The 212768-nt window shown below is 39.9% G+C and overlaps 6 protein-coding genes and 2 long non-coding RNA genes across 12 annotated transcripts; 6 read left to right on the forward strand and 2 right to left on the reverse strand.

Moving 5' to 3' along the window:
• The first annotated feature begins 33494 nt into the window (after positions 1 to 33494).
• Positions 33495 to 65012, forward strand: LOC129417785 (calpain-1 catalytic subunit). Its single transcript, XM_055172614.2, has 22 exons — positions 33495 to 33943; positions 34505 to 34766; positions 35060 to 35129; positions 39139 to 39257; positions 40208 to 40341; positions 42435 to 42609; positions 42756 to 42827; positions 44109 to 44194; positions 44866 to 44937; positions 45032 to 45192; positions 53679 to 53839; positions 54063 to 54074; positions 54165 to 54370; positions 54558 to 54606; positions 57338 to 57418; positions 58907 to 58964; positions 61039 to 61103; positions 61575 to 61643; positions 61729 to 61807; positions 62836 to 62952; positions 63427 to 63479; positions 63572 to 65012. Exons 2-22 carry the CDS (start codon positions 34518 to 34520, stop codon positions 63596 to 63598), a joined length of 2115 nt encoding a protein of 704 aa, XP_055028589.2. The 5' UTR covers positions 33495 to 33943; positions 34505 to 34517; the 3' UTR covers positions 63599 to 65012.
• A 2342-nt stretch (positions 65013 to 67354) lies between these two features.
• LOC129418146 (calpain-1 catalytic subunit) lies at positions 67355 to 81973 on the reverse strand. 2 transcript variants are annotated; one of them, XM_055173068.2, is made up of 13 exons: positions 81839 to 81973; positions 80719 to 80953; positions 79285 to 79357; positions 75931 to 76049; positions 75702 to 75835; positions 70868 to 71042; positions 70627 to 70701; positions 70306 to 70391; positions 69663 to 69737; positions 69427 to 69584; positions 68826 to 68992; positions 68503 to 68514; positions 67355 to 68415 (listed from the first exon to the last, which is right to left on the reverse strand). In XM_055173068.2, the coding sequence occupies exons 2-13, from the start codon at positions 80935 to 80937 to the stop codon at positions 68206 to 68208; spliced, it is 1503 nt and encodes a 500-aa protein (XP_055029043.2). In that variant the 5' UTR covers positions 80938 to 80953; positions 81839 to 81973; the 3' UTR covers positions 67355 to 68205. The 2 variants fall into 2 exon arrangements, with proteins under 2 accessions (XP_055029043.2, XP_055029044.2); XM_055173069.2 differs by having other exon boundaries at positions 81844 to 81943.
• Positions 81974 to 86084: 4111 nt separating this feature from the next.
• Positions 86085 to 89636, forward strand: LOC129418076 (protein N-lysine methyltransferase METTL21D). 3 transcript variants are annotated; one of them, XM_073864839.1, is made up of 6 exons: positions 86085 to 86409; positions 86508 to 86621; positions 86965 to 87037; positions 87322 to 87441; positions 87564 to 87665; positions 89305 to 89636. In XM_073864839.1, exons 1-6 carry the CDS (start codon positions 86153 to 86155, stop codon positions 89305 to 89307), a joined length of 669 nt encoding a protein of 222 aa, XP_073720940.1. In that variant the 5' UTR covers positions 86085 to 86152; the 3' UTR covers positions 89308 to 89636. The 3 variants fall into 3 exon arrangements, with proteins under 3 accessions (XP_073720940.1, XP_073720941.1, XP_055028973.2); XM_073864840.1 differs by lacking the exon at positions 89305 to 89636 and having other exon boundaries at positions 86086 to 86409; positions 86508 to 86609; positions 87564 to 87717; XM_055172998.2 differs by lacking the exon at positions 89305 to 89636 and having other exon boundaries at positions 86088 to 86409; positions 87564 to 87717.
• Positions 89637 to 91790: 2154 nt separating this feature from the next.
• On the forward strand, positions 91791 to 107316 carry LOC129417545 (calpain-1 catalytic subunit). Of its 2 annotated transcripts, none has more exons than XM_073864833.1 (13): positions 91791 to 91985; positions 93689 to 93929; positions 94633 to 94705; positions 95126 to 95244; positions 95574 to 95707; positions 95839 to 96013; positions 96441 to 96515; positions 101975 to 102060; positions 102976 to 103050; positions 103139 to 103299; positions 105907 to 106073; positions 106229 to 106240; positions 106403 to 107316. In XM_073864833.1, exons 2-13 carry the CDS (start codon positions 93696 to 93698, stop codon positions 106640 to 106642), a joined length of 1551 nt encoding a protein of 516 aa, XP_073720934.1. In that variant the 5' UTR covers positions 91791 to 91985; positions 93689 to 93695; the 3' UTR covers positions 106643 to 107316. The 2 variants fall into 2 exon arrangements, with proteins under 2 accessions (XP_073720934.1, XP_073720935.1); XM_073864834.1 differs by lacking the exon at positions 91791 to 91985 and adding an exon at positions 92175 to 92415.
• Positions 107317 to 113583: 6267 nt separating this feature from the next.
• On the forward strand, positions 113584 to 154330 carry LOC141362569 (calpain-1 catalytic subunit-like). Its single transcript, XM_073864841.1, has 13 exons — positions 113584 to 113728; positions 116012 to 116252; positions 116882 to 116954; positions 117316 to 117434; positions 117789 to 117922; positions 118054 to 118228; positions 119891 to 119965; positions 140870 to 140955; positions 143381 to 143455; positions 143539 to 143696; positions 152890 to 153056; positions 153288 to 153299; positions 153452 to 154330. The coding sequence occupies exons 2-13, from the start codon at positions 116019 to 116021 to the stop codon at positions 153689 to 153691; spliced, it is 1548 nt and encodes a 515-aa protein (XP_073720942.1). The 5' UTR covers positions 113584 to 113728; positions 116012 to 116018; the 3' UTR covers positions 153692 to 154330.
• Positions 154331 to 160582: 6252 nt separating this feature from the next.
• LOC129418004 (calpain-1 catalytic subunit) lies at positions 160583 to 207612 on the forward strand. Its single transcript, XM_073864730.1, has 13 exons — positions 160583 to 160708; positions 163010 to 163250; positions 163877 to 163949; positions 164307 to 164425; positions 165790 to 165923; positions 166055 to 166229; positions 167899 to 167973; positions 188881 to 188966; positions 191043 to 191117; positions 191201 to 191358; positions 206249 to 206415; positions 206566 to 206577; positions 206730 to 207612. Exons 2-13 carry the CDS (start codon positions 163017 to 163019, stop codon positions 206964 to 206966), a joined length of 1545 nt encoding a protein of 514 aa, XP_073720831.1. The 5' UTR covers positions 160583 to 160708; positions 163010 to 163016; the 3' UTR covers positions 206967 to 207612.
• LOC141362522 (uncharacterized) lies at positions 177167 to 178074 on the forward strand. Its single transcript, XR_012368283.1, has 3 exons — positions 177167 to 177668; positions 177741 to 177806; positions 177880 to 178074. It is a non-coding gene; the product is annotated as an uncharacterized lncRNA (long non-coding RNA).
• A 792-nt stretch (positions 207613 to 208404) lies between the features above and the next one.
• LOC141362597 (uncharacterized) lies at positions 208405 to 210067 on the reverse strand. The gene is made up of 2 exons (XR_012368324.1): positions 209069 to 210067; positions 208405 to 208581 (listed from the first exon to the last, which is right to left on the reverse strand). It is a non-coding gene; the product is annotated as an uncharacterized lncRNA (long non-coding RNA).
• Positions 210068 to 212768: the final 2701 nt, after the last annotated feature.

Consider the following 212768-nt stretch of genomic DNA (forward strand, 5'->3'; position numbering starts at 1 on the left):
CCTAAAGCGAATCCTGTTAGTTTATTTTTTTGTAAATTGATTATTTATCCCATATGCTTAGAACTATGACAGGTAATAAAAACTAATTGCAAACCGAACTTAAATCTATATAAACTAAACTCGGAAATTATAAAGATACTGTAATTATATCTGAACATTTTTATTATGGAAGGTTATATTCTTTTCTCTATTTTTATAGAAACAGACATACAACAAGGTTTTCCCTTGCCATTGTCTCTATTGCCTGCCTGCTACCGATAAATACAACGATGGGTCACATCCTGTGTTTGTGTTGAGTGGGTCAGTGCCTGTATTTCAATGGCAGGAAATGACCTAAGACACCCTTCCGGTGGGTCCTTTTAGACGTAATGTCAATGCGGTAGAGGTTGTTTATGTTTTCTTTGTCATCAGGAATTGTGCTGTTTCCTACTATTTTGCATTATACAGGGAGGTTGTAAGGTACATGAGACAAACACAATGTCTTTGCTAGCACTAAACGTTAACATTATTGGTTGCACTTGATTTCTTTCAGAAGATCTTCTGTCATATATTGAGAAAATTATATATTATAATATCACCGTCTTGGAACAACCCTATATCACGAGATTGCGTGACTATTTCACGCATGGACCAGCGTGACAATGTCACGCTTTGCCGCGTTTGAGCGTGAGCATGTCACGCTTTTCTGTTTGTGTCACTGTCACGTATTGGTTACTCAACTTTTTTGTCCTATTTTCAAACCATTGTCGCTTCGGTTTAGGGTTAGATTTGGTGCTTGTGTTATATGTCACTTTAAGTATTTGTCACTTTAAGTATTGGTTTATAAAATAAAAAGATACAAGACTTATTCTTTTATATTTTCTAAACTTTAACCAATTGTCACCTGACGTTGGGTTTAGAGTTTGTTTAGGTAAGGGTGTCATTTTATGTAAATCTGAACCGAAGCGACAATGGTAAGAAATTAGGACAAAAAAGTTGAGTAACCCATACGGACTACCGGCACATCCGGGAACTTGACTGTAAATTTCGTCACCGCCCCTTTTCGGGGGTTAAAAAAGCAGCGCCTCCATTGGCTTCCATTCAAAATAGCGGAACAAAGCAACGGTTTTACACAGCCGGCAGGCGTAAATAACTTATGAAATCTGTCACGACTGGGATGCAGGAGTGAGGAAGTGAGGACGCAAGTGCAGAGTTCTGGTTGAATAAATAACATTTAATAAATAAACAAAACACGAGGAGTAAAAACAACAGGCAAGTAAGTAACACAGGAACATCAAACGTGGAACAAGAACAGACATGAGAGTAACGACAATCATCCGGCAAGTGCACATACAACAGGCAGGGGTATATATACAAACAGACTAACGATACACAGGTGTGATGAGGCAGGTAATTAATTAACAAGAGTCCAGGTGACGACAATCGGAACAGACATAAAACATGACACGGATCACCGTGACATAACCCCTCCCTCTACGAGTGGCTACCAGACACTCACATAAACACAAAACAAAAACAAAGTCTGGTAGCGAGAGTCTAAGGGAGGGGTGGAGGGCTTGGGGACCCTGGCGAAGCCGGCAGCCGCCGGGATGAGACCAACAGAACGGTTGGCCGGACTGCGCCAGGAGAACCGGAGCGATCGCTCCGAGAACCGAGGCAGACGAATTACCCCCCTCCTGGGAATCGTCGACGATCAGATGCCCCCGGAAATCTTCTCCCATCCCCTCGCGGAAACGGAGACCCTCGCTCGGTAGCCACCCCGGGGAAATGATCGGGCGTGGTCCGTTCCGGATCCTCCTGCGAGCAGGATGGTGGTCCTCCGAGGGACCGTCGACGACGACTCAACCGTTGGGGGACCGCCTGGGCCGATCCTCCTCCCGCAGGAGCGAGCGATCGCTCACGGTGGTCCCCAAGAGACATCGGGGCTGATGGGGAATGAACCCCGATGTCACTACTCCCCCTCAACGAAACTCCTGGGGAGCCGCCCTCCGTGAACTCGCTGCGTCCAATAATGGCCGGATGATTCTGTCACGACTGGGATGCAGGAGTGAGGAAGTGAGGACGCAAGTGCAGAGTTCTGGTTGAATAAATAACATTTAATAAATAAACAAAACACGAGGAGTAAAAACAACAGGCAAGTAAGTAACACAGGAACATCAAACGTGGAACAAGAACAGACATGAGAGTAACGACAATCATCCGGCAAGTGCACATACAACAGGCAGGGGTATATATACAAACAGACTAACGATACACAGGTGTGATGAGGCAGGTAATTAATTAACAAGAGTCCAGGTGACGACAATCGGAACAGACATAAAACATGACACGGATCACCGTGACAAAATCAGATTAAACATGTCGAGTATTTATCTGTCCATCCTGCCTGCCATAGAGCGCGAAAGATACATAAACACATTTAATTTGGTCTATATAAAAACATGTCCCTTTCATTCTCACAGCGTCAAATTTGTGTAACAACGCCATCCAGTGATTGCTGGAAATATCGCTAAGCCAGTTAGTTGTATGGCTGGACGGAAAAGTGCACTCATTACTCTAAATATAAAGACATAATAAATAAATACTAAGTAACTTTCAAATACGGAGTAAAATCATTCACTTGCTTCCCTGTTGACTTGATGAGGTACGTGTTTAATGTCCGGGTAAGACACCTCTGGCCAATAGGGAGCGTTGTTACACAAATTTGATGCTGGGAGAATGAAAGAGACATGTTTTTAAATTGACCAAATTAAATGTGTTAAAGGGGACATTCCATGTAAATCAGACTTTTTCCATGTTTAAGTGCTATAATCGGGTCCCCAGTGCTTCTACCAACCCAGAAAACATGAAAAATAGCAACCCTGTAACTTTGTTTTGGTAAGGCTCTCTCTGCAAGCATGTGAATAAATAGGTCATGCGGATTTCGCTCCCCCCATGACGTAGGTAAGGGCTCCAATTATAATGATACCGCCCCTTTAACTGCGCTATCCAACCATGATGCTACCTCGAGTGCGATAGACAGAGAGAAAGAATGACTGACAGCACGACGCGTTTGTATTCCATCAAACACAAACAGGAGCCTACAATCTTATAACTTGTAGTTTTAATAATCTTTCTAAAGATTGAATCAACGTTCTAAAGGATTAACGTTACCTTAGTGCAAGAGAGAGAGCGAGTGAGCGAACGAACGAGAGAGAGAGAGCAACGCGACGGTTCGCTTTCAAGCAAGTTATGTTGTTTAATATGTTTCTCTGAAGTTTATATAAATGAACACGAGGATTAATGCACTGCACGAGAAAGAGTGAGTGAACAACGCGTATTCACTATCATACACAATAAGTAAATATGTTGTTTAATGTTTCTCTGAAGTTTCAAATGAATGAGGAGTTACAAAATAGATGAGAGACTGACAGAAACGCGAATGTGTTCAATATGTGTGCACAATAAACTTAAACATGTAATTTGATCTGTTTCTCTAAAGTTTAAGCATTAAACGTGTTGTTTTATTACAGATCATTTAAATGTGCTCGTGTGGTTTGGTCAAAAAGCAAACTTCTGAGTGTTTGTGGACGTGTATTTTATTGTAACATGCTGAAACTCATTATGCCTGTTTAAAACAAGGGCAACATGAGACCTTAAGTCTTTATTTTTATTCCACAATGTTCCCCATCTACTGATAAACATGTATTTAGTATGCATAAAACAGATAATTGACTTTTTAAACTTGTTCATATTTATAATGCTTAACATCGCTCACAAACTTCTTTCGTGAGAGAATCTCCCTCGATGTTCTGTCAGCTCTACAGCGGGAGCGCTTGAGACTCCGCCCACCTGAGCAGCTCGTTTGGATTTAAAGGGATACACACAAAAACGGTGCATTTTTGCTCAGCCCCATAAATTGCCTATTTTAAAATGCCACAATAAATTACCTATATGGTATTTTGAGCTAAAACTTCACATATGTACTCTGGGGACATCAAAGATTTATTTAATATCTTAAAAACGTCTTCTGGAATGTCCCCTTTAATGTATCTTTCGCGCTCTATGGCCGGCAGGGTGGACAGATAATTACTCAACGTGTTTAATCTGAGTGATTTCATAAGTTATTTACGCCTGCCGGCTGTGTACGAAGGTTGCTTTGTTCCGCTATTTTGAATGGAAGTCAATGGAACGTCTAGTGCGATTTCCCCCAAAAGTGGGCGTGAACCTTTTCAGAGACATTCTATGACGTTGCGCCGGTTGTGCGTATAGAGACAGAGCGCAGCGCGTCACAACCTGAAAACCACGCCCACCGGGGGGAAAGCAATCCAACGGTCTCCATTGACTTTGTATTGCAAAAGGCCGCCTCCTTGTCATTTCTGGCTTATAACAAAAAACTGAATAATGCCTAAAAGCTGCTTTGGGACAATATGTACAGCTAACAAGCCAAAGAACCCAGAAATAAGTTTTTATAAGCTGTCGAGCCGTAAAACCCAGTCTTTAAGGAGAATAAAGTGGATCGCCGACTACGTTTCCCCCTATTGGACGCAGTTCTACTAATAAGAGTACTATGAAAAGTTGCCTGTTTCCATTTCTGTGTCTTTAAATGCTCGTTTTTTGAAGTCGACAGCTTATAAAAACGTATTTATTTATTTTTTTGGCGTGTTAGATGTACACCTTGTCACACGTAGCTTTTAGGTATTATTCTGTTTTTAAGTTTAATCTGTAAATAAGTTTTTATAAGCTGTCGACCCCAAAAAACGAGCGTTTAAAGACACAAAAATGGATACAGGCAACTTTTCATAGTACTTCTATTAGTAGAACTGCGTCCACTAGGGGGAAACGTAGTCGGCGATCCACTTTATTCTCCTTAAATGCTGGGTTTTACGGCTCGACAGCTTATAAAAACTTATTTCTGGGTTCTTTGGCTTGTTAGCTGTACATATTGTCACACAGCAGCTTTTAGGCATTATTCAGTTTTTTGTTATAAGCCAGAAATGACAAGGAGGCGGCTTCTCGCAATACAAAGTCAATGGAGACGGTTGGATTGAATTCCCCCCCGGTGGGCGTGGTTTTCAAATTTGCATAACTGCGCTCTGTCTCTATTCACCTTATTTTTCACGACAACAAGGGCGGCGCCATTTCGCTCATTTTGTCAACGTTCTTCCGGCCGCATAGACGATGAGCAGCTGAGGCAGTGACTGAAGGCGACGCGTTAAGCACAAAAAGCTCACTCGAGCGCCTTTATGTTTCTTTCTTACCAATTTTAAGCCAACCGAGGAACACCCTTATCCCAAGTAATGGTTCGACTACGATGTTCCGGTAACTTTAAACCACGCCAGGTGTTGAAAAGGTGGCCAGTTTCAGGTAAGCTATCTTAGCTAACTTTGTGCTCGTTCGCCTAAAGTTAGATTTGTGAAGTCCGTTCTACAAATACACTTAAGATCAGTAACGTTAGTTTATAAAATGCAACTATTTGAATGGTTTTAATTGTCCACCTATATTTTTATATTTACGATAGTACAACGAGATATTATAGTACATTGCATTCTTACAGTAGCCCACGTGATTCCTACAAGTTACTGAGATTTCAGATGCTAGAATGTCAGTTCATTTCTCATTCAGATATTGATAATGACCTATTAAACAACGTATTATTTAACACTGAAGTTAAAGGTTGTGTGCATAATGTAACTGTCTTTTTTTAATGCATCTCTCTCTTACACACTGTTCTGTTTAAGTATGGGTGCCATCTATATATTAATTCTCATGATGCAAGTTTATTTTAAATACTAACATAAAACTGTTTATGGTTATATTGTTTTCATAGATGCATTGATGTGTAGTGATGCAGTGGACAACTGTGAGGATGATACAATCAACATGTTCCTAAACTGTGATGCAGAAACACAATGGGAGGATCCATCCGTCTCTGACCACAACTACACTTTAAAATCACAACTCAACCTGAAGCAACCTACATCTGATATGGGAAAACAATGGTGCAGTTTCCCGGACAGGGCTTATCCTGGTTCCAGGCTAAAATGCATATTTGAGCTACAATAATTTAAAAACACCTTTTACTGACATACCTCAACATATATGAGTGCCATTGTTTTGTCACAAGATGCGCACCAGAAACTGCTTCAATGTGTTGAGCTGGCACAAATGTTTATATCTCTGCTGAGAAACAACCATCTTTGGTTCAGCTTTACACAGGGTTGATATTGCATCCATTACACAGTCACCAAGCACTTTACCAGTACATACACCAACAGCTTCCAGATAAACACTTGGGATCAGCTCCTGATGACTCTGATAAAGCTGTGTCTTAATTTATTGCAGGGTGGTCTTGCTTTACCTGTTGTAAAGTTACATTAAACCTTCATATGTGATCAGATGTCATGCAGTGATATTAAACATTTACAGTGTGATCAGATGTTGTGCATTTATATTAAACCTTTACTATGTGATCAGATGTTGTGCAGTTATATTAAACATTTACTATGTGATCAGATGTTACCTGTCATGCAGTTATATGAACCTTTACAGTGTGATCAGATATTATCTGTAAGGAATTTCTTAAACCATATGTGAGCTTTGTAGATTCCACTTAAAAGGATTTAAGTCTCCTGATTTGAAGGAATTGTTGGCAAGTTTGCAAATGAATTCTATCATGGTACCACATAAAAACGAAATAGTTATTGGACTGGCTAAGGTGCACATTTGCTTTAAAAAAGACGAAATCACTGTGTAAATATTAGGGGTGACCCCGAATAGTCGAAGATTCGATGCATCGTTAGGAGAAGCCTGATTCGACTACCAATCTCACAGTCGAATCGTCGCAGATGTGTTATGAAATGAGGATCATTCAATTTTGGCCGTATATGGGTGCACACATTATCTGATTTCACATATAACAGCTTTCTCACAATATATTAATATACAGCATATTATGATAATGCTGCAAATAATATGTGAAGTAACAGCTTTCAATAAATATTTTTAAAATGCGTTAATAAATCCAACATCCCTGTGACCGGGCTACACGGAGGTTTCTTCGTTAATAAACCATTTCCTCTTTGTTTCTACATTTAAAAGACAAAGCTGGCAATTATATTATGGCTATACTTTTCTATTCTTTGAATAATTTATTTTATTTTATTTATAAATCACTCTGGGTTATCTGATTTAACTATTTGGCTTGTGTTTTGTTTTTGTGCACTTGAGGCATTTTGCATATTTGTTCTGCACTTTGTTACTTCTGACCTTATTTTATTTTAAAAAATGTATCTATTATAAACGTAAATTCTGATCTAATTTAAGTCTGTAAATTTTGGATAGCTTTTCGTTGTATCAATGTTGCGCTATTGCGTGCTGGCCATGTTTGCGCATGTAATTTAGCCGAACGGGCGCTCTGCGTCTCATATTTAGAAGTTCATCAAACTAAACATTAAAAAACTGATGTTTTTCGACGGGTATAAGTTTTTAAAATGTATTTATCATACATTTTGGTTATCTTGTCAAAAGCTAAACTACAAAACAGGTAAGCCGTTTTTTAAAATGTCGGTGATGAAACGGAAACTATCTGCACCGAACCTATTTCTGCCTGACACGAATGTCTTTCTTGTGATTTAATATTATGGTTGGTGTTCACTTTTAAATGATAGCAAAGAGATTCCTGAAATAAATAATATCATCCGGTCTTTCTGTATCTAAAGTGAATACAGAGATGATCAAAGTCAGAGCAAGCAAGCAGGTATTTCTGTGCTAAATAATAACGCATAGTGTCTATAAAATCATTAATTTCAGTGTTTTTCATGTTATAAATTAACGTTTAATGAATTGTAAATAAAGATTAGTTTTTATCATTTGCAGTCACAATCACAAATTATTTGTCATTTCTCATTTGTCAGGGTTTTTTTTTTGGTCATGACTGCTTTGACGCGCTATATCTCCAAATTAAATAAAAACACCTAATTGTAGCCGGGGTTTCCAAGGCAGAATCACCTTTGTTATTGTTTTTAGGTTTAGTTATCAAAATGTATTTTTGTGTGATGTTCTGTAGATCGTGGTTTAAAATGTTATGAGGAATAAATAAACAAATGTTGCCTTATATATTTTACCTTAAAAAAATAAATATATAAATGCATCGTCAGTTTTGTCTTCGTTCATCACTTGAAAGACAGTTTTGGTCACTTTAACAGAAAGTTGTTTATGTGTGCTGCTTATGAAAGAAAATAAAAGTTACCAATTTGTACCTGGTCTGGCCCCCTTCCAACCCATGCAGACAAACATAGATATGATTCGACTATCGGTCGACTATGGAAAGATTCGACAATTCTGATTCGAATATGTAAATCCTTAGTCGAGGACACCCCTAGTAAATATTGGTAGACATACTTTTAATAATTTTCAATGCTGCTCCATCAACTCCTGACAGGACGAGGTAATTGAATATGCCAGGTTACTTGCCGCGGCCGCTTCATATCGTCTAACCACGAGACGATTGATGGGACAATATAAGACTATCCGAGCGTCGTATGAAGTTTTAACCGTGCTCCTAATTTAAAACATTTACAGCAGTAGCGATATTTGTCATTTCGCTAAAGTTATAGTGAACTACAAACAATCTTCTAACCACCAAACTAACCACCGAATGCACTGTGCCATATTAGCAGCGGAAGTCTGTTGACAAAATGCGGAAGAGCGAAGAATTAAAAAGGGGCGTGGCGGAATAAGGTGAATACGTGACAGTGACACAAACAGAAAGCGTGACATGTTCACGCTCAAACGCGGCAAAGCGTGACATTGTCACACTGGTCCATGCGTGAAATAGTCACGCAATTTCGTGATGTTGCTTGGAATTATAAGGTTCTATCTGACATTTTTTTGTCAAAATTGAGTTATTCACATATTGTTTGTTTGTGAAAACATATTGTTGTATTATTCTGTGACAACCTACATTATGTGATGTTTTTTTTCAGGTGTAGGACTTTTTATTTAGAAAACAAACAGGTTCTACAAAGTCGAATGCAAATACGTTGAAGCTCAATATCTCACAACTACTCAGAATGCACCTTATAATACTAAGGCAGCAATATTTTAATTTATTATAGAATATGCAAGTAGAATAAGTATAATAATATATTAACTTAATATAAAAACATACACTCACCTAAAGGATTATTAGGAACCCATGTTCAATTTCTCATTAATGCAATTATCTAATCAACCAATCACATGGCAGTTGCTTCCATGTATTTTGGGGTTTGGTCCTGGTCAATACAATCTCATGAACTTCAAACTGAATGTCAGAAAGATTTAAGCAATTTAGAGCGTTGCATGGTTGTTGGTGCCAGACGGGCCGGTCTGAGTATTTCACTATCTGCTCAGTTACTGCGATTTTCACGCACAACCATTTCTAGGGTTTACAAAGAATGGTGTGAAAAGGGAAAACCATCCAGTATGCGGCAGTCCTGTGGGTGAAAATCCCTTGTTGATGCTAGAGGTCAGAGGAGAATGGGCCAACTAATTTAAGCTGATAGAAGATCAACTTTGACTGAAATAACCACTTGTTATAACCGAGGTATGCAGCAAAGCATTTGTGAAGCCACATCACGCACAACCTTGAGGTGGATGAGCTCACCAAATTTGCACGAGCTTACCAAAATTGGACAGTTAAAGACTGGAAAAATGTTGCCTGGTCTGATGAGTCTCGATTTCTGTTGAGATGGTAGTGTCAGAATTGAACATGGAACATGAGAACATGGATCCATCATGCCTTGTTACCACAGGCTGGTGGTGGTAGTGTAATGTTGTGGAGGATGTTTTCGTGGCACACTTTAGGTCCCTTTGTGCCAATTGGGCATCGTTTAAATGCCACAGCCTACCTGAGCATTGTTTCTGACCATGTCCAAGTCCATCCCTTTATGACCACCATGGACCCATCCTCTGATTTCTTACAATTCTAAAAAAAACAGAAAGACTAAAAAACATTTTAGTATACATAAATCAATTCATTGTTCCTTTGTAAACAAATGTCTGTTTGTATTTATCCACCACCCTTCCTTTTTACAGCACAGCCACATGCTCCACCAGAAGATGAGAAATAAAACAGCAAGGGCTTCTATGAAGTGAATATAAGCTTATCAGTAGAAAACGAAGTATGTGAAAATAATTTTTGATAAAATAAATTATATAAAATAACTTTGTCATACTTTTAAAGCAGAAAAACAAAACAAAAAGGACAAAAAACATCTGTTATTGTCTGCTCTAAAGAGACGGTTCACGTCACAGGTGGTTCCCACTGCGCATGTCGGGGTCAGAAAAGCCATTACAGCAGATTGAGTTGCGTATTATTCGGTATCGTCTAAAATGCCTACTTACGTCGTGGGCTGTGAAAATCGCACCAGGTCTTCCGTTAAGTTTTTGCGATTCATGCAGAATCTCCAAAACAAAAAATACAACATCTGCGGCTGCAAGCAATTAACGTGCAGACTGGAACAAATTCAATGCAAATATCAAAGAGGCTTGTGTTTGTAGTGCTCACTTCATTTGAGGTAAGTCATCATTTTTCAGCCCTGTTAGATTTAATTATAAAGCCTGGATGGTATGAACAGTTTTACCTCATGCTGCGCACGCACCCGATAGTCATTCAAAGTTTACAAACCTTGAAGGGGTCTATTCTACAGCGCTTTGTAAACAGACCATTTCCTCTGGTGGTTACCAGTAATCTGTAATTGTTTGAAGCCTTTTTACGTTTTGTTAGTCACTTAGTTTAATCTTACAATCATCTTACCTTTTTGTTTTCATCAATAATTATGTTTCTGTCCATTGCGATTATTATTGCCCCACCATTTAAAGCACAGCTGTGAATAATCCACCCTCAGTTATGTCTTCCTTATGCACCAAAATAGTGTCAAATCTTCAATAATGCTAGATCATATGATGTATCAGCTCTTTAAATTCGTGGCACTCTTAATTTAATTTTAAGACAGTACAGATTGCAACAAAACTGGTGAACAACAATGTTAGATTTCAATGATTTTTTTCAGAATTGAATTTCTGTAACAATTAAGATTTATAGGATCTAAGAAAATTAGCTGCAGTACACTATAAAACTTTTTGGGATCTCGCCAAACAGTTTAAATCTGAATCTATATCAAACAAATGTCACTTTTTAAAAAACTTTAAATAACAGTAATATTCAGGTGCATTGATTTAACCAAACAAACAAATCTCCAACAGAAGGATCTTGTACATCATTTTTGTTGTTTATAACTTTTCACTAATACTGCAAGTTTGGTATATTTTGTATCTTAGGCTTCAAATTTCTCCTTGTCATTTTTATCATTTTATTCATTATTTTCTTTTGGTGAGAATTCAACAAAATCTAAAAGAGTAATGAAGTTGCGACTACTGTAATGGATGGAGCTTAAAGTAAAATACTGAATCTGACCACATTGAGAAAAGCAATCAGATATACGAAGAATTTGATCTGTAGTTATGGCCAAATGAAAATAAAATTATGCTATGTTACAGTGACCTCTGGTGGAAATACGGTGACATACAGTATTGGAGTTTTAGTAGTCACTGAATCCTAAATCAACCTGCACATTCCACATTGTGCCCACATTATAAATGACAATAGAAAGTATTCTTAAGGAAGACAAGAAAATATTTGATCATAATCTTTTTAAGACACATAATTTGCTTTAAAGTTTGTATACTGTACATAAACACTTTAATTCAATCACACATGTTGTGTCTGAAATACACCCCATATTTTTAATAGTGCACTATTTGACATGACAACTTTGCAGTGGTGTTTGAATCAAAGTGGATTTTATTGATATTACTCTTAATTCAGCCCCACGAAGCTCCATTAATGTATTAAGGCTAAGGCCTAAAGTATAGTTTTTACGCATATACATTCGGCGCCTGATTTTAGTAACTGCGTATGGGCATACAGGAGTATGTAGCATGTTTTTTTTGCAAATGTACATAGATATCAACAAAAAATAGAGCTTTGCATTACACATATACACAGTTAAAGAGTAATTATTTAGTAGGCCTATATAGGCCAGGAGAGACATTGCAATTTGTGTGTAGCCGTTTGAGTCAAATAAACAATGCTTTGCACAGGCTGTAAACCGGAAGTATAGTTCCATTTTTAATTGTACACAAGGGTCAGCACCACATTTGAAGGTGGTTAAGGCCCAAATTTGTAAAACTAAGGAAGGTCATTTAGCCCAATATTTGTTTAGACATTACATGTACAGATGGTGGCCACTAGGGGGCGCTAGACATGTATTTTTCATGTCTAGCGCCCCTAAAAGCCACAAGCGATGCAGCACTGTCACAAAGGAAAAGAAGACAGAAGATCATGTAGCTCACATTTACAAGCCATTTGTAACGGTGGTCACTTGTTTAAAGTTTATATTAACAAAATATTGCCTTTAAGGGAAAAAAAACCCAGGTCGCCCGTGTTGTAGGTCCGTGAAACTAACACAGCGCCACAGAGTCACATGACATAAGTCACTCTCTATACTCCCCAAGTAGCCTCCAGCAAAATTCATAAAAAAAAAATTTGTGTTCGGGCGCCAGACAGGACTTATATATTCAAGCAATATAACATTACTTACTAGTCCAAAAGCATGACGGCCAAGTCAGCATCGGTCAGGAACCCCTCCTCCTCCTCCTTTAGTTCACGCCAGCGAGCAACCGCTGGCCCAATATTGATCCTTGTCATTCCTTTTATTCTGTAACGCTCCTGTTTTCTCTTTCTGGTCTCCTCCGACAAAATCTTGGGTTTCTTTTTCTTAGTTGCTGCTTCGTAGCCTGGCTCTGCCCTCCTACGTTCTTCCGCTTAATTTTCATTTCGCTTCAGAAGAACGTCTGGGACTGCTCTGTAGAGTTTGTTTTCTCCGGCAAAAATCTGCAGGTCCAATCAGCGAACAGCGGGGAGTGGCTAAGAACGCAGACGTTGAGGTCGTGCGCCAGACTGAGTGACATACGTCACGACCAAACGTTAGCGATTGGTTATGGCAGATTCAGAGTGACTCTGGCATATCCAATAGTTTTAAACTTCAACAGAGGACCCTCCTTAACGGAAGTAACGCTTTGCAATGGAGCTGGCCAGACTCTCTGTACAAATTAAATGAATGTACGAGAGTCTGGTTGCACCAGGCTAGCTGCTTCGGCCATGACAAAAACATCAGGAAAATAAACAGTTGCGCTCTCACATCCGAATTTGAGGAAGTGGAGGAAGTGACGTATGCCGTAAAGCAGTCGAATTTTGTAGTTCTTTTTGTGCTCGGGTTACTACCAGAAACCCCAAGTTTAAAAGTACAAATAAAAGTGATACAGACCCAGTCAGGCTACGGTAGACATGCCATTCAACCTATTTTAAGTCGATGTACCATCACAAGGGTCTTGAAAATATATTATGAAGGTTGAAATACTACAAAGTGTCACTTTAACCCGTTCTTTCTTAGTTCTGCCGTAGGCTACAGGTCAGTTCTCTTACGAGAGATTTTTGTTTTAGTTGTTGAGTAACCGTCTTCTACACGTGACTTTTATATTACGCAAGGCTTTTCACTCGCCTCTAGATGTCCCTCTCAACAGCGCAGCAATACATTTAAATTATTTATTTGATTTATTTACTAGTTAATACTTTGCAACTGCAAAAAAATTCACATTATCCCTCAATATTTAACACAATTTTACTGAAAATAAAATTAAAATATTTATTTGAAAAGAATAGACACAGTAAATTTTACAGGGCCCCCTGCTGGCCAAGTGCCCTGGGCAAGTGCCCAGTAGGCCCGTGCGTTAATCCGTGCCTGTATAGATCATATAGGGGCGGTTTCCCGGACAAGGATTAGAGTAGTCCTAGACTAAAATAAAGTTTAGAGCTGTCCAAACTGAAAACAACTTGCACTGACATATTTTAAAATACATCAGTGCCCTTTGTTTTGCCTCAAAGGCACACAAGTAATGTTTTAAATAACGCTTGTTTGTTAAAACTAGTTATATTTCCTAATTAAACTAAGGTCTAGTCCTGGCTTAAGCTAATACCTGTCCGGGAAACCACCCCATAATATACAGTGCCTTGCGAAAGTATTCGGCCCCCTTGAACTTTTCAACCTTTTGCCACATTTCAAACTTCAAACATAAAGATATAAACTGTAATTTTTTGTGAAGAATCAACAACAAGTGGGACACAATCATAAAGTTGAACGAAATGTATTGGATATTTCAAACTTTTTTAACAAATAAAAAACTGAAAAATTGGGCGTGCAAAATTATTCAGCCCCCTTAAGTTAATACTTTGTAGCGCCATCTTTTGCTGCAATTACAGCTGTAAATCACTTGGGGTATGTCTATATCAGTTTGGCACATCGAGAGACCCATTCCTCCTTGCAAAACCGCTCGAGCTCAGCGAGTTTGGATGGAGAGCGTTTGTGAACAGCAGTTTTCCGTTCTTTCCACAGATTCTCGATTGGATTCAGGTCTGGACTTTGACTTGGTCATTCTAACACCTGGATATGTTTATGTGTGAACCATTCCATTGTAGATTTTGCTTTATGTTTTGGATCATTGTCTTGTTGGAAGACAAATCTCCATCCCAGTCTCAGGTCTTTTGCAGACTCCATCAGGTTTTCTTCCAGAATGGTCCTGTATTTGTCTCCATCCATTTTCTCATAAATTTTAACCATCTCCCCTATCCCTGCTGATGAAAAGCAGGCCCAAACCATGATGCTGCCACCACCATTTTTGACAGTGGGTATGGTGTGTTCAGGGTGATGAGCTGTGTTGCTTTTACCCCAAACATAACGTTTTGCATTGTTGCCAAAAAGTTCGATTTTGGTTTCATCTGACCAGAGCACCTTCTTTCACATGTTTGGTGTGTCTCCCAGGTGACACTTTTATGGATATCTTTAAGAAATGGCTTTCTTCTTGCCACTCTTCCATAAAGGCCAGGGCCCGGTTGCATAAAGCACCTTAAGTTTTTTCCTTAAGTATGACACTTAAGGGGTAAATTCCCCTTAACTTCTGTAAGATAATAATTAAAGAGTTTTGCATATAATCCCTTAAACGGTTCTCTTAGGTAAGAGTAATCGTTAAGTGTTTCATGACAGTGACCCCGGTTTGTTGTTATAAAATACTATTGTTGCCATGGAGACACAACAGAAAAAACTTAAGGGTTTTTCTGCAACACCCTTAAGTTTAAAGGAAACAACTTAAGGGAAAATTACACTTAAGGTGCTTTATGCAACCGGGCCCAGATTTGTGCAGTATACGACTGATTGTTGTTCTATGGACAGACTCTCCCACCTCAGCTGTAGATCTCTGCAGTTCATCCAGAGTGATCATGGGCCTCTTGGCTGCATCTCTGATCAGTCTTCTCCTTGTTTGAGCTGAAAGTTTAGACAGACCGCCGGGTCTTTGTAGATTTGCAGTGATCTGATACTCCTTCCATTTCAATATTATCGCTTGCACAGTGCTCCTTGGGATGTTTAAAGCTTCGGAAATCTTTTTGTATCCAAATCCGGCTTTAAACTTCTCCACAACAGTATCTCGGACCTGCCTGGTGTGTTCCTTGTTCTTCATGATGCTCACTGCGCTTTAAACTGACCTCTGAGACTATGACAGAGCAGGTGCATTTATATCGAGACTTGATTACACACAAGTGAATTTCATTTGTCATCATTAGTCATTTAGGTCAACATTGGATCATTCAGAGATCCTCACAGAACATCTGGAGAGAGTTTGCTGCACTGAAAGTAAAGGGGCTGAATAATTTTGCACGCCCAATTTTTCAGTTTTTTATTTGTTAAAAAAGTTTGAAATATCCAATAAACTTCGTTCCACTTCATGATTGTGTCCCACTTGTTGTTGATTCTTCACAAAAAATTACAGTTTTATATCTTAATGTTTGAAGCCTGAAATGTGGCAAAAGGTCAAAAAGTTCAAGGGGGCCAAATACTTTCGCAAGGCACTGTATTTAGGTGCATGGAAAACATGCTAGTAAGTAAGGCATAAATAGATTAACTTTGAATGGATATATTAAAAGTAGAGGGGTGTAGAAGAAACACTAATTCTAAACTGAAAAGATAAACACAAAACCCATCGACAACCACTTTAAATATTTATTAACAACAGCAGTAAATACTGTCAAGAAATGTACATTAATTTTACTCTCAGCTAGTATATGAGGATGTATTTTATAAGCTTGATCATGGTTTCTGATAAAAGTGATTTAAGACTTTTAATGACAAATGTCGAGAGGGCATTATTGTTACATTAAAATGATGCGCGAACCTCTCAGATGGCGGGTTTCCTTTGATTTCGTGTGCATTTAGGTATGCGCTGAATTTCTCTTCGCTCTTGCCCTGACAGTGTGCACGCAATTTATATCTCTTCAATCACTTCCATGCAATTGTTTTATCTTTCCCGAAGTGTGTATGCGCTCAGACTGCGTCCTCTTGTGCATTCGCAAATCCATCAGCTCTCGCGCGCTCTCTGAAAGGTGACGCTTTGGTCCGCAACGCCCCGCTGATCGCGTGCACGTCTCTCAACAAACGGTCTCAGAGTGCTCATGGGAGTTGTAGTTTCCCAGTGTCGCATTGCGTATTGTTTATCATTTCGCATAACTTTTAAGAAAACTACAATAAAAAAATTATATTCAACCTGCCAATGTGGCTAGTGGGATTGGCTGTCTTACCCGCCACTGCCGAAATCTACCCGCATTTAGCTGGTGTTCATATCAAGCCCTGGTCATAATACCATAAATTCAAATATTATAATTCACTTACTGTCAGCAAAAATGAGCCTTGGTTTGTGCTCTCTGGAAGAGAAAAGCCCACTTGCACATCGTTGTGCAGCCGTCTTTTTTGGTCTGTAAGTTACAACTTTTGGCGGGGGCAAAAGATTACGTTGCTGTGCACAAAACAGCATCTCGAATGCACCCAAAGGTTACCAGTGCTTTTGTAAGTGACGACAACGATGTGTGAACGATTGTGTTACTGTTAACGACCGTATAGCTGCCTTGTTTGTTAGCATCGCTGGAGGACGTTGCATCGCGTGCTTTACAACAACGGTGCTGTACTAAAAGGTAAATTATAGTTCGCCTCAAAGTTTTTTTATTTGTGTATTTATTTAATGTGTATTATTTCTTCCCCAAGCTCATAAAATAAATTTGGGTCTGTTAACTGTGTGCTCTCAACTTGTATTATGTTTTTGTTTTGTTTTGCTTATTTAATTGAATGATTCTACACAGACACCTGTGAGTGTTAATGTGGGTGTGTACCTAATGTGATTGGAGTGTTAATAAAATCACCTTGAGTGAGCGCAGCTGCTGCTGTGCGTTTGAAGTCAGTCACATCGTTGCGTCTACTCTGTTAACAGGTTATGGGCCCAGAGTTAGTCAAGATACACCGCGTTTTTTGTTTTATAGTGTGCTGAAGTAGCACCATGAGTAACGCGAGAAGATCGTCAGAACATAGCGGTCGCTGGTCGCGGCTTTTGTTCGATGGGGACGAGAAAAATTATGAACTCTGGGAGACAAAGTTTTTGGGTCACCTCCGGCTGCAAGGACTGAAAAGGATTATCACTTCGGAGCCCGAAGGTGTTGAGACACCGGAGGAAGCGGCGTCAAATGCTGAGGCATATGCAGAATTGATACAATTCTTGGACGATAAAAGTTTATCGCTAGTGATGCGGGAGGCAGCCGATGATGGGCGTGCAGCGCTAAAGATTTTGAGAGACTATTATGCAGGTAAAGGAAAGCCACGAGTAATAAGCCTGTATACTGAACTGACCTCGCTTCAAAAACCAAGCAGCGAGAGTGTGACTGAATATGTTATTCGTGCGGAAACCGCTATCACGGCATTACGAAATGCTGGAGAGACTTTGAGTGACGGACTGCTGATAGCTATGGTTCTGAAGGGGCTTCCTGAGACTTTTAAACCATTTGCCATCCATGTAACGCAATCAGATGAGACGATAACATTTGCCGAATTCAAAACTAAGCTTCGAAGCTACGAGGACATCGAGAAGATGCGTGCCCCAGCCGCCGAGGACAACGTAATGTCAGTGCGGGCGCGACAAAGGACGGCGAGACCTGCCAGCGCAAGTTCAACTGAACGTGGAGCTGAGCAGGCTGCAGCGGACGTGGTGTGCTACAGGTGTGGTCTGAAAGGACACATATCTCGCGCTTGCCAGCGCAAACTGTGGTGCAGTCACTGCAAAAACAACACTCACCGTGACTCAACCTGCAGAAGGAGACGGCGTCAGGACGCAACGTGGAGGGCCGCAGAGGAAGGGACAGACGAGTATGTATTCCTGGTGACCGATGGGGCGGCAGGATCCCAGCCACGGAGCCAGGGTATCTACACGAGAGGCCTGATGGTCGATTGCGGTGCAACCTCGCATATTGTCACAGATATCGCCAAATTCAAGAGGTTTGATGATGACTTCCAAGCCGGGACACATTGCATGGAGTTGGCTGACGGCACAAAGTGCAAAGGAGTGGCAGAGCGCCGAGGTGATGCAGAGGTCTTCTTGATGGACAGCAGAGGACGCCACCTCAAAACTATGCTGAGACGGGCGCTGTACATTCCCTCTTACCTGCAAGATATATTCTCGGTGCAAGCAGCGGCTGACAGCGGAGCAACGGTGACTTTCAAGAAAGGCGAGGACATTCTGATGCACAAAGACGGTACAAAATTTCCAATACATGTACATGATAGACTATATTACTTGCATACAGTACCTGTTGAATGTGATGACCGAGTTAAGGGATGCTATGATTTTAAAACATGGCATGAGATATTGGGACACTGTAATTTTGATGATGTTAAAAGTTTAGAGGGTATTGTTGATGGTATGAAAATTAAGGGTCCAATGAACAAACCTCCATCTTGTGAAGTGTGCACCCAAGGCAAGTTTACACAAACTAGAAACAGAAAACCTGATGTGAGGGCTAAAAGACCTTTAGAGTTAGTGCACACAGATTTAGCAGGTCCAATTCACCCAGATTCAAGAGAGGGGTACAAATATGTCTTATCATTCACTGATGATTTTTCCAGTGCAGTGTTTATATATGCCCTTAAGAATAAAAGTGACACACTGCAAGCAACAGAGAGGTTTCTTGCAGATATGGCCCCATATGGTAAAATTCAACGCCTTAGATCTGATAATGGTACTGAGTTTACTGGAAAACATTACAAAACACTTTTGGTTAAGAATGGTATTAAACATGAAACCTCCGCACCTTATTCTCCCCATCAAAATGGTACAGCGGAGCGTAATTGGCGCACACTGTTTGACATGGCACGGTGCATGTTGATAGAGAGTGGTTTACCTAAAGGTTTGTGGCCTTACGCAGTGCAGACAGCAGCCATAATCAGGAACAGGTGTTTTAACAAACGCACCAAACAGACACCAGTACAGATGTTAACAGGGAGAAGGCCCAATCTTTCCAAGATGCAAAAGTTTGGTTCAGAGTGTTTTACTTATAAACAAGATAAAAGAAAACTGGATCCAAGATGTGAAAAAGGTGTTTTTATTGGTTATGACAAAAGCAGTCCAGCATACATTATCTATTTCCCTGACAGCAGGAAAGTGCAAAAGCACAGGTTAGTCAGGTTTATTTCTAAGACCTGTGTTGAGCAATATACTCAGACCACCATTGTAGATGATGATGATCTGGAGCAGAGGGCCAATAGGACTAGGCAGAATTTGAATGCAAATACAGTAAATGACCAGGTTCCAGTCAAACAGGAAGAAGTGAGTAGCAGTCCTCAGACCCAGACAGTTGAAGCTATGCCTGAGCCTTCAAGGTACCCTTCTAGAGAGAGGAGGAGGCCAGCCTATCTCCATGACTATGTTTCTCAACAGGCATCTGATGAGGAAACTGATCAGGTACAGATTAACATAGATTACTGTTATAGAGTGACATTTAACATACCTGTAACTTTCACAGAAGCTGTAACCTCAGACAGATCAAAAGAGTGGGTTGCTGCGATGGATGAGGAGATGCAGTCACTTAGAGAAAATAACACATTTACCCTAAGTAGATTGCCTGAGTGTAAGAAAGTAGTGGGGGGTAGATGGGTTTATGCAATCAAAAACAACATAGATGGTTCTGAAAAGTGCAAAGCACGTTATGTAGCAAAAGGATACAGTCAGAAGAAAGGTGTAGACTATGAGGAGACATTTTCTCCTACAGCTAATTTAACAAGTATCCGAGTGATAATGCAAAAAGCAGCGCAAGAAAACCTGATTCTGAACCAAATGGATGTAAAAACTGCCTACCTGAACGCACCAATAGACCATGAAATTTACATGGAACAGCCAGAAGGCTATGAGGTGAAATCAGACACAAATGAAAAATTGGTTTGTAAATTGGAAAGATCTTTGTACGGGCTAAAACAATCTGGCAGAAATTGGAATAAAGTACTACATGAGTACCTAACCAAAAACCATTTTGAGCAGAATCAAGCTGACCACTGTGTTTACACATGGGAAACAGAAAATGAAAAAGTGATAATTGTTATATGGGTTGATGATTTGTTGATTGCTGCAAGTAATGAAAATGTACTCAAAAATGTGAAGGACATGATTACAGAAAAATTCAAAATGAAGGACTTGGGCAAACTCAGGCATTTTTTGGGAATTGATTTTAACCAGAGTGAAAACTGTGTGAAAATGTCACAAACAAAATATGTGGGAAAAATATTGGAAAGGTTTAACATGCAGGATTGCAAACCTAGATCGACACCCTGTGAACAAAAATTAGACTATACTGAGTATGCCGAAAAGATGACTGATGTGAAAAAATATAGAGAGGCAGTGGGAAGCCTTATCTATCTGACCATCTGTACTAGACCTGATATAAGCTTTGTGGTAAGCAAACTGGCACAGTATTTCACAGAGCCAACTGTTGAGCAATGGGCCACAGTTAAACATGTACTGAGGTATCTTAAAGGTACAATTGACAAAGAGCTGTGTTATACAAAATGTAATGAGACACTGGGAATAAAAGCATACTGTGATGCAGATTGGGCAGCTAGTAATGACAGACGTAGTACAACAGGCTATTGTGTGAGTCTAACCAAATGTGGTGCTTTGATTTCATGGAAGACCAAGAAACAGCCCACTGTCGCACTGTCCACTTGTGAGGCAGAATATATAGCACTAGCCACAACCATCCAAGAATGTCTCTATCTTAAACATCTGTTAGAAAATCTTGATCAATGTCAGTACTTACCACCTAAAGTATATGAAGATAACCAAGGTACAATAGCTTTAGCAAAAAATCCCGTAAGCAGACAAAGATGCAAACATGTAGACATCAAGTATCATTTTATTAGGTCTACTGTAAATAATGGTGTAATCTTGTTAGAGTATTGTCCATCTAATGAAATGGTAGCAGATGTATTGACAAAGCCTGCAACCAAGTGTAAGCTGATGAAGTTTGCTGCATTTATTTTCGGGAAATGATGTTGCATATATTTACCATCATGTACTGTGTGACACCAAACAAGCCCTGCTTTAAATGCACTATTTTCATTGTCATGTGAGAGCAAGTGGGGGTGTTAACTGTGTGCTCTCAACTTGTATTATGTTTTTGTTTTGTTTTGCTTATTTAATTGAATGATTCTACACAGACACCTGTGAGTGTTAATGTGGGTGTGTACCTAATGTGATTGGAGTGTTAATAAAATCACCTTGAGTGAGCGCAGCTGCTGCTGTGCGTTTGAAGTCAGTCACATCGTTGCGTCTACTCTGTTAACAGGGTCGCACATAAATTGGCAGGGTCGGTCGGAAACCGGAACCAAACAATTTTTTTATGCCTAAAAGTGTTCATTTGTATTTTTATTTTAACCGAGCAGCTATGGTTACACGTTTCACACAAAAACACACACCTCTCCAGACCATATTGAGTTTACAGCAGGCAAAAGCGACACATGCGCTTTTAACTTGTAAAACTCAAGGGTGTATGGGTAATGTAGTCTCTGCTCTCGGTGGGACGAATTAGCGTGCATAAGGGCGCTCTGAAAAGCGGCAGCACAGCCAAAGGATTAAATTAAACCTATGATTTAAACAGATGTGCAAATGAGCGTTCCGGTACGCCAAAAGCACGTTCTGGGCGCACGGAGAGGTGGTGGTACACTCAAAAGCTATATTTGGAAGTGGCTGTACTGAGTACCGGCGCGTACCAGCCCATTTAAGGCAGTGGATAAAAGGACTGGCCGGATCACTGATTGAGGCCTTCGGTGCCGTCGGGATTACTTTGTTTGCGTCGTGCTTTTATATTGATCATTCGTGTATTCCTCTAGGTAATAATTCAATTCGTTGTCGTTTATTACTGATTGTCATACGAGAGAGAGAACGATTGTAAGTTAGTGTTCAGAGTGTGAGCCTGTGATTTTGATATTGACTACGATCACGGATTCTGATTTTGACTTGTTTGTCAGATAATTATAAACTTTTAATAAATACGTTGTAAAATATTGTGACAAGGTATGTAGGGGTTGACACCATTTATTTTGAATATCTTTATATTCAAAATGGGAGTTAGGTAATGATTGTACTTTATTTTCTTTCATTTTTGGCGCTTTTCCATTGCATAGTACCCCACGGTTTGGTTTGGGTAGGTTCGGGTCAGCTCACCTCACTTTGGCTTTGTTAGCTTTTCCATCGAGTTTAGTAACACTTCTCAGTGGGAGGGATTATAGGCGTGTCGTTATATTTGCACTGTCTGCTGCTGTATTAAACAAGTAAGAGCGTTGTTGGAATGCTAAACATCCCCATACATTCATTTATTTCTCAGTCTGCCACAAAATCAAAATTGACCACCACAAAGATGTTTGCACATCGTGTTTATCACTACCTCTGTATCACATGACAGTTTCTGTACAAACACCAGTGGCGTCGTCAGTTAACGTGCTCCGCTGAGCCTCATTTAAGTTGCATATACACATATAATGTGCACTTGCGTTGCGAATGTGCCGCTACAAACTGCAAGTCTGGAAAAAAAACTGTTATGGTGTTCCTGGTTCTCAACCTGTGAATGTTTTTCATCGCTACAAGAGAGTTTGTAAACTTTTAGCAGAGCACAGAAGACAACATGTTTGCTAGAGACAGCGCAAGCTACCACTAAGGTAAAGCTAATCTTTACATTATAGAGATGATACTGGTAGTGACGATTCTCTCAGACCAATCAGTGATCTTCTGTGTTTTTGCGTCATGTTCAGTATCAGCTCGGACCGCTTGGAACCCCAACCGAGGTGGTACGAAAAATCAGGTACTACGTACTGCACCCAGTTGCCAAAAGTAAGCTGATCCGACCCAAACTAAACCAAACCATGGGGTACTATGCAATTGAAAAGCGCCATTTGATTCAAGTAAGATTTAAAGAAGTATTTTAAAGAAGATTGTTTTGTTTATTATTTTGGCCTTGTCCTCCCCTGAACTGGTTATGTGCATGTCACAGGTCGGAGCGGACCACCCCTATCGTAAGTCTCGCTCCTCCCTCAGTTTCCACCCTGAGGAGGTCCCAAAACACCCCAATGACAACACAGACGAGAAGGTATAAAATTTGAACAAGTTTTATTAAAAAGGGAAAAGGGGAGAGGGGAAATCTAAAAAAAGGGCAACTGGAATCAGATGGGGACCTGGGGGAATTAATGCGGATGCCCAGGCTCGTCCTCCCGGACTCAAGGGGGGCAGAAAAGGGAATACCCCTAATAGGCCTTGTGCACAGCAGGTAAGTGGTCCTCACATGGTCCTTCCTCGCTTCACCAGGCGGCAGCAGGTATTGTCCTCACAACCTCTGGCCCTGGGCTTACAAGAGGGAAATGACAGTTGAAAGTGCAAGGGTAAGTTTGTAGACAGAAACCACAACTCTTACTGTAGGTTATCCGAAAACTTACGGTCCATCCACTGATCCTTCTGTGTTTGTTGCACAACAGGGGTCCAGGAGGGGACGCGGATCCCTATCACAACTCCCAATGTGGGGCCAACAGACATGCAGGTGAGTATACGGGGCCTTTAACTTGGGACAGCAGGTAAGCATACGGGGCCTTTAACTTGGGACAGCCGGTAAGCATACGAGGCCTTTAACTTGGGACAGCAGGTAGGTGTATGGGGCCTTTAACGTGAGACAGCAGGTAAGTATACGGGGCCTTTAACTTCAGACAGCAGGTAAGTATACGGGGCCTTTAACTTGTGACAGCAGGTAGGTATACGGGGCCTTTAACTTGTGACAGCAGGTAAGTATACGGGGCCTTTAACTTGGAAACAGCCGGTAAGTATACGAGGCCTTTAACTTGGGACAGCAGGTAGGTGTATGGGGCCTTTAACGTGAGACAGCAGGTAAGTATACGGGGCCTTTAACTTCAGACAGCAGGTAAGTATACGGGGCCATTAACTTGTGACAGCAGGTAGGTATACGGGCCTTTAACTTGTGACAGCAGGTAAGTATACGGGGCCTTTAACTTGGAAACAGCAGGTAAGTATACGGGGCCTTTAACTTCAACAGCAGGCAGTGCATACACTGGACTTTAGCTTTAACAGGCGAGGAAGCTCTACAGGTGAGAACTTGGTAAGCTTAATTTACGGCGGGCGGGGAATACACTGAGCTTTCGCTACAACAGGCAAGAATGCTTTACAGGTGAGTACTTGGTAAGCCTAACTTACAGCGGGCGGTGAATACACGGGGCTTCAGCTTTTAGCAGGGAAAGAGGCTTAAACTTTTCGAAGCACACCAGATGGAGGATGCGAGTGTGGATTTATTCCTAAACGTGATGTTCCACATGCAGGTGGACTTCCCAACTCTTTCACTTTGCAATGATCAATGGAAACGGTCCCACATCGACACGAGCCCTTGGCTCCGGACCTGTAGGTGAATAGCAGAAAGCACACACTTCACTCACATTTATCAACTCCTCTAGATTTTCGGTGAGCATATGACACCTTTCTACACAGGCATGGAGGATGCAACCCGTCTCTGGATCGTGTGCAGATATAGAAAACGGCCGTCCAACCCCACCACTCAACTCCTCGTATACAGGCTCTTGACTCAGCCTAGGGTGTGGTCACTGGCAAACATTTAGAACAGCGCAGCACAGCACTCTTCCACGTGTACTCACTTCAAATAAAGCACCCACCGCAATCTTCACACTCAACGTGAATTAAGGTCAGTACCACAGCTTTGGCCCGGTTTTGGAGACCTGGATACACAGGCGATGAGAGCAGGAAAACAGCACGTGAAGGCGTAGATGTCACGATCTTGAAACTCCTCCGCTATTCCCATGCTTCGCAGCAATTAAAACAGACTGGGTGGTACATAAGCATCCATTGTTACTACACACAGACAAAACTCAAAGAGTCACAGGGCAGAGATAAGGGCAGCAATATATCACAGAAGGGGTTCTGGTACGTCACACTGTTACATTCAATTCACAGTACCTCACAGCAGATGTACTATTCCTCCACCTCCGCTTCTTCCCTTCAGATTTCCTTGTTACATCCGTTCGGCATCTCTAGTACCTTCAATACACATAGTGAAATGATAACAACGCTGCAACATGTATGATCTTCCACTTATCTTCCAAATAGTGTCAGCTTGATGTCTGTAGTTTCTTCGCCCAGTCTGTAATCCCCATTAGCCTTCTCTTGGTGCACACTCAAACAGCTTTGCCAACAACAAACTCCACCGGATTTGCTTCACCCGGAACAGACTTTACCCGCAGCAAAACTTCACACTTCCGGTCTCTTTGTTGCCCTATTTATGGGCCTCCTCTTCCATGCAATGTCCAATCATTGATCGCCACATCCAACTCAGCACACCTGATCCCGATTATCCTTGATTTCTCTGCCCGGTGTTACATCGAAGTCGGTCCAGCCAGAACTACTTCCGCCATTTTGGTTCCACCTGCACAAAGTCACTCCGTGACATGCACATCTTTGTGCCCTAAGAATATGAAAAGATGTCGTGTTTCTGTATCAAGGCTCTAGGTTAGGTGCTGCATGACATTAATGACAGACACATCTCTTTTAGGCTAAGGATTGGTTTTGGAAGCCCAACAGGGCCAAAACCGTTCCATCAGCTAAACGCCAGGAAAAGTGTGCTTCTCCAGCACAGAGGACTTCTTTTCTGTGTTTAGTAAGGATTTTAACAGGATTGGTTGTCACCTGCTTGTATAGAATCTATCCTTTAACCATGGGGTTCCCTGAAGGAACCCCCATGTTCACACGCAAATGCTTTGTGCCTTAGTATTACGGATAAAACCATGGCTGCTTTCCCATGAAGGCCAGTGTTGGGGGCTAAGGGTCGTCGCATCCGGCTTACGTCGGATGCATCCCTCTAGGCCTGGGTAGTGCCTATGGAAGACCGCATTGATCTTGGGGGAATGGAGTATGGTTTTAGAACCCAGTCTCCCTTCTAGACGGCTCCCCATTTCAGGTTCTGATCAGGACAGATCTGTGGTCTCAGGCGAGGGGCACAGTGTTTTACCCCTGCCCTTGAGCGAATGAGTTTGTGGTTTTGGCCTCTAAGGGGGACAGGCTCATAGAAACGGGTTGTGCAGACTGTTTTACATTACAGAGTTCCCTCCACCAGGAAATGATACACATTTAAATGGAAGCCAGAGGCACTCTTATGACCCACTTAAATGTCAGCTTCTTCTTGATCCCAGTTTTCAAACTTTAGTTAGTGTGTAATGTTGCTGTAATAGCATAAATAATACCTGCAAAATAATAAAGCTTAAAGTTTACTGCCATGCGATATATTTTTTGAACAAAAGTCCCCTTTCAAAGCCTACAACGAACAGCCGGTTTGGACTACAGCCCTCTACTTCCTGGTTGAATGATGTCAATAAAATAGTTTTTGACTAAACTCTGCCCAAGTCGCCAGCTCAAACGGCTCTGCTAAGCTAAGCTGCTGTCGAATCACAACACACTAAATAAACGACACAATCAGAACTCATTACGTATTTCTGAAGGAGGGACTAAATAGAACAAGGAAGATATCAGCCTGTTTTTAGGACAGTGAAAACAGCGGTATACAGATAAGTAAATTGTGTAAAAAAATTATGTACATAAAAAATATTGAATGTGTGTAAAAAATTATGTGGCAGCTATATCTGCTTTTTACACCTTAGTGGTTGGTCCCTTATTGAGTAGAGACTAGGGGTGGAACGGTACACAGAAGTCCCGGTTCGGTTCGTACCTCGGTTCAGGCGCCACGGTTCGATTCACTTTCGGTACAATGGAGGGAAAAGCAAAACAAAAATTAAAGATTTTTTTTAGTACTTAAGCTAATCTTAAAAACATAGGTGTCCTTATCAGTGTTATTTTGAGATGTCATGAATATGAACTGAAATGCATTTAACATACTATCTCGTATTTCAAAAATGTATACCACTTTAAGTAATCTTGTACTCATCTATCATACAAATATGGGTTCAATTGTATTAAAAGTGTTACCTAAATACATTTTAAAATTACATTTTGGCCTTATTTCATATTAATGTACTAAAGAACAAAAAAAAGGCTCTTAGGATGAATTAATAGGTGTGTACGACTTCACGAGGCGCTGCAAGAAACGACAAGTGGATGACGTCAGAGTAACGCGAGAGCGATTTGAAATCAGCCTCTTCCGCAAGATTTCTCGCGGTACTCTGACGCTGATGGCGCTGCGTAAAGTTGAGCACGCTTAAAAAACTGAAAGCAGCTGAACTCGACAGAACTGCCCTGCGTATGCCTGTTGTATATAGCAGGACAATTTATCTCCTACTTCTCAGCGTGAGAAATACAAAGTGTGGCGTTTGAACTGACTGAAATGCGTGTTTGTCAAGGTGAATGCGTGAGACTTGAGAGCCCTGATTAGATGTATTTCCACTCACATACCTAACAATTGCTGAACAACGCCGATGCAAAGTCCTCGTCTTTTCCACCACTCTCTCGCCTTTACTATTGTAACTGACTGGAAAACTGAAGTTTTGCCAAACTTGCGATGGCTGGCGGAGCGTCTTGTGGAACACCACTTGCCATCCTCGCTATCTCTGCTCACTAACTGACTGGAGTTCCGCATAACAGTAGTTCCGCATTACATTAATTATTTTGCACGCAAGTTTTTTTATTTTCATACCGTGTATTCTCCGTTTAAATTCATGCACCGAACCGTGACCCCCGTACCGATTCGGTTCGAAACGAATACATGTATTGTTCCACCCCTAGTAGAGACCAACTAGTTATGCGTTTCCTGTGTTTCACTCGAAGCCTGAGGCCTCCGTGGGATCTCTCCGTGGTGCTTAGAGGGCTTTTCAGGGGCACCATTGAGCAGTTGGACACATTGTCTGACAAGTTTCTCACACTAAATCTATTTTACCTTAGCTATTACCTTCTTTAAGAGGGACGAAATTTGAGATGCTCTCTTAGTTTTGCCAATCTGTCTCGAGTTTGCTCCAGGCATGGTTAAGGCTTATCTATACCACAAGGCTACGTTCCTAAGGTTCTTAACAACATAACACGCCCTGTAATTTTGCAGGCATTTTGCCCTCCACCTTTTAGGGATATGAGCCAAAAGAAGTTTAATTAACTCTGTCCAGTGCGAGGACAGGTACAGTATTGTTCAAAATAATAGCAGTACAATGTGACTAACCAGAATAATCAAGGTTTTTAGTATATTTTTTATTGCTATGTGGCAAACAAGTTACCAGTAGGTTCAGTAGATTCTCAGAAAACAAACAAGACCCAGCATTCATGATATGCACGCTCTTAAGGCTGTGCAATTGGGCAATTAGTTGAAAGGGGTGTGTTCAAAAAAATAGCAGTGTCTACCTTTGACTGTACAAACTCAAAACTATTTTGTACAAACATTTTTTTTTCTGGGATTTAGCAATTCTGTGAATCACTAAACTAATATTTAGTTGTATGACCACAGTTTTTTAAAACTGCTTGACATCTGTGTGGCATGGAGTCAACCAACTTGTGGCACCTCTCAGCTGTTATTCCACTCCATGATTCTTTAACAACATTCCACAATTCATTCACATTTCTTGGTTTTGCTTCAGAAACAGCATTTTTGATATCACCCCCCAAGTTCTCAATTGGATTAAGGTCTGGAGATTGGGCTGGCCACTCCATAACATTAATTTTGTTGGTTTGGAACCAAGACTTTGCCCGTTTACTAGTGTGTTTTGGGTCATTGTCTTGTTGAAACAACCATTTCAAGGGCATGTCCTCTTCAGCATAGGGCAACATGACCTCTTCAAGTATTTTAACATATGCAGACTGATCCATGATCCCTGGTATGCGATAAATAGGCCCAACACCATAGTAGGAGAAACATGCCCATATCATGATGCTTGCACCTCCATGCTTCACTGTCTTCACTGTGTACTGTGGCTTGAATTCAGAGTTTGGGGGTCGTCTCACAAACTGCCTGTGGCCCTTGGACCCAAAAAGAAAAAATTTACTCTCATCAGTCCACAAAATGTTCCTCCATTTCTCTTTAGGCCAGTTGATGTGTTCTTTGGCAAATTGTAACCTCTTCTGCACATGCCTTTTTTTTAACAGAGGGACTTTGCGGGGGATTCTTGAAAATAGATTAGCTTCACACAGACGTCTTCTAACTGTCACAGTACTTACAGGTAACTCCAGACTGTCTTTGATCATCCTGGAGGTGATCATTGGCTGAGCCTTTGCCATTCTGGTTATTCTTCTATCCATTTTGATGGTTGTCTTCCGTTTTCTTCCACGTCTCTCTGGTTTTGCTCTCCATTTTAAGGCATTGGAGATCATTTTAGCTGAACAGCCTATCATTTTTTGCACCTCTTTATAGGTTTTCCCCTCTCCAATCAACTTTTTAATCAAAGTACGCTGTTCTTCTGAACAATGTCTTGAACGACCCATTTTCCTCAGCTTTCAAATGCATGTTCAACAAGTGTTGGCTTCATCCTTAAATAGGGGCCACCTGATTCACACCTGTTTCTTCACAAAATTGATGACCTCAGTGATTGAATGCCACACTGCTATTTTTTTGAACACACCCCTTTCAACTAATTCAACTAATTGCCCAATTGCACAGCCTTAGGAGCGTGCATATCATGAATGCTGGGTCTCATTTGTTTTCTGAGAATCTACTGAACCTACTGGTAACTTGTTTGCCACGTAGCAATAAAAAAATATACTAAAAACCTTGATTATTCTGGTTAGTCACATTGTACTGCTATTATTTTGAACAATACTGTATGTGCCCAGAACAGCTCAGGAAGACGTTCAGGAAAACGTAGCAGGTATTTTAATGAAACATCTGTGAACGACGGCATCCAGCTGATGACCCTGCAGCTGACCTAATGGCACCGGCGGAGGTGCGACAGGCTAGAAAGCAGACTTTGAGTTAATGGATAGTTGAGGCTATTTCATTTGCTTATGAAGCCTCTGGACGGCCCTTCCCTTTAACAGTCAGAGCTCATTGACCTAGAGGTATGGCAGCATCTGAAGCATTTGGGCAGGTGCCTCTGTCAAGGATGTCTGTGATGGGCAGGCTGGTCCTCACCGCTCACTTTTGTACAGCTTTATAAGTTGGATCTTATTTCTACCTCTGTATCTTGGGTGGTTAGGTATGTGCTTTTACACACAAACAATCACTCGTAGTGTGACAGATTGGGTATAGCGTTTCCATAGTGTCACTACGGTGACACATTGTGAGTTCCCACGAAAAGGAATATCTTGGGTTACATATAAATCCAAACAACACTTTTTATTTAGTGTTTATTTTTGGAAAGTTGTGTAACACATACACACATTATATAATCTGTACATGCAACATCTTAACAAATATTTGGCTTAATGTCCTTATGTAGGGTCGCAACTCTTAAAAATCAACACATTAAAATGACTTTACTTCTCTCTGCTGAGATGAGTCCGCTCTCCTTTACAGCCAATCAGCGCTTCACTGTAGTTACGAATTGTATCAGTTAAAACTCATCTTTGAGCTTCATAATAACATATGTGAAAATTTAACACATCACAGTAACTTCTTCTTGCTTTAAAACAGCTTGTTTGTAACTCTATACCCTTGCCTTATTTAGTATATGCAGATATATGAATATGCAAATTAATCCCCAACTCAACCGCACTGCTCGGACCATAAATATGAATATGCAAATTCACACCGAATCGAATCAGCGTTACTGAGGGTCCATAATGACATTCTTGGAGCTTTGGATAATAAAAGCTCTGTGGTTTTGGTGTTACTGGACCTAACCGCTGCATTTGACAGCGTGGATCATGCCATCCTCATCTCTCGTCTCCAACATGTTGTTGGACTGCAGGGTGTGGTGCTAAATTGGTTCTCATCATACCTCACTAACAGAACTTTTTCAGTAATGCTAAATGATTTTTCTTTCTCTATTGCTCCTCTATCATTTGGTGTGCCTCAAGGATCTATTCTCGGTCCTATACTGTTCTCACTCTATATGCTGCCACCTGGTCAACTCATATCCAAACACAACTTTCCTGTTTAGCCCGGATTCACCCAGTTTGCTTAGTTTTGGTCCTCTAACACCTCAGTTTGCACCTACCGTGCGTAACCTGGGTGTTATTTTTGACAAAAATACGCATTTTGATAAACAGATCAGTACAGTAGTGAATGCAAGTTTTTACCAGCTAAGACTTCTCAGTAAGGTCAAATCATTATTGTGTTTGGAGGCTGGTCATTTACCGTCCAGGGACCAAAGCTGTGGTACGCACTTCCAGCACACATACGAAGCATCTCTGTGCTGAGTGTTTTTAAATCGCAGCTGAAAACATATTTATTCTTACAAGCTTTTAACACGTAGCCTTTGATTCTATTGCTATTTTATGTACAGTTGTGTTGTTATATTTTATTGTCTACTCTATTGTTGTTATATTTTATTGTCTAAAATATTCTTCTTACATCTACAGTATGTAGATGTATGACTTGTAAGACTTTGATTTAAAAAAATTACAATTTGTAGATCATTTTTCTTTTAGAGGCTGTTCGTATCAAGTCGCGCATCTAGACGTGTGGCAAGCGCACTCAAATATAGACGGGTCTGAAACAAAACTCACAGACGAGCGTTTAGAAAAGCAGAAGAAAACCCCAAGTCCTGTGATAAAAATTTTAAAGCCCGCAAATGCAAGTGAAGCTGGAGTGCTGGCAGCCTAGGGACAGCAACCTTCAACCCGGTAGCATGACACCACCGGCCCTCGTGGCCAAAAACAGACATACCCACCGGGAATTCTCCCGGTCCTCCCTATGGCCAATCCGGGCCTGTCTATGACCCAAACTATTGATCCACGTGTTCAACTGTGTTGATATGATTGGTTACATGTTTTTGACGTTGGAAACCAAGGTGATTTTAAACCACAGGAATGAGGCTGTCTCCAATTTTTTGGAAAAAATACTCAGCAATGGTGTTGCATTATAAATTTGCACATGACTTGTCCTAAAAATATTAAAAACAACACATGGACATATAAATAATAATAAAAGCCTGATTTACCGCACAGTGAGATTTTATCAGTATCTTGTTAACTTATGAACTAAACTTTAACCTGATCTAACCTAACTGGTATTCCATGGCGAATAGTCATGTAAAGTCATGCCATTTGTGTTTGTTTAGTACTTTTCACAGATATAGTTTTACAAAAATGCCTTAATGTTTTATGCTCCGAGTGACAACTGCAAAAAAAACTATATTGTATATAGTATATACTCAGCCCAGTCTCACGAAATTTCGTTATATAGTCACGTATTTTTTTGATTCTTTTTTCGTGCTATTATCACGAAATTTCGTGTTTTTTCGTAGTCGTATAACGAATTCCTGTTTTCGTGTGATTATCACGTATTGGTTACTCGACTGTTTTGTCCTATTTTCTTACCATTGTCGCTTCGGTTTAGGGTTAGATTTACATAAAATGACATCCCTAACCAAACCCAACTCTAACCCTAACGCCAGGCGACATATAAAAAAATAAATCAGGAAAAATAGTGTAGATCAATATATTAAGTGACATTGTAATGCAAGCACCAAATCTAACCCTAAACCGAAGCGACAATGGTTTAAAAATAGGAAAAAACAGTCGAGTAACCAATACGTGATAATCACACGAAAACAGGAATTCGTTATACGACTACGAAAAAACACGAAATTTCGTGATAATAGCACGAAAAAAGAATAAAAAAAATACGTGACTATATCACGAAACTTTGTGAGACTGGGTAGCATATACTGCAGTATGCTGTGTGAATAGCTTAGGTATGCACACAAAGTATACTGAAGGTCAGTATGTCATGAGTGCTTAGTGTCAATAATTGTAAAGATTTTCTTGTAAATGCAAACAAAGGTCAACATGGTCTTGATGAAAAAGTAAAAACCTGCATTCTAGACATGTACGGACAGAACTTGCAAACTGGTTTTTGTTGCATAGCTAAAGTTTTTGCTGGCCTTTAAGCATACTTAAACCCATACATTAAACAGGTTCAAAAATAAAATGTGCTAGCAACCCCCCAAAAAAATGATGCTTCATTTTAGTCATTTAATGTACATGTAATGTAAAGAATGACACAGTAAGAAACACTTTTTCTTTAAATCAAAATACCTCTGTTCTTTACACATTTTACATCTGACCTACTTTGTTGTTTTTCAAGAAAGGACATCCCTCCATTGTTTGCATAAATCCATTTGCTTAATGTGAAATTGTCACGCATGTAAAGAATTTAGCTGTTTCTTTAAAAAACGACAATTGGCTATGGGTGAATAATCTCTTAATAAGCAAGCTGTGAGATGGGTGTGAACTCCAGAGGCGTTTTTAAAGCTTGAGGCAGGGCAACGGTGTACCATATATAGCAGAGAAGATTGTAAAATCATTTGAGTGTAATTTTCGGCTCCGTCATTTTATTGCAGCCTTGAAGGTACATAAAGATCTTATTCATTTCAATAATGAGATGGTGAAGGATTATAATCTTAACTTCAAAATATTGCTTTTAAATTAAATAACATAAGGTCTGTATTCTATCTGTAAATGCAAATTTACTGATCTGTAGCCAAATGCTTTTGAATGTAGTTTGCATGATTGACAACTGTTTGACTTTTATTAACACTTTTATATGTATGACTGAACAATATGATGTAAAACAATTTCTGAAGTATATTTGTATTGTTTGTCCTGGAAATATAAAATCCAAATGTTTATAAATACTTAGCAGTATTTAGTATGCAAAACTTTGGATGTGTAATTGCATCTGTAAATATAGTTACACAGGTAATGTTCCTACAAGAATACACTTCTTACTTATGTTTATGAAGCATTTAATTAAAAAAAAATTCTGGAATCTCTGCAGAATAGGGAATTATTTGGTATTGATTTGCTAGAGCTTTTGAGATTTGCTTATGCTTTAGTGCAAAATAGGTTACATCTCTTTTATGCAAATGTTTTTTTTTCTTTTTGCATTTTCTCTTTTTATGGAAAACAGGTTAGATTTAAAAATGAATTCAACAATGGCTCCATATGGTATGTGCTTAACAATCATGAACGAGCGAAACTCCAAGGGTGGCATGGGCTCTAAAGCCAAACCTTTAGAGTTTATGGATCAGGACTATCACTTTTTACAAGATTACTGTCTCCAGAATAAATTGAGATTTCTTGATGAGGTCTTCCCACCAGACCCCCGTTCCATTGGCAAAGGGCTGCTGAAAGAGGAAGATATGCTTAAAATAGAATGGAAGAGGCCAAAGGTATGTAAACAGTACTGCATTCATTCCTATTTAAGCCTTAGATATGTTGCATGCAAAGGCGGACACTACATAAGTACTTTTACTTTCTATATAAAAGTACATTTTTAAGTATTCGTATTTTATCCGTTTTTCTTTGGAAAATAATTTTTTACTCCACTTAAAAAACACAAATTCTCAGAAAAATCAGGTGTATAAGATAACAGAGCATTTCAATACATTCAGTCACTTTCAGAGAAATCTACAGGTTAATATGTTGCGTACCAAATGCCATCATTCTTCTTCTTTTTTTTCAGACCATGAGGCAAAATGCTGAATTTGTTGTAGATGGAGTGTCCAGATTCGACTATGCGCAAGGAAGTGTAGGTAAGAATAACACGACATACTCAACATGTTTAAATAAAACATTTAGTCAGTGATCTGTGCAGTCCTAAAATCTTATATTTAAACATTCAGCACACTCAACCCTTGATTTGGTCACCTTGGTAATCAATAGTGTTCACCTGTACAGGCAAAAAGCCACATGATGCAATTTCTCACAACTATTCAAAGAACTGAACAGATGTTGTTGTTTATACAGTTGGCACAATGAAGTTAGGTTTTATGTTGAGCGGGAGGGTGCAGATAGGGTGTAGTTAGGAACTCCACCTGAGCATTCATCCTATGACTGCTGGTTAAAAACAGCTGACAGGTATGCCTCCGTCTTAAGATTACTATTGACTCCGTCAAGATTTGCATAATAGCCCACAGGCATTTGAGGTTTCAACGAATGCCGTTTTATGTGGGTTAAAATAACAACTTTTGTCTTTCATGATTTGTCATTGAAACTGTTTTTAATTATAACGTGATGAGATGGTAACCTCTGCACATAAATCACTGGTATGTTACTATATCACTTGTATCTTGTATACATCAAAAGCCAACCCTATAAGGTCCCTGATGACTCACTACACTCATGCTAGGTTATTTTCAACCCTGCTTTGGGTCAAAACGGGACAACAATGCGTTGGGTTGTAATATAACTTATCAATACAGAAAAGGATTCCGAGAGTAAAAAGCTAGCTTCGGTTTCATCAGATGCTTATGCATTTGGGAGGAACTTAACTTTGTTTAATGATCTGTCTATGGCTAAACTGAACTCTTATAGGGCTTATTCGCAAACACCGGAAGTCGCTAGCCGCGGCCATCTTGTTGACATGACATCTGTCCTGCCCCTAGCCGCACGTAAATTTGAGTCGAGGGGAGCAGTAGCCTAATGGCTTAATCTCGTCTGTATTAAGAGAAGATGAGCTTGATTATTGTGGAACAATATCAAATAGACCCAATAGCCTTAAGTAAAGATCCGTCCTTATTGCCAGCCGTAACTTATCCGGATATTTATAACTATATTGTTCATACAGTATCCCCATTCATCATACAAGCACTGAAGGGCCGTTCACATTATAACAATAACTATAACGATAACTACATCATCGTTCACATCACCAAACAATACGTTTAAGCTAATTCGCTCACGGCACTCGCGCAAATCACTTGCCTTTAATATTGCTTGTAATAAAAACTTTTGCAGATGTCCTCAACACGCTGCGTTTCGAGTAACTCTAAACAGTGAATCTAATAGTTTGTGTAATCTCTTACCTTTTGGCATAACAGTTAGTTAATGTAATAGATTAAAAAGCATTACGTAGTCAATTTTCACAGCAACTGGAGGTAATCTAATGTTATAGAGCTCAGCAATGAGCTTCACTGTCATTTTAAAGGGGGGGGGGTTTAATGGTATTTCAAGCATTCTGACTCATTAACACAGTTATAGAGTTGTTTTCTCATGCTAAACGTAGGCAAAGTGTCAAAAATGCAGTTGGGCGTGTTTCAGAGTATTTCTGTGCCGAATGCACTTCGCCAGGGTTCGTACAAGTTTCGGCTAATTTTTTTCGATTACGGTTCTAACTGACGTTTCAGGGGTTTTCGATACGTATCACTTCTTTATATGGGCTTCCGCCGGAAAACTTCCCCCGGAAACCCCCGCCCAGCCGTCAGTCAGCGGGAGACGCTAGAGCTGCTAACAGCTTTTCACGCCACTCAGCCTTGTTTAATTTCAAAAGTCAACAATGGCACAACAAGAAGTGTGTTTTTGGATGTAAGGAGAAGACATCCAGCCTTATGGAAACAATGGATATAGTTTATTATCCGGATTAGCAGCAGAGTTTTGCGTGTGTGTTTGATGCAGTGGATTTTCAGAACCGGGTCATGACGAGTTACACATGGTAAATAAGACTTCTGTCTTATGTTGGAAATAGGCGCGTGTATATTATATAAATGACACGAACATGTAGTGAATCATAAGTTAAAACAGTGTTGTATGACTCGTACTCGCTCCTCCCGTGTTATAACTCCTCCTTCTTCATGTGTTCGTACGTTATCGGAAAGATTCGGTAAAGCTAATCTTTCTTTTATAAATCTGATTAAACTAAAGACTCTTCAGAGATATAAAGGATGTCATACTACTCCATAGGTACTCCAGATTAACATCTGAAATGCAGAAACAACGTGTGTTACGTGAGCTTTAAGTGGCCGTGCACTTGAAGTTCAAAAAGATTTTAATGCTATCAATGGTTTATCCTTCATCAGGTGGGAAAAATCGCTCAGAAAGTGATCCCAATGTTGTCGTTCATTGTATCTGTATCGTTATAGTTTTGGTGTGAGCTCTGCTATTCTGTTTAATATAAAACGATTTTCAAAACTATGTGAACGGCCCTTAATTCCCTACCTAGTATCAATGCCAGACCTATTATTATGTTCATATAGTTATTAATACTAATTTAATAACTGTCTCAATTTATGGCAGCTTATTTGAAAGAGCAGTTTCAGCCACTGCTTACAGCTAACCATATGTGATCAAATTAAGGGGACAGACTTTGCTGTGAGCATATATCCCCTAACGTTACCTGTGGTAAAATGATGGGGACAGACTTTGCTGTTGGGAGTCTCTCCTTCGCTGGTTCAACTCCTCTGTCTCCTTTCATGTTTTCTGACAGTCGGTATCGCATAAAAACTGCTGTTGTTAGAACATCCGTGTATTACACCACACACCATCGCGCGGTTTTAAAAAAATTACACTGATAATACCATGCATAATACCCACGCTGCCTCGCTTGTCAATTGACAGACTGACAGTTTTATGTCAACAATATGGCCGCCGCGAACATTGATGACGTAGATCGAATAAGCCCTATAAATACCTCGTCAAAAAGAACTAATGTTATGGTTTCCTAAAGACGAGGGTAGACGGCGATCATGGATCACCGCTATGTGAAGGGAGGTTTGGCAGCCGATTTGTAGTTAAAATTGAATACAATATATAGTACACATTTTTATACGCTTTAGGTATGATATATGAACTAAAGTAATCTACTTGTTGTTTATTTGGCTTGTTGTCAGAAGGACTCTGTTGTTATTGATTCTTTGCCGAGGTTACCGGAAGTTACGTTTGTTCTACGAAAGCCATTTGTTTATGTTGTTCCTGCTGAAAGCATCTACATTAACATTATTGTCAACATTTCCATATGATTTAGTGTATTATCATGGATACTATACAGTGATATGCATAAACTAAAGAGATTCATAACATGACGGGGAATGTCACATTAAGTCAAGTTGGTCTATGCTTGGTCTTGAAGCCCTTTGGCAACTACACGTTTTGGATTTCTCCCTCATCTAACACACCTGATAAAACCTATAGCTCACTACTAGTAAATTGGGTATAAATTATTGTTTTTATATTAAGGATTTTGTAAAGAAGCTCAATGTAATACCCAACATTTTAAATTATGCTGGGTTATTTTTAAATGCTGGGTAAATATTGGACAGAACACATGTTGGGTTATAAATAAAAATGTGCAGCATTTTTGTCAAATCAACATATATTTTTATGTTATTTTAACTTAAAAAAAAGTTAAACAATTTTAACTTGTTTTTTAAGTTATGTCATCTTTTTTAAGCCAAAATTTAAAATAGTAGGTTGAATTGACTTGCAAACCCACTTAGTTTTCTCTTTATGCTGCATATTTTTTACAGTGATGCTGGATTGTTGTTAACCCAACCATGAGTTGAAACAGCCCACCATTGCATTAAAACAACCCACCGTAGGTTTATTTGTCAACTCAACATGTTTTCTGTCCAATATTTACCTGGCATTGTGTTAGAAATAACCCAGCAGAATTAAGATTGTTATTCACTATTCACAAGTTGCAGCCACCACTACTAAGTGTTTTCTGTTACAAAGAATGTAAATGTCGTTACTAGTAAAAAAATTTTGACATGACATGTCTTATCCACCTGAAACATTCACTGTGCCAACTGGTTTATTTGTTTTTAGGAAACTGCTGGTTTCTGGCTTCTGTTGGGGCTTTAACTTTTCAAAAAGACTTATTTCCCCACATCGTTCCACCTGGACAATCACTCATTAACAATTATGCTGGGATATTTCACTTCAGGGTAAGACCCTTGATTCTTAGATCCGTACTTTCCTATATTCTTTAATTATAATATAATATCTTGGTTATTTGTGACCCTGTCCTGGCTAAAGTCTTAAGAGGGTCGCACACCGAACGCACACCGCGCCATTCTAAAAATATCAAACACATTGTTTTCTATGAGTATACACCAGTGCCGACAGGTGGCGCCTATCTGCGGCGCCCAGCTACGACTCACGAAGTTGCTCAAATCTCTTGTCTCGCCACAGAGTGCCACTCACATAGTTTAACATTAAATAACATATTTGCCCCAAATCATTAACTATTAACATTGGCTGCTAATGTATATTTTGCATTTTGAAGTAGATGCTATCTGACTAAGCTTGCGCTATTTAATATGCACTTCCGGTGTACGATACCTCCGAGTTGTCCTAAACGCGACGCGGTGCTGAGCTGCGCGTTTGGTGTGCAACTCCCTTGAAAGATTAGAAGTAGTAAAGTTTGATTTCAATCACTGATTCCCATTTGCCTTGCTCAGTCATTATTAAAAACATTAAAATTATACTCTAAAAATTAATGATGCTAAGGAATAAATGTGTTTCACTGGCTTGTAAATGTATAAGAGAACCACTTCAAGTGCTATACAGCACCTATGTAGAGCCATAAATGGTGCAATACATGATTATAGTACCACTTATGGTTCTACATAACACCATGTGGTTTTTATATACTGTAGGATGGTTCCCCTATATAAATACGAGCCAGTGAACCACTTTTAGTGCTATTAAGCACCATTTAGGTTACTGTTATTATGTAGTTAACAGTAAATCACAATAAAAAACAATTTTAGCTTGGTTTTTACCAACTGGGTCACATTTTATTAAGCATCGCAAACCCAAATGATGTATATTTGTTGTTAAGACAAGCTGTTTTGCCTTAGTAGCTCAGTCTCTGTAATGCTTGATTTTTCAGTTTTGGAGGTTTGGAAAATGGTATGATGTTGTGATTGACGACAAACTGCCAACAATCAATGACAGACTTATTTTTGTGCAGTCGAAAACAAATAATGAGTTTTGGCCAGCCTTGCTGGAGAAAGCTTATGCCAAGTAAGTGCCATAACTTGTTTAAGAAGTTACCTGACTCTGTTTTTTTAGCTTTTTAAAATATTACATCAAGTGCACTGACAGATGAAAGGTGTTGACTCACAATCATTATTTAAAAAATCACCTACACACAGAACTTGCTAGACAGGTTACATGCAGTGTAAGGTGACAGGGTGCATCTCCTTCACAAAGCTCGTTCTCCTCTTTCATTTGAAATATCTTTGTTCCTTGAAATCACAAAGTGTACCTCATACGCCATCACTGCTGATATATCTACTGTCAAACAAATGCAGTTTTAACTGGTTTATTTAAGCCTTTAAATGGCACAGCCCTTCCACCCTGAAGCTATTTTGGGGATTTTCGCCTGGATTTGGCCTACCCAATTTCAAAAGCTTCCCATACCCACATGCAGAGGTTTACATACAAATGTTTGGTATCATTTTACAGGAAACCCTTTGAAATTACATAAAACACTGTTGAAAGTGCTAAACATGGTTGTATGTGATGTCAGTCCTCTAATAAACACAAAAATAAATAGGCGCTTTTTGATGTTTTTTTTCTAAAGTTTTTATTTAAAAGTGTATAACTCTGGCCCTGAGTGCCTCAGCTCCCTGCAGATAGTTTTGTTTAATTCCAGCAATTGCCAGCTCACAGAGGAAAAAAGATTTTTTTCTCTATCATAATCTATGCAAAAGTTATTTTACTCCAACTGATGGGAGGAATAATACCCTTTTTGTATACAATTTCTGCCTAAAAACATTTGAAGTGCTCCCATAACCACATACAGTGGAATAAATGCAATTGCTTTATATCATTTTAAAGAAAACCCTTTGAAGTTACATAAAAAGCTGCTGTTTGTGACAAATAGTGTTATTTATGTTGTTTTTCATATGATGAAACACCAAATTTTCTTTTTTTATGTTGTAAATACTGTCTTTGATAGTGTATAACTCTGGATCTAGGTGCTCTAGCAGACTGCAAACAGTTCTGGTTGTTACCAGCAGCAGACAGTAAACACCCAAAAAAAGAATGATCTCTTTAGCATGTCGCATTCAAAAGTTATTTTCATTTTACTGAAGTGTCCGAAAATACATTTTTCATATAAATATTATTTTTTTGTTTTGGACATATAATAAATAACAAGGGATTATTCATGCACACAACCTAAGAAAATGCTGTGAATGGACTCATTTTTTAGAGTAGGACCTAAGAGAAAAGATGGTGTATCATTTGTGGCTATCTGTGCTATCTGAGGCAGTCCACACTCAGTTTTCCCATATGTTTACAAAAGACGATTTTTTACATCATTATTCATTCAACTATTGTTGGATATGTGTTAATAATAGAACAAAAATAACGCTGTAGCCTTATTCCTGAGAATGAGAGCTTTCATTTGATATAAGACTTGCCCATGTTTGCCATACTTGAAAAATATGAAATATGTGAATATTAAATCATATACAAAATTATGGGGGGGGGTGATAGTGTAAATTAAGTGTAAATAACTTTCTTACAGTAAAAGATTTCTCAAAGTGATGCATATCTGGAGAAAGTAGAGAGTCTAAGCTTTCAAACAGTATCTCATATGTGTTACTGGGGTCCATGATGGACCATTAAAGATTAAAAGAATATTTTATTTGAGTCGTGTGTCCTCGAAAAAAGAAGTCAACGGGCGCCACTGCCATATAGTTTTATTTTATACATAAAATTATCCAAAAAAAAAAGGTTTGCTGTGAGGTTTGCTCTTGCAAACTCTTGTCAAAAATTAATAAATTACATTCACTGCATTATTATTACTGCTAAAAGGTGAATATGAAAACTACATTCTTAGACCTTTCCAACAATATAGTTTGTTGTGATAGATTAACATTTACATGCAAAATATTGAAGTAAACTCGGGTGTCCCGCTCACAGGTTAAAAATGGTTCTCAAGCTAGATTTGAACCTTTTCGTTTTTGTACTTGTAAGTCAAGCAAAGTTTATTTTAGCCGCAATAGCGTACAGTAATTATAATGGAAAAGTAGATAATATCTCCCAAGTTGTATTTTTTAACATGCTTATCTGAATACATTTTAAAGTTAAAATGATTGTAACAGGGTATGTGGCTCTTACGCTGACATGCATGCTGGTCGGGTATCTGAGGCACTGTTGGACTTTTCTGGTGGGGTGCACATGCACTATGAACTCAAATCAGCTCCTCCTGACTTATGGGAGATGATGCACCGTGCAAATCAGGCAAATGCCCTCATGGGGTGTGAAACTCCTGTATCGGTAAGCAGTGACAACATATTACGAAAGTGAACTTTTCACGTGTGGTATTACCAAAAATATTAATATACAACACTTAACAATCAGTACATTTTACGATATAACATATGACTACTGATAAAAACAACAGTTTTTTTCTATAAAACCAGGATGTGCCTGAGAAAAAATTACATAACGGCATAGTTCTGGGCCATGCTTACGCTGTCACAGGGGTTCATCAGGTAAGACTGCGGTTTCAATTTACATAGTCATCCAGTTCATCTGGTCTCAAGTAAACAGCTTAGGGAGAATGTTGCTGTGGGGTTACACACCCACTTTTAAGCTGTATTTCACTGTTTTCCCACCATTTGCCTTGATTCTTTAAGTCCAAGTCATCATCTGTAAAATATATATTTAAATAAAATGTTAGTTTTCTAACTAAAGAAATTAAATATGTTTGCATGATTATATTTTGTCTACAAAATAATATAAAACAAGCATTCACCTTCAGATTAAATGATTTTTAAGATCATTAGAAACATTTCAGTCAAGTGTTGTAAAACTTTTGTATGGTAGTCCATATATATTTTAAATTATGTTAAAGGTATAGCGAATATTTTCTTTTTTCGGGTGGATCATCAAGACTATTGGACTACTCGACAGGTAAAGTTTGTCATGCTATTTGGAGAAATCCATTTAAATGCTAGTAAAAGTTGATGTAAGCAATGATTAGCGATGCTAGCCCTGGCACAAGTCACGAACCGCGCAGACACGGTAAACATCTCAATGTATGAGCCATGCCGGCAGCAACTACCCACACAGCAAAAGGACTCCGTGGCGGGTCAGCCGTGGAGGTATCGCGGCTTCCGAAACGAATGTGACAGTCACGCTGGTTTGGTGACTTGAACGCGTATCCGCATAGAGTCTCCTGCTGTGTGGGTTGTAAACAGAGTGAAAAGAAGAGGCTTGTGCATGCTCTCTCTCGTGCACATGTTTATTAGGCGTCCCCTCTCGGGAGCAGGTAGAATGTTGCACATGTGCATTTTTTTTAAAAAGTGGAGGGGCGTTTTTTTTTCAAAAATTTGGGAAAATCTTATGCTATACCTTTAAGTTAACTTTGAATAAATGGATAAAAAGAAGAAATATACATCCGGGTTTTTATTTTCTTCTAGTTTGACAATAGTTTGATCCTACTTCGATCCTTTTCACCTGGTATGGTCCTTATTTAACAAAAGATTGCTTCACGTGCAAAAAAAGAGTACACCAAATCATAGTGATTATTACACCAAATCAAAACACACTGAAAAAAATGATTAATTGAATTGAATCAATTTTTTTAAGGTAAGTGGTTGCAATCAATTTATTTAAACTACATTTAAACAAAAAAGATTAGTAACGTAAAAAATATATAAAACTTTTGTTTAAATGTAGCTTAAATAAATTGATTGCAACCACTTACCTTAAAAAAATTGATTACATTCAATAAATCATTTTTTTCAGTGATTTGAATGTGTACTTAACAGGTAATGAGTGGTAGACACCTAGTTCAGCTGGTGAGACTATTCAATCCATGGGGAGATACAGAATGGATTGGAGACTGGGGTGACATGTAAGTAAATTGAATTTACAGACTGACTTTCTATGAATGCTTAACAATCAAGCTGTTTTTCCCTATTACTAATAATTTGTCTGTGCAGATTATATCAAATGAAAAATTAACTGAATTAATTTGGATATTGCATAAATTAGTATTACTTATATACAGTATTTATGATGTCATTTGTATGTACTTCCAAAGAATTTGATTGAGTTTACTTGGAGAAAGGACATGGCCTCCAACAGAATATGACACTGCTGTGAAACAAAAACAAGAACAAACCGATATGCATAAATGTATTTCTGAAAATGTATTTTCAGCTTTTGCCTTCAGCATACTCAAATGGCAACCATTTTTACTGTTTGTGTGTCATAAAATTATTCTTTTATATTTAAAGACTTAAATCATGTTTATAGTATTGCTTAGTAAACATGTCATTAAACAGTATTCGTGTCCCGTAAACCACATATAACACCCCCACCCATACACACACATAATTAGTATTTATGTGGTTAAACAAATGGTAGTAAATGGTTGATATTAGAGATATATTAGAGAGAGCAAATATGTGGTAAAGCAAAAAAAAAAAATGGTATTGGTTAGGATGTACTTCAAGGTTTGATGACCACAAAGTAAATATGAAGTTAATTTTTTTCTGATGTTTGTGTACATAATTTATTCAGGTCACCTCTGTGGAACACAGTGAGTGAGGCGGACAAGAAAAAACATCGATTGGCTGAAAATGGAGAGTTTTGGTAGGCCAGAACCATGTTTTTAAATGTGATATTCTTAACATCTAAATAATGAATTACATTTTAGCAATGATTTACTATGAAAGTTATTTTTTAGGATGTCAATGAAAGATTTTACAAGAATTTTTGACAACATGGATATCTGCTGTCCTTGTCCTGATTTTCTGGAAACGTCCTCTCAGTGTCACTGGACATCAAAGTACCACCAAGGCCGTTGGGTAACTGGGAGTACAGCTGGTGGCTACATGAATTATAAAGGTGCAAAATCAAAAGTTAAAGAAAACATTTATCAGTTTAAAATCAGTTAGCCACATGATGTTAATTATACATTTCATGTTAATAAAGCTGAGGGCTAGGGAAAGTTAAAGATTTATACACTGACCAAAATTATAATCGCAACACTTTTTCATGAGCTGAAATCAAAAATCTAAGATTGTTTCTATGTATACAAAACGCCTATTTCTCCCAAATTTTGATCACAAATCTGTCTAAATCTGTGTAAGTAAGCACTTCTCCTTTGCCGGGATAATCCATTCACCTTACAGGTGTTGCATATCAAGATGCTGATTAGACAGCCTGATTATTGCACAGGTGTGCCTTAGGCTGGCCACAAAAAAAGCCCACTCTAAAATGTGCAGTTTTATTACATAGCACAATGGCACAGATGTTGCGAATTTTGTGTGCAATTGGCATGCTGACTGCAGGAATGTGCACAAGAGCTGTTGCCTGTGAATTGAATGTTCATTTCTCTACCATAAGCCGTCTCCAAAGGCATTTCAGAGAATTTGGCAGTACATCCAACCGGCCGCACAACTGCAGACCATGTGTAACCACACCTGCAGGACCTCCACATCCAGCATCTTCACCTACAAGATCATCTGAGACCAGCCACCCAGACAGCTGCTGCAACAATCGGTTTGCATAACCAAAGAATTTCTGCACAAACAGTCAGAAACCGTCTCAGGGAAGCTCATCTGCATGGAGAGGTGTTCTCTTCACAGATGAATCCTGGTTTTCACTGTACCAAGCAGATGGCAGACAGCGTGTACAGCATCGTGTGGATGAGTGGTTTGCTGATGTCAATGTTGTGGATCAAGTGGCCCATGTATGTTATGGACAACGAACACAGGTGTATTGTATGGATAGTATTTTGAAAGCACAGAGATACAGTGATGAGATCCATTGTTGTGCCATTCATCCATGACCATCACCTCAGGTTGCAGCATGGTAATGCACAGCCCTATGTTGCAATTATCTGTACACAATTCCTAAAAGCTGAAAACATCCCAGTTCTTGCATGGTCAGCATACTCACGGCATGTGCCACCCATTAAGCATGTTTGGGATGCTCTGGATTTGCGTTTACGACAGCGTGTTCCAGTTCCTGCCAATATCCAGCAACTTCGCATAGTGAGGCAACTTGTGGTCACACCAGATACGGACTGATGGTTTTCGGACCCTCCCTCGACCGCCCAATGCAATAAAACTGCACATTTTAAAGTGGCCTTTTATTGTGGCAAGCCTAAGGCACACTCCGTTCTTCATACGTGGATTACTCGGTTAGCTGGTTTTGATCGTTTATGATTTGGCTTGATCTTTAATTATTTGGTTCTTTCGAAGCTCATCCTACAGTTGCTGTCATAGTAACAGGGCCGTTAGCTAAAACCTGCTCGGGAGGCTTATTTCATATAAACAAGATTAGATTGCACCTTTGAAAGCGGAGGTGATATGGAAAGTCTGTCGCAGTCATGTATTCTCCATATACGAGCTCATTTTGCGTAAGAAGCATGATTAATATAAAGGGCTTTTTAAATTCAACACGTAATAGAAATATTAGATTGAATCTTTTAGCGATGTTCTAAAAAAATTATATAGGATTTTTTTGGTGCTTGTGCAACTTGTTTTTGTGGAGCAGGTATTTTAATTATTATTCTTAAACGAATGTCACACACTTATGGCCACATTTATTAAAAATTTCCTTTATAAAAACAGCAATACTAGATGTGATTTACAATAAAAAATATTACTCGGTGTGAAATAAGTTTCCTTTAAATCATCTCATCTCCAATTTTATCTTTGTCTTTAGATTGTCAAGTTAAGTACAGTGTCATTCATAAAAGGTTTGCTTAGTAATTTGTATCTACTATATTTAAAACTTGTCTACAAAGATGTTACCCTGTCCCTTTTCTATGACAAAATAATTCCAATAACCAAAAACGTTTATTGCACATATTGCCACATATCTTTATCTTCTTTACTACATTTTTCCGTGCAGACTCAGCAGATGCAGGACTTTCAGATAATGTGGACTCCTGCTGGGCCTATTGCTGCAGTCAGAAATCAGTTATATAAGAATAATGCAATTAAAGTAAACTTATTTAGGTACTTGCAGGTAGTTTCTCTGAAGGACTGTTATCTGAGAGGATTTCTTTACTGTCCTTAAAAATAAATGGCTCAGAAACGATTGCACTTGGTAATCTTTTGATGTGAAAAGTTTGATTACAATCATGATTTCAAACTTTGACATGTATATTAAAGATATCAAGATTATATTTTCAAAGAATAGTTCACATTATGTTGGGTGATTTTATGTAGAATAATTAGCTTTAGCTGGGTTTACAAATTCAGCATATAAGAAGTTCACAATAACCTTGCGCACTGCAGGGGTTAAAAAATGGGAGTGTTCTATGGCCATTGTAACAACCTGCCAATCACAACATTGCTGATCATTGTTTCTACTATCGATATGTATTGCTTTTTCATGTGGTGCACGAATGCACAATGATTTCAGATAATTAAATCCAGCCATACAAATCATCAACAGCAGGAGTGTTTAAAGAACCGGAAAAGCAAGGTCATAATAAGCGAGATCTGAACATCTTGGATGTCTCATTTAATCTTGAATGTATTAAGCGTATATACGTAGAACAGACCCCTATTAAAAAATCATGCTGTCTAATGAGCAGCTTGATATGGCGCACTTCTGTGGTAGATGGATTATCTTGGCAAAAAAGTGCTCACTTTTCACAGATTAAGACAGATTTGTGAACAATATTTGAGAGATATAGGCCTTTTGTTTACATAGAAAACGTTTTAGATTAGAATTCAGCTCATGAAAAATGGGGGCAAAGACAAGTGTTGCGTTTATAATTTTGGTGAGTGTAGTAAACAAAAGACACTTAAAGGCACAAGAAAATCATGCGATTTTTCCACTGTATCTCTTACTCAAATAAGGACTTTTCCTTAAGTCTTTTCCTTCAGTGTCTTAGATTTGTCTCATGTGTGTCTTCTACAATGTTTTAGGAATTATATCTAAACATATATCAGTGCCATTGTTTTGTCTCAAGATGCACACCATATTGTTTTTTGTAAGGGTTGTTTGGAAAAACTATTTAAATGTCATACTATAACTAAACCCTTTCTGGGAAACATAACTGAGACCTTTACTGTAGTTCTTCTGAGCTATAAAAGCTACAAACCTTTAGCAATTAAACATTTCTGTGGGTACATTTATATCATAAAGGTCTAATTAGGTCTAATTTAAAGATAACAATATTTACTGAACATTGTTAAAGGTGCTCTAAACGAATTCACGCGTTTTAGACCAAAAAACATTTTTTGTTACATACAGCAAACATCTCCTCACTATCTGCTTGCTGCCTGTCCGCTGATCAAACAGTAAAAAAAACACGATCTCTGTAGATGTCACGTACAGAAGATGATGGAGACAGTTTTAAAGCAGAATGTAACCGTTTATTGGAATGATACTGAAGGATAAATCAATTGCAGATAATGTGGCTTGTAGAAGGTTCAAACGGGAAACACAGACACACACTTTGGCTCTGGAAGTTCCACAGAAGAAGATGAAGATTATATCGATCTGAATAATAAACAGAGAGTCAGGTTAAGTCCACAATAGCTCACAGTAATGTTTGCTTAGACGAGACCGGACAAAGAGTTTGTGTCTGTGACTGCCTTATATTGAGTGGGTGATGATGAGACAACAGGTGCAGTAAATCAATAGTCCGGTGATTGTGATCGGGGATAATGAGTGATGTGTGTGGACGGACCTGGTGTATCCGTGACAGTACCCGCCCTGAGGGTCCGCTCCTGAGGACCGCTGTGATCCACGACGTCGAGGATGGCGACCTCTAGGTCTGGGTGTAGGTTTGTCAGGATGTGTTTGGTGAAAGTTTTGAAGGAGTTCAGGGTCGAGGATGTCTTCTCGAGGTACCCAAGATCGTTTTTCGGAACCGAAGCCCTCCCAGTCCACCAGGTCCTCCAGCTGCCCACCTCGACATCTGAAATCCAGTAATTGTCGGACGGTGTAGATGGTAGAGTCTTCTTCAAGAGGGGTTTTTTCTTCACCAGGTTCTGTGGGGGAAACAAAAGAAGTGACAGGTGGATGAAAGGGTTTAAACTGGGAAACATGGGAAACTGGATGGATCCGGTAGTGTGAGGGGAGACGGAGCTGAAAGGCTACCGGATTGACCTCCTTGATGATGACAAATGGACCGATGAATTTGGGTCTCAGCTTTCAGCAAGGCAGACAGAGCCGGATGTTTTGTGTTGATAGCCATACCTGGTCCCTGACCTTGAAGTCGGGTGTCGGGTTACATTTGGCATCTGCCTGCCGCTGATGACGTCTAACAGCTGCCTGGAGGTGATGGTGTGCTGAGTCCCAGACCCTCTCGCTCTCTCGGAACCAGTGTTGGACTGATGGTACTTCGCTTGGTTCTTCGGTACACAGGAACATGGGTGGCTGGTAACTGAGCACGCACTGGAATGGGGTGAGTTTGTTCTGTTTGGCCGTTAGTTTGAGGGTGGTAACCTGATGACAGACTAATGGTAACATTCAGAAGTTTGAAGAATGATCTCCATACTCAGGATATAAATTGCGGATCACGATCTGAAACAATATCCTCTGGGATGCCAAAATATCTGAATACGTGTTGAAATAATACAGTTCTGCACTTTCCATAGCAGTTGGTAGTGCTTTGATGGGTATTAATCTCGATCCACCACCACAAAGATACAGGTGTTACCTTGTGAAATGGGCAAATCCGTAGCGAATTCTACTCCGAGATGAGACCATGGACTACGGGGAACAGGTAGAGGACGGAGTTTTCTATGTGGTAAATGTTTTTGTCTTGGCCATTGCACACTCTTTACACCCCCTCACAAACCTTGTGATGTCCTCTGCCATGGTGGGCCAACAGAAGCGATGTTTTAGCAGCAAGAGGGTTTGTTGGATGCCGGAGTGACCAGTGCCTGGAGAAACATGAGACTTTGTAATGAGTGGTGTTCGCTTATGCAAGGGTACATACGTTAATCCAGTTGGACAGCCCGGCGGAGCGTTCGCCGTCTCGTGGATGGTATCATCTCCACTCCATTCAATGGGACAGATAAAGAACTTTTGTAGGTAGGATGTTTTCAGGAGGCACAGTGTCTTCCTCTGAAGATGACAATCTTGACAATGCATCTGCCTTACAATTCCTGTTATCTGGACGATATGAGATGGTGAAATCAAAACGAGTAAAAAAGAGAGCCCACCTGGCTTGTCGGGGATTCAGTCTTTTCGCTTCCCGCAGATATTGGAGGTCTGTTAATACTGTGAATGGATGACATGCCCCCTCGAGCCAATGGCGCCACTCCTCCAGGGCCAGTTTGATTGCTAGCAACTCTCGGTTTCCGATATCGTAGTTCTTCTCTGCCGGGCTGAACTTGTAGGAGTAATATGCTCCGACACCTGTAGAGGAAGCATCCACTTCCACAGTAAAAGGTTTATTTGGATTTGGATGAATTAGGATGGGTGCCTGGCAGAAAGTTTTCTTCAGCGTGTAAAATGCTGTGCCTGCTTCATCATTCCAAATTAACTTTTTGGGTTTACCTTTTACTGCTGATGTCAGTGGAGATGCGATGACACTGAAGTTGTTGATGAACCTACAATAAAAATTTGCAAACCCCATAAATCTTTGAAGTTCCTTCACTGAGATGGGTTGGGGCCAGTTCTGAATAGTCTTGACCTTCCTCTCGTCCATACTCACTCTGTGACAGGAAACTTGGTAGCCTAGGAACTTAATGGTGGTTTTGTGAAATTCACATTTCTCAGCTTTAACGAATAAGGTGTGTTGACGTAATCTTTCCAACACTTCTTTAAAATGCTGAACATGGGTGACACGGTCACAATAGATGAATATATCATCAATGTAGACTATCACAAAGCGATTGAGCAGATCTCTAAAAATAGTGTGCATGAAATTCTGGAATACGGACGGCGCGTTGACTAGGCCAAACGGCATCACCAAATAGTTTTCCATTCATCACCGTCACGTATTCGGATAAGATTATAAGCACTGCGTAAATCAAGCTTTGTAAATACCTTTGCACCGTGAAGCTGTTCTAATGCCACTGGGACGAGGGGAAGAGGATAGTGAAATTTTCGGGGGATGGTGTTTAATCCTTTGTAATCAATACAGGGTCGAAGTCCTCCATCCTTTTTAGCCACAAAGAAGAATGGTAAAGCAGCAGGAGAGGTTGATGGTCGAATGTAACCTTGCTCTAAAGCTTCTGTGATGTACTTCTCCATTGCTTCCTGTTCTGGGATGGTGAGTGAATACATTTTACCATTGGGCACTGGTTCACCCGGGAGGAGGTCAATCACACAGTCCCATGGCCAATAAGGTGGTAGTTTGGAGGCTCTCTTGGGACAGAAAACGTCGTGATATTCTTTATACTCTGGAGGAATAGAAACAGAGATATTATCCTGGGGACTTTCTATTGTAGTTCTGCATACCTTTAATTTTGGAGGAGGATGATAAGGTTCTGGCATCTCAGGAAAACATTGCGGAAAACAGTGACCACTCCATCGTTTTACCTCCCCAGTGTCCCAAGAGAGCTCTGGATGATGTTCGATTAATCATGGTCTCCCTAAAATCACGTCTGCTGTGGAGTTCTCCAGGACCAGCAGTTTGATCTTTTCCTGATGCAGGATGCCCACTGTCAGAGTGATTTCATGGGTGTGATGCTGGATTGATGAGCTGTTCAAGGGTTTTCCAGTGACAGATTGAACTTTAAGTTTTTGTGGAATGCGTTCTTTCTGGATGTTGAGTTGCTGGCAGAGCTGGGCAGATATGAAATTCCCGGCTGACCCAGAGTCGAGGAGGGCAGACACTGCAATAACAAAGTTTTGAAATGATAATTTAACCTTTGTACTCAAGGGGGTATATATGTGGTTGGACTGTACTCACCAAAGCTCTGGGTGGACGGATGGGGCATTCAGTGATGACATGCCCTTTGCTGGCACAGTTTAAACACAGACCCTGGGTCAGTCGTCATTGTCATGGGTACTGGTCCTGGAGAGGGCAGCTCTGGTGGGCAACATGGTGCAAAAGTGGAATGATGGCATGCTAAAATCCGATTTTCCGTACGAATCGCATTCTGTATGAAACGCTCAAGCCCGATGGTGTCATCAAATGCAGACAACTGTAAACGAAGATCTGGATTAAGACCATTGCGATATGTGGTTATAAGGGCCCATTCGTCCCAGCCGCTAGTGGCCGCTAGCGTGCGGAAAAGGAGAGAGTAATCTAAGGCTGAAGCTTTCCCCTGTTTGATGTTATACAGTTCATCACTAACCGAGCTATCGCCTTCAGGAAAACTAAAAACTTCTTGGAAATACTCACTGAAAGTGCGATAGTTAAGGAATGGACCGTTTTGATTCCAGATGGAGACTGCCCAACGGAGCACTTTCCCGGTGAGTAATGAAATTACAAAGGCAATCTTGCTGCGATCTGTAGGATAATGGGTGGGTTGCATCTCGAAAATAAGTTCACACTGGAGGAGAAAACTTTGCACTCATGTGGCTCACCAGAGAACGGATTAGGGTTGGCCATAGGGACTGAGGTTATGGTAGCCGGAATCTGTGATGCTGGCGTGAGATGTTTGTTGTAACTCCGCTCAAAGTATGTCCACCAGGTTCTGGAATGTGTCCTGATCTTATAGAGTCATATATAATTTGTTGGTCCGGTCTTCTGTCATGTACAGAAGATGACGGAGACAGTTTTAAAGCAGAATGGAACAGTTTATTGGAATGATATTGAAGGATAAATCAATTGCAGATAATGTGGCTTGTAAAAGGTCCAAACAGGAAACACAAACACACACTCTGGCTCTGGAAGTTCCACAGAAGAAGATGAATATTATATCGATCTGAATAATAAACAGAAAGTCAAGTTAAGTCCACAATAGCTCACAGCAATGTTTGCTCAGACAAGACCGGACAAAGAGTGTGTGTCTGTGACTGCCTTATATTGAGTGGGTGATGATGAGACAACAGGTGCAGTAAATCAATAGTCCGGTGATTGTGATCGGGGATAATGAGTGATGTGTGTGGAAGGACCTGGTGTATCCGTGACAGTAGACCGCCTAGGCTCCACAAACTGCAATAAAAACAAAGTGGCCAAACCTACTACCAGAAACGATAACAAAGTGTTCCAGCCAATAAACGACAAGAAGGATTTGGGGGTGGGGGTTTGGTGCGTTTATGAAAGCACGAAAGGGAGGGGGAGTTAGCTACGCAGCTAACAGTTCAAACATCAACAAAAAGTAATGTCACACAGATTTGCTTAGAGTACCTTTAAGATGGCATATACCTTAGTAGAGTTGTTCAGTCCTGCCGTAATGTACTTTTCTGAATACAGTTTTAACCCTGCTTCTAACACTTTTTCATGTCATTGTATACAGACACTTTCTGTACAAATCCCCAGTTTTGGCTGAGAGTAGGTGAAATGGATAAGACAAGTGAAGATGGCCACAACAATGTCCTCGTATCCCTGATACAGAAACCAGACAAAAGAAACAGGCGCTCTGTTTCAATCCACGCCATTGGCTTCAGTGTGTTTGAGGTCAGTATTAACAGAACAAATCTAATGCAAGTGGCTCTTAAACCACACTTATAAATGTGAGAGTTTAATTGTATTTGAAACAAAATATAAACTCTAAGTGGCAAATGCAAATTGCTTTTCTCATTTCTCATAATAATTTTTCTTTTTAAATAACTAAACATTTAACACTAGAACGAAACATTTTGTCATTTGAAACCTAACAATCTTTTTACTTCTTTCACAGATTCCCCCAGAGGTAAGATGCACCAACTAGGATTGTACATGTTTATTAACACCTTTTCGACACACTTGTTTAATCTTGAAGTTTTGTATCATTCCCCCTTAGATTAGATATGAAGAAAAGTTTGGTTCAAGCTTTTTCCATAATAGAAAGCCTGTGGAAACAAGTGGGGAGTTTCAAAATGTAAGACAGGTGATGAAGTTCTTCAGGCTGGAGCCAGGACAGTATCTCATTGTGCCATCCACTAATAAGCCCAATAACAATGCTGAATTCTTCCTGTCTATTCTCTGCAAAAATGAGATCCAAACTGAGTAAGTTGTAATGTAATTCAAAACTATAATTACCTTGTGCTAGTTAAGTAAATATTTTTGCTAACAGCTTTAATACCCCCACTGTGTATTCAGTCTATGTCTTACTCATACATTGCCTCAGTTAAAACCTGCAATTAATGTTTGCATGCTTTATTGCATTCAAGTTAAAAGTATATTTTTATTTCAGAAAAGACACAGAAAGAACAGAGAAAGATTTTCTTGTGGATTTTACAAAGGTAACGAAACTATCAATATGCAATCAACTTCCAATGGTGTAGAATTAACTGAAAAAACACACAAAGCTTTCTTTAAAATAAATTTAAACAAAGGATTAAATAGTAAAATATAGTAAAATCAGAACTGAGGATTTGTATTCTGCCTTAGCTAGCCGTAATGCTTCTGTGACCGCGAACAGTGCTGTTTCAGTAGAGTGATTGCATTTGAAGCCTGACTGCTTGTCATCAAGCAGGTCATTCTGAGATACAAAGAAGGATACCGGGTTAGAAACAGCTCTCACAGGTGTTTTTCGCAATGAATGGAAGTAGTGAGACAGGTCTGTAATTGTCAATATGAGAGGAGTTCAACCTAACTTTTTTAAGCAGTGGTATGACCACGGACTGCTTGAAAGATTAAAAAAAATCCAGAAATTACAATGTATGATTTATTAACTATTTATTTGTATGATACAGCTGCAGATAAGTATTTGAACACCTGAGAAAATCAAAAAGAATTATGAAACACAGGACATGATGGTAAACTGTCCTTTGTGCCAATAGGTGGTATGCACATGAGGTTTGCCTTAATGTTGAGAGTGGCGTGAGAGCTGTATTTTAGTCGTGGGAAAGCTGTAAATTGGGGCACATCATCAGTAGTGTTCCTTTGAATCAGGGGGTGTTTCGGCCTTTCAACACTAGACACCCTCAACAAAGGTGGCCAGCTATAGGGTGATCAAACCTGAGCTTGTGTCCCATTTCCACTCATGAGATTGCCTAGTTGTTTGAGTGGCGCAACCCATGGGCCTATGCAAGGCAGGGGGGTCCTTTTCCATAAGTCAAGCCTAAAGCTTACCGCATATCTTGTTCACCATTCCTCCTGGAGGGTCATAACCTGGATTTGCAAGTGGGGTATTGGGTGGGAGAATTTCACGTTAATGCCTTTTGAGCCCAACAAGGGGCCTTCAGCTTAGTCCATATCCACTGACTGCTTCTTTCGGCTGTTTCAGAATGTGATTTGATTGTCTGTCAATCTCTGGTGGAAAGATTAGTTGCTGGCCAATATCGACTATGATCTTCCAATCCCAGGCCATGGCTAATTGTCCAGCTTCTGATTTAATAGGGGGATGGTTGGGCTTTTCCTGTCCCTCTCGGATGAAGGTTGGAGCTGTGATGGAATAATTTCTCAGGGGCAAGGCGTTGATGGTATTCCTCTTGGTCTCAAGAGCTGCTGCCAAACTCTTGAGGACCTTGTTGTGCCTCCAGGTGTAGCGACCCTGTGTAAGGCTGGTCTTACAACCAGTCAAGATATGTTAATATTTGGTACAGTACCCTTTGTTTGCAATTACAGAGGTCAAACGTTTCCTGTAGTTTTTCACCAGGTTTGCACACACTACAGGAGGGATTTTGGCCCACTCCTCCACATAAATCTTCTCTAGATCAGTCAGGTTTCTGGCCTGTTGCTGAGAAACACAGAGTTTGAGCTCCCTCCAAAGATTCTATATTGGGTTTAGGTCTGGAGACTAGCTAGGCCACGCCAGAACCTGGATATGCTTCTTACAGAGCCACGACTTTTTGTATTGGCTGTGTGTTTCGGGTCATTGTCATGTTGGAAGACCCAGCCTCGACCCATCTTCAATGCTCTAACTGAGGGAAGGAGGTTGTTTCCCAAAATCTCACAATACATGGCCCCGGTCATCCTCTCCTTAATACAGTGCAGTCGCCCTGTCCCATGTGCAGAAAAACACCCCCAAAGCATGATGCTACCACCCCCATGCTTCACACTAGGGATGGTGTTCTTGGGACAGTACTCTTCATTCTTCTTCCTCTAAACACATTTAGTGTTTGAAAATAGAAAAAGTTCTATTTTGGTCTCATCTGACCACATGACTTTCTCCCATGACTCCTCTGGATCATCCAAATGGTCATTGGCAAACTTAAGACGGGCCTGGACATGTGCTGGTTTAAGCAGGGCAACTTTCCGTGCCATGAATGATTTAGTGTATTACCAACAGCAACCTTGGAAACGGTGGTCCCAGCACTTTTCAGGTCATTGACAAGCTCCTCCCATGTAGTTCTGGGCTGATTTCTCACCTTTCTTAGGATCATTGAGACCCCACGAGGTGAGATCTTGCATGGAGCCCAAATCCGAGGGAGATTGACAGTCATGTTTAGCTTCTTACACAGCGCTGACCGGAGCTCTCTCCAAGATTTAATACATACCTTTTTTCACCAAGCTGCTTGGCAATTTCTCCGTAGCCCTTTCCAGCCTTGTGGAGGTGTACAATTTTATCTCTAGCGTCTTTGGACAGCTCTTTGGTCTTGGTCATGTTAATAGTTGGATTCTTACTGATTGTATGGGGTGGACAGGTGTCTTTATGCAGCTAACGACCTCAAACAGGTGCATCTAATTTAGGATAATAAATGGAGTGGAGGTGGACATTTTAAAGGCAGACTAACAGGTCTTTGAGGGTCAGAATTCTAGCTGATAGACAGGTGTTCAAATACATATTTGCAGCTGTATCATACAAGTAAATAGTTAAAAAATCATACATTTTGATTTCTTTTTTTATTAGATTATGTCTCTCACAGTGGACATGCACCTACGATGACAATTTTAGACCCCTCTATGATTTCTAAGTGGGAGAACTTGCAAAATAGCAGGCTGTTCAAATACTTATTTTCCTCACTGTATGTGTGCATTTTGACAAAGCAGTTAATTGAAACAGTCCTCTCGTGGTTGTCTTGTGTTTAGGGTGATTACACAGACCCTGTGGACCAGGAGTCAAACTATAGAAATCAAAATGTCGGACTGTTTCGACAGTATTCTGATCAGGTAAATATCCAAGTTTATGTCCCCTTTTCAAAAGAAAACATTTTATTTTAAAGGGGCTCTCCGTAAGTTCAGAAATTTCTAACCGTTACTGACACCAGTGGCCGATATAGAAACTGCAGCCAGTCTCATGCTCGTTCTCGGTGGGCACACTTGTATGAGCACGACCACAACAACCAGAGTTGCGGTAGCAACCACAGACAGGTCATTGAGATTCACCAGCATGTTTACAGATGTAAGAAAAGTTACAGTACTGTAAGGTTATTGTTTGACAGACCATATTTTAGGAAAATGTTGCAGTGCTACTTTATATTTTCAACAGCCCTGCTGAAAAAACCAGCATACCAGCAAGACCAGCATATGTTGTGTTTTGGTGCTGGTTTTCTAGTGAACACCAGCTAAACCAGCATCAAACCAGCATCAGCACCAGCATTAGCATCAGCTAAACCAGCACCAAACTAGCATAAGCACGAGCTAAACCAGCATTAGCACCAGCATCCCATGCTGGTCATACCAGCATATGTTGTGTATTGGTGCTGGTATGCTGTGACCACCAGCTAAACCAGCATAGACCAGCATAATTCCCATGCTGGTCTATGCTGGTTTGATGCTGTTTTTTTCAGCAGGGAGAAGTCTACTTCTAAAAGTTTTGTAACACGACACTGTAAAACACACTCCTGACACTCACAATCTTAATGCACTCGTGCCTTGAATAAAGATAATTCATATAAGAAAGTAACTTTTGAAACGGTCCTGTGCTACATGCTATCGTTAGCATTACACCACAAAAACAATGCTATCGTTAGCATTACAAAAACAATGCTATCGTTAGCATTACACCACAAAAACAATAAAATAATATATTACAGATGCCCTGTAACTATGTCTTACCTTTGCAGTAAAAAGAAAGCCAGCTCAAGATCTGTTTTCATACCCAACGCTGACCGGAGCTCTCTCCAAGATTTAAATGCCAATCCGATGTTTACTCTTGTCTTTGCCCCGACGCTGGTCATGCTTTATTTTGGCAGCATAGATAAGGATTTTTTAGATAAGGAGTTTATTTAGATAATAGATAAGGAGTTTCCATGAGTGTCTGGATTGTGCTGGAAGTTGGTCGCTTCTTTCCGTCTACAGAGTCCATTTGAAACATGCTAGCGATTGCCGCTGTTTACTAATGGCTGACGTACGCGTCTATATGGAACGCCCAAGTAGACGAGCACGCGCATGGTGTCACATTTTGAATTTCACGCCAATTCGGACCCGACTCCTCCACACACAAAAGAGCCTACAGGCTGATAGAGACAACCGTGGAGGACACTCAAGGTGTCATTCTTTCTATTACATTATGGTTGGCTCATAAATATACAAATGAAAACTCTATCTTAAAGATTTTTTTAAGTAATAACTTACATGTAGCCCCTTTAAATTAAAACAACCTTGCATTATCAATGTTAACTGTCACAAACCCTCAAATGTCTTGCTTGGAAATAGTACAAAGATGTTGATGCTGGGCAACTTCAACAGCTTCTACACAACAACTTGTTCGGAGGTTAGTATTTTGAAATCACTCATACTGTTGTTGTTGAATGGGGATGTTTCATGAAATTGGGGGACACATAGGGGATTTGTAAAGTCCATTTCAAAACCTGGCCCATTAAAATATATGAATAAATGCATATGCACATATGCTCTACCAAATCCATAAATGTAAATATAAGGTAATGCAAATTTTGAATATCAATTTTGAAGCAGACAACTTTGGCATTGTTGAAGTTACTGTAATTTGCCTTTATGGCAGTGGTTCTCAATCCTGGTCTTGGAGGCCCACTGCACTGTACATTTTGTATCTTTCTCTTATCTGACAGACTCAGTTCAATTCAATGAGATCTCTGCTAATGAGTTGATGATTTGAATCGGCTGTGTTAAAAAAGGGAGACATACAAAATGTGCAGAGCAGTGGGCATCTAGGACCAGGATTGAGAACCACTGCTTTAGGGCAATATACATGTTATTTTCTGCATAATTATTGAATTGCTTGCAGATTAAAGAAAACAGGACTTTTTATTTATCATATAGCTTTTGTTTCATATGTATTGCCAGAATGTTATAGAAAACAACCAAATGTGTAAATTAAAGGGACACACCACGTTTTTTGAAAATATGCTAATTTTCCAGCTCCCCTAGAGTTAACCTCTCGACGCGCACTAGTTCGGGGGCAGAAATACGTCCGTTTTTTTAACGCCGCTGACAATATAGCCTACTGTCTACAAACAATAATAATATTAACATTACTATTATTAGTTTAAAAGGTCTACAGGTTTAGCATCAGTGTAAGGTCTCTGTTTTGAGATACAGATGCTCTAGCATCATAAATATAGTATTTTGTTACAGAAGTCCAGATGACAACATGCAAAATATAAACGGGACTGCTTACCTTTGTGTTGGTATAACGATCGCGTATTGAATCCAGTCTGTTTCAGATGTTTGAATAACCCATAAAACTCTCAATAAAGTACATCCAATGACCATTTTTGTCCACAAATGCATATAATCCGTGAAATATATATTGTCCATTGTTTACATCAGATTTCACATGCACGTCTTGTAATAGATTATAATATACAATCTGAGGACTATTTACATCGTAACACTTGTATATGAGATTAAAACTCACGTTCAAAACCAGCGGTCAAGCTTGTTTGTAAAAGTAGGCGAGAGTATAATACATAATATCCAAACAGCGCTGTCAAATATCGTGACGTCATCTGACTCGCTCGTTCCTCCAATGACTTCATGGAAAATATTGATAGACAGAACGTGTAGCCAATTAGATAACGAATCCAACGATCTTTGTGTGACGTTTTATTTCCTGGTGTGGAAACAGCATTTTATACGCTTACATAAGAATAAATAATAATAAGAACGAACATGTATGCATGGAAACAAAAGACTTTTATTTTGGGCTGACTGGCACTTAGAAAAGGTACTACTCTTACAAAAACTCTTGCAAGAACCTCATTTTTGGGCCTATTGACTTCAAATGTGAAATATAAATTCTTTAGACTTCTGGCTTTAGCATCATTGCATTTCTCATTAAGATTTTTAGTATTAAAAAAGATGTTATGCAAAAAAATTGTACTTCAGCCTCTCTAACTTTTTAATTTTTATCTTAAAATAATTTTGAAACCAGAAAAATGAAGCTCAAAGTGTCTTCTATCTAATGATACCACAGTTTTGCTTATACAAATGGTTTAGTAAAAACAGCTTTTTTGGTGAAAGTAGGTCTTTTCATGGTATGGGCCAGAGTGTGGGTGCTTTTCAAGAGGTTAAACATTTGATTTTTACCGTTTTGAAATCAAGTCAGCCGATCATGATGCTAATGGTCTAATCAGATTCAATAAATTATGCTAAGCTATGCTAAAAGTGGAAGCGCCAGACCAGAAGATCGGCTGAATGGATTCCAAAATGGTAAAAATCAAATGTTTTACTTTAGGGGAGCTGGAAAATGAGCATATTTTAAAAAAAGTGGAGTGTCCCTTTAATAATTATTGGCCCTGTTTAAAACAAAACATGTGCAAAATGTAACTAATGTTAAAATTCATTTTATTATTCATACTTTATAGGAAACGCAAAAATTTCAGAAGGATTCGGTCTGGATACTTGTAGAAGTATGATTGCCATGTCAGATGTATCCTTTTCTCTTTTTATTTTTTGCTTATTAGCTGATTAAATATTTCATTATGATTTACCCACAAGTTAAGCGTATTTTTCTTATTGTTATGAAATATGTTACCCTGGACCCCAAAACCAGTCATGAGTCGCATTGGTATATTTGTAGTGATAGCCAACAATACATTGTATGGGTCAAAATTATACATTTTTAATGCCTAAAATTTACTTCTGTAAATATATCAAAAATGTATTTGTCACTTTATGCTAAGGACTTCATTTGGACAATTTTAAAGGCAATTGTTTTTCAATATTTCGATTTTTTTTTTAAATTGTTGTGTCATACCAAACCATAGATTAATAGAAAGCTTACTTATTCAGCTTTCAGATGATGTATCAATTAAACAAAAGACCCTCATCACTGGTTTTGTGGTCCATGGGTCACATAAAATATATCCTTATACAATTTCTTTGACTATAATTGCTATAGTCGTCTATAACTGGAAGACTTAATGGATCAGAATTCATGCATCTGTGGAATCGAATTATCAGATACAAGGTGAGAAAAAAAGTAAACTGAAGTCTAGAATATGGCATTGTTTTTTCAATGTTGTTTTAACTCTATTTTTTAAATATTTTTACAGGATATCTTTTACAGCATGCATTCCACTAAAGATGGCGTTCTCTCTTTGAAAGAACTGAATAAAGCATTGGAGAAAACAGGTTAATGCTTTTTATTTCTTGTACACTACAGGTACACTACAGTAGGTGCTTAAAAGGTTTTCCACAGTGATGCCATAAGAAGCATTTTTTGGTCCTCAAAGAATCATTCAGCGTTTCATTTATACATTTTGTAATCTAAAGAATCTTAAAGATGTTAAGGGTTCTTTATTGAACCATTTGATTACAGTATATTTCATTAATATTGTAAGAGTAAAGTAAACACTGTACATGATTATACTGAATGTTTACAGTATTTCTTTCCGCATGGTAAAAAACATCCATGCATTTCCAATATGTGTGCTTTCCACTGAAAATCAGAACATATACTAAATATGATGTAGAATATAAACGTTTGTGGAGACAAAAACAACACATGAGGGGGAAAACACAAAGCTTACAGTATGTTTTTGATCAACTGGTTCATAGAAGGTGTGGTATTTTGAAAAAGCAGTGCCTTGAAATGACAGCATGTTAGATTGTGTTTAAAGTAGAGATGTGGGTTTAGTATTTCGCAATACACTGTGTGTATTGTTTTGCAAAAAGTGTGAGGCTTAGAATGTGCTTGTAGCTAGCAGATTTTGGCTGAAGTTTTGCTTCTTGAGTGTCAGGTTTCACTAACTGAATGTTATTTGTCATTTTTGTGTGTAAACAATCATAAAAATCTGTAATAAGACTACCCTTAAATAAATTCGGGGTTTTAGTGCCTCAGTGATCTTGGAAGCTTTTTTATGGCTCCTGGTATAGGCATGGTGAATCTCGGCAACTTATACACTTTCAGAAAAAAATTCTATCTCTGGGGTGGTATCCTTAGGTTCTGTGCCTTTAAAGGGCTATAGTTGTTTAGAGGGTCTTTTAAGCTGATGGTACTGATAAACAAATGCTCCACTATAGAGTTTTGTGTGCACATATGTTTGTCCTTAAAAATATGTTAATTTTGACATACCTACCTAATTTTAATGTTTTAAATATTGTTGTCCAAATATCATACTGCATTTTTTATGCCAACTGTCACAATCCCTTTCCCCCAGGCATGCATTTAAGTGAAGAAATCCTGAATCTCATGGCTGTGCGGTATGGTGGTACACTAGAACAGATCTCTTTGGAGGGTTTCATATGTCTTGTTTTACGTTTGGACTGCATGGCTAGTAAGTACGACTCGACTCGTTCTTGTGGCTTCCTTTGTCCATCAGTATCAGTAACAGTTGTTTTGGTTTTGTCATTAAAATGGCAATGGGTTGTGGCAGACCCTTCTCAGGGATGAAAGGACAATTTAAATTTCATTGTTCATGCACCAGCCCTTGGGTCAACACAATATTTTGCCAATTAGGTTGAACATGAAATACACAATGATAACTGTACTGGCATTAACTAACATTAACAAAAATTGCTCAAAAAACTATTATTGATTGTTAGTTTCTGAACCCATTCACTTGCTCATGGAATTTTCTCATAAAAACTTTTTCCTTTTGAAGCTTGTGAAGACTTATTCATAACCACTGTAAGGACAAAAACCAAACAACTGTTTTAAAAGCGGTCAAATTAATATAAATAATTCATATTTTAATAAGTTTACTCTTCCTTTAATTGGAATGCTAATATTGTTATTCTTTTGTTATTAGAATTATTTCAGAGACTTTGTAATAAAGGAAAGGTGACTTTTGATGAGAGTGAGGTAATCCTGATGTAAACAATATATTTTCTCTAATATCTCCAGCTATGAAGAAATATATACTTTAATGTTCTTATATATCCTTGTTGTTTTAGTGGATAAGGCTCACCATGTATTCATGAGGGAATGTCTGATTGCAATCAAGTGCAAGAAGCAATGCGACGATTAAACATTGAAGTTACTGATGGATGTAAATTTGATTGGTGTTGAAGTGTCAACTGTACCTGTACATGTGGTTTTAAGGGGCTTAATTGTGAGTTTTGATTATTGGTGTGTGGGGAGGTACCTTTGCCCATGACCGAATCCCCCCAGAAACTCTCCCCCTGATGAGCTATTTTTCAATACAATATAACTGAACAGTGATGTTAACTTTCAAGCTCCAAACCCCCCCTAAAAAGATATCATTATATTTATCCATGTGGGTCGAGTGGTAATTCAATCGTTCTAAAGAAAAACAACCACTCATAAACAGACTAAAATTAAAAAAATCAACTGAAATATTCAATTAATTTAATAGACTTAAATACTTTATTGGCATAATGGAGAGTTAAGATGACTGCATTTTCTATTTGAGTTTCCCAGTCCTATCCTATTGTACAGCATATGTTTGCTTCAAGTGATATTTGCCCACATTTCCTAAGGTGACCACTAGGGGTCACTGTTGTTGGGCCGTTTTGCTTTAGTTTTCTCTTTTTTTTCTACTTGCTAATGTATAATTTGTGAATCTGTACTCAGGTGTTTGTCTTTTTACATCATGTTTAAATGTTGTAATTTTCCTATTAGTCAGATGTACTGTAGCATGCAGCTATTTTGCAAAATCAATATCTTAAGGCTGAAACATCCTGGTGTTCACCACAATGGTGTTGATTTAGATTTTTTTATGTAGTTTACATTATAGGTTCCTTTGAACTTTGAAACTGCTGTGTTTAAGCTTTGAAACAAATAAATGCTATAATGCTAACCTACATAGTTTTGTATCAATTGAGGCTTCTTTGCAATGACTGCTAAACAAAATGTAACATGCTAAAGCTTTTCTATTAATTTAACCTCTTTTTTTAAAGATTTTTGCCATCACTTACATAAAAGTAAACCCGCCATAAAGTTTCCTTAAAATAAACACATAAACCTTGCAGTATGTCTCTCAAGTTAATAGACCATGACGTGCCAGTGTGACATTGTGTATTACGTAATCACGTCGAAAGGTCACGTGTTACATATGTAAAATGCACACTTGCGGACCTTTTTTAAACAATAAACTGACACAAAAACATTAATTAGTATCATTCCACATACAACAACATTGGAAAAGTCCTTTTTCTCCACCCTTGTAAACCCTGAATCCATAGTTTCGCAGTAGTCATGCGTCATGTGATTACTTAATATGCAAGTTCATGCTGGCACTTTGGCACATCACATGGCTATTGCAAGATGAGAAGTTGTTGTTTAAAAGTACCTTTTCTTGCCGAAAATGACAATCATTTGTTAGACCCTTATGCCTCAGTTAGGATTGTTTAGAGCCTGTTAAAGCTGTGTTGAAACTGCTATTTTAAACTACATTGATGTTGAGGTCCAATAAAGTCTATTAAATTGAGAAAAATTTTGGAATCTTCTTTACTAAACAAAAAAAGACATAAATATTCTGGATGACATGGGGGGGGGTAAATTATCAGGATTTTTTTAAGAAAGTGGAATATTAGAGTTATTTTAGTTAATGTCCTGGCTCTTCCAAGCTTTATAATAATGGAAAAAAAGGGTCCATGAATTTCAAGCCCAAAAAAGTGCATCCATCCTTCACAGAAGTAAACCAATGGAGCTAATAAAAGCCTTCTAAGGTGAAAATAATGTAATATGTAAGAAAATATTCATATTTAAAACTTAAAAAGTTATAATAACAAGCTTTCCTCGCAATGCGCGTTCACCAGGGCATCATTTTTCTTAAAGGGGCATAGTGTGCACACTTCATACTTCAATTATAATAATTAATAGAAAGCTTTAAACACATATTCTCATGAACAGACACAAAATTTAAGAAGCGTTTACAAGTTAATTTAATTGCCATTCTATACATTAACGAAATGCTAAGTGAAAAAAGCAAACACGTTTACACCGACAACTCATTTAAACTTTACATTGATGCGCCTATCGGCCATGTCTGTAATTGGTTCTAATGATCAACAGGGAATTAAAAGAAACCTTTGATGCAATAAGTAGATCTAATGCTGTACTTTTTTTCTTTAATAAAAACTAGCATATAAAACAAATTTGTAAGAAATTATTATGAATGCATTTGCATTATATATTTTACCTCAGAATCAAAGCACATAAACATGTGATGGCACGCCCCCCCAAGAGGTGAATCTAGATATAAGCATTAAGAAACTTTGAACCATTATGTACGCCGGATAAACTGAAAATTATGCTACTGAAAAAAAACTTGTGAACACCAGTTGGAAATGATTGAATTAAGTTTTCTTAAAATTAAATTAAGTATGATATTTTTCATACAAAATCGCACCGATTATCGATTATCCTCAGAAGTCACATTGTGAAGGCATAAAATAATGTGATCAAACGTACAGGTAAAACACATTAATCCATTACCTCATTCATGAACACGATTAGCGAATTCCATACATATCTGGGTGGTGAAAACAAGATTTCCTATCATTCCACTTTCTTTTATATAATCCTATAATTACATTAAAGATTATTTTATAATCTTTGCCTTTGTTATTTTGTTGTTGTGTAATAGCGACCTCTAGTGGAATATCTACATATTGTGACTAAACTAACCTACAGACTGACATACACTCTTGTTTCCAATATGTGGTTCACATATGGACATTTTCTTTGTTAATTTAACACAATGGTTGTGTTTGTTCCATTGAAACAACTCTTCAATTTGTGCAACAGGACTTTGGAGCAGGTTAGCCATGAACAAAAGTTATGGATGAAAAGGTAAAAGCCAGTAAACATTTGTGGTGCCTCATGGTTAGTGGAAACTAATTTAAAATGCACTTGGGTATTCACTTAAGTTGGTTTTGTCGTTTTGGCATAATGGAGCCAGTGCTAGGTGTATATGACTTTCATCTTTGTCCTTTTTAGTTTTATAATGGCACTGAATAGTGCCCCATTTTAAAAGCACCAAAAAGTGAATCCATTTATCAAAAAGTAATCCATTAAATGTCATCTGAAGTGAAGCAATAGATTTTGGTAAAATTTGATCAGATGTCCACCTGACCTCAACTGTCTCATGAGCATGGCTGTAGGTTATTAAGTAACATATACTAAATGTTTATATACAAAAACTCATCTCTTTGCCTCAGAATACATTTAATAATTTTATGGATTTGTTTTTGATGGATAGATGTGCTTTTCGTTTATATTCACCTTTAATGTTGTTTATCTAATAGTTAAATATATGATAAACTCAAATTCATTTTCATTAGTTTTTATTTACTCACACCTACTTATTCTTTTAAATAAAATGTTAGGATAAAACATAACTCTTTGATTATATATATATACATTTGTAATCAAAAATTGACATACACCTTGCAGAATCTGAAAAAAAACAGAAAATTTTGGAAAAAGAAGAGAAATTTTGAGGAAGGTTTGTTTTCAATTTAGTCCTGTACTGAACAAGTTATTTCACATAAATGTTTACAGAAAGTTATATAATAATAACAACAGAATTTCTAAAAATAAACCCAGTTTACATAAACCTGATTCTAATACTGCACAATGTTACCTGGACAATCAATTCTTGTTTGTCCTCCTTAACCATTACAGATTTTCAGAAAACTTCACCAGGTCCTGCAGAATCTTTGATTTTCAGCATCTTCTGCATACTTGAACCCTGTTCACAAGTGACTGTATGATGTTGAGATTTATATTTTCATATTGAGGACAATCAAGAGACTCACGCTCAACTATTAAAATAGATACAAACATCCCAACAGATGTAGAAAAAGTCATGAAGTATCAAGGTTTAAAAATACAATTAACAGATTTTTCTAAGGTGTCAAGGTAGCTTTGGAGTACAACACATTTTCAGAAAAAAAGGTACATGAAAGTTGTCACTGGGGAAATACCTGTTCAAAAAGTAAATTTCTGGACCTAAAAGAAACATATTGGTCCCTTTAGTCTACACTATGGTACCTTAAAAGTACCTACAAAAATATCTCAAAGTACATATCTGTACCAAATGTGAATAGTACAGTTTTAAAAATTCTCAAATTCCTTTAAATTTGATTCAGGCAGTAGGTAGATATGTAGGGTGAAATAAAATATGTGTGATATGTAAAACTAGCTGTAAACATGCAGAAATGTATGGCAAAAAAATGGTGGATGTGGTTGCCAGAAATTGCCTATGAAAATACATTGACATTTTAGCCATTACAGGATAAATATGTCATTGTTGTTACTCACACAAAAGCAATGAAACTAATGAAATGAAGCAGCAATGAACTCTCATTAAACTAAAATAATGGAACATTAACATAACGCATATAATGTAACAAAATACCCAACAAATACAACAGTTACCTAAGAATAACCTTTCAAATTATTTACATTAATCTGATGCATCAAACAGACATTTATGGGATTGTCATTTTAAAGTTTTCATTTCATAAATATAATGTATTCTTTCACCAGGAGAGTGTTAACCAATTAACAGGTACCTAACACAGCACAACATTGTTTTCACTAAAGTGATCATTTCTGATCATTTTCTACATTGAGTCTTTGTGAAAACAGATAAGACAAAGGACGCATTTTCACCAGGATTTAACGTGCATGGTACAATCAGGTACTCTCCTGGCTCCAGTCTAAATAATTTTGTCACTTCTCTCAAGTTTTGGAAAACGTCGGTCCTGGCCAAAGGCCTTCGACCAGTGAAGAACGAAAATGGCAATTTCTCACTTTCGTCTTTCATCTAAAGGAATAAGAAATGGATTTATTACTAAAGTACAAATTTACATAACCTAACATATAATATGTAGAAATCTGAGATGGTACTTGCCTCAGGTGGTATCTGTAAAAGTGAAAAAGAAATATGAATTAAACAGCGTGACTTAGACACATTACTACGTTTCACTGGATGCTCCATAAGGATACTAAGACTTTAATTTCCAAAAATAAGTATGAACTCATCTAGTCATACATAATAAAAAACCTTCAATTTAATTAACTCTCTTATATTGGTTCAGAATTGTGAAAACTTGTAACGCGAAATAAGCACCTCTTGTATTATTGCTTCCATGACTAATCACTTGATTGTTTCCTTATCTTTGGAAAGAAGCATCTGCTAAATGCGTAAATGTCATGAAGAAGTACAATACTGACCTCAAAAACATAGAAGCATATTAAAAGGTTGGTGAACTGTTTTCTGTGTCTGTTATCCTTGTACTGCATTAGAGACACCAGTATGTTTTCAGGGCACTTCCCAACAGCACAGTCATCCTCAGTCTTCTCTATCTTTACGCGAAACTGAGGATTTGTCCAGAAGGTTCCTACAGAACATCCAGTTTGAATCAATTATAATCTACATCTTTAATTAAAGGCGGAGTCCACGATGTTTAAAAAAACCTTTGGAAAAGGAGACGGGCCGACTACCAAAACACACTTATAGCCAATCAGCAGTAAGGAACGTGTCTACTAACCGGCATCCTTGCCGGGGTTGCGTATGTGTGGGGCGGGTCTATCAACAGAAGGTCCAGATTCTATTGGGGTAGGGGCGTGTTTGTTTAGGTGATTTCAAATATCAACACTGGCTTTCAAACATCGTGGACTCCGCTTTTAACCTGTACTTTTTGTAAGTCGCACTGTTATTTTGAACCTAAATTTTTTTAATTTTATTTGCTCAATCAAAGCAATTTGCTTAAGCAATGTATTTTTTGTGGCTGGGAATAATACTATTTGCTAATATGATCAAGAATGTAAGTACTTATGTTAGCCCTGCTGCCACCAGCTGTGCCAAAATTCCACTGGCCAAAATAGTATTTGGAGGTCCAAGAACATTTAGAGGAAACATCCAGATAATCAGGAGAGAGACAACAGATATCCATGTTATCGAAGCTTTTGGTGTAATCTTCCACTGACATCCTGCAAAAAAATATTTGGGTTCCTAAATATAAGTTTTATTTTACTGTACATTATTTTAAAACTGTTGTTCATACTTACCAAAATTCCCCGTTATCAGACACAGAAAGGCAATTTTTGCGATCTTCTGCACTCACTGTCATCCACAAAGGTGATCTGAAAATTTGTTTTGCAAAAATAATTTTATGCACAAATGTGACCTTAACTTAATGACCAACCATGAGTAAAAAAAATAAAAACATTCTTTAAAAATGCCTTAAGCTTCATACATCCACTTTTTTATTTTAACTGCAACAAGACCCTAGGCTAGGGCATGAACCAAGACATTACTGTATATCACAAGGATCTCGAGGATGTGACTAAAGATTAAAGGAACAGTATGTAGGATTGTGGCCAAAACTGGTATTGCAATCACAAAACTTGTGGCTAAAACTGGTACTGCAATCACTCAACTGGTGGCCAATACACGAAATGACAACATAAACATGAGTTGAGGGCGGCAACTCTACATTTTAAATGACAATATCCTGGCCAGACTACTGTTGTCAGTGATATAAGTATTTGAAATGAAAATGATTTCTTAACGTCTAGTGACATATCAGGGCCATTTTATGATTAATTTATATAAATTTCTTACATACTGTTCCTTTAAATAAAGTATTTGTACTGCAACTGCACTTCTGGGCTTGTGAAAATGTTACAAAATGTATAGAGGAGCTCTTACTCGTCACTCCAATCACCTTTCCATTCACCCTTTGCCCATGGGTTGAACATCCTCACCAGTCTAACTGGTTGTCCTCTACTCATTACCTGTCAAACACAATGCCTTATTAATGGAGGGATCATGTATAGAGTAGGGCTTAGTTAAATCTAAAAAAAAATCAAAAATATATATTCACACAGACTCAGAAAAGAAGAAATTTTGACCTTGTTTAAATATTCATTAAGTGCACCTTTTCATATTTTTAATCAATCTTTATTACAAAGAAATCATACATAAAGCTACGGTCAACATGAGTTTAATCAAGACCGATTTTAATCTTACCTTGTAAACCCCTGTCACAGTGTAGGCATGACCCTCTACTATGCCATTAGGTAACACTGTGTTTTTTGAAGATGCCTATTATTATACAAAAACAAAATAAAAATATAGGTACAGAGCAAATCACATAAAATGTACCCTGGGGGGAGGGGGTCTAAGATACTTCTCAAAAAATATTTTACAAGTCAATACTTAAATTTACCATGCAGTGAAATGTGAAAGCTATAAAGATGCCTCTGCTTACCCCTTGAGGTGTGCTACAGCCCATGAGTGTACTTGACTTGAATGCACTTTCCATCAAATTCCACAAGTTAGCAGGTGCTTCTTTCAGGTCAAAGTGCAAGGGCACCCCACCAGAGAAGTCAATGAGAGCCTCAGATACAAAGCCACCTTGTAAGTCAGCAAAGGATCCGCACAACCTGTAAGGCATTTCATTTTATACTAGCTATAATGTCATAGATATACATTTGTCTTTTAAATCGCTTCCAGCTGTACACTCTTAAAAATAAAGGTGCTAAAAAGATTCTTCACAGCGATGCTATAAAATAACCATTTTATGTTCTTCAAAGAACCTCTCGGTTATGACTGTAACCTCTGTTACTGAGATAGGGAATGAGATGCTGAGTCACGAAACGATACTTTTGGGAATGGCATCATCGTTCACGCATCTGAATAATTTGTAAAACTTGTCCATCTTGTAGGTGACGGTCACAGGAGATGACGTCACAAGTGCGAAGGATACCGGAAGCATGAAAGAGAAGCGCAAACAGTGCATGTCAAATAAAAAAAGTGAATCAAGTGCTACAGGCACAACACCCATAGCCTTATTTACGCAAGTTTTTTTAAGTCCTTGAAAAAAGAACGAGCCCTTCATTTTTAAGTGTCTTTTCTGCCTGCCTCTTTTTACAAGAATTCTTATTCAAATTTAAAGGAAAACACCAAATTTTTTCAATATTTTAATATGTTCGTACCTCAACTTAGACAAATTAATACATATGTATTTTTTTTCAATGTGTGCACTTAATCTATGTAAAGCCTGTTGTGAATGTTAGCATTTAGCCTAGCCCCATTCATTCCTTAGGATCCAAACATAATAGACAGTACTTTTATACTTAAGTAGCTTTTGAGGCAAATACTTTTGTACTTTTACTCAAGTAAAAATGTATTACTATAAAAGTAAATTACTTATACTAAAGTAATATTTTACCTTGGGTACTTTTACTCAAGTACATGGTCTGTGTACTTCGTTCACCACTGAAACTTTTATTGAGAAGGAGGCCTCATCCTCAATGTACCACACATGAAACAAACAACTAACGAATAACTACCTCAGTAAGGGGGGTTGGGGGGGGCCTTAAGGCTGCAGTATATACTTCTTAATGTAGAGGGCGCACGACCTAAGGAAAACCGGTCTTACAGAAATTTCAGAACTGAAGCAACGTAGGCAGTTAACTGGGTCAATATGATTTTCACTACACATAAAGTGAAAACTCTATAGCTACTTTAACATATACAGCACTGTGTAAAAGTCATAAGGCCACCACCACCAGACTTGTTGTTTTAGAAGTTTTAATGTCCATCCATATACATTTTTCAATCTATTTTATTAATATAAATACAGAAAATACAGGAAATGTGTACAATAAAAATTTAATTAAGGACTAAATGTCTTCTTTAGGTATCGTCTGTGTTTAGTGTGAACTCTCTTGGCACTAAACACATCTTGAGCGTTTTTGAGCAGAATGAAGTAAAGTTGAAGTAAGTGAAGACAAATTTCTTTAAAATGAGAAATTAGGATTTAATTTTATTAAGGTCTAAGAGATCCTGCAGTTTCCTGCTATTGCTCAAGTGGAAGCTGAGTTTACCCTAAAAACTTGACACACTTTTGTACAGACTTTTGTACAGTACTGTAGTTTCCTGGTGGAGGGAGCTCTAGAGTAGCCTGGCTCCGCCCTCCTACGTTCTTCCGCTTAATTTTCATTTCGCTTCAGAAGAACGTCTGGGACTGCTCTGTATAGTTTTGTTTTCTACGGCAAAAAACTGCAGGTCCAATCAACGAACAGCGGGGAATGGCTAAGAACGCAGACATTGAGGTCGTGCGCCAGACTGAGTGACATACGTCACGACCAAACGTTAGTGATTGGTTATGGCAGATTCAGAGTGACTCTGGGCAGATCCAATAGTTTTAAACTTCAACAGAGGACCCTCCTTAACGGAAGTAACGCTTTGCAATGGAGCGTGGCCAGACCCTCTGTACAAATGAATTAAATGTACGAGAGTCTGGTTGCACCAGGCTAGCTCTAGAGTTAGGTATGGTCTCAACAACCTCAGTTGAGAGACACTGATTCAAAAACTGATACCCTACAGAACTCTAAAAACTCAGGACGCAAAAAATAGGGCTATCAGTTCACTAGAATCCTCAGGAGCAGAGCAATTGGGAAATAAAGGTGTGCAGGCGTAGCCTCAGCCATGTCTGTACCATAGCCCCGATGGGCCTGGATGTGTCATAGTGTCAATAGTGTCATATGCAAAACCATAGGGGTCGTCTGCTGAGACACAGTAGGTCTGTTAGATCTAAATCTGTTCCACCCGCTAGGGCCTTTCCCCTGCATTAACAGAATATCTTCTTTCATGTTTTGAGCACCTGGAATATGTATTTCCCTGGGTGCAAAAAATGTTTCCTTTGGGCCCAGAGGAGAATATAAAGTGCCAGCCTGTTCAGATGGTGTGACTTTAGACCTCCTTGGTGATTGTTGAACGAGACCACCAACCTATTGTCTGTTCTGATAAGAACATGATGGTCTCTGAGGACTGGGAGGTAGTGTTTTAATACCCGAAACACAGCTAATATTTCTTTGCAATATATGTGACAGAGAAGATGCTGCCCTCTCCACAGGCCTCTCGCTAAGCGGCCCTCCACTACTGCTCCCCAACGAGGGAAGAACCCCCCAGTTCAGACCCTGGTTAAGAAACTCGGACGCTGCAGTCAGGATTGACTCAGTGCAAGCGGGAAACAGATGTGCCTGCCTTGTCACCAAATCCAAAACTACCCAGAGAAACGTTGTTCTTGTTAGGGGGTTAAACCGGGAGATTTAAAACTTCTTCCTATAACACCTGAGCCTTCATGGGGTTCACCTTGGTGAAAAAAATCCTATGAATCTGGGAGGATGAACAGTGAACTGCATCCTGTACCATTTTTCTATAGTGCGAAGAAGCCAATTTATTAGATATGGCAGTTTACTCCACTTGTGGAAGAAGTGTGTTATGGCGCTTTTCCATTGCATAGTACCCCACGGTTTAGTTAAGTTTGGGTCGGGTCAGCTCACCTCACTTTGGCGTTGTTAGCTTTTCCATCGAGTTTAGTATCACTTCGTAGTGGGAGGGATTTTAGGCGTGTCGTTATATTTGCGCTGCCCACAGCTGTGACATCATACAAGTGAGAGGAGAGCGTTGTTGTACATTCCCATACATTTATTTATTTCTCAGTCCGCCACAAAATTAAAATTGGCCACCACAAATAGATGTTTGCACATCGCGTTTATCACTAACTCTGTATCACATGACAGTTTCAAACACCCGCGGCGTCAGCCGACGGCGCTCCGCTGAGCCTCACTGAAGTTGCATTTAAGCATATAATGCTGACGTGCTCGACGCGAATGTTCCGCCACAAACTGCAAGTCTGGAAAAAACTGTTATGGTGTCCCTGATTCTCAACATGTGGATGTTTTTCGTCGCTAAAAGGGAGTTTGGGAACTTATAGCAGAGCACAGATGACAACATGCTTGCTCGAGACAGCGCAAGCTAGCCTAGCACAGGTAAAGCTAGCGATGACGCTGTTAGTGACGTTTCATTCAGACCAATCAGTGATCTAGAGTGTTTTCGCGTCACGTTTGGTATCAGCTCGGGTCGCTTGGAACCCCAACCGAGGTGGTACGAAAAAAGTATCGGGTACCACGTACTGCACCTAATGGAAAAGCTCCCAAAAGTAAGCCGACCCGACCCAAACTAAACCAAACCGTGGGGTACTATGCAATGGAAAAGCGCCATTAGAGAAATCAACCAAGGCTCAATGTTGGGTTTGGTTGTAAGATGTGTTTTATCAATGGCCTGAAGCGACTGATCGTCAGGGCATTGATTCGATTTTGCTACAGTATTTTATATTGAATTCATAGTTATAAAAACCTCTGTGGGTAGAAACAGATGAACCTGTATACTGTAAGCTGACATGCCACGAAGCATCATAAACAGTGGGGTTAATGCTTGATTTTCAGTGGGCTCTTTGGGTGAGGGGCATGAAGGCCTGACTGACTGCCAGGGCCACTTAGTGCCAGCCTTACAGTTTGCAATAATTACCATTCTGAGATCAGTTTTACTGCATTAATCTGTAGCTGCCGTGTGCCCAAGGCCGCTATAAAGAGTTATATAAGCCTTGCCCACTAATTAGATGTAGTGCGACTTTGTAGTCAATGTTGAAGGCTTCAGGGATGATGCCAGCTCAAGAAATAATATGTATTAGGAGTATCTTTTATGGCAAATTAATGTTCCATTCTATTTATAGCCTATTATGCTTATTAAGATAGATGACGTGCTTGTGTAAACTTTATTGAATGCCTTATCAAACGTGTGAAACATGATATCCTTGTCTGACTCATCAAACAATGACGCACTGGCCACTGGTTGGGGCGGGAGAAACTGACATGCGAGTAATAATCTCTATCAACTCCTCATATTTGTGTAACATTCAATAGACCAGTGGGGGCGGGGCTCAAACTGCGAGGCACGCGAACATTGTCTGACTCATCAAACAATAATGCACTGGCATCCAGTTTGGGCGGGAGAACCGAATCTATCTATCTATCTATCTATCTATCTATCTATCTATCTATCTATCTATCTATCTATCTATCTATCTATCTATCTATCTATCTATCTATCTATCTATCTATCTATCTATCTATCTATCTATCTATCTATCTATCTATCGCATTTGTGAAGTTATCTCCCGTCGTCTATGAGATGAATAGTTTTACAGATTATTCAGATGTTATCGTAATCATAAATGATGTCCTGGCACTTACTTTGCATAAGCTTTCTCCAGTAAAGCAGGCCAAAATTCATTAGGCGTTCTTGAATGAACAAAAATTAGCCTGTCGTTAATTGTTGGCAGTTGGTCATCAATGACAACATCAATCCATTTCCCAAACCGCCAGAACTGTGCAATACACAAAACACAGAAATTCTAAGTCAATGAGTGATAATATAATATTTATATATAAAAATTAAGTAAATTATACAATACGTGCTTACCCTGAAATGAAATATTCCAGCATAATCCTTGTCGAATGACTGTTCAACCGGAATGACTTTGTCCATAATATCCTGTTGACAGCTAAGTGCCCCAAATGAGGCCAAAAACCAGCAGTTTCCTAAACACAAATGAAAACTTGCTTATCTAAAATCCTGTACACCAAGTTTTCAAACTTTTGTCAGCCTAAGCCTCTTAACCTAAATTATTAACTTGAATTACCCCTGAAATTGTATTATTTCATTGCTAAAAAACAACGTTATTTTGTGTATTTGGTATAATCTAATGTTTTAGCGTTGTTTATGGTTCAAACACATTGTGTTCCACTTGCCGTACATTTTTGTATCTCCAGATTTCACTCTTTTCCTGAAACGCACCAATTTTGTACAAAACTCATCAATTTGAAAAGCGATTTGTTCGTACGTTGTGATTGGCCTAAATACCTCTGACGTCAGCCGGAAATGTGATGCTCCTTACCATGTTTGAAAGATTCAATCACAAGGCAATGCTAACAGGAGTTTACTTAGACTGAGTCCGAATCGGGAGGAATTATGATAATGTCGGTCTTGTCTAAAACACCAATCCCAGGAAGTAAACTGTTGCCACACGTCGAAAGGGTTTATGATAAAAGAGACCCTCACTTACAGTTTTTCTCAGTCGCTTGGTGCATTTCTCACATCACTACTTACATTGAGCATTTTCTGAAATGATGTGGCCAGACAGAGCAGGGCCGTGCACAGACATTTTGAGGGGCAGTGGCCCAAACCAAAAAGGGGGCAAGGGGGGCACAATTTATATGGTTTTAACAATATGATGTGTTATAGATTAGTATCAAATAATATAAGTGATTATAATGGAAAATAGACTTTATAACAAGATTTAGAGTGTGACAAAACTTCTTAATATTCTATATGATTTACATGCTGAAGCTTTGAATCCATGTTTGCAATTTTGAACAGCTTTTGCAGCCTCCCTTTCAACTCTGTCTTTTTATTAAAAACATAGTTTTTTATTTTTTGTCGACAAAGTGTGCCAACAACAGCAAATTTGGTGTTATTTATATTAGATCTCATCGGCTCATTAGACAATCACTGTAATTCTAAAAATGTTTGCTAAGTTGTTAGCACTTTAAGAAGACAGAGAGCAAATCATCCACAGAAATACAAAAATATAGGAAAGCCGAGAGAGGTCATCCATATTTTTATTTTTGCTGCTTGTTTTCTCATGATCTAGAGATAACAAAAGTTGTTTTCTAGCTATCCAGACATAATAATGCAAATGCCATAATGTAATTTCCTGTCCATAATATTTCATTTATTTTGAAGTGGACTGCTGATGCATATGGAGTCTTCCCCGATACCACGCGTAGCTAATTGTCGATAGACTTAATAAATAAATAAAGTTTGATGTTCGTGAATTTAGGGACCATCTCTAAAGTGCACTGTACACGTTTCTATCTTCAATAGTATTTAACAGTTTATTTGAATAAATATAACACATCTAAAAAAGTGTGCATTATAGTTGACAACCACGAACACTTTACAGTTGGTTTTGTGACTGTTTGTTGACTTTAAGTTATTCCATTTTAATGCTGTTTAAAGTAGAAACGTAAGTGGAGTACTTTAAAGACGGTCCCTAAATTCACCGCGCTATCAAAAGGTCAATTATTGGCAAATCTGTTTCATCTTGAGCGAATCCCTGAAGTAAAATCTCATTTGTTCATCCATGCTAATTTGCTAAATATGCTTTTGCTGTCTAAAAATTATGTTCTATTGAGTACACGTAAGCTTTAATCACATCACAAGAATACAATTTTTGTTATGTCGAGATCACGAGAAAACAGCAGCTTGTTTTCTCGTGATCTCGACATAACAAAAGTTGTATTCTTGTGATGTGATTAAAGCTAAAAGATAACGAGAAAATTAAGTAGTGAACACAAGCAAGCAAAAATAAATATAGAACACGACCTCTCTCGGCTTCAAACTACCAAATTACTAATTGAGCAGCTCAACAACTGAGGTAATGTAATGAATCTACCTGTTAATACAACAAACGTCTTCGCCCTTCAAAGAGTGGACACAGAATGTGAGAGATGCTGCGGAGCGGGCGGGAAATCACGAAGTGGATTACCAGAAACAGTGGATCTTTAGACGAGCGGTAACAGAACACTTTGACTGGGGTTGGTGAGAGGGGCACCTCAGCCGATTAGGGCAGAAGGGCAGTTGCTCTAGCCACCGGGCCACCCCCCTGTGCACGGCCCTGAGACAGAGGAATGTCTTGATATGCAAGAATGATTGCAGTACTATGTATGTTGTATGTTCAGTTCCAATATGTACTGCAATATTGTTTACAGTTGTGCACAGCCAAAGGGAGTTTATGTTTGTTGTAAATAAGGGTGTATTTTTTTTCTTTTGCACAATGCTGTGAACAAATTCGAATTGCAAAGAGCATATGCAGTAAAAATGTGAAACATACATATTCAGTGTCTTGTACTCAGTTACCTCAGTAAATACAGTAATGTGTAACTTTACTGTATTTTTCAAATAGCTGTCCAATATACAGTGCTGTCTTGAGCATTTTCAGGTAGTGTCACCAAGAATTGACTTTTTTGCATTGGAAAACATTTATAAAGTAAACTGTCATAATGAAAACATGATTAAGCCATTTGACCATCTTGTTCATAAACAATTGTGTCAGGACTTTTCATTTTGATGAAACTGACACTTTCATTGACATGAATACTTGCTTTTGAGGAATGACCTATCCATTTTGAGCAAATGACATGCTTTTGCAGGTTATCAACTATGTTTTGCAGTTTGTACTAATTGTTTTGAGAACTGCATTAACTGTTGTGCAAATGTAAATAGTTATGTGAGAAATGCACCAAAGCGACTGAGAAAAACTGTAACACTAAACTCTGATTACACATGAGCTTAAGCGAGTATCTGGCGAACGCAAGTGTCTCCTTTATCAAGAACCCTTTTGAAGCATCTGCAGCAGGCATGAAATGCATAGTGAAGCTACAGTAGCCACCACAGGACAAACATGTCATCGTCTGAGACAATGTAGTGACAAAATGCGCTCTATAGAACAGTTTTTCCATTTAGGGCTACTGTAGAAACATAGCGGGGTAAAAATTGTGACTTTATGTACCCACAGTGTATCTAAATAAAAGATAATCATTCTAAGGTAACAAAAAACAATACACTTCATTTTATAAGGTATTTATATACCCCAGATAATATTTTTATGTATATTATTTTGCATTTCTGTCAAGAGGACCTTCTAAAAGTTACACAATGCATCTTTAAAAAGATTGTAATATCATATTAGTATGATAATAAATTCAAATGTACCTAATTTAGATCCCTGGGCATAGTCAAATCTGGAAATTCCATCTACAACAAGACAAGGCTCGGATACAATTTCCTAGTAATAGAGAATTAGAGCATCAATGGCAGCAGGTCAAAAATATACAGAGAGAATGCAATGTTACAGCATAGAGTAAAACAGTCAGGTTTGGGAAGTAAAGCTTTAAATAATTTTCTCAATATAGATGTATAAGTGGTCAGAAAAAATGGGCAAAAAATGTTAATGCTCATGAGGAGGTACCCTAGCACCTAAAACGTTCATATTAGTACCTCTGAGGTACATACTAGTACAAAAGAGTGCATGTTGGAACCTCAAAGGTACATATTGGTATACATATCTGTACCCATACTTTAATATTAGTACCTCATTAAAGGTTACTGCCCAAGTGAAAACTTTTTTATTTTTGACCATTTCTTCTGACAGTGTACAGTATATACTTGGGAGTTCCTGTTTTATATGCAAATGCAAAATGGACAAACTCCCTAGATGTATAGTTCTTCTTAAAGGACAAGTTCAGTATTTTACACTTAAAGCTCTGTTTTCAGATTGTTTATGATGAAATAGAATGGTTTTGACTGAAATTTGGACATATGATGCTGGCCCGAGAATTTTCAGGTGTTTGTTCTATCACCCCCCACCCTCACAATGGCTGCATAGGTGCACTGGATCAATCCTTCCAAAAATGCATTAAATTTTCGTTTACAAAGATGTGAAACTCACCGAGTGGTCAGGGGTGTTCACTGATATGCTCACACAAAAATTGCTGCAAAATATGCTTTCCAACAGCTGTTTTAGCATTCGTTGAAAACTTGTGGACCTATTTTTCCAAACGCCTCACACCCGTATATTCTTCCGCTGAGAGCTTGAATAATAAACACTCCAGCCCAGTTGATGGCGATAATCCGCCTTTGCCAATTGCAAGAATACAAACAAAGTTCCCGGCGTGGATTAATACCGTACCATACATATCAGTGAACACACCTGACCACTCGGTGAGTTTCACGTCTTTGTAAACGAAAGTTTAATGCATTTTAGGAAGGATTGTTCCAGTGCACATATACACCCATTCTAAAGGTGGGAGGTGATAGAACAAACACCCAAAAATTCTCGGGCCAGCATCATATGTCCAAATTTCAGTCAAAATCGTTCTATTTCATCATAAACAATCAATGAAACAACAAATACAAACATGGCTTTAAGTGTAAAATACCGAACTTGTCCTTTAAAAAGTTTAGATTTTTTGGAAGAATGCTATGACTTTTTGGAAAGCAGACTATGCTTTAACTGAGTTGCATATAGCTTTAAAGACATTACATACACATAATCTTACTTTTTCCATTTTCAAATACTTTGAGGAAAACTTTAAGGAATTTTTAAAATCCCTATGTAAAAAATACTTTCTTTCGCACACTACATACCGGTGGTCTTTTCCACTTGACTAGGGCCATATCCCTATCAGACAGCAACCCTTTCCCAATAGAGGTGCTGTTTGCAGGAAAGGAATCATCCATGTACTTCATTTTGTTGGAGAGATAGCGCTTTTGCAACATCTGGTAGTCTTGATATTGGAACTTCACAGGGTTGTGTGAAGTACCCACTTCATCGTCATGTCTTTTGTACATATCAGGGGGAGGCATTTTTACTCTGAGGACCCTTTTTCAGAAAACAAACATGCACATAGTTTTACATTTTAATGTCATTAATGTTATAGGGCGGTTTCCCGGACAGGGATTAGACTAGTCCTAGACTAAAATAAATGTTAAAGCTGTCCAAACTTAAAACAACTTGCATTGACATATTTTAAAATACATCAGTGCCCTTTGTTTTGCCTCAAAATGCACACAAGTAATGTTTTTAGTCAGGCATGTTTGTTAAAACTATATTTCCTAATTAAACTAAGGTCTAGTCCTGGCTTAAACTAATTCCTGTCCGGGAAACCAACCCAATATCACTTAAAAGCTAAATGTAGTTATCAGTATTATTGTAGAAATCCTCTACCAATCAGTCATTATTTATTTAAAAAATGTTGTTTTTGCAAGCAATTTTAATCTTTAAAAAACTTTGGCAGTGGATTTTAGTGCAGCGCTTAGCTTCCCTAAAAAGGGAAGGAGGTAACTCCCATATAATCAAAACAAGCAATTACAACCCTTCTAATATTTATACAAAAATTAATAAAAACATACAATATATACAACTGAGACTTTAACCCCCCAACATTCAAAACAAATTTTTGTTTGATATCAAAAACAGAATTGTATGTCTGTAGTAGCCGAACCACAATGACAATAATAAAAAACATACAATTTTATCAAAGCAGAAATTTTTGTACAATGTTTTTTAAGTCCCAGTTTGTCCTTATTAAGCAGTTCCAAGTAAAGTAAAAAAAAACCATACCATTTAATATTTCTATTTAATTCATTTAATATTTAGATTTACACACAATTATATAATTATATAATAAAATATTTATAATTCTGTTTGGCTCCACATAAAACGCTTAAACATAAAAATATATTGTTAGGTAAAAGATATACATACTTCACCTGCAACGATCCAATGAATAAACTTTACACAACTTGTTTCTTGCTGTGCATCTGGTTTTATATTCTTCTTGTTCCAAACTTCTTTCAAGGCATCTGCAGGGATCAAAAAGCTCCACCCCAATTTTCGCTGTGTCCACCCTTACTATGCAAACATCTCATTGCTTTATCACACCCACTGAATGACATGGTACAACAAAACAACAAACTAAAAAAAATATAATTGGTGTGGCTTCCTCAGGCTATACTGTGACTTGCATGATAAAACAAAGGAGTCAACTGTCAGAGCAGTTCTCTTTCTAGTTTCACCAATATTATAGGTTGCTCTGTATGTATTTTTTTTTTCAATAAAATAATAATATGATTACAAAATCAGTTTACTTATAGACTGTCTATATGAAGCATAACTAATTACCATCATTTCAACATCCACATGTCAATAACGTTACACATGATATTCTATGGAGTCATATGTTCCATTAGAGCATGATTGCTCTGTCATATTTCCCCCGTAAATCTCATACTTTATTTACAGTAAAACATAGAGAACATAAATGTCTTAAACATGTTGGGACAGGGACAGCAACAGGTAAGTTTTACAAAGTAACAGATTGAGAAACATTTTTAACTATTTAGGTTACTTGACAACAGGTCAATGATATGAAAAAAAAATTTCTGGCTCTTTTTCTGTAAAATGGAGCATTCCATTTAGTCTTTTTTTAATTATACATTAATGTAGAAAAATAGTTGATATTTAAAAAAGAGATCTCATCTGTGATTTTGATTTGTTATGGGTAAAGACAATCCTCTAGGGGTGGTTTTCCAGACAGGATTTAGATTAATCCAGGATTAGGCCTTAGTTATATTAGGACATTGAAGTAGATTTTACAATCAAACCTTACAAAAACAATACTGGTGTGCATCTTGAGACAAAACAATGGCACTGATATATTTTAAGATATATGTCAGTACAAGGTGTTTCAAAATGAAGGCAACTCAAACATGTATTTTAGTCCGATAAGCTCTTTTTCTCTCTCTCTATATATATTATTTAGAGAGAGAGAGAGATTATATATACTTATTATATATTTACATTTATTCATTTTGCTGACGCTTTTATCCAAAGCGACTTACAATTGCTATGTCAGAGGTCGCATGCCTCTGTTAAGTGTCTTGTTCAGGGACATAATGTGTCACAGTGGATTCGAACCTAGGTCTCGCACACCAAAGACGTGTGTCTTATCCACTGCGCCATCATATATAGTTCACTGAAAGCCCTAATGCTGTTTGCACTCAAAAAGTCAAGCAATGATGACTTCAATTTTGCATTTTGGATCCATAGCTTAACTATATTTGTTCATTTAACGTATTAACTTAAATTAAACCATAAACCTAAACAAGGAAGTGCAATTAACTTAAGATTATTAGTTCAAAATGCTGTTAGAAAAACCCATAAGCCCGTGCCCCTGAAAATTTTGAATGATAACAACTGATAGGACATATAAACCAGTTGATAATAATATTTCTTAGAGTTTTACATTCTTTGTAACATTATTGATGTTTTTGTAAATTATAATTTTTTGTGAAGTCACAGTTCAGGTAATTAGTGCTTTCTTTGGTATGCATGCACCACATTTAACTCTAATTGTATTTCTCTCCACTACAATGAAGATACACGTGAACAGTGCAGTTTGTTGTGTGCTTTTGTGGAGAATTACGTTCATTGATTGATTGACATAGACTCAGTCCTGAATACCTTTTATTACACATTGTTATATAAAGTTAAATGACAATTTAAGTTCAGTCTTTATGAACACCAAGTGAACTTAATTGTTTACAAACTCCAAGTTTGGTGAATTTTTGGGAGACCCATTACTTAATTTAATTGAGGCAACGTGTGAGTTCAGGGTTTTCAGTGTAAATAAATAAATAAATAAATAAAGGCAACAAGTTTACTCATAATATATATATATATATATATATATATATATATGGACACTTATGGATGTGGTTATTTAAAGACTTTTGACAGGTCAGGTGTGCGGTTTACAGAAAAATAATCAAGGCAAACAAAAACACTTCTTAGAATTTTCTTTCGTAATTCTGTATTGAGGCACATAAAACTTTTATTCTTTTATTCCCCTTTTAAATTACGCAAAACAGATACGTTTCTTCAGGCGTGTCTCACGTCATAATTGTGGAATGCATGACAGGTAGCTGCGTGTAGAACTTTTCTAAGAAGCATCACCACCTCATTTTTTTTCAAAGTTTAATTGCTCTAAAAATAAAAGATTAGCTTCAGAGAAAGATATATTGTGAACCAAAATGGCAATACTGTTAACCTAATACATTGTTGGACAACCTTTACACACATTCTGTAGCTCTCAGTAAGACTTCTTCACCTATCAACTTTGGTATTTAATAATAGGGGGTTTAAATAAGGCCATTCCATCCAGGATAGTTCAGTGTTTTGTTCCTGGCCTTTTTTTTACTGCTTTTAACCATGTGTTTTGAGTCATTATCCTGTTGGAGGACACATGAGACACAACTTTTTGAGAAAGGGCAGTATGTTTTGCTCTAGAATTATTGATAATCTGTTGATTGCAAATCTTATTATTTTAAAACATGTGGTCACATTCAGGAAGGATGGATTCAGTCCTAATGATCTTAAATAATGTTAATAATACATGCAACTGTATTCACAGAAACATCAAGCTACTTGAATATTTTCTTAATAGCATTTACCTTCTTTTCGTCCTGAGCTCTTCAGGCGACTTTTACATTACTTTCTCAGGTTATTTTGATCGATTGTGATATGCACACAATGATGTCCAACAGCTGAACAATAAAAATGAAATAACTGATTACAAGATTGTGTAAAACTAAGAAAAGAAATGTTACTTTGTTTGTTTAAAATATCACTATAATACAATCATTTATGAACTTTTTATGAGTACTAACAAATCTGTCTGGGTCATTTCAAAATATGTAGCAAAAACAATACTTCTAATATTCAAAGACAATTGCTTTGACTTTCATTAACTTTTTATGAGAAATTAAGCATTTATTTAATGAGCTTTATGAGAACCAACAATTTGTCAACATCTGTATTTGGTATTTTTACAATATTTTACTGTATATGTTGCATTTTTATTTGTATATGTTTAAGATTGGTTGATTTGAGTAGTTCAATTCACAGCATTGTATCATATTTTATAAAATAAAAAAAGATCTTTTTTTAAATCTCTATTTTAAAAAGATGTTTTTTGTCACTAGGCAACAGGCATGATAACAGTTGATGACACAAATAGGAAATCTTTAATCATTGTTAAAAATAGGTTCCTAAAACATTTATTGACTGTATGTGGTTCAAAAGAGTCACTTCTATAGTATTCACTTCCATAGGCTTTATTCCTACTATGAAAGTAAATGGGGCTCACGAACATTAGGGGCTGGACACACCAAAACTTTTAAACGCGGCTGAAAACGCCTTGAGGACGCCGAATACCAGCAGTTTTTCAGCTGAGTGCCAGCTTTCTTCAGCTGAGCGCTTTGGTAGCTGTGATACTTTAGCTGTGAGCCGGTTGGTTGCTGTGGTAATGTCCCGCCCCTCCTCCACTGTGATTGGGCGGCCGTGTGAGAACTGACATTGGGGAGCTTTTCTCCCAAAGTTGAATTTCTTTCAACTCTGGACGCTCAGCGCAGAGCGCGGAAAAACCGTCGAGCTGCTGGCTGGCTGCTGGCTTATTTGAAAAACGCAGAGCTTCCATTGGAAACAATTGAAAACATGCGCCGGCCGCGGGCGTAAAAGCGTTGGTGTGCACGCCCCCTCAACCATTCCTCAAAATATCTTCCTTCGTGATTATTAGAACAAAGAAATTTATACAGTTTTGTAACAAAATAAAGAGTAAGTAAATAATGACAGAATTTTAATTTTTGGGTGAACTATCCCTTTAACATCCACACAAAAGTTTAGTAGACGACGGTTATACAGACAGACTATAAAAAGGTAAGAAATAAATGTTGTTGGTTTTTTTTTGCAATTTAGTTCTTTAGTTGAAAACTCCTTTTTTTCATTTAGCAGAATAAAAAGTTTTTTATTCACGGGGTTATTGTCCATAACTATAATAATCCGAGTTACAACACTTTCCCCTACTCATTGTTGTTTTTATAAATATTATATATACATTATATTTTAATGAAATTCTAAATGATTCAACTCGGTTCTTTCGGTGAAAGCTTCAAAAGAATGATTCGCGAATCATACGTCATGACGTAGACCAACAGCGCCGCCGCGTGCAGCGAACCAAACATGGCGACAGAAGAATCGGAAGAAGATTACTTTATTAGAGAAATAGAGAAAAACAATGGGTCTGTGTTGAGAATGTATCAGTGCAGCAAGGGTGACGTCGGATGCGTAGTATGGGACGCTGCTATCGTTTTATCAAAATATCTAGAAACGCAACAATTTTATAATGTTCAGTCTGATGCTAGTACATGGCACGCTAAAAACATTATTGAACTGGGCGCAGGAACAGGACTAGTGGGTCTCGTGGCTGCCACTCTGGGGTGAGTTATGAATGCCGTGCAATGTCGATGTGTTTAATCACCAACAATGTTAATGAACATGTTAAATGGAGTTGAACTTGATCAATGTGCTCCTGTAGGGCTAATGTTATAGTGACTGATCTAGAAGACTTGCAGCCTCTTCTGCAACTGAACATTAGGAAAAATCAGAATCTCATTCGTACAGGTTCAATCACAGCCAAGGTACTGAAATGGTTTGTACTAACTTTCATCCTATGGGTTTTTTGCCTTTATGTATTCCTGACCATGACATACTGTACTGTTTTGGTTTGTCAGAGGTGTAAAAATAATCTGAACATTTTGATATTATAAATGATATCAGCATCAAGACCCAAGCAACAACATGATATTACATAATGCCAATTACAATTATAATATTCCCCAAACTGGTTTGCTAAACTGTCATTGGCAGAGGTTTCGGCCTAGTATAATAGTTATTATGCCTCTGGGCTTGGCTAACTTATCTCAACAACCATAACCAAAAGATTAGTCACAAGTTGTTACCTGTTTTGTAATGCGTTTTGGTCTTTTTGAAAGGGGAGAAAATGTGGAAGACCTACTACCTCAACCTCATTATATTCTGATGGCTGACTGTATCTACTATGAGCAGGTATATAGCAGGACAGTTTATTAAATCTACTTTACTTACATTATTTACTCAATTTATTCACAGGTACTATTTACATCTAAAATGCCTCATATTTATACTAAAACAAATGTGCTGGGTTGTTTTAACCCAGGGTTAGGTCACACTGCTGGGTTAAAATGAGCAGTGTGTTCTCTCTAATAGTGACCCAACCCTGGGTTAAAAACAACCCAGCACTTTTTATCTCAATAGTTTAGTTTAACAGTTTTGACTGCTATATAAACTACTGTGGTTTATTTATATTGCAGTCTGTAGAGCCTCTAGTGCAGACTCTGAAGTGTCTTGCTGGGCCTGAGACATGCATCATCTGTTGCTATGAACAGCGCACTGTTGGTGTAAATCCTGAGGTTGAAAAAAGATTCTTCGAGGTAAGATATAAGATTGATTATAATGCATATGATATATGACATTTTAGAAAGGGCATTTAGAAGTATCTGGGAAAGCTAAATATAATGTTGACTTCTTTTTCCTTAATGATTATTTGAAACAGTTACTTCTGCAAGACTTTCAGTCGGAGGAGATCCCACCTGAGAAACAAGATCCAGAGTTTAACAGTCCTGATATTCACCTCCTCCATCTGAGACGAAGAATTGTATAAAAACCTCAAGCTTCTTTTAATTTGAGTAAACTTGTCTTTGGATGTGTATATGTTGTTTTCATTGGACTGTTGTGTGGGCCAGGTTTCAGTCATTATAACAAAATATTTTTGCTTTTCTTTCCCCCAGTTTTTCTCTCACCATATTGACCTTATTTAAATACAGTCTCAACCTCAAGTGCTTGTTATGTGGTTTGCGGAGATTCATTTAAGGATTTACTAGACAAAATGTGTACAACTGTAAGTGATTGTATGTATCAGGGTTCCCACGGGTCCTTGAAAGTTTGTGAATCTGGGGGAAATAATTCAAGGCCCTGGGAAGTTTTTGAAAAGATACATACATAGATACAGGTCATTGAAAGTGCTTGAATCTATTTTATGCAAGAAGTTTTCTGGAAACAAAATCCAAATTATTCCCTGTGTAGTGTAGGAGAAAATCATCAAATTTCTAGCCTTTTAAGCACACATGCTAAACTGTTCGCTTTAAATGCTTACATCTTCTGTGTGCGAATGTTAATTCTTATCAAAATGCTTTTTTGCATAGTTGTGTTTGAAAATGTCTCGGGTTAGGTATGTAACTGTTGTTCCCTGAAAAGGGAATGAGACACTGCGTCTCCCTTGCCATACTTCCTGCGTCCCTGTTACGCCATCTATGGCGATATATCCAATAGCGATATACTTCCTGGCTCCCACGTCACCCTGTCTTTGTCATTAAGCCTCACCATTGGTTGAATTTGATATACACATTCAGATGCACTTACCCCTGGAGGCGTCCCCAAAGTGTCACCGCAGTGATGCAGCACGAGTTCCCTCGAAAGCAAACTGTAACAATGTATCTTAACAGGTAACACGATGTAACCTTGCTCTCATTTGAAATGTGTCTCCACATTTAGTCCTTGAATTTGAGGGTATTGGTTTGGAAAGTTAACTAAGGTGTGGGAACCCTGATGTATACACATACACTTTACAGATTTGGATGGCATAAAATAGTCTCATATACATTTTTAAGCAGTTATTCGCTCAATTAAATAAGAGTGTTATTTTCTGTAGTCCAGTGTTTTTTTTTAAGTAAAGTTATAGAATGTTACATTAAGTGTAATATGTTAACAAACACTGTCTAAAGTTAACAAAGCATTTTTTTAAATCACTTTAATTAAAACTTAAATATATTTTATGTTTTGTTTTGTTATCCGTTTTACGTAATAGATCTCTTTGGTCCTTTGTGTATATTGGAGTATGGATGCACAAGTGGGAAATTCCACTTTTTGGGAATTCTTTATACACTCTCCGATAAAAAGGTACAAAAAGTGTCACTGGGGTGGACCTTCTAAAAAAGGTCCTAATATGTACCATTTTGCTACAGATGTCTGAGGTACTACCAATGAACACCTTTTATGTAGGCTACAAAAATCTACTTTTTAAAAAGGTACCACCCTAGTGACAACTTTTGTTTGTTTTTATTAACCCATGTTGGCCAAAATGCTTTCCAATAAAACATGTAAACAAAACATAAAAACAACATGACATAAGACCAACATATATACCCCGACTATCTCACAGCAAATGCTTGGGCAAATACGTGCCCTATTTAAAGTGTTTTAAATTCACCTAATGATGTACAACATCTTATTTACAGTGACAGGTCATTCCAGAGGCAAGGTGCCACAATCGAAAAGACATCATCTCCTGTGGACTATAAGTGGGATTTAGGGACCTTTAATATTTATTTTTAGATGACCTCATTGGCCGTGTCGTTTTTTGTACCTTTCTTTTTAAAAGTGTATGATGGATAGATTAGATCATCTCTAACGTTGTTCCTGAAGGGCACATGTCCTGCATATTTTAGTTCCAACCCTACTCCAACACCCTACACCTCTTTATTTTTTCGGTAGCCCTGAACAACTTGATGAGCAGGTTTAGGTGTGTTTGGAACTGAAATCTGCAGGACAAGTGCCCTCCAGGAACAGGGTTGTACAGGGAGTGCAGAATTATTAGGCAAGTTGTATTTTTGAGGATTACTTTTGTTATTGTACAACTACAGTGCTCTTGGTCAATTCAAAATGTTAACAAACCCTCAAACCTGAACATTTAAGTAGTAAAAGGGAAATTTTGGCTTTCTTAAGAGAATATTTCTATGTAAATCATTATTATGCAATTATTAGTGTGCAGAATTATTAGGCAACTAAATGAAAAACAAAGATTTTACCATCTCACTTGTTTTTTTTTTCACTTGTTAAAGTGAGAATAATAAACAAACTCTAATTTACAAAAAAAAATAATAAAACAATAAAAATAAAAAAAATATGAAGACTCAGTGACCAATATAGCCACCCTTCTTTTCGATAACAGTCACAAGCCTTCCATTCACGGATTCAGTCAGTTTCTTGATCTGGTCTGAACCAACATTTTGTGCACCCACAACCACAGCCTCCCAGACACTGTTCAGAGAGGTGTACTGTTTACCTTCACTGTAAATGTCCTGCTTAAGAAGGGATCAAAAGGTCTCAATAGGGTTTAAGTCAGGTGAAGAAGGGGCCATGTCATTAGTTTTTCACCTTTAAGGCCTTTACTGGCCAGCCACTCAGTTGAGTACTTTGATGCATGTGCTGAAGCGTTGTCTTGCATAATAAAGTCTTATTGAAAGATGCAGATTTTTTCCTCTACCACTGCTTGAAGAAAGTGTCTTCTAAAAATTGGCAGTAGGTCTGAGAGTTGTTTTTTATTTCCATTTTCAACCCAAAAAGGTCCAACAAGCTCATGTTTAATAATACCTGTCTGTGCCTGCCTGCCTGTAATGTAGAAGACACTTTATTCAAGCAGTGGTACAGGAAAAAGTTTGCATCTTTCAAGAAGACTGATTATTTTGTAAGACAACGCTCCATCACATGCATCAAAGTACTCCACTGCATGACAGGCCAGTAAAGGCCTTAGAGATGAAAAACTAATGACATGGCCCCCTTCTTCACCTGACTTAAATCCTATTGAGACCTTTTGAGCCCTTCTTAAGCAGGACATTTACAGTGAAGGTAAACAGTACACCTCTCTGAACAGTGTCTGGGAGGCTGTGGTTGTGGCTGCACAAAATGTTGGTTCAGACCAGATCAAGAAACTGACTGAATCCGTGAATGGAAGGCTTGTGACTGTTATCGAAAAGAAGGGTGGCTATATTGGTCACTGAGTCTATATATTTTTTTTATTTTTTATTGTTTTATTAATTTTTTTGTAAATGTAGAGTTTGTTTATTATTCTCACTTTAACAGTTGAAAAAAACCCAAGTGAGATGGTAAAATCTTTGTTTTTCATTTAGTTGCCTAATAATTCTGCACACTAATAGTTGCCTAATAATGATGTACATAGAAATATTCTCTTAATAAAGCCAAAATTTCACTTTTACTACTTAAATGTTCAGGTTTGAGGGTTTGTTAACATTTTGAATTGACCAAGAGCACTGTAGTTGTACAATAACAAAAGTAATCCTCAAAAATACAACTTGCCTAATAATTCTGCACTCCCTGTATATATATGGATTATATTTTTCATGAACAAACTTAATAAGCAGTTAATTTTGTGAATTGTTTTTTATTTAAAAGAATAATTTTAAATATTTTACAAAATATCAAGAATTGCTTTTATGTATTAAGTTTAGGAGTCTCTAAGTTTGTCTGACATTTTTGTTGACACCTTGTCTTTGGCTGTATAGACTGTTTAATACAGTAAACACTTAAAAGTGCTACTTGATGCCATAGATAAACAAGTTTTGGTTGTATGGTTTGGTTTCATTAAGAGGGATGGTTCCCTTTGAATGGTTCTTTGTACTTTTGGGGAACCAAAAATGGTTCTTCTATGGTATTTCACTAAAGATTTAATGTTTCTTAGGGCTCACAAATCAGGGTGTAACTGTTAACATTAACACTTGATGTGTTAACAATTGTTAACATTTGAGCAAATTGCCTTTTTAAAATCTGACAAGGGCCAATAAACAAAAAAGCTGTGGCTTGTTTACAATGTTGTACAGTACTGTGTGTTGATAAATTATCTCTTAACAATAAATTAAATGAAAACAAACTTTCCATAAAGAAGTTCATAATCAAAGTTTGCGGGATATTGAGGTGTTTAGGAGTCTCTTTATGCAAAGGCGTGTCTGTGCAGTGTCGACAAAACAAAATACTTTACATGCTGTACGCTTCCTGAAACAGCACATATCTAAGTTACCCAAATGTGAATTTCTGAAGCCTGAGGCAGAGAGAAGACATTCAACCCATAACAGAAGACAGCTCATTTCAGTGGACTCCCAGTATTTGCACTGTATCCTTGAAGGTGAAGTATTTCTTATAATATCTTTAATTATTTTAATTTATTTATTTTTAATTCTCAACGTAGATGATATGTGTCAAAACAAATTGACTTTACACCCATAAAGTTAGACTACTCTGTAGTCCAGTTTCTTAAAGTTCTTTAAAAACTAACAGTATGAGCCAGGGGATGTAAACTTGTCACCCTCCGGCGAAATTTGCCGTTTTTGATCCAAAATAGATCACTCTTTTGATTCGTCTAGATCCGATGATTTTTTGAAAATGATTCGAGCTACGCGCCCGTCACGTTGCTGTGACATTTAACATTTGTACACGTACTAAGCACCGCAGTTTTAAATTAAGTGACGTTGAAACACAAACAAACGTTCTACATGTGCTTACTGTTTCTGTTTGAGAGGAGCGTGCAAGCCGCACATCCGCTTCTCATTGAGCTTGTGAGTATTTTTGCAGCTGCATTTGCCTTAAATATACACACATGCGTCAAAATTCCCGGCTTTCGCGAGTATCCTAAACACGCCAATTTAGATCTTATGAGAAGGTAAACAGATTAAAGAGAAAACGCAAGTGTAACAGTTTATTAGATCCGCACTTTGGTCTTAAAGGGGAAGTTACCTAATTTTGCTCTGTCTGTCACTCGTGTTAGAAAAATCGTGCAGAAAATCTCTCACTGCTCTTAACTAAATCACTTTTCTACCTTTAATAGGAGTTGTACGTCGAGTTGTACACGAGTTTGATTCGAGTTGCTCTTTCAGGGTTCATTCATCTTGTATTAGAGCTATGAAAAATCCAGTTAAGACCAGCATAGGCTGGTGAGCTGGTTTTAGCTGGTCTCCCAGCTTGGTTTTAGCTGGTGTAGCAAGCTGGTCTAGCTGTGGTCACTTTTTAAGATGGTCCAGCTGGATTTAGCTGGTCAGACTGGTAGACCAGCTGACCCGCCAGCTTAAACAAAACCAGTTACCAGCTTATGCTGGTCTTTGCTGGATTTTTCAGTAGGATATGACTGTGAACAGAACAGCTAGACCCTAAATGATTGGTTTATGTGTACTGAATAATATGAAATACACATTTCTGCAACACTTTACAAAAAGGTTGTATCCCTGATGGCACACATACATCTCGGAGACGTCTATTTAATGCGTTTACATCTGCAACAGTCGAGACGTATTATTTAGATTGTTCGCTCATCTGCATCTCTGAGACGTTTCCTAAAAGATGTCAGACATATTGAAGACGTCTGCAAGACGTTTTTGACTTAGAATGTATGTAAAGTAGCTCTTTCTAAGACCTTTATAAAATGTTTTTACACACCAGATGTAGGCCTATTCCAGATCTCCAGATCGTTACCAGACATCTTACAGTAAATGCGTTATGAACAAAAAATGAACAATATATAAGCATTTATTAATTCTTGTTTATGTCATTACAGTAATTGATGTTAGTTTGAGGTGCCTTAACTAATGTTAACAGTTTCAAATTTGATATAAAATTAAATTGCTAGAATGAATCAAATTTACAATAAATAAATAAATTATAAATAAATGAATAGATAGATAGATAGATAGATAGATAGATAGATAGATAGATAGATAGATAGATAGATAGATAGATAGATAGATAAAATACAAATTATAATTGATATCATGTGTTTTGTGTCAACTTCCCAAAAACAATAAGTTGTGATATCTGTTTTTCTCTTCATATTTTCAGTGTAAAAATGCCTCGTGTAAGTAAAAAACCCCGTAATGCGCGCACCACAAAAGAAGAAATAGGCTCTCTCCCTTTTCCTGTCAAATTCTTGGATCAGGACTACCAGGAATTGCTCCAGAAATGCCTGCTCAATAAGAAGAACTTTGTTGATGAAAAGTTCCCTTTGGACCGCAGCTCTATTGATCCATGGAAGACGCTTGAAGAACTGAATCAGGGCCAAATCAAGTGGTTGAGACCATCAGTAAGTTATCTTTACTTAAGACCAGTGCAAAATAAATATAATGGAATGCTTTAAGCAATGTTCTGCAGCGAGTGTCTTTTAAACACAAAAATGATAGGTTGCATATATTCTTGCTTTTTAGAAACAGATCTCATAAAGCTTGTCTGAACAGGTTTGCTATCCAAATCTCCCAACATTTTTAATAATGGTTGTGACAAAACATCTGCAGTGTCTTATCAACAGAAATATAAATCAAGCCAAGTCATGTTTAATTGTATAACGCTTCTCACGGACATTTCTTCAAAGCAGCTTTACAGACAGCCATACTCTGTTTTAAATGTAGTCACACAAAATAATTGTGGCATATGCATTTGCACAGCAATCGCAATAAAAGTACAATTAAGAATAGTTTAAAATATGAAATTATGGCTATAGATATATACAATTAAAAATGTGAAAGGATACTTGTAAACGTGAAATGAAATTCTTAAATATACAGTATGCTCTCTCATAATGAAAAGTATATGTTTATCAAGTCTGTGTAAAGATGATTTTATTCAATGGACAACTTATGTGGAAAAAACCTGAATGGGCAAATCAAAGACAACTGTAGAAAAAATGTAAAACTATATAAGATGATAAATGTCTTAATGTTTTTTTACTTGCATTGTAGTTCTAAATGCTTAAGACAAATATCAAAATATACGTTATTCTCTCTTTTTAGCAAATAGTGAAAGACCCTCAGCTCATTGTAGAGGGGGTCTCACGCTTTGACTATGCCCAAGGAGATTATTTAGGTAAGTTTATGTGTATTTATTTGTGTATTTAACATAATCCCTTCAGTGACCACTACCTAGTTCATCCAAGTAACCACATATCACTTTGTTGACACAAAATTTTTAATTCAGTTTTATTTCTGTAGCCCTTTTCACGGTGCAACTAAACAAAAAACATTATTACAACAAATCGACAATAAGAAAAAATACTTACTTTTAAGAAATGGTCACATAAATAAATGCTAAAACATCCATACAAGCCAAATGTAGAACTAGTCAGAAATATTTTTCATATACAGAAACTTCAAAAAACATGAAGTGACTTTTACTACTGTGTTAATATTTTAGATGAAACCGGATTGCTGATAATGATGATTGTAGTTTCACAGTTAATTTGTTGTGTTAAAGGTTTTTTTGTTTGTTTTTTTTTGTTTTTCTTAGGAAACTGCTGGTTTCTTGCTTCAGTTGGGGCTTTAACCTTTCAGACGGATATCTTGAACCAGGTCATGCCAGCTGGCCAGTCATTCAGTAAAAACTATGGAGGGATATTTCACTTCAGAGTAAGTTCTTTGGTCATAACTGCCTTCAGATCTGTGGAAATGCAATTATAAGTCCAGTTGAGTAAATTTTTTTTACTTTTTTTGTCATTTCAACTTACCATTTTTTAAAAACTTATAATAAAAGTTAAAATATGTCAACTTTATTTTAGAAGTTGTATTAGCTCATCTCTTGTCAAGATAAACAATAGTAAGTTGAAATGACTTGTAAATCTGAGTTGATTTAACAAATAAACAAAAAAAATTAAGGCAACAAAGGATTTTTTACAGGGTAAAATACTCAAGAGGTCAACATGTGTGAAGGATCTGTTTTGCTTAAATTATTCCCACAGTTCTGGCAGTTTGGGAAATGGATTAATGTTGTCATTGATGACCAACTGCCGACAATAAACGGCAAGCTAATTTTTGTTCATTCAAAAACGTCAAATGAGTTTTGGCCTGCCCTGCTGGAGAAGGCTTATGCCAAGTAAGTGCCAGTAGCCCATGTAATTTTTAAGATTGCTTTAATAAACGTATTTATATGATGAAAGTAATGACAATGGTCACAGAATCTTTTAAGAATTTGAGTAAATGATACGGATATATTGTCTTTCACAGGGTGTGCGGCTCCTATGCTGACATGCATGCTGGTTTTGTGTCGGAGGCCCTCATGGACTTCACTGGTGGAGTGCATTTGTACTTAGAACTGAAAAGACCTCGCACTGATCTGTGGGAACTAATGGATTGTGCAACCAAAGCAAAGGCCCTGATGGGCTGTGGCACTCCTCAGGGGGTAAACAATAATCTCCTTAACTTTGTGTCACCCTTTTAAACATACTGTTTTACATGTTGGGCTGTCGCTAGATTTAGCTTTAAACAAAACAAACTAAATTTAAATTACTGTGGACATACATACATTTCATATACAAAGTAAGATGCACAGAAAAAAGTGTATTAGTTGAAGAGCTCATGATGCAAAACCTACTAAGTGCGTCCTGTAAATTATGATGCCGGGATTAAGCAGATTTGAAGCGAAAGTATTTGATTAATGTATAATACGCGCCAAGAGCATTATCTAATTTTTGATTGAGGTGGCATACAGCCACTTTTGCATCAGGACTAAATGTAAATGTAATTAAATGTAAATCCATCTATTTCTGATGGATATTTATTTTTATTGTATTACTAATAAAATATATCTGTTTTTCACAAAATTTCAGAAAACATCTGCAAACACAGTATTACCCAATGGCATAGTTCAGGGCCATGCGTATACAGTGACAGGGGTTTTTAAGGTAAGTCTGCACTAAAAACATCCTCAGTTTACATTAGCAATAGCACTAGAATTTTTATTTCATAACTGGAAAACAGCCCAGTGGTATTATCTAAGAACACTGTCTTTATTATCAAATTGAATACATAGTATAAGTTTAAGTTATGTGGTTAAGCAAGAAAGGCAACACTGTAAAAAAAAATCTGTAGAAATTGCAGCTGAGTTGCCGGTAACTTACCGTAGATTTAAATTTATTTTATTAACTGGCAACATTTTGTTCAAAGTTAAAAGAACATTAAACATTAGGAAGTCTTTGTCTTTACAGAGTAAAACTAAAAAACAGCATCAAGCAAAAAATTTTGGGAAACAAAATCTGAATCAAAAAACAGAAAAAGGTTGATGATGATTTCTGGTTCCCAGAATGCTTTGCATTAGGCTGTTATTGTATAGTTTTATTCTGTAAAGATAAAGACTTGTTAATATTTAAAATTTATTTAACTTTGAACAAACTCTTGCAAGTAAAGAACATACATTTAAATCTACGGTAAATTACCGGCAACCCAGCTGCAATAACATTGTAATTTCTACGGATTTTTTTTACAGTGAACCACCACCCACCGAAAACAAACAAATAAACAAAAAACATTACAGCTAACTTTTAATGCTCATTGCTTCAGGGCAATACTTCTCAATTATATACCACAAATTGTGGTTTGTAATTCTGAGATGTTTGACATAAATAAAAACAATAAATGTGCATTGCTTAAACATACATGCACTGATGCGAGAACATTCCTTGAAAACACTCCAAACAGTAGTTAGCACTTTAACCCTTTGTTAACCATAAACATAGTAATATTTTTGTTATTCAAAACAGTGAAAATAAAAAATCAGAGAACAATTCATAAATTTTTTTTTAAATAGTGTTCATTTTCATCACTTAAAATTTGAAGGAATATTTTGGCTATGTATATGGGCTGGGGTATTCCAATGTTCTACTAGTATGTTTTAAAATATAACAAAGGCATTAAAAACAAAAATGGTACTTTGTGGAAAACACTGTGATCAAGATTAAAGAACAGTAACTGCCGTAGCTCAGAAGATGATTACAGTTACAGTTGTCAAAAATGTGTAGGAAGTGAAGAGGACTTTTTAAATGACTTCAGCACATCTACAACCGCAGGACATGTAGTGTCTCACACCACTCTGGTGTGTTCTTGGTCCACTCTTCTTTCAATCTTAGAATTAGTTCAGTAACTAGTTTTTTTTAATCATAATTCGATTTATTCAAATCCCCAAAAAAGTTTGTCATCAAAGACAAATGCACGAGAGGATAGGATATAATGCAGAGGCTCAATAGGGAATCGATTTGACACTGCAGCTGGAATTTCTCGCCAGTTCAGCATTAAACAGATTAAGGGCTCAGTCACACCAAAAGCGCTTTAAACGCTTGCAAACGCAAGGCGCGATGCACTGCCTTTTTTAAAAAAGAGCAGTGCAGCGCGGCTTTTCATATTGCTAAGCAACCACCGAGTCAGCTGTCTTGTCAATCAAATATTGAAGCGTGAGCGCTCTTTTGCTGTTAACTGTCATATTAGCAGAAACTTTAAAAAGAGGGCGCTTGCTCTGACCTTGTTTGAGGATAAGAGGAGCACAAACACGCAGGAGAGAGTGAGCGAGTGGAGTCCGGTTCTTCAAAGCAACTGTAACCTTCCCTCGCCACAACGTAAGGCCCGCCTCTCCCCTCATTTGATTGGACAATGGAAGACGCGAATGACGTCAGGCGCTCCTCCGCTCTCAGCGCTCCTTAAAAAACGCGTGCGCGGCAGGCGGCAGAAAACCGCAAGGCGCTTGGCGCGCATAAACAGCGCGCAAACGCGCCCTGCCCATAGAATATCATTCAGAAAAGGCGCCTGCAACTGCCACAAACGCTTTTGGTGTGACTGAGCCCTAAGAGTCTCAACTCGAGGTCTCAACAACATACACAGTCTCACAGTTTAAAGCAACTCTGCAGTGAACAAACCTCTCATCAGCAGAAAGAATTTAAGGCTACTAACCTTTACAGAGAAACATGCCATCTTCCACAGACAGAGGAGAACAAGTCTAAAGTTCACTTGAAAAAGAACTCAAAGTGCATAAAGAAGTCAGTAAAAAGTGGGGTGTGTCATGGTTTTGGGGATAGTTTTTGCAGCAGACCTTTTATAAAGCTACCTGGCAGAGTGAATGCAAATATTTTTCATAATCTCTTTCAGCAACTTGTGATTCCTTCCATGCAAACATCTCATAACCAGGCTGCAATTTTTTTCATGCAAGACAATGCCCACAATCATGCTGCAAATAGAAATCGCAGTTCATCCAAGAACATACAGTTGTGCTCATAAGTCTACATAACCTGGCAGAATTTATGATTTCTTTGCCATTTTTCTTTTGATCAGGGTCATTTGGGAAGTTTCGGTTGTCATTATGATTTAAAGAGAGTAAACACAGTTCATATGCATCATTCATATTCAAAATGGCCAAAAAAATCATCAATTCTGCCATGTTATGTAAACTTATGAGCGCAACTGTAATCAAATGGCCAGGACAGAGTTTTGTTCTAAACTCAACTGAAAAATATTGGAAAATCCTTGGCCATAATGTTATGTAAGTTAAATAACAGTTACTGAAATGTGATATGGACCAGAGTGGTGTGAAAAACCAGTCATGTTCTGCGGTCACAGATGTGCTGAAGTCATTCAAAGTCCTCTACACGTCCTACTAATTTTTACAACTGCCTTGAAAGTGTTTAGTTATCTTCTTTTGTGCTACAGTAGTTACTTTTCTCTAATTTTGATCACAGCGGTTTTCACAACATAACGGTTGTGCCTTGGTTGTTTTACACGCTAGTAGAACATTGGTATAGAGGGTATGCACGTGATGTCACCTTCGGCGAAAGTGCCAGCGGTTACGCCCACTGAGTGGCAAAAGACAGAGTGTCAGTCAGCATTTGTGTACAGTGTAAAATCAGCGAAAACATGGAAATGGGAAAAAGCTGTTGTGCGATAGACTGTACTAACAGATTTAACAAGAATTCGGAGCTATCGTTTTACAGACTGCAAATAAACACCGAAAGGAGAAGGAAATAGATCGTTCGTGCCAACGTCCACAGACCACACTTGGGTTGAAAAGTTGCTAGGGTCACTATGAAGCAGAGGTTTTACTTTCTACTTAAAAGTATTTATTCAAGTATTTGTATTTTATCCGTGTTTTTCTTTGGAAAACATACATTCCAAAGCATATTATCATAATTTTTACATTTTATAAATACAAGTTTTTGTTTTACATTTAATATTTAAGTACATTTATGTACTTCTACTCAACTAAAAGTACTCAATTTTAATGTAATTAGTGATTAAATACATTTTAATATGCAATATTAAAGAATATACACAGTATGATTATGCTTTAGAATGTTGTAAAGTAAAATTTTTCCCGAGATAAACACCCTAAAAAGCACAGATGCTTGGAAAATGTAGCTTATGTAACAAAGTGTTGTCCACCTCTGCCGCTATGAAAACCAGCCATTTTGTTGAACGTGAAAAGTGACGTTAATGCATACCCTCTATACCCATAGCTACCCTTGACATTTTGAGTGATGAGGATTATAACATAATTTCAGGACAACAAGTTTTATAAATTGTTCTCTAAATTTCATCTCCACGGTAGCTCCTCGAAAAAATATAGCTTGAAGGATAAAAAATAGCTTGAAGGATTTTAATCAAGATTTGCTTTCAAGAAATGGCTCATTTTAATCCCAACAGCTTTTGTAATAATGTTTCAGTGCAAAATGTATTTTAATATTCATGCTTGGTAAAGCCCATTGAGTAAATTTTTTCAAAGACATAAGTCTTGGCGCCTTGTCATATAAGGTTCATCTGTGACTAATAATGGATCAATTAGGTCTTAGAACCCCAGAACACTAGACCTTCACATCAGCTGCAACTAGACATCTACAAACATGCCTAAGATTCACCCTGAGACTAAAGTTTTGATTATCAAGAGGCTGAAGACCAGGTCCACTGCTGATGTGGCAGACACCTTTAATGTGTCTCAGCATCAAGTACTGAGGATAAAAAAGATTTGAAGAGACTGGAGACGTTTTTGACAAGCCCAGGTCAGGCAGACCCTGCAAGACAACTGCTCATGGGGACCGTTTGTTGGCTTTAAAATCCAAGGTCAGCCCATTTTCCATTGCAGCAGAGGTCCACAAGACCTGGTCACCTGAAGTCCCTGTGTCAACCAGAACAGTTTGTCGAATTTTGTCTCGAAATGGCCTCCATGGTTGAATCAGTGCCCAGAAGCCAGCACTAAACAAAAGACAATTGAAAAACCATGTGGCATTTGCCATGGCCCACAGCTTGCTAAAAGGATGGATGCTGGAAAAGCAGAAGGTTGATTTTTCAGATGAATCTTCTGTTGAATTACACCGCAGTCACATCAAATATTGCAGGAGACCTACTGGAGCCCGCATGGATCCAAGATTTACCCAGAAAACAGTGAAGTTTGGTGGCGGAAAAATCATGGTCTGGTTACATCCAGTATGGGGGTGTGCGAGAGATCTCCAGGGTGGAAGGCAACATCAATAGTCTAAAATACCAAGAAATCTTAGCTACCTATTATATTCCCAACCATAAAAGAGGCCAAATTCTGCAGCAGGATGGTGCTCCATCACATACTTCCATCTCCACATCAAGGTTTCTCAAGGCGAAGAAGATCAAGATGCTCTAGGATTGGCCAGCCCAGTTACCAGACATGAACATCATTGAGCATATGTGGGGTAGGATGAAAGAGGAAGCATGGAAGATGAAACCAAAGAATTTTGATGAACTTGGGGAGGCATGCAAGACTGCTTTCTTTGCTATTCCTGATGACTTCATCAATACATTGTATGAATCCTTGCCAAACCGCGTGGATGCAGTCCTTCAAGCTCATGGAAGTCATACAAGATATTAAATTTGATTCTTACAGCACCACTACTTAATTTGCTGAAATATTTTTGTATTTGCAGTAAATTTGTTCAATTTCTGTATAGGCGACAAAACTTTTGTCTTGCCAAATTTGACCTCTCTGTCTTAATTAAATGATTAAAAAAATTTTTTTGTGGAACTAATTCATTTTAGTGCATTAAACATCATTTTGGAGGGTTTTAGCTTTTCATATGAGCTATTTCTAACAGCAATTGATTAATTAAAAGTCAGGTTAATAGCAGGTGTTTCTACAAAATAGAGTGTAGGCTACCATTTTCTGAGAGTGTGTGTATAGTACTTCTTGGGTCAAAACTGTAAAGTTTCTAATCTTCACTGACCAATGTTTAATTGCTGTAGATATGGCACATTTAGCTTATATATAGCTATATTTGCACAAAAATATAGCTTATTTTGTAGATCCTCATTAAGGTGTAAAGACATCACTAAAGGTATGATGTCACTTTAAATTTGACAGGTAACATGCCAAGGAAAACCAGTAAAGCTGGTGAGAGTCTTAAACCCATGGGGAGAAGGAGAATGGACCGGTGATTGGAGTGACAGGTACAGTAAGAGCTAGTGTATTATGGGTAACACTTTAAAATAAGGTTGTATTTGTTAACAATTAGTTCATGAATTAGCTAACATAAACTAACAATGAACAATACTTCTATAACATTTATTAATCTTTGTTCATGTTAATTTCGACATTTTCTAATACATTTTTTTACAATCAAGCATAAACATGAAAAACTGTATTGACAAACTAACATTAACATGAATTCATACATGCTGAAAAACTGTATTGTTTGTTTATGTTAGTTAATGTATTTACTATTCTTTACTAATAAAATCTTATTGTAAAGTGTTACCATATTATGAAGGGGTGTCGCCAGGTGATTTTCCCGGGGCTTCAGCCCCGAATGTATTTTAAAAAGTTGACTGACAAATATGAAACCGGACAATAGCATATGTAAACCTCTTAAATCAAGTTGCCTTATTTCATTGTGCTTTGGCTTTACTGCATACAGCCTGTTAGAAATAGACATAGGGCTAGGTCTTAAAAAAATCTAGCCAATAGAATGTTTCTTGGCTATCGGTAAAACCATAATTAAATAATAAAAATAACAATAAATAACATATATAAATAATGAAGTAATTTATGATTAAAATTATTCATACAATTATTCCTGTGGCCGGAGTTTAGTCAAAAAACTGTTCTACTGACGTCATTAATGCAGGAAGTAGAGGGCTGTAGTCCAAATCGGCCGTTCCCTGTAGGCTTTAAAAGGTGAATTCTGTTAAAGAAAATATATCCCCTGGCAGTGAACTTTGAGCTTTATCATTTTACAGGTATTATATTTACTGTTATAGCAACTGTTATATGACTCAATTTTTTAACTTTTATTTAAATTTCACTTTTATTTATTTTTCTTTTATTTAAAAATCACTTTCTCTTTCTACTTGCATAACATATAGATCCCCACTGTGGGACAAAGTGAGTGAAAAGGACAAATCCAAGTGTTATTCGTTGGCCAATGACGGGGAGTTCTGGTGGGTATCGTTTTAGATATGACCTATTTAGATATGTCACAAGCATACAGTAAATTGTGTGTTGCCACTGACACATATTTCACTGTAGGATGTCAGTGGAGGATTTCACCAAAAGCTTCGAGGACCTTGATATTTGCTGCCCCCGCCCTGATTTTCTGAGTGGTACCTCTAAATGCAGCTGGACGTCCACTTGCTATAATGGCAGCTGGGAGGCTGGAACTACAGCTGGCGGATGCATCTATAATAGAGGTAGCAATTCAGATCTTCAAATAATCATTTAATCAAAAGAACCATTATGAAACACTTCTAAAATCAAAATTATTAGCTTTGAGATCAGTATGCTACATTACTCTTAAAAGTTATGAATAAATAAACAAATCTATTTAAATGTACTCTTTGTTCAAATGCATGGCTATGATCTGGGCCATATGCAGGGTTTTAGAAATACTAATGTCAAACACCTACCTTCGTGTTGGTGGGGTTGTTTTCACTATTTTCCATTTTTTTCAATCAATCAATTAATCAATCAATCAATTTGGCTCCTGCGATGGGTACGGAGTGTCCCCTCCCTGTGCGTTGAACCGACCAGATGAACCAGCTGTTTCCAGCGCTGACGGTCTTGTGCCAGCTGCTCTGCATCCTCTACAGCGACTCCTTGTTGTTGGAGGTCACCCGCAAGGACGTCAAGCCATCGGGTGTGGGGTTTACCTTGTGGTCGTCTCCAGCCTGCGGCCCTCGGATCAAACTGGAGAATAGCTCTACTCGGATGGTCAGAAGGGAGGTGAAGGACATGGCAGAGCCAGCGGGTGCGACGTTGTGGTGTTATATCCCCGTTGTCTGTCACTATGGATCCCAGAAAAACAAAGTTCTTGACAGGCTCCACAGTGTCATTGCCGAGCCGAAGGGAAGGTGGATGCGGACATGAACTTGGATTTTGTCCATCTCACCTGGCAGCGGAGCTTCTCCGCCTCTTCACTGTATATGCCCAAAGCGTCTCTCAGTTGGCTGTAGGACGTGCAGAGAAGGATGGTGTCATCAGCATACTCCAGGTCAGTCAGGTGGTAACTGTCGAAAGCCTGGACATCAAATGGTCAATGATGCAGTTGAAGAGGTCAGGTGCGGCCACTGGAGATGGGAAACCAGTCTGAGTCTCTGCCGTTGATGCGGACACATTTGAGCGTTGCTATAAAGCAGCTTGAACAGGGCAATGATCTTTGGTGGTACTCCACGGGCGTGTAGGATACTCCAGTCCACAATGAAGTGTGGCAGACAGTATCAAAGGCAGCATTAAGATTTATGAACTTGATGTAAAGATGGTGATCTTTACGGAATTCATAAGTCTTCTCTATCAGCAAGCGAACTGCGGAGATTTAGTCTATTGTAGAGCAATAAGGCATGAAGCCGGCCTGCTGGGGACGGGGGCTGCTTCTAATGGCTGGGAGAGCACGATTATGCAAGATCTTGGTAAAGAGCTTGCTGGGGATGTAGAGAAGGGTAATGCCTCTGTGGTTGCCATTTTTTTTAAAGGGGACATATTATGAGATTTTTTTAAGATGTAAACTAAATCTTTTGGGGTGGTTTCCCGGACCAGGATTAGCTTAATCCATGTCTAGGCCTTAGTTTAATTAGGAAATATAACTAGTTTTAACAAACATGCCTAACTAAAAACATTACCTGTGTGCATTTTGAGGTAAAACAAGGGGCACTGATGTATTTTAAGATATGTAAGTGCAAGTTGTTTTCAGTTTGGAGAGCTCTTAAAAGTGTTTAAGTCTAGGACTAGTCTAATCCCTGTCCGGGAAACCGCCCCTTTGTGTCCCCAGAGTGCATAATTGAAGTTCTAGCTCAAAATACCCCACAGATAATTAATTACAGCATGTTAAAATTGCCACTTTGTAGGCCTGAGCAAAAGTGTGCCGTTTTTGGGTGTGTCATTTAAAATGCAAATGAGCGGATGAAGTGCAAACACTGATCACAATGATGGTGGTTTTTTGCAATTGAAACTCAATTGTGCTGTGAATTATTTTCTCTCTCTCTCTTTCTCTCTGTACTAAATGGCTGTGATGTGGTTGGATAGTGCAGATAAAGGGGGCGGTATTATCCTAGTCTGACATCACAATAGGAGCCAAAGTACAATGACCTATTTTTTCACATGCTTGCAGTGAATGGTTTACCAAAACTAAGTTACTGGGTTGATCTTTTTCACATTTTCTAGGTTGATAGAAGCCCTGGGGACCAATTATGGCACTTAAAAATTGAAAAAGTCAGATTTTCATAATATGTCCCCTTTAACAGTTGTCAAATATGAAATGTTTTGCTCATTGTGACAAAACTTAAATTACATACCATGGAAAAGATATTTATTGCCATCTGTACTTTCAACAGAATCCCATGGCAATCCATACACTGTAAAAAATGATATCAAAATATTTGTTTGTTACTTTAACTTAACAAATTAAGTTAAACAGTTTCTACTTGTTTTTCTAAGTTATGCTAACTTAGGTTAAGTAGGTTAAATTGACTTGAATAATTATGTTATTATGCAATTTTTTAAAGTGATAGACGTATTTTGCCAATTCGTAAAAACTTTTATGACCACTTTTGTATGATTTGCTTTTTACCCCTGTGACTTTGGGGTTAGTGGCAGGGTCAGGGCTGTTTTTTTAATAATAATCATGCTTATTTGTATGATTCACTTCGTATAAATTTATACAAATTAACCAACTTATGTGCACATATTTCCGTGGGATCAGTACTTTGGGACATATAAAATTCTTATTATAAATTATATTATTATTATTTTATTAAACTTGTGTGTCTGTATACCTCTGGTTTAACTCATTGAATGTGTTGCAGATACCTTCTGGACAAACCCACAGTTTCGGGTGAGGATTGAAGAGCTTGATGAGGAATGTGCTGGTGGGCAGTACCCTGAAAACATACTGGTGTCCCTCATTCAGATCAATGAAAAGAGAAACAGAAGTCTTGCTTCTGAACGCTCAATTGGCTTCTATGTTTTTGCGGTCAGTATTAACAACAACAAAAACAGTCTACACAATCTGTAAATGTCACACAATACAGTTATTAATTAAAATTAATTTAAAAAATATTTCAAAATATATATATAAAAATGGTATGATAATTCTTATTTCTAAATTTATTGTTTCGACTTTTACAGATACCACCGGAGGCAAGTAAAATTTAAATCAAAATTACTCATTAAATACTACTACTCTGATGAGAGTACAATATTTATTATTATTATTATTATTTGGTTTTTGAATATACTTTGTTGCAGAGCATTCATATAACAGGTTGCTTGAATACAGGTTTTAATTTAATTCTCTTTTAGCTGAAAGATGAAATAGGAAATTTCCCAGCCAAGTTCTTTTATCAAAGAAAACCTGTGGCAGATACTGGGATCTTTGTCAAAGTAAGAGAAGTGATGAGTTTCTTCAAACTTAAACCAGGGGAGTATATCATCATACCATCCACTTACAAGCCTAATGAAAATGCAAAATTCATTCTGTCCGTTTACTCAAAAATTGAATCTCATAAGAGAACTGGGAAACGTGTGAAGACAGATGTTTGACTGAGGCAACGTGTTGTGCTTTATGTAGCATTAAATGACTAAGAACCACCCACTTAGAGCCATCCGACATTTATAGTTATAAGTAAGATTTTTTTTATCAATTTGGCAAGTTGTCATGTCCACTTGCAACACATACGTTCACATGCATTTTAACCTGAAATATAATTGCTACTGTGAAACATTAGAATTTATTAAACAGTATTAGAGATGGGAAAACCCAGTGTTACAGTAAGTGCTATGCTGTTTATAAACAACCATGATTGTATTTTTTAAACCAGTGTTAGGTCAAATAGAAATATTTTCTGGTAAATTTTACCCAACAGCGGGGTTCGCCCCTTTTTGAACCAATGCTGCGTTGAAAATAACCCAGCCTTTATTTTGTACACTCCAAGATCTTTAACCACTCAAAATGTATGCAAACCAAATTGTGATGGTCCTTTAATGTATATGATTGTCTTCTTTTGTTATACTTTACTTGTATGTAATATCTGCATTTGTGAAACTGTTTTCAGTCAGTTGATTTAAGTTCTGTTAAACTCATACTGTAGGTTTGTGTTTAGCTTGGGAGTGTATTCAGTAGTTAACATTTTTTATGCAATTTTACTCCTATCAGCATGTGCTAACAAAAGTAACTTGGAAAACTGTGTACATTAATAAAAAAATATTTTAACAAAGTACTTGTTGATTTTAGTGTCACAAAAGATATGTCTGTATAACACTCCAATCCTCACATTAATTTTTGGGAGATATTTACATTTATGCTTATGGTATAGACTTACCTGAACTTAGTGCATTTAGGCATTTTACAGTATGTGCATTCCCAGGAATTCATGACCTAAGGGTTGCTAGCACCACTCTTTGCTAGTTCAGGAGTTCAGGTACATGAAACCGATCAGTTCTTTATCTTTAAGTGTTTAACACATCGTTGTAAAGAGGACATTATCTTGGTTATCTGGAACCTTAACAGATTTTCTAGACTTGTTTCTGGTTTTCTGCTCTAGGCACAAATGAGCGTGTGAACCGTGTGAACTTCACAACTCACAGCAAACATTTCTGGTCATGCCTGTGTGGTTTCCATATCAGACAAAATATAATCAGACAGGACGCTTCAAAAACGGTAACAGTGTTCAGAATGTGTCGGTAGCCTAAAACCAATGTGGCAAAACATTAAAAAACTGTTAGAAAGCTGACAGATTTTATACATATGTAAAAACAGACTCAGAATAATTAACTGCATGTTGTTAAAAAGCTTGTGGTTGCATATGGTAACTGCCCCGATAATTACACTGCACTCTCAGAAAAAATCTCTGAGTGGTACCTTTTAAAAAAAAGTACACTTTTGTACCTTAAAAACATAACTGTACCAAGATGGTAGTTTTCTTTTTTTTTTTTTGCTGTGCATAATGTTACTTTACAGAAGAGGGCAGTAGATTACTGAAAAGTGGTTTATAGTATCACTGACAATGGCATTTAAAGCAAAACAAAGCCGTTTTTGAATATTTTACTATGATCTTATATCAACTTAGACAAATTAATGCATACCTATCTTTTTTCCATGCGTGCACTTCCATGCAAGGGCGGCTCTAGTCCTTTGGTTGCCCTAGGCGAGATTTGAGTTTTGCCCCCCCCCCCAGTAAAAAAATGCTTTTATAGTCACTCCAACAAGCCCCAGCCAACATTGCAAGGTGGGGCCCATGTGGGCCCCATATGGGCTTCCTATGTGGGCCTTATATGGGTTTGTCCATGGGTTTCACTATGGCCCCACCTGGGTTGCCCACATGAATTTGATATAGAAACTGAGTGGGGCTTATATGGGGCCCAGCTGGGCAACACACATAGGGCCCATATTGGCCCCACCTAAAGAAGCCCACATTATTTACCAGGGTTTTTAATGGGTACTGGACTGGTCCCTTATTATGTAATAATTATACTTTTAATGCTTAATTGTAATTTACTTAAATAATATATTTGTTTTAAATTGAAACCGATAAAAGCTAAATAATTTCAGTTTGGTAAATATCAGTTTTCAGCATAAATATTCAACAGTTCATTAATCTATAACATCACAAAACATGAAGGAGCTGCAATATGAAAAATGAAATAAAAAACTGTAAAGGTTCAAATATCAAAATACTTTATTGTCAATTTATAACACTTTCAATGCTAAAATAATCATCAACATTTCAAAACTGCTAATGCAGGTAATGACTAACAATTTAACATAACACTTAAAATAAGCATTGAAAGAAGTCAAACTCTTAAAATACTTGGAATTCAAAAACAACATAAATATTGCTCACTGTTCGGGAGATGGTCTTAATTCTGATCATCAATTTATCTCTACTCAACAGTTTTATGAAGAACTTCCAAAGCATCCACAGCCAAACTCATTAAATGTCTTTGCACGTTTGCTTTGATTCATCGCTGTGCAGTCCGTGAACTTGCACCGTAGTAGTACATTTTCTAAAAACACAACGCAGAAAATAAATTACAAGTGTAACGGTTGTGAGAGACTCCTGCTGCTCCAAGAGAGGCAGGTAAACATTATAAATATCACAATTAAATGTAAAAAATAATGCATAGTTTTATACTGGTCAGATCCTATCTGTGATATTATTTGATCTTTGTATAAAAGTGACTATCAACCAAAAGTAATAATTTTAAGAGTTTAAATGTATATAAAATGTATTTTAAGCAAGAAATTATTTAGCCCACATAGGTCTCATATGGGTCCCATATTATCATCCAACATGGGCATACCTATATATGGGACCCACATAGTCAACCCACATGGGACCCACACTGTAAAAATACTTTTTTGCTTTAAAATCTTTTGTTGAATCAACTCGTATTTACAAGTAATTTCAACTTAATATTATTTAGGGCTGAAACGATTCATCGAGTTACTCGATTTACACGATTCAAAATCGGAGCGAATATGTCCATAAATGGCAGAGAGAGAATGTCTAAAGTTTGGGATTATTACATTATCAATACATTCAGCATCTGAACCGAAAACATCCACTGCTGTTTCACCAAGCGTCGATGAAACAAGGTAACGTAGCTTCCGCTGATTTTAATCCCATACTGTATTTGTAGCGATGTCGTTATGCGGTTTGACTAGATATGATGTTCAGCTTTGATGTTTTTAAGAAACGCATTCACGTTCAATTGCAGGAGAGTATAGCTTAAAAAGAACCCCTTCACACACACGCATGCACTAGGTGTGTGTAGCAAAAAACGGCACCACAGTGCAATCATATATGGGCAACTTATAATCTGACATATTTTGTTCAATAATAATAATCTCTGTTTTATTGGAGTTTAGCATAAGGAAGTTATTCTCTCTCACGCGAGTCGGACCGATCGCGCAATGCATATATGCTTAAACTTTTATGTAGCCACGCAACAATAATTTCAGCATGCATTCAAAGTATATAGGGGACGTGATGTTGTGATTTTTCAAACGGATTCTTAACCTAAAATGCACCGCAATGCAAGTGATGCAAACCAAATGCAGCGTTCTATTGAAAAGGAATGTATTTATTTCTGCCGTACCAAAATGCAATGAAGCAACTGAACGTCTGACTGGGGTGTCACTCTTCCTCACACACAGAACGCGTGCACACACACAAACACAAGTGCACGTGCGCGCATACACATAGGTTGTTACCATAGCAAATAGGCTCACCCCAGAAATTATATATTATATGTTAGTAGCCTAATGGTAAATGCTGCCAGTGTAGAAATGTACATAAACCAGATATTTACTTTGATGTCAGGGCTAGATTACAGCATGAAACCTGTTGTGCATATTAATAAATTAAAGTGTTGGCACTGGCACTTATAGACACTAAATGGGTAAAAATTGAAATAAATAGGCTTATTTTTTGGAGCCAAATACCTCTGTTTTTTTTTTAGAAATAAAAGCCAATGCTTGAACATTTTACAGCCACATCATTTTCGTTATGCATTATTTGTTTTGGTTGTTTAAAAACACATACAAAATTTTTATCCGATTACTCGATTACTCAATCGATTTAGTGCTAGATTAATCGATTTCAAAAAGAATCGATAGCTGCCGCCCTAGTTCCAGTTGCAATTGATGGCAAGCGTTTTAAACGTGATAGCATAGTCCGTAACAGATGAGGTCCGCTGCTGCAATCTCACCAACTCAGCTGCTGCCATGTCTCCTTGAAGCGAACGGTCAAATAAGCTCAACATCTCCTTCTCGAGGGCCTCAAACGAGGTCGTACATGGAGCCTTGGCCCCCCATGCAGCCATTCCCCACTCTCTATCTCTCCTGGTGAGTAACGTCAGGACATTTGTCACCCTGGATGTAGAAGGAGCAAAGCGACGAGGCCTGAGAGCGAAGAGGCCCGGCAGGTGTTGGGATCGCCGTCAAAGGAGGGGGGTGTTGCCGTGTGTGGCTCACGCTCTGTCGAAGCGGCTCCTCCAGAGGTAGAAGAGTTCACCGAGTGGAGAAACGACTAGGTCCAACCGGTTACTGAGTTCCGAAAGTTGTTCAGACAGGAGGCGGAAATCTCAACAGAGACGAATGCTGCTCAATGATCGCTTCCTGCTGGTGAAGAGCGTCCTGCACAGGATCCGAACCCTCCGAACTCGCTGACTCCATTGGTGGCGCGCTCATTCTGTCACAAAGAGTCTTAGAGTCAAATGCAAGTTCACAAATTTATTGAGAAAATAGAGAGAGGATGAGACAGAGCAAAAGTCAGTTCACAGGAGAGCCACACACGACGACCACCGCTGACCCACTCTGGATGGAGTCAGAGGGAATTCATAGGAGAGAGGCTCACTCGAGCCGCTGTGCTGGACGCTATTACAACAGCGCCTGCTCTTTTAGCTTATAGCTTTATATAAAAAATATTGATCTTACTGGGCGGCCGCAGGGGAGACCTCGTCAAGCATGTGTCCGCTGCACAGGGCTCGTACCATGGCAAGCGAAGGCTATCTTCGGTTCTCAGCCGGAAAGCGGCAGGGGAAGACGCTAGACCTGGTTCTGCTATCTTTGGTTCTCAGCCGGAAAACGGCAGGGGAAGACGCTTGGCCTGGATTCCGCTGCAGGGCTTGTATCAACGGCGAGTAAGGCTTCTTCTTCTTCGGAGCAGCGAGAGGTTCGCGCTGAAGGAGAAAATTAATGAGCTCTTGACGCTTGATCCCGGACGTATATAAGGACGTGTGTCACGCCCCACGCGGGCTCAAACATCCGTGAATGAATGCCGTGCAATGTCCAAGTGTTTAATCACCAACAAGCTATTACCAATACAATTAAGTTCTGAACATGTTAAATGGAACTGAACTTGATCAATGTGCTCCTATAGGGCTAATGTTAAAGTGACTGATCTAGAAGACTTGCAGCCTCTTCTGCAACTGAACATTAGGAAAAATCAGAATCTCATTCGTACAGGTTTAATCACAGCCAAGGTACTGAAATGGTTTGTACCAGGGGCGTTGCTAGACATAAAGCTCTACTGGGGCACAGGCCCCCCATTTTTTGCTGACTTTTTTTTAAAGCCTGCTGTGTAGGCCTGGCAAACTCGATTCCTTTTAAGGATCCGGGTTATTGTGAGTCACTCACTAAAGTGATCCGGTTTGTGTGAGTCACTTGAGTCAGGATTGCTAAATCGCCAAAGGAACTCAGTACAGATCCACTCGTAACCGGCTGATAAACGCGACTCGAGATTCTCAGAGCCGGAAACATTGCACTCACAGACCATGGGACTCATGAGACTTCACTCCCTCTACAGATCCACTAACCGGCTCCGGCTGATCCGCACAAATCAGCCAGTTAGTGGATCTATAGAGCAACTCATGAGGATTTGCTTTTGAGTCTCCTCAAAAGCAAATCCACAACAAAAGCCTTTCACTTCTAAAATAAGATGCTTATAGGTTTTAGGTTTGGTGTGTATGATCGACCATTTAAAAATAGGCCTAATAATAATAATAGCATAATAATATAGAGAAAATATATAAAAACTGTGTCCTGATTATGTAGCCCCCCGAGCCGGAGAGTCTCGAGTCTGCAAATCTGCAGTGTTTCCGGCTCTGATTCGAGAGACAGTTTGCGTTACAAGTTGAGAGATTCTCAAGTCAAATCAGATTCACGTGTCTCTTGAGTCCGCATTGTTTTAGGCTCCGAGTGAGATTCTCAGGTCAGTTTGCGGCTCGCGCTGATCAGCAGGTCTCCAACACCCTACACCTCTTATTTTTATTTTATGAGCAGGTTTAGGTGTGATTGGAACTGAAATCTGCAGGACAAGTGCCCTCCAGGAACAGGGTTGTATATCTATGCATTAGATATTTCATAAACAAACTTAATAAGCAGTTAATTTTGTGAATTGTTTTTTATTTAAAATAATAATTTAAAATTTTATACAAAATATCAACAATTGCTTTTATGTATATAGGTTATGGGTCTATAAGTTTGTTTGATATTTTTGTTGACACCTTAACTTTGGCTATGTAGACTGTTTAATACAGTAAACACTCAAAAGTGCTACTTGATGCTATAGATAAACAAGTTTTGGTTGTATGGTTTCATAAAAAGGAATGGTTCCCTTTGAATGGTTCTTTGAACCTTTGGGGAACCAAAAATGGTTCTTCTATGGTATTTCACTAAAGATTTAATGTTTCTTAGGGCTCACAAGTCCCAGGGTGTAACTGTTTACTTAACACTTGATGTGTTAACATTTGAGCAAATTGCCTTTTCAAAATCTGACAAGGGCCAACAAATAAAAAAAGCTGTGGTTGTTTACAATTTTGTACAGTACTGTGTGTTGATAAATGATCTCTTTACAATAAATTAAATAAAAACAAACATTTCCATAAAGAAGTTCATAATCAAAGATTGCGGCATATTGGTGTTTAGAAGTCTCTTTATGCAAAGGCGTGTCTGTGCAGTGTCGACAAAACAAAATACTTTACATGCTGTACGCTTCCTGATACAGCACATATCTAAGTTACCCAAATGTGAATTTCTGAAGCCTGAGGCAGAGATAAGACATTCAACCCATAACAGAAGACAGCTCATTTCAGACTCCCAGTGTTTGCACTGTATCCTTTAAGGTGAAGTATTTCTTATAATATCTTTAATTTATTTGTTTTTAATTCTCAAAATAGATGATATGTGTCAAAACAAATGGACACCCATAAAAAAGTTAAACTAATCTGCGGTCCAATTTCTTATATAGTTCTTTAAAAACTAACAGTATGAGCCGGGGATGCAAAGTTGTCACCCTCCGGCGAAATTTACTGTTTTTGATCCAAAATAGATCACTCTTTTGATTCCTCTAGCTCTGATGAGTTTTTAAAAATGAGGGGGGTCTGCAACAGGGTAAATTAAACTATTAAAATCATGTCCAGTTATTGTAACAATGTCAAATCACTAGCCAGTTTGCTGGGTTATGTTTTACAATTTATAGTCACCTTATTTGCTGCGTGAGCAGATTGAGTGCACACACAAAACACTCGTAGTATTTTCTCATTCGGGCGCCATCACGTTGCTGTGAGATTTAACATTTGTATACGTATTAAGCACCGCAGTTTTAAATTAAGTGATTTTAAGCTGTTGAAACACAAACAAACGATCTACATGTGCTCGCTGTTTCTGTTTGAGAAGAGCGTGCAAGCCGCGCATCCGCTTCTCATTGAGCTTGTGAGTGTTTGTAGCTGTATTTGCCTTAAATATACACACATGCGTCAAAATTCCCGGCTTTCGCGAGTATCATAAACACGCCAATTTAGATCTTAAGAGAAAGTAAACAGATTAAGGAGAAAACGCAAGTGTAACAGTTTATTAGATCCGGGCTTTGGTCTTAAATGTGCAGTGTGTAAATTTTTGCGGCATCTTGTGGTGAGGTTGCGCATTGCAACCAACGGCTAAGTTCACTGCTCACCCCTCACGTTTGAAACGCATAGAGGAGCTACGTTAGCCGCCACGGGACAGACATGTCATCGTCGGAGACAACTTAGTAAAAAAAGTTTGTGCATTAAGGGCTTTTGTAGAAACATGGCGGCACAAAATGGCAACTTCCATTTAAGGGGACCCTCGGTGTATGTAGATAAAAACATCTCATTCTAAGGTAATAAAAACATAACGGGGCATTATGAAAGGTCTTTATACACCCCTGATCATATAGTTTTGTATAATATTTTGCATTTATGTCAAGAGATCCTTCTTAAAATTACACACTGCACCTTTAAAGGGGAAGTTACCTAATTTTGCTCCTGTTTGTCACTCAAACATCAACAGTCTGTCAATCAAACAGCAATGAGAGAAAATCTCTCACTGCTCTTAACTAAATCACTTTTCTACGTTTAATAAGATTTGTATGTCGAATTGTACACGAGTTTGATTCGAGTTGCTCTTTCAGGGTTCATATTCATCTTATATTAGAGCTACCCTAATGAAAAATCCAGTTAAGACCAGCATAAGCTGGTTTTACCTGGTCTCCCAGCTTGGTTTTAGTTGGTTTTGCTGGTGTAGCAAGCTGGGCTAGCTGTGTTTTGGTCACTTTTTAGGATGGTCTAGCTGGATTTAGCTGGTCAGCTAATTCAAGCTTGGCCAGCTTTGCCAGGGTGGGAGGGCCAGCTTAAACCAGCTAAAACCAGTTACCAGCTTATGCTGGTCTTAGCTGGATTTTTCAGTAGGATATGACTGTGAACAGAACAGCTAGACCCTAAATGATTTGTTTATGTGTACAGAATAATATGAAATATAAATTTCTGTAACACTTTAGAAAAAGGTTGTGTCCCTGATAGCACACATACATCTCGGAGAGGTCTATTAGATGTCTGAGTTTACATTTGCAAGACGTATTATTTAGATTTGCAATACATCTCTGAGACGTTTCCTAAAAGATGTCATATAGACATATTGAAGACGTCTGCAAGACGTTTTTGATTTAGAATGTATGTAAAGCAGCTCTTTCTAAGACCTTCATAAGATGTTTTTACACACCAGATGATCTATTCCAGATTTCCAGATCTTTACCAGACATCTTACAGACATACCTGTGCTATCTGGGATTTGTTCACAAAAGTAAATGCGTTATGAACAAAAAATGAACAATATATTGTATATAAGCATTTATTAATTCTTGTTTATGTCATTACAGTAATTGATTTTAGTTTGAGGTGCATTATCTAGTGTTAACACTTTCGAATTTGATTTAAAAATTAAAATGCTAAAATTAACAAAAATTACAATAAATAAATAAATAAAATATAAATTATAATTGACATATAAATGCAGACATATTATATGTCTGCATTATATATAATACGTTTTGTGTCAACTTCCCCAAAAACAGTCAGTTGTGATATCTGTTTTTCTCTTCATGTTTTCAGTGAAAAAATGCCTCGTGTGACTAAAAAACCCCGTAATGCGCGCACCACAAAAGAAGAAATAGGCTCTCTCACTTTTCCTGTCAAATTCTTGGATCAGGACTACGAGGAGTTGCTCCAGAATTGCCTGCTCAATAAGAAGAACTTTGTTGATGAAAAGTTCCCTTTGAACCGCAGCTCTATTGATCCACGGAAGAAGCTTGAAGAACTGAATCAGGGCCGAATCAAGTGGTTGAGACCATCAGTAAGTTATCTTTACTTAAGACCAGTGCAAAATAAATATAATTGAATGCTTTAAGCAATGTTCTGCAGCGAGTGTCTTTTAAACAAAAAAAAAGATAGGTTGCAAAGATTCTTGCTTTTTAGGAACATATCTCATAAAGCTTGTCTGAACAAACATCTGCAGTGTCAAATATAAATGAAGTCAAGTCATGTTTAATTATATAACGCTTCTCACTGACATTTCTTCAAAGCAGCCATTTTAAATGTATTGACACAGATTCATTTTTGCATATGCATCTGCACAGCAATTGCAATAAAATTACAATCAAGAATAGTTTAAAATATGAAATTATGGCTATAGAAATATACAATTAAAAAATGTGAAAGGATACTTGTAAACGTGAAACTAAATTCTGAAGTATACAGTATGCTCTCTCATGATGAAAAGTATATGTTTATCAAGTCTGTGTAAAGATGATTTTATTCAATGGACAACTTATTTGGAAAACACCTGAATAGGCAAATCAAAGACAACTGTGGAAAAAATGTAAAACTATATAAGATGATAAATGTCTTCATGTTTTTTTACTTGCATTGTAGTTCTAAATGCTTAAGACAAATATCAAAATTTACGTTATTCCCTCTTTTTAGCAAATAGTGAAAGACCCTCAGCTCATTGTAGAGGGGGTCTCACGGTTTGACTATGCCCAAGGAAAATATTTAGGTAAGTTTATGTGTATTTATTTGTGTATTTATCATTATCCCTTCAGTGACCACTACCTAGTTCAATTTTAATTCAGTTTTACTTGTGTAGCTCTTTTCATGGTGCAACTTAACAAAAAACATTATTAGAACAAATCGACATAAGAAAAAATACTTACTTTTAAGAAATGGTCACATAAATAAATGCTAAAACATCCAGACAAGCCAAATGTAGAACTAGTCAGAAATATTTTCATATACAGAAACTTCAAAAAACATGAAGTGACTTTACTGTGTTAATATTTTAGATGAAACCGGATTGGTGATGATTGTAGTTTCACAGTTAATTTGTTGTGTTAAATATATTTGTTTGTTTTTCTTAGGAAACTGCTGGTTTCTTGCTTCAGTTGGGGCGTTAACCTTTCAGACGGATATCTTGAACCAGGTCATGCCAGCTGGCCAGTCATTCAGTAAAAACTATGGAGGGATATTTCACTTCAGAGTAAGTTCTTTGGTCATAACTGCCTCCTGATATGTGGAAATGCAACTATAAATTCCAGTTGAAAAAAAATCTTACATTTTTTTTGTAATTTCAACTTACCATTATTTATTCACTATGACTTATATAACATAAACTATAAACTTATAATAAGTGTTAAAATATGTCAACTTTATTTTAGAAGTATTAGCTCATCTCTTGTCAAGATAAACAATAGTAAGTTGAAATTACTTGTAAATCTAAGTTTGATTAAACAAACAAACAAAAAATTAAGGCAGCAAAGGATTTTTTACAGGGTAAAATACTCAAGAGGTCAACATGTGTGAAGTATCTGTTCTGCTTAAATTATTCCCACAGTTCTGGCGGTTTGGGAAATGGATTGATGTTGTCATTGATGACCAACTGCCGACAATAAACGGCAAGCTAATTTTTGTTCATTCAAAAACGTCAAATGAGTTTTGGCCTGCCTTGCTGGAGAAGGCTTATGCCAAGTAAGTGCCAGTAGCCCATGTAATTTTTAAGATTGCTTTAATAAACGTATTTATATGATGAAAGTAATGACAATGGTCACAGAATCTTTTAAGAATTTGAGTACATGATACGGGTATATTGTCTTTCACAGGGTGTGCGGCTCTTATGCTAACATGCATGCTGGTTTTGTGTCGGAGGCCCTCATGGACTTCACTGGTGGAGTGCATTTGTACTTGGAACTGAAAAAACCTCGCACTGATCTGTGGGAACTGATGGATTGTGCAGCCAAAGCAAAGGCCCTGATGGGCTGTGGCACTCCTCAGGGGGTAAACAATAAACTTTGTGTCACCCTTTTAAACTTACTGTTTTACATGTTGGGCTGTTGCTAGATTTAGCTTTAAACAAAACAAACTAAATTTAAATTACTGTGGACATACATACATTTCATATACACTCACCTAAAGGATTATTAGGAACACCATACTAATACTGTGTTTGACCCTTCTTTTGCCTTCCGAACTGCCTTAATTCTACTTGGCATTGATTCAACAAGGTGCTGAAAGCATTCTTTAGAAATGTTGGCCCATATTGATAGAATAGCATCTTGCAGTTGATGGAGATTTGTGTGATGCACATCCAGGGCACGAAGCTCCCGTTCCACCACATCCCAAAGATGCTTTATTCGGTTGAGATCTGGAGACTGTGGGGGCCATTTTAGGAAAGTGAACTCATTGTCATGTTCAAGAAACCAATTTGAAATGATTCTAACTTTGTGACATGGTGCATTATCCTGCTGGAAGTAGCCATCAGAGAATGGGTACATGGTGGTCATAAAGGGATGGACATGGTCAAAAACAATGCTCAGGTAGGCCGTGGCATTTAAACGATGCCCAATTGGCACTAAGGGGCCTAAAGTGTGCCAAGAAAACATCCCCCACACCATTACACCACCAGCCTGCACAGTGGTAACAAGGCATGATGGATCCATGTTCTCATTCTGTTTACGCCAAATTCTGACTCTACCATCTGAATGTCTTAACAGAAATCGAGAGGCAACATTTTTCTAGTCTTCAACTGTCCTGTTTTGATGAGCTGGTGCAAATTGTAGCGGCTTTTTTTTCTATTTGTAGTGGAGATGAGTGGTACCCGGTGGGGTCTTCTGCTGTTGTAGCCCATCCGCCTCAAGGTTGTGCGTGTTGTGGCTTCACAAATGCTTTGCTGCATACCTCGGTTGTAACGAGTGGCTATTTCAGTCAAAGTTGCTCTTCTATCAGCTTGAATCAGTCGGCCCATTCTTCTCTGACCTCTAGCACCAACAAGGCATTTTCGCCCACAGGACTGCCGCATACTGGATGTTTTTCCCTTTTCACACCATTCTTTGTAAACCCTAGAAATGGTTGTGCATAAAAATCCCAGTAACTGAGCAGATTGTGAAATACTCAGACCGGCCCGTCTGGCACCAACAACCATGCCACGCTCAAAGTTGCTTAAATCACCTTTCTTTCCAATTCTGACATTCAGTTTAGAGTTCAGGAGATTGTCTTGATTAGGACCACACCTCTAAATGCATTGAAGCAACTACCATGTGATTATTAATGAGATTTCTCATTAATGAGAAATTGAACAGGTGTTCCTAATAATCCTTTAGATGAGTGTACAATGTAAGATGCACAGAAAAATGAAGTGAACTAGTTGAAGAGCTCATGATGCAAAACACGCTAAGTGCATCTTGTAAAATAGCAGTTTTTTTATCAGACTTTTAATAGATTCTGCCAACAAAGCAGTATTTCTGCATGACCTGAGGCCGGGATTAAGCAGATTTGAAGCGAAAGAATTTGATTAATGTATAATACAGGCCGAGAGGTGGTGTAGAGCGACTTTTTCACCAGGACTAAATATAAATGTAATTAAATGTAAATTCATCAATTTCTGATGCATATTCTTATTGTATTACTGATAAAATATATCTGTTTTTCACACAATTTCAGAAATCACCTAAAATCCCAGTATTACCCAATGGCATAGTTCAGGGCCATGCGTATACAGTGACAGGGGTTTTTAAGGTAAGTCTGCACTAAAAACATCCTCAGTATACATTAGCAGTAGCATTAGACTTTATAACTGGAAAACAGCCCAGCCCACTGTCTTTATTATCAAATTGAATACATAGTATACATTTTAGTTATGTGGTTAGGCAAGAAAGGCAACCACCAACCAGCGAAAACAAACAAATAAACAAAAACATTACAGCTAACTTTTAATGCTCATTGCTTCAGGGCAATACTTTTCAATTATATACTACAAATTGTGGTTTGTAATTCTAAGATGTTACTATAATCTAAGATGTGACATAAATAAAAACAATAAATGTGCATTGCTTAAACATACATGCACTGATGCGAGAACATTCCTTGAAAACACACCAAACAGTAGTTAGCACTTTAATCCATAAACATAATAATATTTTTGTTATTCAAGACTTACAGTGAAGATGGAAATTATATAACAATTTATGAATTTTTTTTTCAGAAATGTTCATTTTCATCACTTAAAATTTGAAGGAATATTTTGGCAATGTATATGGGCTGGGGTATTCCAATGTTCTACTAGTATGTTTTACAATATAACAAAGGCATTAAAAAACAAAAACATTAACACTGTGATTAAAGAACAGTAACTGCTAGCAGAAAGAAGATTACAGAGGGTTACAGTTGTCAAAAATGTGTAGGAAGTGTAGAGGACTTTTTGAATGACTTCAGCACATCTACGACCGCAGGACATGTAGTGTCTCACACCACTCTGGTGTGTTCTTGGTCCACTCTTCTTTCAATTTTTAAAAATTATAATTTAATGAATTTTGAGAGCTTTAATAATAATACCTTACATTTATATAGCGCTTTTCTCAGTACTCAAAGCGCTTTACATATGAACGGGGGAATCTCCTCAACCACCACCAATGTGCAGCATCCACCTGGATGATGCGACGGCAGCCATATTGCGCCAGACCGCTCACCACACACCAGCTTATTAATGGAGAGGAGACCGAGTGATATAGCCAATTAGTATGAGGGATGATTAGTAGGCCAATGGGCAAGTTTGGCCAGGATGCCGGGGCACACCCCTACTCTTTTCGAAGGACATCCTGGGATTTTTAATGACCACAGAGAGTCAGGACCTCGGTTTAACGTCTCAACTTTTGCTTTCTTAAATGAATTTACAAGTGCATTAATCATTTAGTACTTGTGCCACTAAGTTCATTTATTGAGAGACAGAGCAGCACTCGAGTCACTAGGGGTTTTTCAAATCATGACTGTAAAATCCCATTCTGTAGGACCAGTTTTGCTCAGACGACCTTCTCTTTGAAGAGCTCCAAACTCTGGAACTCATTACCATCTGACATTAAGACTGTACTGGATTCTAATGTGTTTACTTCCAGGTTAAAAAAACTGGTTAAAAACAAATCAAAGGTGCACTAATTTTTAACTAGTAGGTATGAGTTGTATGTATATGTGTGTATGTAAACCTTACGGGTAAATTTCATGGGTAAATTTATTGTGTATGACTAGGGACATGAATTGTCTATATCATGTTATTTGTTTTAAATTATAGTAGTTTAGTATGTAAATTGTATTGTGTTTAGAGCCCAACCAGGGACAGGAGTGAAAATTAGCATTTGCTAATGCATGTTTGCATTGTCCCTGTCAAATAAATTGTCAGGCAGAAAACACAAATAAATTGTCAGGCAGAAAACACAGAAGATCCCAGTGCGGATAACAGAAAGTTTTTATTTAAATAATAATGGGTGCAAAACTGACAATCGCACGTCTGGGCACAAAGCCACACCAAGGCAGACGGCTGGAGGTGGGGAGCACACACAGGCACTGGGGCGATGAACCACACGCGTTCGGGCTCCGGCCAGACAAGCGAACGGTGGGAGAGAGTATCAATGGCAAATAATCCACTACACACAAGGAGACTCGTGGTCAACCCGGCAACAGGCACTCGAGGCAGAGGGTGATAAGAGATCCTGCGACGGGCAGAGAGAGAGAGAGAGCGTTAGTGGTGCTGACGGGAGAAGCTGGACAGCTCCAGCGATGAAGGACCGTCCCACTGGACAGCGGCAAATGCCGCGGCGAGCGTCCTCTGCTGCAGATACTAAATAGCAGTCTATAAAGCAGGCAGAAGGTGTTAGCAGTCCGTAACTGACAGATGACAAACAGTCCTGGGAGCCGTCGATACAAACAAAGTCTCAGAAATAATCCCAGACAGCAGATAGCACAGATTAGGGGTGGGTAAGGTTAAATCCACAAATAGAAACAATCACAAGACAAGACTGGAAACTAGCAGAGCTAGTAAATTGGCGAGAACATACACTGACGAACTCGCAATGAACCAAAAACACACAGGGATTAAATACAGAACCGATTGGCCATCAAATGAACTGCAGGTGAGGAACGCAGGTGAAGGAGATGACACTAATGACACCCAGAGACGCGCACGTGTAAAACTGTCAACACAAAAACACAAACAGAGAAACCAAAATAAAGCAGTCAATAAAACCAAATCATGACATAAATAAAATGAATGAATGAATGAAATCTTAGAATTAGATCAGTAACTAGTTTTTTAGTCATAATTCGATTTTTTCAGATCCCCCAAAAAGTTTGTCATCAAAGACAAATGAACGAGAGGATAGGATAATGCAGAGGCTCAATAGGGAATCGATTTGACACTGCAGCTGGAATTTCTCGCAAGTTCAGCACTAAACAGATTAAGAGTCTCATCTCAAGGTCTCAACAACATACAGTGTCTCACAGTTTAAAACAACTCTGTTGAAACTGAAAGCCCAATCTGCAGTGAACAAACCTCTCACCAGCAGAAAGAATTAAAAGGCTAACCTTTACAGAGAAACATGTCATATTCCACAGACAGAGGAGAACAAGTCTAAAGTTCACTCAAGTGATGAAAGCAGGTTTAATAGGAACATTATGTGAAAAAAAGTGCATGAAGAAGTCAGTAAAAACTGGGGTGTGTCATGGTTTTGTGGATAGTTTTTGCAGCAGACTACCTTATAAAGCTACCTTGCAGAGTAAATGCAAATATTTTTTATAATCTCTTTCAGCAACTTGTGTTCCCTTTCAATACGGTTCACTTTGCATTGCGTCAGTTAGCTGACACTATGGGGGAAACTCCTGTTTACTCCGTGATTGAAGCCTATTGGTTAACGTCTGTACAAAGTACAGGCCAATGACGTTTGAACCCGCGCGCGGGATGCACATGTTCTTATATAAGCGCGGTTCAAGCGTCAAGAGCTCATTAATTTTCTCCTTCAGCGCGAACCTCTCGCTGCTCCGAAGAAGAAGAAGCCTTACCTCGCCGTCGACACAAGCCCTGCAGCGGAGTCCAGGCCTAGCGTCTTCCCCTGCCGTTTTCCGGCTGAGAACTGAAGATAGCAGAGTCCAGGTCTAGCATCTTCCCCTGCTGCTTTCCGGCCGAGAACCGAAGATAGCCTTTGCTTGCCGTGGTATGAGCCCTGTGCAGCGGACACATGCCTGACGACGTCTCCCCTGCGGCCCCCCGGTAAGATCAATATTGTCTATATAAAGCTAAAAGAGCAGGCGCTGTTGTAATAGCGTCCAGCACAGCGGCTTGAGTGAGCCTCTCTGCTATGAATTTCCCCCGAGCACGTCACCGGTCTGGCACCTCCCACGCCGGGATCGCGCTTATATGCATCGGTTGCCCTATCTGTCACATCGCAACCGTTCATGCTTACACTCACAGAGTCTCTTTGCTCCTCTCACATTCAGTGGCGAGATCTCTGGCACATATATGAATTCCCCGAGTGCATCGGGTGATACCGTTCATACGACGCATGGCTGTTCTGTCTGTGTTGCTGCTCCCCTCTGCCATTCCTCTCTTGTTGAGATGAACAAGCGGGGGAACCGTAGAAGTAGATAGATGCATACGACAAGCAAACACAGGCGGGTATGCCCCTGTTCCCTGTCATAGCACAGCCACTCGTGCTCCACGCTCGCGGAGTCCCTCGCTCCTTTCCCCGCAGTGGTGAGGTCTTTTAACGGCTTCTTAGAGTTAGCACGCGGTCTTATGGCTCGCTGCCTCTAAATGCCTCTAGCTGTCTAGTGTTCAACGATTACAGAGCTTCATGCCCCTCCCCTCTGGAGCGGCGCGATCTAATTCGTCTGCTCGATAGGGCGGATTCACCGCTATTGGAGCACCAAGAACACTCATTATAAGAGCTTAACCGGCCTGAGTCTGTCTCACTTCGGGAGAGCTCACTATTCGTCTGCCCGGTCATTTCTCTCTGGTTTAGACGGAATCAGAGACAGAACGAATTTGTTTATGATATACTGAGTCCCGAATACCTCCCTTTATTTAGTCCTGTCCTATATCAGTACGCTGAATATTGGTACATTCTTATATACCCGTTTTTTCTGCCCTTTTAAAAAACAGCAAAACCGTGGGCCTCACGGCAGACTTCCTCTCTGTGATGGGTCCAGTCTGACACAGCACAGCTGCGTTGACAGAGAACGAACTGTCTGGGAGAAGAGGGGTTAAGTCGCGCCTCGGCTGGACTGCCCTGAAATGTTTTCTGTGTGCTGTTTATCCAAAACATACTGTGTAATACTGTCGGTTATGTGACCTCACTGTAGTGGCGAACGGTATTGAATTCCTCTAAAAAGAGTAATTTCCGTGCTTACTATACTGTGTATTGACACCCCACAGTTGTACGTGTCTCTAAACACTTTTCGCCTTACTGACAAGCAATCAGTAATATGCACACACGGCCCGCTGTCCATAATTCTATCGTTGCTTGCCGAAAAAAACCCGGTTTGGCCATATATTGTGTATTGACACCCCACAGCTATACGGTGTCTCTAACACCTTTTTGCCAAATTCGCTCGCAGCCCACCTCAGATGCGCAGCATCTCGTTTAAGACGGGCTCACGTACCCCTCTAACGAGCCTCAGAAAGCTGAATATTGTGGCATTCTGGTCATAAGACCACTTCAGTTTGACTAAGCAAAGGTCCCGCCCCGAGCTAATGGCCGGGAAGCTTATGCTTAAGCTGCACACAGCTGCATGAAGTGCTATCATTACGAGATCGCCAGCATCTGCTGTGGGTTGAACATGCTTCACGACGGCAATCCGCCTTCGGCGCGTGGAACGCCCATTTGTCTCATATCAATCACATTGTACTGTACATACGGTCCATTAAGAGGATGATTTTAGCACTGCAGCACTCTCGACCGTGTTAATGCGATCGGGCAAACTACGGTGGTTTCATTATTCACAGAACCAGACTGAGATCTCGCCCCTGTACAAGTTGACGAGTCATCTCCTTTATAAACTTATTGCATCGCTTTATAAGCTATGTTCAATCAGAGTGATACGCATCTCGTTCTTAAACTACCAAGATGCAGAGATATTAACCTGTTATGATAGGCGTGCGGAGATTGCATCCGTGGGAAACGACCTACATTACGTGCCTTATGACACGTTGACACGAACTGCCAGGACCCTTTCGCGAGGCGTCCTTATGCAAAGTCTGATCTATTCTGTCTAGTGACAGCGAAAGTATAAGCACCCCGCGAATTGTGGGTGGAACACTTTTCTCCTCACTACAGAGGCTCGTGGACGGCGGCTCTCTCCTCCTACCTATCTATGTGGCGGTGAAAACAGCAAACCACGCTCTTAAGACCGACCATTTACTTTATTCATAAGCCTGTCATTTCTCAGATGCGGATGGTGCCCGAGGCGCAGCGCTTTGAAACTGTCCAAGGTCCTGTATGACAGATACGTCTGACGTACATCAGACTATCAGCTGTTCATCAGCGTCACAGATCACTCACTAGCGCACCTCACTACAGGTTATTTATGGATCGTTGACGTTATCACCTCCAGTGACAATGATGCTCACTCGTGGTTAGTCTACTCCATGTATGGATTAGCTCCTCGGGCATGGTCTTAGAGGTTTCTCATTTGACATTTGTGACACGGCCGGCTGGTCCCCGCTGTCCACATTGTCAGTTTACAGCTTCGACATCCCTGCTTCGCGCACTACTGAGGTTTGTTGCATTAAAGATGCGCCCGTAAGCTCACCTGTATGCTCGATATGGTTTTTAATTATATGCACTGAAGGGTTCACCCGTGTGCCCACAACTTATTATCAGAACACATGCCGGCCTGTGCATTATAACACTCATCTATTCATCTATATGCATTCACGATGTACTCAAGTGTTCACCTGTAAGAATTTTGATTGATCCTGACCAAAAGGTCAGCCCTTCCTGAGAAACAGCATGGACGCCCAAGAATGCAGTGTGTGTGCCCTGTAGGTGCCCGAGGCAGCAGAACATCAAAAGAGAACCTTTTGCAACACAACAACTTTCCTCCAGGACTCACGGCAGGGGACCAAGACCCCCAAAACACCCCTCTCGGGAACCAGAACTTTATCTCGATTACAGGAGACTCCCTGGAGAGTTACACTTGATTTTCAAACACCACATCTCCATACAAATGATGGATCTGCAGACAAATGTCTGACCCCTCTACCCCTCCTTTCTTTGTTACCTCCTCAACACAGGACAGTTTACAGCACACCAGATGATTATGTGTAAGAAAGGTCATATCAAATGTAAATAACAGTGGAAAATATTCATGTCTCACTTCATTACAAAGGTTTTATCGCGACTGGTACACAGGTCTCATTCTCACATCAATAAAACAAATAGTAAAAAGGTTTAATAGAGTTAAGAAAACTTAACTCTACCCAAGGGGCGTACACCCCACTTCAAATGTATCCAGGACGAGGTGCCTCCCATAGGTCTGTAAGAACCAATCACTGCAAAGTTCCATTGATAAATAATGTTTACATAATGTTTATTCTATCTGGGTATATAAGGAGAGCTGACAAACATTTCAGGGAATCTGTAACCAGATATCCCGCACAATTACTGTGTGTCGTCTTTACCAGGTATGAAAGGTTTTTATATTTCCTGTTTGATGTAAATACTATTGGTTTGTATTTGTGCTACATTATATTTGAACAACTGTGAATTGGCTTTGAATTGTGATTTTCTTACCTGGTTAATAAATTGTTATGTTTGATTTTATTCTGTGTTGCTCAGTAACTTTTGACATTGCAAGTAATACCGTTGTATCCGTAGTTACCGTAAGGACAGAAATCAGGCTAGGATCGGCCCAAATCCCAGCTAGATAGTGAATAATACATCAGCTGAGGATTTGTGAGATACGACTAGCAAATTGGCGTTAGTTTAAATGTACTTAGAAGCGTGGAGGCTGTGTTTCCGTTTAGAGTAACATTTCAGATTACTCTAAATAGGGTAAGTCTCAACCTCTGTTTGTTTCAATATTATTCTATTCATTCATTTTGATTAGAAATAATTATTGTAATAATTAAGTGTCACCTCTAAGGGGACTAAATAAAGTATGTTTAAAGTTGAGCACGCAGAGAGCGGCCGCTTAAGCGTATAGTCCAACCTCTGGCAGCGACCAATACTGATTGGCTTATGACCGTTGACCAGTATATTAATTATGAGGCCCGTACTAGGATCATGTGCGACTATAAGAACCGAATGAACGAGTGTAATACCAGAGCTTTATCAGAATAAATAAACATCTATCAAAATCATACTATTAGTAAAATAACAACCTATGTAAATATTAATTATGTCTTATTTAATTGGAGTCAGATAAGAGATTAATGATCAAATGAAGAAATGCATAAATCCATATCTTATTATCTAATGTGAAAGGAAAGACTGAAACGCGCAAGAATCCTTCGCCACGCCTCTGGAGACCGCCATTGGACCAGTGGGTGGTGCCTACCTTACACACCTGTGCCCGTGCAATTTATAGTCAATACACATTTACGGCGCGCTTGGAAAGCTCACCGATCTGTGCACTATAATACTACCTATATGCATCCCGATGCGCTCGAGGGCGCACCTGGGTTCACACTATTGTGGTATCCAGGGTGCGATTTGTGAAAAAAACAGAGGGGGGGGTTTCATAGGCGTTGATTTCGGCATTTTTTTTTTACATTAACTTACACCGCGATGCTGAGCTACAGTGAAATGATAGAAAAGACAGATGCATTATGTATTAGTCAATTAGCCTCATTTGCGCAAACTGGACGTGCCCGCGCCTCGCTAAACGCCTCATCAGCATTTATGGGACACTAACTCTGCTTGTCATCATAAACAGATAATCAGATTGTGATGTTTATTTCCGCTTTATTAATATGTGGCTGAATATGCTGGCTTCCATCGTTTCGACACTCCATAACCATCTCGCAAGTGTTGATAGGCTATTACTCGTGAGGCGTAACCTGGTCTGTAACAAATCAGATAGCGCCGTGGGCGGGACATTGAGCAAGTCTGCAGAGTGGTGAATACAGAGAGGCTGCGTGGCAGCTGTATCAGAGCCAGCCAAAGTAGCGAATTTTAAAAAACAATATTGACTTTAATCAAACCATGGATCCGTGATAAGTTTTGTGATCTGTCACTACGTATGTCTGTTGCTAACAGTGGTTATTTGGATGGATCGTTGAAACCATCGCACTGGCTCACGCCCCTCTATGAGCTATGTCCTATATAGAGCTCACTCTGTGCGAGTTTGGCTTCTTCATGGACTTGGTCTACAGGGGTATCTATATTTGATATCTGCTACGCAGCAGGCTGGTCTTTGCCGTCTACGTTGTCAGATTGTACAGCTTAGACGTCCCTGCCCTACGAGCGCAGGTTCTCTCGGCTCAATCATGCACGCTCATGCGTTTTATGTGTACACCACGGTGCGCTCAGCGAGCTCACCAACGTGACTCTGAATTTACTTATCTCACACACCCGCGGCGCGCTCTGTATCTCGTTGTCTTGTGCTATGTTATGTGCCTCCGGTGTGTTTAAAACCCCACCGTATGCGCGTCAACATTTTATATGGTGCTTACACATTTGCTTTAAAGCTGTGAATATGCCGGGTATAGGGCCACATGCAGTGTCTCTCCGGTAAGGCACTTCAGTATGTTGTTTATGCACGGCATGATGGGATTACATTCCCCCATAGCGTCAGCTAACTGAGTCTCTTGCCGTGCTACAAACGTCTACGCAGGGAGTGTTATTCGGCTGCACGCTTCAGTCGAATAATAATGAGCTCTTGACGCTTGAACCGCACTTACATAAGAACGTGTGCATCCCGTGCGCGGGTTCAAACGTCATTGGTCTGTACTTTGTACAGACGTTAACCAATAGGCTTCAATCATGGAGTAAACAGGAGTTTCCCCCATAGCGTCAGCTAACTGACGCAATGCTTCTTTCCCGTTATTTCAGGGAACCGGGGTTACGTGAGTAACCTAACCCTGTGTAGCAGCACTACCCAGAGACGGGCTGAATAAGTGCTTTAATTAGAGACAGGTGCGCTATGGGTGTAGGTCTGTATAAAAGAAAGGTCTCCAGCGTTGTTTAAGCGTGTTGACGGTTGTTTGCTGCTGCGACTTTGGACGTTAAAGGTCTGTTTCCTTGGTGGATCTGTGAGCCGTTTGGGACGAGTATTTGAGTGGGGACTTGCTGCATTTTGGGTAGGTCACAGTGTATAAATTAGTTTTATTTACGATGAGCTGTTGACTGCATGCGCTTTGTTCATTTGTTTTAGTATTCTTTCCGGGCTGTATTATTCGTGACGTGCTGTGGTGTTAGCAAGGCGGACTCTATTTCACAGGTTCGTATACTATCGTGAGTTATTTAATGTAAAGGGAGCTGTTATTTGTAAGCGCTCTATTTGTTTATATAGTATACATGCTGTGCGGAGTTAGTCCATCCTTTGACATGTCAGCAGTGCCGACTCTCAAATAATCAGGTGGGTATGCACTGATTTATCGCATGCCGATTATGTAAATTCTACCGTTAATGCTGTCATTTTCTTTTATCAGCTTAAAGCGCTCCGGGGGTATACGGCCATGACACTGTGTAGCTGATTGTGACCCAGCTTCCCCTTCTTTTTGGTTTTGTTGTCATCATTTTTTCTATTTAGTTTACGTACCTGCTGGGCGGCATACATTTCTGCGACGCCTGGTCCATCCCTTCATCTATGCTGTCCTGCTCCTGGGAATAACTGTGGGACAGGGTATTAGTTCGTGCGGGTAGTCGCGCACCCCCGCATTGTTTCAACCGGAGGAGGTTTGCGTGGTTGTATGGTACGTTTGTGGTTGTATGTATGAGTAAGTTAAAGTGGGTGTGTGTGTGTGTGCGACTTATAGTGTGAGAAGGACACGTTGTTCAGTGTGTGTGTGCGCGCGTGTGAATTTAAAGTGTGTATAGTGTGCGGATGGTAAATGGATTATGGTTTACGTGAGGAATGAGTGCTAGTGTGTTTACTTTATTTTGTATTTTGTTATAAATGATGATGTGATTTATTTTGTTTTTTTTTTGTTTATTTGATTTAATATTGGTTTCACAATTTAGTGTTTCTTTGGTTATTTTGTGGAGCGTGGTATTCTATTCAACTGTCAGATCGGTCTGGGGAGGAGTGTAATTTCTTTAAATTTCTTTTTTTGTAATTGTTCACTTAAGTGGTTTGTAATTTTGTTTTTTTGAAACACGTGTGGTGAAGTGAGCCCAAAGAAATTTGTATTTAAAGTGTGTGGTGAAGGGGAGATTTGCTTTTCTTTATTTCTCCCTGTGACTCGATCTAAACTGTTGATGTCTGGTACCTAATCTAGTGTTTTTAAAATGAAGCTAGCTTCACTAGTCTCTTGATCAAGACATTACATTTAAATTGTGATTTTACTCTGCAAAAATAAAGTATTGTTATTTTGTATTCACGTCTCCTCTGCATCTTTGTGGGAACTAACCTGTGTGCCATTTATTTATATTTCCCTGGGTGCAATTCCCAGGGTGGCGTAGTCGGTGTTACAAAGATTTAGGTGTTTACAAAATCTTTAAGAGGTTCTAAATAGTACCTTGTTAAAAGTAAACTGTGGTTGGAATAATACCACAGGGTGCCACATTTTGGCGTATAGTCGGCAGGGTCCCACAATGATTCGGTTGATTTGAGACGTGAATTTGTTTTCTGTATAGTGTGAATGTTGTGTTTGTTTGTTTCCTTTTTGTGTTGAAACAGGACGGTGGTGTGCACAGAAGGTCTTACCCATTTGGTAAGTGTGACTAATTTTGTAAAAATGGATGAGGAATTACAGGAACTCCGTGATTTAGTGTTACAGTTGCGGGCTGAAAACGAGAAGTTGAAACAGGATCGGGCTGCCACAGATGTGGCCGAACCGAGACCTGGCCCATCTACGGCGTCATCGGTATCAGGCATAGATCCCCCATTGGCGGATGCTGGTGCATCAGCCGTGGAGAGGTTTTTGTTTATACCACGAGATCGTAAGTTTCCCAAATTTAATGGTAGAACAGGAATTAGTATAAATGAATGGGTTGATGAGGCAGAGGCATGTATGAGGGTGCGTCACATGTCCATTTCCGATCGGGCATTTTTCTTATTCGATCATTTGGAAGGGGAAGCTCGGGAAGAAATTAGATATCGTCCTATAGGGGAGCGGGAAGATCCAGAGAAAATAATTTTCGCATTACGTGAGTTGTATGGATGCTCTCAGTCCTATGTGGCTTTATAAGAAGCGTTTTTTTCTAGGAGACAGCATGAGGGAGAAACCCTTTTGGAGTTTTCTCTAGCGCTCATGGGTCTACTAGAGAGGGTTAAACAGCGGTCACCAGGTGGTCTGCTAAATTCTGACGCGTTATTGCGGGACCAATTCGTTGAACATGTGCGTGAGAGTAACCTTCGTCGAGAATTAAAACAGCTCGTTCGTCGTCAGCCAAATTCCACCTTGCTGGAAGTGCGAAGTGAAGCGATACGGTGGGAACAAGAAGGGACCCCAGGGGGCACTAGGGGACGTAGCCATTCGGTTCCATCAGTCCAGGGTTTCCAGTATGGGGTGGGGGGAGGCGCATACACGGCGACTAGTGGTGTACTTCCACGCTCGGAGTTAAGCGAATTGAGAGAGATGTTCAAAGCGCAGCAGAAACAGCTCGATCAGCTCACCCAAACCATCACACGGTTACAAGGACCCATATCTCGTGTTCCCTCTGCTCGTAGTGGTCCGATTATATGTAGGCGATGCAATAGACCGGGACATATTGCTCGGGAGTGTGTGGGGGATCGTGTGGCCCCTCAGTCTAGGACTTTGCCCCTCAATTCTGATTTGCCAACAGAGGGTAGGTTGCCCCAGTTGGGCCAGCAGTCGGAAAACTAATCCCCACCGAGTTGCGGAGCCACGATTCGGTTGGGGATAATGGCGGCTCAGAAATAGGGTATAGTTTACGCTCGTTACCACAATTGGTGTCTTCGTGTCCACACCTAGATGTCCGTATTGGTGGGGTGGTTGTGTCTTGTTTAATAGACACTGGGTCAATGGTGTCTACGATCACGGAGACCTGTTTTCGTAGACATTTTGAACCATGGGGGCAAGACCGCTTGAAGTCCTGCCAGTGGCTGTTATTGCGTGCCGCCAACGGGCTTTCCATTCCATACATTGGATATTTGGAACTAGAGGTCGAACTATGTGGTCATGGTTGTACCAGAGTGTGGTATTCTGGTTGTTAAGGACCCCCCTGGAGGCATTGGGGGCCAAGCCCCTGGTGTCCTAGGAATGAATGTCTTGGGACGATGTTACCAGAAACTGTTTGGGCAGCATGGTTCGGCACTTTTTAATTTCCCTTCTGTGGCAGGTGCACCTTCTTTGAGACAGGCATTGCAGCAGTGCCATCAAGTGAGTACTCAACCTTCTGGTGGGTCGGGGTGCGTTCGGGTACGTGGTCCTCGGACACAACGAGTAACAGGTGGTACTATTACGTTAATAGCGGCGACCTGTTCAGAACAGTTTGCGGATGGGGCAGTACTCCTTGAACCCCCAGAGTCAGGGCTACCGGAAAATTTGTTAGTTTCACCCGCCCTGGTTCGTATCATTAAGGGGACAGTTTATGTTCCAGTAGTCAATGTGGGTACTTTAGATGTTATGCTTTACCCGCATAGGGTTTTAGGTAACTTAAGTACTGTACATGTAATTAGTCTACCTGCAGGGGTTACAGAGGTTAGGTCTAGTACAATATCAGCAGCTTCACCAGTGTCTCACCCCACGGTACAAGCACAGATAGATGCGATCGATTTGGCTTCATTGCCTGCTGAAGAACAAGGCAAGGTAAAAGTCTTGTTACAGCAGTATCAGTCAATTTTTGCTGCTCACGAAAGTGACTTGGGTTGCACAAACCTCATTTCTCATAATATTCCATTGGTAGATGAGGCTCCAGTAAGGCAACGACATCGACGTATTCCCCCTTCAGAGTATGAAACCGTCCGGGCCCATATAAATCAGTTGTTGGAGTCCCAGGTCATTAGGGAGAGCTGCAGCCCATATGCCTCCCCTATTGTTCTGGTGAAAAAGAAGGATGGTAGTCTGCGCTTATGCGTGGACTACCGTCAATTGAATGCTAAAACCAGAAGAGATGCTTTTCCATTGCCTCGCATAGAGGAATCGCTGGATGCATTGTCGGGGGCCAAATGGTTCTCTACGTTAGATCTGGCTAGTGGTTATAATCAGGTCCCCGTCAGTGAGGGAGACAAGGCAAAGACCGCTTTTTGCACCCCGTTCGGGCTATTTGAGTGGAATCGAATGCCGTTCGGGCTCTGCAATGCCCCCTCCACATTCCAGCGCCTGATGGAGCGGGTCTTTGGAGATCAACAATATCAGTCTCTTCTGTTGTATTTAGATGACATTGTGGTCTTCTCATCATCTATTAGCCAGCACCTGGAGCGGTTAGGGGTGGTGTTTGGGCGCTTGGAGAGGGAAAACTTAAAGGTGAAGCTAGAGAAGTGTGCCTTTTTTCAGCCTGAGGTAAGGTATTTGGGTCACATTATTTCAAGCAAGGGAGTTGCTACTGACCCTAGTAAGATTGAGACAGTGAGACAGTGGCCCAACCCTCTACAGTTAAAGAGCTGCGTTCCTTTCTTGGCTTCGCCAGCTACTACCGCCGTTTTGTAAATGGTTTTGCAAAGTTGGCTGCTCCTTTGCATCGGCTGGTGGGAGAACTGACGGGAGGCAAGCGTAGGTCAAGGCAACAAGAGGGAGAGGTGTTTTCCAGCGCCTGGGGTAAGGAGTGTCAAGATGGTTTTGAGGAAGTAAAATGTAGGCTAACCACCGCCCCTGTGTTGGCATACGCTGATTTCACCAAGCCCTTTGTTCTTGAGGTGGATGCGAGCCATGGGGGACTAGGGGCAGTCCTCTCACAAGAACAGGGTGGTAAAGTGCGTCCACTTGCGTATGCCAGCCGCAGTCTTAGACCCAACGAACGTAACATGTCAAACTACAGCTCCATGAAGCTGGAGTTTTTGGCACTTAAGTGGGCTATGACTGAACGTTTTCGAGAATATCTGTTGGGAAATCGGTGTACGGTGTACACTGATAATAACCCCCTCAGCCACTTGGCCACTGCCAAGTTGGGGGCAACAGAACAGCGGTGGGTTGCTCAATTAGCTGCCTTTGATTTCTACCTCAAGTATAGGTCGGGTAGGAGCAATACCAATGCAGATGCTCTGTCCAGGTTGCATCCTCCAATTGCAGGAGGGGAGCTAGGCCCTGGTACTATGATCCCATCGTTATTGAGGAGAGCTATGGGGGAGGACCACACAATTGTGGCTTCCCAGCATACCATGGCTATGTTCCCTGGCCATTCACCTGTGGAGCTGGCATCTTTACAGGCTGCTGATCCAGTGATTAGCGAAGCCCTAAGATTCTGGAAAGACAGGAGGTATCCTGGCCCAGAGGAGCGACAGAGCATGTCTAGGCAGAGTTTAGTCCTGTTGAGGCAGTGGAAACGTCTGTCTGAGCAAGATGGAGTCTTGTATAGAAGGGTAATGCGTCCAGATGGTAAGGAGGAGACTTTCCAGTTGGTTTTGCCGACCGTGTGAAGGTGGAAGTTTTGACCCAACTCCATCAAAACCATGGTCATCAAGGTGTGGAACGCACCCTTGAACTGGTGCGGCAGCGATGTTATTGGCCTTGTGTTGCAGAAGAGGTGGCCCAGTGGTGTCAGCGGTGTGAACGTTGCCAAGTGGCAAAAGAAACACGGCCACCTGCTCGGGGGCCTATGGGCCATTTGTTGGCTTCTTGCCCAAACGAGGTCATCGCCATCGATTTTACAATGTTAGAACCATCTAGTTCAGGGGTAGAAAACGTGCTGATAATGACCGACGTCTTTAGTAAGTACACTGTTGCTGTCCCAACTCGTGACCAGCGGGCCGAGACTGTGGCACGATTGCTAGTGACTGAATGGTTCTGTAAATTTGGCGTTCCCGCTCGGCTCCATTCGGACCAAGGTCGAAATTTCGAGTCTGGGTTAATTTACCAGTTATGTGATCTCTATGGGGTCATCAAATCACGGACCACTCCATACCACCCAGCGGGAAACGGGCAATGTGAACGGTTTAACCGTACACTTCACAATCTCTTGCGGACCCTTCCGAGCTCGAGGAAGCGAGATTGGGTATCGTGCCTTCCTCAATTGGTGTTTTCTTATAATACTACTCCTCATCAGACCACCGGAGAGTCGCCACATTTTTTAATGTTTGGCCAGGAGGCACGATTACCTGTAGATTTCTTGCTGGGAAGGGTGTCGGAGCCCGTAGAAGGTGAGGTACATGAGTGGGTGTTGGAGCACCAGACTCGATTACAGGTAGCTTTCAAGGGAGCTCGAGAACAACTGCAGGTTGCAGCAAGGAAGCGGAAAGAGCAGCATGATCAATTAGTCCGGGATTCTGCGCTTGTGGTAGGCCAGTTAGTGTACCTTCGAAATTATGGGGTTCGGGGGCGCCATAAGATCAGTGACCTTTGGAGTCCTGTGGTATATCAGATCTTGCGAGCTCCCGAGGAAGGTGGCGTAGTATATACTATTGCTCCTGTCGATGATATGACTCAAGTACGAACGGTACATCGTTCTCTGATTAAGGAACAGTTTGGATCTGAGTCAGAAGCTCAGGAGGAACTTGAGCCCAGGCCAGATCTAGAAGAGAACCTGCCTGTTCGAGAGGAAGGTTCTTTTCATTTGGAAGAGGAGGATGTAGATCTTGCGAGAGTTGTTAGAGTGGTCCCTGGGTGTTCAGAGCTTATGGTGCAAGCCCATTCTCAGGATGGTGAGAGGGATATTGTACCCCCTCTGAGAACTGGCACGGTGCAAGTGGATGCTTCTATGTTGGTTGAGGGAGGGGCAAGGTCTGGACTGGACAATTCTCCTCGTGAGGTTAGGAGTGTGGTTAGGAGGACCAGTCGAGTTACAGCAGGCCAGCATTCCAATGTGAACCGCCTCCCTAGGCCAGCAATGGGGTCCAACGGGGTAGTTAATGCAGTCACTGTGCTTTTCAGGCCATGGAATTGAAGTGGCCCTGTGATCGCCGGGACGTCGATCCAATTCGAGGGGGGTAGATTGTAGCAGCACTACCCAGAGACGGGCTGAATAAGTGCTTTAATTAGAGACAGGTGCGCTATGGGTGTAGGTCTGTATAAAAGAAAGGTCTCCAGCGTTGTTTAAGCGTGTTGACGGTTGGTTGCTGCTGCGACTTTGGACGTTAAAGGTCTGTTTCCTTGGTGGATCTGTGAGCCGTTTGGGACGAGTATTTGAGTGGGGACTTGCTGCATTTTGGGTAGGTCACAGTGTATAAATTAGTTTTATTTACGATGAGCTGTTGACTGCATGCGCTTTGTTCATTTGTTTTAGTATTCTTTCCGGGCTGTATTATTCGTGCCGTGCCGTGGTGTTAGCAAGGCGGACTCTATTTCACAGGTTCGTATACTATCGTGAGTTATTTAATGTAAAGGGAGCTGTTATTTGTAAGCGCTCTATTTGTTTATATAGTATACATGCTGTGCGGAGTTAGTCCATCCTTTGACATGTCAGCAGTGCCGACTCTCAAATAATCAGGTGGGTATGCACTGATTTATCGCATGCCGATTATGTAAATTCTACCGTTAATGCTGTCATTTTCTTTTATCAGCTTAAAGCGCTCCGGGGGTATACGGCCATGACACTGTGTAGCTGATTGTGACCCAGCTTCCCCTTCTTTTTGGTTTTGTTGTCATCATTTTTTCTATTTAGTTTACGTACCTGCTGGGCGGCATACATTTCTGCGACGCCTGGTCCATCCCTTCATTTATGCTGTCCTGCTCCTGGGAATAACTGTGGGACAGGGTATTAGTTCGTGCGGGTAGTCGCGCACCCCCGCATTGTTTCAACCGGAGGAGGTTTGCGTGGTTGTATGGTACGTTTGTGGTTGTATGTATGAGTAAGTTAAAGTGGGTGTTTGTGTGTGTGCGACTTATAGTGTGAGAAGGACACGTTGTTCAGTGTGTGTGTGCGCGCGTGTGAATTTAAAGTGTGTATAGTGTGCGGATGGTAAATGGATTATGGTTTACGTGAGGAATGAGTGCTAGTGTGTTTACTTTATTTTGTATTTTGTTATAAATGATGATGTGATTTATTTTGTTTTCTTTGTTTATTTGATTTAATATTGGTTTCACAATTTAGTGTTTCTTTGGTTATTTTGTGGAGCGTGGTATTCTATTCAACTGTCAGATCGGTCTGGGGAGGAGTGTAATTTCTTTAAATTTCTTTTTTTGTAATTGTTCACTTAAGTGGTTTGTAATTTTGTTTTTTTGAAACACGTGTGGTGAAGTGAGCCCAAAGAAATTTGTATTTAAAGTGTGTGGTGAAGGGGAGATTTGCTTTTCTTTATTTCTCCCTGTGACTCGATCTGAACTGTTGATGTCTGGTACCTAATCTAGTGTTTTTAAAATGAAGCTAGCTTCACTAGTCTCTTGATCAAGACATTACATTTAAATTGTGATTTTACTCTGCAAAAATAAAGTATTGTTATTTTGTATTCACGTCTCCTCTGCATCTTTGTGGGAACTAACCTGTGTGCCATTTATTTATATTTCCCTGGGTGCAATTCCCAGGGTGGCGTAGTCGGTGTTACAAAGATTTAGGTGTTTACAAAATCTTTAAGAGGTTCTTAATAGTACCTTGTTAAAAGTAAACTGTGGTTGGAATAATACCACAGGGTGCCACACCTGCAAGTAAGCCTACGATGGCCCTTTATGGGCCCACTTAGGGCTAGTCTAAGTGCCCCGCGCAGGTTTGCTCATTGGCAAAACGTTGGCCCTTTAGCGCTGGCCCTGCGCGGGCAGCCCTCACTTGTCCCCCAGGAAGCCCTCATACAGAAAAATCCCCAGAGTTAAATGAACACTGCTGGATGTATATATTGTCCCAATCTTACAGAGTGTTAAAAAGTAACAATGAAGCAGAATTAAAAGCTCTGTTCTCCTCTTTCTCAACATCTCTGTCTGAAACCTAAAATTGCATTTCACATCTTACTTGTAGAGTCATTTTCTTAACTTATGTTAAGATGTTGTCTGTTTCATTTTAAGTCACCATTATTGTGATCAGTGGTTGTTTTAGTTGGAATTTGACTCTTGACCGTTGGCTTGTAAGTGTTTTCTGGCTTCTATATCTAAGTGTGTTTAAAACACATGTTATAGCAAAGAAAAGGCAATTGTCTAATTGAATATTGATGGTTGATACATAAACATTGTCAAACCTAATCATTTAATGAACAGATTTATTAATATAGTTTTCCCCCCTCATCAGAAGCATCCTTTTCCGTTAATAATGAAATACTACAGTGTAAGGTCCAGAACTCTCATAGCAGTTTATCATTCTGAAGGATTTTGATAGTTTGCACATAAACATTAACCACTGCATAATGTAGATGCACAGACATCAAGAATCAGAGTATGAATCTCAACAATGGTGACAAAGATGGTTAAAAAAGGTCATTATTTAATCATGCTGCGGTTCATTCTGGGAGCCCTGGATGAGATTTGTAATTTGTTGATACCCAGCATGCATTGCAGCATGAAGCTTTTCATTTTATTGTCACCATCATTGTGATTCATACTCTGATTCTTGATATTTGTGTGTCTACATTACACACCGGTTAATTTTGAGTGTCAGTAGTTTCAAAATTCTTCAGAAAGACAAACTGCTATGATAGAGCTGGATCTCATACTATAGTATCACATTATTGTCAGAGAAAGATGCTTCTGATAAGTGTGCAAACAATAAATTAATACATACGTTTTCATATGATGATGTTTAGACTTTATTTACTGAACTGACCACTACCAAACGGTTGCACTCTGCCATAACAAACATGTCTTAAACACACAAAGTTATAGCAATCAAACAATTGAACAATGTAAGAGTCAAGAGTCAAGTTTAACTAAATCAAACACTGATCACAATAGTGGTGACTTTAAATGAAACAAAATCTCAACCTTAAGTAAGAAAATGACTCTACAAGTAAGATGTAAAATGCAATTTTAGATTTCAGACAGAGATTGTGAGAGAGAGGATAACAGAGCTTTTAATTCTGCTTCATTGTTACTTTTTAACACTCTGTAAGATGGGACAATATATACATCCAGCAGTGTTTATTTAACTCTGGGTATTTTGCTGTATGAGGACTTCCTGGGGGCTAAGTGAGGGCTGCCCATGCAGCGCCAGCGCAAAGGGGCCAACGTTTCGCCAGTGAGCAAACCTGCGCGGGCCCTTAGGCTATGCCCATACAGGGCCATCGTAGGCTTACTTGCAGGGAAGCGTTTCCTTCCTAATCTGGCTGCAATTTTCATGCAAGACAATGCCCACAGTCACACTGCATAACAGAAATCGCAATTCAGCTAAGAACATACAGTTGTGCTCATAAGTTTACATAACCTGGCAGAATTTATGTTTTCTTGGCCATTTTGAATATGAATGATGCATATGAACTGTAAATCATACTACTCGCTTTAAATCATAATGACAACAGAAACTTCCCAAATGACCCTGATCAAAATAAAAATCATGGTATGTAAATTTATGAGCACAACTGTAATCAAATGGGCAGGACAGAGTTTTTTTCTAAACTCAACTGAACATCTCTGGAAAATCCTTGGCCATAAAGTTATGAAACTCATGACAGTTACTGAAATGTGGAATGGACCAGAGTGGTGTGAAAAACCAGTCATGTTCTGCGGTCGCAGATGTGCTGAAGTCATTCAAAGTCCCCTACACGTCCTACTATTTTTTTACAACTCCGGCGTGGTTACTTGGAAAAGTGACATCAATGCATACCCGCTATACCCATAGCTACCCTTCACATTTTGAGTGATGAAGATTATAACATTATTTCAGGACAACAAGTTTTATAAATTGTTCTCTAAATTTCATCTCCACGGTAGCTCCTCCAAAAATATAACTTGAAGGATTAAAAATAGCTTGAAGGATTTAATCCCTCATGCTAATTCTGTTTTCTAATTCTGTTAGAAAATTAAAAACCAACACAGACATTATTTATTCACATGTTATTTAATGTAATTGTGTGTACTTATGTTTATTTGCTATTCTACCTTCACCTATATCAAGGCCTATTTAAGTTTCCCCCCAAAAAAGTTACCACTGGGATAGTACCTTATAAAAAGGTCCTAATATGTATCATTTTGGTTCAGATATGTACCTTTGAGGAACCATTATGTACCACTATGGTACCAGTATGCACTTTTAAGAAAGGTAACGCCCCTGTGACAATTTTTGTACCTTCATATAGACTACCTTTTTTGAAGAGTGTGTGTATAGTACTTCTTGGGTCAAACCTGTGAAGTTTCTAATCCCACTAACCAACGTTTATTTGCTGTAGATATGGCACATTCAGTGTTTACTGTATTTACATTTGAGGTTACATCCTACAGAAAAATATAGCTTATTTTGTATACCCTCATTAAGGTGTAAAGACATCACTAAAGGTATGATGTCACTTTAAATTTTAAAGGTAACATGCCAAGGAAAACCAGTAAAGCTGGTGAGAGTCTTAAACCCATGGGGAGAAGAAGAATGGACCGGTGACTGGAGTGACAGGTAAGAGCCAGTGTATTATGGGTAACACTTTAAAATAAGGTTGTATTTGTTAACAATTCGTTAATGCATTAGCTAACATGAACTAACAATGAACAATACTTCTATAGCATTTATTAATCTTTGTTCATGTTAATTTCAGCACTTACTAAATCAAACATTGTAACTGTTAAAGTGAATTAATGCACCATGAAAACTGTATTGAAATAAACTAACATTAACAAGAATTGTATTGGATTGTTCATTGTTTGTTCATATTAGTTAATGTATTTACTAATGTTTACTAATACAAGCTTATTGTAAAAATATGTACCATATTATGAAACCATAATTAAAATATAGCTGCAAGCAGCAATTGCGGGGCCAAGCACCTTCAGCGCAATGAGCACTCAAAGCACAGCAAGCAACATACACGCAACAATCACCCAAAGGCGCATTGAGCACCCCAGGTGCATTAGGCACACAAGGCACAGCAATCACAGAGCCGAACCACCGCAGTGCAGAGCAACAACGGGAAACATGGCAAAAATAGAACATATGTGAACTACAGACAGGTTGAGAATAATTGGTGAGAGAGAAACTTTAATAGAAGAACCCAAGACCTCAGAATCTCAATGCATCTGATTTACTAGATGCGCCACTCAGTTGACACAGTTCATGGGGCAGCAGAAACAGCATAGACATATGCCAATCACCAAAGATGCAGAGCAGAAATAACAGAAATACATCTATATTAAGAATCAAAAAGCTCAAGTGAGATTGAAGACAAGAAGAACATTCTGTTAAGTAATGTTATACAATGTAATATACAGTCACATTAATTTACTATGACAAATAGACAACGTCACGGTCAACTTTGGAGTGTTATTTCTAAGAAAGAATAGAATATCAAAAATCTGTTTAGTCATTTCTGTGTGGATTACTCCAAATATTATACGAGCAGAACCTGGCATAAAATAAACACAATTTGTAAAAGGAGTAGCAAAAAAATCATTTACCATATGCCTTACAATAACACATGAACAGAGTATTGGAAAATGACAAACGAGGTATCGTTGTGATCGGCATAAACGAAAATGTATATCAGACAAAGTATTCAGAAGTTATAAGCAGTTCTATAAGAACTGTTATAGTTTATAAACCCTTGGTGGCGCTGTAATGACTTTCCAGGTACCTTCAGGACATCAAGGTGAAGCTCCTCACCGATTTTTGCACGGATATGTCCAACAGTTCAAAAGATATAACAATTTATGACAAATTTCAAAATGGCGGACAGGCGGTGTGGTCCAACCCGACATAATACATATATACAGATTCGGCATGAGCCAAGGAATACGTAGACACCAAGATCAAAATTTTCTGACTAACATTTCAGTAGTTATAGGCAAAAATAGCCATTTTCAATATCTCATGACCCATAGGTGGCGCTGTCACCAAATTTAGCATGGACCCCCAGCTCATGGTTGACATGAAGTGTACCAAATTTCATTTCAATTGATGAAAGAATGCCCGAAATACAGCCTCAGAACTATTTTTGCATCAACCTCGTTAAGTTTGCGCATTTATTACTTTTGAACAAAGATAAATATCAAAATTCTGTTCAGTCATTTCTGTGCGGCTCACTCCAAAGATCACCTGTGCCAAAATTTATAACAATTTAACCAAATTTGGGGGAGTAGCAAAAAAAAAAGAAATACCGTACATTTCAAAATGGCCACTACTGTAATGGGTGGAGTCTTACTGTAAGGTATTAAAAACAATAAGCGTGATGAGAGCAATCACGTGTACTAAGTAGAATTTTCATAGATCAAGCGGATCAGCAGTTATAACCATTTGAACATTTAATTTTTGCACTGCTGGTGGCGCTAGAGAGTTAGTGCTAGAGACCCCATTTTTTGTCACATGACTTTATAGGACCACCACCACAACTGTGCCAAATTTCATCATTTTCCTACTTGCGGTTCATAGGGCTGCCATAGACTCACATTGGGGAAGAAGAAGATGAAGAATAATAATACTGACAATTCCAATAGGTGCCTCAGCACCTTCGGTGCTTGGCCCCTAATAATAATAATAATAATAATAGTGATTTTTTTATATACAAAGTAATTTATGGTTAAAATTATTCAAGATTCTATACAAATTGAAAATTGTAGTTCTTTGGCTTTTTGACATACATCAAAAGTGTATTCCAATAAAGTTGGTGTAAAAGAGTTACAAATTAGTTTTAATTATACTATGTTTTAGTTAATCTTTTATAGTCTTTTTATAAGGGGTAGATTTAGATTTTAATGTGTGTTTTTGTCAGGAACTGAATTTTGCAGGGCAGTGGCTTTTGGGGAGTATAACTGGATGCCAGCTTGACTCAATATTCACAAGTTTTATTTAAATTCTTATCACTTTCTCTTTCTACTTGCATAACATATAGATCCTCACTGTGGAAGAAAGTGAGTAAAAATGACAGATCCGAGTGTTATTCGTTGGCCAATGATGGGGAGTTCTGGTGGGTATCGTTTCAGATATGACCCATTGCCACCTAAGCATACAATAAATCATGTGTTGTCACTGACACATATTTCACTGTAGGATGTCAGTGGAGGATTTCACCAAAAGCTTCGAAGACCTTGATATTTGCTGCCTCCGCCCTGATTTTCTGAGTGGTACGTCTAAATGCAGCTGGACGTCCACTTGCTATAATGGCAGCTGGGAGGCTGGAACTACAGCTGGTGGATGCATAACAAGAGGTAAAGATTTAAATCTTTAGCAACCTAACGACAAATAATTATTTAATCAAAAGAACCATTATGAAATACTTGTAAAATCAAAATTGTTAGCTCTGAGATCATATACTACATTACTCTTAAAAGTTAGGAATAAATAAACAAATCTTTAAATGTACTTGTTGTTCAAATGCATTCCTATGGTCTGAGACGTATTAGAAATACTAAGGTAAAACAACTACCTTCGTGTTGGTGGGGTTGTTTTCACTATTTTCCATTTTTTATTTATCAATAAATCAATCAATCAATTTGGCTTCTGCGATGGGTAGGGGGGTGTTTCCTCCCTGTGCGCTGAACCGACCTGATGAACCAGTTGTTTCCAGCCCTGATGGTCTTGTGCCAGCTGCTCTTCATCCTCTACAGCCGGGGTTCCCAACCTTTTATGTTCCAGGGACCAGTACATTCAAAAAAAAAAATTCCAGGGACCAGTTGTCAATTTTAAGATGCATCGTTTGAAACATATCACTGTGTAAAAACAGTACAGCCTATCATTTAAATGCATATAGGTGGCAACAAAGGCTACTTGTATGAATATATCAATCTTTTTAAACTTTCAGACCGGTTCACAAAATATTTCCCTTCTCTCCCATACAATTAGGTCTACTTTAAAAGCAACTTGCACAGCACTCACTCACTACCAGTAATGGCAAATTGTATGAAAATACCGGTTTTACCTGTCAAATCTCTCCAGAACCACTAAAGACAATCACTTCAACAGCAACATAGTGTTTTCACTTACCAACAGGTGACAACAAAGACTAATTGTATGAAAAATAGAGCCAGTTTCAATAATACAATATCAAACATACAGTAATTTTTGTTCAGCCTAATCACTAATCAGCCAATACTTTTTAAAAGTATTAAATTAGAGATTAAGCTTTAACCTTTAACAAAAAATACCAGACCAATGAGAACAAAACTATTTTAATGTGAAAAAAACATACGCACTCAAAACAACGCAGAGCGTGCCGGAGTTATGTTTGGGACCATTTTACACCATTGTGGAGTGTAGTAAATGAGGAGACAAAAGACGGAGATGCGTTGAGTCAGCTTTACTATCCACTTCAATACTACTATCACACAGTACAGCGAGTGATATCAAAACACAACACACAACCGAAAACCGTAACTTGTCATTATCTACCACCCCTTCCTTAAAGGTACAGTCCCTTGGTGAATGTCTCTTTCAGTCTTAATTGTGGTCACATAGGCCCCCCCAGAATTCACACATAATGACTGAACAGGTACCCCAAATAGAACATGTGACACTATGCACTACAACAAAATAGAACTGTCCAGCACATAACAGTCCCTGAAACAAAGTCAACGTACAGGGGGGGGACTGGGCGGCCATACCGGCTGCGCTCAACAGCAGAGGGGCCAAGGGCAAAGGGCGGGGCAGGAACAGGGTTAGGGGCAGGGGTGGAGGCTGCCGCAGATGGGCGCCCACGCTGGGGGGGCAGTGCCAGCTGAAGCGGTTCGCCAATGTCCACATGAGCAGGTTTGAGACGGTCAATAGTCACCCACTCAGGCCTGCCTCCCATATCCACAACAAAGTTCTTAGACCCCCCCCACCAGGACACGAAAAGGCCCATCGTATGGGGGCTGCAGCGGGGTCCGATGGCCATCATGGCGGATGAACACATACTTGGATGACGGTAAATCCTTGGGCACGTAGGACCGTGGAAAAGGCCATGATGAGACGTCGGAATGGGGACAAAAGCGTCTGCAATGTTCCGAGACACAACCCGGTGTGAGCGGCACAAACGTCAGCGGCTTGTGGTCAACGAAAGCTGTGAACCACCAGCCCTCCAAAAGGAAACGGAAATGACGGGTGGCGAGGAAAAGACCCAGGAGCTCCCTGTCGAAGGTGCTGTACTTTCTCTCGTTGTCCCGGAGCTTCCTGCTGAAAAATGCCAGGGGCTGTCAGGCTCCACTCACCCACTGCTCGCACACAGCCCCCATAGCGTAATCAGAGGCATCCGTAGTAAGAGCAACTGGGGCGGTCGGAGACGGGTGTGCCAGCAGAGCAGCGTTGGCCAGGGCAGCTTTAGCACCATCAAACGCATCAGTCATCTCTGGGGACCAATCCAACATGTCTGCCGGTCTCCTACCCCGCAAGGCGTGGTACAATGGACGCATGAGCTGGGCCGCACGGGGGAGAAAACAGTTGTAGAAGTTCACCATGCCCAGGAACTCCTGCAGGAACTTGTCAGGGAGGGGAACTGCCCCTTGCGGGGTGACGTGGTGGCCGAGGAAAGTGATGGACGACCGGCCAAACTCGCACTTGGCTGGGTTGATAATGAGGCCATGCTCACTGAGCCAGCCGAACAGCTGCCGAAGATGCATCAAATGGTCGTCTGCGGATGCACTGGCCACTAGAATGTCATCCAAGTAAACAAATATAAATGGCATATCTCGCAGCACAGAGTCCATGAGCTGCTGAAACGTCTGTGCAGCCCCCTTGAGGCCGAAAGGCATCCGTAGGAATTTCGAAAAGGCCAAAGGGTGTGATGACTGCTGTCTTGGGGACATCCTGCAGGTGGACAGGCACCTGGTGGTAACCGCGCACCAGGTCCACCTTTGAGAAAATGGTGGCGCCGGCTAGAGGGGCGGAGAAGTCCTGTATGTGCGCACTGGGCCGGTCGGGTGTGGTGGCATCGTTCAGGCGACGGAAATCTCCACAGGGAAGCCAACCGCCATCAGCCTTGGTCACCATGTGCAGGGGGGAAGCCCACGGGCTGTTGGAGCGGCGCACGATGCCGAGGTGCTCCATGGTGGCAAACTCCTCCCTGGCGATTACCAGCTTGGCAGAGTCGAGGCACCGGCTCGTGGGTAGACTGGTGATGTAGTGCTAGTGATGTAGTGCTCCATGCCATGCTTAGCCACCGCCGATGAAAACGTGGGCGTGGTGATGTCAGGGAACTCAGCGAGCAGGCGTTGATACAGGTCCCCATTGGCCAGCGTGTTCGACAGACAAAGCGCCCCTCTCCTTCCCAGCGTGCAGGGGTACGAAGCAAAAGAGAGGGCGTCGATCAGGCGGCAGTTTGTAACATCCACCAACAGTCTATATGCACAGAGAAAATCCGCTCCCAGGAGCGAAGTAGACACAGCGGCCATGACAAAGTCCCAGCCGAAACGGCGCCCACCGGAACACATTTCCACATGTCTTGTGCCATAGGTACGAATGGGTGTGCCGTTGGCGGCGTCCATAGGGGGGCTATGCCCATCAGCTATGGTGTCCACCGGCTTTGCCGGCAGGATGCTGCGCTGAGCCCCAGAATCGACCAGCAGCCCCCAGCCGGACAAGGTGTCAGTGATGAATAACAGCTTGCAGTCACAGCCAGCGCTCATAGCTGCTAATGAGCGCTGGCCCTGGCTTTTCCCTGGGCTACAAAACTGCAAGGCTGACGACACTGCTTAGCTTTGGCCCCAAACCTGGAATGGTAATAACACCCCCCGTCCTCACGCTGTCGGCGGGCCATCACCGCAGCTGCAGTGTCTGGGTCATCCTCCGAGGGTGGAACAGATGTGGCAGACGTGAACAAATGTGGCAGACGTGCGCTGGGTGGGCAGCAGTGCATGGACAAACTGCTGCCGTTGGCGAGGAAAATCCTGTCTGCCCCCACAGCCAGCGCTCGGTAGTCTTTGGAGGAAGTGAGGGGGGAACTAGCCAGTGCAGTGCGTACGGGTGACGGAAGCTTCCGCAGGAAAATGTGGGCGAAAAGGAACGAGGGATCCGCCCCGCCCAGCACCGCCAGCATCCGCTCCATTAACTCAGATGGCTTGCTGTCGTCCAGGCCGTTCAGGGACAGCAGGCGATCTGCCTTCTCTAGTTCCGAAAGTTCAAACAGGCTCAACAGGAATGCTTTCAGTGCGTCGTACTTGCCGTCAGCTGGCGGAGCCTCTAAGGGCGCACTCACACTATCCAAACCAAACCGCGCTCGGGCGCGTTTGACCCCCAAAGCCTGGTTTGTTTGACAAGTGTGATCGCTCTGTTCCGCGCCCGGGCGCGGATTGGTTAATCGCGCCACGGCCGGGTTGCAGAGGTGGGCCGGAGCGCGGTTCACTTGGGCTCAGGCGCGGAAGGCTGTGGTGTGAGCGCATTCGCGCCTGAGCGCGATTCAAAGGTGAAGACGTCAGCTGCGCGACCACTCACCTTCATCTGCCGCCGTAAAAACCTTTTGATGCGCGCAGCGGGGTTACGTGAATGTCCGAGCTGCACACGTGACAGATCAACTAAGCAATATGATAACATGTGAGAGGGCTGTCTGTAATCGCGCACCAAACGACTCCAGGTAAAAAACACAGACTTATCATTACGGTGGGTTCCAGTGTTAAGGGAGAGCTTTACTTCCTGCTTTTTTCAAAACAAACGCATTTTAATGACGAAAGCGCGCCCGGACTCGGATCGATAAAAAGTACAGTGTGAGTGCGTGCACCATGGGGGAGAAGGGAGGGGTGACAATCGCGCTGGGGCATGGTTTGGTTTGGTTTGGATAATGTGAGTGCGCCCTAACAGTGCCATAGCCCTAGCCGTCGTCGAGGCATCTAAGGCTGCTACCACATGGAAATACTTCGTAACGTCTTGTGTTATTCCTTTCAGCTGGAACTGTGCCTCGATGTGCTGAAACCACGGCCGTGGATTATGCTGCCAAAAGTCTGGTAACTTAATGGTGGCTGCGTAGATAGAGCGACATTAGCCGCGAGAGCGCGTCCACAACATGAGCATTCTGAATGGCACATAACTTGGTTCGAATTCCCTTGTGCATTCTCTTAATTTTGTGCAGATATAATTTGTAATGTTATGTTTATTTTGTATATATCTGATTAATATAATCTAGGTCAGGATACATTTCTTTGCGTTAAATAAAGCGCTATGCTCAAGTTTATGATAAAACTATTTTATTACTAAATTGTTGGGAATTTATTGGTATTTGTTATTTTCATCACATTGTTCCAGGAAGAGCGGGTCCACAACAGTAAAAATAATATATTTAAATTAATTAAATATAAAAAGTAGCCTATCATTGTTTGAAAAATCTGCATTTACTGAAATTATTATTTTGCCAAATTGAAAATTAAATAGAAAATATACTTTGGGGACGGGCTTATATGAATATGTAATGTGAAAATATACCTTGGAATGGGTTGTGCATCCATACTTTGCCATTCCTTGGGTCTTTTTCAGATGGAAAATAACGCTCAAACTCATCAGACAGTGAGGTCAGGTAGCAATGTATCAACTAATGAAATTAGCCATTGAAGTTTGCTGAGGCCCGCTCATCTCTCCACATACTTCTCTGTCACTTCAGGTGCACCATGCTTTTTTTATAGTCCGTTCAGATACGACCTTGCTAAGCAAGGCGCAAGGTGCTCAAAGAAACACATTTTAATTTACTTATTGCTTATTGTTTGGATTAAATAACATGACATGTCATAGCATTTAAAAAAGACAATTATTATTATTATAAAAATATAATTCTGGGAATATTCTGGGAATATTTCAAGGCCCGGGGGTTGGGAATCACTGCTCTACAGCAACTCCTTGTTCTTGGAGGTCACCCACAAGGACGTCAAGCCATCGGGTGCAGGGTTTACCTTGTGGTCGTCTCCAGCCTATAGCTCTCATTGGATGGTCAGAAGGGAGGTGGAGGACATGGCCGAGCCAGCGGGTGCGACGTTGTGCGGCCAGGGAGGATGCTTTTGTCACAGGTCGGAGCGGACCACAGACTTTGTGAGTCACGCCCCTTCCTAGGTTCCACCTCGAGGAGGTCCCAAAAGTACCCCAATGACCAGCCAGCAAAGGTAAGTGCCCACAGAGAAAGGACAGGACGGAGCTCCTTCGTCCCGGTCACACCTCCTGCGATTTTGTTGTTGCTCCCGTGGCGCCCTTCTCTTCTTCCTGAAGGCAGAATAAACCCACTATGAATTTTTGGGGAATAGGTGAACAGCACTACCTAGATCCACTGTGGACTAAGTGTCCTCGGGCCCGTCTCCAGTGGCCTCGTTCTCCTACTCAAGGTTGTGTTGAGTATTGGTTGTCATACTTTCCCTTCTACGTGGAGCCTTCTAGATACCCGAGATGGATGAACATGGACAGGTAAGTAGCGAGGATCGTTGGTGTATTCCTCCACTCTAGGTCTCTGTCAACACAGGGTGAGTTAGCTTTAGCTCTGGGTACAGGTAAGTATCGTTCGTTGCTGTATTCTTCCACTCTAGGCTCTCAAAATGTGCAAGATGAGTTAGCTTTAGCTCTGGGTACAGGTAAGTATCGTTCGTTACTATAATCTTTCACTCTAGGCTCTCAGACTGTGCAAGGTGAGTTAGCTTTAGCTCTGGGTACAGGTAAGTATCGTTCGTCGTTATAGCTTCCTACTTTTAGGCTTCATACAGGGTGCGTTAGCTCTGAGTGTAGGTAAGAATCGGTCGTCGTGATATTTTCCTACTTTAGGCTTTCAGTACATACAGGATAGATTAGCTTAGCTCTGTACAGTACCTCCACGATGAACTCATACACCTCCGTTTCCTCTGGGCCACAGATGGCAGTGGGTAGTCGTAAGGCTTGGGCGATTACTGGTGACAGCAGCTCTCACTCGTTCTGACAGGGGCTCCCCAGACCTGAGGGAAAACTTGGATTTACTGTACACACACAATATTCGGCCGGTTGGGTTAGGCCCGCAAGACCACAGGGCTTCACTCTGCCACTTCAACTCCTCCACTGATGCCCTCATACACGGTGGGGCAGTTTTAGACAGCAGTCGTACTTTGCAACAATAATGCCCAATCAAAAGAAATAGCAAGCATCAAGATCCGTTGTACTCACAGTCTGTGTTGATACTCGTCTCACTCTCTCCACAGCTCGCTTACCGGATGCTCCACAATTCCATCGCGACTTCACCCTGGCCGGTTTTCTTCTCCATGTCTTTAACACAACACACACAAAGGTAAGTATGTTTTCTTCTTAACATTCACATTGCTCACCCCGTTTACTCATCTGCTTCCCATCCTTCAAAGCACGCAGCAAAAATCCTCCAGAGCCTCACTCGTCCTGTTTACTTCCGGGTGTTTGACTCACCGCTTCGCCCGCGGTGCTTCTTCCCCATCAACATGCGTGACTTCTACATCTCCACTGCTCCTTTTGTACCCTATACATCCACGGAGACGCCCAGTCAGCAATCGCCACGTCATTCCTCTCACCTACTGTGAATTCGGCCTGATTTAGGTTGCCCAGGGTTACCCGGAAGTGACGGTGTTTGCGGTATTCGGTCCGGGCAGAACTTTTCCTCTCACCTTTGGTTCCGCCCTAAAAGTCACTCCATGACACTTTGGACTGGCACGTGCGGGCTCTAGCATTTGATTGGAAACCCACTGGGGCCACCTAATGTTCTCGATGGTTCTGAGAGCCAGAATAATCTTGCAGCCAGTGTCTTGTTTAAGGCCCAAGTCTCCGAGCCATAAAGCAGGATGAAGGGTACTGCTGAGTTGTAAATCCGGAGCTTCGTCTTGTGTGAGATAGTCCGGTGCCGCCAGAGTGGTTTCCAGAGAGATAGCAGAGCTGACACAGCCAGGCCTCTTATGCAGGTAATCTCTGGTTTTAGGTCCCTGTTTTCTGTCACTATGGATCCCAGATACACAAAGTTTTTGTCATTGTTGGGCCGGAGGGAAGGTGGATGCGGACATGAACTTGGATTTCGTCCAGCTCACCTGGAGGCGGAGCTTCTCCGCCTCTTCACTGTATATGCCCAGAGCGTCTCTGAGTTGGGTGTAGGACGTGCTGAGCAGGATGATGTCATCAGCATACTCCAGGTCAGTCAGGTGGTAACTGTCGAAGGACACCCGAGGACCCGCTCCCAAACCCTGGACATCAGATGGTCAATGATGCAGTTGAAGAGGTCAGGTGCGGCCACTGGAGATGGGAAACCAGTCTGAGTCTCTGCCGTTGATGCGGACACATTTGAGCGTTGCTGTAAAGCAGCTTGAACAGGGCAATGATCTTGGGTGGTACTCCAAGGGCGTGTAGGATACTCCACAATGAAGTGTGGCAGACGGTATCAAAGGCAGCCTTCAGATCTATGAACCCGATGTAAAGATGGTGATCTTTACGGAATTCATAGGTCTTCTCTATAAGCAAGCGAACGGCGGAGATTTAGTCTATTGTAGAGCAATAAGGCATGAAGCTGGCCTGCTGGGGATGGCTGCTGCTTCTAATGCCTGGGAAACCATGATTAAGCAAGATCCTGGTAAAGCTGGGGATGGAGAGAAGGGTAATGCCTCTGTGGTTGCCATTTTTTAACAGTTGTCAAATATTAAATGTTTTGTTCATTGTGACTTAACTTAAATTACATACCATGGAAAATATTATTTATTGCCATCTGTAGTTTAAACAGAATCTCATGACAATCCATACACTGTAAAAATTATATCACAATATTTGTTTGTTACTTTAACTTAAAGGAACAGTATGTAAGAAATGTATATCACTTAATCATAAAATGGCCCTGATATGTCACTAGACATTAAGAAATCATTTTCATTTCAAATACTTATATCACTGACAACAGTGTTCTGGCCAGGATATTGTCATTTAAAAAGTCGGGTTGCAGCCCTCAACTGATGTTTATGTTGTCATTTTGTGTATTGGCCACCAGTTGTGTGATTGCAGTACCAGTTTTAGCCACAAGTTTTGTTATTGCAATACCAGTTTTGGCCACAATCCTACATACAGTTCCTTTAACAAATTAAGTTAAACAGTTTCTACTTGTTTTTCTAAGTTATACTAACTTAGTAAAACTTTAAAAGGAGGTTAAATTGACTTGAATAATTATGTTGCTTAAACTTCATGCTGCATTTTTTAAAGTGATAGACGTATTTTGTCAATTCGTATAAACTTTTATGACCACTTTTGTATGATTTGCTTTCACCTCTGTGACTTTGGGGTTAGTGGCAGGGTCAGGGCTGTTTTTTTAATAATAATCATGCTTATTTGTATGATTCACTTTGTACAAATTTTATACAAATTATCCAACTTATATGCACATATTTTCGTGGGATCAGTACTTCGGGACAGATAAAATTATTATTATAAATTATATTATTATTTTATTAAACTTGTGTGTCTGTATACCTCTGTTTTAACTCATTGAATGTTTTGCAGATACCTTCTGGACAAACCCACAGTTTCGGGTGAGGATTGAAGAGCTTGATGAGGAATGTGCTGGTGGGCAGTACCCTGAAAACATACTGGTGTCCCTCATTCAGATCAATGAAAAGAGAAACAGAAGTCTTGCTTCTGAACGCTCAATTGGCTTCTATGTTTTTGCGGTCAGTATTAACAAAAAAAAAAACAGTCTACACAATCTGTAAATGTCACAGAATACAGTTATTTTAACTTAAAAAATATTTCAATATATATATATATATATATATATATATATATATATATATATATATATATATATATATATATATATATATATATATATATATATATATATATATATAATGGTTTGATAATTGTTCTTATTTCTAAATTTATTGTTTCTACTTTTACAGATACCACCGAAGGCAAGTAAATATAAATCAAAACTTCTCATTAAATACTACTACTCTGATGAGAGTACAATATTTATTATTATTTTGTTTTTTGAATATACTTTGTTGCATAGTATTCATATAACAGGTGCCTTGAATACAGGTTTTATTTCATTCTTTTTTAGCTGAAAGATGAAATAGGAAATTTCCCAGCCAAGTTCTTTAATCAAAGAAAACCTGTGGCAGATACTGGGATCTTTGTCAAAGTAAGAGAAGTGATGAGTTTCTTTAAACTTAAACCAGGGGAGTATATCATCATACCATCCACTTACAAGCCTAATGAAAATGCAAAATTCATTCTGTCCGTTTACTCAAAAATTGAATCTCATAAGAGAACTGGGAAACGTGGGATGACAGATGTTTGACTGAGGCAAAGTGTTGTGCTTTATGTAGCATTAAATGACTAAGAACCACCCACTTAGAGCCATCCGACATTTATAGTTATAAGTAAGATTTTTTTTATCAATTTGGCAAGTTGTCATGTCCACTTGCAACACATACATTCACATGCATTTTAACCTGAAATATAATTGCTATTGTGAAACATTAGAATTTATAGTATATAAGAGAGGGGAAAACCCAGTGTTAAGTGCTATGCTGTTTATAAACAACCATGATTGTATTTTTTAAACCAGTGTTAGGTCAAATAGAAACATTTTCTGGTAAATTTTACCCAACAGCGGGGTTCGCCCCTTTTTGAACCAATGCTGCGTTGAAAATAACCCAGCCTTTATTTTGTACACTCCAAGATCTTTAACCACTCAAAATGTGTGCAAACCAAATTGTGATGGTCCTTTAATGTATATTATTGTCTCCTTTTGTTATACTTGACTTATATCTGCATTTGTGAAACTTTTTTCAGTCAGTTGATTTAAGTTCTGTTAAACTCATGCTGTAGGTTTGTGTTTAGCTTGGGAGTGTATTCAGTAGTTAACATTTTTATGCAATTTTATCAGCATGTGCTAACAAAAGTAACTTGGAAAACTGTGTACATTAATAAAAAAAAATTTGGACAAAGTACTTGTTGATTTTGTCACAAAATATATTTCTGTATAACACTCCAATCCTCACATTAATTTCTGGGAGATATTTACATTTATGCTTATGGCATAGGCTTACCTGAACTTAGTGCATTTAGGCATTTTACAGTATGTGCATTCCCAGGAATTCATGACCTAAGGGTTGCCAGCACCACTCTTTGCTAGTTCATGAGTTGAGTTCAGGTACATGAAACCTATCAGTTCTTTATCTTTAAGTGTTTAACACATCATTGTAAAGAGGACATTATCTTGGTTATCTGGAACCTTAACAGATTTTCTAGACTTGTTTCTGGTTTTCTGCTCTAGGCACAAATGAGCGTGTGAACCGTGTGCACTTCACAACTCACAGCAAACATTTCTGGTCATGCCTGTGTGGTTTCCATACCAGGCAAAATATAACCAGACAGGACGCTTCAAAAACAGTAACGGTGTTCAGAATGTGTCGGTAGCCTAAAACCAGTGTGGCAAAACATTAAAAAACTGTTAAAAAACTGACAGATTTTATACATATGTAAAAACAGACTCAGAATAATTAACTGCATGTTGTTGAAAAGCTTGTTGTTGCATATGGTAACTGCCCCGATAATAACACTGCACTCTCAGAAAAAATCTCTGGGTGGTACCTTTTAAAAAAAAGTACACTTTTGTACCTTAAATACATAACTGTACCAAGATGGTAGTTTTCTTTTTTTTTTTGCTGTGCATAATGTTACTTTACAGAAGAGGGCAGTAGATTACTGAAAAGTGGTATCACTGACAATGGCATTTAAAGCAAAACAAAGCCGTTTTTCAATATTTTACTATGATCTTATATCAACTTAGACAAATTAATACATACCTATCTTTTTTTCAATGCGTGCACTTCCATGCAGGGGCGGCTCTAGTCCTTTGGTTGCCCTATAGGCGAGATTGAGTTTTGCCCCCCTTCAGTAAAAAAATGCTTTTATAATCACTCCAACAAGCCCCAGCCAACATTGCAAGCATATGGGCTTCCTATGTGGGCCTTATATGGGTTTGTCCATGGGTTACACTATGGCCCCACCTGGGTTGCCCACATGAATTTGATATAGAAACTGAGTGGGGCTTATATGGGGCCCAGCTGGGCAACACACATAGGGCCCATATTGGCCCCACCTAAAGAAGCCCACATTATTTACCAGGGCCCAGGGTTTTTAATGGGTACTGGACCGGTCCCTTATTACTTTTAATGCTTAATTGTAATTTACTTAAATAATATATTTGTTTTAAATTGAAACCGATAAAAGCTAAATAATTTCAGTTTGGTAAATATCAGTTTTCAGCATAAATATTCAACAGTTCATTCATCTATAACATCACAAAACACGAAGGAGCTGTAATATGAAAAATGAAATAAAAAACTGTAAAGGTTCAAATATCAAAATACTTTATTGTCAATTTATAACACTTTCAATGCTAAAATAATCATCATCATTTCAAAACTGCTAATGCAGGTAATGACTAACAATTTAACATATCACTTAAAATAAGCATTGGAAGAAGTCAAACTCTTAAAATACTTGGAATTCAAAAACAACACAAATATTGCTCCCTGTTCTGGAGATGGTCTTAATTCTGATCATCAATTTATCTCTACTCAACAGTTTTATGAAGAACTTCCAAAGCATCCACAGCCAAACTCATTAAATGTCCTTGCACTTTTGCTTTGATTCATCGCTGTGCAGTCCGTGAACTTGCACCGTAGTAGTACATTTTCTAAAAACACAACGCAGAAAATAAATTACAAGTGTAACGGTTGTGAGAGACTCCTGCTGCTCCAAGAGAGGCAGGTAAACATTATAAATATCACAATTAAATGTAAAAAATAATGCATAGTTTTATACTGGTCAGATCCTATCTGTGATATTATTTGATCTTTGTATAAAAGTGACTATCAACCAAAAGTAATAATTTTAAGAGTTTAAATGTATATAAAATGTATGTTAAGCAAGAAATTATTTAGCCCACATAGGTCTCATATGGGTCCCATATTATCATCCAACATGGGCATACCTATATATGGGACCCACATAGTCAACCCACATGGGACCCACACTGTAAAAAAACTTTTTTGCTTTAAAATCTTTTGTTGAATCAACTCGTATTTACAAGTCATTTCAACTTAATATTATTTAGGGCTGAAACGATTCATCGAGTTACTCGATTTACACGATTCAAAATCGGAGCGAATATGTCCATAAACGGCAGAGAGAGAATGTCTAAAGTTTGGGATTATTTCATTATCATTACATTCAGCATCTGAACCGAAAACATCCACTGCTGTTTCAACAAGCGTCGATGAAACAAGGTAACGTAGCTTCCGCTGATTTTAATCCCATACTGTATTTGTAGCGATGTCGTTATGCGGTTTGACTAGATATGATGTTCAGCTTTGATGTTTTTAAGTAGTAAACGTATTCACGTTCAATTGCAGGAGAGTATAGCTTGAAAAGAACCCCTTCACACACACGCATGCACTTTACAGATGTGTGTAGCAAAAAACGGCACCACAGTGCAATCATATATGGGCAACTTATAATCTGACATATTTTGTTCAATAATAATAATCTTTGTCTTATTGGAGTTTAGCATAAGTTATTCTCTCTCACGCGAGTCAGACCGATCGCGCAATGCATCACATATGCTTAAACTTTTATGTAGCCACGCAACAATAATTTCAGCATGCATTCAAAGTATATAGCGGGACGTAATGTTGTGATTTTTCAAACGGATTCTTAACCTAAAATGCACCGCAATGCAAGTGATGCAAACCAAATGCAGCGTTCTATTGAAAAGGAATGTATTTATTTCTGCCGTACCAAAATGCAATGAAGCAACTGAACGTCTGACTGGGGTGTCACTCTTCCTCACGCACAGAACGCGTGCACACACACAAACACAAGTGCGTGCATACACAGGTTGTTACCATAGCAAATAGGCTCACCCCAGAAATTATATATTATATGTTAGTAGCCTAATGGTAAATGCTGCCAGTGTAGAAATGTACATAAACCAGATATTTACTTTGATGTCTGGGCTAGATTACAGCATGAAACCTGTTGTGCATATTAATAAATTAAAGTGTTTAATTGTTGGCACTGGCACTTATAGACACTAAATGGGTAAAAATTGAAATAAATAGGCTTATTTTTTGAAGCCAAATACCTCTGTTTTTTTTAGAAATAAAAGCCAAATGCTTGAACATTTAACAGCCACATCATTTTCGTTATGCATTATTTGTTTTGGTTGTTTAAAAACACATACAAAATTTTTATCCGATTACTCGATTACTCAATCGATTTAGTGCTAGATTAATCGATTTCAAAAAGAATCGATAGCTGCAGCCCTAGTTCCAGTTGCAATTGATGGCAAGCGTTTTAAACGTGATAGCATAGTCCGTAACAGATGAGGTCCGCTGCTGCAATCTCACCAACTCAGCTGCTGCCATGTCTCCTTGAAGCGAACGGTCAAATAAGCTCAACATCTCCTTCTCGAGGGCCTCAAACGAGGTCGTACATGGAGCCTTGGCCCCCCATGCAGCCATTCCCCACTCTCTATCTCTCCTGGTGAGTAACGTCAGGACATTTGTCACCCTGGATGTAGAAGGAGCAAAGCGACGAGGCCTGAGAGCGAAGAGGCCCGGCAGGTGTTGGGATCGCCGTCAAAGGAGGGGGGTGTTGCCGTGTGTGGCTCACGCTCTGTCGAAGCGGCTCCTCCAGAGGTAGAAGAGTTCACCGAGTGGAGAAACGACTAGGTCCAACCGGTTACTGAGTTCCGAAAGTTGTTCAGACAGGGGGCTTAACGAATGCTGCTCAATGATCGCTTCCTGCTGGTGAAGAGCGTCCTGCACAGGATCCGAACCCTCCGAACTCGCTGACTCTATTGGTGGCGCGCTCATTCTTAGAGTCAAATGCAAGTTCACAAATTTATTGAGAAAATAGAGAGAGGATGAGACAGAGCAAAAGTCAGTTCACAGGAGAGCCACACACGACGACCACCGCTGACCCACTCTGGATGGAGTCAGAGGAAATTCATAGGAGAGAGGCTCACTCGAGCCGCTGTGCTGGACGCTATTACAACAGCGCCTGCTCTTTTAGCTTATAGCTTTATATTAAAAATATTGATCTTACCGGGCGGCCGCAGGGGAGACCTCGTCAAGCATGTGTCCGCTGCACAGGGCTCATACCACGGCAAGCGAAGGCTATATTCGGTTCTCAGCCGGAAAGCGGCAGGGGAAGACGCTAGACCTGGATTCTGCTATCTTTGGTTCTCAGCCGGAAAACAGCAGGGGAAGACGCTTGGCCTGGATTCCGCTGCAGGGCTTGTATCAACGGCGAGTAAGGCTTCTTCTTCTTCGGAGCAGCGAGAGGTTCGCGCTGAAGGAGAAAATTAATGAGCTCTTGACGCTTGATCCCGGACGTATATAAGGACGTGTGTCACGCCCCACGCGGGCTCAAACATCCGTGAATGAATGCCGTGCAATGTCCAATTGTTTAATCACCAACAAGCTATTACCAATACAATTAAGTTCTGAACATGTTAAATGGAACTGAACTTGATCAATGTGCTCCTATAGGGCTAATGTTAAAGTGACTGATCTAGAAGACTTGCAGCCTCTTCTGCAACTGAACATTAGGAAAAATCAGAATCTCATTCGTACAGGTTTAATCACAGCCAAGGTACTGAAATGGTTTGTACCAGGGGCGTTGCTAGACATAAAGCTCTACTGGGGCACAGGCCCCCCATTTTTTGCTGACTTTTTTTTAAAGCCTGCTGTGTAGGCCTGGCAAACTCGATTCCTTTTAAGGATCCGGGTTATTGTGAGTCACTCACTAAAGTGATCCGGTTTGTGTGAGTCACTTGAGTCAGGATTGCTAAATCGCCAAAGGAACTCAGTACAGATCCACTCGTAACCGGCTGATAAACGCGACTCGAGATTCTCAGAGCCGGAAACATTGCACTCACAGACCATGGGACTCATGAGACTTCACTCCCTCTACAGATCCACTAACCGGCTCCTGCTGATCCGCGCAAATCAGCCAGTTAGTGGATCTATAGAGCAACTCATGAGGATTTGCTTTTGAGTCTCCTCAAAAGCAAATCCACAACAAAAGCCTTTCACTTCTAAAATAAGATGCTTATAGGTTTTAGGTTTGGTGTGTATGATCGACCATTTAAAAATAGGCCTAATAATAATAATAGCATAATAATATAGAGAAAATATATAAAACTGTGTCCTGATTATGTAGCCCCCCGAGCCGGAGAGTCTCGAGTCTGCAAATCTGCAGTGTTTCCGGCTCTGATTCGAGAGACAGTTTGCGTTACAAGTTGAGAGATTCTCAAGTCAAATCAGATTCACGTGTCTCTTGAGTCCGCATTGTTTTAGGCTCCGAGTGAGATTCTCAGGTCAGTTTGCGGCTCGCGCTGATCAGCAGGTCTCCAACACCCTACACCTCTTATTTTTATTTTATGAGCAGGTTTAGGTGTGATTGGAACTGAAATCTGCAGGACAAGTGCCCTCCAGGAACAGGGTTGTATATCTATGCATTAGATATTTCATAAACAAACTTAATAAGCAGTTAATTTTGTGAATTGTTTTTTATTTAAAATAATAATTTAAAATTTTATACAAAATATCAACAATTGCTTTTATGTATATAGGTTATGGGTCTATAAGTTTGTTTGATATTTTTGTTGACACCTTAACTTTGGCTATGTAGACTGTTTAATACAGTAAACACTCAAAAGTGCTACTTGATGCTATAGATAAACAAGTTTTGGTTGTATGGTTTGGTTTCAGTAAGAGGGATGGTTCCCTTTGAATGGTTCTTTGAACCTTTGGGGAACCAAAAATGGTTCTTCTATGGTATTTCACTAAAGATTTAATGTTTCTTAGGGCTCACAAGTCCCAGGGTGTAACTGTTTACTTAACACTTGATGTGTTAACATTTGAGCAAATTGCCTTTTCAAAATCTGACAAGGGCCAACAAATAAAAAAAGCTGTGGTTGTTTACAATTTTGTACAGTACTGTGTGTTGATAAATGATCTCTTTACAATAAATTAAATAAAAACAAACATTTCCATAAAGAAGTTCATAATCAAAGATTGCGGCATGTTGGTGTTTAGAAGTCTCTTTATGCAAAGGCGTGTCTGTGCAGTGTCGACAAAACAAAATACTTTACATGCTGTACGCTTCCTGATACAGCACATATCTAAGTTACCCAAATGTGAATTTCTGAAGCCTGAGGCAGAGATAAGACATTCAACCCATAACAGAAGACAGCTCATTTCAGACTCCCAGTGTTTGCACTGTATCCTTTAAGGTGAAGTATTTCTTATAACATCTTTAATTTATTTGTTTTTAATTCTCAAAATAGATGATATGTGTCAAAACAAATGGACACCCATAAAAAAGTTAAACTAATCTGCGGTCCAATTTCTTATATAGTTCTTTAAAAACTAACAGTATGAGCCGGGGATGCAAAGTTGTCACCCTCCGGCGAAATTTACTGTTTTTGATCCAAAATAGATCACTCTTTTGATTCCTCTAGCTCTGATGAGTTTTTAAAAATGAGGGGGGTCTGCAACAGGTTAAATTAAACTATTAAAATCATGTCCAGTTATTGTAACAATGTCAAATCACTAGCCAGTTTGCTGGGTTATGTTTTACAATTTATAGTCACCTTATTTGCTGCGTGAGCAGATTGAGCGCACACACAAAACACTCGTAGTATTTTATAATTCGGGCGCCGTCACGTTGCTGTGAGATTTAACATTTGTACACGTATTAAGCACCGCAGTTTTAAATTAAGTGATTTTAAGCTGTTGAAACACAAACAAACGTTCTACATGTGCTTGCTGTTTCTGTTTGAGAAGAGCGTGCAAGCCGCGCATCCGCTTCTCATTGAGCTTGTGAGTATTTTTGTAGCCGTATTTGCCTTAAATATACACAAATGCGTCAAAATTCCCGACTTTCACACGCCAAAAACACAAAACACAAAAACACGCCAGTTTAGATCTTAAGAGAAAGTAAACAGATTAAGGAGAAAACACAAGTGTAACAGTTTATTAGATCCGGGCTTTGGTCTTAAATGTGCAGTGTGTAAATTTTTGCGGCATCTTGTGGTGAGGTTGCGCATTGCAACCAACGGCTCACCCCTCACGTTTGAAACGCATTACGCATAGAGGAGCTACGTTAGCCGCCACGGGACAGATATGTCATCGTCGGAGACAACTTAGTAAAAAAAGTTTGTGCATTAAGGGCTTCTGTAGAAAAATGGCGGCACAAAATGGCAACTTCCATGTAAGGGGACCCTCGGTGTATGTAGATAAAAACATCTCATTCTAAGGTAATAAAAACATAACGGGGCATTATGAAAGGTCTTTATACACCCCTGATCATATAGTTTTGTATAATATTTTGCATTTATGTCAAGAGATCCTTCTTAAAATTACACACTGCACCTTTAAAGGGGAAGTTACCTAATTTTGCTCCTGTCTATCACTCAAACAGCAACAGTCTGTCAATCAAAAAGCAATGAGAGAAAATCTCTTACTGCTCTTAACTAAATCACTTTTCTACGTTTAATAAGATTTGTATGTCGAATTGTACACAAGTTTGATTCGAGTTGCTCTTTCAGGGTTCATATTCATCTTATATTAGAGCTACCCTAATGAAAAATCCAGTTAAGACTAGCATAAGCTGGTGAGCTGGTTTTAGCTGGTCTCCCAGCTTGGTTTTAGTTGGTTTTGCTGGTGTAGCAAGCTGGGCTAGCTGTGTTTTGGTCACTTTTTAAGATGGTCTAGCTGGATTTAGCTGGTCAGCTAATTCCATCTTGGCCAGCTTTGCCAGGGTGGGAGGGCCAGCTTAAACCAGCTAAAACCAGTTACCAGCTTATGCTGGTCTTAGCTGGATTTTTCAGTAGGATATGACTGTGAACAGAACAGCTAGACCCTAAATGATTTGTTTATGTGTACAGAATAATATGAAATATAAATTTCTGTAACACTTTAGAAAAAGGTTGTGTCCCTGATAGCACACATACATCTTGGAGACGTCTATTAGATGTCTGAGTTTACATTTGCAAGACGTATTATTTAGATTTGCAATACATCTCTGAGACGTTTCCTAAAAGATGTCATATAGACATATTGAAGACGTCTGCAAGACGTTTTTGATTTAGAATGTATGTAAAGCAGCTCTTTCTAAGACCTTCATAAGATGTTTTTACACACCAGATGATCTATTCCAGATTTCCAGATCTTTACCAGACATCTTACAGACATACCTGTGCTATCTGGGATTTGTTCACAAAAGTAAATGCGTTATGAACAAAAAATGAACAATATATTGTATATAAGCATTTATTAATTCTTGTTTATGTCATTACAGTAATTGATTTTAGTTTGAGGTGCATTATCTAGTGTTAACACTTTCGAATTTGATTTAAAAATTAAAATGCTAAAATTAACAAAAATTACAATAAATAAATAAATAAAATATAAATTATAATTGACATATAAATGCAGACATATTATATGTCTGCATTATATATAATACGTTTTGTGTCAACTTCCCCAAAAACAGTCAGTTGTGATATCTGTTTTTCTCTTCATGTTTTCAGTGAAAAAATGCCTCGTGTGACTAAAAAACCCCGTAATGCGCGCACCACAAAAGAAGAAATAGGCTCTCTCACTTTTCCTGTCAAATTCTTGGATCAGGACTACGAGGAGTTGCTCCAGAATTGCCTGCTCAATAAGAAGAACTTTGTTGATGAAAAGTTCCCTTTGAACCGCAGCTCTATTGATCCACGGAAGAAGCTTGAAGAACTGAATCAGGGCCGAATCAAGTGGTTGAGACCATCAGTAAGTTATCTTTACTTAAGACCAGTGCAAAATAAATATAATTGAATGCTTTAAGCAATGTTCTGCAGCGAGTGTCTTTTAAACAAAAAAAAAGATAGGTTGCAAAGATTCTTGCTTTTTAGGAACATATCTCATAAAGCTTGTCTGAACAAACATCTGCAGTGTCAAAACAAATGAAGTCAAGTCATGTTTAATTATATAACGCTTCTCACTGACATTTCTTCAAAGCAGCCATTTTAAATGTATTGACACAGATTCATTTTTGCATATGCATCTGCACAGCAATTGCAATAAAATTACAATTAAGAATAGTTTAAAATATGAAATTATGGCTATAGAAATATACAATTAAAAAATGTGAAAGGATACTTGTAAACGTGAAACTAAATTCTGAAGTATACAGTATGCTCTCTCATGATGAAAAGTATGTTTATCAAGTCTGTGTAAAGATGATTTTATTCAATGGACAACTTATTTGGAAAACACCTGAATAGGCAAATCAAAGACAACTGTGGAAAAAATGTAAAACTATATAAGATGATAAATGTCTTCATGTTTTTTTACTTGCATTGTAGTTCTAAATGCTTAAGACAAATATCAAAATTTACGTTATTCCCTCTTTTTAGCAAATAGTGAAAGACCCTCAGCTCATTGTAGAGGGGGTCTCACGGTTTGACTATGCCCAAGGAAAATATTTAGGTAAGTTTATGTGTATTTATTTGTGTATTTATCATTATCCCTTCAGTGACCACTACCTAGTTCAATTTTAATTCAGTTTTACTTGTGTAGCTCTTTTCATGGTGCAACTTAACAAAAAACATTATTAGAACAAATCGACATAAGAAAAAATACTTACTTTTAAGAAATGGTCACATAAATAAATGCTAAAACATCCAGACAAGCCAACTAGTCAGAAATATTTTCATATACAGAAACTTCAAAAAACATGAAGTGACTTTTACTACTGTGTTAATATTTTAGATGAAACCGGATTGGTGATGATTGTAGTTTCACAGTTAATTTGTTGTGTTAAATATATTTGTTTGTTTTTCTTAGGAAACTGCTGGTTTCTTGCTTCAGTTGGGGCGTTAACCTTTCAGACGGATATCTTGAACCAGGTCATGCCAGCTGGCCAGTCATTCAGTAAAAACTATGGAGGGATATTTCACTTCAGAGTAAGTTCTTTGGTCATAACTGCCTCCTGATATGTGGAAATGCAACTATAAATTCCAGTTGAAAAAAAATCTTACATTTTTTTTGTAATTTCAACTTACCATTATTTGAAGAGTTTGGTTCCAAAACGCAATAAATCCATTTTGACAAATTTTGGTAAAAACGTGTTTTCTATACCAAGAAAGTGACAAGATGAAAACAACTATTTTCTGTTACAAACTTTCACATAGCATCTTTAGGTTATAAAAACATAAAAAATTCAAATCCATAAGTTGATTTTCAAAGATTTATTATAAAAACGGATTATTTTTTCCACAAAATGCAATAAATCCATGACAAGTTTTTATTCAAAATGCTATAAATCTATTGAATCAATAGCCTATATAAATGTGCATTCATCTTTGCCATGTTATATTCATTTAGTTGACTAGTTGTACACACTAATTAAAAATATAAACATTAATGTTATTAATCAAAACACTTACTTTGTGATATTAAGATCACTGTCATTGCGGTTACGTCTTCGCTTAACGTCTTTCACAGCGATCAGCTGTAAAATGTTTTTGGTCCTGCTCGATTTTCGTTGACTTTGAGTAAAATTATGGAAAGTTTTTCATAAGATCCTCTGGGGTCAATGTGTTAGCATGAGAAGCTTGATGCTGTCGGGAGAACAAGCACCCGTCTCCCGAATGCCTCTCAGGGAAAATATTAGATGCTGATGGCTTACGTTTCTTTCCCATCACAGAAAACCATCACAGGTTTAGCGATGCAATTAAAGTATTATTTTGTTTTGTTTGTTGATCACGTAGTACAAAGTAGATGAGGAAAACCAGGACTCCGTGTACTCAGCGCGTCCGCCATTGTTTGTTTACATTGCGTGAACGGTGGGCTGTAATATCAGAAATGGATTTATTGCGTTCTGTAAAAAAGGAGCAGTGGCGTTTGTCGCATTTTGGGAAAAAAGGGAGAAAAGATGACAGAATAACACGGCGGATATTGGATTTTGCGTAAAATTAAGAATTTACTTTTAACTACTGACCTGATATAATGCTGATTTTGGCAGTAACTCATTTTTTTCAAAAATGGCGTTTATTGCGTTTTGGAACCAAACTCTTCATTTATTCACTATGACTTATATAACATAAACTATAAACTTATAATAAGTGTTAAAATATGTCAACTTTATTTTAGAAGTATTAGCTCATCTCTTGTCAAGATAAACAATAGTAAGTTGAAATTACTTGTAAATCTAAGTTTGATTAAACAAACAAACAAAAATTAAGGCAGCAAAGGATTTTTTACAGGGTAAAATACTCAAGAGGTCAACATGTGTGAAGTATCTGTTCTGCTTAAATTATTCCCACAGTTCTGGCGGTTTGGGAAATGGATTGATGTTGTCATTGATGACCAACTGCCAACAATATATGGCAAGCTAATTTTTGTTCATTCAAAAACGTCAAATGAGTTTTGGCCTGCCTTGCTGGAGAAGGCTTATGCCAAGTAAGTGCCAGTAGCCCATGTCATTTTTAAGATTGCTTTAATAAACGTATTTATATGATGAAAGTAATGACAATTGTCACAGAATCTTTTAAGAATTTGAGTACATGATACGGGTATATTGTCTTTCACAGGGTGTGCGGCTCCTATGCTAACATGCATGCTGGTTTTGTGTCGGAGGCCCTCATGGACTTCACTGGTGGAGTGCATTTGTACTTGGAACTGAAAAAAACTCGCACTGATCTGTGGGAACTGATGGATTGTGCAGCCAAAGCAAAGGCCCTGATGGGCTGTGGCACTCCTCAGGGGGTAAACAATAATCTCCTAAACTTTGTGTCACCCTTTTAAACGTACTGTTTTACATGTTGGGCTGTTGCTATATTTAGCTTTAAACAAAACAAACTAAATTTAAATTACTGTGGACATACATACATTTCATATACACTCACCTAAAGGATTATTAGGAACACCATACTAATACTGTGTTTGACCCTTCTTTTGCCTTCCGAACTGCCTTAATTCTACTTGGCATTGATTCAACAAGGTGCTGAAAGCATTCTTTAGAAATGTTGGCCCATATTGATAGAATAGCATCTTGCAGTTGATGGAGATTTGTGTGATGCACATCCAGGGCATGAAGCTCCCGTTCCACCACATCCCAAAGATGCTTTATTCGGTTGAGATCTGGAGACTGTGGGGGCCATTTTAGGAAAGTGAACTCATTGTCATGTTCAAGAAACCAATTTGAAATGATTCTAACTTTGTGACATGGTGCATTATCCTGCTGGAAGTAGCCATCAGAGGATGGGTACATGGTGGTCATAAAGGGATGGACATGGTCAAAAACAATGCTCAGGTAGGCCGTGGCATTTAAACGATGCCCAATTGGCACTAAGGGGCCTAAAGTGTGCCAAGAAAACATCCCCCACACCATTACACCACCAGCCCGCACAGTGGTAACAAGGCATGATGGATCCATGTTCTCATTCTGTTTACGCCAAATTCTGACTCTACCATCTGAATGTCTTAACAGAAATCGAGAGGCAACATTTTTCTAGTCTTCAACTGTCCTGTTTTGATGAGCTGGTGCAAATTGTAGCGGCTTTTTTTTCTATTTGTAGTGGAGATGAGTGGTACCCGGTGGGGTCTTCTGCTGTTGTAGCCCATCCGCCTCAAGGTTGTGCGTGTTGTGGCTTCACAAATGCTTTGCTGCATACCTCGGTTGTAACAAGTGGCTATTTCAGTCAAAGTTGCTCTTCTATCAGCTTGAATCAGTCGGCCCATTCTCCTCTGACCTCTAGCACCAACAAGGCATTTTCGCCCACAGGACTGCCGCATACTGGATGTTTTTCCCTTTTCACACCATTCTTTGTAAACCCTAGAAATGGTTGTGCATAAAAATCCCAGTAACTGAGCAGATTGTGAAATACTCAGACCGGCCCGTCTGGCACCAACAACCATGCCACGCTCAAAGTTGCTTAAATCACCTTTCTTTCCAATTCTGACATTCAGTTTAGAGTTCAGGAGATTGTCTTGATTAGGACCACACCTCTTAATGCATTGAAGCAACTACCATGTGATTATTAATGAGATTTCTCATTAATGAGAAATTGAACAGGTGTTCCTAATAATCCTTTAGATGAGTGTACAATGTAAGATGCACAGAAAAATGAAGTGAACTAGTTGAAGAGCTCATGATGCAAAACACGCTAAGTGCATCTTGTAAAATAGCAGTTTTTTATCAGACTTTTAATAGATTCTGCCAACAAAGCAGTATTTCTGCATGACCTGAGGCCGGGATTAAGCAGATTTGAAGCGAAAGAATTTGATTAATGTATAATACAGGCCGAGAGGTGGTGTAGAGCGACTTTTTCACCAGGACTAAATATAAATGTAATTAAATGTAAATTCATCAATTTCTGATGCATATTCTTATTGTATTACTGATAAAATATATCTGTTTTTCACACAATTTCAGAAATCACCTAAAATCCCAGTATTACCCAATGGCATAGTTCAGGGCCATGCGTATACAGTGACAGGGGTTTTTAAGGTAAGTCTGCACTAAAAACATCCTCAGTATACATTAGCAGTAGCATTAGACTTTATAACTGGAAAACAGCCCAGCACACTGTCTTTATTATCAAATTGAATACATAGTATACATTTTAGTTATGTGGTTAGGCAAGAAAGGCAACCACCAACCAGCGAAAACAAACAAATAAACAAAAACATTACAGCTAACTTTTAATGCTCATTGCTTCAGGGCAATACTTTTCAATTATATACTACAAATTGTGGTTTGTAATTCTAAGATGTTACTATAATCTAAGATGTGACATAAATAAAAACAATAAATGTGCATTGCTTAAACATACATGCACTGATGCGAGAACATTCCTTGAAAACACACCAAACAGTAGTTAGCACTTTAATCCATAAACATAATAATATTTTTGTTATTCAAGACTTACAGTGAAGATGGAAATTATATAACAATTTATGAATTTTTTTTTCAGAAATGTTCATTTTCATCACTTAAAATTTGAAGGAATATTTTGGCAATGTATATGGGCTGGGGTATTCCAATGTTCTACTAGTATGTTTTACAATATAACAAAGGCATTAAAAAACAAAAACATTAACACTGTGATTAAAGAACAGTAACTGCTAGCAGAAAGAAGATTACAGAGGGTTACAGTTGTCAAAAATGTGTAGGAAGTGTAGAGGACTTTTTGAATGACTTCAGCACATCTACGACCGCAGGACATGTAGTGTCTCACACCACTCTGGTGTGTTCTTGGTCCACTCTTCTTTCAATTTTTAAAAATTATAATTTAATGAATTTTGAGAGCTTTAGCAACTTTTGCTTTCTTAAATGAATTTACAAGTGCATTAATCATTTAGTACTTGTGCCACTAAGTTCATTTATTGAGAGACAGAGCAGCACTCGAGTCACTAGGGGTTTTTCAAATCATGACTGTAAAATCCCATTCTGTAGGACCAGTTTTGCTCAGACGACCTTCTCTTTGAAGAGCTCCAAACTCTGGAACTCATTACCATCTGACATTAAGACTGTACTGGATTTTAATGTGTTTACTTCCAGGTTAAAAAAACTGGTTAAAAACAAATCAAAGGTGCACTAATTTTTAACTAGTAGGTATGAGTTGTATGTATATGTGTGTATGTAAACCTTACGGGTAAATTTCATGGGTAAATTTATTGTGTATGACTAGGGACATGAATTGTCTATATCATGTTATTTGTTTTAAATTATAGTAGTTTAGTATGTAAATTGTATTGTGTTTAGAGCCCAACCAGGGACAGGAGTGAAAATTAGCATTTGCTAATGCATGTTTGCATTGTCCCTGTCAAATAAATTGTCAGGCAGAAAACACAGAAGATCCCAGTGCGGATAACAGAAAGTTTTTATTTAAATAATAATGGGTGCAAAACTGACAATCGCACGTCTGGGCACAAAGCCACACCAAGGCAGACGGCTGGAGGTGGGGAGCACACACAGGCACTGGGGCGATGAACCACACGCGTTCGGGCTCCGGCCAGACAAGCGAACGGTGGGAGAGAGTATCAATGGCAAATAATCCACTACACACAAGGAGACTCGTGGTCAACCCGGCAACAGGCACTCGAGGCAGAGGGTGATAAGAGATCCTGCGACGGGCAGAGAGAGAGAGAGAGCGTTAGTGGTGCTGACGGGAGAAGCTGGACAGCTCCAGCGATGAAGGACCGTCCCACTGGACAGCGGCAAATGCCGCGGCGAGCGTCCTCTGCTGCAGATACTAAATAGCAGTCTATAAAGCAGGCAGAAGGTGTTAGCAGTCCGTAACTGACAGATGACAAACAGTCCTGGGAGCCGTCGATACAAACAAAGTCTCAGAAATAATCCCAGACAGCAGAGAGCACAGATTAGGGGTGGGTAAGGTTAAATCCACAAATAGAAACAATCACAAGACAAGACTGGAAACTAGCAGAGCTAGTAAATTGGCGAGAACATACACTGACGAACTCGCAATGAACCAAAAACACACAGGGATTAAATACAGAACCGATTGGCCATCAAATGAACTGCAGGTGAGGAACGCAGGTGAAGGAGATGACACTAATGACACCCAGAGACGCGCACGTGTAAAACTGTCAACACAAAAACACAAACAGAGAAACCAAAATAAAGCAGTCAATAAAACCAAAGTCATGACATAAATAAAATGAATGAATGAATGAAATCTTAGAATTAGATCAGTAACTAGTTTTTTAGTCATAATTCGATTTTTTCAGATCCCCCAAAACGTTTGTCATCAAAGACAAATGAACGAGAGGATAGGATAATGCAGAGGCTCAATAGGGAATCGATTTGACACTGCAGCTGGAATTTCTTGCAAGTTCAGCACTAAACAGATTAAGAGTCTCATCTCAAGGTCTCAACAACATACAGTGTCTCACAGTTTAAAACAACTCTGTTGAAACTGAAAGCCCAATCTGCAGTGAACAAACCTCTCACCAGCAGAAAGAATTAAAAGGCTAACCTTTACAGAGAAACATGTCATATTCCACAGACAGAGGAGAACAAGTCTAAAGTTCACTCAAGTGATGAAAGCAGGTTTAATAGGAACATTATGTGAAAAAAAGTGCATGAAGAAGTCAGTAAAAACTGGGGTGTGTCATGGTTTTGTGGATAGTTTTTGCAGCAGACCTTTTATAAAGCTACCTTGCAGAGTAAATGCAAATATTTTTTATAATCTCTTTCAGCAACTTGTGTTCCCTTTCAATACGGTTCACTTTGCATTGCGTCAGTTAGCTGACGCTATGGGGGAAACTCCTGTTTACTCCGTGATTGAAGCCTATTGGTTAACGTCTGTACAAAGTACAGGCCAATGACGTTTGAACCCGCGCGCGGGATGCACATGTTCTTATATAAGCGCGGTTCAAGCGTCAAGAGCTCATTAATTTTCTCCTTCAGCGCGAACCTCTCGCTGCTCCGAAGAAGAAGAAGCCTTACCTCGCCGTCGACACAAGCCCTGCAGCGGAGTCCAGGCCTAGCGTCTTCCCCTGCCGTTTTCCGGCTGAGAACTGAAGATAGCAGAGTCCAGGTCTAGCATCTTCCCCTGCTGCTTTCCGGCCGAGAACCGAAGATAGCCTTTGCTTGCCGTGGTACGAGCCCTGTGCAGCGGACACATGCCTGACGACGTCTCCCCTGCGGCCGCCCGGTAAGATCAATATTGTCTATATAAAGCTAAAAGAGCAGGCGCTGTTGTAATAGCGTCCAGCACAGCGGCTTGAGTGAGCCTCTCTGCTATGAATTTCCCCCGAGCACGTCACCGGTCTGGCACCTCCCACGCCGGGATCGCGCTTATATGCATCGGTTGCCCTATCTGTCACATCGCAACCGTTCATGCTTACACTCACAGAGTCTCTTTGCTCCTCTCACATTCAGTGGCGAGATCTCTGGCACATATATGAATTCCCCGAGTGCATCGGGTGATACCGTTCATACGACGCATGGCTGTTCTGTCTGTGTTGCTGCTCCCCTCTGCCATTCCTCTCTTGTTGAGATGAACAAGCGGGGGAACCGTAGAAGTAGATAGATGCATACGACAAGCAAACACAGGCGGGTATGCCCCTGTTCCCTGTCATAGCACAGCCACTCGTGCTCCACGCTCGCGGAGTCCCTCGCTCCTTTCCCCGCAGTGGTGAGGTCTTTTAACGGCTTCTTAGAGTTAGCACGCGGTCTTATGGCTCGCTGCCTCTAAATGCCTCTAGCTGTCTAGTGTTCAACGATTACAGAGCTTCATGCCCCTCCCCTCTGGAGCGGCGCGATCTAATTCGTCTGCTCGATAGGGCGGATTCACCGCTATTGGAGCACCAAGAACACTCATTATAAGAGCTTAACCGGCCTGAGTCTGTCTCACTTCGGGAGAGCTCACTATTCGTCTGCCCGGTCATTTCTCTCTGGTTTAGACGGAATCAGAGACAGAACGAATTTGTTTATGATATACTGAGTCCCGAATACCTCCCTTTATTTAGTCCTGTCCTATATCAGTACGCTGAATATTGGTACATTCTTATATACCCGTTTTTTCTGCCCTTTTAAAAAACAGCAAAACCGTGGGCCTCACGGCAGACTTCCTCTCTGTGATGGGTCCAGTCTGACACAGCACAGCTGCGTTGACAGAGAACGAACTGTCTGGGAGAAGAGGGGTTAAGTCGCGCCTCGGCTGGACTGCCCTGAAATGTTTTCTGTGTGCTGTTTATCCAAAACATACTGTGTAATACTGTCGGTTATGTGACCTCACTGTAGTGGCGAACGGTATTGAATTCCTCTAAAAAGAGTAATTTCCGTGCTTACTATACTGTGTATTGACACCCCACAGTTGTACGTGTCTCTAAACACTTTTCGCCTTACTGACAAGCAATCAGTAATATGCACACACGGCCCGCTGTCCATAATTCTATCGTTGCTTGCCGAAAAAAACCCGGTTTGGCCATATATTGTGTATTGACACCCCACAGCTATACGGTGTCTCAAACACCTTTTTGCCAAATTCGCTCGCAGCCCACCTCAGATGCGCAGCATCTCGTTTAAGACGGGCTCACGTACCCCTCTAACGAGCCTCAGAAAGCTGAATATTGTGGCATTCTGGTCATAAGACCACTTCAGTTTGACTAAGCAAAGGTCCCGCCCCGAGCTAATGGCCGGGAAGCTTATGCTTAAGCTGCACACAGCTGCATGAAGTGCTATCATTACGAGATCGCCAGCATCTGCTGTGGGTTGAACATGCTTCACGACGGCAATCAGCCTTCGGCGCGTGGAACGCCCATTTGTCTCATATCAATCACATTGTACTGTACATACGGTCCATTAAGAGGATGATTTTAGCACTGCAGCACTCTCGACCGTGTTAATGCGATCGGGCAAACTACGGTGGTTTCATTATTCACCGAACCAGACTGAGATCTCGCCCCTGTACAAGTTGACGAGTCATCTCCTTTATAAACTTATTGCATCGCTTTATAAGCTATGTTCAATCAGAGTGATACGCATCTCGTTCTTAAACTACCAAGATGCAGAGATATTAACCTGTTATGATAGGCGTGCGGAGATTGCATCCGTGGGAAACGACCTACATTACGTGCCTTATGACACGTTGACACGAACTGCCAGGACCCTTTCGCGAGGCGTCCTTATGCAAAGTCTGATCTATTCTGTCTAGTGACAGCGAAAGTATAAGCACCCCGCGAATTGTGGGTGGAACACTTTTCTCCTCACTACAGAGGCTCGTGGACGGCGGCTCTCTCCTCCTACCTATCTATGTGGCGGTGAAAACAGCAAACCACGCTCTTAAGACCGACCATTTACTTTATTCATAAGCCTGTCATTTCTCAGATGCGGATGGTGCCCGAGGCGCAGCGCTTTGAAACTGTCCAAGGTCCTGTATGACAGATACGTCTGACGTACATCAGACTATCAGCTGTTCATCAGCGTCACAGATCACTCACTAGCGCACCTGTCACTACAGGTTATTTATGGATCGTTGACGTTATCACCTCCAGTGACAATGATGCTCACTCGTGGTTAGTCTACTCCATGTATGGATTAGCTCCTCGGGCATGGTCTTAGAGGTTTCTCATTTGACATTTGTGACACGGCCGGCTGGTCCCCGCTGTCCACATTGTCAGTTTACAGCTTCGACATCCCTGCTTCGCGCACTACTGAGGTTTGTTGCATTAAAGATGCGCCCGTAAGCTCACCTGTATGCTCGATATGGTTTTTAATTATATGCACTGAAGGGTTCACCCGTGTGCCCACAACTTATTATCAGAACACATGCCGGCCTGTGCATTATAACACTCATCTATTCATCTATATGCATTCACGATGTACTCAAGTGTTCACCTGTAAGAATTTTGATTGATCCTGACCAAAAGGTCAGCCCTTCCTGAGAAACAGCATGGACGCCCAAGAATGCAGTGTGTGTGCCCTGTAGGTGCCCGAGGCAGCAGAACATCAAAAGAGAACCTTTTGCAACACAACAACTTTCCTCCAGGACTCACGGCAGGGGACCAAGACCCCCAAAACACCCCTCTCGGGAACCAGAACTTTATCTCGATTACAGGAGACTCCCTGGAGAGTTACACTTGATTTTCAAACACCACATCTCCATACAAATGATGGATCTGCAGACAAATGTCTGACCCCTCTACCCCTCCTTTCTTTGTTACCTCCTCAACACAGGACAGTTTACAGCACACCAGATGAATATGTGTAAGAAAGGTCATATCAAATGTAAATAACAGTGGAAAATATTCATGTCTCACTTCATTACAAAGGTTTTATCGCGACTGGTACACAGGTCTCATTCTCACATCAATAAAACAAATAGTAAAAAGGTTTAATAGAGTTAAGAAAACTTAACTCTACCCAAGGGGCGTACACCCCACTTCAAATGTATCCAGGACGAGGTGCCTCCCATAGGTCTGTAAGAACCAATCACTGCAAAGTTCCATTGATAAATAATGTTTACATAATGTTTATTCTATCTGGGTATATAAGGAGAGCTGACAAACATTTCAGGGAATCTGTAACCAGATATCCCTCACAATTACTGTGTGTCGTCTTTACCAGGTATGAAAGGTTTTTATATTTCCTGTTTGATGTAAATACTATTGGTTTGTATTTGTGCTACATTATATTTGAACAACTGTGAATTGGCTTTGAATTGTGATTTTCTTACCTGGTTAATAAATTGTTATGTTTGATTTTATTCTGTGTTGCTCAGTAACTTTTGACATTGCAAGTAATACCGTTGTATCCGTAGTTACCGTAAGGACAGAAATCAGGCAAGGATCGGCCCAAATCCCAGCTAGATAGTGAATAATACATCAGCTGAGGATTTGTGAGATACGACTAGCAAATTGGCGTTAGTTTAAATGTACTTAGAAGCGTGGAGGCTGTGTTTCCGTTTAGAGTAACATTTCAGATTACTCTAAATAGGGTAAGTCTCAACCTCTGTTTGTTTCAATATTATTCTATTCATTCATTTTGATTAGAAATAATTATTGTAATAATTAAGTGTCACCTCTAAGGGGACTAAATAAAGTATGTTTAAAGTTGAGCACGCAGAGAGCGGCCGCTTAAGCGTATAGTCCAACCTCTGGCAGCGACCAATACTGATTGGCTTATGACCGTTGACCAGTATATTAATTATGAGGCCCGTACTAGGATCATGTGCGACTATGAGAACCGAATGAACAAGTGTAATACCAGAGCTTTAGCAGAATAAATAAACATCTATCCAAATCATACTATTAGTAAAATAACAACCTATGTAAATATTAATTATGTCTTATTTAATTGGAGTCAGATAAGAGATTAATGATCAAATGAAGAAATGCATAAATCCATATCTTATTATCTAATGTGAAAGGAAAGACTGAAACGCGCAAGAATCCTTCGCCACGCCTCTGGAGACCGCCATTGGACCAGTGGGTGGTGCCTACCTTACACACCTGTGCCCGTGCAATTTATAGTCAATACACATTTACGGCGCGCTTGGAAAGCTCACCGATCTGTGCACTATAATACTACCTATATGCATCCCGATGCGCTCGAGGGCGCACCTGGGTTCACACTATTGTGGTATCCAGGGTGCGATTTGTGCAAAAAACAGAGGGGGGGGTTTCATAGGCGTCGATTTCGGCATTTTTTTTAACATTAACTTACACCGCGATGCTGAGCTACAGTGAAATGATAGAAAAGACAGATGCATTATGTATTAGTCAATTAGCCTCATTTGCGCAAACTGGACGTGCCCGCGCCTCGCTAAACGCCTCATCAGCATTTATGGGACACTAACTCTGCTTGTCATCATAAACAGATAATCAGATTGTGATGTTTATTTCCGCTTTATTAATATGTGGCTGAATATGCTGGCTTCCATCGTTTCGACACTCCATAACCATCTCGCAAGTGTTGATAGGCTATTACTCGTGAGGCGTAACCTGGTCTGTAACAAATCAGATAGCGCCGTGGGCGGGACATTGAGCAAGTCTGCAGAGTGGTGAATACAGAGAGGCTGCGTGGCAGCTGTATCAGAGCCAGCCAAAGTAGCGAATTTTAAAAAACAATATTGACTTTAATCAAACCATGGATCCGTGATAAGTTTTGTGATCTGTCACTACGTATGTCTGTTGCTAACAGTGGTTATTTGGATGGATCGTTGAAACCATCGCACTGGCTCACGCCCCTCTATGAGCTATGTCCTATATAGAGCTCACTCTGTGCGAGTTTGGCTTCTTCATGGACTTGGTCTACAAGGGTATCTATATTTGATATCTGCTACGCAGCAGGCTGGTCTTTGCCGTCTACGTTGTCAGATTGTACAGCTTAGACGTCCCTGCCCTACGAGCGCAGGTTCTCTCGGCTCAATCATGCACGCTCATGCGTTTTATGTGTACACCACGGTGCGCTCAGCGAGCTCACCAACGTGACTCTGAATTTACTTATCTCGCACACCCGCGGCGCGCTCTGTATCTCGTTGTCTTGTGCTATGTTATGTGCCTCCGGTGTGTTTAAAACCCCACCGTATGCGCGTCAACATTTTATATGGTGCTTACACATTTGCTTTAAAGCTGTGAATATGCCGGGTATAGGGCCACATGCAGTGTCTCTCCGGTTAGGCACTTCAGTATGTTGTTTATGCACGGCATGATGGGATTACATTCCCCCATAGCGTCAGCTAACTGAGTCTCTTGCCGTGCTACAAACGTCTACGCAGGGAGTGTTATTCGGCTGCACGCTTCAGTCGAATAATAATGAGCTCTTGACGCTTGAACCGCACTTACATAAGAACGTGTGCATCCCGTGCGCGGGTTCAAACGTCATTGGTCTGTACTTTGTACAGACGTTAACCAATAGGCTTCAATCATGGAGTAAACAGGAGTTTCCCCCATAGCGTCAGCTAACTGACGCAATGCTTCTTTCCCGTTATTTCAGGGAACCGGGGTTACGTGAGTAACCTAACCCTGTGTAGCAGCACTACCCAGAGACCGGTTGAATAAGTGCTTTAATTAGAGACAGGTGCGCTATGGGTGTAGGTCTGTATAAAAGAAAGGTCTCCAGCGTTGTTTAAGCGTGTTGACGGTTCGCTTCAGTCGAATAATAATGAGCTCTTGACGCTTGAACCGCACTTACATAAGAACGTGTGCATCCCGTGCGCGGGTTCAAACGTCATTGGTCTGTACTTTGTACAGACGTTAACCAATAGGCTTCAATCATGGAGTAAACAGGAGTTTCCCCCATAGCGTCAGCTAACTGACGCAATGCTTCTTTCCCGTTATTTCAGGGAACCGGGGTTACGTGAGTAACCTAACCCTGTGTAGCAGCACTACCCAGAGACGGGCTGAATAAGTGCTTTAATTAGAGACAGGTGCGCTATGGGTGTAGGTCTGTATAAAAGAAAGGTCTCCAGCGTTGTTTAAGCGTGTTGACGGTTGGTTGCTGCTGCGACTTTGGACGTTAAAGGTCTGTTTCCTTGGTGGATCTGTGAGCCGTTTGGGACGAGTATTTGAGTGGGGACTTGCTGCATTTTGGGTAGGTCACAGTGTATAAATTAGTTTTATTTACGATGAGCTGTTGACTGCATGCGCTTTGTTCATTTGTTTTAGTATTCTTTCCGGGCTGTATTATTCGTGCCGTGCCGTGGTGTTAGCAAGGCGGACTCTATTTCACAGGTTCGTATACTATCGTGAGTTATTTAATGTAAAGGGAGCTGTTATTTGTAAGCGCTCTATTTGTTTATATAGTATACATGCTGTGCGGAGTTAGTCCATCCTTTGACATGTCAGCAGTGCCGACTCTCAAATAATCAGGTGGGTATGCACTGATTTATCGCATGCCGATTATGTAAATTCTACCGTTAATGCTGTCATTTTCTTTTATCAGCTTAAAGCGCTCCGGGGGTATACGGCCATGACACTGTGTAGCTGATTGTGACCCAGCTTCCCCTTCTTTTTGGTTTTGTTGTCATCATTTTTTCTATTTAGTTTACGTACCTGCTGGGCGGCATACATTTCTGCGACGCCTGGTCCATCCCTTCATTTATGCTGTCCTGCTCCTGGGAATAACTGTGGGACAGGGTATTAGTTTGTGCGGGTAGTCGCGCACCCCCGCATTGTTTCAACCGGAGGAGGTTTGCGTGGTTGTATGGTACGTTTGTGGTTGTATGTATGAGTAAGTTAAAGTAGGTGTGTGTGTGTGTGCGACTTATAGTGTGAGAAGGACACGTTGTTCAGTGTGTGTGTGCGTGCGTGTGAATTTAAAGTGTGTATAGTGTGCGGATGGTAAATGGATTATGGTTTACGTGAGGAATGAGTGCTAGTGTGTTTACTTTATTTTGTATTTTGTTATAAATGATGATGTGATTCATTTTGTTTTCTTTGTTTATTTGATTTAATATTGGTTTCACAATTTAGTGTTTCTTTGGTTATTTTGTGGAGCGTGGTATTCTATTCAACTGTCAGATCGGTCTGGGGAGGAGTGTAATTTCTTTAAATTTCTTTTTTTGTAATTGTTCACTTAAGTGGTTTGTAATTTTGTTTTTTTGAAACACGTGTGGTGAAGTGAGCCCAAAGAAATTTGTATTTAAAGTGTGTGGTGAAGGGGAGATTTGCTTTTCTTTATTTCTCCCTGTGACTCGATCTGAACTGTTGATGTCTGGTACCTAATCTAGTGTTTTTAAAATGAAGCTAGCTTCACTAGTCTCTTGATCAAGACATTACATTTAAATTGTGATTTTACTCTGCAAAAATAAAGTATTGTTATTTTGTATTCACGTCTCCTCTGCATCTTTGTGGGAACTAACCTGTGTGCCATTTATTTATATTTCCCTGGGTGCAATTCCCAGGGTGGCGTAGTCGGTGTTACAAAGATTTAGGTGTTTACAAAATCTTTAAGAGGTTCTAAATAGTACCTTGTTAAAAGTAAACTGTGGTTGGAATAATACCACAGGGTGCCACATTTTGGCGTATAGTCGGCAGGGTCCCACAATGATTCGGTTGATTTGAGACGTGAATTTGTTTTCTGTATAGTGTGAATGTTGTGTTTGTTTGTTTCCTTTTTGTGTTGAAACAGGACGGTGGTGTGCACAGAAGGTCTTACCCATTTGGTAAGTGTGACTAATTTTGTAAAAATGGATGAGGAATTACAGGAACTCCGTGATTTAGTGTTACAGTTGCGGGCTGAAAACGAGAAGTTGAAACAGGATCGGGCTGCCACAGATGTGGCCGAACCGAGACCTGGCCCATCTACGGCGTCATCGGTATCAGGCATAGATCCCCCATTGGCGGATGCTGGTGCATCAGCCGTGGAGAGGTTTGTGTTTATACCACGAGATCGTAAGTGTCCCAAATTTAATGGTAGAACAGGAATTAGTATAAATGAATGGGTTGATGAGGCAGAGGCATGTATGAGGGTGCGTCACATGTCCATTTCCGATCGGGCATTTTTCTTATTCGATCATTTGGAAGGGGAAGCTCGGGAAGAAATTAGATATTGTCCTATAGGGGAGCGGGAAGATCCAGAGAAAATAATTTTCGCATTACGTGAGTTGTATGGATGCTCTCAGTCCTATGTGGCTTTACAAGAAGCGTTTTTTTCTAGGAGACAGCATGAGGGAGAAACCCTTTTGGAGTTTTCTCTAGCGCTCATGGGTCTACTAGAGAGGGTTAAACAGCGGTCACCAGGTGGTCTGCTAAATTCTGACGCGTTATTGCGGGACCAATTCGTTGAACATGTGCGTGAGAGTAACCTTCGTCGAGAATTAAAACAGCTCGTTCGTCGTCAGCCAAATTCCACCTTGCTGGAAGTGCGAAGTGAAGCGATACGGTGGGAACAAGAAGGGACCCCAGGGGGCACTAGGGGATGTAGCCATTCGGTTCCATCAGTCCAGGGTTTCCAGTATGGGGTGGGGGGAGGCGCATACACGGCGACTAGTGGTGTACTTCCACGCTCGGAGTTAAGCGAATTGAGAGAGATGTTCAAAGCGCAGCAGAAACAGCTCGATCAGCTCACCCAAACCATCACACGGTTACAAGGACCCATATCTCGTGTTCCCTCTGCTCGTAGTGGTCCGATTATATGTAGGCGATGCAATAGACCGGGACATATTGCTCGGGAGTGTGTGGGGGATCGTGTGGCCCCTCAGTCTAGGACTTTGCCCCTCAATTCTGATTTGCCAACAGAGGGTAGGTTGCCCCAGTTGGGCCAGCAGTCGGAAAACTAATCCCCACCGAGTTGCGGAGCCACGATTCGGTTGGGGATAATGGCGGCTCAGAAATAGGGTATAGTTTACGCTCGTTACCACAATTGGTGTCTTCGTGTCCACACCTAGATGTCCGTATTGGTGGGGTGGTTGTGTCTTGTTTAATAGACACTGGGTCAATGGTGTCTACGATCACGGAGACCTGTTTTCGTAGACATTTTGAACCATGGGGGCAAGACCGCTTGAAGTCCTGCCAGTGGCTGTTATTGCGTGCCGCCAACGGGCTTTCCATTCCATACATTGGATATTTGGAACTAGAGGTCGAACTATGTGGTCATGTTGTACCAGAGTGTGGTATTCTGGTTGTTAAGGACCCCCTGGAGGCATTGGGGGCCAAGCCCCTGGTGTCCTAGGAATGAATGTCTTGGGACGATGTTACCAGAAACTGTTTGGGCAGCATGGTTCGGCACTTTTTAATTTCCCTTCTGTGGCAGGTGCACCTTCTTTGAGACAGGCATTGCAGCAGTGCCATCAAGTGAGTACTCAACCTTCTGGTGGGTCGGGGTGCGTTCGGGTACGTGGTCCTCGGACACAACGAGTAACAGGTGGTACTATTACGTTAATAGCGGCGACCTGTTCAGAACAGTTTGCGGATGGGGCAGTACTCCTTGAACCCCCAGAGTCAGGGCTACCGGAAAATTTGTTAGTTTCACCCACCCTGGTTCGTATCATTAAGGGGACAGTTTATGTTCCAGTAGTCAATGTGGGTACTTAAGATGTTATGCTTTACCCGCATAGGGTTTTAGGTAACTTAAGTACTGTACATGTAATTAGTCTACCTGCAGGGGTTACAGAGGTTAGGTCTAGTACAATATCAGCAGCTTCACCAGTGTCTCACCCCACGGTACAAGCACAGATAGATGCGATCGATTTGGCTTCATTGCCTGCTGAAGAACAAGGCAAGGTAAAAGTCTTGTTACAGCAGTATCAGTCAATTTTTGCTGCTCACGAAAGTGACTTGGGTTGCACAAACCTCATTTCTCATAATATTCCATTGGTAGATGAGGCTCCAGTAAGGCAACGACATCGACGTATTCCCCCTTCAGAGTATGAAACCGTCCGGGCCCATATAAATCAGTTGTTGGAGTCCCAGGTCATTAGGGAGAGCTGCAGCCCATATGCCTCCCCTATTGTTCTGGTGAAAAAGAAGGATGGTAGTCTGCACTTATGCGTGGACTACCGTCAATTGAATGCTAAAACCAGAAGAGATGCTTTTCCATTGCCTCGCATAGAGGAATCGCTGGATGCATTGTCGGGGGCCAAATGGTTCTCTACGTTAGATCTGGCTAGTGGTTATAATCAGGTCCCCGTCAGTGAGGGAGACAAGGCAAAGACCGCTTTTTGCACCCCGTTCGGGCTATTTGAGTGGAATCAAATGCCGTTCGGGCTCTGCAATGCCCCCTCCACATTCCAGCGCCTGATGGAGCGGGTCTTTGGAGATCAACAATATCAGTCTCTTCTGTTGTATTTAGATGACATTGTGGTCTTCTCATCATCTATTAGCCAGCACCTGGAGCGGTTAGGGGTGGTGTTTGGGCGCTTGGAGAGGGAAAACTTAAAGGTGAAGCTAGAGAAGTGTGCCTTTTTTCAGCCTGAGGTAAGGTATTTGGGTCACATTATTTCAAGCAAGGGAGTTGCTACTGACCCTAGTAAGATTGAGACAGTGAGACAGTGGCCCCAACCCTCTACAGTTAAAGAGCTGCGTTCCTTTCTTGGCTTCGCCAGCTACTACCGCCGTTTTGTAAATGGTTTTGCAAAGTTGGCTGCTCCTTTGCATCGGCTGGTGGGAGAACTGACGGGAGGCAAGCGTAGGTCAAGGCAACAAGAGGGAGAGGTGTTTTCCAGCGCCTGGGGTAAGGAGTGTCAAGATGGTTTTGAGGAACTAAAACGTAGGCTAACCACCGCCCCTGTGTTGGCATACGCTGATTTCACCAAGCCCTTTGTTCTTGAGGTGGATGCGAGCCATGGGGGACTAGGGGCAGTCCTCTCACAAGAACAGGGTGGTAAAGTGCGTCCAGTTGCGTATGCCAGCCGCAGTCTTAGACCCAACGAACGTAACATGTCAAACTACAGCTCCATGAAGCTGGAGTTTTTGGCACTTAAGTGGGCTATGACTGAACGTTTTCGAGAATATCTGTTGGGAAATCGGTGTACGGTGTACACTGATAATAACCCCCTCAGCCACTTGGCCACTGCCAAGTTGGGGGCAACAGAACAGCGGTGGGTTGCTCAATTAGCTGCCTTTGATTTCGACCTCAAGTATAGGTCGGGTAGGAGCAATACCAATGCAGATGCTCTGTCCAGGTTGCATCCTCCAATTGCAGGAGGGGAGCTAGGCCCTGGTACTATGATCCCATTGTTATTGAGGAGAGCTATGGGGGAGGACCACACAATTGTGGCTTCCCAGCATACCATGGCTATGTTCCCTGGCCATTCACCTGTGGAGCTGGCATCTTTACAGGCTGCTGATCCAGTGATTAGCGAAGCCCTAAGATTCTGGAAAGACAGGAGGTATCCTGGCCCAGAGGAGCGACAGAACATGTCTAGGCAGAGTTTAGTCCTGTTGAGGCAGTGGAAACGTCTGTCTGAGCAAGATGGAGTCTTGTATAGAAGGGTAATGCGTCCAGATGGTAAGGAGGAGACTTTCCAGTTGGTTTTGCCGACCGTGTTGAAGGTGGAAGTTTTGACCCAACTCCATCAAAACCATGGTCATCAAGGTGTGGAACGCACCCTTGAACTGGTGCGGCAGCGATGTTATTGGCCTTGTGTTGCAGAAGAGGTGGCCCAGTGGTGTCAGCGGTGTGAACGTTGCCAAGTGGCAAAAGAAACACGGCCACCTGCTCGGGGGCCTATGGGCCATTTGTTGGCTTCTTGCCCAAACGAGGTCATCGCCATCGATTTTACAATGTTAGAACCATCTAGTTCAGGGGTAGAAAACGTGCTGATAATGACCGACGTCTTTAGTAAGTACACTGTTGCTGTCCCAACTCGTGACCAGCGGGCCGAGACTGTGGCACGATTGCTAGTGACTGAATGGTCCTGTAAATTTGGCGTTCCCGCTCGGCTCCATTCGGACCAAGGTCGAAATTTCGAGTCTGGGTTAATTTACCAGTTATGTGATCTCTATGGGGTCATCAAATCACGGACCACTCCATACCACCCAGCGGGAAACGGGCAATGTGAACGGTTTAACCGTACACTTCACAATCTCTTGCGGACCCTTCCGAGCTCGAGGAAGCGAGATTGGGTATCGTGCCTTCCTCAATTGGTGTTTTCTTATAATACTACTCCTCATCAGACCACCGGAGAGTCGCCACATTTTTTAATGTTTGGCCAGGAGGCACGATTACCTGTAGATTTCTTGCTAGGAAGGGTGTCGGAGCCCGTAGAAGGTGAGGTACATGAGTGGGTGTTGGAGCACCAGACTCGATTACAGGTAGCTTTCAAGGGAGCTCGAGAACAACTGCAGGTTGCAGCAAGGAAGCGGAAAGAGCAGCATGATCAATTAGTCCGGGATTCTGCGCTTGTGGTAGGCCAGTTAGTGTACCTTCGAAATTATGGGGTTCGGGGGCGCCATAAGATCAGTGACCTTTGGAGTCCTGTGGTATATCAGATCTTGCGAGCTCCCGAGGAAGGTGGCGTAGTATATACTATTGCTCCTGTCGATGATATGACTCAAGTACGAACGGTACATCGTTCTCTGATTAAGGAACAGTTTGGATCTGAGTCAGAAGCTCAGGAGGAACTTGAGCCCAGGCCAGATCTAGAAGAGAACCTGCCTGCTCGAGAGGAAGGTTCTTTTCATTTGGAAGAGGAGGATGTAGATCTTGCGAGAGTTGTTAGAGTGGTCCCTGGGTGTTCAGAGCTTATGGTGCAAGCCCATTCTCAGGATGGTGAGAGGGATATTGTACCCCCTCTGAGAACTGGCACGGTGCAAGTGGATGCTTCTATGTTGGTTGAGGGAGGGGCAAGGTCTGGACTGGACAATTCTCCTCGTGAGGTTAGGAGTGTGGTTAGGAGGACCAGTCGAGTTACAGCAGGCCAGCATTCCAATGTGAACCGCCTCCCTAGGCCAGCAATGGGGTCCAACGGGGTAGTTAATGCAGTCACTGTGCTTTTCAGGCCATGGAATTGAAGTGGCCCTGTGATCGCCGGGACGTCGATCCAATTCGAGGGGGGTAGATTGTAGCAGCACTACCCAGAGACGGGCTGAATAAGTGCTTTAATTAGAGACAGGTGCGCTATGGGTGTAGGTCTGTATAAAAGAAAGGTCTCCAGCGTTGTTTAAGCGTGTTGACGGTTGGTTGCTGCTGCGACTTTGGACGTTAAAGGTCTGTTTCCTTGGTGGATCTGTGAGCCGTTTGGGACGAGTATTTGAGTGGGGACTTGCTGCATTTTGGGTAGGTCACAGTGTATAAATTAGTTTTATTTACGATGAGCTGTTGACTGCATGCGCTTTGTTCATTTGTTTTAGTATTCTTTCCGGGCTGTATTATTCGTGCCGTGCCGTGGTGTTAGCAAGGCGGACTCTATTTCACAGGTTCGTATACTATCGTGAGTTATTTAATGTAAAGGGAGCTGTTATTTGTAAGCGCTCTATTTGTTTATATAGTATACATGCTGTGCGGAGTTAGTCCATCCTTTGACATGTCAGCAGTGCCGACTCTCAAATAATCAGGTGGGTATGCACTGATTTATCGCATGCCGATTATGTAAATTCTACCGTTAATGCTGTCATTTTCTTTTATCAGCTTAAAGCGCTCCGGGGGTATACGGCCATGACACTGTGTAGCTGATTGTGACCCAGCTTCCCCTTCTTTTTGGTTTTGTTGTCATCATTTTTTCTATTTAGTTTACGTACCTGCTGGGCGGCATACATTTCTGCGACGCCTGGTCCATCCCTTCATTTATGCTGTCCTGCTCCTGGGAATAACTGTGGGACAGGGTATTAGTTTGTGCGGGTAGTCGCGCACCCCCGCATTGTTTCAACCGGAGGAGGTTTGCGTGGTTGTATGGTACGTTTGTGGTTGTATGTATGAGTAAGTTAAAGTGGGTGTGTGTGTGTGTGCGACTTATAGTGTGAGAAGGACACGTTGTTCAGTGTGTGTGTGCGCGCGTGTGAATTTAAAGTGTGTATAGTGTGCGGATGGTAAATGGATTATGGTTTACGTGAGGAATGAGTGCTAGTGTGTTTACTTTATTTTGTATTTTGTTATAAATGATGATGTGATTTATTTTGTTTTCTTTGTTTATTTGATTTAATATTGGTTTCACAATTTAGTGTTTCTTTGGTTATTTTGTGGAGCGTGGTATTCTATTCAACTGTCAGATCGGTCTGGGGAGGAGTGTAATTTCTTTAAATTTCTTTTTTTGTAATTGTTCACTTAAGTGGTTTGTAATTTTGTTTTTTTGAAACACGTGTGGTGAAGTGAGCCCAAAGAAATTTGTATTTAAAGTGTGTGGTGAAGGGGAGATTTGCTTTTCTTTATTTCTCCCTGTGACTCGATCTGAACTGTTGATGTCTGGTACCTAATCTAGTGTTTTTAAAATGAAGCTAGCTTCACTAGTCTCTTGATCAAGACATTACATTTAAATTGTGATTTTACTCTGCAAAAATAAAGTATTGTTATTTTGTATTCACGTCTCCTCTGCATCTTTGTGGGAACTAACCTGTGTGCCATTTATTTATATTTCCCTGGGTGCAATTCCCAGGGTGGCGTAGTCGGTGTTACAAAGATTTAGGTGTTTACAAAATCTTTAAGAGGTTCTAAATAGTACCTTGTTAAAAGTAAACTGTGGTTGGAATAATACCACAGGGTGCCACACCTGCAAGTAAGCCTACGATGGCCCTTTATGGGCCCACTTAGGGCTAGTCTAAGTGCCCCGCGCAGGTTTGCTCATTGGCAAAACGTTGGCCCTTTAGCGCTGGCCCTGCGCGGGCAGCCCTCACTTGTCCCCCAGGAAGCCCTCATACAGAAAAATCCCCAGAGTTAAATGAACACTGCTGGATGTATATATTGTCCCAATCTTACAGAGTGTTAAAAAGTAACAATGAAGCAGAATTAAAAGCTCTGTTATCCTCTTTCTCAACATCTCTGTCTGAAACCTAAAATTGCATTTCACATCTTACTTGTAGAGTCATTTTCTTAACTTATGTTAAGATGTTGTCTGTTTCATTTTAAGTCACCATTATTGTGATCAGTGGTTGTTTTAGTTGGACTTTGACTCTTGACCGTTGGCTTGTAAGTGTTTTCTGGCTGCTATATCTAAGTGTGTTTAAAACACATGTTATAGCAAAGAAAAGGCAATTGTCTAATTGAATATTGATGGTTGATACATAAACATTGTCAAACCTAATCATTTAATGAACAGATTTATTAATATAGTTTTCCCCCCTCATCAGAAGCATCCTTTTCCGTTAATAATGAAATACTACAGTGTAAGGTCCAGAACTCTCATAGCAGTTTATCATTCTGAAGGATTTTGATAGTTTGCACATAAACATTAACCACTGCATAATGTAGATGCACAGACATCAAGAATCAGAGTATGAATCTCAACAATGGTGACAAAGATGGTTAAAAAAGGTCATTATTTAATCATGCTGCGGTTCATTCTGGGAGCCCTGGATGAGATTTGTAATTTGTTGATACCCAGCATGCATTGCAGCATGAAGCTTTTCATTTTATTGTCACCATCATTGTGATTCATACTCTGATTCTTGATATTTGTGTGTCTACATTACACACCGGTTAATTTTGAGTGTCAGTAGTTTCAAAATTCTTCAGAAAGACAAACTGCTATGATAGAGCTGGATCTCATACTATAGTATCACATTATTGTCAGAGAAAGATGCTTCTGATAAGTGTGCAAACAATAAATTAATACATACGTTTTCATATGATGATGTTTAGACTTTATTTACTGAACTGACCACTACCAAACGGTTGCACTCTGCCATAACAAACATGTCTTAAACACACAAAGTTATAGCAATCAAACAATTGAACAATGTAAGAGTCAAGAGTCAAGTTTAACTAAATCAAACACTGATCACAATAGTGGTGACTTTAAATGAAACAAAATCTCAACCTTAAGTAAGAAAATGACTCTACAAGTAAGATGTAAAATGCAATTTTAGATTTCAGACAGAGATTGTGAGAGAGAGGATAACAGAGCTATTAATTCTGCTTCATTGTTACTTTTTAACACTCTGTAAGATGGGACAATATATACATCCAGCAGTGTTTATTTAACTCTGGGTATTTTGCTGTATGAGGACTTCCTGGGGGCTAAGTGAGGGCTGCCCATGCAGCGCCAGCGCTAAGGGGCCAACGTTTTGCCAGTGAGCAAACCTGCGCGGGCCCTTAGGCTATGCCCATACAGGGCCATCGTAGGCTTACTTGCAGGGAAGCGTTTCCTTCCTAATCTGGCTGCAATTTTCATGCAAGACAATGCCCACAGTCACACTGCATAACAGAAATCGCAATTCAGCTAAGAACATACAGTTGTGCTCATAAGTTTACATAACCTGGCAGAATTTATGTTTTCTTGGCCATTTTGAATATGAATGATGCATATGAACTGTAAATCATACTACTCGCTTTAAATCATAATGACAACAGAAACTTCCCAAATGACCCTGATCAAAATAAAAATCATGGTATGTAAATTTATGAGCACAACTGTAATCAAATGGGCAGGACAGAGTTTTTTTCTAAACTCAACTGAACATCTCTGGAAAATCCTTGGCCATAAAGTTATGAAACTCATGACAGTTACTGAAATGTGGAATGGACCAGAGTGGTGTGAAAAACCAGTCATGTTCTGCGGTCGCAGATGTGCTGAAGTCATTCAAAGTCCCCTACACGTCCTACTATTTTTTTACAACTCCGGCGTGGTTACGTGGAAAAGTGACATCAATGCATACCCGCTATACCCATAGCTACCCTTCACATTTTGAGTGATGAAGATTATAACATTATTTCAGGAAAACAAGTTTTATAAATTGTTCTCTAAATTTCATCTTCACGGTAGCTCCTCCAAAAATATAACTTGAAGGATTAAAAATAGCTTGAAGGATTTAATCCCTCATGCTAATTCTGTTTTCTAAATCTGTTAGAAAATTAAAAACCAACACAGACATTATTTATTCACATGTTATTTAATGTAATTGTGTGTACTTATGTTTATTTGCTATTCTACCTTCACCTATATCAAGGCCTATTTAAGTTTCCCCCCAAAAAAGTTATCACTGGGATCGTACCTTATAAAAAGGTCCTAATATGTATCATTTTGGTTCAGATATGTACCTTTGAGGAACCATTATGTACCACTATGGTACCAGTATGCACTTTTAAGAAAGGTAACGCCCCTGTGACAATTTTTGTACCTTCATATAGGCTACCTTTTTTGAAGAGTGTGTGTATAGTACTTCTTGGGTCAAACCTGTGAAGTTTCTAATCCCACTAACCAACGTTTATTTGCTGTAGATATGGCACATTCAGTGTTTACTGTATTTACATTTGAGGTTACATCCTACAGAAAAATATAGCTTATTTTGTATACCCTCATTAAGGTGTAAAGACATCACTAAAGGTATGATGTCACTTTAAATTTTACAGGTAACATGCCAAGGAAAACCAGTAAAGCTGGTGAGAGTCTTAAACCCATGGGGAGAAGAAGAATGGACCGGTGACTGGAGTGACAGGTAAGAGCCAGTGTATTATGGGTAACACTTTAAAATAAGGTTGTATTTGTTAACAATTCGTTAATGCATTAGCTAACATGAACTAACAATGAACAATACTTCTATAGCATTTATTAATCTTTGTTCATGTTAATTTCGGCACTTACTAAATCAAACATTGTAACTGTTAAAGTGAATTAATGCACCATGAAAACTGTATTGAAATAAACTAACATTAACAAGAATTGTATTGGATTGTTCATTGTTTGTTCATATTAGTTAATGTATTTACTAATGTTTACTAATACAAGCTTATTGTAAAAATATGTACCATATTATGAAACCATAATTAAAATATAGCTGCAAGCAGCAATTGCTGGGCCAAGCACCTTCAGCGCAATGAGCACTCAAAGCACAGCAAGCAACATACACGCAACAATCACCCAAGGCGCATTGAGCACCCCAGGTGCATTAGGCACACAAGGCACAGCAATCACAGAGCCGAACCACCGCAGTGCAGAGCAACAACGGCAAACATGGCAAAAATAGAACATATGTGAACTACAGACAGGTTGAGAATAATTGGTGAGAGAGAACACAACTTTAATAGAAGAACCCAAGACCTCAGAATCTCAATGCATCTGATTTACTAGATGCGCCACTCAGTTGACACAGTTCATGGGGCAGCAGAAACAGCATAGACATATGCCAATCACCAAAGATGCAGAGCAGAAATAACAGAAATACATCTATATTGAGAATCAAAAAGCTCAAGTGAGATTGAAGACAAGAAGAACATTCTGTTAAGTAATGTTATACAATGTAATATACAGTCACATTAATTTACTATGACAAATAGACAACGTCACAGGCACGGTCAATATGTCGGATATGTCCAACAGTTCAAAAGATATAACAATTTATGACAAATTTCAAAATGGCGGACAGGCGGTGTGGTCAAACCCGACATAATACATATTAACAGATTCGACATGAGCCAAGGAATACGTAGACACCAAGATCAAAATTTTCTGACAAACATTTTAGTAGTTATAGGCAAAAATAGCCATTTTCAATATCTCATGACCCATAGGTGGCGCTGTCACCAAATTTAGCATGGACCCCCAGCTCATGGTTGACATGAAGTGTACCAAATTTCATTTCAATTGATGAAAGAATGACCGAGATACAGCCTCAGAACTATTTTTGCATCAACTTCGTTAAGTTTGCGCATTTATTACTTTTGAACAAAGATAAATATCAAAATTCTGTTCAGTCATTTCTGTGCGGCTCACTCCAAAGATCACCTGTGCCAAAATTTATAACAATTTAACCAAATTTGAAGGAGTAGCAAAAAAAAAGAAATACCGTACATTTTTAAATTGCCACTACTGTAATGGGTGGAGTCTTACTGTAAGGTATTAAAAACAATAAGCGTGATGAGAGCAATCACGTGTACTAAGTAGAATTTTCATAGATCAAGCGGATCAGCAGTTATAACCATTTGAACATTTCATTTGTGCACTGCTGGTGGCACTAGAGAGTTAGTGCTAGAGACCCCATTTTTTGTCACATGACATTATAGGACCACCACCACAACTGTGCCAAATTTCATCATTTTCCTACTTGCGGTTCATAGGGCTGCCATAGACTCCCATTGGGGAAGAAGAAGATGAAGAATAATAATACTGACAATTCCAATAGGTGCCTCAGCACCTTCGGTGCTTGGCCCCTAATAATAATAATAATAATAGTGAATTTTTTTATATACAAAGTAATTTATGGTTAAAATTATTCAAGATTCTATACAAATTGAAAATTGCAGTTCTTTGGCTTTTTGACATACATCAAAAGTGTATTCCAATAAAGTTGGTGTAAAAGAGTTACAAATTAGTTTTAATTATACTATGTTTTAGTTAATCTTTTATAGTCTTTTTATAAGGGGTAGATTCAGATTTTAATGTGTGTTTTTGTCAGGAACTGAATTTTGCAGGGCAGTGGCTTTTGGGGAGTATAACTGGATGCCAGCTTGACTCAATATTCACAAGTTTTATTTAAATTCTTATCACTTTCTCTTTCTACTTGCATAACATATAGATCCTCACTGTGGAAGAAAGTGAGTGAAAATGACAGATCCGAGTGTTATTCGTTGGCCAATGATGGGGAGTTCTGGTGGGTATCGTTTCAGATATGACCCATTGCCACCTAAGCATACAATAAATCGTGTGTTGTCACTGACACATATTTCACTGTAGGATGTCAGTGGAGGATTTCACCAAAAGCTTCGAAGACCTTGATATTTGCTGCCTCCGCCCTGATTTTCTGAGTGGTACGTCTAAATGCAGCTGGACGTCCACTTGCTATAATGGCAGCTGGGAGGCTGGAACTACAGCTGGTGGATGCATAAAAAGAGGTAAAGATTTAAATCTTTAGCAACCTAACGACAAATAATTATTTAATCAAAAGAACCATTATGAAATACTTGTAAAATCAAAATTGTTAGCTCTGAGATCATATACTACATTACTCTTAAAAGTTATGAATAAATAAACAAATCTTTAAATGTACTTGTTGTTCAAATGCATTCCTATGGTCTGAGCCGTATTAGAAATACTAAGGTAAAACAACTACCTTCGTGTTGGTGGGGTTGTTTTCACTATTTTCCATTTTTTATTTATCAATAAATCAATCAATCAATTTGGCTTCTGCGATGGGTAGGGGGGTGTTTCCTCCCTGTGTGCTGAACCGACCTGATGAACCAGTTGTTTCCAGCCCTGATGGTCTTGTGCCAGCTGCTCTGCATCCTCTACAGCAGGGTTTCAGAACTCCGTCGAGTTCTTCATCTAAAAACCTTTTTTTTACTATCTTATTCCTATTTATATAATATAACTTATTAGTTTTACCTAGGAATACTTTACCGTGACGATTATTGAGCAGTACTACCACGTGAAACTATTTATCACTAATAAACACCCAGTGTTAGCATATAGTCCGCTAGCGTCAACAAACGCTGCCGACTGAAGCTAGCATTTTCCGATCTAATGGCGGATTCATCTGATATATGCTTTTCTGACCTGTCCTCGCCTGAGCGGGAAGCTGTGGAGGAGTTGATCGGTTTGAGCAGATCCAACGCGAGCTACCGCACCCACCTCACCCTGTCTCCGGACGTCCACACGCGACCCAGGCATGCAGCAAACAAGCACTCCACGCGATGCAGCTTCATGGACCATGAACGAGTGAACGGAGACGCCATTGCCCAACATGAAAGCGATTGGGAAGCTGTGGAGGAGCCGCTGCCCGGGTTTTGCAGATTCAGCATGCCCCACATCACCTTGGACCCAGATGTTCGCAGGCGACTAAGGAGGCGTGTCACAACCGAACACCCCACGCGATGCAGCTCCGCGGAGCGCGCTCGGGTAAACGAAGACTCCATCGCCCAGCATGAAAGCGGTAAGACTCCGCTTGTTATTGTAACATGTACTACTTGCCACATGTATAGTTTAGCTTCTGCTGTTAGCATAGAGGGGTTTACATGCACTAGGTGTATTGAAGTATTAAGATTAACTGAGAAGGTTGCTGAACTAGAATCGCGCATCCGAAAGCTAGTTGAGGATAGCAAAACCGCTAATGTTACTGTTGTAAATACTGTATCGAGCGAAAAGACTAATGGCTCGGTTCCGACATCAGATGCTAATGTAAACACTACAAATACTGTATCAAGTGCGCATAGTGTTTATCAAAATACACATGGCTCGGTTCCGACATCAGAATCAAATCGACGGTCTAATTGGGTGACTGTCAGACGGCATAGTCATATACGGGGTCCATCTAAGACCCATAACGTTACGATAATTTCTAACAGATTCGATCCCCTAAAGAGTACATCAGCTGAAACACCTGTTAAAAGTGCCCTGGTCATTGGAGATTCTATACTCAGGAACACTAACATTGAGGCACCAAACACCCTAGTCGACTGTATACCGGGAGCCAGAACGTCTGACATTAGATCCAAACTTAAAGTGCTGGCTAATGCTAAGCGGAAGTTTTCTAAGATTGTTATTCACACCGGCACAAATGACACCAGACTCCGACAGTCGGAAATCACCAAAGATACTATTAAGGAGATGTGTGAAATTGCAAAAACAATGTCAGACAATGTAATATGCTCTGGTCCCCTCCCCGCCAACCGGGGAGATGAAACACATAGTAGATTAGTGTCTCTAAATGGCTGGATGTCAAAGTGGTGCCCTCAGCATAATGTAGGGTTTATAGACAATTGGAAACACTTCTGGGGGAGACCATTCCTCCTAACCCGAGATGGCCTTCATCCGACATCAGAAGGAAGTGCTATACTTACCAAAAATCTGATTAATAGTCTTAATTCTGATATAGTCTGACTATCCAGGGCCCAGGTCAGAAAAAAGACGGATCAGCTTAACCGTCCGTCTGTCAGCTGGCATGATATGTCAAGATCACATATATCCCAGCACTTCGAGTCGATCTCACCAGAAACTCAACACATTTCAACTGTATCTGTTCCCCGAACAAGCAAATACAGAGCACCGCTTGCCACATCATGTACAAATTTGATTAACATAAAATTAGAAAACAATACATTACCAGATGAACCTCAAATGTTAAAATTCGGCCTTCTTAACATTAGATCGCTTACCGATAAAGAACCTATTGTTAATGAAATAATTTATGACCAAAACTTAGATGCACTCTGTTTAACAGAAACCTGGCTTAAAGCAGACGACTACATTAGTTTAAACGAATCCACCCCACAAGACTATTATTATAAACAAGAACCTCGATTAAAGGGGAGAGGGGGCGGTGTAGCTACAATATACAACAACATTTTTAAAGTTAACCAAAAATCTGAACTAAAATTTAATTCATTTGAACTAATGTTATTAAATATGGAAATAACTGATCGTAACAACAAACAGCTTTCTTTTGTCTTAGCTACAATCTATAGACCTCCGGGCCACCATGCAGATTTCCTTAAAGAAATAGCAAATTTCCTGTCTGAGCTTGTAGTCACTGTAGATAAAGCTCTTATCGTTGGTGATTTTAATATTCATGTGGATAACTCAAAAGATGCATTAGGACGTGCGTTTATGGATGTTCTAAATTCTCTCAGTATTAAACAAAACGTGTCAGGGCCCACGCATACTCGTAAGCACACATTAGACTTAATTCTGTCACTCGGACTCAATATTAATGACATCGAAATATCACCTCAGAGTGATGCAGTTTCTGACCATTACCTTGTGTCATACACTGTACTTCTAGATAGGATCACTCAATCCACAACATCCTACCGACTAGCCAGAACAATAATTTCCACCACTAAAGATAGCTTTATTAGCACTATTCCAGACCTGTCCCAAATGAAACATGTAGCAGATAACTGTGACGATCTAGATACTGTAATAGAAAACCTGAACAATGTCTGTTCTAACATACTGGATGCCGTTGCTCCCATTCGAAAAAAGAAAATCAAAGAAAAACCGCCAGCTCCATGGTATGACCATCACACCGCTGCTCTTAAAAAGGCAGCTAGAAAAATGGAAAGAAATTATAGAAGCACAAAGTTAGAGGTATGGACAGATAGTGTTAAACACTACAGACAGGCTATAAAAACGGCCAGATCAACCTATCTCAGTACGCTTATTAAAGAAAATCATAACAACCCTCGCTTCCTCTTTAGCACAGTCGCAAAACTGACAAGAAACAAAGAACAAACAGAAACCAATAGTAAACTTCAACACAATAGTAACGATTTTATGAACTTCTTTTCTAACAAAATTACGGCTATTAGGGAAAACATCGTAACTACCCAAGCAGCCATCACTCTACCCATTAGTCCACTAAACACTAGATTACCATATGAACATCTTGATTCATTTAAACCTACTACAATAGATGAGCTCTCTAAACTAGTCACATCATCCAAATCATCGTCCTGTATATTAGACCCCGTTCCCACAAAACTACTTAAAGAGGTATTCCCTGTAGTGTCAACCCCGGTACTACAAATCTTTAACTCATCGCTAGAAATAGGATACGTTCCAACAGCTTTCAACCTAGCAGTTATTAAACCGCTGATTAAAAAACCACAGCTTGATCAGGGAGAGCTTAATAACTTTAGACCAATCTCAAATCTCCCTTTTCTTTCGAAAATATTAGAAAAGGTAGTGGCAAGCCAGTTACGCACATTCTTGACAAATAATAGTACGTATGAAAAGTTCCAATCAGGATTCAGGCCCCACCAAAGCACAGAGACAGCGCTGCTTAGAGTTACAAATGACCTCATGTTAACATCCGATCGTGGTGAAATCTCAATCCTTATATTACTAGACCTTAGCGCAGCCTTTGACACAATAGATCACACAATCTTACTCAATAGACTAGAAAACTATGTTGGTATCAGTGGTCAGGCGTTAGCCTGGTTTAGGTCGTATCTAACCAATCGCTATCACTTTGTTTATGTAAATGAGGAAGAGTCATATCACTCCCTGGTCAAATATGGTGTACCGCAGGGATCAGTTTTAGGTCCTATCCTGTTCTCGTTATATATGTTACCCCTAGGAGACATTATCAGGAAACATAACATAAATTTTCACTGCTATGCGGATGATACCCAGCTTTACATCTCCTCACATCCCAGCGAAACCCACACGTTTTCTAAGCTAGCAGATTGCATTAGCAATGTTAGTGACTGGATGGCACATAACTTTCTTAAGCTCAACTCCAATAAGACAGAGATGCTTATTATTGAACCGAATCGCTACAAACATAATATGTCCGATTACAAGTTGCACACAGATGGCTGCACTGTGGTGCCATCTTCCTCGGTTAGGAACTTAGGTGTGATGTTCGACAACAACTTATCCTTCGATAGTCATATCGGCAACGTCTGCCGCACAGCATTCTTCCATCTTAGAAATATCTCAAAAATTTGCCACATGCTGTCTACATCTGACGCAGAGAAGCTTATCCATGCTTTTATGACCTCTATAATAGACTATTGTAACTCGCTACTTGGGGGATGCCATCCAAATCAGGTAAACAAGCTGCAGCTAGTTCAAAACGCTTCTGCAAGACTGCTTACTCGATCTAAGAAGCATGACCACATAAGTCCAATTCTGGCATCTTTACACTGGCTACCAGTTAATTATCGCATACAATTTAAAATATCACTTATCACCTACAAAGCCTTAAATGGCCTAGCACCCTCATATCTTAGAGAATTACTATCAGAATACAATCCATCACGTGCACTGCGTTCGCAAAATTCTGGTCTCTTAGTTATCCCTAAAATATCAAAAGTGTCTAAAGGTGGAAGATCCTTTTCCTACTTAGCCCCTAAGCTCTGGAATGATTTGCCAACCGTTGTCCGAGAATCAGACACAATAGATACCTTTAAATCTAGACTTAAAACTTTTCTCTTTAACAAGGCATTCACATAATTGTTTTATTAATGGTACTCATCTCACAATAGATAGCTTGAACAACCTAATAAATAAATAAACTAAATCCTCATTTTCGTCAACACTTCAAAGCATGGTAAATGCTATTAATATTCTTAAGAAAAATGTTTAATCTCTCCTTACTCGTTTACATATGTGCAGCAAACCATGAGCCGGGCATAAACTTTTAAAAACAAATGTCACGTATAAAATAGAAAAGGCTACATACAAGGAAAAGAAACGCTACTCTGTGCACATACAAACCACAATACAAGGCCAAACTTCAAAACTACACCAATAAATCCCCGAATCGGGCCATTAATTGCCAAGCGCAGAGGAGTGATTGAAAGTTATGTATGGCATTATGTTATCACTTGCGCGGCCCTTCTCCTGAGGTTTCTGAGTCGAGTAGGGGAGTACTGTGAAGCCCAGACAGGCATCAGGGAGATGGCTGGCGCAGTCACGTCCCCGTCTCCCCTTTACTCCCTTGCTCGTCCGGATTTCAATAAAGCACGATGGGAATAGATTTGTGGTGTTAAGCCCACTAGTCGGGGGCGGGACTTCAGTCCTTAAAAGGGTGTCACTGCACCCATTTCCAAAACATTCGCCGTCCCGTGCATTTTTCTCGTTCTCCCTAAACCAAACTGTGCAGAGTCTTTCACTAGGATGACGTTGTATCTTCAATACGTATGTGTACATGTGTGTGTATGTATGTGTATGTGTGTATATGTATATGTATATATATATATATATATATATATATATGTATATATGTGTATGTGTGTGTATATGTATGTATGTATATGTGTATGTATATGTATATGTATGTATATATATGTGTGTATGTGTGTGTATGTGTATGTATGTATGTATGTATATATGTATATATAGATATGTGTGGATATATATCGATATATATGGATATATGTTTGTGTATATGTACATGTGTATACATATGAATGGCCCCTACGCTAATTGGGTTTTGTTTTTCTTTCTTTATGTCTCGTCCTTCTCTCCGAGGACAATGAGACAAACAGACCCAGTTCCGGTAAATGTGAAAGTCGGCACACCTCTGACCCACCGGCAGACCTTCAACGTGATGCCCAGCTGATGCATGACCAACGACCACCGGCAGAACCCGCTTAACCTCCGCCTAATCTCCTTAATCGTTTCAATGTATATATAAATATATCTCCCAAGGGTTTTTCCCTCCTATGACTTTTTTTTACTTCCCCGGCTGAGCCTGGGGTTTTTTTCTCCTAGGGGGTTTTTCAACCCGGGGAGGCAGCCCTCTTGGGCTTAACTTAGCACCCTCTTCTTTACGTTACATTAGCAATACGCACGCTTATAATGTTGATTCATAGCCGCATCAAATTTAGCTGCTTGTGCTATCGTGTATTATGTTGTGCTATCTGTCGTTTTTCTGCACTTTCCACTGCTTCTATTAATGTAAAGCTGCTTTGAAACAATCACCAATTGTGAAAAGCGCTATATAAATAAAATTGAATTGAATTGAATTGAAAAGTTTCCCAACCTTTTTTGTTCCAGGGACCAGTACATTCATAAAAAAAATCCAGGGACCAGTTGTCAATTTTAAGATGCATCGTTTGAAACATATCACTGTGTAAAAACAGTACAGCCTATCATTTAAATGCATATAATGAACTAGATAGCAACAAAGGCTACTTGTATGAATATATCAATCTTTTTAAACTTTCAGACCGGTTCACAAAATATTTCCCTTCTCTCCCATACAATTAGGTCTACTTTAAAAGCAACTTGCACAGCACTCACTCACTACCAGTAATGGCAAATTGTATGAAAATACCAGTTTTACCTGTCAAATCTCTCCAGAACCACTAAAGACAATCACTTCAACAGCAACATAGTTTTTTCACTTACCAACAGGTTACAACAAAGACTAATTGTATGAAAATAAGAGCCAGTTTCAAGAATACAATATCAAACATACAGTAATTTTTGTTCAGCCTAATCACTAATCAGCCAATACTTTTTAAAAGTATTAAATTAGAGATTAAGCTTTAACCTTTAACAAAAAATACCAGACCAATGAGAACAAAACTATTTTAATGTGAAAAAAAAACATACGCACTCAAAACAACGCAGAGCGTGCCGGAGTTATGTTTGGGACCATTTTACACCATTGTGGAGTGTAGTAAATGAGGAGACAAGAGACGGAGATGCGTTGACTCAGCTTTACTATCCACTTCAATACTACTACCACACAGTACAGCGAGTGATATCAACACACAACCGAAAACCGGAACTCGTCATTATCTACCACCCCTTCCTTAAAGGTACAGTCCCTTGGTGAATGTCTCTTTCAGTCTTAATTGTGGGTCGCTACACAGGCCCCCCCAGAATTCACACATAATGACTGAACAGGTACCCCAAATAGAACATGTGACACTATGCACTACAACAAAATAGAACTGTCCAGCACATAACAGTCCCTGAAACAAAGTCAATGTACAGGGGGGCGGACTGGGCGGCCATACCGGCTGCGCTTAACAGCAGAGGGGCCAAGGGCAAAGGGCGGGGCAGGAACAGGGTTAGGGGCAGGGGTGGAGGCTGCCGCAGGTGGGCGCCCACGCCGGGGGGGCAGTGCCAGCTAAAGCGGTTCGCCAATGTCCACATGAGCAGGTTTGAGACGGTCAATAGCCACCCGCTCAGGCCTGCCCCCATATCCACAACAAAGTTCTTAGGCCCCCCCACCAGGACACGAAAAGGCCCATCGTATGGGGGCTGCAGCGGGGTCCGATGGCCATCATGGCGGATGAACACATACTTGGATGATGGTAAATCCTTGGGCACGTAGGACCGGGGAAGGCCATGATGAGACGTCGGAATGGGGACAAAAGCGTCTGCAATGTTCCGAGACACAGCCCGGTGTGAGCGGCACAAACATCAGCGGCTTGTGGTCAACGAAAGCTGTGAACCGCCAGCCCTCCAACAGGAAACGGAAATGACGGGTGGCGAGGAAAAGACCCAGGAGCTCCCTGTCGAAGGTGCTGTACTTTCTCTCGTTGTCCCGGAGCTTCCTGCTGAAAAATGCCAGCGGCTGCCAGGCTCCACTCACCCACTGCTCACACACAGCCCCCATGGCATAATCAGAGGCATCCGTAGTTAGAGCAACTGGGGCGCTCGGAGACAGGTGCGCCAACAAAGCAGCGTTGGCCAGCGCAGCTTTAGCACCATCAAACGCATCAGTCATCTCTGGGGACCAATCCAACATGTCTGCCGATCTCCTACCCCGCAAGGCATGGTACAATGGACGCATGAGCTGGGCCGCACGGGGGAGGAAAGGGTTGTAGAAGTTCACCATGCCCAGGAACTCCTGCAGGGACTTCACCGTGCGTGGGCGTGGAAAACTGGCGACAGCCTCCACCTTGGCAGGGAGGGGAACTGCCCCTTGCTGGGTGACGTGGTGGCTGAGGAAAGTGATGGACGACCGGCCAAACTTGCACTTGGCCGGGTTGATAATGAGGCCATGCTCACTGAGCCGACCGAACAGCTGCCGAAGATGCATCAGATGGTCGTCTACGGATGCACTGGCCACTAAAATGTCATCCAAATAAACAAATATAAATGGCATATCTCGCAGCACCGAGTCCATGAGCCGCTGAAAAGTCTGTGCAGCCCCCTTGAGGCCGAAAGGCATCCGTAGGAATTCGAAAAGGCCAAAGGGTGTGATGACTGCTGTCTTGGGGACATCCTGCGGGTGGACAGGCACCTGGGGGTAACCGCGCACCAGGTCCACCTTTGAGAAAATGGTGGCGCCGGCTAGATGGGCGGAGAAGTTCTGTATGTACGGCACTGGGCCGGTCGGGTGTGGTGGCATAGTTCAGGCGACGGAAATCTCCACAGGGACGCCAACCGCCATCAGCCTTGGTCACCATGTGCAGGGGGGAAGCCCACGGGCTGTTGGAGCGGCACACGATGCCGAGGTGCTCCATGGTGGCAAACTCCTCCCTGGCGATCGGCAGCTTGGCAGAGTCGAGGCGCCGGCTCGTGCGTAGACTGGTGATGTAGTGCTAGTGATGTAGTGCTCCACGCCATGCTTAGCCATTGCCGATGAAAACGTGGGCGTGGTGATGGCAGGGAACTCAGCGAGCAGGCGTTGATACAGGTCCCCATTGGCCAGCGTGTTCGACAGAAAAAGCGCCCCTGTCCCTCCCAGCGTGCAGGGGTACGAAGCAAAAGAGAGGGCGTCGATCATGCGGCAGTTTGTAACATCCACCAACAGTCTATACGCACAGAGAAAATCCGCTCCCAGGAGCGACGTAGACACAGCGGCCATGACAAAGTCCCAGCCAAAACGGCGCCCACCGAAACACATTTCCACATGTCTTGTGCCATAGGTACGAATGGGTGTGCCGTTGGCGGCGTCCATCGGGGGGCCATGCCCATCAGCTATGGTGTCCACCGGCTTCGCCGGCAGGATGCTGCGCTGAGCCCCAGAATCGACCAGCAGCCGCCGGCCGGACAAGGTGTCAGTGATGTATAACAGCTTGCAGTCACGGCCAGCACTCATAGCTGCTAATGAGCGCCGGCCCTGGCTTTTCCCTGGGCTACAAAACTGCAAGGCTGACGACACTGCTTAGCTTTGGCCCCAAACCTGGAATGGTAATAACACCACCCGTCCTCACGCTGTCGGCGGGCCGTCACTGCAGCTGCAGTGTCTGGGTCATCCTCCGAGGATGGAACAGACGTGGCAGACGTGCGCTGGGTGGGCAGCAGTGCATGGACAAACTGCTGCCGGTTGGCGAGGAAAATCCTGTCTGCCTCCACAGCCAGCGCTCGGTAGTCTTTGGAGGAAGTGAGGGGGGAACTAGCCAGTGCAGTGCGCACGGGTGATGGAAGCTGCAGCAGGAAAATGTGGGCGAAAAGGAACGAGGGATCCGCCCCGCCCAGCACCGCCAGCATCCGCTCCATTAACTCAGATGGCTTGCTGTCGTCCAGGCCGTTCAGGGACAGCAGGCGGTCTGCCTTCTCTAGTTCCGAAAGTTCAAACAGGCTCAACAGGAATGCTTTCAGTGCGTCGTACTTGCCGTCAGCTGGCGGAGCCTCTAACAGCGCCATAGCCCTAGCCGTCGTCGAGGCATCTAAGGCTGCTACCACATGGAAATACTTCGTAACGTCTTGTGTTATTCCTCTCAGCTGGAACTTTGCCTCGATGTGCTGAAACCACGGCCGTGGATTATGCTGCCAAAAGTCCGGTAACTTAATGGTGGCTGCGTAGATAGCGCCGACATTAGCCGCGCCGCTAGCAGCGGCCGGCGCCGCGGCGTTTTCACCACCGTCGTTGTGTGACATAATTCAGTCATGTTCAACTAGCGTCGGGGTCACCAATGTGGAGTCTAGTAAATGAGGAGACAAGAGACGGAGATCAGTTGAGTCAGCTTTACTATCCACTTCAATACTACTATCACACAGTACAGCGACACGTCATTATCTACAGACGGCACTGCACGACAAATAATGACTATTGTATTAAATAACATTATAAAGAGAACAATATTGTAATAAAACATTGTGAATTATTTTGGTTTAGTTGCCGTGTCGCGTTGCTCCAGAAAGAGCGCGTCCACAACATGAGCATTCTGAATGGCACATAACTTGGTTTGAATTCACTTGTGCATTCTCTTAATTTTGTGCAGATATAATTTGTAATGTTTTGTTTATTTTGTATATATCTGATTAATATCATCTAGGTCAGGATACATTTCTTTGCGTTAAGCGCTATGCTCAAGTTTACCGGTATCTATTCAACGCGCACAGCTCAAACAACAAGCACAGCTAATAATAACGATGATAAAACTATTTTATTACTAAATTGTTGGGAATTTATTGGTATTTGTTATTTTCAGCACATTGTTCCAGGAAGAGCGGGTCCACAACAGTAAAAATAATATATTTAAATTAATTAAATATAAAAAGTAGCCTATCATTGTTTGAAAAATCTGCATTTACTGAAATTATTATTTTGTTAAATTGAAAATTAAATAGAAAATATACTTTGGGGACGGGCTTATATGAATATGTAATGTGAAAATATTTACCTTGGAATGGGTTGCGCATCCATACTTTGCTTTTCCTTGGGTCTTTTTCAGATGGAAAATAACGCTCAAACTCATCAGACAGTGAGGTCAGGTGGCAATGTATCAACTAATGAAATTAGCCATTGACGTTTGCTGAGGCCCGCTCATCTCTCCACATACTTCTCTGTCACTTCAGGTGCACCACACTTTTTTTATTGTCCGTTCAGATACGACGTTGCTAAGCAAGGCGCAAGGTGCTCAAAGAAACACATTTTAATTTACTTATTGCTTATTGTTTGGATTAAATAACATGACATGTCATAGCATTTATTATTATTATAAAAATATAATTCTGGGAATATTCTGGGAATATTTCAAGGCCCGGTACCAACGAGTCCACGGACTGGCACCGGTGTTGGGAATTACTGCTCTACAGCAACTCCTTGTTGTTGGAGGTCACCCACAAGGACGTCAAGCCATCGGGTGCGGGGTTTACCTTGTGGTCGTCTCCAGCCTGCGGCCCTCGGATCAAACTGGAGAATAGCTCTCATTGGATGGTCAGAAGGGAGGTGGAGGACATGGCCGAGCCAGCGGGTGCGACGTTGTGCGGCCAGGGAGGATGCTTTTGTCACACGTCAGAGCGGACCACAGACTTTGTGAGTCACGCCCCTTCCTAGGTTCCACCTCGAGGAGGTCCCAAAAGTACCCCAATGACCAGCCAGCAAGGGTAAGTGCCCACAGGGAAAGGACAGGACGGAGCTCCTTTGTCCCGGTCACACCTCCTGCGATTTTGTTGTTGCTCCCGTGGCGCTCTTCTCTTCTTCCTGAAGGCAGAATAAACACACTATGAATTTTTGGGGAATAGGTGAACAGCACTTCCTGGATCCACTGTGCACTAAGTGTCCTCGGGCCCGTCTCTAGTGGCCTCATTCTCCTACTCAAGGTTGTGTTGAGTATTGGTTGTCGTACTTTCCCTTCTACATGGAGCCTTCTAGATACCCGAGATGGATGAACATGGACAGGTAAGTAGCGAGGATCGTTGGTGTATTCCTCCACTCTAGGTCTCTGTCAACACAGGGTGAGTTAGCTTTAGCTCTGGGTACAGGTAAGTATCGTTCGTCGCCGTATTCTTCCACTCTAGGCTCTCAAAATGTGCAAGATGAGTTAGCTTTAGCTCTGGGTACAGGTAAGTATCGTTTGTTACTATAATCTTTCACTCTAGGCTCCGTTATAGCTTCCTACTTTTAGGCTTTTCAGATCATACAGGGTGCGTTAGCGTTAGCTCTGAGTGTAGGTAAGTATCGGTCGTCGTGATATTTTCCTACTTTGGGCTTTCAGTACATACAGGATAGATTAGCTTAGCTCTGTACAGTACCTCCACGATGAACTCATACACCTCCGTTTCCTCTGGGCCACAGATGGCAGTGGGTAGTCGTAAGGCTTGGGCGATTACTGGTGGCAGCAGCTCTCACTCGTTCTGACAGGGGCTCCCCAGACCTGAGGGAAAACTTGGATTTACTGTACACACACAATATTCGATGGTCAGGTTAGGCCCGCAAGACCACAGGGTTTCACTCTGTCACTTCAACTCCTCCACTGATGTCCTCATACATGGTGGGGCAGTTTTAGACAGCAGTCGTACTTTGCAACAATAATGTCCAAACAAAAGAAATAGCAAGCATCAAGATCCGTTGTACTCACAGTCTGTGTTGATACTCGTCTCACTCTCTCCACAGCTTGCTTACCGGATGCTCCACAATTCCACCGTGACTTCACCCTGGCCGGTTTCCTTCTCCGTGTCTTTAACACAACACACACAAAGGTAAGTATGTTTCCTTCTTAACATTCACGTTGCTCACCCCGTTTACTCATCTGCTTCCCATCCTTCAAAGCACGCAGCAAAAATCATCCAGAGCCTCACTCGTCCTGTTTACTTCCGGGTGTTTGACTCACCGCTTCGCCCGCGGCGCTTCTTCCCCATCAACATGCGTGACTTCTACATCTCCACTGCTCCTTTTGTACCCTATACATCCACGGAGACGCCCAGTCAGCAATTGCCACGTCATTCCTCTCACCTGCTGTGAATTCGGCCTGATTTAGGTTGCCCAGGGTTACCCGGAAGAGACGGTGTTTGCGGTATTCGGTCCGGGTGGAACTTTTCCTCTCACCTTTGGTTCCGCCCTAAAAGTCACTCCGTGACACTTTGGACTGGCACGTGCGGGCTCTAGCATTTGATTGGAAACCCACTGGGGCCACCTAATGTTCTCGATGGTTCTGAGAGCCAGAATAATCTTGCAGCCAGTGTCTTGTTTAAGGGCCAAGTCTCCGAGCCATAAAGCAGGATGGAGGGTACTGCTGAGTTGTAAATCCGGAGCTTCGTCTTGTGTGAGATAGTCTGGTGCCACCAGAGTGGTTTCCAGAGAGATAGCAGAGCTGACACAGCCAGGCCTCTTATGCAGGTAATCTCTGGTTTTAGGTCCCCGTTTTCTGTCACTATGGATCCCAGATACACAAAGTTTTTGTCATTGCCGGGCCGGAGGGAAGGTGGATGCGGACATGAACTTGGATTTCGTCCAGCTCACCTGGAGGCGGAGCTTCTCCGCCTCTTCACTGTATATGCCCAGAGCGTCTCTGAGTTGGGTGTAGGACGTGCTGAGCAGGATGATGTCATCAGCATACTCCAGGTCAGTCAGGTGGTAACTGTCGAAGGACACTCCGAGGACCCGCTCCCAAACCCTGGACATCAGATGGTCAATGATGCAGTTGAAGAGGTCAGGTGCGGCCACTGGAGACGGGAAACCAGTCTGAATCTCTGCCGTTGATGCGGACACATTTGAGCATTGCTGTAAAGCAGCTTGAACAGGGCAATGATCTTGGGTGGTACTCCAAGGGCGTGTAGGATACTCCACAATGAAGTGTGGCAGACGGTATCAAAGGCAGCCTTCAGATCTATGAACCCGATGTAAAGATGGTGATCTTTACGGAATTCATAGGTCTTCTCTATAAGCAAGCGAACGGCGGAGATTTAGTCTATTGTAGAGCAATAAGGCATGAAGCTGGCCTGCTGGGGACGGCTGCTGCTTCTAATGCCTGGGAAAGCATGATTAAGCAAGATCCTGGTAAAGCTGGGGATGGAGAGAAGGGTAATGCCTCTGTGGTTGCCATTTTTTAACAGTTGTCAAATATTAAATGTTTTGTTCATTGTGCCTTAACTTAAATTACATACCATGGAAAAAAAAAATCAAAAATATTATTTATTGCCATCTGTAGTTTAAACAGAATCTCATGACAATCCATACACTGTAAAAATGATATCACAATATTTGTTTGTTACTTTAACTTAACAAATTAAGTTAAACAGTTTCTACTTGTTTTTCTAAGTTATGCTAACTTAGTAAAACTTTAAAAGGAGGTTAAATTGACTTGAATAATTATGTTGCTTAAACTTCATGCTGCATTTTTTAAAGTGATAGACGTATTTTGTCAATTCGTATAAACTTTTATGACCACTTTTGTATGATTTGCTTTCACCTCTGTGACTTTGGGGTTAGTGGCAGGGTCAGGGCTGTTTTTTTATAATAAACATGCTTATTTGTATGATTCAATTTGTAAAAATTTTATACAAATTATCCAACTTATATGCACATATTTTCGTGGGATCAGTACTTCGGGACAGATAAAATTATTATAATAAATTATATTATTATTTTATTAAACTTGTGTGTCTGTATACCTCTGTTTTAACTCATTGAATGTTTTGCAGATACCTTCTGGACAAACCCACAATTTCGGGTGAGGATTGAAGAGCTTGATGAGGAATGTGCTGGTGGGCAGTACCCTGAAAACATACTGGTGTCCCTCATGCAAATCAATGAAAAGAGAAACAGAAGTCTTGCTTCTGAACGCTCAATTGGCTTCTATGTTTTTGCGGTCAGTATTAACAAAAAAACAGTCTACACAATCTGTAAATGTCACAGAATACAGTTTTAATTTTAAAATATTTCATAATATATATATTTCATATATATAAAAAATGTATAATTATTCTTATTTCTGAATTTATTGTTTCTACTTTTACAGATACCACCGAAGGCAAGTAAATATAAATCAAAACTACTCATTAAATACTATTATTCTGATGAGAGTACAATATTTATTATTATTTTGTTTTTTGAATATACTTTGTTGCATAGTATTCATATAACAGGTTGCTTGAATACAGGTTTTATTTCATTCTCTTTTAGCTGAAAGATGAAATAGGAAATTTCCCAGCCAAGTTCTTTAATCAAAGAAAACCTGTGGCAGATACTGGGATCGTCAAAGCAAGAGAAGTGATGAGTTTCTTCAAACTTAAACCAGGGGCGTATATCATCATACCATCCACTAACAAGCCTAATGAAAATGCGAAATTCATTCTGTCCGTTTACTCAAAAATTGAATCTCATAAGAGAACTGGGAAACGTGGGATGACAGATGTTTGACTGAGGCAAAGTGTTGTGCTTTATGTAGCATTAAATGACTAGGACCACCCACTTAGAGCCATCCGACATTTATAGTTATAAGTAAGATTTTTTTTATCAATTTGGCAAGTTGTCATGTCCACTTGCAACACATACATTCACATGCATTTTAACCTGAAATATAATTGCTACTGTGAAACATTAGAATTTATAGTATATAAGAGATGGGAAAACCCAGTGTTAAGTGCTATGCTGTTTATAAACAACCATGATTGTATTTTTTAAACCAGTGTTAGGTCAAATAGAAACATTTTCTGGTAAATTTTACCCAACAGCGGGGTTCGCCCCTTTTTGAACCAATGCTGCGTTGAAAATAACCCAGCCTTTATTTTGTGCACTCCAAGATCTTTAACCACTCAAAATGTATCCAAACCAAATTGTGATGGTCCTTTAATGTATATGATTGTCTCCTTTTGTTATACTTTACTTATATCTGCATTTGTGAAACTGTTTTCAGTCAGTTGATTTAAGTTCTATTAAACTCATGCTGTAGGTTTGTGTTTAGCTTGGGAGTGTATTCAGTAGTTAACATTTTTTATGCAATTTTACTCCTATCAGCATGTGCTAACAAAAGTAACTTGGAAAACTGTGTACATTAATAAAAAAAAATGTTTTAACAAAGTACTTGTTGATTTTAGTGTCACAAAAGATATTTCTGTATACTCCAATCCTCACATTAATTTCTGGGAGATATTTACATTTATGCTTATGGCATAGACTTACCTGAACTTGCATTTAGGCATTTTACAGTATGTGCATTCCCAGGAATTCATGACCTTAGGGTTGCTAGCACCACTCTTTGCTAGTTCATGAGTTGAGTTCAGGTACATGAAACCTAACAGTTCTTTATCTTTAAGTGTTTAACACATCATTGTAAAGAGGACATTATCTTGGTTATCTGGAACCTTAACAGATTTTCTAGACTTGTTTCTGGTTTTGTGCTCTAGGCACAAATGAGCGTGTGAACCGTGTGCATTTCACAACTTACAGCAAACATTTCATGCCTGTGCAGTTTCCATACACTGTAAAAAATAAATTGTTGGCTCAATGAATTATTTTTTAGTAACTAGTTCCACAGAAATTTTACGTTCACTCAATTTCTGTCTCCAAAGTGTTTCCTGGATTGATGTTTTTTAGTTGGCCCAAATTTGACTCAAAAATAAAAAAGTATGTTGGCTCAATTAGCTTTATAGTTCATTCAACTAAAATGTTTTAATCAGTTGAATCTTTAAAAACTTACAGCAAAGACTCTGTCAATTAAAATTTAAGTATTCACTCAATGTTTTATGTGTTACTTCAATTAATATTTATTATTTGGGATTTTTTTAATAACATTTTTAAATTATTTATCAAATAATTTATGCTGGTGTTGTAAACAAAATAATTAACTTCAGTCACATAAAAACAAAAGCTTTTTATTCACTTATCATACAGACTGAACATACAGAATTAAGTCTTAAAATAGAGGGCATAAAACAGTCCAAAAAGCCTCCAAAGTCAGTCAGAACATCTCCAGGGCCATTTAGGAGACTTTCCTCAGCCAGTCCAAGCGGAGACTGTCTCGCTATGTATCCCTCTGAGGAATATAAACACACAAACATACATAAATACATGTTTAATATAATAAAGCTTGACGGTGAAAGACTTTATTCCCTAAATAACGTTAATGTTAGGCCAAATTTCCCTCAGACATCATCACACATAATTAAACACTATTGGGCGGTTTTCTCGGACAGGGCTTTTCACTGACTAAAATAACTTACTGACATCTCTTAACATATGAGTGCTATTGTTTTATCTCAAAATGCACGCCAGTATTGTATTATATAAGGTTTGTTTGTAAAAATGTCCCAATTATAATAAAGACCGAGTTCTAAACTCCGGTAAACCAACCCTATATCCAGGCTTTTTATCTTAACTAAAATAGCTCCACTTTACTTCGGTCACATAACATAACACACTTCTAATATATCTTTACAAAAATATAATTACAAAAACGTCGAGTATTTGCGTCTTTGCCAATTAATATATTCTAAAATTAACATTTAATTACAAACACTTACCTGACGTGAACTTGAGGAAACGGCTGACTTGTGTGTCCTTCCTTGTGTGAAACAGTAAGTGATTCCAGCTGTTGCGTGCGGATTGATCTCAGATGAAATGACCTGTGATCCAGATCCTTCCGAGTTAAAACATTTTAAATTCAAAATACACAGACGCACGCCCATACATACATACATACATACATACATGCACACGCGCGAGGACGCGCGCGCGCACACACGCACGCACACGGGTACACACACGGGTATATTTAGAAGTTTTAAGATTGTTATGATATTGGGACTATTTCTCCACTCGCACCTTCAGCTCTGAAGTTCAAATTCGCAGGCAGTACGCAGTCCGATTATAACGAATGTGAAAGATATGAAATATCATTCAACAGCGATATCATTTAAGTGCAATCCTAAAATATGATTTAAAACATACCGGTAAACCTTTTATTATTAAGTATAAGAAATTAAAATGAATTAAATCGCATGTTTAAACGCCACAGAGATATCAGAGCCAGCAGTCGATTTCTGATGGGCTTGCCGAGGTGAGGCTGCGCTGGGCGGGGTGTGAGCGCTTAAGTGTCTGTGATTTTCTGGAGCTCTTCTGGAGCTCATCTCCGTCCGAAAGTGTCCGAGCACATTTTTAAATAGACGCTATCTATATTAACCGACCGCATATTTAAACATAAAGCACATACATTCACGCCTGAACAACTCTTAAAATTACATTTTGTTACCAAATAACAGTAATATTATGAGCATTTTGTTGTCAGGAAACATAGCTGTCATAAGTCCACATATTGACCAGATTTGTCTTAATTAGTTCAGTCAACACTAGCCATTCTGAATGTTGACTGAATTTGAAAATAACCATTCACTTAATGTTTTAAACACAGATTTATCTAGACTTAAAATAATATGTCTACTCAACTAAGCCCAAACAAGAAAATTGGTTTAACTTATATATTTTTGCCCTTCCAACATTTCATTAATTGGATTTTTTACAGTGTACCAGGCAAAAATATATCCAGACAGGACGCTTCAATAACAGTTACGGTGTTCAGAATGTGTCGGTAGCCTAAAACCAATGTGGCAAAACATTAAAAACTGTTAGAAAGCTGACAGATTTTATACATATGCAGAAACAGACTCAGAATAATTAACTGCATGTTGTTGAAAAGCTTGTTGTTGCATATGGTAACTGCCCCGATAATAACACTGCACTCTCAGAAAAAAGGTACAAGAAAGTACAAAATTTGTCTCTGGGTGGTACCTTATAAAAAAGTACACTTTTGTACCTTAAATACATATCTGTACCAAGATGGTAGTTTTCCTTTTTTTCTGCTGTGCGTAATGTTACTTTACAGAAGAGGGCAGTAGATTACTGAAAAGTGGTTTATAGTATTCACTAACCATGGCATTTAAAGAAAACTATTTTATATCAACTTAGACAAATTAATACATACCTATCTTTTTTCACTTCCATGCAGGGGCGGCTCTAGTCCTTTGATTGCCCTAGGCGAGATTGAGTTTTGCCCCCCCCAGTAAAAAAAATTCACTCCAACAAGCAAATTATGACTAATGATACACTCTAATAAATTACACATACAAAAATGCTACAAATAATGTAAAAAAAATTACAAACATTTATAAAAAAAGAAAGTTGCACATTAAGTAAGGTCTAAAATTAGCATTAGTTGCAGAAATCAAATCAAATTAATAAAACACCGTCTTTATTGTATAAATTAAATATAATGATTATTTTTTTGAGCTACAGAAGTGATTTTCTCTTTGTCTTGGGTTGTTTGATTAACATCAATGACACAGACCTAAGTAGGTTAATGTATTTGAGGTTACTGTCTCATTAAGAGAAGCTTGGATCTGGTTTTAGGTTTTCTAACTTAAGAAATAAAGTCTCACTTTAGCACCTTTTTATGGTTAAATTGTTTAAAAATCACTTGAATGTTAACATTTTCATGCCTTTGAAACGTGTAAATGATAAACTTTTTTCCAATTTAAACTTGCATATTAATCTGTGAATCGCATATGCGAGCCGAACGTTTGGATCACGGATCAACTGTGATCCGTCACAGCGCTGATTAGAAGACTAAACGTTACCGGGGCTTTCTTCTTCCTTTCTCCGTTTTTGTCCCTGTGCACCAGAGGGTTTAGTAGACCGCTTCATTTTAGATCAACACACCAGCAGCTGAGCACTTGCCTAACATAACGCAACTCCCCTCCCACCAAAGGGCCCCCAGGTGCCCCCAACACATTTGTAGCCCTAGGCAACCGACTAGTCCGCCTATAGCAATCGGTGGCCCTGTTTTTATGTTTTCCCTATTTAAAGACTGTTACACGAGTAAGTATGGTGGCACAAAATAAAATGTAGCGATTTTTTTAAGCGGATAAAAAACTAAGAACTTATTGTATGGCGAAAGAGCACTTAATTTGCAGCACTTTGACCTCGGGCGCATTAATTTCGACGGAAGTTTGAGGTTACTGTCTCATTAAGAGAAGCTTGGATCTGGTTTTTGACTCTAATCTATACATAAACTTAAGAAATAAACAAGTTTTTATTAGAAAAGGAATACTTTGGAGATCATTTTGTTTGTATGCACCCTGTCAAGAACAGAAAGATTTTATGTTCGCTTGCTTTTTGAAACGCGTCTCTCCGTGTGTCCACTTTTGAGTGCCCTTAAATGTGTGCGCGCACACGTACACACACACACAAATGGAGGGGGAATTCCAAACGGCCCAGCATAGATGTCACAGGAGTGACGATCTTTTAGGCGGAACCAAAAATTGGGAAAGTTTGGTTCCGCCCGGATGTTTCCACCCGGACCGGTAAGAGAAACATCCGGTAGCGTCGCGAACGCTGAAATCAGCCAAATCATACACAGCTGGCAGTTATTAAGAGGAGCGCCGGGTGATTGGACGAAAGCGACACCAGGAGAGTATTTTAGAACAACGTAAATCACAGCCTTGGTGGTTGTTGTTACGGTGTGTTGTTGTGTATCGTAGCGCCGAGTTGGGCTCGCCGGATACGCTGTTTGGATCGCTGTATTGCTCTCTCTCTCTCTTGCTTGGATTACAGATCTATGCAAAGGAAGATATCGACGACCTTATAGGTGGAATATTAGACGAATACTAACGTTGGATGAGAGAAACGGAGGAAGAGGAAAACTTACTGTTGTGAGTACGCACCTGTGGAAGAGTGGTGTTGGTGGCTGGAAAACACCTCGTTTATGCATCTGGAGTTATTACAGCGTGAAGTCAACCTAGGACGAAGGGAGACAGAAGTTGTGAGTAACTACATCTCTTGAAGTAGGTGTTTTATATGCAGTTGATTTATGCAATCGTTTGGAGTGTTTTTCAAGAGAGAACGAGTGGCCCTACCCCTGTACCAGCGTGGTGGGTGAGCCGAAGGGTTTTTGTGTAAGCAGCTACAGTGACGACAATAAACAAACGCTAGGCCGTCTACCATCTCCCTATTCTCGCCCAGAGCAAAGTGGAAGAAGGCGGGTGTCATTGTGTGCACTGAGCGTGGTGGGTGAGTCTTTTGGATGTAGATCTTTTCACTTGAAGTGGTGCTGTGTAATGCTGTGTATTGCAGTGAGAGTGCTGTGTCTTGTCTGACGTAACCCTGCCTTCAGTCACTCGTCCCGGGACGACGAAGAGGAAAAACGGCGCTAGAGAACATCTGTACGAT

Source organism: Misgurnus anguillicaudatus, unplaced genomic scaffold (genome assembly GCF_027580225.2).
Source record: "Misgurnus anguillicaudatus unplaced genomic scaffold, ASM2758022v2 HiC_scaffold_28, whole genome shotgun sequence".
Lineage (NCBI taxonomy): Eukaryota > Metazoa > Chordata > Actinopteri > Cypriniformes > Cobitidae > Misgurnus > Misgurnus anguillicaudatus.

Excerpts from the sequence above, each read along its gene's own strand:
- LOC129417785 (XM_055172614.2), top strand. The coding sequence starts at position 34,518 with ATGAATTCAACAATGGCTCCATATGGTATGTGCTTAACAATCATGAAC. Across the intron at positions 34,767-35,059 it reads TAGAATGGAAGAGGCCAAAG|ACCATGAGGCAAAATGCTGA; the intron begins GTATGTAAACAG and ends CTTTTTTTTCAG. Across the intron at positions 39,258-40,207 it reads CTGGGATATTTCACTTCAGG|TTTTGGAGGTTTGGAAAATG; the intron begins GTAAGACCCTTG and ends TTGATTTTTCAG.
- LOC129418146 (XM_055173068.2), bottom strand. The coding sequence starts at position 80,937 with ATGCCTCCCCCTGATATGTACAAAAGACATGACGATGAAGTGGGTACT. Across the intron at positions 75,836-75,930 it reads CTGGAATATTTCATTTCAGG|TTCTGGCGGTTTGGGAAATG; the intron begins GTAAGCACGTAT and ends TGTATTGCACAG. Across the intron at positions 69,585-69,662 it reads TCTGATAACGGGGAATTTTG|GATGTCAGTGGAAGATTACA; the intron begins GTAAGTATGAAC and ends ATTTTTTTGCAG.
- LOC129418076 (XM_055172998.2), top strand. The coding sequence starts at position 86,153 with ATGGCGACAGAAGAATCGGAAGAAGATTACTTTATTAGAGAAATAGAG. Across the intron at positions 86,622-86,964 it reads ACAGCCAAGGTACTGAAATG|GGGAGAAAATGTGGAAGACC; the intron begins GTTTGTACTAAC and ends TCTTTTTGAAAG. Across the intron at positions 87,038-87,321 it reads ACTGTATCTACTATGAGCAG|TCTGTAGAGCCTCTAGTGCA; the intron begins GTATATAGCAGG and ends TTTATATTGCAG.
- LOC129417545 (XM_073864833.1), top strand. The coding sequence starts at position 93,696 with ATGCCTCGTGTAAGTAAAAAACCCCGTAATGCGCGCACCACAAAAGAA. Across the intron at positions 95,245-95,573 it reads GAGGGATATTTCACTTCAGA|TTCTGGCAGTTTGGGAAATG; the intron begins GTAAGTTCTTTG and ends TTATTCCCACAG. Across the intron at positions 96,014-96,440 it reads GCTGTGGCACTCCTCAGGGG|AAAACATCTGCAAACACAGT; the intron begins GTAAACAATAAT and ends ACAAAATTTCAG.
- LOC141362569 (XM_073864841.1), top strand. The coding sequence starts at position 116,019 with ATGCCTCGTGTGACTAAAAAACCCCGTAATGCGCGCACCACAAAAGAA. Across the intron at positions 143,456-143,538 it reads GCCAATGATGGGGAGTTCTG|GATGTCAGTGGAGGATTTCA; the intron begins GTGGGTATCGTT and ends ATTTCACTGTAG. Across the intron at positions 143,697-152,889 it reads TGGTGGATGCATAACAAGAG|ATACCTTCTGGACAAACCCA; the intron begins GTAAAGATTTAA and ends AATGTTTTGCAG.
- LOC129418004 (XM_073864730.1), top strand. The coding sequence starts at position 163,017 with ATGCCTCGTGTGACTAAAAAACCCCGTAATGCGCGCACCACAAAAGAA. Across the intron at positions 163,950-164,306 it reads TGCCCAAGGAAAATATTTAG|GAAACTGCTGGTTTCTTGCT; the intron begins GTAAGTTTATGT and ends TGTTTTTCTTAG. Across the intron at positions 165,924-166,054 it reads CTGGAGAAGGCTTATGCCAA|GGTGTGCGGCTCCTATGCTA; the intron begins GTAAGTGCCAGT and ends TGTCTTTCACAG.